General features: G+C 40.1%; 1 protein-coding gene across 2 annotated transcripts; it reads left to right on the top strand.

Annotated features, from left to right (window-relative positions):
- Positions 1 to 79,072: 79,072 nt before the first annotated feature.
- LOC149463276 (cholinesterase-like) lies at positions 79,073 to 243,846 on the top strand. 2 transcript variants are annotated; one of them, XM_089675458.1, is made up of 4 exons: positions 79,073 to 79,183; positions 110,246 to 111,765; positions 173,250 to 173,416; positions 240,857 to 243,846. In XM_089675458.1, exons 2-4 carry the CDS (start codon positions 110,255 to 110,257, stop codon positions 240,979 to 240,981), a joined length of 1,803 nt encoding a protein of 600 aa, XP_089531584.1. In that variant the 5' UTR covers positions 79,073 to 79,183; positions 110,246 to 110,254; the 3' UTR covers positions 240,982 to 243,846. The 2 variants fall into 2 exon arrangements, with proteins under 2 accessions (XP_089531584.1, XP_089531585.1); XM_089675459.1 differs by lacking the exon at positions 240,857 to 243,846 and adding an exon at positions 173,825 to 174,208.
- The last annotated feature ends 44,512 nt before the right edge of the window (positions 243,847 to 288,358 follow it).

The raw sequence follows: 288,358 nt of genomic DNA, 5'->3' as shown, positions 1-288,358 counted from the left end.
CTCCTCCTCCCTGAGCTAAACAACCTGGAATACAAGACATCCAAACCAATAGGCAGTAGCATGTGTGGAACCTCTCTACTATACTGATACCAGTCCATATGTCCTTCAGCATTTAGGGAGGCTTTTAGTTGGGTCTACAAGACCCCCCCAAAACCCCCCAGAAAAATCCCAAAGCTGGTGGGGTGCCAGCAAGCAGATGGTGTTTATAACCTATCCACCCCAAACTGGGGACACGTAGGTTGCTGTACCTTATCCAATGAACTGATTTTAGGAATCCCTTAGACCCCTAACAAGTTTTATAGTACATGCAGGTAATTTAAATTAGTGAATAAACACAGCACATATACAGTCAGGTTCATAAATATTGGGACATCGACACAATTCTAACATTTTTGGCTCTATACACCACCACAATGGATTTGAAATGAAATGAAAAAGATTTGCTTTAACTGCTGACTGTCAGCTTTAATTTGAGGGTATTTACATCCAAATCAGGTGAACGGTGTAGGAATTACAACAGTTTGCATATGTGCCTCCCACTTGTTAAGGGACCAAAAGTAATGGGACAGAATAATAAGCATAAATCAAACTCACTTTTTAATACTTGGTTGCAAATCCTTTGCAGTCAATTACAGCCTGAAGTCTGGAACGCATGGACATAACCAGACTCTGGGTTTTATCCCTGGTGATGCTCTGCCAGGCCTCTACTGCAACTGTCTTCAGTTCCTGTTTGTTCTTGGGGCATTTTCCCTTCACTTTTGTCTTCAGCAAGTGAAATGCATGCTCAATCGGATTCAGGTCAGGTGATTGACTTGGCCATTGCATAACATTCCACTTCTTTCCCTTAAAAAACTCTTTGGTTGCTTTTGCAGTCTGCTTTGGGTCATTGTCCATCTGCACTGTGAAGTGGCGTCCAATGAGTTCTGAAGCATTTGGCTGAATATGAGCAGATAATATTCCCGAAACACTTCAGAATTCATCCTGTTGCTTTTGTCAGCAGTCACATCATCAATAAATACAAGAGAACCAGTTCCATTGGCAGCCATACATGCCCACGCCATGACACTACCACCACCATGCTTCACTGATGAGGTGGTATGCTTAGGATCATGAGCAGTTCCTTTCCTTCTCCATACTCTTCTCTTCCCATCACTCTGGTACAAGTTGATCTTGGTCTCATCTGTCCATAGGATGTTGTTCCAGAACTGTGAAGGCTTTTTTAGATGTTGTTTGGCAAACTCTAATCTGGCCTTCCTGTTTTTGAGGCTCACCAATAGTTTACATCTTGTGGTGAACCCTCTGTATTCACTCTGGTGAAGTCTTCTCTTGATTGTTGACTTTGACACACATACACCTACCTCCTGGAGAGTGTTCTTGATCTGGCCAACTGTTGTGAAGGGTGTTTTCTTCACCAGGGAAAGAATTCTTTGGTCATTCACCACAGTTGTTTTCCATGGTCTTCCAGGTCTTTTGGTGTTGCTGAGCTCACCGGTGCGTTCCTTCTTTTTAAGAATGTTCCAAACAGTTGTTTTGGCCACGTCTAATGTTTTTGCTATCTCTCTGATGGGTTTCTTTTGTTTTTTCAGCCTAACGATGGCTTGCTTCACTGATATTGACAGCTCTTTGGATCTCATCTTGAGAGTTGACAGCAACAGATTCCAAATGCAAATAGCACACTTGAAATGAACTCTGGACCTTTTATCTGCTCATTGTAATTGGGATAATGAGGGAATAACACACACCTGGCCATGGAACAGCTGAGAAGCCAATTGTCCCATTACTTTTGGTCCCTTAACAAGTGGGAGGCACATATGCAAACTGTTGTAATTCTTACACCGTTCACCTGATTTGGATGTAAATACCCTCAAATTAAAGTTGACCGTCTGCAGTTAAAGCACATCTTGTTCGTTTCATTTCAAATCCATTGTGGTGGTGTATAGAGCCAAAAATGTTAGAATTGTGTCGATGTCCCAATATTTATGGACCTGACTGTAGGTAAAGTTACAGTTACTTTATTATTCTTATTTTTTAACTAATCATCAGCAGATTAGAGGTAAATGGGAGCATGTGCCTCCTCTTCCTTACAGCTCATACCCTGTTTGAGTATTAAGGAATTGGCATCAGTCCAAAATATGGACAATGCTGTAAAGAGTTTAGGGCACCCTGAATATTCCCCAGGACAGCTGAAAACATTAGGGCATCACCTAATAATACTGCTTGGGGCAGAACCTTATGGAAAAATAGCTAGAAGTATGGAACCGAAATAGTGCCTACCATTATTATTCTCTTATACACATTTACACTTAGTTTCTAGGTGACTGAACTGTGTCTAATGCATCACCTCACATTTTAATGGACCCAGCATTTATCTATAATTATAGGAAACAAAACAGTATGCCCTGCTTTCAGAAAGGCAACATTTATCCGTTTTAACCAGCGGTCAAAGAGGATACACAAAATGCTTCTGTGGGTAAAAGGAAGAAACTGACAAATGAGTTTTTAGTGTTAAAGTTCAGAATCAAATGAAAATCAAATGTAATCCATCAGTGCACTTTGTAATTTGTGTTATCTACTTTTTTGTCTTAATTTAAAATGGACTGCTAATAGGCACCTTTTATTTTATCTGTATTCTCTCAATTTGTGTGTCTGTATGTTAAAAATGTTTTCCTTTTATAATTATTTTATTAGGTATCGCTGAATGAACTTGAAATGAAAGACCAATAAACAAGTGAACAGTAAATAAACTATTAAAAATTAATGGCGTCTTCATTTGTATAGACATAATGATAGGGTATTTTGCACTCTAAATGAGTCATCTGGTCAGAATGGTCTGTTTGAAAAGCGACTTCAATGCATTAGGGGATGGTACAATATGTACAGGGCAAACAAACAGTCCATTATTAACATAAAGGTTTTCTTTTTTTATGAAGCACATTGAATTCTTGCTTTGTATGTTCTTCACAGCTGGTCAGCTCAATACTTAATTAATCACTTTTTTTTTCTTTTTTGCTGATGTTGCTATTAACTGTGGGTGTTTATGCAGTGTAATAAATCTATTTGTAAGGTAAAAAGTAGTTCTTTCATTAATCAAAAGCTGGCAAGGTGCACTGTCAGTGTCTAATCCAATACAACCCACTAATTCTTACATTTTTGTTATAGTGTATTAATATTACAAATACGTTTCCTAGGGCTGTAGACTGAGATGTAAGTGTCAGGAACATGCTACCAACCACCAGGCTAAGATGTGTAATGTATGTGCGCATAGGTGAGCATGAGCACAAGCAGGCACAGACTGCCATGCACGTCCATCAAATGGCCTATCTTAGATTGTAAGCTCCAAGGAGCAGGGCCCTCCTAACCCTCTTGTATTGAACTATATTGTCTAGCCCTTTGCTGAATGGTCTTCAGTAATGTCCCTGTTACTTAGTTTCTGATACACATCTGTTTTGCATTGTCTCTTTTAGTGCTCGTTCACACTGGAATATCATTCCTATCGCAATGCCCTTGCAATCTGCTGCTGGGGTCAGTTAAAGCTAACCACACCCCAAACACATTTGTGTTGCCCACATCAAATCACATAGTACAAAAGTACCATGCGATGCGGTTGCCATGTTTTTAAAAAAAGTAGTGCATGTACAATTTCTTCCCATTTAAACAAATAGGCATGAAATCCCACTGCACAGACCGGCATATGAATCGCACAGGATCTCGCTGTGTTCATATCAGGGCACAGTGTGTATTTACAAAACAAGAATGCTGTACAAACAAACTACGTACAATTTTAGGAAAACAATACATGACATATAAAGTATTGCAAAATATGCATACAATATACACATGTACAAGCTATCTATTCTTTCTAGCAATGGAGCATGAACATATGTGATAGGGATACACTAGAAGTAACCTTGGGTTGTAGATTTAGTGTTATCCCCAGGAATGGAATCATCTTTCTTCTAACCTCGATCTATTCCAGACTGCTCCTTGATTCTAGGAGTCCTCCAAACAGTCCTTTCCCTCCCCTTACTTCATGCCAACATCACTTCCTGTTCCATGAGCACCAGGAGCCAGTCAAATGAGTTAATTAGCATATTAATAGAGGATGCCCAACTTCTAAAAACAATACATGTTAACTAAAATGTATTATTCCTAAAACGTCTGCTATAGCAACACAGCATCTTGATCCTGTTACCAAGCCAGCTTCCTCTCTGACCTTGTTCTCAGATTATCCATGTCTGCACATTTACTATTTTCCTTTGCCATCGACTTCAGCCTGAACTGCTGACTATGCTTTTGCCTAGTTTATCTGTACCTCACTGCCTGTTCTTGACTCTGATTCTGCTCATGCCCTAATGTCCTTCCATTTGGCCGCCATCTAATCTAAGGGCATCTACTGCCGATTACCCTAAAACCTTATAATCAGCTTTCTGTATGAACAATTGAACCGGATACATATGCTAATGCATATAAAATACATAAATATATAAATACCATTTCTTACATACTACAATTACAATACATTACAATGCAATAAAACAAATTCAATAAAACAAATTAAATACATTTCCTACCAGTGTGTTTTATATCTTCATATTCCATAATATAAATACCCATCTCATATTTTATGATATATATTTCTAAATAAAATTAAAATTAACATAAGATAAATAAAATAATTAAAATAAATTAAAATACAACGAAATAAAAAAAAAATATATATATTTTGCGTCATTACCAGGCCCAATCCTTGTCTGCTAATCAATAGTGGATCTATTTTTAGTCATAGTGATTTAAAAAATAAATCAACATTTAATCCTGTGAATTAAAAAAATCAGAATCTAGAGGTCTTTAAGCAGCTGGTTGTGGATGATTTATATAGTTTGAACTTTCGTAAGTTCAGAGAAGAAGAAACGTTTCATCAGGGCCTAATATCACTTAAGAATAAGAAAAATATTGTGGTCAGACCGGCAGACAAGGGTGGAGGGGTAGTGGTCATGGATAGAAGCAGTTATGAGGAAGAGATGAAGCTAATCTTAAGTGATAAAGAAACCTACAAGAAAATGGTAAAAATCCTATTAATGTATATAAAAAGCAGCTGATAAAACTAATAAATTGGCGGTAGATGCCCTTAGATTAGATGGCAGCTTGGTCTTCCTGCCAGTAGTCTGAGCAGGATAAGAGGAACCGCATCCGTCAGGGTCGTGACATCAGATGTAAAACCGGAAGGAGCAGCGCGGCCATCTTTGATGCTGGTATTCAGCTGTGTAAATGAACAGGATGGACGTTTTCTTCACTGAATGTAAGCAGCAATAAATTTGTTTTATTACCTGTACACTCCACTGAGTCTTGCTCTTCTCTGCCCTATGAGGAACGGGGAAGATTGCATTGAGCATATCCGCAAGGGGAAAGCTGTATATTACCCTGGAGTGTCTGAGATGCCGTTCTGAGCTGAAAGAGGGTAATAGTACTTAACCCTGCCAGAGTGGTGGCACTTGCTTTTGGATTAATGCACACAATCACAAGCTGAGTACTTGCTGTGAATTTAACCTGTTAGAGTGGTGGCATATTTTGGATTAGTGCACTTAATCCCAAATTAAGTTATTTGCTGTGAATTTCACCTCACGAGTGTGTTGTGTAGGTGGATTCACCTTATTTATAGTATATTTTGTACGTGGGATTCACCAAAGAGTTGTGATATTATTTATTAATCAAATTTTTTTTAGTTTTTTTTTCTTTCTCTCGTTTTTCACGAGTGTTCTTGCATGATATCACAAATATTGTATTGTTTTAAAGTTAATGCACTATATTTAGTTTATTTTTTTTGAGGTATCTTGGATTTGAAGTGATGAATGGGACATTTTTCAACGTTTGAAGACCTAATAGTGTGGACTATTTTGAATTTATTTAGGACATTTTGAAGTTAAGGAAGGGAATTAGGATTTTGTTAATGGTCTAAAGAAAAGGTCTCTTATATATATCTGTGGTGCATTGTCAGCTATATTTCTGCTCATCAGTGCTACCAAATTCCTGCTCACAGTGTCTATACCTTAGCACTTGTGCCTTTCCTTTGGCCCTGCAGATCCTTTCTCAACATCCAGGGGTGCTTGGACAGAAACTGTGCAGGAGGTCACTCTTATCATCTCAGGCTCTGTATATAGGTACATGACAGTACACCTAAAGCATAGAACTAATCAACATACAGCTATATGTAAACAGTATACTGTATAGCACTAACCCTAATACTAACCTGACAATTTACTGCTATATTTTGAGCTCTACAATATGTCTCTACATTGCTAAAATTAAAATATCAATAAACCCTAAACAAAATGTCCTAATACTTAACATGTATATAAAACCAACTCCTCCATCAGGTTTTTGGTTGCTGTCTGTTTTCCCACTGGGAATATTTGATCTCCTTATTTGTTCTGCTGAAATAAACTTTGAAGGGATTTCCTCTACTTTAAATTCCAGTTGTGTATTTAGGAGAGGAAGTGAAGAGTTGATCTTCCTAATAGGATATATATTTTCTACTGCATCTATAAAAAAATATTTCTGACATTTAATACAGTTTAATGTCTCTACAAGCTGTATCACCGGTCTTTTTTAACAAATACTTTCAGTCTTAGTTTTTTAGTAGCAATAATCCATGTGCAGTGCTCTTCTGCCTCACTCTGCTTGGCCACTTTCACTTTGTACAGGTTTCTTGGTTATAACTACATGATGTTCAGATTCAGTGCATGGTGGTTTCATAGCAAATATGGGGGTTCAAGGGTTGCCATTCCCATGCCCAAATTTTAAAGAAACCACACCCAAGGTTATAATGACCAGCAATGGGAGTTTTGTGCCTGCTCCCTTACTTTAAAAGAGGTAGGTGGACTACATATTAAGAGACCCAACAGTCCTTTTTATGACTAATATTTTGTGTGCACCAGCAACAACCATAATTGCTGTTTAGCTGCTAGGTATCTCCAACAGAGTTTTCTTTTGTCTCTTTGAATATTACTTATATTTCATGTTTATTCATTATTTAACCACTTTTACCTCTTTCCTGCCCAGGCCAATTTTCAGCTTTCAGCACTGTTGCACTTTCAATGAAAATTGCACTGTCATGCAACACTGTTCCCTAACAACATTTTTATAATTTTTTTCACACAAATGCAGCTTTCATTTAGTGGTATTTAATCACCACTGAATTGTTTTGTATTTTTTTGTTTCTGTTATAAAATGTTGCAATTTAATAATTTTTTTTCATAAAATTAGAGCAAAATTAATTCTGCTAAATTTCTTTGGTGAAAATAACCTAAATCAGTGTTTGCTATTTAGTCTGTAGGAAAGTTATAGAGTCCACAAACTATGGTTTATATATATATATATATATATATATATATATATGAAAATCAATCAATCAATTATGATGTAATCATGGTGATCCCCCATATCACCCATTTTCGGAAAGTAGACAGTCCATGATATTAAGTATGAGGCATAACGAGTTTATTGAAGTTGTCATTTTTTGTCATGAGTTTTTGGAAATGAAGAAATTAAAAAAAAAATCAAATTTTTTCTTTATTACATTTTTTTATAATTTTTTTAACACGCTGTGACCAGAGCTATATAATGTTAGCGTAGAAACATTGTGCTACCCTGGGGAAATGATCAGGATTGTTTTTACACATTATGATTGCTTATAGCAGTGAATTTAACTGCTATAAGCAAGTATTTTACTGAATTGAATCAATTAATTCTGTTGATTTTGTTGTGATTAGCTGTGATTGGCCACAGCTAATCACATGGTACCAATGGGCTGTGATCACAGCTAACAACCCAATTGTAACAATAAATGACATGAATCAAAGCCATTCATTGTTTACAATTGTCATGTGATCTGCGGTGGTCAGTACATTGATCAGTCATCAGCTCTGTCCTGTGGATACAGTCAGTGACAGATCTTGCCCGCAATGCGGTCGCATGGCCTTGCACAAAGCTCGTGCTGGGAGGATATCATATGACATCCACCCAGAATGATGAAAGTCAAATTGCTATATGCCGGGTGGTAACAGGTTAAACATGAAAAGGGTTAGGATTCAAAGTTTCAGGGTTTATTTTTTGGGGTAAGTATATTTTATTTTTTGTTGCTTTTTTAGTGCTTCAGGGTTTATTTTTTGTTGAGATATATTTTATTTTATTTTCTGCTGCTTTTGTCTTTTATTTCAAAGTGAGTAGTGCATGCTTGCTGCTGCTCTTTGTTTGCCGCATAATTGTGTCGTAAGTTAGTGTGTACCAAGCCAACACATATTAATTTTGCCTTTGTCCATAGCTGCCATTAAATTTAGGCAATTCCTCTTAATTAAAAAGAGTGATTTATTACCCTTGCACAGCTGAGGGTAATCATCCATACACGTGATCTGAACAGCTGACATAGCCCTAAAATCTTGTATTTATTGAGAAAACCAGTGTAAAAGTTACAGTAACAGTCAGTTGACACGTTTCAGCCAGCATGGCTTTAGTCATAACTGTAGTGGTTTATGTAATAATTTATTCTAAATATGTAGGGCGGTGTCCTTTCCCTTAAACAAAATATCACAGTGCCTCCAGCCGTTAAAATACGGCAAATGTTTAATGAACCAATAATTTGGACACCTTAATAATTTGATCACCACTTAATAATATACCTTGAGTTCTTTTAGCCAGTATGATTTTGTACCATATACACAAACATTGCCTTTTTAATAAATAAAGAAATTTATTTATGTACAAAATTTATATATATATTAATACAAACGCAAAAGACTGGTGATAAATGTATACTTGTACATACGATCAAAAATATAATATGCTAATTCTATATACCAGACAATAGATGATTAAAGATAAAAGCAAAGAAATTTAAAAATCAAATCTAGTTATGAGTTGTAACTTTGTAGTGCTTCAGGAATTATTTCTCCCATTCCGTGGCCATAGAAATGGTAAATTACACTAACAAAATTACAAATCAGTTAATTATGCAATCTCTATCATTTCAATATCAAATCAAATAATTTTTAGTAATTATTATGTATAGATCTTAATATTTCTAAACACACTACAAACGCTATAAGTCTATGAAAAATTTGAAATATCAAATAAACTACAGTTTCTCAGCACTCTCACCACTCCCAGAATCGTGAGTTTGAGGTTTCCCCAGTAGGATGTAGTTGGGCCTTCAAATGGTCCTCAAGACAAAATGGCAGCTGGACTCCTTCAGCAAAAATGGCCGCAGGTAGCAAGTGAGAGATAGTGCAGTCTGGATTGTAGTGTTTAGAAGAAATGTAGAAGTATAGGAGTTCAGAGGTTCAGAAGTTTAGTAGAAGTTTTAAAAGATTGAGAAGTAGTATTAGAAGATCTTTAAGTTTTTCAGATGGGATAGATTTCAGCTTCTTCAGATTCTCCTTCCTTTTGTCGATTGGTTTTTCTTTAGCTTTTCTTTTTTTTTAGCATCCCCTTTTTCCAGCTTGATTTTTTTAGATGTGAGGTGCATGGCTTTATATACCATCCAAACCTTTGTTTTAAAAGACCCTCCCAACAGGCTTGTTGATTGGCCGGTCGAGAAGTGTGTGTATATAAGATATCTCTCACCTGTCCACTGGGGGGCAGTCAGGGATCACAAAACAATTTGTGTATTAATGATGACTCATGTTTTGATTGAAACCAAGATATCTTTAGGTGTCAGATATATATATGTCTTATCCAAGTATAGTTGATTTCACTACTAATTCTTGGATAAGGACCATAGAAAGATATACATTCATTCAGTTCCTCAGTTCCCTGATATTTAAACTGTTTGAAACATTTGATTTCTGATGGAAATGTACAATTGACACCAATTCACAAAACATCTTACTCTTCATCATTTCATACTTAACTGAGTGGGATTCAATACCTAACCTTCTCAAAGATATTTTCCCTTGATAAAAGTGTTGATAATATACCTTTTGATAATGTCTCTGTGGGTAGATAGATCAAGTTCTTAGCTTTATATGACCTAAGTTTAACCTTTTGGTTTTAGGAATGAAATTCCCATGAGTAGGAAAAACCCTCTGTTTACCTGTTGATTGTGTGTGAGTCAGGGAAAACAACCAGTCATATTTTAACCTTAGTGGATAATAGTATATTGTGACAGTCCAAGAAGTTTGTTTGTTCATCACACTTTCCAAGGTTTCGTGTGAGCTCTCAGACAATCAGTTTGGTTCCTCTATTGTCATTTCCAGACCTTGTATATGTTCTCCTGCCATCAAAGTCTAAATAATGGTGTTTGACTTTATAATTAAGTTTCTTGCAGGTGAAATCTCCTAGTTTTCTACAGACAATGGCAATTGTTTAGAAAACATACTTTTGCCAGGTCTTAGAGTAACCAACATCAGATTCCACCATTATCTTTTCTGGGACTTTGTTTGATCACCTGTAGGCATTTCAATAGTGGTGTGTGTTTCATTGTCTTTCAACAAGTTTCTCCCACTCACTGGTTTTTGTCATCTACTAGAAGATCACTTGAATTCCAACCAAGAAATGTTAACCCCTAGCAGACAGCTGGGTTTTTTTATTTTGGAATAAAATCATTTTTTTAATGAATAGTCCCCCAAAAGTCACTACATAACTATATTATAGCATGAAACAAGAGAATATATAGTAGCTAAAAAAGAAAGGGTCCACCCATCAATTAGCTCAAGAAGTAATCAGGAAGTGATAACAGCTGATACAATTATCATAGAACCTGTGTATAAGCCACTATCCCTCAAAACATATATATTAAAAGAAAAAGAATAAACAGAATAAAGAAATATAAAATAAAAAATTTTAAATGATTGACTGCATAGCGAGGAGGGAGATGAAGACTAATACCCCTAATACAAAAAAAGGCCATCGGTAGAGAAGAAAATCAATGTACAGGTGAAAAATTAGAATATCGTGCAAAAGTTAATTTATTTCAGTAATGCAACTTAAAAGGTGAAACTAATATATGAGATAGACTCATTACATGCAAAGCAAGATAGTTCAAGCCTTGATTTGTCATAATTGTGATGATTATGGCTTACAGCTCATGAAAACCCCAAATCCTCAATCTCAGAACATTAGAATATTGTGAAAAGGTGCAATATTCTAGGCTCAAAGTGTCCCATTCTAATCAGCTAATTAAGCCATATCACCTGCAAAGGGTTCCTGAGCCTTTAAATGGTCTCTCAGTCTGGTTAAGTAGGAATCACAATCATGGGAAAGAATGCTAACCTGACAGTTGTGCAGAAAACCATCATTGACACCCTCCATAAGGAGGGAAAGCCTCAAAAGGTAATTGCAAAAGAAGTTGGATGTTCCCAAAGTGCTGTATCAAAGCACATTAATAAAACGTTACGTGGAAGGGAAAAGTGTGGAAGAAAAAGGTGCACAAGCAGCAGGGATGATCACAGCCTGGAGAGGATTGTCAGGAAAAGGCCATTCAAAAGTGTTGGGGACTTTCACAAGGAGTGGACTGAGGCTGAAGTCAGTGCATCAAGAGCCACCACACACAAATGGATCTTGGACATGGGCTTCAGAAAAACAGACCTGGTCTGTTGCTCAGTGGTCCAAAGTCCTCTTTTCTGATGAGAGCAACTTTTGTATCTCATTTGGAAACCAAGGACCGAGAGTATTGAGGAATAATGGAGAGGCACACACTGCAAGATGCTTGAAGTCCAGTGTGAAGTTTCCACAGTCTGTGTTGATTTGGGGAGCCATGTCATCTGCTGGTGTTGGTCCACTGTGCTTCATTAAGTCCAGGGTCATCACAGACATCTACCAGGCACTTCATGCTTCCTTTCGCAGACGAGCTTTATGGGGATGCTGACTTCCTTTTTCAGCAGAACTTGGCACCTTCCCACACTGCAAAAAGGACCAAAACCTGGTTCAATGACCGTGGGATTACTGTGCTTGATTGGCCAGCAAACTTGCCTGACCTGAACCCCATAGAGAATCTATGGGGCATTGCCAGGAGAAAGATGAGAGACATGAGACCGAACAATGCAGAAGAGCTGAAGGCTGCTGTTGAAGCATCCTGGTCTTCCATAACACCTCAGCAGTGCTACAGGCTGACAGCTTCCATGCCACGCCGCATTGAGGCAGTAATTGCTGCAAAAGGGGCCCAAACCAAGTACTGAGTACATATACATGCTTATACTTTTCAGAGGTCCGATATTGTTCTATGTACAATCCTTGTTTTATTGATTGCATGTAATATTTTAATTTTCTGAGATTGTGGATTTGGGGTTTTCATGAGCTGTAAGCCATAATAATCACAATTATGACAAATCACGGATGGAACTATCTTGCTTTGCATGTAATGAGTCTATCTCATATATTAGTTTTACTTTTTAAGTTGCATTACTAAAATAAATGAACTTTTGCACGATATTCTAATTTTTCAAGTTTCACCTGTAGATGAAAATCAAGATCCCACTTTGGATTTCAGGAGCAATAAAGAGTATTGCTCTACAATGCAATGCATGAATGAGTTAGGTCCATGACAGTTCAAAATAATAAATCTGTGATTGGCTCCAGCTGGTTACATTGTACAGAAAGTTGTGATTGGCCCCATCTGCCATGTGAGAGCTATGGGCCAATCGCAGCTCACCAGGAAGAGAAGCAAGGCTGTTATTAATCAAATTGCTTCATAACAGCTTTGCTAGCATTTTGATCATGTGATCACACTCTCTTGTGTTAGGACAGACAGAGCGACATATCGGTACATTGCTTTGCCTGTAGCTGCTGCCCGTCCACAGTACATTGCGGGAAGGCAGTCTTTAAGTGAATTGAATTGAAAGACTCTTGGCTGGCTACAAAAAGCGCTTACAAGCTGTGATACTTGCCAGAGGGGGCAGTACAAGATATGAACTCTGCAGGGTGCCCAAACTTTTGCAGACACCATTTTTTTGTTTTCTGTTATTTTGAAAGTGTAAATGATGGAAATAAAATCTAACTTTTGTTGACATATTATAAGAATGTCTAATCTGTAATTTGATGCCTTTTGGAGATTTTTCCATCTTTCCTTGGCTTCTTTATGCACATTAATACAAATTTTTAGCTGGGGTGCCCAAACGTTCGATCCCCACTGTATATATCCAATGTCCTTGTATACAATAAAAATACTTCACCATACACAGTATGTATCTGAAAGTGGACCACTTGAAGCAACATGAATGATACATTCAGAGTCCATAAGAAAAGTCTTCAGACAGAACCTCCATAAGACCTAACTTTGGACAGAGAGGCTTTATATTTATCCATACCGCAGCTTAAGATGTTACAAGTGATAGAAAAGACTCTTTGTACATGAGCATTAAGAAAAAGCAGGCATAATATTTTTGTGTTGGAGCTCTTGGAGTTCCTATTAACACATAACAAATTTGAATTCAATGGGCAATATTATTGCCAGGCACAAGGGACTGCTATGGGCACCAAGTGTGCCCCAGCTTATACTAATGTCTACCTAAGGATACTTTGGTGGGGATGGGACTTCATCACAGTGCCTGTCCAGGATTTTGGCCTCGTACAGGTACATTGACAATGTCCTCATTCTAAGGACAGGAAATTAGGCTTTTGCATTTGTGGAGGATTTGAGTGACAACAGCTACAATCTGTCTTTTACCAGTGAATATGGTCTACAGCAAGTCACCTTTTTGGATTTGATTGTGGAAATAGGAGAAAGCTATATATAAAGCCAACTTCCATAACAGCCTCCTACATGCAGATATCTTCCACCCAAAATCACTGGTTCACAATATACTGATTGGTCAATAATTAAGTGCATGCTGTAATTGTATGGACCATGCTGATTTTGAGGTTGAGGCCTCTAATTTGAGAAACAGACTATGTGGTTATAGAAAGAAGTGGTTAGCCAAGGCTTACCAGAGGGCAAGTGATAGTGGCAGAGACACTTTGATTTTTTGAGATGTTGGTGATGGCCCTATACCTGTCACTAGATTAAGTTTACAATATAGCGCTTTTGTGCCAGAAATCAGGGACATTTGTGCCTCCCATTGGCATCTCTTGACCAATGATGAGACAGTAAAGAAATTGGTAACAAGCGGCCCGCAATTTACTTACAAAAGGACTCAATCCTTGGGCAATTTACTGATACACATTTTCATCAGACTGTCCTTCAGCGAGAAACTAAATGGATCTGTGAGCTGGTAGTGGCAAATCCCCCAAGCCTGAATGACAGTGTGCCCTTTGTACCTTTTTTGGGTTAATTTGTACCTATGACTTCCTGCTTGCAGGTAGTTTTTTCTCTCTTATGTGTGCCTTTCTGGGGTTACTAATCCATTCAAACTATGTGGAATTTACTTGAGGCGACTCAACACATTTTTTATGTTATACATATTTGATATAAATTCATTTTGTGCTATTTATCAGCAAACCTTACCTTTGTGTTGCAAATTTTTTATATTTTCCAGTTTTGATAAAATTTGGGCTGGAGTTTGAGGTCAATACAATGTCCTATTACTGTGTATGTTATTATGGTGTCATGGCTGCCATTGTTTACTGCACATGTGTGGTGATGTCATCACACCATGTGCATCATGATGTCAAGGCGTGCATGATGATATCATGGCGCCACCGTGCGTCATGGTGTCACACCATTTTGGCACCAAGCGGTCATTCTAAGTTTATTAAACCTTGTAACAAATACTTCTGATTAAACCAGTCAGATTTCTTAGCTCTGGTTTCCCTTTACAATATTAGATCCATGGTATGGCTGAGTAAGACTTTACCTAATTGGGAGTTGTATGGCTTAGGACTTTACTTTACAGAGCTGGTGTCTCCCTTATTTGCCAACCATAAACTACATCACATTCAACTTGATCCCTGTGAAATTGCTAATCTCCCCCCCCCCCCCAGAGTAGTACAATGTAACTAGTCTTTTGCATAAATAAAAAAATAACATATGAATCTTGAGTGAATGGTCATCACTGAACATGTGTATAGGCAGAATCATCTCTAAAGAAAGCCCTTACTATAAGTATGGTTTACAGATGTGATGTTTTTAGAATGTGTCTGGCATGCCAGACTTATCATAGAGAAGCTGAGTTCCCACATAAAATAGGAATATAGATGAACTCATTTCGTTAAAAAAAAAAAGCAGCATTGTTATGATTGATTCCCCAATACGTATTGTACCATGATAGGTTTATGCATGTTGTTTTATATGGTGCTGCTTTTGACACTGCAATCTTTCGTCATCAGTTTGACGGGAACCATATATAAACATACTCTGCTATTTTTACTACTCACAGGCTCTGATCAGCTACATATTCACCTAGACTGACATCCGTATGCACTAAGCAAAAGTATAGTCAACCTCATTTATTTAAATAGATTATTTTTATAGTTAAACCTCTTTTTAGAAACTGTCAGATTGCTCACAAAAGAACCCAAAACACTATATTGCCAAAAGTATTGGAATGACATCCTTCCAAATCATTGGATTCGGGTGTTCCAATAACCTCCATGGCCACAGGTGTATAAAGTCAAGCACCTAGGCATGCAGACTGCTTCTACAAACATTTGTGAAATAATGGGTCACTCTCAGGAGCTCAGTGAATTCAAGCATGGTACTGTGATAGGTTGCCACCTGTGCAATAAGTCCATCTGTGAAATTTCCTTGCTACTAAATATTCAACGTTCAACTGTCAGTGGTATTATAACAAAGTGGAAGTAACTGGGAACAACAGCACCTCAGCCACAAAGTGGTAAGCCACATAAAATGACAGAGTGGGGTCAGTGCATGCTGAAGCACACAGTGCGCAGAAGTCACCAACTGTCTGCAGAGTCAATAGCTAAAGAGCTCAAAACTTCATGTGGCCTTCAGGATTAGCACAGCAACAGTGTGTAGAGAGCTTCAAGGAATAGGTTTCCATAGCCAAGAAGCTGCATCCAAGCCTTATATCACCAAGTGCAATGCAAAGCATTGGATACAGTGGTGTAAAGAACGTCACCACTGGACTCTAGAGTAAAAACTCACACTTCTGTGTCTGGGAATCCTATGGATGTTTCTGGGTTTGGTTATTGCCAGGAGAACGTTACTTGCCTGACTGCATTGTGCCAAGTGTAAAGTTTGGTGGAGGGGGGATTATGGTGTGGGGTTGTTTTTCAGGGGTTGGGCTTGGCCCCTTAGTTCCAGTGAAGGGAACTGTCAGGGCTCCCGGGTGTGACCAGAGGTATGTGACTGACGCAGGGAAACGCAGACTTCAGATATGTTATAAACAATATAATTTATTAACACTAACAATACAAACATAAACGCAGTGCAATACTAAAACATAACACAGTGCAAACAACCAAACCAACCACCCACAGATAACAGTACATACAATGCAAGCGTCGTCAGGCAGGCTGGGTCAATATCAATCGGGCAGGTAGGTACAGGGGGAGCAAGCGGAGAATGGTCGGGGTCACAGGCCAGGTTCAGCAAGTAGCGGGCAGCGTGGTACAGAGGGTCAGGCAGAGGGATGGTCAGGGTCACAAGCCAGGGATCAGAACAGGCGAAGTCAGCAGAGGTCAGAATCAAGCAGGGTCAGCAACAAGACAGGAACAGGAACAGGAACGCAGGTTTACAAGATACAGGGCCCAGGAAAAACACACACCAAGGCAGAGTCTGCAGGTCTGGCCATCCCTTAAATACACCAGTATAATTAGTTCCAGGTGTTTGACTGGCTGCAAGGTTGAGTCTCTGATTGCTGGGAGCACCCGCTGGCCAGCCCTGGTACTGCAGCTCATAAGGCAGGTGAGTCCCACTATTGCTGGCCAGTCCATTCCTGACAGGAACTCTTAAGGCGTCAGCATATCAAGACATTTTGGACAATTTACTGCTCTCAACTTTGTGGGAACAGTTTGGGGATGGTCCCTTCCTGTTCCAACATGACTGCACACCAGTGCAAAAGCAAGGTCGGTAAAGACATGGATGAGTGAGTTTGGGGTGGAGGAAATTGACTGGCCTGCACAGAGTCCTGACCTTAACCTGATAGAACACCTTTGGAATGAATTAGAGTGGGGACTGCGAGTCAGGCCTTGTCGGCCGACATCAGTGCCTGACCTCACAAATGCGCTTCTGGAAGAATGGTCAAACATTTTTCTATCTTTTACTGCATTTTAGTTTCTTCATACTGCCTGCAAGCTTGCAAGGATGAGCAGATTGTGGACTGTGCTGACATGGGTGTGCCTTAAGCTGGCCATAGATAAATAGAATAGCAAATTAAAAAAAAAAAAGAAACCTTCTTTCAGTCAAACATGCTATTGGCCAAAACATTTGGAAATTTTCCAGCAAATTTCAACATTTTTCCAATCATATTATCATTAACCATAATTTTTTATGATTGATTTCTACTACTTCCCTACTGTGCATGTACATTTTAGTTGTTTTATTTATTTGTTTGACCTACATATTATTAAAAAACTGTTAATTAAAAAAACTTCCATTTTCAATCTTGAAACAGAACATGACTGTCACAGCGAGCATACTAAAAAAGCTGGATAATAAAAAGGTGCAGCGCTAAAATATTAAATATTGACACTTAAAAAGATAAATAAAGGTATCAAATAAAGTGACAGTTCATGGTAAAGTGCTGGGTAAAAAGCTGATAGTAACTTCAAACTTCAGTGATGTGCCAGAAGTGTAGTAAAAATCTGCACTCATCAGATGCGTATTTTAAATATGCATGTAAACAATATAGCCAGAGGTCCCCCTCTCAGGATGGGATGGATGAGATATGCCGTTTACGGATTCTCCTCCCTCTGGGTGGTATATAGCCTTACAGGTGTCTTCCTTGATGGGCACAGGTTGGATCCAGCCAGAGGCCTCCTTAATGGATGGATGCTTAACAGCCAATATTAATGGTAAGCTCCCTCCTCTGGATAAATAGGATACTGCCACTCTAACATCTGCGACTGTATCATCCGGGATGGGCTTGGGTGAAGGTATTCAGCACATCCCCGCTCCAGTAGTCTCCGTGACGTTATGAGGTAGTTGGAAGTCCCGGACGTGGGTCAGTGGCGAGGACGATATGAGGGTCTTGGGTGGGAGCGAGACGGGAGAGCTTCGTCCTCCTTATTTGATATCTTTATTTATCTTTCTAAGTGTCAATATTTAATATTTTAGCTCTGCACCTTTTATTATCTGTCTTGAGGAGGTTTTACTTGGATACCTTTGTGTGCATCAGCAGCTAACTTCTAAAGCGCTCACTGACTTTATTCTATTTTATACTAAAAAAGCTAATGGACAGTATTTTTTATAAAGGGGATTCAGGTTTCTGATAATCGCCCACTCACACACACACACACAACCACTGGGTCAGGATTGTGGGAAGAGGCCTTTTTCCTGATCAACAAGGTTTTTCTGGCTGGCAGGGCTGAAAAGGTACCCCACACGTTGATGGTTCAGGAGAATGGGTGCACACTTGTCTTCACCTCTCTTTTCCTGGCCAGCTATGCTGTATGCTCAGAGAAGGGTCTGGCATGATTTTATTTTGTTTTTATTTTATTGTTTTTTGCACGGGGTCCCCATTTAAAATCCAGACCTAAAGGAAAGGGAACCATTATGAATTTTGAGGGGAACTCCACACCATTTTTTTTACACTATCCTTTTGTTTAAACTCACCTGTCAGCTGAATGTGCCCAGCAGGGATGAGTCACTGCTTACTAGGATGTCACCTTACACTCCACTTTCCCTAGCCACACAAAATGCACAAAATGCAATTCACTGCTATATATATATATATATATATATATACAGTCATGGCCGAAATTGTTGGCACCCTTGATATTTTTCCTGAAAATCAAGTATTTCACACAAAAAAGGTATTGCATTAACACATGTTTTGCTATACACATGTTTATTCCCTTTGTATGTATTGGAACAAATATAAAACAGAGGCAGAAAAGCAAATATGACATAATGTCACACAAAACCCCAAAAATGGGCTGGACAAAAGTATTGGCACCCTTAACTTAATATTTGGTTGCACACCCTTTGGAAAACATAACTGAAATCAGTCGCTTCCTATAACCATCAATAAGCTTCTGACACCTCTCACCCGGAATTTTGGACCACTCTTCCTTTGCAAACAGCTCCAGGTCTCTCTTATTGGAAGGACACCTTTTCCCAACAGCAATTTTAAGATCTCTCCACAGGTGTTCAATGGGATTTAGATCTGGGCTCATTGCTGGCCACTTCAGAACTCTCCAGCGCTTCTTTGCCATCCATTTCTGAGTGCTTTTTGACGTATGTTTGGGGTCATTGTCCTGCTGGAAGACCCAGGATCTTGGACGCAAACCCAGCTTTCTGACACTGGGCCCTACAGTGCGACCCAAAATCCTTTGGTAATCCTCAGATTTCATGATGCCTTGCACACAGTCAAGGCACCCAGTGCCAGAGGCAGCAAAACAACCCCAAAACATCATTGAACCTCCACCATATTTTACCGTAGGTACTGTGTTTTGTTCTTTGTAGGCCTCATTCCGTTTTCGGTAAACAGTAGAATGATGTGCTTTACCGAAAAGCTCTATCTTGGTCTCATCTGTCCACAAGACGTTTTCCCAGAAGGCTTTTGGCTTACTCAAGTACATTTTGGCAAACTGTAGTCTTGCTTTTTTATGTCTCTGTGTCAGCAGTGGGGTCCTCCTGGGTCTCCTGCCATAGCGTTTCATTTCATTTAAATGTCGACGGATAGTTCGCGCTGACACTGATGCTCCCTGAGCCTGCAGGACAGCTTGAATGTCTTTGGAACATGTTTGGGGCTGCTTATCCACCATCCGGACTATTCTGCGTTGCAATCTTTCATCAATTTTCCTCATCCGTCCACGACCAGGGAGATTAGCTACAGTGCCATGGGTTGCAAACTTCTTGATAATGTTGCGCACTGTGGACAAAGGCAAATCTAGTTCTCTGGAGATGGACTTGTAACCTTGAGATTGTTGATATTTTGCCACAATTTTGGTTCTCAGGTCCTCAGACAGTTCTCGTCTCCTCTTTCTGTTGTCCATGCTTAGTGTGGCACAGACAGACACACAATGCAAAGGTTAAGTGAACGTCTCTCCTTTTTATCTGCTTTCAGGTGTGATTTCTATATTGCCCACACCTGTTACTTGCCCCAGGTGAGTTTACAGGAGCATCACATGCTTGTAACATTCTTATTTATCCGCAGTTGTGAAAGGGTGCCAATACTTTTGTCCAGCCCATTTTTGGAGGTTTGTGTGACATTATGTCGAATTTGCTTTCCTTCCTCCCTTTTTTTGTTTTGTCCCAATACACACAAAGGGAATAAACATGTGTATAGCAAAACATGTGTTAATGCAATACGTTTCGTGAGAAATACATGATTTCCTGGAGAAATATCAAGGGTGCCAACAATTTCGGCCATGACTGTATATATATATATATATATATATCATGATGCTGAATGCACACTATACTAATGTAATCCTTCCCTTAAACAAGTATCAGCTGTCTTTCATTCACACTTAATCCACCAACACACTTCACAAGTCCTGAGGGGTAAGCAGTCTTTTACAGTGCATAGGCTGCAACTTTAGTGTTAACCACCAGAGGTCAAAAGCATAACCCTGGCCAATGATGGCTCAAGCAATGAATTATGGGATTTTTGGTGGGAAGAATTCCTTGAAGTTTGGAATGAACACTCAGTTCATCCCTAATGATCAATGCACATCTTATGTAGGAGGAAAACAAAAGGTGTAGGTAGAAATGTTTAACATGCCATGTTTAAACTTCCGTTTGCTACCTCACCGCTACATTTTGTAGCAGAGAAAGTCATGTCCTAATTGTTCTGGTGACAGAACTAAGTATATCTCAGGACTGGATGATAAGAAATGTAAATCCTTTGGTAGGTAAACCAAGTTTATAATATGCATTTCAACTGTGTATTTAACTGTTTGTCTAGAGTTCAGCTTTAAGCAACTCTTCTGTACAGCATATTTCTCTGTGTATTCTGCCACTGCGGGCAAAATGAATTATCGAACATAAAATCAGTGATGTTCTACCTCATTGATACCAACATAATTTTAAATATTTTTATTTTGATAATATCCTGGTACACTATCATAGGATTCCAGAAATGTTATTAAATTCTTGTTACAAGTACAATACTGACATTTTGTAAATTGTGTATAGTAACCATTAAACTTATTTTTCTTTTTTCTTTGTGATATGGAAATATAACTAATGGATTTTCGCAGGACCATTTTTGGCAAATTTATGGAGTCAGTGTGGAAAAAATCCTATGCTTTTAATATTCAACTCGATTCATGCTTATGTTAAAGTGTAAAACTAGCTTATTAGCCAATAAATCAGTAAAGACAAGACACATCAGTTGGGCAGATCATATCATATTAGTACACTTAGCTGTTTATATTTTAATTACCTAAAAGTGCAGCATGAGTGACTTAACAAAGGACTTAAGTACATATTCCTTAGCAAGCATTACCAAGCCTTAACTTCCCCAAGGACTGGAGCTTTTTGTGCTACACACATTAACAGTAATGGCAGTAACCACAAAAGACTGGTATGATGGTGGCCATTAGTGCATAGTCAATCTTGGGATTCATTCTTTCATTAGAGTATTTTGCTAAAGACAATTAACAACTGACAACTAATGACATCTAGTTCAGAGTTGTAAATACAGTTTAAAAGCCAATAAATGTAAAAGGCTTCTTGAATGCTTTACAATACAATGGGGATTGTATGTATTGTACATAAGGACTTTAAATTACCATTTTACCAGCACTGGCCCTTATCTGTAACATGCCATACATTTAAATACATTGAAAGGTCAGTAAATATTTCCAGATGCCTGCATTTTAGGACGGTTACAGTTTCCAGTGGACACAGGATGAGCATAGGTTTTTACTTTATTAGGCTAGAATATTGCTATATGTTGCATCTGGAGTAAGCATCATACTTATTATTTTTCAGACTTGTTGTAATTACATTTTTTTTAAATACCAAACATATTCAGCCAGGTTCAGCGTTAACTTCCTTAATTTCTTTGAATGTAAAGAGTCAATTAGAGACTGAACCAGTAGGAAAGATGGATGCGACAATTATAAAAATTGCCATATTATTTACCTGATGAACTGTGAACGTATAACTGGTATATATAGCACAAAAGCAGTAAAAGTAAAACTGATGTACTTTGTGGGCTTTCTGAACACATACTAGGAGTGCTGCTAGGGATTTGAAATACCCAAGGCACCCATGAAAACACTTAGGTGAGTATTTTTGCTGCAGTGAACAGTGGGCATGGATAGACCATTCCAAAGAACGGGAGTTAGGTTAAATAGGGGTGGTTAGATCAAATCCATAGCCATAGTCCTTGCATTCACAAACTATATTTTAAATATTGTGCCACAAGCAAGTCTCACAGACACACATAAATGTCACCACAAAGGATAAAAAAAAAAAAAAAAAAAACCTCTATTACAGAGTATAGAAATAAGCAGTATGTCCAGGGTATGCATTCTGCAAAGTAATCAATGTAGGGCCCCCTTAGATTGGTGGACAGTGGTGAAGTGCCCTTTATATTGTTGAGCATTAATAAATGTACCCTTTAATAAAGCAGCCAGCAATTCAATTTTTTTAGCTTAAGTTTAAACTGTATCATTTTTTTCTTTTTAAATGTCACTTTTGCTGTAGCACAACCTACAGCAAGAATGCAGGAAAAAATTGCATAGTTTCCTCCCAAATCCATACATGCCTTCAGTATGGGAATAACTTATACCTATAATGATGAGACAAGGGCCTCTACCCCCCAACCCTGTTTAGGGGCTGTAGGCATCTGCGGATAAGGGGCTTATCAAAATCTGGAAGCCCCCTTTAACAATAAGGGGACCAAATCTATAGTGCCCAGGAAAATGGAAAGCTCCCAACAGGTAAAAGTCCTACTTATCTTCTATTTTGAAAAAATGCCTTTAACATCTTGCAGAGAATCCTGAGAAGTTAGGCAAACTCATGACATACTGTGACTGCCTAAAATGTGGCATTACACCCAAAGTTAATAACTGTAAACACCATGCCCACCATATTTCTCTTTATCTGCAGCTGTATATTCTTGTTGTAAACACGAACAAGAAAGCGAGCACTAAAAATCCACAGCTGCTGTAAACACCAAAAAGGTACCAAATAAACCTTACAAAATCACTAATAAATAATAGGTGCAGCTCTAAAAACCTGAATATCACTAAAACTGATATATGTGATAAAGTGCAAATAAATCAAAGTGCTGATGCAAACATGAAAGTATAACCAATATGTGAATATATCACTGTCTTAAATGATTGACAATAATAAACAAGGTGACTGTTAGTGTAAATAAAGTGATCAATAGCAAATTGCACTGATATGTCCATAAAGTGACAAAGTGAACGTGATCACACTGTATGATGTCACTGTAAAGTGACTGCTGGTGCTAATAAAGTGACAAATGCAATAAATAATTATCAATAATACAGAAATAAAATGTCCATAAAGTGACAAGCTGGAGATCCGGAAATGTATGATCTCAGAATTGGTGATCCACACTCTATAATCAATGGTTTGGTGATGTGCCAGGTAAGTAGTAGAATTACGCACTCACCAGATGCGTAATACTAATACGCATTTATGGATATAAACTGTGGTCAGCTGGAGGTCCCTTTAAGGATATCTACAGCCTGGTCTGGAGTCCCCCTCTCTGGGTCATCTGCAGTACCTCTGCGTCCTCCGTGTAAAGCTCTTGACAGAGTCCACCGGATACAGCTTATATCCAGAAATGCGTATTATTATTACGCATCTGCTTACCAACCCACAGAGCTTTACACGATGTCCTACAGAGCCACATCCTCACCAACACAGAGAGGACTGGGATTTCAGAAATTTAGAGATTCTATATGGTGTAAAATACCAGCGTAAAGCTATTTTCTGGGTTAGTTCCCAGTAGTTGATACAGGGGGAGGCTCTGTAAATTGCTCTGCATGAGTTTCGCCATTGATGAACTGAATAGGAAATATTAAAATTTTGTTCCTATTTCAAGTAGGGTGACGTTTTGGAAAAGCTAAGCTTGTCTTGAAGTAGGTTGTACAATAAAGAAATACCTTTACAAGGAATGGGATTTGTGGTAAAGAATTGCCAGCTTGTAGCATGGAAGGAAACAGTATGTGTGGGAATAGAGTGGAGAAAATGCTTTTTACAAATGGTATATGTAGAACTTTGTGGGAGCTATAATTCACTAGCTATGTCTGCAAATGTTTTCAGTTTGCCTGCTGTATATAGATCAGTTACAGAAGCCATTTCCTTATCATTCCAATTTGCTAAGGAAGCATTTGAAATAGGGCCTTCTAGTGTAAATATAGGTATCAGGATGTCTATTTTGGTAGAGGAAAGTTGGGAAACAGAGTGTAATTTTCCCCACGCTGTCAAGGACACTTGAATAGTCAGTGGAAGATGTGTTAGAGCGTGGGGAGTCCTGATATCAGATATTAAAAATGAGTGTAAGCTGTGTGTGGGACTTAATGTTGATTCTACACTGCTCAAAAAATGAAAGAAACACTTTCAAAACACATCAGATCTCAATGGGGAAAAATATCATGCTGGATATATACATACTGTAATGGAGTGGGTAATGTGTTAGGAACATAAGGATGCCCCATCTGATGGAAATTAAAATTATCAACCTACAGAGGACTGAATTCAAAAACACTCCGAAAATCAAAGTGAAAAAATTATGCAACAGGCTAGTCCATTTAGCTGAAATTTCATTGCAGCAACTCAAAATGGTGCTCAGTAGTTTGTATGGCCGCACGTGCTTGTATGTATGCCTGACAATGTCAGGGCATGCTCCTAATGAGATGACAGATGGTATCCTGGGGTATTTCCTCCCAGATTTGGACCAAGGAATCACTGAGCTCCTGGACAGTTAGAGGTGCAATCTGGCAGTGTTGGATGGACCAAAACATGATATTTCAGAGGTGTTCTATTGAATTTAGGTCAGGTGAGCGTGGAAGCCATTTAATGATATAAATTCCTTCATACTCCAGGAACTGCCTGCATACTCTCACTACATGAGGCCGGGCATTGTCATGCACCAGGAGAAACCCAGAACCAACTGCACCAGCGTAGGGTCTGACAATGGGTCCAAGGATTTCATCCCAATACCTAATGGCAGTCCGGGTGCCTTTGTCTAGCCTGTCTGTGCGTTCCTCCATGGATATGCCTCCCCAGACTATCACTGTTCCACCACTAAAATGGTCATGTTGAACGATGTTACAAGCAGCATAACATTCTCCATGGCTTCTCCAGACCCTTTCATGTCTGTCACATGTGGTCAGGGTGAACCTGCTCTCATCTATGAAAAGCATAGTACGCCAGTGGCGGACCTGCCAATTCTAGTGTTCAATGGCAAATGCCAGTCAAGCGCTATGGTGCCGGGCAGTGAGCACAGAGCCCACTAGAGGATGTTGGGCCTTCAGGCCACCCTCATGAAGTCTGTTTCTGATTCTTTGGTCAGAGACATTCACACCAATGGCCTGCTGGAGGTCATTTTGTAGGGCTCTGGTAGTGCTCATCCTGTTCCCCCTTGGACAAAGAAGCAGATACTTGGCTCATTGATGGGTTAAGGACCTTCTATGGCCCTGTCCAGCTCTACTAGAGTAACTGCCTGTCTCCTAGAATTTCCTCCATGCTCTTGAGACTGTGCTGGGAGACAAAGCAAACCTTCTGGTAATGGCACATAGTGATGTGCCATCTTGGAGAATTTGGACTACCTGCGCAACCTCTGAAGAGTCCAGGTATCACCTCATGCTACCAGCAGTGACACTGACCCTAGCCAAATGAAAAACTAGTGAAAAACAGTCAGGAAATATGAGTAGAGGAAAAAATGTCAGTGGTCTCCACCTGTAAAACCATTCCTGTTTTGGAGGTCATCTCAGTGTTGCCCATCTAGTGCACTTGTTGTTAATTTCATTAACACCAAAGCAGCTGAAACTGATTAACAACCCCCTCTGCTACTTGACTGACCAGATCAATATCCCAGGAGTTTAATTGACTTGATATTATACTCTGATTAAAAAGTGTTCTTTTAATATTTTTGCGCAGTGTATATTACGCAACAGAATATTAGTAGAGGGGGTAACCCAGTGTCTTAGTTATGTCAAGGGAAGAGTGGTAATAATAATGAAAGCCAATTAATCCCATGCTACCAGTAGATCTATGCTTAGGAATGAGGGTACGGGAGCACCTGGGTTTATCGTTATGCCAGATTTGATATGTAAGTAAAGAATTTAAAGCTTTTAGGTGGCTTCATATAAAATAAATAACCTCTTACAAAAACCCCACCAAAAAGTCACACTTTCTCCCTAGAAAGTAAATATAGCATATATAAACCTTTTTGTAAATCTCCCAGTGAATATGCAATAAATAATCAATCAAATATTCAATAAATAAATAAAACAATAAAAAAACCTTCAATCAATATGTGCACAATTCATTAATCCATAATGTGTCCAATGAAGTAGAGATCTCAAATGTGTCCAATAAAGTCCAAAAATCCAAACTTAATCCAATAGGAAGAATTTGAATCTATAATAATCTGTGAAGAGCTCAAAAGAAAACAAACAATCTATAGTGCATTAACTTCAAAATTATCCATAAACCCACACCAATCCGTGCAAAACAAAAAGCACTCCGAACTGTGTTATTGGTGCAAATACACACAAAAACAAAAAAAAAACAAAAAAAAAACAAACTATGAATAATAGATTATATAATTATTAAATCCATGAATACTCCAAAATCGTGAGCACTCCGTGTCCACTCTAATACTGTGTACACTCTGTGATCCTCTGTGATCCAACCAAAATAATTACTAAATACTATTATCCTCTGTGAGTAATCATATGCATAACCAATATTTCAAGAATTATATCTTCCGATTCCTTCACCTCAGGGGTTGATCCTCCAACATCTTCATAAAAACAAGAAGACTCTTACGGATATGCAAGTATAGGGACAATTTTATTCAAAAACTTACATCTAGGTAACCAACTTCCAGCTCCTCATGTGGCTCTGATACAGCACTCCAAACAATGGTAAGAACTCATGTATTGATAACCAACAAAATGGCTGTGGCGACACTTCTGGCTAGTGTGCGTGCGATTTGATGTCACTTCATCTAACGCGTTTTGTCACATCCGGACTTCATCTGAAGCATTTTAAAGGACGCTAAACGTTCTGACCAAGTAAGTTCCAAGTAAGCTTCTTTAGTGAGTTTATCTATAAGGGGGATACATTTTGCATCAGCTAATTAAGTAGTATCATCTGTCAGACACAGCTCTAGATAGGGGATATATGAGGTCCTCTATGTATATGGGTAGGAGGATTGTAGGGCCACCTTCAGAGCAGGATCTATGCCTAAGGCTAAGATGAGTGATTTTGTGAAGTTGACTTTTATAATAGGATATCCGGCTGAAGGAAGTAAGTATATTATAGGCAGCAGCTAACAAAGTAATTGGATGTTGCAGGAAGAGTAAAACGTCATCTGCAAATAAGTTGATGACATGATCTATCCTTAAAGGTGAACCCGTGAAATGTCAGGATGTGACCTAATAGCCTCAGCAAGTGGTTCAAAAAGAATGTTAAAATAGTAGGAGACAGTGGACATCCTTGGCGTGTGCTGTTTGTTATCGAAAATGAGTGCGACAATATATATGAGGTATATACTTGCGCTGAAGGTGAAGAGTTCAATGAAATAATAGAGAACAGAATAGGAGTTTCAAAGCCACATTTTTTGAGTTTGTGGAGCATAAAGCCCCAGTGCACTCTGCAGTCCAGAGCACAAACTCCTTCACCACAGTCAAAGAGAGGAGCAGAAAAGGCATTTGATGAGACCTGGCATAGTGGAGAATGTTGATGACTCTGCATGTAGCATCAGAGGCTTGCCTCCCTTGAGTGAAACCTGCTTGATCGGGTTTGATCAGAGCAGGTAATATGGGAAGAAGCCTCTGAGTTAGAATTTTGGCATAAAGCTTCACATCAGTATTGAGCAAGGAAATCAGCCTAAAATTGACCCATGAGGTAGGCTCCTTTCCAGGTTTTGGGAAAATAATAATGTAAGCTTTAAATATTTCAGATGCGAAAGAAGCAGAAGACATCGCTGTAGAAAACAGTTCAGCAAGGGTTGGATATAATAAATATTGAAATTATTAATAGTAATTGCTAGGCAATCCAATAGGCCTGGGAGGTTTACCAAGGGATCTTATGATTATTTTAGTTCTGTACAGAGCTTAAAAAAACGTAGAGGCCAATATGGCAAGAGGGGTAGTTTTGTTGTGGAGTTCTGCTGAACTGATTTTAGCTATCAAGTCATCTATTTTGCGGGTCTTCTGCTTCTTTACTCGAGAGCAAACCTGTATAATAATCCCTTGAATAAATGCTTTATGGTCACACCATAAAGTAGCTGAATTAGATACAGATGAGGTGTTAAGGAAGAAAATATCCTGTGGCTGATTCGCAATATGAGAGGCACGAGCAGGCATTTGAAGTAGTTAACCTGCCAAATGTATGTAGGACTGGAAGTATGATCCTCCATCAGAGATATTGAAACAGGAGCACTGTCGGACCACTTAATATCATGTATAATGGAGGAAGATACTGATTGCAACACAATCTTTTCTACTAATATCATGTTAATTCTCGAGTACAAGTTGTGCCTAGATGAATGGAAGGTATAATCACTCTTGTTTGCATACACCTCCAAACATCAAAGAGTTCCACAGCATGCAAGAGAGGTTGCAGTGTAGGCACATAGCATTTTGGCGGGAAGGAAGAATCTAGATTACAGCTTGCAGGAAGATTAAAGTCGCCACATACCACAAGTGAGCCTTTTTTAACTGTAGACAATTAGTGGAAAGTCTTTCTCAAAAAACGGAGTTGGTGCATATATATTTGCTATGGTAAAGAGTCTATTATTAAGTTCACAGATCAGAATCAAATATCTAATCTCTGGGTCACAGATGAGGTCATGAAGAGTATAGGCCACACAGGCTCTAACTGCAGTAAGTACTCATTTTTGCTTAGTAGGTGTCAAGGCAAGGAAGATGTGTGGAAAGTTCTTGTGCTGGATTGAAGGAGTGGTTGTTACCTGGAAAAACGTTTCCTGGACACACACAAAATTGCATCCAAAGAGGTGGGCTTCTTTCCAAAATGAGGACCTCTTGGAAGGATGGTTTAAACCATTCACAATGAAAGACACGATCTTAAGTACCATAGTGTATTAAAGTTTAATGCAACAGTTGCCTCATAGGAGTGTCCAGGAAACTGAAGGGTCTCAAGGTAATATCCAAGTCCATCCTTTAGGGAAGGAAACAGAGCTGAGGTATGTTTGGTTGATGTTTTCCTGAGTACAGGTTATAATGAGCACTGGTGGCAAACCTTGAACACAACAAGAAGACACAGCCAAAACAATGTAAAGTAGGTGAAAAAAAGAACCTGTTGCTGCATGAAATTCATTTGGATTGAAAGAGTTTGTGTTTTTTTATACCTCTCAACACACACCTGTTATCAAAAAAATCCTAACATTTACAATAAATTATTAGTCATAAGTAATATTTACAGCAAAGGGGTGAAAATTCACAATTTATAGCCCAAGTGCAGTAAAAAAAAACACAAGGGACATAACCTACAGTCAATAGATGTGTCCACTGTTCTGGCATTCCTTCTGTTAGCTGAAATTCTTCTCTATTAGTGCCCCCTATGAGGAGGCAAACCTGTCAATCATCCGCTTGTCCCCTAGTCATAGATCTTTTTTCATTTGTTGTAGTTATGGCTTCTATAAATGGGAACGCTAGGTGGAAAGAATAAGTATAGTCATGCATTTCTGATGAGTACCTGTCACTGATCCCTCATTCTTGTCAACTCCTGCCACATCAGCTAAAAGGCATGAGCATAAGGGACACATCCTACTGACTGTCAGTTATGTCCCTCATACTGATTGTTTTTTTTACTTTGGCTGCACTTAGGCTTTGACTTTTAAGATGCTGTTTCTTGAAGGTAGTGGAAGAAAAAAGGGTAGAAAAAAACCCTAATTTCTATTTACAAGGACAATGGCGCTACTTACCAGGCCAAACCTCTACTGGATAAAAACCCCTCAAAGTCCCAATTAACAAAAAAAATTATGTATAACTGGAGGAGTCACTAGTACCTCATGGATTGCCAACTTCAGTCATTGCACTTGTTAATGTATACATCTAGTACCAAACATTTAAGCCAATATTGTACCAACTCTTCATTAAACACTAAGGGTCATTTCAGAAGGGCGGACTCTTGCTGTTCCACGCTGAGCAGGCAGATGACAGGTCTGCACAAGTAGAATGAACACAGACACATTCCGCTGTTCTCTATGGGGCAGTCAGATGTAAATGTAGCACCTGTCCATTTACATCCGACTCTCATCCGTTCCACTAGACTGATGAGGAACAGATCCCCATACATCTGTTTTTGGCAGATCAGGCTGGTGTAAACAGACACATGTCTGCCTCCCCATAGAGAACAATAGATGGTCTGATTGGGTCCGCCTAAAAAACAGACAAGTGGACCACATTAGTCCACCTGTGTGAAAGGGCCCTAAGAGCCTATCTCACCATTAAATTTCCCCCCTATCCTACATATTGTATGGCCTGGCCAGCAATAAAAACCTTGCTGAGACTCAACTCTGAAAAACCTATCAATAAATCCTATATCCTTAGTGTTTAATGGTGAACCAGTTCAATCTTGGCTCAGATGTGTGGTACTGGATAGATACATTAATAAGTGTAAAGATATGCTTCTTAGAAAGCAGAATGGTGCTTTGCTCTCTTTCTTTATCTGACCTCAGTCATTTCTTTTCTGACAAAACTCAGTCAGTTATTTTGAACCATTCTGAGAACATTGCAATTTTCTAAAATCCAACAAACGCTGACATAATAAGTTAGTAAAACTATTGTAAAACACAAATGGAAAATATTATGTATGTATGTCTTTCAAAATGTATTAAGATTCAGACTCATTCATCTGTAAAGTTTAGCAATATTTTTACAATATGAATCATTCTTTCACATAGCTTCTAAAAGGACACATTAAGTATAATGCTAAACAGCTTTTATCATTATCTGTGATTATAGTACCCAGCAGGGATCAGAAAAGCAGAACAGCAATGAATACATAGATGTTAGTTTGTAAGAAAGTTCAATGTAAAGGTATCGCCTGCTTTGACCAACTTATAAATCAGAAAGATGTGAGGAAGAATGGTTCAGATGAGGTAAAATAAAGACAGAATAAACAGACCTGAAAGAGAGAATAATTCACACAAATTGATAGAGAGAATTGAACAATCCGAATCAATAATATATATCTAAAGTTTTACAGCTTATGGCTTCAGGATACCTTTAGGATCTTAGAACTACATGGTAAAGTCTGCCCACGCTTAGTTAATATTTCTGTTATACGTAGGTGCTGGAGGGTTAAAGATGAACAACTTGTACACACTTGGCAAATCTCTCAACAGGTTCCAGATGTAGTAATAAAGTATATCCTGTCTTTTTTTTTTTATTACTAAGTTCGATATAGAATGTAACAAAGTAAATATCACTAAAGTGTATGTATAGTCATTTTTATTATTTTTTCAACAGAGTAGGGAAGAATTAAAGGTTTTATAAACCTTAACAATTAACTCCTATTACTTGCTCACTTTTGGCCTGTTAAATATACCACTGGAAGTGTTTTATTATCTGTTAAAATAGTACAAAAAATACCTGTTGACACTGCCAGAGATCTAGTCACCTGACAACTTCATGTGCTCATTACTGTGCTACATTATTACCTGAAAAAAACATGCACAAATGGAAGGAACACCAGAACAGAGGATAAAGAGACCAAATGTATTTATTTGTTTATACTAAAAAGCTGCCAATGCATTTTGGGGGTCAAATAAACTCCACCTTCATCAGGGCTACAAAAAACCCCACAATATAATGTACTGTAAACCTTCTTTAACGTGGGGCAAAGGGGCAGCTGCCCCGAGACCAGTCAATGGTGAACCCAGGCCCAAAGCAGCTGCCCCTTGAGCCCACACTGCCTGCAAATTGGGGGCCCCAACATGGAGCATCAATGACTGGGACCGGGTACACAAAAGGCAAGCATCGGTGCTGTGTTGTATCTGTATTCCCCAGCCAGCAGGGAGGGTGTGGGTCCACTGATGCTCTGACCCTGGCCCATGCAGCCTGTATGCTCCAGACTCGAGAGGCCACAGGGTAGGAGCTGAAATTGTAGAGGGAGCAGCAACTGGCAGTGCTGAGAGCCTGTGGATGATGAGCCTGGCTGTCTGGGAGTCCATGACTAGGTAGATGATGGTCCTTCTCCCCATAGTGCCAAAATATATCCAAAAGCACTTGGGGCTTACTGCACAGGCTTAGTGTTTCTCACATAAGATTAGCCTCCTTAAAAAATTATTACATTTCATTAAATTAAACCTGCTTGGAGATGTAGAAGGACAAGAAGTTTTTATTATTAAAATCCCAGCCAGAAATTTGGCTTTCAGTACATGCATACCTCCTGTCACAGGGGGATATGCAAGTTCAAGGCTTCATGCACTATATTAGGCGTATTATGATCAACAAGTACATTGCTTACCATTGATCTTGTGAGCAGCAAGTGGATTTTGTCTGCATGTACTACATGCCAAATTTCTGGCCTTATGCATTTTATCAATAAAAAAACTTCTTGTTCATATACTTCTCAAAGCAGGTTCGACTGCATGCAATTTAATTATTTTAAGGAGGACAATCTCATGTGAGAAACACTAAGAATGGTTCAGATGAGGCACCGCATATTAGCACATAATGACTGACATACCTGTGAACAGAGCCCTTCAGCGCTGTGCTGTCAAAGCTCCCCTTGGCCCTCAGCACATCCCTCTTCTGCCAGTCTTCATCACAGGTTCTCCATCTTAAGCTACTTGAATGGCTGGGCTGTGGTGACGCAATCCTGCACATGTGCACGGGAGCCACATCACAGTGACACACAAAGCAGCCTGTAAATGTGAGGTGAGCTGCGCATGCGTGGCTTAGATCACATTATTGCTGACAGGCAGGGGAGACATTTATTTAAGTTTATTTTAAAATAAGTCTGTGTGTGTGTTTGTTTTTTTGAGATGTTGGGGTGGAGAGCAAAATTACATGGGGGACCATAAAAAATGTGCCCAGGGTCCAATCAATATTAACGATGGACCTGAGCTTAATGATCATAGAACATCATGGGAAACATATATATACATATGTGTACACATACTGTACGTGCATCCAAAAATACACACATACAGTACAGTATTCACATACATGTACACATGTATAAAACTGAAGATGAAGAAATATCAGATGGTAAGAGATAATGTGTAATAGGTCATTTTTGGAATTAATATTATTAGATTCTATATGGTGTAACAGTGCATGGCCCTGTCACAGGATAAAAACAGGTAGACGTGGTCTGGTAATGGACACAGGGCCTGCACACGTGCAAAGTACAGGACTGTGGAGCTTAGATTTTGAGTGGCGAAAACTGCTGTTGCAGGTTTCTCCAGATTTTGATATTCTGGATGGGGCTCCGTAGTTTGGAGAGTTCAAAGTGCCTTGGGGAGGGAACAAATCTCCAATCCAGTGTCCAAAGTTTGAAGTCAACCAGCAGGGTGTGGGCCCAGGTGCTCACAGCCCATATAATGATGGTTTGCTGAGAGTTGCAGGGGGGAGTGCAGCAACTGACATTGAGGGGTTTATTTACTAAAGCTGGAGAGTCCAAAATCAGACTCCCTTCTGCATAGAAACCTATCAGCTTCCAGGTTTCATTGCCAAAGCTTCATTGAACAAGCTGAGGTTAGAAGCTGATTGGTTTCTATGCAGAAGGGAGTCTGATTTTGCACTCTCCAGCTTTAGTAAATAAACCCCTGAGTGTCTATGTGTGAGACAGAACCTGTGTGCGTTCAAGGGATCAAAGCTGTGTGCTTCAAAAGAGCTCAATGCTGTGTGCTGGGACTAGCCAGGGGTCTGGGAGACCCATACCAGCAGAGGTACTGCTGACCAGCAGGGCTAATGAGGAGTGCCAGGTGGCTTGATAATTTTTAATTTCTATTTACAACTGGAGAATAACCCCTGTGTGGGAAAGCTTATTTTGGACTTTTGTGTTTTTGTTTCTTAACTTTTAATAAAAGTGGGCTACCAAGCCCTGAAAAAAGAGTTTCTGAATAGCGTGGACTCACTTGGAAAGCATCTATCACTAGAGCTAATCATCCCCCATGTCACAATGGTTAGAAGATGCCATTATGCCATTGTACAGATAACTGAAGTAATACACATGAGGAAAAACAATTTAGCAGAATATGACATTCAGGCTAAAAGAACTAATAAAAACAATCATCTAATAAATTGTACAGCAAAACCCTAATCTTAAGACCATCAATGAAACATATTGTGTGCCTAAAACTAAAAAGATACATATTAAAGTTGTATCTTAACAAGAAATATATATATATATATATATATATATATATATACACATACACACACACACACACACACACACATACCCTTACCTGCACCCTCCATGGTTTCATACTGTATGCGAGACATACCAAAACATGCATATGGAGGCTATACCGCAGAAATGCACATGGAAACTATACTTGAACAACACAATGCAACAAGCTCAGGGAGAACAAAGCTGTTAACATTTTTGTAGACCCTCAAAGACATTACCAAAACAGTGATTTGGAATATGAGTAAGACATGAAAGTGGCTTATGCATCCTTTAGTTAAAATAAGAATCTAGAATGGACTCAAATTAGAGCTTACATGACTGAATCTGTGTCAATGGAAAATACATAGACATTTATCTGAGAGGTGCAGTGACCAGCAGAAAAGTACAATTATCCTCTCAATGTACTTGCAACATAAGTACAATTATAAGTACATTGAGAGGAGAATGTCTACCTGTGTGGGGAAGCTAATCGCTGAATCAGGAACGTTAACCAGTCTGTAGATTTTTCTTTTTTTTTTTCATACAGCGGGAGGAAGCCACTTCTGGGTCCCCGTTTAACTTTCCCCAGACTGTATGGCTGAGGAAAAACCTAATGCAGTGCAATTTCACTGTATTAGATTAGTTGAAGGACAGGTGAGACATTCAGGGTCTTTTGGACCCCAGATATCTCATTAAAGAGAACTTGTCCAGGAAAAACCATCACATAGGGGACTTTATGTCCCCTAAGTGATGAAAAAGAAAAGATTAGTAAATAAATAAATAAAAAACTGTAAAAAAAAATTTTGAAGTTACATCCAAGCACTTAAACTCCCCCCCCCAAAAAAAAAATAAAAAATGTTTAAGACCCCCCACCCACCTCCAAATACATGCATGTGCAAATGTAAATGCATGTGTTGGGGGCACCTACACACAAAAACATTGAATGTGCTACACAACTCACTCTGGAGTGAGAGCAATAGTTCTAGCAACAGAGCTCTACATTAACTAAGAGAACAAAGCTTAACTTTAGAGTATTGTTTACTGACATTTTGTGTTGCCTAAACCGTTGGACATCGTGTAACATAACTATTTGGAACTACCACCAAGTTATCTCTAAAGATAATGTATAATGTTTTGGAGGTTTTATGTAATCCTCAGGCCTAAAATGATTTTTTAAATGTGTGTAAAAATGCAAAAACAGCTCTGATAGCAAAAGAGTTAAAGGTACAAGAAGAAAAGTCCACGTATAGCTCTGCACCACAATTGTCAATTTAAAAATTAAGTTAAGTGGAGCTAATCTTGGCACATATCAGACATCCTGTCATATACAGAGGAATTAGAAAAAAATGCACATGAATGAATGTTTGAGAAAAAAGTTAACCTAAAGAATATGTAAACCCAACATTCCATATTCTTGATACGTGCCTGCTGCACCATGTACTTGTATGAAAAAGTATCCTGTTTTCTTTGTATCACTTCCTTTGTGTGAAATCCCTGGTGTTCCTGCCAGTCCCTCTGCTTTCCTATTAAAAACTGACCACACTAAGCAGGGGAACACACCATGGTAAGTTATCTAACTGTGCTGGGAATTCAGCCTGCTCTCTTTCAATTATCAGACTTGTCCTTACACCCCCCTCCCAACCACCCAGCTTATCACTGGGAAGCTCAGTGTGCTGCTGTTTCTCATCCTCTAGCTCTTATGCAGCTGAGAACAGAAGGTATGTGATCACTTATACAGTATAAAGGGGAAAAAAAGGTTTATATATATTTTTTTATATATCTATACACAAATGTTTTGCCTTTCATTTCTATTTTAAACTGAATGGGGTGTTTTATAACATGAGGGTTTACAAGCACTTCAATTTAGAAATTAAATTAAAAAAGAGCAAATTTAAGGGAGAATTAAAAAATTTAATATAGGGCCCTCCACACAAAATTCCACTTTATTATTAAGATTAGATGACAACATTAACAGCCAACAGAGACATTACACCCTAAATACTGTATGGGGACTTTCTACAAATATTGTGGTTTCTACAAGTATCTGTTTGTATGATGGCACATAATTATTGATATCTGCAATTTTAGGGTGTAGTCTCGGTGTTGGTTTGTAAAATTGTCATCTCATTTTAATATCATACTGAGATTTATTTGGAGAGGTGTCTATATTTAAACTGTTATCATGTGAACTAATAAAGTAAATTTTGCAATCCTCCCTTTTACCATTTATGCATCCTGGTTTTTTTTAATTTTTGATTTGGGGGGTATTGCTGAGTCTTTTCCACAATTTATACTTTACACTAGTGTTGGGCTGGATGTTTGAGTCAAATATAACTTCTACACAAACATCAGCCGTTCGTGTGTTCTCCAAACACATGAATGGTAAGGGCAATCGGCAGGCTATTTGCCTGCCAAAAACTCCACAATGCACTGTGCTCTCACAGTGCATTGTAAAAGCCATGATTGGCCAAAGCAATGCTCCTGGCCACAGGTCAGGTGCAGTACTTTGACCAATCACAGCACAATGCACTGTGAGAGCCATGACTGGCCAAAGTCCATGCCCCACACTATATAAGGCTGCTTACACTGCATGCTTATGCAGTGTATTGCTGGACACTGCCAAAGACAGTGGGAAGAATACTCTCCCTGAAAAAAAAAAAATTAAAAAACAAAATAAAAAAAAAAAAAAAAGAAACAGCCCCCCCCCCCCCAATCCATACTAACCCCTTTAGGTCTGGTAGGTAGGTTAGAAGAAACCTCACAGTAACTTTTTTTAAAGTGTGTGGGGTTCCCCCTAAAAGCCCTACCAGGCCCTTTAGTCCTGGTAGGACTTTTAAGCAGAACCCCACCTCCCAAAAATGGAGGGGAAAAGTGCGTGGAGTTCCCCCTAAAAGCCATACCAGGTTTTTTTAGGGCTGTAGGACTTTTAAGGGAAAACCCACCCTCCAAAAATGGGGGGAAAGCGTGGGCACCCCCCTAAATTCCTATCAGATCCTTGATCCCAGCACAGGAAAGGGGGGGGGCGGTTGCATGCCACCCTCCCTGTGGCTTACCAGGCCACATGTCCCCATGCCAAATAGACATAAAAAACATGCCCTCCAGCCCATCCGCACCTGCCGAGCACTCTCTTCAATATGGCAGTCTGACATTTGTTGGTCAGATGTGAACAGATAGGCGTGACTAGAGATGATGGCACTGTTACCTCAGCCCAATGGTCTGCAGACCCCCACAACCAACGGGCCAGGGTTTTGGGGAAGAGGCACTTGTCCCCATCAGTATAGGAACACCGCCCCAATTCTGAGGTCACGTTACCTGGTAAGCCGCAGGGAGGGGCTTACCATCAGGTTTTTACTTGGATCAAGGATCTGGAAGAATTTTAGGGGGGACCCCACACTTCCCCCCCATTTTTGTGGGGTGTGGTTGCCCTTAAAAGTCCTACCAGGCCTACCGCCTCACTTTTGGGAGGTGGGTTTCCCCTTAAACGTCCTACTAGGCCTAAACCCCACACACTTTCTTTTCAATTTATACTGTGGGGTCCCTCCTAACCTTCCTACCAGACCTAAAGGGTTTGGTAAAGATTGAGGGGGAGACCCATGCTGTTTATATACATATATATATATATATATATATATATATATATCTTATATGTCTTTTTTTTTTAAATGTCAGCCCTGCTGTAGCAGGTTCTATATATTGTACAGATGTGCAACTTTGCAGGTAGTTTAAGGGGACCCCCAGGCATGATATTTAAAGGAATGTCTCTCTTTTTTTTACTGTAAGCATTGAAGAATGGTACTTTCTTTTTTTTTCACTGATTCAAGTCCCTCAGGGCAGTACCCAAGTCCCAATTCCCCTTTAATGGCCAATAACTTGCATATAAGCCTTCAAAATGGGCATTTGTGAATTTATAGGTTTGAGTCCCATAGACGTACATTGAGTTTGAAGTTCATGGTCGAAAGTTCATTAGGTTTGAACGTTCGACCATGAACTTTTTATATTAGTATTTCACTTAATTTAGTAATTCAATTCCTTAAAAATGTGTATTTAGACATTTTTGTGCTCCCTGGAACAAAGCTGAACAATTCAAAATAAGCATATGAGTAACAAATGCATAATAATTTATTCTTTTTAAATGAGTGAACCAATAAAATACAATGTCGTACTTTATTGGGCTAAAATATTGCCTTTGGGATATGCCAATCTATTCATGTGAAATATAAAAAAATGAGTTTACACTTACTTTATGAACTCATGTGGGTCAGAAGCATATTCCTTACCTGGCAAGGCATTGAATAATTAATTTTGGAGTTTAAGGCATACTTGAAACCTATCAAGCACTATCAAATTTATTTTGGACGATAGTCCCACATCAGTATGTTTCTTGAAGATGAAGGTGACACATAGTAATAGCAGGTTATTGAAAGATGGTTATAAAAAACCAATTGGTCGCAGCACTCACCTTTACTATTCCAGGTACCATTGTCAATCTTTGAAACATGGACTGCTTTAGTCAATTTATAAGGATATGGCACATTACTCAATGAGATAAACAGTAAATACAACAGAGTGTGGTTATGTTGGAGGATTTTGTAAATAGAGGATATGATTGCAATTGGGTCTTACTTGTAACTGGGGCTTCTTGCTAAAGTTCAAAGGTACAGACAGCAAGTCACATATTCTTGCTATATATATACAACATCATCAGATAAAATTGACAAGTACTTGGTAGTATTCCACAATTGTGCCAGCTGCATAATATTTTTGGGAGCTGAATCGCAGAAAGAGAAAGTAAAAAAACAAAACAACGTATGTGGAGATCTGCTGCTGTTGACATTACAGCACAAACTCTCCTGTATCTATAAGACTGATGTAATATCCAAAATGATTCATTAAGAATGTAACTTGAAAATGTTTTTAGAAATTTGGTTGGTCATGATGTGACCAATTTTGACCTTACTAGTTAGACTCTTTTTCTAACACCTGTTTCTGTGTGTATTTTGTATAACATACATTATACACTTTTGTATATCTTGATTGTGATTTATATTGTTTTTAAAATATGGGTGGAGCTTGCAAGTTACTTGCAGTACTATCCACTTTAAGGAGACCTTATTTACATCCATATTAGATTGCATGCATTGCACATGTTTCAGATTTTTTTTTCACTATGCAATGTTTTTTTGTGACACACTGCAATATTGAGTTGCCACCCCTGTATTTGGTTGGCAGAAGTTAGAATTTCTGGGAGTGCCTCAGGGACAGAATTGTCATTCTAACATCAATTATATTGCCAGAAAGGACATTTCAAATGTTTGGCTGGGGGAATGGTCTTTAAAGCATATAAATGGAGCTGTTAGAATTGTGCAAGTAGGTGGAAACAGCCCTGAAAAAGGGGTCTCCCCCATTAACTTTGCTTATTCAATGTTATGTTTTTACTACAGCCTTGTAGCCAATTTAGCCAGTGGTAATAAAGGGAGGCCTTGGTGACCCATATGTTGGTTTGTTTGATGTCCCTTTTCTTTCCCACCTCCCCGCTTCACCTATATGTCTTTATTTTTTTTTTCGTCTTCCCTCCTTCCTCCCACTGCCCTATATCTTACCTGCTTATTATGAGACGCTTTGATTTTGTTGCAAAAAGTATTTATGCCAATACAATATGTATGATTAATCTTCTGTACTGCTGTACTGTTCTAAATCTCAGTAAAAATTAAAATAGGATCATTGATAGAGCAAAGTTTTTAGGGGAGAAAACACCCCTGTCAGGCCTGTTTCCAACTTAGGGTTGCCACCTCATCCCTTTAAACCCAAACACATTAATTACACAGGTTCTGAGGCTAATTTAATTCAGATAAGGCACCAAGTGAGTTTAATTACCACCTTAATCAACCACATAACCTGTGTAATTAATATGTGTTTGGGTTTAACCACTTGCCTACTGGGCACTTTCACCCCCTTCCTGCCCAGGCCAATTTTCTGCTTTCAGCGCTGTTGCACTTTGAATGACAATTGTGCAGTCATGTAACATTGTACCCATTGTAAATTTTTATAATTTTTTTGAGACAGATAGAGCTTTATTTTGGTGGTATTTAATCACCACTGGGTTTCTTATTTTTTGATAAACCAAAAACAACTGAAAATTATGAAAAAACAAAGTTTTTTTCTTAGTTTCTGTTATAAAATTTTGTAAATAAGTAATTTTTCTCCATCACTGATGTGCGCTATTGAGGCTGCACTGATGGGCATTGATAGGCGGCACTGATGAGGAGGCACTGGTAGATAGCACTGATGGGCATTGACAGGCATCACTGGTGGGCATTCACAGAAATCACTGATGGGCACTGAAAGGCAGTACTCATACATGGCACTGATAGGCGGCACTGACTGGCACCGATAGGCGACACTGACTAGCACCGATAGGTGACACGGATGGGCACTGATAGGAGGCACTGACTGGCACTGATAGGTGGCACTGACTGGCAGCACTTATAGGCAGCAATGACTGGCACTGATAGGTGGCACTGACTGGCACTGATAGAAAGGCAGTTCTGATGGGCACTGATATGTGGCATTGATGTGCAATGGTAGGCACTAATATGTGGCATTGATGGGCACTGACAGGTGGCATTGATGGGCAATGTCAGGTGGCACTGATGGGCAATGACAGGTGGCACTGATGGGGCTACACTGATCATCAGTGCCCTTATATCAGTGTAGATGTCCCCTCTGAGGAATGCCGATTGCCGGCTCTCCTCTCCTCACGAGCTGTCAGCGTGACAACATAAGATCCTTTGCTACATTTTCTGCACTGGATGAGGTACACAACATTACTGGAGGTGCAGCTGTATGATTCAGAAATATTGAAGATCCCTTTTGAGTGTCTGACACTTTTTGATGGATTGATTTGGTTGCACAGTTTGCAGCGTTTTTTTATTGCAGGGTTTGCTTCCATTATTTGTGACCTCATAATCAGAAGGAAGTTTCCTACTGATTAGTTTATTTCTGAGGTTGGGGGGTTGTCTGAAAGCCAGTATTGGGGGTTGCTGGAATATGTCTCTGGGGAGTTCCATCCTCTGTTATGATGGGTTGTAAATCTCTGATTATTGTTTTTATTCCTTCTAGTGCTGGGTTCTATGTAGTTACTAGAGGTACATGGTTGTTTGTTTTTTTTTCTCTTTGTACTGATAATGGCCTTAATTTGGACATGGGATTCCTCACTCATTATCCAACAGTTTTATTACCCACTCTGTGAGTGTTGTCCCCCCCCCCCCCCCCCCGTCCCCCCCGTCTTTGATTTTGCTCTCTTATCTCTAGTCTAATCCTAGTTTTATAACCATTGCTGTGTACATTTGTTTGTGTGTGTTTATTTCTGGGTTTTTTTTTTTCAACATCTCTTTTAACTAATAGAGCTACAATCACCTCAAGCAATCTTTCAGCAGGGAATCAAATCATCTATGGCCGACTTAATGTTCATACAGCTTCCATAATCCATTTTGTATTATTCTGTATTCATTCTTTTTGCATCATTGCTTCTAACTTTGTACCTATTTAGTAAACTGCAAGTTACAGTTACTCCCTGTTGTATTATCCCTTTGATTACCTATTCTGTTTAAGTGGTCCACTGGTGCAAAAAAATGTATAAATGAGAAAATATATCCTAACTCTGAGTCCATAAAGGCTGCTTATATATCTGCCAAGAAGAGCAATTCTCTCATTGCATCAAAAAGGAGTATTCATCCTTTTGAGGAACCTTAGCCTTTCGACTGCTCAAAAAAAAAAATGAAAACCTTCTGACTGTAGTGTTTGTATGTGCAATAAGTCTTTACTGGACATACTGTATATCAAAAGAAATCTAAGGCATTTCAAAGGTTTTTGCACCATATTGATCAGGGATGATCCTTTAACAAAAAAATCATTGAGGCTCAATATGTCATTAGGTTTCTTGCCCTTGTAACTAAAACCATGACTAGAAGCTAACACATCCTGCTGTGCTTCACATCTCTGTTTACTGTATTAAGCAGCCATTGGAATTTATCTAACTGTAAAATGTTAGAAAATGCCATATTTGAAATTTAAATCTCAGTCAGGATTTTTTTTTTAAGTTTAGTTTATTTTTTTGGGGGTAGTAGGATTTTGTTTTGCCTAAGTGAATGGTAATGTTTGACAAACCCCTTAATAAATATAAATAAGGTCAATTACTTAAAATCTGTGATATGTGCAATTTTCTTCTCCTAGAACTGGCGAACCAATAAATTCACCTGACTATCCAGAGCCAAATTAATTACCAGCTACTGTGTGGGAATCACAACTGATAAATCAATGCGAGAGCTGTGCATCAATCTCTCAATGCACAGAACCCACTAAGCCCTAAAATGCAACTTTTATTCATACATAGCATTGATTTATCAGTTCCCCTGGAACTGGTTCTAGCAGATACAGCAGTTTGTTGTATAATACCCATAGAGGAATCAGAATACAGTACATATTTTACTGGCCTGACTTTGTTTCAATGGGTTACAGCAATTTTGATAGAACACTTTGTTCTTTTCAGAATTTCTTGAATAAACAATTTTTTATATTCGTATATTTTGTCTTCTTAGGAATGGTAATAAAACCCATATGCAAATTATTCAGCCATGTTTGTTATGAATTTATTAATAACATTTATCACTATTTCATAGCATCTGGCTCCAACCCAGGGTCTATATGTTCCATATTTTGTGTACCAATAAAAACAATTGCTAGCAGGTAAGTGTTTTTTGCTAATAAAGTCTCTACTACCATAAAATACTACCTGCTGGGAATGTTTTGTTTTTAGGATTTAAATCTTCTTTTAGTGCACATATCACATTCATTTGGCTTTTTATTTGTATCCTGTTTCATCATCATTCTTCGGATTGAGCACCTAAAAATGGTTCTTATTTGGAGTGTGGATTCATCTTTTTACAAAATAGAATTACCCAAGAATTTCTGATATATTTAGTGAACCCACATGCACCTGAGTTCCAAAGTCCATCTACCTGCTGCAGGTATAACACAGTTGCTGTTATATTGCCACTTTATATTGCATTATGAACAACCTTGCATCAGACCTGAGGCAAAACTGGGCATTCAAAGACAAAGATTTTTCCACTAAACCCTTGGAATGTGCAATGCCTGGTACACACAGTAGGTTTTTTAACTTCAACCCAGCTGGAGAATGAAAAGAAATGAGGAGGTCTCTGTACTAACTATGCAATGTTAGTTACAGCAATTTCCCCACTGTGCTACTGTGTCCCCCACTAGAACATACGAGCAAGCGCTCAGAGCCATTGGCTGAGAGCGCTGATCAGATGCTGATTGGCTGCTGGCTTTCCAGAATGCTCATTCAACAGAAGCTGGTCATGAGATCAGCTTCTGTTGGACAAGGACCTGTACACATGGTCCGAATGTCGGACGATTTCTAATGTACCAGCTGATTTCAGGTGATGTTCAGGCCAGTGTGCATGGGCCTTTAGATGTCAAACAAAAAAATTCCTGTTGTGGCGTAAGAGTTGTGCCTTTAAAAAGATGCACCCTGATAGACCATACCCATCAGAGAATCAACTTCCATCCTTTGCCAGCTGCTTTCCAAGTTAAGGGCTGAATACTAAACCCATACAAGTCAAGATGGAATTACATTAAGCATGGAGCAGTGGTTATGGAAGCTGAGGACTGGCTGTCAAATAATTAAATATTCTATAATGAAACATCCTGGTTAAACAATGCAACTCAAATATCTTGTTTCAAGAAAAAGATCTGAAAATTTAGAGCTGTTTTGCCAGTGGACGAAATGAACTCATGTAACATTATGTCAGACGTTTATTCATTTATAATTAACAAAATTACTTCCAGAGTGTCACTTTTCCTGACAGCTGTATCAAGGGATCTCGTCTCAGGTGATTGAAGCTTATCTATGTATGAATTCAGATTTCCTTGTATTCTAAGATTTTAGATTGTCTTAGGGTATGTAGTAGTACATGTATTATTAATAGTGAATTTTCATTGTGATGAATGCACAATATTACATATTTTGATGCATGTCAAGTATATTTTTACATCTCAGAGACTCTAATATTTATACATATTGATGTATAGGTTTGCAAAAATAAATCCTACATTTTCAAAAAGAGCTTTGGATGTATCTTATTCTGTTGGTATAGGCAAATTTAAAGTGTAAGTAAATCCCAAACTTTTTCTGCGGGTAGTGGAGTAATAGAACCCCTTTTAGGTTTCATTGCTGACAGTCACTGTCTCTCTGCTCACTGAAGACAGAGAACTTAGAGTTCTTAGTCTTAGAGGCAGCTGGGGACAGATGCAGCATCAGACTGATGGTGCATCCACCTAGGTGAGTATATATATATAGATTTTTTTTTTAATCTTGCACTTCTATTTTAAAATGGAAGTTTGAGCTGTTTTGGTGAATTTTCACAGGAGTTTATGTTGTGGGTTGCCACAAATATTGTGATCACTTGCACAGAAAATTGGTTTATTTTATTAATTTAAATACTTATATATACAAGAAAAACTGTGCCAATACCAGAAGGGAAATAGTTGGGGATAGTACAACGAATCTAAAATGTAACATAGTATGTAGTATGCAAAGTTGAAAATAAATATAATAATAAGATTATAATGTCAGTATTCATCATTGCAACTGAAAAGGGCATCTGCATCTCTATCCTAATAAGGACCAACAGTGTGTACTCCTTTGTGGCCTAGGTGTTTTGTGTCCTAAAGAGAAGCTGCCAAAGAGGCCAAAGAGAAGCATTGAAGGATGCCGGCTGGAAGAGTGTAACTTTGACAGGTAGGTGTGTCATATTATGCAAGAATGCTATACATACTTCCACATTATGATGACAGCCAACCTGCATACAGCAGAAATTAGTTCCATTTTAATTTTGGCAAAATTTGCAGTACATACCTATAGGTAATGGGAAGGCTGGTGAAGCTGCATTAGGGCGAATATGGATCCACCCTTGCACACCTATTACACTGGGTGTCACGGAAACACACAGCAAAAGGGTGGAGCACAATAAATAGAGATGGATTGGTGCAGGTGACAGGAGGAGGGTTAAAGGTAAGGAGAAGAAGGAGGGCGAGTAAAGGGTAACAGGAAGAGGTGTGGGTTGATGAGCATAAGAGAGTTTAGGGTAGGCAGAGGGTGGATATTTATGGAGAAGATAAGGAGAAGGGTGGATGCAGTGTGACAGATCGAGGTATGATCAGTTGACAGGAAGGAGTTGAAGATACATGGTATGAAGGTAGGCAGGTAAAAATAGGGGTGGCCATGTGAAAGGAGGAAGTTGGGTGCAGGGATAAAAGAGGGGGCATTGGAAGAAATAGAAAATGGAATAGGATGGATGCAGGCTGACGAGAGAGGGGTTCAGGGGTTAAATGTAAGCAGAGGGAGGATGGGAATGAAAGTGCAATGTTTCAGAGCCACACAGGACCCCTGTGTGTCAACAGATATGTGATGATAGGATAGGCTAATATGAAGGAGATTCAGGGTGTGTGGAGGTAGGAGGGTGGCTTCTGAATGACAGGAGTATGGGTCCACAGTGAAAGGATGAGGGTTCAAGGTTAGTAGAGGGAGAAGGTTGACTGCAAGATGACAGTAGGGGGTTAAGGGTTAGCAGAGAGAGGAGTGTGGGTGCAGAGTGAGAGTAAGTTCGAATTGAATAGAAGGGGATTCAGGTTTAGCAGAAGAGAATGGTAACTGCAGGGTGAGAGGAGAGTTTTCAGGGTAAAAAGGTAAAGGTAGGTTCAGGGAGATTTATAGGGAATTCAGGGTGTACAGAGGTAGTGGGGTGGATGTATGGTGACAGGAGTGGGGTTATGGGTTAGTAGGGAGTAAATGGTGGGTGCAGGTTGACATGAGGGGGACACAGGGCAATAAGAGGGAGGAGGGTGAGTGAATAGTGACAGGAGAGGTAGCAGTTTTGCAGGATGTGGAATTGATGTGAAGACGGTAGAATCTTAACTTGAATGCAGCTTCAACAGGAAGCCAAGCCTGTACTCAATACAGCATTCACAAGGTCATTTCCCACAGCTCCAGCATCATAGTCTGCATTGATCAATGACTTACCTTCCACTCCACAGATCCTGTGACTGCTGCTTTGCTACAACCCCTGGCAAAAAGTATGGAATCATCACTCTTGGAAAATGTTAATTCAGTTGTTGAATTGTGTAGAAATATAAACAATCACAGACATGCTTTAAAACTATTTTCATTTAACATTCCAACCTTCTGGCTTTAAGAAACACTTAAAAAATTAAAAAAGAAAACTGTAGTCAGTTGCAATTGTTTTGCAGATCAAGCAGAGGAAAAAAATGGAATCACTCAATTTTGATAATATTATAGAATCACCATGTACTTTACAGTTCTAAAACAACCATCTGCATCAGATTACATCTGCTAATTAGTCTGCAGTTAAAAAAGAGTGCTTGCATACCTTGGGGAGCTGTTGCACCAAGCTGATTGACATGAATCATGGCTCCAACACAAGAGATGTAATTTGAAACAAAGGATTATAAAACTTCTTCAAGAAGGTAAATCATCACGGAATGCTGGAAAAGATGTTGGTTGTTCCCAGTCAGCTTTGTCTAAAATCTGGACCAAGTACAAATTAAATGGGACAATCGTAAAAGGGAATCATATCGGTAGACCAAGCAAGACGGCAAAGCAATATGCCTTGAAAACAGAAAATGCACAACAAAACAAATGAGCAACAAATGGGCAGAAACTGGACTCAATGTCTGTGACCAAACTGTAAGACATCACCTAAAATAAATGGGATTTACATACAGAAAAAGCCTAACAAAAATTTTTTTTTAACACCTAACAGAAATAAAAGGTTACAGTGGGCTAAAGAAAAGCAATCCTGGACTGTGGATGACTGGATGAAAGTGATATTCAGTGATGAATCATGAATCTGCATAGGGCAAGGAGATGATGCTGGAACTTTTGTTTGGTGCCGTTCCAATGAAATGTATAACGTCAACTGCCTGAAGAAAACATGCAAATTTCCACAATCATCGATGATATGGGGTTGCTCATCAGGTAAAGGTATGGGGGAGATGACAGTCATTAAATCTTCAATAGATGCACAAGTTTATATTTTGGACACTTTTTTCCATTCCATCAATTAAAAGGATATTTGGTGATGATGACAATTTTTCAGGATGATAATGTATCTTGACATAGGGCAAAAGCCGTGAAAACTTTCCTTCAAGAAAGACATACTGTATAATGTCAAAGAATAATAAAAAGTGAAAACAGTGCAGCGCTATGAATAAATTAAATAATGTCTTGTGACCATCAAATATTGCTAATAACATATAGCTAGTAGCTTCAAGGTTAAAATAGATCAATCATACATTAAGCATGCAATAATAAACAAGTGACAAGGTGCCAAGTGGTATAAAAAGTTCAAATAATTGATAGCAGATGTAACTGTTATAACATCCCAGTGTGAGCTGGTGGTAATATGCTGATAGGCGACAGATGGTAAGAGTGCGCACTCACCTGAAGCACAATCTTAATGCGCATTGATCAGATATAAAGGTCTCCCTTAGGGTACAGCATGGGGTAGAATTCCCTCCTCTGTGGATAGGTATTGAAGATGTCACTCAGAGGGGTCTGGTCATAGGCTTCCCTCTCAGGGTCCGGATAGGTCACCTGGGGTCCTGGGATGAAGTTCAATTTCTCGATGTGGAGCAAAAAACAAAAGTGCCCATAGTGTAGTATGTTGATGGTGTTTATTAAATCACAGACAGTAAGACAGAGCACCAGAGTAGTAAAAATGGTCACAATATAGATGATAGCAGCACACAGACTGCTATAACACTTTCAGATGTAAGTAACACTAACCAGCTGGTTTGTTATGATGGCCGCTGGACCACCACGATCCGGCGGCGTGACACCATGGCGTACAAAGGTTCCTCCTAGACGCGTTTTGTATCCACATACGTCATCAGTAGGGGTGTTGCCAAAGGTAGCTGGACGTCAGAATCAAAGATATTTATAGCCGCGATGCGCACATTAATCAGAGGGCGCCATCTTGCTGTCAAAGACACACAACTGCGCATGCGCAAGTGATACGGCTTACTGTCTGTGATTTAATAAACACCATCAACATACTACACTATGGTCACTTTTGTTTTTTGCTCCACATCGAGCAATTGAACTTCATCCCAGGACCCCAGGTGACCTATCCGGACCCTGAGAGGGAAGCCTATGACCAGACCCCTCTGAGTGACATCTTCAATACCTATCCACAGAGGAGGGAATTCTACCCCAAGCTGTACCCTAAAGGAGACCTTTATATCTGATCAATGCGCATTAAGATTGCGCTTCATGTGAATACGCACTCTTACCATCTATCGCCTATCACCGAATTACCACCAGCTCACACTGGGATGTTATAACAGTTACATCTGCTATCAATTATTTGAAATTTTTATACATCTTGGCACCTTGTCACTTTTTTATTATTGCATGTTTAATGTATGATTGATCTATTTTAACCTTGAAGCTACTAGCTATATGGTATTAGCAATGTTTGACGGTCACAGGACATTATTTCATTTATTCATGGCGCTGCACTGTTTTCAGGGAAAGTCTTTGGGAAAGACTGCTGACCTGACAGTTGTGCAGAAAACCATCATTGACACCCTCCATAAGGAGGGAAAGCCTCAAAAGGTAATTGAAAAATAAGTTGGATGTTCCCAAAGTGCTGTATCAAAGCACATTAATAGAAAGTTATGTGGAAGGCAAAAGTGTGGAAGAAAAAGGTGCACAAGCAGCAGGGATGACCGCAGCCTGGAGAGGATTGTCAGGAAAAGGCTATTCAAAAGTGTTGGGGACTTTCACAAGGAGTGGACTGAGGCTGGAGTCAGTGCATCAAGAGCCACCACACACAGACGGATTGTGGACATGGGCTTCAAATGTCGTATTTCTCTTGTCAAGCTGCTCCTGAACAAGAAATGTCTTACCTGGGCTAAAGAAAAACAGACCTGATCTGTTGCTCAGTGGTCCAAAGTCCTCTTTTCTGATGAAAGCACCTTTTGCATCTCATTTGGAAACCAAAGACCCAGATTATGGAAGAAGAATGGAGAGGCACACACTGCAAGATGCTTGAAGTCCAGTGTGAAGTTTCCACAGTCTGTGTTGATTTGGGGAGCCATGTCATCTGCTGGTGTTGGTCGACTGTGCTTCATTAAGTCCAGGGTCAACGCAGCCGTCTACCAGGAGATTCTGGAGCACTTCATGCTTCCTTCCGCAGACGAGCTTTATGGGGATGCTGACTTCCTTTTCCAGCAGGACTTGGCACCTGCCCACACTGCCAAAAGCACCAAAAACTGGTTCAATGACCGTGGGATTACTGTGCTTGATTGGCCAGCAAACCTGCCTGACCTGAACCCCATAGAGAATCTATGGGGCATTGCCAAGAGAAAAATGAGAGACATGAGACCGAACAATGCAGAAGAGCTGAATGGCCGCTATTGAAGCATCCTGGTCTTCCATAAGACCTCAGCAGTGCCGCAGGCTGATAGCTTCCATGCCACGCCGCATTGAGGCAGTAATTGCTGCAAAAGGGGCCCAAACCAAGTACTGAGTACATATGCATGCCTATACTTTTCAGAGGTCCGATATTGTTCTATGTACAATCCTTGTTTTATTGATTGCATGTAATATTCTAATTTTCTGAGATTGTGGATTTGGGGTTTTCATGAGCTGTAAGCCATAATCTTCACAATTATGACAAATCACGGCTTGAACTATCTTGCTTTGCATGTAATGAGTCTATCTCATATATTAGTTTCACCTTTTAACTTGCATTACTGAAATAAATGAACTTTTGCACGATATTCTAATTTTTCGAGTTTCACCTGTATTAGTGGTGTACTGTAGTGTTTTTTCATGATTCCATAAAATTTTCCTCAGAATTGAGTGATTCCAGATTTTTTTCTTCTGCCTGATCTGCAAAAACAGTTGCAACTGACTACAGTTTTCTTTCTTTTTTATTTTTTAAGTGTTTCTTAAAGCAAGAAGGATAGAATGTTAAATGATAATAGTTTTGAGGCATGTCTGTGATTATTTTTTTTCTACACAATTAAACAATTGAATGAACATTTTCCAAGAGTGGTGATTCCATACTTTTTGCCAGGCGTTGTAGTAGGGGATCTGTGGGATGTGCAGCAGCAAAGGTCAATACTTCAAAAAGTGAAAAGTGAGCTTGAGAGACAATCATTCTTTCAAGCCTCTCCTCTAACTTTAGCAACTTCCCTGCTCCTCTGGGACCCCAAATACTGCCTTTCAGAGAAGAAAAGAGACTCCATGGGTCCCATGAGCTCTGGACCAGTGCAGGCTGTAAAACTCGAGCTCCAAGAGCTGATATTGCTGCTAAGTGAGTCCAACATGGCAAAAGAAGCTGGGTTGCGGGGGTGGGGATTATTGGAACTGGGTAAAATTATGATTGTAGGACTGTAGTGTATTAGCTGTTATTATCAGTGCAGAGTGGAGAAGACAACTGGATTTGCGTGTAGGAGAGGGGACAGCATTGAGAGATATGGATAGTGGATTTGGGGGGCTAAGGCTTGAGAAATGTATACGGATGAATAGTGTGCAGTGTAAGTAAGATGAGAGTGGGGGGAATGCGATGATGGTGATGTAGGTAATTAAGTGAATTATGTGAAGCTGGGTGGGAGGGGGGGTGAAAACGCTACCATAGGCCAATTCCCCCAGTTGCAGAGGTGTATAAAGAATGTGAAATGTAATCCAACCTTCACTGACAAAAGAGATGCCAAAATTAAACATTACATAATTAAGGAAGAAAGAGATCACTAGCATTTGCTAAGGGTTTCTGCAGAATTTTTTGTTCAATTGCAGTAAAGATCTAATGTTTATGATATCACTGAAGAGTTAATTGCAATAATGTTCAAGGATACATGTTGAAAAGCTGTGTGCATGCAAACCTTACTTATTCTGTTGTTGTATTGACAGAGAAATTATATAAATTGAAAGCTAACAATTGAGTGACACCACAACTTATTGACCTTTATCTAGTAATCCTACTAGAATTTTTCAATCTGCTCTTATAAAACACCTCCAGTTAGGTAAAGATATGGGAGTTTTGTCTCCCAAAACAGCTGAATATCTGTGTGTAGACAATCTGGTGATACAGGATTTTCACCACCTTCCCAAGATCCACAAATCGGGCCATCCAATTGTAGCTGTGATTGATTCCATTTTGGAAAGATTGGGGGAGTGGGTAGATAGACACCTTCAGCCATTAGTCCTTAGTTTGCCGGGTTATATACAGGATACTCATACAATTATATCTAATTTCCAACTGATTAAATGGTCATCTACATATCTATGGGTTATTTTGGATGCTAAGGCCCTTTATTCCTCGATTCTCCATGGCACTGGACTACAGGCTGTCAAATACCATCTTCAACGGTATAACTCATATGCCACTGAACTTCAAGAGTATATTGTGTTGAGTGTGGAATTCCTACTCACACACAATTACTTCTTCTTAGATGGCAGTTAATATATCCAGTGCTGTGGTGCATCCATGGGGGCCTGATTCTCTCCCTCCATGGCAAACCTTTATAAGGGATGGTGGGAGGAGTTGTTTCTCCTTTCTTCCATAGACAACCAGTTTGCATCGCATATTATGTGGTATGGTCGCCCTCATAGACGATCTCCTGATGGTGTGAGATGGTGATATTTCTGACTTAAATGGATTTGTGGTGTGTATTAATAAGAATCATTTGAATTTACATTTTTCTATGCAAGCTAATAATACAAGCATACTGTATACTTTTGGATGTTACCTTATGTGGGGACTCAATTTCAGGTATTGTTACCACCCACACTTACAGAAAGCCATGCTCAGCTAATACTACTTTATATGCTACCAGCTGTCATCCATCCCACACCATCAGTGCCATTCCCTATGATGAATTTATCCAAACCAGACGCAGCTTCTCTACAGAGCAAGCCTTTGAGAAAGAATGTAGTAACATCATATGATATTTACCTGATAAGAGCTATGATAAGGATGTTATACAACAAGGTTTGAGCAAAGCCAGATTAGGAACTGAAAGGAACTTTTGACTGATCTGGTATAGCAGAAATGTCATCGGGGTAACAATAGTTCAGTCACTTTTCTTACTACTTTTTCTAACAAATATAATAAAATAATACAAATTATCAAACAGAATCTACCTATCCTATATATGGATAAGAGTTTTCATGTGGTGTTACAAAAGGGTTGTCGTTTTTCCAGCCAACGGGCACCTACTTTAGGCACTTATCTGTCACCTAGTGTTTTTCTCTTTTTCTCAGGCCAGTGATGTTCGGCCTGGATCTGCTGACTGATTCCTGCCCTATCAGACATCTTCCTGTACCTGTGTTTACATTTACACAGGTACAGGAAATGATGCAATCTTATCTTCCCAGGCACAATCCGTCTCTGAGAGAAGAAATCAGATCCACATGAGTAAAAGCAATACACAATTACGGTAAATCACAGCTAGGTCACATTTAACCCCCTGATAGCCCCCCAATTGATAAAAAAAATGAAAGGGACAGTGTAAAAATAATTTAAAAAAAACCTAAAAAACCCCACACACTTGAACCCCCCCCCGCACGCACATGCACAATTGTGTGCTCAAGCATTGACCCAGTGCCTTTTGTAAACAGCGGTTGCACCATGCATGTGAGGTTTCACCGTGAACATCAGATCAGGGGCAGTAATTCTAGCACTAGACCTCCTGTGTAAATCTAAAATATTAGCCTGTAAAGGCTTTTAAAGCTTTGCATATGGATATTAAAAATGTCTGCAGTTTGTCGCCATTGCACGGGGCGTGCAAAGTTTTAAAGCATGTCATGTTTGGTATCTATTTACTTGACATACTGTTGTCTTTTATATTTTACCAAACAATTGCCCAATATATTGTGTTTGTGCAATAAAAGTAAAAAAAGTGCATTTTAAAAAAAAATTTGTGTTTGAAAAATTGTTGCACAAGTACTATGTGACATTAAAAATTTCAGCACCCACCATTTTATTCGCTATGTTGTCTGCTTTAAAAAATATATAATGTTTTGGGTTCAAAGTAATTTTCTAGCAAAAAATAGATTTTTTCATGTGAACAAAAAGTGTCAGAAATAGGCTTGGTCCTCAGGTTGCTAGAAGAATAAGTGATGTGTGGCATAAACTTCTTTCTAATGCTGGGCATAAAATGCACCCCCCCATGACCCTTTTTGGAAAGTAGACACCCCAAACTATTTGCTGAGCTTAAATGATATATTGCTCACACATGCCATGGGTATATGTGTAATTACTACCCAAAATGCATTCTGCTACGTCTCCCGAGTATGAGGATCTCACATGTGAAAGACTTTTTGGCAGTCTAGCCACGTGCAGGACCCTAAAATCCAATAAGCACCTTCAGGCTTTTATAGAACCTTATTTCCTCATTACACTTCCTGATTACCTATCACAGTTTCAGGGGCCCTGAAATGCCAGGATAGTATAACCCCCCCCCCCCAAATAACTCCTTTTTGGAAAGTAGACACCCCGAAGAATTTGATAAGAAGCATGGTGAGTATTTTGCATATCTTGTTTGTTGCCACAAGTTGCTGGAAAATTAAGAAAGAAAACAAAAACATTTTTTTTTTCAAAACCTTGTGTGAAAAATGAGATATGCAAAATATTCACCATGCCTCATTTTAAATTCCTTGGGGTGTCTACTTTCTAAAAAGAGGTCATGGGGGGGGGGTGTGCTATCCTGGCCTTCTGAGACTGTGATAGGTAGTGAGGAAGTAAAATGCGGAAGTTAAGCACCTTCAGGCTTTCAAAGTGGTCATTGGATTTCAGGCTCCTGTATGTGGCTAGGCTTCCAAAAGTCTCACACATGTGGTATCCCCATACTTGGTAGAAGTAGCAGAATGTATTTTGGGGTGTAATCACACATATACCCATGGCTTGTGTGAGCAATATATCATTAAAGTGACAACTAATTTTCCAAAACATTGTGTAAAAAAAAATAAATCTTCCATGAACTCAACATGCCTCTCAGCAGGTAACTTAGTGTGTCTACTTTCCAAAAAGGGGTCATTCGAGGGTGTTTGTACTGCCCTGGCATTTTAGCACCTCAAGAAATGTGATAGGCAATCAGAAAGTAAAAGTTGTGTAAATTCCAGTATCTATACCATAGTTTGTAGGCTATAACTTTCACACAAACCAATTAATAGGCAGTTATTGGGATTTTTATTTACCAAAGACATGTAGCAAAATACATTTTGTCCTAAATTTATGACAAATTTTGAGTTTATTGGATATTTTTTATGACAGAAATGAGAAAATATTTTTCAAAATTTGTGTGGAAAAAAAGGACATAAATTTAATACACGTACAGTATTGCATGACCGTGCAATTGTCAGTTAAACTAGCACAGTGCCATATACCAACAAATTGCGTAAATTCCAATATCTATACCGCCATTTGTAGACGCTATAACTTTCACACAAACCAATTATTATACTCCTATTGGGATTTTTTTTTCACCAAAGACATACAGCAAAAAACATTTTGGCCTAAATTTATGATGAAATTTGAGTTTATTGGATTTTTTTATATCAAAAATGAAAAAAAATAGTTTTTTTTCAACATTTTCAGTTTTTTTGTTTATAGCGCAAAAAATAAAAACCCCAGAGGTGAATAAATACCACAAAAAGAAAGCTCTATTTGTACTACTTTGGACATAGTGAAATATGAAAAAAAAATCTTAAAAAAAAAAAAAATGTAATAAAAAAAAAATAAATATATATATATATATATTTTTTTTTTTTCACACTGTCACCAGTCAGTGTCCCTGATCACCGCATGCCAGTTATATGATGATGCTGTACTGCACTGGTGACAGTATGTAAACAAAAAATAGTGAAAATAATTTTTTTTATTTTTTCATTTTCCAAAAAATGACAAAAAAATTACAACTTCAAAAAACTCACCATGCCTCTTATGAAGTACGTTGGACTGTCTACTTTGCAAAAAGGGGTCATTTGGGGGATATCTGTACTATTCTGACATTCTTGGACCTCAAGAAATTAGATTGGCTGTCAGTACTTCAGGATTGATCAATATTCAGATCTATACCATAGTTTGTGAACTCTATAACTTTCCTACAAACTAAAAAATACATCCTAATTTGGGTTATTTTCACCAAAGACATGTAGTAGAATACATCTTGGCCTAAATTTATGAAGAACAATTATTTATTTGCAAACTTTTATAACAGAAACAAAGAAAAACGTGTTTTTTTACAAAATTTTTGGTCTTTTTTTGTTAATTTAGCAAAAAATAAAAACCCAGTGATGATTAAATACCACCAAAAGAAAGCTCTAGTTGTGTGAAGAAAATGATAAAATTTTAGTTTGGGTACAATGTTGTATGACCGTGCAATTGTCATTCAAAGTGTGAGAGCGCTGAAACCTGAAAAATGGCCTGGGCAGGAAGGTGTAAAATTGCCCGGTATTGAATTGGTTAAAGAGGGACATCATGCCAACAAAAAAGTAACAAAAAAGTAGATGTGAGGGTCTGTGTGAGAGGGCTTATCCAAATCTGGAGGCCTGCTTTAAGATAAGGGGTGTTCAGATATCCCCCACCTTCCCTATATGAAAGAGTACATGTCAATCATGTCATCCAGTGATGTAGACTTATTGTCAGTTACAATGAAAAATGTCAGCTGAAACATAAACTCCAACCTGCCGACACATTGCTCCTATTGCACTGCCAGCCATAACTGACATATCTCCAGGCAAACACCTTGATTGTAAACAAAGGGTGGTGTTGTTGGCTGATGTCATTAACCATCACTGGCCATGATGTCAGCCAGCATCCCTGCTTCTTTGTGTACATTTATGTGCCTACTTGGAATCTCAGCAGATGAATGGGCTGGGGATGCATCACTTGTTTCTGGGATGCCAGTGGCTACTGGCTTCTTAGCAAATAGGAGCGCTGAGTGGAAAACTGTCACATTTAGCAACAGTGGCAATATAGCTACTAAATGTATGAACAAAACTTCATATCCCCACAGCCTGTTCTTGTACTATAATCATACAGAATATCCTGATAGAATGATGCTGCTGCATCTGTCGAATGGACAATGTTTAGGATGTCAAAGATTAGGGGGGTTGAAGAAAAAAAAACATCCAAGAGGCACTGAAACTATTATGTGCATTCATACAAATTATTTTGAGAGAAAAAAACATTTGGAGAGCTCACTGGCTTGGATTAGGCTGCTCACAACAGACATGGCTACTCTCCAGTGGGTACCCAGTAGGTTACAAAAGAAAATAGACAGATCAAATAATCACAACCATCTTCACTATTTCTGAAATCAAACATTCTGAAGCATCCCTGAACAATATCCTGGTTTGTGATTCTTCTGGTTTTCAGCTGCATAACAGCACCATCTTTCCTATTCATGTATGTACAGTATATTTGTATGCTACCCATGACCTTTCATGTTATCAAACTTATGCTTATACCAATCACATCTACATTTATATTATAATGTGTTTTGTGTAGCCCTGATGATTTTTTTGTGGCCCCTGAAATGCACTGGATTTTTTCAAATTGCAAACCAATACATTCATTTGGACTCTTCTATCATTTGGTCTACCGCTCTTTCCCTTGATAGATAAGGTGGTGGGCAGGCAATGAATGTTAGCACTGCATTTCTTCCAGTTCTTGTACCATAGGTATGCAAATTGTAAAAACACGGCATGGCAGTGATTAGCTTGGAATATGGCATATGCACTTGGGAATATGGGAGGGTTTGCTGGTTTCAAGGATTTGAAGGATAAGGCCAATGAGGAGGAAGGATTACAGGAGACTGCATTGTCAACTTTGGACAAGACACAAGGCATTCCTACCATATCCAGCAGCTGCCATGAAAATTATGTATCATCTCTGCCCATGCTTAATGGAATACATGTCCAGGGTCATGTTTGCCCTGCTGCTAACACTGTGGTCCAGTGACAAAGGGACATTTCATTTTGCATGCTGGTTGAAGGCAAGAACAGACTTCTAGGCAAAATAATGGAATCTGGGTACCAGCCACTTTTAGCACAGGTCATAAACCCTTGGAAGGGGGCTGATATCAAGAACAAGAATAGGAGAAGCTGCAAAGCCAACAGTTTTGTCAAGATGGCATTAAGACACCATGTATGTTGGTAAGTTGAGGCTCTAACAGCTGCAATAGACACACCTTCCTTGGGAAGAATGCTGCTAGGGATGGTTGCCTGAATTTTTCAGAGGTTAAAGCCTTAACTTTACCCTCCTTGGTGTTGTCCCTTGTCCCTCTTCCGCATTTGACATGGCATATTCTAAACCTCTGAAACCCTTTGTGAGACTTCTCTTACTGAAACTAGAAACCTTGGATGCAGAAAGAGAATGTTGTGGGTGGAAGGGGGATGCAGAAAGTAAGGAAAAAGGAGTAGGAGGCATGCTGTTGACTGGACACATTGAGGTAATCCTCTCTTCAAACTGTGTAGTGCAGTCATGTGTTTCATTATTGATATGGTAACCAAATAGTGGGCATTTTAACCACTGCTGGTGTGCTGCAGGCAGGGCAAGTGCTAAATTATTTTGCAACCCAGGAAAGACCAGCTACTTGCACCACCCAAAAAAAAAAAAAACTTCAAAAAACAACTCCACGTGGAGCTAATCCTTACCAATGTTAGATCTGTGTGGAGACTGACTGGGGAACTTGGAAAGGATTGGCTGGCATTTGCAGGAGGTGGCTTGTTCTCCAGCTAACTTCATTCAATCCTGATTGGGATAGTGACACCAGGATTCAGAAGTGACATTTTACAATTTGCTTCTTGGTTATTAACAGGAAGGGTGGATCAGTGAACAGGTGTTCACTGATCTCCCTCCTTTCTACTGATGGCACCCACCTTGCAGGTACCAGATCCACTGATGGGATCACGGAGCCTGGGAAGTATGGCAGGGCACACGAGCGGTGTGGAAGCGATCTGGAGGCTGCACAGCTATCGGATTATTGCCACCCAACGGTCAGCCTGCCAGATTTACACACACTCAATGTGATGCTTCCTGTTAGTTCTTATTTACACACTTATTTATACACTTGCTGCAAAAACACTACCACCATAGTACGGCAATGGGTGGGGGGGGTTACACAATACATCTTTAATGTCCCTCAAACACAAATGTAAGTAAGAACTAACAGGAAGCATCTCACTGTGCTTATATGATCATCATTATTATTATTATACAGGATTTATGTAGCGCCAATTTTTTACACTGCGCATTACAACATAAGGGCAGACAGTACAATTACAATACAATTCGATACAGAAGGGATCAGAGGGATCGTTAGAGCTTACAATCTAAGTGGGAGGGTCAATTGATACAAAAAGTAATAACTGTGGGGGATGGGCTGATGGAGAAAATACATGTACAATTGCCAGTTGGGGGCAGGATAGCCCTCTCTGAGTTTTTAGGGATCTTCTAAATGTGGACAGGGTAGGAGACAGTTGGACACATTGGGGAAGAGAGTGCCGGAGAATGGGAGCAGCTCTGGAGAAATCCTGGAGGCTAGCATAGGAGGAGGTGACAAAGGAGCTAGAGAGCAGGAGGATGGCTTCTCAGCTGTGTGGATTCTTTGGTGCCTAGCGAGTTCTGACTTCTGCCTGAAGTCCTTCCCACACTCCGAACAGGTAAACAGCTTCTTGATGGTGTGAGTTCTTTTGTGTGACATAAGTTGGGCTCTCAGGATGAAGCGTGTCCTGCACATGAGGCAGGAAAACGACTTGTTGGTGGTGTGAGACTTCTCGTGGTACACGAGGTGTGATTTCTCCACAAACTATTTCCGGTACTCTAAACATGAGAACGGTTTCTCTTCCATGTGGACCCGTTCATGTCTGATGAGCAGAAACTTCCAGGAAAAACATTTTCCGCATTCGGCACAGGAATAAGGCTTCTCCCCTGTGTGAGTGGTGCATAATGAGTTGGGATCTCTGGATAAAAGCCTTCCCACATTCTGAACAGAAGAACAGCTTCTCGGTTATATGTATCTTTTTGTGCTTAGAAAGGTTTAACCGTTAGATGAAACATTTCCCACACTTGGGACAGTAATATTTCTTATCTAAAGTCCGGATTCTCTGGTGCTTGGTAGGTTCTGAGTTCTCAAAAAGGAGTTTGGCCTGCTGATGATGGACTGCAGGGTTAGGGGGATCAGGATGATAGATCGTGTGTGTAGAGGTATCAGAAGATAGTACTGGAAAATGGTTACTGCCTAAAGAAACACTTATGATGTCACTCTCTCCTGTTTCAGCAACAGGAAGGATAGCGGGATGTTTCTCTGTACCAGGGGCGAACTGACAACTCATGGGGTCCCCGGGCAATAGGGGATCATGGGGCCCCTGTGTCCTTGCCCAAACTCAAAAAAAGTCTATGAAAAAGGTACCAGGGGCATCTCATGGGGCCCCCTACTGACCCTGGGCCCCCGAGCAGTGCCCGAGTTTCCAAATGGTCAGTCCGCCCCTGCTCTGTACCATAGCATCTATACTGTCCATCTGTGCTGAGCTCTGGAGGTATTTACTCCTCCTCACGGAGATCATCATCTGACGATCACACAGTACAGGAGGTGCTGTATGTCTGTCTGTAGAGAGTGTATGGCTGTATCTCTGTCTGTGCTTCAGAAAAAAGAAATGTGAGCTTGCCTGTGCACCGGGTTCCCATTGCTGCCTGTGCCCTCAGTCACTTTTCTATTGAATCATCTTCAGCTGCCTGGCTACAGCTTTGCCTTTCTCCCTTCACAGCTGTGTGAGGGATAATCAATCCACCAGTAAAATAATCACTCTGCTAGTGAAAGGCTGCGAGCAGCCACGGCTTTAGCTGCCTGCGCGTAAAAAAAAAAAAAAAAGAGTCCCTCACTGCTCCTTGCCTCCTGGGCCCCTTTGGTGAACTGATGGGGCCCATGGAAAAAATAACTAATGTTGCAGAAGAGCCAGCTGTACTTCCATATCGGTGGTCCTGACCTTGGCTGCACCCTAGACGGCTGCCAAGTTTGCCTAGTGGTAGCACTGTCCCTGGCTGCAGGCAGAGGCTGCAGACCACAATGGCACTGTTAACAGCAGATACATTAAAAAGGCTCACTGATCCTGGGGATAGCACTGGCCTGTACCTGTGAGGCAGTGTCACCAGATGAATTAGGACCATCCTTCTTCCTGTCAACTGGAAAAAAAATCCGTTCTCACTGCTGCTCTGCCTCTCCCTCAAAACCTTTCTTTTCTCCAATTCATAACACCCACAGATGGTTTGCAACATAATCATCCACCTATCCTGTGGATAAGTGCTAGACCATCACTGTCTCTTCCTAATACTCTACATAAAGTTCCCTGGTTGCTGTGAGTGAATTCATCTCTCCTTCTATGGTAATGGCACTATCCGCCTCATCCTCAGTATCTGAAAGGAGGAATGGTTACAGATTACTAAAATCATTCTCCTGCAACAGGTCATTGATTGCATGATCAAATAATCCCACAAATTCTCATAGCCGGTTTTCAGGGCTATGACAGGATTAACAAAAGTGGAGGAGAAAGAGGGTCCATCATTAGCACCTAAAGGCAACTGACTGTTCTGTGCCTGGGAAAAAGGCCCTATCAATAAAAATAAAAAAAATATATATATACCTCCCCCAAAAAATAACCTCAAAGCAACCCAACTTAATTTTTTTTATCATCGCAGGATTTATTTTGTTAATGTTAACTAAAAGCAAATAAAAAACCTCAATAAAACAATTAAAGTCCGTGTAGGGGAAAGCAGCCTACAAAAGAATATGTAGCCCACCATAGGCTGTCAGCTTTCCCTAAACTACTCCAACAAACACCAACAAATGGCTGCTGGGAACCCACCCTTTTATAGAAAGGGATCTGGCTGATAACCAAGCCCCCATTATTGACCATTCCAATCCTGCTGACCAGAGTTGAAAGTAAGACATCATGGGACCTCTACATTTTTTTATGGCATATTTTAGCACACATCACATGATGGAACAATGATACAGTATATGCTGCAAACACACCACATATTAATACAAACCCCACCCCATTCTTACTTTTTTTTAGATGTCTTCAGGCTGATCACATACTGTATTAAACAGGGTCCACTTTCCTTTATGCAATCCCTCATTGATGGGTCATCCACTCTATTATTACATTGTACATGGTGCTGTGATAATGGCCCTGTTCAAATGGGTACAAGACACCATGCGCTCACAAGTCCACAGTTTTCAGGTTGAATTATAGTTTTTATTTATTTTAAACTACTCCCAGATTACATTTTTAAGATTTAGGCTTTAAAGTTGCTCAGATTTGGGCTTTAAAGTTATACTTTTATATGTCTAATATTAGCAAAATACATTTTATCAACCCACAGCAATTTTACACTATAACACAAAGATATGGGAAAAAAAACACATTTTACATACTCTTTTTTACCATGCAAAAATATCAAACTGTATAGTTTCAATTTATGAAACAGCCCTAGATTATTGTTTTGTTTTTTATAGCTTACTAGGCATCAAATGCATGAAGAGATTATCAAGAAATACCAGATTTATCAAACTTTGTTATTACATTCTCTAGCCACTCATGTTGATTTTGTACCATAGTGGAGCCCTTATTAATTAGAGCTATCTTTGTTATGATCAAATAAGAGTTAGGTTACTTCCCGATAATGACTTTATGTTGCATGCAAGTTGCATACAGTATAGGCTTACTAAACAGTGAAATACCCGATGATTCTTCTGGGTATCTAATCAATTAAATTCTAATTTTTAGAATCTTTATGAACTATAATACACTCTGTAAGGACCATTTTAAGGGAAAAACAAATGTTGCATTAAGCAGTAGGAAAAACATTTAAAGAGTCCACTTGAGACTTATGCTTAGAAAAAAAAAATATTTGCACACTATAGTAAAAAGTCCTAAATTTTCTTCTTATTAAGGCCCCATAACCCCCATCCTATAATACCCAACATTTCCTTTAGGCAGCTTTATGATCTCCTTCATAAAATGGTTACAAGGGAATCCTTCCTGTTTTTGCATGGCACTACATGCTTGCCAACTGGAACCCTTCACCATGCTAGTTGTGGATCATCTCCGCCACCCAGGCCACTGGCTCCATTATCTGCAAATGAAAAACAATTTTTCTCACCTTCACAAAGAAGGAGCCACTCATACAGACCGTATGCCTTTTGAAGCTCTCTGTAGTCTTAGACCCCTACCAACCTTAGCCCCAAACTTTTTGACATGCTACTGATTCAGGACTACTCATCTCTACCCCATTACATTTCAGCATGAGAAATGGACCTGAATCTTCAATTCACCTAATAGTGCCAAAATATGTTTTGTGACTACATTACAGGTGTAGTTACATTACTAGGTAGGTGCTAGGGTTAGATAGATAGAATTAGTTGTGTAGTCAGAGTAGCTGTAATTATTTGTTAGGTAAAAGCATAGTTAGATCACCGTACTAGGTGAGCTGTGATCATTTAGTTAGGTCTGCTCTGTGTGCTCAGCTGTTGCTAGTCTGCCTATAGCTTCCTCTGTATCCAGGAAACTTTAGAAGATTCTGGATGATAGGTGTGGAGTTATGCAGATTGCAGCATGAATATTGATACAGCCTCAGCCTATCCCAAAGAGACTGGTTCTGATGGCATACTGGGTAACTGTATATATTCAGTGAGCACACGGGGCTCCAGGTTCTTTTCTGTCCAGGACTGATCCAGCCTGGGAGAGGGCACATTGCCCTTCCAGGCAACTACTGCCATGCAGTATCAGGTAGAAGACCTGAGGGCCTGAATGCTGGTTCTGATATACTGACTGAGGGGTTGTCTACTGATGATCTGGTCTAGTATCATGGAGAAAGGTATCCAGCTATTCTTGTGAGTACCGACATTCCTAAATAATCTTAGAGACTGTGTGCTGTTTAACCCCCCTCTGGTTCTTGGAAGTCAGCTGCGGGTCTAGCAAATGGAACCCCGGCTGGTGTTCCAAACAGCTTTGTCCACCTGGCCTACTTTTAAAGGGACACTACTTTGGGGTTCTAAAGAATTTACTACAACTACTACTACTACTTTCTACTACTGCCTTAAAACTGAAACCCACTGATTAATTCAAGCACAGACTCTGACATACCTTGTCCTGAAGATTAGATACAGTCCTCAAATGTATATAGTTTCTATTTACATCCTACTATTTACATCCCACTCATCTCTCTCATCCCTATCCAAGTTCTCTAAAACTAAAAACAACAAAGATAACACCCCTATATTTCTCAATATGCATCCAAATATGCGGTTGGGTAGTGATGGGTGGGGACTGTGGCAGTCTGACCTTGCAGCGCTAGTTGTGGATAACCTGCAGCTTTCCTGTGGTCCCGGTGAAGGTCAGGCCTCTAGATGGGTGTACCGCGCTCCGGCTACAGGAGGAGACATGCGGCGATCTCTCACCCCAGCCCGGTCACAATTGTCTATTTTTGTGCTACAACTAAATCTCTAATTCTTCGGCTTCTAGGGGCAGCACAGTGGCTAAATGGTTAGCACTTCCGCCTGGCAGTACTAGGGTTGTTGGTTTGAATCCCCACAACGGCACCACCTGCCTGGAGTTTGCATGTTCTCCCTGTGCCTGCGTGGGTTTCCTGTGGGTACTCCGGTTTTCTCCCACAGTCCAAAGACATGCTGGTAGGTTAATTGGTTCATGTCTAAATTGGCCCTAGTATGTGTATGTATGAATGTGAGTTAATGTGAGTACGCCCCTTGAGGGTTAGGGACTGATGTGAATGTACAATATATATGTAAAGCCCTGCGTAAAATTGACTGCGCTATATAAGTACCTGTAATAAATAAATGGAGCATTTGGTTTCACAACATGAGCAACCATATGGCTTCCATAGGGATCAACACTCAGTGTGGGTTTCTACCAGACCACATTTACCACACTAACAAGGTTGTTGAAGTTTGTTTTTAATGATTTTGTATATAACTGACCGTCCAACTTCTGTGACAAACTCCAATTTTCTGTACTGTCTCTGTACTTTGTTTTGTATCGAAATTGTTCAATATACTTTTACCAGACATATTATCAACTCGAAATATATATTTTTGCAAATTACTAACACTAACCATTTAATCACTTGGTAACCACACTAGAGCTGAATGGCAGCTATAGTGCAGTTGTCTAGTTCTGGGAGGGTGTCATATGACGTCCTCCCAGAACGCGCGCTCCTGTGCATGCCCCGGCAATCTCAATGATCGCTGATCACATGATGAGGTAAAAAGCCAATCACAGTGGGCTTTTACCATGTGATCAGCTGTGTCCAATGACACAGCAGATCATGGAGAAAATACAGTTGCCGATTATCGGCAGCACTTTCCTCATGCTGTCATCAGTGCCCATCAATGCTGCCTATCAGTGACCATCATTGCTGCATATCAGTGCAGCATCATCAGTGCCTCCTCATCAATGCCCACCAGTGCCACCTCATCAGTGCAGCCTATCAGTGCCCATCAGTGCTGCCTATCCATGCCACCTCATCAGTGCTGCCTACCAGTGCCCATCAGTGATGCCTATCATTGCAACCTCATCAACGCCCATCAGTGAAGGAGAAAAATTACCTGTTCGCAATTTTTTTATAATGGAAACAAAGAAAACTTTTTTTTTTCAAATTTTTTACTTTTTTCTGTTTATAGTGCAAAAAATAAAACACACAGTGTTGATTAAATACCACCAAAAGAAAGCTCTGTTTGTGTGGAAAAAATTATACAAATTTCATATGGGTTCAATGTTGCATGATCGCGCAACTGTCATTCAAAGTGCGACCTGGGTACGAAGGTGGTATAAGTGCCCTGTAGTCAAGTGGTTAAAACATGTTTTTGTCTATAAAGCCCATAATCTCATAATAAAAAGCACCACTATGGCTCTGTATACTGCTAACAACATAGACATTGTGACATGCTCTAATAACATTAATTTAACAAAGGTAAATTTTCCATTGAGACAAAATTTCAAATATTGCAAAGCATATTCTCTTCTCTAGTTTTTTATAGTTCACACAATAAAAATAAAACATTTTTGCATATTTTTGCTCTTTGAACTATACTCTTTATAATGCATGCAAAAAATGTGTCTCTTTAGTATCCTTTCTTGTATTAATACATTGTTAAACATAACTTATTCCATTCTTCAGAGTAATGAAATCTGTATTTTCTGGTCATGCACTTTTTGTATTACTATAATCACAAAGGGTCTACAAACCCTAGGGGGCTTTGTCAACCAGCTTTGGGCTTGTGTTGATAAAGAAATGCAGCATGCAGGTGCATTCTGCTTGCATTTGTCATCAGTTTCAGATGTTTCTGAAATTATTCACAGTTCATTGACAGGTGCACTTGACATGCAGTTGACTTCCTTTTAACCTACATTTTACTGTCTTCCAAGATGCATTAAAGGATTATTTCACCTTTGCAAAATGTTGCACCTGTATTTAGAGTGGAACATGTAAAATAGGCTAGCCCCTGCTGCCTCCCCCCCCCCCCCATCTCTCCTGACAGTGGTTAGGGATTCTTCTTTCTACACCTGCTGTCACCTTTGGAAAAGAGCTTAGTTGTGTGGGGTTCCACCCACACAGCTGCATTATTCATTCACGGTTTCCTGTAAATGAACAAACTACAAGTACCATCTGCCACCACAACAGACATACTTGTAGTTTTAGTGGGCTACAGGGGCACTGATGAGCACTCTCACAGTCCATTGACATGTTCTCTGGCTTATAAAAAGCCTACAGAAGTATAGGCTGAAAGCTAGATAACATATCTGCAGTGTAATGCTCTCCAGGCTCCTGCTGGAAAAAAGAATAAATGCACATATTTTTCTGCAAAACTATGTGCATTTATTATTCCTTAAAGATGAACTTATCTTTTAACCTGTTCTGTGTTGCTTTTGCATTCTAATCGGCTTGAATGCAGTGGAATAAGCACTTCTGATGTAAATGAAAACCCATTGTCACATGTCCTTATACTTTATTCATTTAGAATTTATACATACAGCATTGCAATAGCAAAAAGACTGTAGTATCTCAGCTCATGTCTGATTTATGCCTACTGATGCTAGATCTCTGTGCCTCAAGTTTTAAATGACAGAAGGTGACTCTAATGTATATTAAAGTGACATGTTAATTCAGTGCTTAAAATATAAACAAACACAGCTTTCATGTCTTCTAAATAACTCCTAATCAGATGTCGCTTATCATTTTTTCTAAAAGGTGTGGGTTGAACTTTGCTATCTTTGACGCCATCCATCCAACTAAAAACTGCACTTCTACTGTATATGTTGTGATTTTTTTAGCCTTTGGAATAAATCAAAAAGAAGTAATGTCTAATACAATATCACAGGCATCCAGTGCAACTCTGTGGCTAGCTCATGATAACAGATATGCATCAGATTTTCACTCACTGACAGAATTAATCCATCTCATTGCTGAGCCGGGCTGAAGAAACTCATATTGATGTCATTTGCCCTTTACAAAACATAAGTCATTGAAAGGAATGTACTTTTTGTGGTTGCTGTCATTATTGTGGAATTTCTAAATCACTTATATGAAACACAGCATTGTATCAGCATGCCACAGTCAACAAATGAATATTGATGTGTGCAGTGTCACAAAATATTTATTGATTTCTGAGAGGTCTTGTATATTTCAGAATTATTTAGCAGCAATGGCTAAATGTGCCATTTTATGTGGATCTTTGTGTACACACAGGTCTGAATAAAATGTTACCCCAGCAGCTTACTATGGTGTAAGCATGACCCATAATAGAGTTTAGATTAGTACTAGGGTAACATATTGTTTACAAATTCAGCAGGTGTTGTGAAACAAATATAGAAATATAGAGAGTGATGGCAGAAAAAATCAAGTGGGCCATCAAGTCTTCCCCTTTTTATTCTAGTTTACTTTTTTTTAACCTTTTTTCACAGCATCTGTTTGTACCAAGCATGTTTAAATTAACTTACTGTTGACTGATTCACTACCTCTGCTGGAAGTTTGTTCCAAGCATGAACTACTCTTTCAATAAAAATAATTTTTAAGAATAGTTTTGAACTTTATTCCTGCTTTTGAGGTCCTGTCCCTGTGTTCTTGATCTTAGCTCCAAATTGAAAATACTGCCCTACTGATACCTTTAATGTATTTAAAGTTTTCAGTCTCATGCCCCCTCTCCCTTTGTAGTGCTGCCCCTTTAGATGGGGTAGATGGGACCTTCTGCAGCTTTCAGTGATGACCCACCCTAACTGAACACAAACCCACTGACACATACATAGCATAAAATAGGCTTTATTAACTGACAAAGCACTGTAGGGCAAAAGCTTGGTTAGTCAGCAAATATCAATGACAATAAAAGCTCTATAACAAATGAAGACCAGAACAATTAAAAATAGTTTTTACCATTCAACTTGCATGACTGCGCAATTGTCATTCAAAGTGCGACAGCGCTGAAAGCTGGAAATTGGCCTGGGCAGGAAGGGGGTATAAGTGCCCTGTAGGCTAGTGGTTAAACTGTGACAGTTGGTGAGATACAGAAAGAAGAAGGCTATGCACAGGGAGAGGGAAAAGAGTCACAGAGGTGAGAGTGGTCCTAAAACTTTTGTATAGTGATTTAGAAGTGTTTAAGTATTTAGGGATTCCATTGGCCAAAATATTAATCTATTCTGGCCTTTGGAATGAATGTTCAAGTTCTAAATGCGTCTACTGTTTAGGCATGTTTAGGTGTGTTGGATGTGTTTAGATGCATTTTCACTCATCAATAGTTTTTTTTGCCCAAAAGCTCCTCTCTTAAACACACTGGTGATGTTTTGTTTTTTTAGCCTGTAAACACTCCTCTTCTAATACACCTGTAAATGCGTATGTGTGCATGGACACATAAGCTAACATAAAGGTGCTTTAACAGGTTGGGAAAAAAAATGCCTGTAAGAGAGGCAGTTTATAAGCTCTGTGTGTATTGGGCATAATGGTTTTACCACTTTTTCTGAAAAGCCTGAGATTTGTTCAGTACGTGCATTTCTATCTATTTTAGTTGGTCCGCCTGTATTGCCAGACTTGTAAATCTTGGGCAACATGTAGAAGTCCTCATTTTCTGGATTATCTGGAATCTCACTGATAAGTTCTGATGGCACTCTGATGGTGCTGACCAATCAGAATGCATCTGATCCATCCTGGGAGCCCTGACTGAGAAGAGGGAGAAGAACAGAGATTTCCACCCCGCTGGGACAACTGCGGGGTGCTGACAGCTTGGCAACCCCGTGGGTAAGTACAGTGGGCACTGGGGAGGTGGGGAGGGTGTATAGTGCTAGTTCATCTTTATATTTTTTCAATAAAAGATGAACAATTCAAGGGCAGCATTCAAAATAGATACATTTGTAAACCAGTTCATGATGTGGTGTGCCTGTGCAATGTACTCCTGAGAAAAAAGACATTTAAAAAAAACTATTACCACTGAATGACATTTCTCAGCTGGCCTGCTTCGATTTGTAAAAGATGGCCTGGGGTCCCCCCTCTATTTCCATACCAACCCTTTATCTAATGGATCAGGGTCTGCTATGGATTTTGAGGTAGACCACATGTATGTTTTTTTTAATGGACAGTACATATTGTTTAAAAAAACTTTGTACTATCCTTAGGAAAACAAAAGTATGCCATCCCCCAAAATCTCTACCAGACCTTTATTCTTGATAAGGGTCTGGTATAGATTTTGAGGTAGACCACAGAGAGGAAAAGCAAGAAACGATGCTAAGTCCCTCCAAAGTCCAAACTGGACCCTTATCAAGGCATGCAGAATTTCTGGCCAAGGAAGGGGAAGCAGGAGAACAGTTAGCATACAGCCCCTGCCCTCCTAAACCATACCATGTTACATATCCTCAACATTGGGAGAGTACCTTGCTAGGGCATAAAGCCGCCCTCCAAAAGTTGCCTTTTTCCCATATTTATGGGGACATGGGCCACATCCATGCATCACTGGCCCAGTGGATGTGGGGGTTTTGTGGAGGTTTGTGTGAAGGAACTTATCAAAATACTAAAGCACAATTAAAATAAGGGGCCCCCTGATATCCAGACCTCCCCTCTATGCAAATAGGTGAGGATTAGATACGCAGTACCCCTTGTTAGTTCATTCCTGAAAAAAAATTTAAAAATTTGTAAGTATAAACCCCTAGACCCCATAATTAATATTTTATTTAAAAATTAAAAAACAATAACCACTGAAGTCCAGACTGTTTCACCCACTTCCTGCCCAGGCCATTCTTCAGTTTTCAGTACTGTCACATTTTGAATGACATGCAACACTGTACCTACATGAATTTTATATAATTTTTTGAGACAGCTTGAGCATTTATTTTTGTGATATTTATTCACCACTGGGTTTTTTTATTTTACATTTCGCTATATAAAGGAAAAATAGAAAAAATACCAAAAATTAAAAAAAACGGTTTTCCTAGTTTCTTAGTTATAAAACTTTGCAAATAAAAAAAATGTCTTTATAATATTAGGCCAAAATATGTTCTGCTACATTTCCGTGGTACAAAAAAAAAATGCATTATTTAGTCTGTGTGAGATTCTACAAACCAATGGCATATACTGTATACTTGAAAACTGATCAGTCCTGATGTTCTGATTGCCTATTTTGAGGCCCCAAAATGCCAGGACAGCACAAATACCTCCAAAATGACCCATTTTTGGAAAGCAGACAGTCCAAGGTGTTTAGTAAGAAGCATGGTGAGTTTTTTTCACACGCAGCACAGGCATGTTTGCAATTACACCGCAAAACACATTCTACTACTCTATCTAAGTAAGAAGGTACTACATATGTATACTTTTTCACAGACTAGACATATAGGGGGGCCCAAAATCCAAGGAGCACCTTTGGGCTTTCTAGGGACATAAATTATGCATGACTACCTATCACATTTTTGGAGGCCATGAAGCACCAGGACATTGGAAACTCCAACAAAATTTTAACATAATGAGCCTTTTGAAGACTTTTTTGCTCAAGTTCTTGGATTAAATTCGAATTACTTCCCATACACAGCATAAGCATTCTTACAATTACACCACAAAACACATTCTACTCCTCCTCATCAGGATGGGGATGTCACATATGTGATACTTTTTCACAGACTAGAGCGTGGGGGGGGGGGCAAAATCCATGAAGTACCTTTGGGTTTTCTGGGGACATAAATGATGCTTCTAATTTCCTGACTTCCTATCACATTTTTGAAGGCCCTGGAGCACCATGATATTGGAGACACTAACAAAATGACCACATAGTGAGCCTTTTGAAGACTTAGCTTTTTGTCACAAATTTTTGGAAAATGTGGAAAAGAAAATGAAAATGCTTTTTTTTCTTACACAAAGTTGTCAATTTAATAAGATATTTTCCACACAGCATGGGCATAGTTTGATTTTCACCCAAAAACACATTATGCTACTCCTCCTGAATATGGTGATATCACGTGGTAGACTTTTTCAATGTTTAGCCTGATTATGTACTGGACATTGTATCTTACGTTGCACAAAATCAACCAGTTGTATCAAAACCAGTGTACTGTAATGGTTGCCTCTGTATGAGTGATCAGGGAATATAGCTAATAAGGTATCACTTATAGCAGTCCCTATTGCTAAAAACCAAGCAAGCCTTGCGTACTGGTATGTGGCTGCCCCCAGGAATACCATGTTCACTGTCCAGGAAATACAGTAGGCTGAAGAAAAGAAGAACAATAGAGTCCCTGTCATAGTTCTAGGAGTGCAGTTTTCCACACGGGATGGCTGGGACTGGTATCCCGCTACAGATGTGAGCAGATGGGTCAGTTCAGGTGGCAGGCAGAGACATGGTCAATAAACAGACAAAAGATTGATCCAGACAGCAGGCAGAAATGTAGCATATAAACATTTCAGCAACAGCACAGGTAGCAAGCAGAAGCAACACTGAACAGGTGTGACAGTGATCAGGAACACTGTTACTGGCTGGCATAGCTCTGTTGACACTGTACTGATCAGGTACATAGTTGACAGCTGCACTCTCTCTGGTGACTCTGGCATTAGTGTGGCTAGTGATCAGGAACATAGATGCTTGCTGCACTGCTCTGGTGACATTGTCACTAGTGTGGCAGTGATTAGAACACTGTTACTAAGTGACACTGGTCTGGTGACACTGGGTCTTGTGTAGTGGGTATCAGGAACACTGTTGCTGACTTACACTAGTCTGGTGACACTGGAACTTGTGTGGTGGTGAACAGGGACACTGTTTCTAGCTTCCACTGGTCTGTTAATACTGGGGACTAGTGTGGCAGTGATCAGGAATACTGTTGCTGGCATACACTAGTCTGGTTACACTGCAGCTAGTGTGGCAGGAATCAGAACACTGCTTCTGGCTTACACTACTGTAGTCTGTTAACACTGGGAAATGTGTATTAGGGATCAGGAACACTTTTGCTAACTTCTACTGGTCTGGCGACACTGAGGACTAGTGTGGTGGAAATCAGGAATACTGCTGCTGGCTTACACTGGTCTGGTGACACTGTGACTTGTGTGGCACTTGATAATACCACAGCCATTGAGTCATTGTAAACTTTTGAGGTTTTAAATGTTATCTAGCCCTCCCAGATGGAGGAAAAATTTGAAAGAAAAGTCGAACTGTTTGACTCCATCAGCCAGATTTTGGACATCCACAGCAACCATTCACCCATTATAGGTAGATTTTTTTGATTTCCAGTGCTTTGGGATTAGCCTTTTAGCAACATTCAGTTAAGGAGGTAATGTTGTTGTTTTAACAGAACCACCCAAAGATCAAACGGGAACGAGATAGACGTGATTGTGTGCATCACTTCACAAATTTGCATCCAATATACAGAAATCAGGACAATACCACCATATGTGGGACAATGCCTCTAGTTCTTTATTACATCTCCAACATAAAGGAGAAACCTGCTGGTCCTGTTTATTTATTATATGCACCAGGGTATAGTACCACCTGGTCAACAATTTATAGTTATTGTCTGCAGTAGAAGAATTTATAGAAGATGAAATATCTAGTTTCATTACCTTGCTTGTTTCATCAGGGGGCAAACTCTGTTCTAGTACCCCCACCTTACATTTGACTATGTATGAGAAATAGGTCTTATGGTCAAAAGTAAGTAGAAATTTATATGGAGTTGAGATGCAATGGATAGAGCTGGTGGCATAAACAAACACATTTTCTATTAACTATAAGTACTCCACAGAGCACAGTGGTTTTGGGAAGCCTCTTGCAAAGTCAGAGACCTGATTCTATCTCCAGAAATCCAGTGAGGAGACTCCCAATTTTGTTCTTCATTCTTGTAGGCTAAGAATAGACGTACCCCTTGTCCAGTGATGTAACCTAAGTGTATCATCTGTTTTCCAGTGATGGAATGCGCACTTGTCTAACCTTGATATAAAGTACGGGTTAGCCATCAGAGACATCAAAGATGAGTTTGTCACTCATCTATTAGTTTACCACAATGTATCACACATCTTAAAAGTTAATTTCGTTAATAAGACTGTTGATGTAGAAATCTTTCTGGACTGTTTCTGTATCCAAAGCAAATTACCCAAGTCTTGACCCATAAGATATTCCTCAGTTTCAGCCCACAGTCTTTTAGTGTTCCCATAATGCCAATCAAGTGTTCTAGATAATATAACTGCCTAGGAATATTTCCAGAAGTCTGGCATGTGTAACCCCCTGAAATCCTGTCTGGTCAGTAATTGATAACATAATAGGGGTTTCCAACCTGGCTACATGTAATCACATATATTAACTTCTAAAAGGATGTGTGGTTCTAGGAGGACATCTATAGACGCCCTCCTAGAACTGGATGATCATGCTGTAGCCGTCTTAAGGCTATAGCACAGTCAAGAACTGGTTAAGCAGAAGGTGAAAATTATAGGCACAGAGATCAGATGAATCAAAAGTTAAATTAATCTCTAGGTATCTAAGAGAGTTTTCCTCCCATATAAATGAAAATTGGAAATGTAGGTGAGATGCTCTGGAGTGAAGTAACCCAATAAAAAGAATCTCAAATTTAGCATTGTTTACTGTAAAATTTGAAAGATAACTAAAACGAACTCCATCCCATGTTCATGAGGACAAGGGCCTCTTCTTCACAACTCTGGCCAGCGGCTCTGGGAATCTGAGGGTTGGGGACTCACTGGAATCTGGAAGCCCCCCTTAAAAATAAAGGGGCTGCAGATATCACCCCCTTGTGAATAAATATTCACAAATAACCAAAAGATAAAGTCACCCGAACATTTGAAAAGTCTTTTATTTAAAAAAAATTAAAATCTCCACATTGTAAATTCATCAGCAATCACAATGATTGGCAACTTGCCAAAATTATCAACCTGATATATCTGGCACATACAAGCAATCTTGATAGTATTTCTGGCTAAATTAAAACTCCCAGAGCTGTCATCAGCTAAATAAGAGAAGAGGCAGAGATAATATTGACATCATTGACCAAATATGGCCATGACCATTTGGTCAATTTCATTGCCCAAATATGACCAGTGACAATATTTGGGCTGTGATTTTACTGCCATCCCTGCCACTTTGCTTATGTCTCCAGGGATTCCCAGGCATGTAAGTATTGTGCCAGTTACAGTGGCAGCTTCTAGGAAGACAATGGGTGTCAGCACCTGCTGCTTTCTTAGAGGGCATTGACAGTGGGAGGCTGTCATACGTAGCACATGTATGAGGGCCACAATGTGAGCACACTGTCCTTTGGACAGTGCAGCTTAGTGAATGGATGCACCAAGCCAGGGGTGGACTGACCATTTGGAAACTCGGGCACTGCCTGAGGGCCCGGGGTCAGTAGGGGGCCCCATGAGATGCCCCTGGTACCTTTTTCATAGGCTTTTTTGAGTTTGGGCAAGGACACAGGGGCCCCATGATCCCCTATTGCCTGGGGGCCCCATGAGTTGTCAGTCCATCTCTGCACCAAGCCTATGAGAGTAACTCTGCATCACTGTGACAAATCAGTGTTTCCATTGGCAGTGGTTAGCAGCAGCTTTTGCTTTCACCTCACTCAATGATCACTATTCCTTATCACAGCTAGTACATATAAAAACATAAGTGTAACCATAAAAGTGTAACCGCTAGCAGAAACACTGGCATACACCCTTTTAGTGTCATCACTCCTTTAAAGTATATGTGGACACAGCTGATCACAGATTCAGATAAAAGGGACAATCATAACAGCCCTTTACCTTGTGATCAGCTGTGTCCAATCACAACTGATTCAATGTAAACAAACTTGCTGGTTATCGGCTTTTCCTTTCCTCACACACTGTCGCTGTGTTAGGAAAGGATCACTGATAACAAGCAAGGCTGACAGGGCATATTTACACTTATAATCAGGGAACTGATCATCAGGGCCCTGATTATCAGTGCATCCCCATCAGTGCTTATCAGTACCACCTATCAGTACCCATTAGTGCTGCCTCCTCAGAGCAGCTTATCAGCACCCATTAGTACCATCTCATCAGTGCCAATCAGTGCCCATCAGTGTAGCCTCACCAGTGTGGCCTCACTAGTGTCCATCAGTGCGGCCTCATCAACACACTTCAGTGAAGAAGAAAAAGTACTTATTTGCAAAATGTTATTACAGAAACACGTGTTTTTTTCTCAAAATGTTTGGTCTGTTATTGTTTTTTTAGCAAAACATAAACAACACACAACAACCCAGTAGTAATTAAATACCACCAAAAGAAAGCTCTATCTGTCTCAAAAAAATGATACAAATTTCATATAGGTAAAGTTTTGTATGACCATGCAATTGTCATTCAAAGTGCAACAGCGCTAAAAACTGAAAATTGGCCTTGGAAGGAAGTGGATGAAAGTGCCCAGTATTGTGAATAAAATTGCATATGTCCTTGGAATGGCAACACATTATGGTACTTAAAAATCTCCTTAGGCAACGTTTTAAAAGCCTTTACAGATTACCAGTTTAGAGTTATGCGGGAGGTTTGGTGCCAGAATTAGTGCTCTTACTATAACATTTGCATCGATAAGGCGGTTCGATCACCATTCACATATGTGTACACGCACATTCGCCTTTGCATGCAAGCAAGGAAGGGGGGGGGTGCTCCTTTACTTTTTTAAATTTTATTATTTATTTTATTTAAAACATGTTTACACTGTAATCTTAATTTTTTTATCAACTTTATTTTATTCTTTTTTTTTTGTTCTGTCATTTTAATTGTTTTTAATCAACTTTATTCATATCACAAGGCTCCCTTTTCCTGAGACATCTTGGGTTTATTAGGCCCCAGATCTCTCCTCTTCCCTTAAAAGCATCTACTCAAACCAAAATCAGTTTGGTCAGATGCTTTCACAGGCTAGTAAGGGCCAAAGCCGGAAGTGACAAAGTACTTGTTTGTTTTTTAGACCATAGAGATATTCAGAGACATTCTGGTCCTTGGTCATTATTATTATAATACAGGATTTATGTAGCACCATCAGTTTGCTCAGCGCTTTACAATGTAAAGGGAGACAATATAGCAACGATATAGTTCAAAACAAGAGGGTTAGGAGGGCCCTGCTCCTTGGAGCCAATTTAAGAGGGAGGGGCTGATGGTAGAAAAGGTAATAACTGTGGGAGATGAACTGATAGGAGTAAGATTCCGTTACTAGCTGAAGGCAAAATAGGCTTCCCTAAAGAGATAGGCTTTCAGAGATTGCCTACAAGTGGGCAGAGTAGGCGATAGTTGTATAGATTGGGGTAGAGAGTTCCAGAGGATGGGGGAGGCTATGGGGAAGTCCTGGAGGCGACCATGGGAAGAGGAGACAAGGAAGCTAGAGAGCAGGAGGTCATGCGAGGAGCTGAGAGGAAGGTTTTGGTGATATTTAGAAACAAGATTGGTGATGTAATTTGGGGCAGAGTTACAAATGGCTTTATATGTTATTGTTAATGTTTTGAATTTTTATTGTTGGGCAATGGGAAGCCAGTGGAGGGATTGGCAGAGAGGGATGGCAGATATGGAATGGCTAGCAAGGTGGATGAATCTGGCAACAGCATTTATGATAGACTGAAGAGGGGATAGCCTGCCATTAGGCAGGCCAATGAGGAGGGAGTTACAATAGTCAAGGCGAGAGATAACAAAGGAGTGAAAAAGTTGCTTAGTGGTTTCAGAGGTTAAGAACGGGCATATTTTGGAGGTGTTGTGGAGGTGAAGTCTACAGGATTTGGACATCGATTGGATTTGGTGCTGAAAGGACAGATGGGAGTCTAGGATTACACCTAGTACCCTGGCATGAGGGGAGGGACTGATGGTGTATTATTAATCTTGATGGAGAAGTCAGGGGAGGGGGCACGGGCTAGAAGGAATAGTATGAGCTCCGTTTTGGGTAGATTTAGTTTGAGGAAGTGGACATCCATGCTGATATGTCACTTAGTAGGTTAGTAATGCGAGAGGAGACTGAAGGGGCGAGGTGAGGAGTAGAAAAAAAGATCTGTGTGTCATCAGCATAGAGATGGTACTTAAAGCCATGGGAGTTTATCAAGTGACCAAGGGAGGAGGTGTAGATGGAGAAGAGAAGGGTCCAAGGACAGAACCTTGAGGGATCCCTACAGAAAGAGGAAGTGGAGAGGAGACAGAGTTATAGGTAACACTGAAGGAGCGCTGTGATAGGTAGGAGGAGAACCAGGAGAGAGCAGAGTCTCGAAGGCCAAAAGAGTGGAGTTTTTTGAGGAGGAGGGGATGGTCTACAGTATCAAAAGCTGCAGAGAGGTGGTCATCTTTATGGTAAGCCGCTGGAACCACCAGCTTCAGTCCTTGGCAACCCAGTGTAATGGGAGAGCACAGAAAGGCAGCGGGAGGGGGGAGGACCCTCTTTCTTTAATGTAAAAGTGATCCAGTGGCTATGAAGCCACTAATATTGCATTTACATTGTTCAGCATTTCCAGATGAAAACTTTGATACTGGGATCATGACTGCAGCCATGGCCCCAGTATAACTGCTTCAGCCAGAGGATGTATGGGTACAGCCTATGAGAAAGGAAGCAGTTAAATAAAATAAATATGTCAAACTTTCAGATCTTGTCCGATTAAAGAAATTTGAGGTAGTGTGAAGCTAGTATTATGTCTGCAGCTTGTGTTAATGTTATATATTGTTTCATTTTAGGGAAGAAGTGTGGTTCCTGAGCTATGGCAAGTTATGTCTTTTCAGCAGCCCCCCTGAAGTTACCCTCCAAGTATCTAATGGTGGACAAACAGAAAAGGGTTGTAAATAAGGTGAAGCTGCATTTACTTTGAATATCTAATCATGTGATAGCAACATTCTTTTTTTGTTTTAAATATATTTCTCACATCACTGGATATTCACAGGTTCACTGTATTTACTAACATTCACTTTACAAAGTGAACATTTACTTTGCTAAGTGAACAGCCTCCACTCCTTTAGTAAGTCAACCCCCAACTGTAATGTTTTTGACTTGGCTGTTGTTTATCCCGAATGCCTAGACACGGGTCCACATGTACCTGATGTTGTAGTCATAGATTTCTCAAAAAGTGCAGCCTAAACGTAAAACAGCTGATGCTGCTCTGAGAAAAAAAAAATTATTTGTTTTTACAACAGACTTTCGATAAGGATGCTCAGTTTTAAAATGTCAGACAATGGAGTTGATTTGCCAAAAGAGTGGAGACTGCTAACTTGGCAAGATGAAGGTTCCCTAAGATAAAGGAATGTTTACTTAACATAGTGAGTAAGGTGAAGTTTTCTTAACGTTGATCATGCAAACAAAAATCCTATTTTCAATTCCCTTGTATATGAAGATTATTCAAACACAGCTATTTACTAAGAGAAAATTCTCTACTGTTTAGTAAATATTCCCATATAATTACAAATGTTATTAGTATTATTTTTAATATGATAATTTCACATCAGAGTAAAAAACACCTACATATGGAAATGCATTTATTATTTCTTTGATGTTCTTATCGCTCTCTCTCTGTATATATATATATATATATATATATATATATATATATACACATATTATATATATATATATATATACATACATACACACACACATATATATATATTTTTTTTTTTTTTATTACACATACATACATACATACATACATACATACACACACACACACACGTCATAGCAGGTTTGTATATGTTATTTTTTGCCAAAATATGCATGACAATCTTTGTTTTTGAAGAGACTCTAAAAACAGACATTTAACAAAGTTTTATGCATGAAGCAGATGTCAGATGGTAAAGATCGACTGCTTGCAGATCAAGTTGCTGCTGCCAAGTCTCGCGAGCTTTAATTCAGACACAGTTTCTATTAATGTCTGTACTATCCAACACACAGTTTACAGGCAGCAGATGTACTTCTAGGCACTGAGCTACTTAAGATCCTCGCTGTTTAAACCTTTGTAATTTTACTCGGGTAAGTGTCTCAATAATTCTGTATTTCAGTGACGCTTTTAATCCATGTTAATTTACATTATTAATTCAGATATTGCAGACTGAATTAAAACAGTTTTGGTACTTGTGTTACAATACAGAATGTTCTATTCCCAAATGCATCCTGAGCAGATATTAGAGATTAATTCTTAAATAGATACCACTGCTGAATTTGCTGTCAGATAGCAATGTTATGGTCTGTGTTCATAATGGGTCTATTTTATATATGCAGATTTATTAGTTGTGAATAAAAATAAAATTTTCATGTGTACATGTTATGAATAACCGTATGATCATTTTCTGTTTAAAAACCAGTTTAAGCCTGTTTAGTACATATATTTAAAAAAAAAAAATAACTACAGTAACATTGCAACATATTTTTAGTGATTAGATTATATTTATAACAAAATGAAGACAGAAAGACAGATGCATATACATATATTCTCCTGACCCCAAAATAACACTTTATCCCTACATTTTAAAGCTATGGGTTATGTTTTGTTATAATTGACATATTCTCTAAAATGCTATTTTGTATTTTTAAAAACAAGAACTGTCTAACTGAATAAATTAATGCAGTCACATGCTGCAATGCTGCTACTGTGACATTATTTTATCTCTTGCTATGGTGTTAGTTCCTTAGTTTTTTCACCACAAACTATTAGTACTCAGCAAAACACTGAAGTGTAGGAAATTGTTAAAGCACCCGTACTCATGCATGTTACCATAATTGGCTTTATTTATGTTGACTCTGCTTTATTGTTAAGCACAGCCCAAGAAAAAAAAGGCTGGCAAAACTAAATGAACAATTGGATCCTCATATTGCTGTCCTTTATTCTAGGAAAACATTAAATAAAATGTAGTAGAGTATTATATGATCTCAGAAGCATTTTGCATTTGCAGACTAACAGTGTTCTTTTGTTAACCAATTAACATGTGCTAAGAATAGACTTATTGTAATGGTAGTAGAAAACTAGATCATCAATAAAGCTTTGTTTTATATTTTTATAAAAAGCAGTTTATTACCATCCTTTCTGTTTTAGTCACTTATTAAGCTTTGCTATTTCCTTCTCTGTTATAAAAAAACTTTTGAACTATTATAGCAAGAGTGATAGGATTAGGGCATCTAATATTAGCATAAATAAAAGTATTAATATATTAAGGTCACATAAGGGGAATTATGCATGATAGGTTCTCAGCATCAAGACAATGTGTGGGATTATAGACTTATAAATAATGTCAGATAATGATTTCCCATCCTATAAATACAGTACAATGCTCAGTGCAAGCTGTTATCTTGAATTGGACAAGCACTAAAAGGTTATTTGTTTTTAAAGAAATAATTAGCAGAAGCAATATAACTTCTCTAGCACATTGTAATAATTGAACATCGCAAGTACATGTGAACACACATACAGGTTTATTTACTAAAACTGGAGAGTGCAAAATCAGGCACACTTCTGCATACAAACCAATCAGATTCCAGGTTTTATTGGCAAACTTTACCTATTTCCCCTCCTCCCTATAGCAGAAATACTGCTACAGGGCAGGAACGGGTGCGCAAAATCACGTATATATACATGATTTTGCAGTTACACTTAGGGGGCACATGCGCGGCCATTCGTGGCCTCGGCTGTCAATCACCGGGTCCCGGACGGTGATCACCGAGTATCTCCAATGGGTGAGAGATCTCTCTCCTGTCAGCTTCTGCACACTGCTTGTATGGCTCTGCATAGCAGAGCCATACAAAGCAGTGTGCTTACAGTGCAACACAGACACAACTCATGTAGTAAAACAGCACACACTTAACCCTTTGATCACCCCACATGTTAACCCCTTCCTGCCCAGTGCCATTAGTACAGTGTCAGTGCTTTTTATTAGCACTGATCACTATATTGGTGTCACTGGGGATGTCAATGACACCAAATCAGTTCCCCCCATGTTAGAATGCAGCGGCAGTCTCGCTATAAATCGCTGATCGCCGCCATTATTAGTAAAAAAAAAAATTCCAGTATGTCGCCATTTGTAAACACTATAATTTTCACGTAAACCAATTAATTTACATGTATTGCGATTTTTTTTAGCAAAGACGTAGCAGAATACATTTTTGGACTAAATTTATGATAAAATTAGATTTTTTTACTGTACATGTTTAACCACTTGAGCTCCAGAGGATTTACCCCCCTTAATGACCAGGCCTTTTTTTGGTGTTTGGCGCTGCACTAATTCAAATGATAATTGCGCGGTCATGCAATGCTGCACCCAAACGAAATTTACGTCCTTTTTCTCACACAAATAGAGCTTTCTTTTGGTGGTATTTGATCAACTGTGCGCTTTTTATTTTTTGTACTATAAACAAAAAAACACGAACATTTTGAAAAAAAACAATATTTTCTACTTTCAGCTATAAAAAATATATCGTAAACTCAAAGTTAGTCATAAATTTAAGCCAAAATGTATTCTGCTACATGTTTTTGGTAAAAAAAATCCCGTGCATTAGCGGGCAAACTGGCGCTATCTAGGAGGGGCGCTAACACTATCGGAAGTCACCAGTGACACTAATACAGTGATCAGTAAAAATCTGTTCACTGTAATCAATGACACTGGTGACAGGGCAGTGAAGGGGTTAACTGGGGGGGGGGGAGGGGGCGATCAAGGGGTTAAATGGGATTTCTGGTGCACTAGCGGGCAAACTGGCGCTATCTGGGAGGGGCGCTAACACTATCGGAAGTCGCCAGCGACACTGATACAGTGATCAGTAAAAATCGGTTCACTGATCAGTGACACTGGTGACAGGGCAGTGAAGGGGTTAACTGGGGGGGAGATTAAGGGGTTAAATGGGATTACTGGTGTACTAGCGGGCAATATGGCGCTATCTGGGAGGGGCGCTAACACTATCGGAAGTCGCCAGCGACACTGATACAGTGATCGGTAAAAATTGGTTCACTGATCAGTGACACTGGTGACAGGGCAGCGAAGGGGTTAACTGGGGGGGGGCGATCAAGGGGTTAAACGGGATTACTGGTGTACTGGCGGGCAATCTGGCTCTATCTGGGAGGGGCGCTAACACTATCGGAAGTCGCCAGCGACACTGATACAGTGATCAGTAAAAATCGGTTCACTGATCAGTGACACTGGTGACAGGGCAGTGAGGGGGTTAACGGGGGGGCGCGATCAAGGGGTTAAACGGGATTACTGGTGTACTGGCGGGCAAACTGGCGCTATCTGGGAGGGGCGCTAACACTATCGGAAGTCGCCAGCGACACTGATACAGTGATCAGTAAAAATCGGTTCACTGATCAGTGACACTGGTGACAGGGCAGTGAAGGGGTTAACTGGGGGGGGGCGATCAAGGGGTTAAACGGGATTACCGGTGTACTGGTGGGCAAACTGGCGCTATCTGGGAGGGGCGCTAACTCTATCGGAAGTCGCCAGCAACACTGATACAGTGATCAGTAAAAATCGCTTCACTGATCAGTGACACTGGTGACAGGGCAGTGAAGGGGTTAACTGGGGGGGGCGATCAAGGGTTTAAATGTGTCCTAGGTGTGTTCTAACTGTAAATGTGTAGTGTTTTACTCACTTTTACTGCGTCTTCTTCTCTGTCTGGAACGGAATGTGTCCAGGCAGAGAGGAATGACATCATATCCTGCCCTGTGTAAATGTCAACACAGGACAGGATAGGACAGAGACCGATCATCTGATTTCAGCCAGAAATCACTGGCTGAAATCTAATGATTGATCCCTCCTGGATCGAATCGTGTCACCCGCAGGTCGGCGGGAGAGCACGCACGCGCCCCCTGCCGGCGAAAACGTCGGGAGCGCGGAACCCGTTTTAAAACGTGGTTTTGTGCTCCACTGCCGCACTGCACACGTATATATACAGTGGCAGGGCGGCAAGCGGTTAATAGCAAAAAGTCAGAAATATTGTTTTTTTTTCTCAAAATTGTCGGTCTTTTTTGTTTAGAACGCAAAAAATAAAAACGCACAGGCAACCAAATACCACTTGTGGGGAAAAAAAGGACGTACATTTCATTTGAATGTAGTGTTGCATGACCGCAGAATTGTCATTTAAAGTAACGAAGTGCCGTATAGCAAAAAATGGCCTGGTCAGGAAGGGGGGTAAATCCTCTGGAGGGCAAGTATGAACAAGGTGAGGTTGGAAGCTGACTGGTTTCTATGCAGAAGTGAGCCTGATTTTGCACTCTACCACACTGTTAAGACAATGCAGCAACAAATGATGGTGTGTGCAGCAGCTCACTGCTAGCAGTCAAGATTCCCCTTTAGTGTAGTGTTATCTGTTTCTGGAAATTGGTAGTTGGTTGCTATGGGTCACCAAACCTTCCACATTGTTGTATTTCTTATTGAAGAAGCTTGTGTATTTAATTATATGAGTATACCCTAACTATAGAGTCCACAAGCATACAGTGTTTCAAGATTCACTTATGCATAACGTTTGACCAAGACGAAAGTTATATTATTAAGGTTTAGAAAATTGCACTAAAATGTCTGAAAACATTTCACACATTCAGATCCTCCCAATACTAACTTGTTTATCCACTTGCCCTCCAGAGGATTTACCCCCCTTCCTTACCAGGCCTCTTTTTGCTATACAGCGCTGCACTAATTCAACTGATAATTGCGCGATCATGCAATGCTGTACCCAAACGAAATTTACGTCCTTTTTTTCACACAAATAGAGCTTTCTTTTGGTGGTATTTGATCACCTGTGCGCTTTTTATTTTTCACGCTATAAACAAAAAAGGGCCAAAAATTTTGAAGAAAAACAATATTTTTTACTTTCAGCTATAAAAAATATATAGTAAACTCAAAGTTGGTTATAAATTTAGGCCAAAATGTATTCTGCTACATGTTTTTGGTAAAAGAAATCCCAGTAAGTGTATATTGATTGCTTTGTGTGAAAGTTATAGCGTCTACAACTATGGTATAGATACTGCAATTTACGCCATTTTTTTGCTAAACAGCGCTGCGCTAGTTTAACGGACAATTGCGCGGTCATGCAATACGGTACATAAATTAAATTTACATCCTTTTTTTCCCCACAAATTGAGCTTTCTTTCGGTGGTATTTGATTGCTTGTGCGGTTTTTATTTTTTGCGCTATAAAAAAAAAGGCTGACAATTTTGAGGAAAAAAAACAATATTTTGGACTTTTTGCTATAAAACATGTCCAGTAAAAAAAATGTAAAAATCAAATTTAGTCATAAATTTCTACCAAATTGCATTCTGCGACATGTCTTTGCTAAAAAAAAAACCCAATACGTGTAAGTTAATTAGTTTACGTGAAAGTTATAGCGTTTACAAATGGCGGGAAAGATACTGGGATTTTTAGTTTTTTTTATACTAATAATGGCGGCGATCAGCAACTTATGGCGGCGATCAGTGACTTATGGAGGCGATCAGCGACTTATGGCGGGACTGTGGCGGACATTCTGACATTGGGGGGTACTGACTTGGGGTCACTGACATCCCCAGTGACACCAATACAGTGATCAGTGCAAAAAAAAACCACTGACACTGTACTAATGGCACTGGGGAGGAAGGGGTTAAGTTTATTTTTCAGGGAAAGGGTTATCTGTGTGAGGGTTTTGTTTTACTAGGGGGTGGGGGTGTGTACTGCACAGGACACCGCTGATCGGGAGAGAGAAACTCTTCTGTCCCGATCAGCTTGTCCTGGAGCTGTCAGGGAACTGACAGAAAGCACAGCTACTGCAGCTGTGCTCTCTGTCAGGGATTGCCGCCGATAGCCGGTAAGGACCGGCTGTGACCCAGGGACTGACATCCGCGGCTGTGATCGGCGGGTTAGGTTACAAAACAGGTAGGTTTTGCCCGGCCGTGCCGCCCTGCCACCGTATTCATACAGTGGCTGGGCGGCATGTGGTTAACCATTGACCCTTGGGTTCAATTAGTAAAAGCCTATATTTTACTTTAGATTCTAAGGCAAAATGCATATAGTATTTTTAATTACTATGTGTCATTTTAAGTTTATTTTTACTTAAAGGAGAAGTACAGCCAAAGCTCTTGTGGCTGTACTTCTCTCCTGGATCACAGGAGTGCAGTTCACTCTAAACTCCTGTGGCCTGTTTTTAGCTGACAGTGGACTGAAGACTGAAGACTGATGTCACTCAGCTGGTCCAGGCTTGGGAAAGATCCCAACTTTAACCACTTGTCATCCTGATGATTTACCCCCCCCCCCTTAATGACAAGGCCTTTTTTTGCTATTCAGCGCTGCACTATTTAAACTGGTAATTGCGCGGTCATGCAATGCTGTACCCAATCAAAATTTATGTCCTTTCTTTCACACAAATAGAGCTTTCTTTTGGTGGTATTTGATCTCCTGTGCACTTTTTATTATAATATATAGTAATAGTATTCTGCTACATGTCTTTGGTAAAAAAAATCCCAATAAGTGTATATTGATTGCTTTGTGTGAAAGTTATAGCGTCTACAAACTATGGTATAGATACTGCAATTTACTTCATTTTTTGCTATACAGCACTGCACTAGTTTAACTGACAATTGCACGGTCATGCAATACTGTACATTGATGAAATGTATGTCCTTTTTTTCACACAAATAGAGCTTTCTTTTGGTGGTATTTGATCACCTGTGCCCTTTTTATTTTTCACGCTATAAACAAAAAAATACTGAAAAGTTTGAAGGAAAAAACAAAAAATGATAGTTTCTCATTTCTTTCATAAAAATATCCATAAAAACTCAAATTTCGTCATAAATGTAGGCCAAATTTATTCTGCTACATGTTTTTGGTACAGGAACCCCAATACGTGTATATTGATTGCTTTGTGTGAAAGTTATAGCATCTACAAACTATGATATGGATAATGGAATTTACACAGCTTTTACTTTCTGACTGCCTATCACATTGCTTGAGGTGCTAACATACCAGGACAGTAAAAACACCCCCAAATGACCACTTTTCAGAAAGTACAAACATGAAGCTATGTGATAAGAGGCATATTAAATCCATGGAAGATTTATTTTTATTCCACAAGTTCTTGGAAAAATTACAAAAGATTCTTTTTTTTTTTTTACACAAAGTTTTCACTTAAATGATATATTGCTCACAAAACCTATGGGTATATGTGGAATTACACCCCACAATACATTCTGATACTTCTACTGAGTATGGGGATACCACACGTGTGAGACCTTTTGGGGGCCTAGCCACATACAGGAGCCTGAAATCCAATGACCACTTTGAAAGCCTGAAGGTGCATAACTTCCGCATTTCACTTCCTCACTACCTATCACAATTTGGGAGGCCCTGAAATGCCAGGATAGCAACAAATAACCCCTTTTTGTAAAGTAGACACCCAAAGGAATTTATAAAGAGGCATGGTGAGTATTTTGCAGATCTAATTTTTTCTCACAAGGTTTTGAAATATAAAAAAAAAGAAAAGAAAAGAAAAAAAATATGTTTTTGTTTTCTTTCTTCATTTTCCAAAACACTTGTGGCAACAAACAAGATCTCCAAAATACTCATAATGCTGATCATCAAATTCCTTGGGGTGCCTACTTTCCAAAAAGGAGTTATTTGGTGGGAGGTTGTGCTTTCTTGGCATTTCAGGGCCTCCGAAACTGTGATAGGTAGTCAGGAAGTGTAATGAGGGAATAAAGCCCTTTAAAAGTCTGAAGGTGCTTATTGGATTTTGGGGTCCTTTACTTGGCTAGACTGCCAAAAAGTCTCTCACATGTGGCAACCTCATACTCAGAAGTAGCAAAATGTATTTTTAGGAGTAATTCCACATACACCCATGGCATGTGTGAGCAATACATCATTTAATAACAATTTTGTGTAAAAAAAAAATATTGTTTTTTGTCATTTTCCAAAAACTTGTGGTAAAAAAATTATTTTATTGGCTCAACATGCCTCTTAGCAAATAGTTGGGGTGTCTACTTTCCAAAAAGGGGTCATTTTGGGGGGTGGGGGCAGTACTTGCCCAGCATTAGAAGTTTATGCCACACATCATTCACTCTTCTAACCACCTGAAGACCAAGCCTTTTCTGCCACTTTGTTCACATGAAAAAATAAATCAGTATCTTTGCTAGGAAATTACCGTACTTTCAACCCCCAAACATTATATATTTTTTAAAGAAGAAACCCTAGTGAATAAAATGGTGGTTGCTGTAATATTTTATGTCACATAGTACTGGCGCAGCATTTTTTCAAACGTAATTTTAAAAAAAAAATACACTTTTTTTTATTTTATTGCACAAAAACACAATATGTTGGCCAATTATTTGGTAACTTATTAAAGATGATGCTATGCTGAGTAAATAGATACCAAACATAACATGCTTTAAAACTGCGCATGCCCCGTGCAATGGTGACAAACTGCATACATTTCTAATATCCATCGGCAACTCTTTAAAAGCATTTACAAGATACCATTTTAGATTTACAGAGGAGGTCTAGTGCTAGAATTACTGCCCTTGATCTGACATTCATGGCGATACCTGTTATGCATGGTGCAACTGCTGTTTACATACTGGCAAGGGGTCAACGCACACGCACGCAGGTGCAAGCCCGGGGGGGGGGGGGGGGCAAGGGTACTTTAAGTTATTTTGCTTTTTTTTTAATTATTTTTACACTGTCCCATTTTTTTTTATCACTTTTAATGCTATCACAGGGAATGCAAATATCCCCTATAATTCCAATGGGCATTGTCATATATTCTTTTTTGAGAAATCTGGGGTCTAGCAGACTCTGGATATCTCCTCTGCTCTTACATTATCTAATAAAACCAAAATTGGTGTGATCAGATGCCTTCCCAATTTACAAATGGTGCTGTTTATATCCTGCGAAACTGAAGTGATGAAATGGAGCTTCTGATTTCTTAGATTATAGAAATGATTGGCACCATTCCGGTCTCCAATCAGCTCTATGGTCAGCTGGCAGAAACACCGGCTGCATTATCAGGATCCCCCCATGGCATGGGACTACCCGAGAAGGCCGTGGAAGGCAGCGGGGGAGGGGGGGGGGCATCTCCTCCAGCTACTTGTAAAAGCAATCCTGCAGCTAATTAGCCACTAGGATTGCTTTTACATGAAAGGCCATCATCGGCTGAAAAAAAACGATACCAGGATGATGCCTGCAACTGCAGGCATCATCCTGCTATAACCAGTACGTCGCTGGTCCTTGTTGGGTATATATGCTATGTTCTTTTTTTTATGCAGCCTGTGGGCTGAATGAAAAAAAGAGAAGAAATATCTGCCAGAAAAAGTGTGTGGTATGCCCACCATTAGAATATACCACCCTGCATCCACTCACTTCTAATGGTGAGCACACATGAAATGTGCCAAAAATCTTATAAAATATATATGCCGAAGCATAGGGGCCATCCATCCACTGGCCACCCCAGGCCCCCATGCTTCGGCATATATGCTCTTTTTTTAACTGCGGATGAAAAATCTCTTCCAACAGCACTGCACACAACTACTTATGTATATTCTGAGAGGAAGACCCTGTTGCTGTCAGAATAAACAGGTTGGTGCTGCAGCTGAAAGCATTCCTGCAAGAAAACAGCAATGGTTAACAATAAAAAAGTAGCAATAAAACAGTAAAAGTGTAACAGTAACAACAATGACAATAAAAAAATCTAAAACTATTTTTGGTTTTTAAAAGTATAAATTTGGAGGGGGATTTGTACTTTTTTATTTATTTATTTTTTACTTTTTTTTTTAAACTTTAACTTTTTAAAACAGATTGTAGGGTCTCTCCAAAATGTGATAGCCAGTACCTAACATATTTCGAGACCCTGTGTAATTATGTACCCTGAACTGTGCTGTGCCCTATATTAATACTCCACTAGTGTGTGGTAGCGACGGAAGCAGTCCTTGAGGCAGAGACCAGGTTGATCAGGACAGGAGAAACAAAAAAAGCGGGTGTCACGCATAATTCCATGTCTGCTACAAACACAACATCTTTTTTGGGGTGCCTTTTGGGTTAGGGTACCAGGAATGGCATCGGGAAAATTCCTTTCATGATGCTGGCTAACTGTGTTGGACGTTTGGGACACCTTCTGGATACAAAAGGGCCGTGATGATCTCTTCCTGGAATTTTAGGAAGGATCCACTTCGTCCAGTTGCTTTGTAAAGCACAGCAGCATTATATAGAGCCAATTGAAATAAATAAACAGACACTTTAATGTACCAACATCTGGCTTTACGGGAAACTAAGTACAGCTTCATCATCTGGTCATTGAAGTCCACCCATGTTAAGGTTATAGTTGTGGACACAGAGGGGCTTCTCAACAACACCAGCTGCCATGGTAATTTGAATTGTCATATCTGCGTGATTGGAAGACAGGACAAAAACATCCCGTTTGTCCTTCCACTTCACTGCAAGCAATTCCTCATTTCTCAAGCAGGCTTTTTCCCCCTTTCTACGATGGGTATTTACAAGCTGTTGGAGGAAGCCCCGACGATTAGGTCACACGTTGCCACATGTGACAATTCTAAGCTTGTACAATTGTCTAAATAGTGTCACCATTGAATAAACATTGTCCACATATAAGTGGTACCCTATATGAAAAAAGGATGACACCAAGTCCCAAACTATCTTGCTACTGCTCCCCATGTTGTCTGGGCATCCTGGGGGGCTCCACGTGTCTATCTTTTCCCTCGTAAATCTGAAACTTATATGTATAGTCTGTTGCCCTCTCACAGGTCTTATACATCTTGACCCCATATTTGGCACACTTGCTGGGGAGAAATTATTTGAATGCAAGGCGGCCAGACAAATTAATGAGGAACTCATAAATGCAGATGTTTTGCTGGGGAATATAGACATATGCAAATTTTTGGTTAAGGTGGTTTAGGGGCCAAATTTTGTGGAGCCGGTCAAATGCAGGGTCGCCCTGAGGACGACAGAGTGTGCTGTCATTGAAATGCATAAAATGCATTATATTCTCATATCTATTCCTGTCCATACTTCCATAGTTACATAGTTAGTCTGGCTAAAAAAGACAAAATTCCATCCAGTTCAACCATAAAAAAAAGTTATAATCCTATACCCACAGTTGATCCAGAGGAAGGCAAAAAAACAGCAAAGCATTATCCAATTTGCTCCTGCTGGGAAGAAAAATTCCTTCCTGATCCCCCGAGAAGCAATCGGATATTCCCTGGATCACAAAACTGTCACATCAGGCCCATAGACAATCTAACATCATAATGGGATCCTATATATGTATAGAAAAGGAAAAATTTTGTGCGTGATGAAACTGACAAAATTGAGATGAAAACAAATGTGCAACCCCTGCACACAGTGCACATAAATACGTAAAAGTCCAGTGATCCTGTGTCAATTTCCTCCACTCATACAGAATCCATGGACTGTGTGTGGACCCACACACCACCAAGTGCAATCCAAAACCGGCTGAAATGGCCTCTCACCTCCTCCCTGCGACCCTGCAGGGCCACAGAGCTTTATAAATCCCCACTGAATCAGGATGAGCTTCCTCTTGAGTGGATGGTTTCACTGATGTATCCCCAGTATGCTGCTTCCACCTCTCCTATGATATCCTCAGAGGTCAACTGAGCAGGGTGGATCCCAGCTCAAGCCCCAATAGGACAAAGGAAACAGAAGACATCCTCCATAGTGTAAAATCGTTTTAATTTAAATAAAATAAGATACTTGTATACACTCACATTTGCCAGATGGAATAAGAGCTGTTTCCCATGCTATGGGTGTAAGCGTGTGGCTGAAGGGTGTACCAAGATGGCGCCGCGCCGGAAGTGCGTCACCACGTGTTGCCGTCGACGCGTTGCGTCACGTGACCTCGTGACTTCCTCAGGACTAACTTGATTGGTCTATTGCACTCCCTTAAATAGGCCAGCCTTTCCTCCAATCGTGACCCACTGGGTGGGGTCACGGCGGCCATATTATTGTAGCCTGTCGATCCCATACTTAAAAATAGCCTGAGTAGGTATATATATATACCCCAGGCTCCAGCTCCAGCACTAGAATCATGCCAAAACCGATAGTAGGTATAATGGTAAGTGCTTATGATGTACTAAATCCACATCTTATGCAGAAATGTATGAAACGCATAAATGAAAGGAATAGAAAATAATAAAATCTATATATATATATAAAAACATAGCCTCTTAGGATGAACTTTATTAAGGAGGTGTATAATGAAATATATAAATACAAAAACATATATAAAAAATATATATATAATAAAAAATAAATATATAAAAATATATATAAAAAAACAGATCGCAAAAACGCCGCTAACCTATTAAAAACAAAATAAATGGTGAGAAGAGATAAAAAATAGGGACACCACCTCTAGACATACGCTGATCACCCATCACATGAATACATGAAATACCAAGATACATAAAAATAAATATAAAAATAGCCAGGAACCTATGTAATACTCAAAATGCAGCACAGGAAATTAATGATCGCTAATGAAGCAATTTAAGTCAAAATCAATAGTTAGCCCTTTGGGCGTATGTGTATCTAAAATAAAAATCCATTTTGACTCTGCCTGACTTAATGCTCTGATCTTATGACTTACTCTCCAGTGCCTATGATACTTCTCAATTCCCCAAAATACTAGACTTGAGGGATCTTTATTGTGATATTGTGAAAAATGTCTGGAGACACTGTGCTTAGGAAAACCCTTGCAAATATTCTGAACATGTTCTCTCAATCTGACCCACAATGGCCTTTTAGTCCGGCCAACATATTGGAGACTGCAACCGCATTGCAATGCATATACCACCCCCTCCGTCTTACAGGATATAAAATCCTTAATTTGAAATTCTCTTTGGTTACTTGTAGAGATAAATGAATGGCGTCTGGAGTTAGGGCCTTTAATGGCTCTGCAAGCATAGCACATTTTACAAGGAAAAAAACCCTTTTGATCCAAAAATGTTGTTCTATTTTTGTTTGGAGGATCTATAACATTGTGTACTAAAGTAGATCTCAGTGTAGGGGCTTTCCTATATATAAATTTAGGAGTGATGGGTAATACTTTGCACAGCAAAGGGTCCGTAAGCAAAATCGGCCAATGATTAATAAAAACTTTTTCAATTTCCTTATAATTAACTGTGAAGTCTAGAATGATAGCCAATTGGTTGTCAAATTCCATCCTGTTCTTGTTACTCTTGTCTTCTCTTGATGTTCTCTTGACAATATCCTCAATATAGGACAAGGAGTCTTCAATTTGAGCAAGACCAAGCTAACTACTGAAGAATTATTAGTTTTAGATAAGGGACTCAAATATGCCCCTCCACATAAAGCCAATGGCTTTAATATATATGTTGACACCCTTAAATATGCTAGAAAACTGACTATAAAAAAGTTTTTCTTAGGGTTACCAGGACCCAAACATTCAGTGTCCACTGCTCCTATTAATGATATTGTACATACAGGACTTAAGAATAAGTCATTGTTCAACCCCCAAGTGAATAATAACAATCAGATTGAGGTTTTCAAAAAAATGATTGATATGGATATTAAGAAATTGAGTTTTGCAAAAGGAATACAGAACAAAGCTCAGGCTATTGGCATTAGTAGATTGAAGAAAAGAAATGATATCATCATTAGGCCAGCAGATAAAGGTGGGGGAATAGTGATCTTAACCAAAGATTATTATGAAAAACAAATGGAAGCACATCTTAATGATAAAACTACATATTTAACCTTACCTAAAGATCCTACTAGCCTATATAAAAAAGATCTCACCAGACTGATTGAGAAAGGAAAGGCTAAACAATTATTAAATAAGAAAGAGGCACAGTTTTTAAATCCAGAAGTGTGCAGGATACCCGTTATATATATGGTACTGAAGATTCACAAAGATCCAGATAATCCACCCGGGAGGCCCATAGTCAATGGGATAGACTCTGTCATGGCCAGAATGGGACAGTATGTGGATACTTTTCTACAACCTTTAGTTATTAAAACTAAGGCCTATTTGAGAGATACCAAGCATCTCATCCAGTGTTTAGGGAATGTCAAAGGAGGTAACCAATTGGTGTTTGCAAGTGCAGATGTATCAGCCTTATATACGATAATCAACCATGAAGATGCAATTAATTCAGTAAATTGGAGCTTGAGAGAGCTTAGCCAATTTAAATGGTCTCAGAGGAGATATATTATGGAGTGCCTGGAGTATTGCTTATCTCACAATTACTTCTGGTATAAAGGTGTATTCTACAAACAAATAAGGGGTGTAGCCATGGGGGCGAGATTTGCTCCCAGTGTGGCCAACCTGTTTATGGCCCACTGGGAGGAGGAGACAGTATATCATCAACCCCCACAACAGTTAGTCCTGTACAAGAGATACATCGATGATGTGTTTATTGTCTGGGATGGTGCAGAACAAGATCTATTGGCGTTCCTCCATCAGCTGAACACTAACAGGAAGAACATCATTTTTTCATGGGAGGTTAATCGGTCATGTATTAATTTTTTGGATCTATGTGTCTACACTCATGAGGGGAATATCTGCACAAGGACTTTCTTTAAGAAAGTCGATCGCAATGGGTATATCCCATTGGATAGCTGCCATTACCCCCCATGGCTGTTGAACATCCCAAAGGGACAGCTGATTAGACTGAGGAGGAACTGCACAGATAAAGAAGAATTCTTTAAGCAGGCCACAATTATGGAAAAGAGATTTGTAGATAAAGGATATTGTCAAGAGAACATCAAGAGTAAAATCAGAGAAGTAGGAGATATGGATAGAAGTTGCCTTCTGGTAGACAAGAGTAACAAAAACAGGATGGAATTTGACAACCAATTGGCTATCATTCTAGACTTCACAGTTAATTATAAGGAAATTGAAAAAGTTTTTATTAATCATTGGCCGATTTTGCTTACGGACCCTTTGCTGTGCAAAGTATTACCCATCACTCCTAAATTTATATATAGGAAAGCCCCTACACTGAGATCTACTTTAGTACACAATGTTATAGATCCTCCAAACAAAAATAGAACAACATTTTTGGATCAAAAGGGTTTTTTTCCTTGTAAAATGTGCTATGCTTGCAGAGCCATTAAAGGCCCTAACTCCAGACGCCATTCATTTATCTCTACAAGTAACCAAAGAGAATTTCAAATTAAGGATTTTATATCCTGTAAGACGGAGGGGGTGGTATATGCATTGCAATGCGGTTGCAGTCTCCAATATGTTGGCCGGACTAAAAGGCCATTGTGGGTCAGATTGAGAGAACATGTTCAGAATATTTGCAAGGGTTTTCCTAAGCACAGTGTCTCCAGACATTTTTCACAATATCACAATAAAGATCCCTCAAGTCTAGTATTTTGGGGAATTGAGAAGTATCATAGGCACTGGAGAGTAAGTCATAAGATCAGAGCATTAAGTCAGGCAGAGTCAAAATGGATTTTTATTTTAGATACACATACGCCCAAAGGGCTAACTATTGATTTTGACTTAAATTGCTTCATTAGCGATCATTAATTTCCTGTGCTGCATTTTGAGTATTACATAGGTTCCTGGCTATTTTTATATTTATTTTTATGTATCTTGGTATTTCATGTATTCATGTGATGGGTGATCAGCGTATGTCTAGAGGTGGTATCCCTATTTTTTATCTCTTCTCACCATTTATTTTGTTTTTAATAGGTTAGCGGCGTTTTTGCGATCTGTTTTTTTATATATATTTTTATATATATATTTTTTATTATATATATTTTTTTTATATATGTTTTTGTATTTATATATTTCATTATACACCTCCTTAATAAAGTTCATCCTAAGAGGCTATGTTTTTATATATATATATAGATTTTATTATTTTCTATTCCTTTCATTTATGCGTTTCATACATTTCTGCATAAGATGTGGATTTAGTACATCATAAGCACTTACCATTATACCTACTATCGGTTTTGGCATGATTCTAGTGCTGGAGCTGGAGCCTGGGGTATATATATATACCTACTCAGGCTATTTTTAAGTATGGGATCAACGGGCTACAATAATATGGCCGCCGTGACCCCACCCAGTGGGTCACGATTGGAGGAAAGGCTGGCCTATTTAAGGGAGTGCAATAGACCAATCACGTTAGTCCTGAGGAAGTCACGAGGTCACGTGACGCAACGCGTCGACGGCAACACGTGGTGACGCACTTCCGGCGCGGCGCCATCTTGGTACACCCTTCAGCCACACGCTTACACCCATAGCATGGGAAACAGCTCTTATTCCATCTGGCAAATGTGAGTGTATACAAGTATCTTATTTTATTTAAATTAAAACGATTTTACACTATGGAGGATGTCTTCTGTTTCCTTTGTCCTATTGGGGCTTGAGCTGGGATCCACCCTGCTCAGTTGACCTCTGAGGATATCATAGGAGAGGTGGAAGCAGCATACTGGGGATACATCAGTGAAACCATCCACTCAAGAGGAAGCTCATCCTGATTCAGTGGGGATTTATAAAGCTCTGTGGCCCTGCAGGGTCGCAGGGAGGAGGTGAGAGGCCATTTCAGCCGGTTTTGGATTGCACTTGGTGGTGTGTGGGTCCACACACAGTCCATGGATTCTGTATGAGTGGAGGAAATTGACACAGGATCACTGGACTTTTACGTATTTATGTGCACTGTGTGCAGGGGTTGCACATTTGTTTTCATCTCAATTTTGTCAGTTTCATCACGCACAAAATTTTTCCTTTTCTATACATATATAGGATCCCATTATGATGTTAGATTGTCTATGAGCCTGATGTGACAGTTTTGTGTTTAGCGCTACATCATTTTTAGTTTTTCTGCATTTCATTGGATCTTTGGGTATTGGATCAGATGTTAGCAGCTTCACACGTTTATTTATTGTTTTTCTTTGCATAAGAGCGCAAATAGATTCTGTATATTATTCCCTGGATCAACTTTACCTATAAATATTAGTATTCAGTTATATTCTGTGTATCTAAGAAAGAATCCAGGTCTATTTTGAAGCACTCCACTGAGCTCTTGAGGGAGTCTATTCCACATTTTCACAGCTCTCACTGTGAAGAAACTTTTCCGTGTTTGGAGATTAAATTTCTTTTCCTCCAGACGTAAAGAGTGCCCCCTTGTCCTCTGTGATGACCTCAGGGTGAATGGCTCTACACTGAGCTCACTATATGAACCACTCATGTATTTATACATGTTGATCATATCCCCCTTTAATCTCCTCTTAACAAGAGAGAATAAATTCAGTTCCTCTAATCTTTCCTCATAGCTGAGCTCCTCCATGCCTCGTATCACTTTGGTTGTCCTTCTCTGTACTTTCTCAAGTCCTCCAATGTTCTTTTTGTGAATTGGTGACCAAAACTGAACTGAATATTCCAGATAAGGTTTTACTAATTATTTGTACAGGGGTAATATGATATCTCTCTCTGGAGTCTATACCTCTTTTAATACAAGAGAGAACTTTGCTCGCTTTAGAAACTGCAGCTTGGCATTGCATGCCATTATTAAGCTTGTGATCTACCAGATCCACCATTGATTCCCCCAATTGTACCTCCCCAGTATGTATGATTCATGCATTTTCTTAGCCCCCAAGTGCATAACCTTACATTTATCAACATTAAACCTCATTTCCACATAGTTGCCCAATTAAAAAGAGCATTGAGGTCGGCTTGTAAATTGAAGACATCCTGTAAGGACATTATTCCACTGCACAGCTTGGTGTCATCTGCAAAGACTGAAATGGGATTTTTAATCCCAGACCCTAGATCATTTATAAATATATTAAAAAGTAAGTGTCCCTACTCAGAACCTTGGGGTACACACTAACAACCCTAGACCATTCAGGGTATGAACCATTAACCACTACTCTTTGAATACGATCTTTTAGCCAGTTTTCTATCTATTTACGTACAGATTTTTCCAAGCTCGTAGACTTTATCTTACACATTAGCTTAGTGTGTGGGGAACGGTGTCAAACGCTTTTGCAAAATCCAAGTATACCATGTCCACCCCTCTGTCCAATGTTTTGCTCACCCACTCATAAAACAAATCAGATTTGTTTGATAACTTCTGTCTTTCATGAATCCATGCTGTCTGTTGCTTAAAATATTTTTTTCCAGCAAGAACTCATCTATGTGGTCTTTTATTAAACTCTCCAGTATCTTCCCAACTATAGATGTTAAACTAACAGGTCTATAATTACTTGGTAAAGATTTTGACCCCTTTTTAAATATTGGCACCACATTGGCCTTACGCCAATCCAGTAGTACTATGCCAATCATTAACCACTTGAGCCCCAGAGGATTTACCCCCCTTAATGACCAGGCCTTTTTTTGCTGTTTGGCGCTGCACTAATTCAAATAATAATTGCGCGGTCATGCAATGCTGTACCCAAACAAAATTTACGTCCTTTTTTTCACACAAATAGAGCTTTCTTTTGGTGGTATTTTATCACCTGTGTGCTTTTTATTTTTTGCGCTATAAACAAAAAAACCACGAAACTTTTGAAAAAAAAATTTTTTTTTCTACTTTCAGCTATAAAAAATATATCGTAAACTCAAAGCTAGTCATAAATTTAAGCCAAAATGTATTCTGTTACATGTTTTTGGTAAACAAAATCCCAATAAGTGTATATTGATTGCTTTGTGTGAAAGTTATAGCATCTACAAACTATGGTATAGATACTGTAATTTATGCCTTTTTTTGCTATACAGCGCTGCACTAATTCAAATGATAATTGCGTGGTCATGCAATGCTGTACCCAAACGAAGTTTACGTCCTTTTTTTCACACAAATAGAGCTTTCCTTTGGTGGTATTTGATCACCTGTGCGCTTTTTATTTTTTGCGCTATAAACAAAAAAACCACAAAAATTTTGAAAAAAAAACAATATTTTCTACTTTCAGCTATAAAAAATATATCGTAAACTCAAAGTTAGTCATAAATTTAAGCCAAAATGTATTCTGATACATGTTTTTGGTAAAAAAATCCCAATAAGTGTATATTGATTGCTTTGTGTGAAAGTTATAGCGTCTACAAACTATGGTATAGATACTGTAATTTATGCATTTTTTTGCTATACAGCGCTGTACTAATTCAAATGATAATTGCGAGGTCATGCAATGCTGCACCCAAACGAAATTTACGTCCTTTTTTTCACACAAATAGAGCTTTCTTTTGGCGGTATTTGATCACCTGTGCACTTTTTATTTTTTGCGCTATAATCAAAAAAATACGAAAATTTTGAAAAAAAACAATATTTTCTACTTTCAGCTATAAAAAATATATCATAAACTCAAAGTTAGCTATAAATTTAAGCCAAAATGTATTCTGCTACATGTTTTTGGTAAAAAAAATCCCATTCATTAGCGGGCAAACTGGCACTATCTAGGAGGGGCGCTAACACTATCGGAAGTCACCAGTGACACTAATACAGTGATCAGTAAAAATCTGTTCACTGTAATCAATGACACTGGTGATAGGGCAGTGAAGGGGTTAACTGGGGGGGAGGGGGGCGATCAAGGGGTTAAATGGGATTTCTGGTGCACTAGCGGGCAAACTGGCGCTATCTGGGAGGGGCGCTAACACTATCGGAAGTCGCCAGCGACACTGATACAGTGATCAGTAAAAATATGTTCACTGATCAATGACACTGGTGACAGGGCAGTGAAGGGGTCAACTCGGAGGGGGGGGGGATCAAGGGGTTAGACGGGATTATTGGTGTATTAGCGGGCAATCTGGCGCTATCTGGGAGGGGCGCTAACATTATCGGAAGTCGCCAGCGACACTGATACAGTGATTGGTCAAAATTGGTTCACTGATCAGTGACACTGGTGACAGGGCAGTGAAGGGGTTAACTGGGGGGGGCGATCAAGGGGTTAAACAGGATTACTGGTGTACTGGCGGGCAATCTGGCGCTATCTGGGAGGGGCGCTAACACTATCGGAAGTCGCCAGCGACACTGATACAGTGATCAGTAAAAATCGCTTGACTGATCAATGACACTGGTGACAGGGCAGTGAAGGGGTTAACTGGGGGGGGGAGATTAAGGGGTTAAATGGGATTACTGGTGTACTAGCAGGCAATCTGGCGCTATCTGGGAGGGGTGCTAACACTATCGGAAGTCGCCAGCGACACTGATACAGTGATCAGTAAAAATTGGTTCACTGATCAGTGACACTGGTGACAGGGCAGTGAAGGGGTTAACTGGGGGGGGGGCGATCAAGGGGTTTAACGGGATTACTGGTGTACTGGCGGGCAAACTGGTGCTATCTGGGAGGGGCGCTAACACTATCGGAAGTCGCCAGCGACACTGATACAGTGATCAGTAAAAATTGGTTCACTGATCAGTGACACTGGTGACAGGGCAGTGAAGGGGTTAACTGGGGGGGGGGCGATCAAGGGGTTAAACGGGATTACTGGTGTACTGGCGGGCAATCTGGCGCTATCTGGGAGGGGCGCTAACACTATCAAAAGTCACCAGTGACACTGATACAGTGATCAGTAAAAATTGGTTCACTGATCAGTGACACTGGTGACAGGGCAGTGAAGGGGTTAACTGGGGGGGGGGGATCAAGGGGTTAAACGGGATTACTGGTGTACTGGTGGGCAAACTGGCACTATCTGGGAGGGGCGCCAACACTATCGGAAGTCACCAGCGACACTGATACAGTGATCAGTAAAAATTGGTTCACTGATCAGTGACACTGGTGACAGGGCAGTGAAGGGGTTAACTGGGGGGGTGATCAAGGGGTTAGACGGGACTACTGGTGTATTAGCGGGCAAACTGGCGCTATCTGGGAGGGGCGCTAACACTATCAAAAGTCACCAGCGACACTGATACAGTGATCAGTAAAAATTGGTTCACTGATCAGTGACACTGGTGACAGAGCAGTGAAGGGGTTAACTGGGGGGGGGCGATCAAGGGGTTAAAGGGGATTACTGGTGTACTGGCGGGCAAACTGGTGCTATCTGGGAGGGGCGCTAACACTATCAGAAGTCGCTAGCGACACTGATACAGTGATCAGTAAAAATTGGTTCACTGATCAGTGACACTGGTGACAGGGCAGTGAAGGGGTTAACTGGGGGGGGGGCGATCAAGGGGTTAAACGGGATTACTGGTGTACTGGCGGGCAAACTGGTGCTATCTGGGAGGGGCGCTAACACTATCGGAAGTCGCCAGCGACACTGATACAGTGATCAGTAAAAATTGGTTCACTGATCAGTGACACTGGTGACAGGGCAGTGAAGGGGTTAACTGGGGGGGGGGGATCAAGGGGTTAAACGGGATTACTGGTGTACTGGTGGGCAAACTGGCACTATCTGGGAGGGGCGCCAACACTATCGGAAGTCACCAGCGACACTGATACAGTGATCAGTAAAAATTGGTTCACTGATCAGTGACACTGGTGACAGGGCAGTGAAGGGGTTAACTGGGGGGGTGATCAAGGGGTTAGACGGGACTACTGGTGTATTAGCGGGCAAACTGGCGCTATCTGGGAGGGGCGCTAACACTATCAAAAGTCACCAGCGACACTGATACAGTGATCAGTAAAAATCGGTTCACTGATCAGTGACACTGGTGACAGGGCAGTGAAGGGGTTAACTGGGGGGGGCGATCAAGGGGTTAAACGGGATTACTGGTGTACTGGCGGGCAAACTGGTGCTATCTGGGAGGGGCGCTAACACTATCGGAAGTCGCCAGCGACACTGATACAGTGATCAGTAAAAATTGGTTCACTGATCAGTGACACTGGTGACAGGGCAGTGAAGGGGTTAACTGGGGGGGGGCGATCAAGGGGTTAAACGGGATTACTGGTGTACTGGCGGGCAATCTGGCGCTATCTGGGAGGGGCGCTAACACTATCAAAAGTCACCAGCGACACTGATACAGTGATCAGTAAAAATTGGTTCACTGATCAGTGACACTGGTGACAGGGCAGTGAAGGGGTTAACTGGGGGGGGATCAAGGGGTTAAACGGGATTACTGGTGTACTGGTGGGCAAACTGGCACTATCTGGGAGGGGCGCCAACACTATCGGAAGTCACCAGCGACACTGATACAGTGATCAGTAAAAATTGGTTCACTGATCAGTGACACTGGTGACAGGGCAGTGAAGGGGTTAACTGGGGGGGTGATCAAGGGGTTAGACGGGACTACTGGTGTATTAGCAGGCAAACTGGCACTATCTGGGAGGGGAGCTAACTCTATCGGAAGTCGCTTGCGACACTGATCGGTAAAAATCGCTTCACTGATCAGTGACACTGGTGACAGGGCAGTGAAGGGGTTAACTGGGGGGGGGCGATCAGGGGGTTAAATGTGTCCGAGAGTGTTCTAACTGTAGTGTAGTGCTTGTGTACTCACTTTTTGGATGTCTTCTTCTCTGTCTGGAACGGAATGTGTCCAGGCAGAGCAGAATGACATCATATCCTGCCCTGTGTAAATATCAACACAGGACAGGATAGGACAGGGACCGATCATGTGATTTCAGCCAGAAATCACTGGCTGAAATCTAATGATTGATCCCTCCTGGATCGAATCGTATCACCCACGGGTCGGCAGGAGCGCGCGCATGCGCCCCCTACCCGCGAATGTGACGGGAGCGCGGAGCACGTTTTAAAACATGCTTTTGCGCTCCACTGCTGCCCTGCACACGTATATACACAGTGGCAGGACGGCGAGCGGTTAAAGAGTCTCTAAAAATTAGAAACAATGGCTTTGAAATGACAGAGCTCAATTCTTTAAGGACCCGTTGGTGTATGCCATCCGGTCCAGGTGCTTTATTTACCTTTATTCTGTCTAAATATTTCTGGATCATATCAATTGTGATCCAATGTAGATCATCTGGAGCTGTGTCAATACCATGCCCATTATGGACAAGAGCTCCCCCCGTGCTCCTTTGTATACACAGAGATGAAGACAAATGAAATAAATTTGCCTTCTCTTTGTCCCCAATCACCCACTCTAGATTATTTTGTAAAGGGCCTACATGCTCGGACTGGACCTATTTACTATTACTATAGTTGAAGAATTTTTTGGGGTTGGTCCTGCTATCTTTTGCAATCTGTTGTTTGTTTTCAATTTTTGTGGCCTTTATTTGCTTTTTGCATATTTTGTTATATTCTTTATAATGTTTAAATGACCGTAGTGTTCCTTCATTCTTATATTTAGTAAAAGCTCTTTTATTATTATCTATAGCTTTTGTAACTTTGGCCGTAAGCCACATAGGTTTGATTTTTAGCCTTTTAAACTTTTTGTCCATGGGAATATATTTTGCAGTGTGTTCACATATAGTCTTTTTGAAGAACTCCCATTTCTGTATTGTGTTCATTGATGCCAATATTCCCTCCCAGTCTAAGTCTTGGAGACCAGCTCTCAGCCTTGAAAAATTAGCTCTCCTGAAATTGAGCTGTTTTTTTTTCCCCATATATGCTTGCTGTTTACAGCTAACAAATTAAATCATATTATGGTCACTGCTACCCATATGTTCTTTTATATGAACATTCGTAATAAGCTCTGCTGGTTTGAGATTAGGGTCCAGAAGAGCATCATTCCTAGTAGGTGCTTCTATGAACTATACCATAAAATTGTCCTGTAGTAGGTTTAAAAATATTTGCCCTTTAACTGTTCTTGCAGTACCATTACTCCAGTCAATTTCCAGGTATTTAAATCCCCCATTATTATCACTGTCCCAGCCCTTTCGACCTGTGCAAGGAGCTGAGTTTCTACCTCCTCATTAACACTGGGAGGCCTATAACAAACTCCAATGATTACCTTTGTAGTACGCACCCCCATGTGCATATCCACCCATAATACTTCAGCCTCATCACACTCTCCATCAATTAGGTCCTTTTTCACACTCGCTCTGAGATCACTTCTCTCATAGAGACAGACACCACCACCTTTCCTATTTACCCTGTCTCTCCAAAAGATAACATAGCTAACAATATTAATGGCCCAGTCATGTGAAGAATGAAGCCAAAATTCAGCAACATCAATTAAATCATAGTTCCCATCATGCACCAAAGCTTCCAACTCACCTATTTTGCTTGGCAGACTTCTGGCACTGGTGAACAAACACTTTAATGCATTGACATCTTGTTCACACGTATTTTGCATATTTTTTATTTTCATACAAATGTTACCAATTCCACTGGTTGTTTGTAACACGTCTGACACATCTGACATGCTCAGAATCCTGTAGGACTCTTCACTCGTGTACTTTTCGGCCACTAAATTTATAGGTACCTGGTGCGACTCACAGGAAAAAGAGCACCTGGCTGTCAGGGACTGCTTGGACTGCTACAAAAAAATTTACCGGCAAGTGCTAACAGAGATCAGCCCTGATTCTGCGAACACTGCAGTTTTGTGTACAATGTATCAAGTGACAGTGACCTACTGACACTGCACTTGCTGGGGGAGAAGGGGGGGTAAGCGTAGGGGATAAACACAGGTGCTGACAGGTGCCAGGGCTGATTCCACTAACACTGCATTTTTGGGGACACTATATTAATGTGAACTCTGGTATAGTTCTGATCTGATCAAAGATATTGATCCATTGAGACACTATACTAGCAATGGAGGTTTATTGTATATGTGATCATGTTCCTGGCAATCAAGGGGTTAAATGTGCTTACTGGTGTAATGACAGGCAATATGACGCTATCTGGGAGGGGTGCTAACTGATGATAACTGACGCTAGTGCTATCTGAAGTCACCAGCAACACTAAAACCGCGATCAGCAAAAAAGCTGTACATTGTACTACTGACATTGGTGACAGGGCATTGAAAGGGTTTAACGGGGCGGGGGGGAATCAAGGGGTTAAATGCGTACTAGACTGTTCTAACTGTGTAAGTGTAGAGCTTTTACTCACATTTGTGTTGATTATTCTCTCTCTGGGAAGGAATGTGCCCATAGAGAGATTTCATCACTTCCTGTACCTGTATAACTGTCAACACAGGACAGGATAGGGCAGGTATTGATCATCTGACATGGGCTGGTGTAAGGGAATTCCCATGAGATGGCTGGTGAATAGACATGCGCATGTGCACAGAAAGGCACGATCACGCACACGCACGGTGAAGATTGGCGCCAGACGGACTATTTAAAAGGTGCCTCTGCCTGTGCTGAGTGCTGACTGGTCTTCAGCTGTTCCCCGTTTCCTGCTCGTTCCTGTGTGATTTCCTTGTTGCTGACCCAGCTTGTTCCTGACCGGACTCTGATTAATCTCCTGCTTGATACTTGTTCCTGACTTCGGCTCTGCTCCTGATGTTGACTTGCTTATGATTTGGTACCTCGCTGTCCGCCCGTTGATTACCCTGGCTATTCCTTTGACACTGCTCCTGTCTCCCCTCCCTGCTTCCTGCCTTGCTCTGGTGCACACCTGGCGATCTACCATACCAGCTCTGCATATTACTACTGTGCCTGAATCAGAGGTTCATCAGTCTTCCAAAGTCTCCAACTGCAAGAGCTGCAAACAACATCTGCTGGCGCTCTTGTCCCCCTGGTCCCTAGACACCTTCTGTTCCACTTCCAGTTGGGTCAGGGCTAGTGACGCAAGTGAGGCCGACCTCGTCATTTCAGTCTCCAATCAGGTACGTGACAGCTGGACATCAGTGGCCTAAATAGGATGATTTATCCCTCGGGGATCAAATCACGGCACCTGCGGGTCGGTGGGGGAGTGCGCACGTGCCCCCCCGCCCACGAAAATGCAGGAGTGCAAATCACATATATATACATGATCCTGCGCACAGGGGCCACCCTGTAGCAGTAAATTTACTATAGGGTGGTCCTTAAGCTGGTAAAGTCGGTATCCACCCCAGAGCAACATCAGGCTCAGCCTCTCAGCAATTTGCTGAGAGCCTGAGCCAGCCGCTCCCTCCCCCCTGCACAGCTCAGCACTCCAATGAGTGCTGGGAGGGCAGAGCAGACATAAGTAACTGACAGTCATCACTCTCTGCTCAGAGCCACTGTGAGAACTCAGCAATCAGCAGTGATGTGATCTCTGAGTTCTCACACTTATAGCCAGCGGGGTACAGATATAGCATCAGACCGATGCTGCATCCACCTAGGTAAGTATAAATGGAGGGGTAAGCCCTACTTCTCTTTTAAGCTTTTCAGTTTATGTTGTCTTTTGTATCCAAAATTCAGTTCACAAAGATTTTTTCATATGTTTTCAAAGACTTAACGTTTTGTACCTTTTTATCCCTATTCCTGATTTGTGACTAATTTTTGCTTGGAAATGCCTTTAAATACATTTTTTTTCTCAGTGAAAATGCTTCTTCCTTTCCTCCCCTTCCAGTGCTCTATGCTGGCAGAACTGAGCAACAATCACACCCCTTAGCATAAGGCTTGTTAACCGCTTCCCATCCGCCCTATAGCAGAAATACTGCTACAAGATGGCACAAAATCACGTATATATACACATGATTATGCATTTCTGGTTAGGGGGGTGCGCGAGACCTGCACGTGCCCCCTACCAATGCCGCCATTCGTGGCCATGGCTGTCAATCACCGGTTCCCGGCCGGTGATTATCCGCCAGCACCCAGTGATGATCTCCAATGGGGACAAGTGTTTTGTTTACTAACAGTTCTCCTCCCTGTCAGCTCGGGCACACTTCTTTGGATGGTTGTGCATAGCACAGCCATCCAATGCAGTGGGCTTACAGTGAAGCACACAGACACTACCCCTTAGTAAAACACTCCCAGAACACAGTTAACCCTTTGATCGCCCCATGTTAACCCCGTCCTACCCAGTGCCAATCATTAGTACAGTGTCAGTGCTTTTGTTTAGCACTGATTACTGTATTGGTGTCACTAGGGATGTTAGTGACACCAAGTCAGTTCTCCCCAGTGTAAGAATGCCCGCCGCAGTCCCGCGAAGTCACTGATCACTGCCATTACTAGTAAAAATGTAAAAACAAAATTCCAGTATCTATACCGCCATTTGTGAACGCTATAACTTTCACGTAAACCATTAAATTTAAGCATATTGGGATTTTTTTTTTAGCAAAGACATGTAGCACAATACATTTGACCTAACTTTAAAATTAGATTTTTTACATTTACTGGACATGTTTAATAGCAAAAAGTCAAAAATATTGTCTTTTTTCTCAAAATTGTCAGTCAGTTATAGCACAAGAAACAAAAAATGCACAGGTGATCAAATACCACTAAAAGAAAGCTCAATTTGTAGGAAAACAAATACATAAATTTAATTTGGGTGCATCTTTGCATGACCGCGCAATTGTCAGTTAAAGTGGGGGAGGGGGTGGGTAAATCCTCAGGAGGGCAAGTGGTAAATAGACTTGTATTGCAGGGAAGGGGGATCTGTTTGTCCAACTCTGTGGGGATTACTGAGAGCAGTAGACCTTTTTAGTGCCCATTGAACACCACAATCATATTTAGACACCTTGAACAATTTATAAATTGACAAACCCAAAACACAGATGTAAGACTATGAAAAAAAACGATTTAGTACATTATGTATTTTCCTGAGTATCTATCTATGTTACTACTATAGATGTAAAAAAAAAAACACTTTCTTTTGACATACAATAATTATGAAATTAAAAAAAAATGTATATTGAGAAATACAGAAAATACAAAAAAGTGACTTACTTGTGTGCTGTAGATGAAATAATGCTCTATGAGATTAAATACTTTATCATAAAAATTAAAGTTTACTATTCAATGGGGAAAAACATTCTACCAAATGCAATTTTATGCTATGTGAGTTGAATGTTTTGAAGATACAGTTATTATGTGATAAATTAACAAATACAGTAATATGACTCATGCAGCTTAGTGATTTGACACTAAAAAAACAAGACTACGGGGTATATTGTATAAGGGACAAAGTGTTTGTTACTCTCTAGGGTAAATTTTAAACTTTTTTCACATTAATAAATCAGTACTACTAATTAAATATTTGTTTGCCTCTTGACTTTTCAAGTTTGCCTTTCTTACAATGTGAAGAAATTTTGCCAGGGAAAACGTCTTTATATGCAGCTTCATAATAACCAATAGAGACAAAGTAACATATGCAGAAAAAACATACCAAGCTGCATGTTTGTCACAGAATAGAAGCACCAGTTAAGTATTACAGCGAGAAAGGTGACTACCCAGGAGCTACTGTGTAGTTTCTATCAAAGGCTTCTCAGGCAGGTATCTTGAATACTGATAAATTCCCCTTAAAACAGTAGTAAACCGCAACTTAAAAAAAATCACCTGTAGGGTATGTATATCATAATGTGCTACTTTAAGAGACATTAATTTTACCTACAGGTAAGCTTTATTATAAGCTTAAACAAAATTATAACATTAAATATTAAAAAAAGAGTTTACTGCCACTTTAAGTAATGTTCCACAATATAACAGCTAATATATGTTAAAGACTAACTACAGAAATATACAGTATACAGTTTTCTTAAAATAGAGTAGGTTCCAGGGTTTTTTTTTGTCTGTGACAAATTTGAGGAAATTTCCCCTGCATTTCAGTTCTTGTGAGACCAAAACAAGAAATAGAGAGAGACTGTAACCTAAAAAGGGAGTAGTAGACACCAATAAAACATCATTGAGAGTTCTAACTATTCCCCACCCTACAAAAAAGTTTTTTTTGTGTTCCTGTTGAGGAAATTTCTCATCACTTCCTGTTCTGTTGTTGCCACAAGTTGTTGGAAAATGAAGAAAACATTTTTTCTTTTCTTGTTTTATATTTCAAAACCTTGTGAGAAAAAATGAGAACTGCAAAATACTCACCATGCCTCTTTATAAATTCCTTTGGGTGTCTACTTTCCAAAAAGGGGTCATTTGGGGGGGGTGCTATCCTGGCATTTCAGGGACTCCGAAACTGTGAAATCTTGGGTGTGTAACTTCCTCTTTTCACTTCCTGCTGTATGTGGCTAGTCTCCCAAAAAGTCTAACACATGTGGTATCCCCATACTCAGCAGAAGTAGCAGAAAATGTATTTTGGGGTGTAGTTTCACATATACCAATGGCTTGTGTGAGCAATATATCATTTAAGTGACAACTTTGTGTTAAAACAAAAATGTTTTTGTCATTCATTTTCCAAAAACTTGTGGAAAAAAATAAATCTTCTATGGACTCAACATGCCTTTCAGCAGATAGCTTAGGATGTCTCCTTTCCGAAAAGGGGTAATTTGGGGGTGTTTGTACTATCCTGGTATTTTAGCACCTCAAGAAATGTTATAGGCAGTCAGAAAGTAAAAGCTTTGTAAATTCCATTCTATGCCATAGCTATACCATAGTTTGTAGATACTATAACTTTCACACAAACCAATTAATATGCAGTTACTGAGATTTTTTTTTACCAAAGACATGTAGACATTTATTTCAAAATGTGCGGTCTTTTTTTTATTATAACGCAACCCCCCCCCCTCGAGGTGATCAAATACCACCAAAAAAAAGCTCTATTTGTGTGAAAAAAAAGACATAAATTTAATTTATGTACAGAATTGTATGACCGCACACTTGTCAGTTAAACTAGCTCAGCGCTGTAAAAAAAATGGCATAAATTACAGTATCTATACCATAGTTTGTAGATGCTATAACTTTTACACAAATCAATCAATATACACTTATTGGGATTTTTTTTTTACCAAAGACATGTAGCAGAATACATTTGACTAAATTTGTGACTAACTTTGCATGAAAGTTATAGCATCTACAAATGATGGCATATATATTGGAATTATTATTTTATATTTTTTTTATACTAGTAATGGTGGTGACCAGCAACTTATAGCAAGACAGCGGGACTGTGGCGGGCATTTTGACACTGGGTGCAAACTGAGTATCTGCCACTGACATCCCCAGTGACACTAATACAGTGATCAATGCTAATAAAAAGCACTGACACTGTATTATGGACACTGGGCAGGAAGGGGTTAACGTTTGGCGATCAAAGGGTTAACTGTGTGCTGTTTTACCTTGGTGACCTGCTGTTTTGTATTTCTTTGCTGTGCTGTGCAGAGAAATACAAAACAGCATGTTCTTGCTAGCAAGAGAAAGACCTGTGTTGTTTACACACGTCTGTCCTCTGTCAAGTTTGCATGGCGATGGCTGGGTGCCGACGGGGAATCTCTGGATGGGACCCAGTGCTTGACATGTCTAGCCGTCAATGGCAACATGGGTATGGCGGCGCGCTTGTGCTCCCTACCCGAAAATGCAGATCAAGTACTGTATATATACGTGATTTTGCACAGCCCTTCTGCCCTGTAGCAGTAGTTTTACTATAGGATGGAGGGAAAGCGGTTAAACACACACTATCTTGATTAAAACATATGTTAAAATGAACAATACTGAACATCCGTAACTGTTATAAGAATTGCTTCTGTTGCCTAGCTGTGTAGCTTTCAGTCATAAGATTACCCTGGGAAAGGAGAGGATTCTTGAATATATCTATTACAGAGTAGTACAGATAGTTCTAATATTAGCCCTGATAATCGAAGGTGTGATACTATTTAAACTGTAATATATATCTTGTTTTAGCTCTGTTTGGGAAAAATATGTTTAACTTTAATTTTTTAATTTGTCTTACCATATATGCTGCAAAGAAGTAAGCACAGGTTTAAATGACAAACCCCCACAAGCTTGTTCTGACCAACTCTGTAGATTGCTTTAAAAACATATTTATTTAATATATATGTAAAAACACTATAGCTTGTTAATCCAGGGAGTATCCAATTAGCTTAGGGGATCTGAAGGTATTTTTTTCCTGTTGGATAAAACTGGACCACACTTTGTGAGTTTTCTTCTTCGGATTAACTGTGGGTTTAGAGTTCTGTGTATGCACATTTTCAAATAATTTATATATTTTTCTATTGGTTTAACTTGGTGTTTGAATGTTTCTTTTTTCAATCTATGTAACTATGTAACATTTGGTGGGACATTGTCCACAAAAAAGAGATTTGTTAAACATCTATTCATAGAGATTTGTTAAATATTCAGAGTGCGCACAGGTTTTGGATTTTGTTGTATTCTGCGTGCCAGAATATGTCATCAATGCCATGCATGCATACAAATCTATAACAATTTGTTTTATGTGTTGTAGTTATCAGTGATGTGGTACAATCTCTCACAGAAATTCTCTGCAATCTTCTTGACTATAATATATGTGTTTTGCACAAGTGTCCATTGTGAAGATGATGACGTTATTCTGACCAAAGATGGCAAAATAAGAGGGATTCAGATACCAGTGTTTTCTAAAACAATCACAGCATTCCTTGGAATACCTTATGCAGAACCCCCAGTTGGAGCATTGAGATTTAAAAGACCAGAACCCATCAAATCTTGGACTGCAGTATGGAATGCCACAAAATATGGAAATTCTTGTTATCAGCGTTCTGACCAAACATTCCCTGGTTTTTCTGGTGCTGAAATGTGGAATCCTAACACTGAACTCAGTGAAGACTGTCTTTACCTCAATATATGGATACCTAGTCCAAAGCCAAAAAATGCCAGTGTCATGGTATGGATATATGGTGGTGGTGAAACTGGAACAGCCTCTTTAGATATTTATGATGGGAAGTTACTGGCCCGCAATGAACGTGTCATTGTTGTGTCATTTAACTACAGAACAGGTTCATTTGGATTTCTGGCTTTCCCAGGTAATTTTGAAGCTCCAGGGAATGTTGGTTTGTTTGATCAAAGAATGGCTCTCAAGTGGATCTACGAGAATATTGCAGCATTTGGTGGGAACCCCAAAAGCATAACACTTTTTGGAGAAAGTGCTGGAGCAGCATCAGCTAGCTTTCACCTGCTTTCTCCTAAAAGTCATCCCTATTTCACAAGAGCTATTATGCAAAGTGGGAGTGCTAATGTCCCTTGGGGAGTTGTCGGTAGTACAGAAGCCCGCACTCGAGCACTTACATTAGCAAACCTATTAGGCTGTTCCTTCAGAAATGAAACTGAAATAATTGCTTGTCTTCGGAGTAAGACTCCTCAAGAAATGATTGAAAAGACCTCTTCTGTTTTAACACAGAGATCATTAATAGAAATTAATTTTCCTCCAACAGTTGATGGAGATTTTCTTATCGATTTACCTAAACATTTGTTGCAACTTGGACAGCTTAAAAAGAATACACAAATTTTAACAGGTGTTAATAAAGATGAGGGATCATATTTTTTAGTGTATTATCTACCTGGATTTAGCAAGGATCATGAAAGTTTTATAAATCAGACTCAATTCCAAGACAATGTAAAACGGGCTTTTCCGAAAGCCACTGAACTTGCAATAGACTCTATTCTTTTTCATTACACAAACTGGGAAGATGAACAGAATCCCATTCACAATCGGGATGCCATGGATGATATTGTGGGAGATTACAATTTCATATGTCCACTTCTGGAATTCACAAACAGAAATTCTGAGCTTGGAAACAAAGCTTATTTGTACTTCTTCAGTCACAGATCTTCCAAGATGGCATGGCCAAGTTGGATGGGAGTAATGCATGGGTATGAGATTGAATTTGTGTTTGGAATCCCAATGTACAGAAGACTTAATTATACAAAAGAGGAAGAAATTTTGAGCAAAAACATAATGAGATACTGGGCAAACTTTGCAAAAACTGGGTAAGCTCTTTTTCCATTAAATATGTATAAAGTGGATAAAGTATTGATAAGTGTAAAGTCTTATGCAATATCTTGCTGAGAAAACCTTTTCAGTAATTTGACTATAACACTTCGGGGTGTATTTTCTAAAAAATCATATAGCAGTTCTTCCAGTGAAAGTACATTTGTTCTGTGTGAATGGGGCATGTGCTAGTGCATAGTGTTTTGTTGATTTATGTTTAAATGTTGATTGACTTGTGTTTAAAATCAATGAAAAACATTTGATCAGCACATTGCATAGCCTAAATTCAATTTTTTTGCACAGAACAAATGTACATGCACTTTCACTATGTGAATTATTTTGTATAAATACACACTCTTTTGCTTCCCTTAAGATTTCTTTGTAACTACCTTCTATGTGAAAAACACAAATAGTGTCAAAACCCACAGCTGTTCTAAATAAGAGAAAACACTGATTCAGGTTGCATTTCAGCCCCAATATGTACTGTACATATCCAGGTTTTTTCCTTTCCAACAGTTTTTCCAAAGCCACTCAGCATTTTTTTACACTCAAATGTACTACTTGCATACTTGTGCTACTCTAAAATATTTAGTAAAGAAAGGTTTACACAGTCAGGCTTATTAATGCAAATGTGTGACAACCAGGGGCGGAGTGACCATTCAGGTACTCGGTCACTGCCCGAGAGCCCAGGGTCAGTAGGGGGCCCCATGAGATGTCCCTGGTACCTTTCATAGGCTTTTTTTGGGTGTGGTGTTAGTGTGGGCAAGGACACAGGGGCCCCATGATCCCCTACTGCAGGCCCTATGAGTTGTCAGTCCGCCCCTGGTGACAACCCAAGTAAAATATATTAAATATTTACCTCCACTGATCTTATACATCTTTTGGGTTTTAGTGACTCCTAATAGATAAAATATCCTTTTTCATTAGCTAGGCAAATAGAAACCCCTTTTTCTGTTCCCACTCTTCTTTAACTACTTTAAGCAGTCAGTAGTTTCTCTCTCTGCCTCCATGCAATGTAGCTCGTAGTGCCTGAGCACCATCACATGGGGACATAGTCATACATAAGTTTCAGATTTCTCAGCAAATCTGAAAACGTCATGGGCAGGTTACAGTGGATTGGAGCAACAGGACAGTATAGAAACAATAAATACAATATGTGAAAATGGGGAACTAATGTGTCCTTTCATCATTATTGCAACCAATTACCAATAATGTACTTCCTGGCAAAACTCTAAAACTCCAAACTTTAATCAGGTGGCTTAGAAGAGCCAATAAAATGGCATTCATTATGTTTTGTTATGTTACAGTCCCCTTCCCATTACAGTCATGGATCCCAAAAGCCTTTTGTCATTGTTTTTGGAAGGTCCTGGAATAGATTGAAAGATATTACAGAGTGCTTGCTGGAAAGGGTAGTTGCTGTTATACTATACAGTGCTACTGAACAGTGCTATATTTGCAATCAGCCATACACATGTTCAGTGTCTGGAGGAGACCTGGAGTAGATTTGGGGTTTAGTTTTAGTGTTGAGGGTTAGTGTTTTAGGTTTTATTTTATTTTAATATACTTTATCTAGGATATTTTATGTATTATGGAGGCAACAAAATAAACTTGATCCTGACACAAGCAATCCCTTTGCATCACATTAATACATACTTGTACAGTTCTGTTAAGAAGACCAACTGGCCACATTGGTTCAGAGGGCTAATAAATGTAGAGAGGTAAGGATCACCGCTACTCCTGACCATGCCAGGTGAATAAAAGAAAAGGAGAGGCCTCGGCCTACATGATTCTATCAAACTACGCATCCTGATGTATTTCCCCCTTCCCACCAGGGCTTAATCATAGTCACCCCATACTCTGGGACATAAAGATATGCTTTCACCAGGGGCAGACTGACCATTTGGAAACTCGGGCACTGCCTGAGGGCCCGGGGTCAGTAGGGGGCCCCATGAGATGCCCCTGGTACCTTTTTCATAGGCTTTTTTGAATTTGGGCAAGGACACAGGAGCCCCATGATCCCCTATTGCCCGGGGGCCCCATGAGTTGTCAGTCCGCCCCTGGCTTTCACCTCTAGTTTCAGCAGCACCAAAATTAACTGAACAGGTCACAAATCACCACATTGTTTAGTGCACCAAAGCACCAAATCTCCAATGCCCCTATTGCCAAACTGTCTGATAAATTTAGGGAATCTTCTGTTTAGTGCCTCTCTGACACTGCAGTCTACTAAAGCTGCTTACATAGCATGCATCAACATTAGGATTTTTTGGTGGATTTTTTTTCTTACTTGAGAAGTCTCTCCTTTTGAACTTCGGTCAATTAAAACCACTGTTCATTGAATCTGCAATTTTTTGTGACTATTTCCTATGAAATATTACACTCTAAGTTTGATTTCTTGATTAAACCCACCTAGTCTCTACCTCTAAAAATGCGACTTTCTGAAGCTGATTGCAAACTCTGCATCAAATCTGTACAATGTTCATGATTTTTCTTTGAAAAAATGCACTCTAATTGTCATTTCTTAATTATAACTTGACTATTCTCTCTATCTGAAACTGCAGTCCACTAGATTAGTGTGCATCCAGTCTGTACAATTTGTCTATATAGTACACATTGAATCTGTACAATTTTGCTGCCATTTTTCTGTGAAATAATATACCCATATATATTTCTTGAGTAAATCAGCCTAGTCTCTCCCTCTAAAACTGTGGCCTACTAAACCTGCTTGCATAGTGTGGATCAAGTTTCTAAAAAGTTTTTTGGCTTTTTCTTGTGAAATGATATACTCAATTATATCTGAAATAACACACTTGCATCAAGATAAAAACCTGTCTGGTTTCTCCCCTTTTAATTGGTTTAGTATGCATCAACTCTGTACAATTGTTGTGGATTTTATTCTGTGATATAGTACACTCAGTTTTTATTTCTTGACTAAGCCTATCCATTCTCTCTTTCACTTCCAAATTGTGGCCAACTAGAGCCACTTACGTTAATGTACATAAAGACTGTGCACTTTTTGTATGACTTTTTTATGTGAAGTAATAAACTCTAATCGTATATATAGATTAACCACTTGCCGTCCAGAGGATTCCCCCCCCCCCCTTCCTGACCAGGCCATTGTTTGCGTTATTTTAACTGACAATTGCGTGGTTATGCAATGCTGTACATAAATTACATTTATTTCATTTTTTCCCACAAATAGAGATTTATTTCGGTAGTATTTGATCACCTGTGTGTTTTTTATTTTTTGTGCTATAAACAAAAAAAAGACCAAGAATTTTTAAAAGAAAACAATATATTTGACTTTTTGCTATAAAACATATATAATTAAAAAAATTAAAAAATTACATTTGTTCATAAATTTAGGCAAAAATTTATCCTGCTACATGTCTTTGCTAAAAAAAATCCCAATAATTGTATAATAATATATGTGAAAGTTATAGTGTCTACAAATGGCGGTATATATACTGGAATTTTAACTTTTTTTTAAATACTAGTGTAGCCCTGTTTTGGGGGGGGTTATGTGAAATGGCCCACACCAAACAAGCTTTGGCGCTAACCTGTATATGAGTAGGCAATCCTGAGCCTTCGCTATATGGAAGAGGGGGTTGTGATAATGCAAATGGCAGTGCCTCCACCTAGAATAGGGATCCTGCAATTGAGGAGACTCACCCCTTTCTAGGAATGTAACAGGTAGACAACTTAAAGTAACTATACGTAGCAGTATTAATGCACCCAGCTTATATTTCTAACATGAAAACATGTCACCACACCTGTATGAGATTAATGCAAAGTTTATATAAAGCAGCCACATAAAACAGGATGCATAAGAATAACATCCAGGAATTACAATTTACCATAAATTGGGAGGTTGCAATTATACCTGGGTATATGTGCATGTAGTATACAGAATACCTCCAACCATGGGTTATAGCGCTGTCCGGTTGCAGGGGCCCCTGGAGAGGTGAGAGTCAATAAGATGCACGCTTCCACTTTAGATGCTGTGATGGCGTCCAAGTAACATGCGGATGATTGCACTGCTTGTCTGAAGATCAGCGATGCATCACCTAAAAGGATAAAATGCCCTATCTAGCCTTACTCTTAGTCCCTATCCCTAAACTGGGCTGTCACTGCAACCGGGCCTCTATCTGTCTAAGTGGCCGTTGGATGCCTAACCTACCTCTAGCCTAATCTTATCCAACACTCCCTATGCTAATCCTAGCTAAAGAGAGATCCAGACCAATAAGGCTCTTCAAGCAAAGAGGCTGCAAAGATACACTGCAATTAACAGAAAGTTCACCTGACAGTCTTATGCAGGTGAAAACACTGATCCATATATATATATAGACAACTATAAGGATTCTGCAGTGTGTAAATAGAATAATGATAATGAACCACAAATCTCTATCTTACAGAGTTGTTAGGGTTCCTATACAGAAGTTGAAATATAACAGAGGCAGACCTAATCTGCTTCAGTAACAACTACATAGATAACAGCCTTGTTAATCTGGATCAATACTCACAGAATCACCATACAGTTCTCCCCAGATACACAGCACATGGCAGGCTGGAACCCTCTGCCTGATACTTCCTGGAAAACAAACTATATAACATCCTGGGGTTTCTTGACCTCCTTGTAGGGGCAGGAAGCACACCTAGGGACTTGTCTGTAATGGGACCTCTATGGTAGTGGCTGTATATGGATGTAAACAAACCACAACTAGTGTATATAATAACAGTTCCCTATACTAGTAATGGCGGAGATCAGCGACTTATAGTGGGACTGCGGGACTGCAGCAGCATTCTGACACTGGGTGGGAACTGGCTAACTATCACTGACATCCCCAGTAACACTAATACAGTGATCAGTGCTAATAAAAAGCACTGACTCTGTACTAATGACACTGGGCAGCCAGGGGTTAACATCTGAACTGATCAAAGGGTTAACTGTGTGTTGTGTGTGTTTTACATTATGTGCTGTGTGCTGTTTTACTTAGGAGACATGCTGCTTTGTATTTCTGTGCTGTGCAGAGAGATGCAAAGCAGCATTTCCATGCTGATAGGCGAGAGACCTGTGTTGTTTACACACAGGTCTCTCTCCTGTCAGCTTTGCTGACGATCACCAAGTGGCGGCTGGGAATCGCCAGCTGGGACCCAGTGATTGACATCCCCAGCCACCAATATTGGCGCGGGTAGGACAGCACGGAAATTCAAATCACGTATATATACACAAGTGATTTTGTGCAGCCGTGGTACCCTGTAGCAGTACTTCTGCTATAGGGCAGATGGCAAGTGGTTAAAATCTGCCTATTGAAGTTATTTACATAGTTGTATTAAGTCTGAACAATTATTCTGCCTTTTTGTGTAAAATAAAATACTCTGATTTTGATTTCTTGATTCAAATTTGCCTAATCTCTCCCTTTTAAAAAGCTGCCTAATTAGGCTGCTTAGGTATTTACATTTACTGCACAATATTTCTGGCTAATGGTTTGAAATAATTTTCCTCTCCATTTTAAATTGCAGCCTAGTAAAGCTGCTTACATCTGGTGCATTGACTGTACAATATTTCTGGCTATTTTCTGTAAAATCATTTTTTTATTTCTATATTGGATACATAATCTTGGCTTCAATAAGAAAACTCTATTTACTAATCTGTTTACAGCTCTTTTTAAATTATTATTTTCTGTTCTTTTTCATTGGGTTCCTGGAGTGAATCTTCCAACTCATTTGAGAAATCAGTGTCCGTTATTTTATCAATACGCTCCCTCCACATTGTCAGAAGAGTCCAAGAATGCAAATGAGGCAACATAGAAAAATTGTTTTACATCAAACAACCATATGCAGATAACTCTTTGTCATTATTGTAATGGCAGTGAGTTCTAATGGGAGACCCAGGATTCATATGGAACACATTGCCAACCCAATCTTCAAAACTCACAAGTCAGCTTCAGACATAAAACAAACCATCATACATCCCAATAAAAACTCTGTTAGTAGACGGTCATAGGATGTGGCTTGGCTGCATTAAGGAATGGCTGCCTGATCCCTGTGCTGTGTCTCTATCTAGTGGGATCCAGCAACTTACAGCACTCCCGACCGCTCTCTCAGCCTGCACACAGTGCTCTACTGCTGGACAGTTGTCCGACATTTCCCACAAGAAAAATAAACAGCTCTGTCCGTGCAGACTTCTCCTTTATGTCTGTGAGTGGCGCTATACAAGGGGACAGCAGAGCGAGAAGCCGGACACTGCTCTCACATATGACAAAGCAGGACTGTGTTGAAATGCTGTCAGACCTCTGTACACTGTCAGGCACCCAATCCAGCTGGAAAAACAGACCTAAGCAGGCAGCACCTTCTCCTTTCATTCTTCAAGCAACAAGGTACTGGTAAGCAAAACATAGCACTGGGCTGACACAGCAGGGAGCTGAAGTGAGGAGGAGGGGAACAAAGGTACACTAGATGCATTGCCTGCCTTGAAAACCCAGAAAACACAATGAAGCAAATGCTCTTATCACTGAAATGGGACTTACAAAGAAATCTACAGAAATCTATTGTTTCCCTACAAGCTCAGATTGATCACTTAGGAGGGCATACAGCCCACATTGAATTTCAAATGAGAGATTATATGGCAGCCCATAAAGAAGGTTTAGGAGGAAAAATGTGAAATTCAGGGTTATTACTAAATCAATCATCAAAGCAGAGCTCATGTCCTACCTCCAGCAACTCTTTATCTTTAAATCCTATTGCCTGTACACTACCAAGAGTTTATCATTGACTGGGCTCATAGGATGTTTAAATTCAGGCACCTTCCTGATTCTAGATTAGCTAGGGTACCGTTTTTTTGCATGAAGTAAAGGCTGATGTATGCGGCTAACTCTAAGCATCCTCTCCCTGACTCCTATGCCCAAATCTGTTTATAGATATATCAGCACATACTCAGAGAAGGTGAGAATTTGCTCCTCAGGGAACAGAAAATATCCTACCACTGGCATTATCCTCTTAACATTTCAAAATCAAGTGATTTCCATCCTTACTCCTAAAAATGGGGTTAAGCAGCTCCATAACTGGGGCCTAACATCTGCACATTCTGGTCAGCAGCACAAGATTAACCCACCTACCTGGGTTCCCTCTGAATGGACCCCTGTGAACTCCACATAATGGTTCATCTGCATTACATCCTGATAGTCTGTTGCTATTCATTAATGCACCACCGCCCCCTCTTCCTTTCTATTTTCTGAGGACCTGTTCAATACCTGGCATTCCCTTCATGCCTCTAAGAGGGATTACTCCTTCTATTCTAATTCACAGCAGAATTATTTGAGGATAGACCTCTTCTTGTGGATAAGTACACTTTACAATTATTTGCCAAGGCATATATTGGCTCAAACACATGATCTGACCATGCCCATGTTTCTATTGAACTCCAGTCCAATGCTTTACCAAACTCAGCAATAGTTTGGAAACTCAATACCTCACTTCCTATCAATCCTACATAAAAAGAACAAAGATTCAGTACTTTTTTCATTTGATTTCTGGCACTGAGACTGGTAATGCTGTTCTTTAGAATGGGTATAAGGCTAGAGGCCATTTTGTGAAACTAGGCACCCATGAGTATTCAAATTTACTAGACCTCAGCACTTATTTGTTTAATAAGCACCATAAAACCTCACTTCTACCCAAAACTGATGCCCAGCTTTGTAATCTTAGCCATGAACTTACCTTACATCTCCAAAAGAGACATTACTATTATATCAAGAAACTTACAGTTAAGTCATTCCCCCAGGGAAACAAAATAGAATGTCTATTGGCCAAACAACATAAATGTCAACTTGCAAAAATTAAGATTGTGTTCGAGGATCAACTAATGAAAAGGTTACAACACCCATGCAAAATTGCTAACCTCTTTTGGGATTTTTATACCCAATTTTATAACCTCAACACCTCCCGAGAGCAAACTACGTCTTCACTTGACAATATTAATCAATCTCTTCACTCAATGAAGTTGCCTACCATCACTGCTGACTAACTAGAGTCCTTATCCACTCCTTTTACAGAAATAGAAGTTAAAAAAGTAATTTTTTCCTTACCCTTACACAAATCTTCAGGGCCTGACAGCTTTAGCAACAAATAGTTTAAGACTTATTCTGACCAACATTTGCCTCATCTTAACAACTTGTTCAATTACATTGAGGCTACAGGAACTCCCCTTAAACAATTCCTTGAGGCACTTAATAGTAACCGTACCCAAACTGAGGAAACCCCTGAATAGCCTAGGCAACTACTGACCCATTTCGCTCCTGATCACATACATCAAGATATACTGTATGTCTAACTTCTAGCAAACCGAATGGCTTCTCTGATCCCACACCTTATCCACCCAGACCAGGTGGGATTTGTTACCTGGAGACAAGCTTTAGATGGCACTAGGAGATTAATCAATCTCCTACAATGGGTGGAACAATATTGTGGGCCTTCTCTGCTAATATCAAAGGAGGCATTTCAAAGGGTCCATTGGGACTACCTAAATGTGGCGATTGAAAAATTTGGCCTGACAGGACATATACTCAATGCTATAAAATATTTATATACAGACCCTTCTTCCAGAGTCTGGACATCAGGACTCCTGTATGACCCTTTCCAAATCGCTAATGGCACCCATCAGTGGTGTCCCCTATCCACACTCATATTTTCCCTGGTCATAGAGCCTCTTGCTCACACTATTCTTTATGATCCCCAAATCTCAGGCATTATAGTTGGAAACATTGAATACAAAATAGGCCTGTATGCCAACAATGTCCTCTTGTCCATAACTGACCCACTCCACTCTCTCCTGGCTATCCAGGACATATTAACATGCTTTAGCGCAATCATCTTATATAAAGTCAATTATTCAAAAGCACATATGATCAACATATGCCTGTGCTAACTAGACTACATATATCTCAGAGTGCATCCCTCAAATCCTGCACTTCGTCCATAGCACACCCCTTAACCCTGCACTGTATACACAGTGCAACCCTGAACTCTATACACAGTGCAACCCTGAACTCCATGCACAGCGCAACCCTCAACCCTGCACTTCGTACAAAGTGCACCCCTCAACCCTGCAGTCTGTACGTAGTGCCCCCTTCAACCCTGCACTCTTTATGTACCCTGGCAGCCCATCTTCAGAGATGCTGCTCACATTGGGCTCTCTTCCGACCTACACTCAATCTTCATAGTTGTGTATTCTCTGCTATGCTCATTGCTAATAACAAGTTTTAGAATTTTCTGTCTATTGGTGGGTCTTGTCCCCTCCACAGTCTGTGGTGTGCAGGAAGGGAGGAGATTGTGTGCTGCAACCTGTAGCAACCAATCAGTGAGCTGTAATGATGTGCAGTAACCTCTAGCAACCAATTATTGAGCAGTTATAATGTGCAGTAACCTCTAGCAACCAGTTTGCAGTAATGATATGCAGTAACCTCTAGCAACCAATCAATGAGTGGTAATGATGTGCAGTAACCTCTAATAACCAATGGGTGAGCGGTAAGGATGTGCAGTACCCTCTAGCAATTAATCAGTGAGCAGTAATGATGTTCAGTAACCTCTAACAACCAATCAGCAAGCAGAAATTATATGTTGTAAGCTCTAGCAACTGAACAGTGAGCCGTAACGCGTGCTGTAACCTCTAAGAATCAGTGAGTAGGAATTATATGCTTTAACCTCTGGTAACCAATTTCTGCCTGATCTGCTGCAGTAAACTGATTTTGAGTCTAACTGCTATTTACTATATGTGTCACAGCTGGGGGGGGGGGGTGGCGGCTAGGGGGGCCCCAAAAAAATGTTAGCCCAGGATCCAATCAATAATAAAGACAACCCTGAAGAGGACACACACTGCAAGTGTTCTTAGTGGTTCCGGGTTCAGTATGGGGTTCTGGGTGTGGTTTGGAGAACTTACATTACACAGATGAACAGGCCCAAGTGGTTGAACCATGCCCAGGTCTAGTTCAGAGTTCTAATGTGAGTGCACCCTAAGAATCCATTAAGTTGTTACGGTATGTGAAGCAGCTACATTTTCTTAGAGTAACACTGTTTCCTTCCCATTGCATTGTATAGGTATAAGCTTTCTTAACATTGGTAAGAACACAAATGCCCATGAAAGAATTTCCATGCTGAATGTATATGCTAGAGTTGCAGGAGTTCATTTAAAAGACATTTTAAAATGCATAAGCAGTTTAGAAACAACACAACACTTTATAAAATTATAAACAAGATAATTACGTACATATATTAAGCAGACATAACATGAGAAATTATTTTTGTTATTAAGCTGTAAAATTATGTGTCATGAAAATGCTGCTCACAGGAAGACACGGCATTAATTAAAGAAACATTTCTTATAGTTGTTTTAATTTTTTTTTAAGTTAAAGCCTTATATAACTGTTACACTGCTAGAAATGTAATTCATGCATTTTTTCACTGATATATAGAGGAAGAACAAGCATTTACGTTTCTCATATGATTTTAAAACTTATAAGTAAAGACTTTAAAAGCAATAGCCAGGGTTATATTATTTATTTATATGATTTGTTTATACAAGTCCAGCATATTCTGTAGCATGGAAAGAGCAACTACTCTATAAAAAGAGTTATACTTGATAAATTCACAGGGATAAAAGCCTTTTTACACTAGTGGTGGCCATCTGAAGAGTGATTTGTGGTGGATTGCTTTTGAGAGGGAGCTTGACAGGTATTATATCAACCCCCTCACCCTTGTTTTAACCCTTGAAAAGGGGGCAGTACTGCACGTGGAATGCAATGGGGGGATAGGTTTTGAATGCAACACAATACAAAGCATTATGGCCGTGGCGTATATAAATCCCCGTATTGCTACTTTTGCAGCTTGAAGGCTGTAAAACTCAGCTTAATTTTTACTGCCCCCCTAAACATTTAGTGTAAACCTGACCTATGGGAGTTAACATACATTTTTACAGCCCCCAAACCTTTCATCCTTAAGCTGCAAATGCAGATAACAGAAGTTTACACATTCTGTGGTCAGAATTCTTTGCTCTGTGGCCAGAGAAAGATTTATGCTTTGTTCACACCAATGCGTTTTTTAGTGTTTTTTGCACTACAGTCCATTTACAGTGGGGCAAAAAAGTAGTCAGCCACCAATTGTGCAAGTTCTCCCACTTAAAAAGATGAGAAAGGCCTGTAATTGGCATCATAGGTAGACCTCAACTATGAGAGACAAAATGAGAAAACAAATCCAGACAATCACATTGGCTGATTTGGAAAGAATTTATTTGTAAATTATGGTGGTAAATAAGTATTTGGTCACCTACAAACAAGCAAGATTTCTGGCTCTCACGGACCTGTACCTTCTTCTTTAAGAGGCTCCTCTGTCCTGCACTCATTACCTGTATCAATGGCACCTGTTTGAACTTGTTATCAGTATAAAAGACACCTGTCCACAACCTCAAACAGTCACACTCCAAACTCCACTATGGTGAAGACCAAAGAGCTGTCGAAGGACACCAGAAACAAAATTGTAGACCTGCACCAGGCTGGGAAGACTGAATCTGCAATAGGCAAGCAGCTTGGTGTGAACAAATCAACTGTGGGAGCAATAATTAGAAAATGGAAGACATACAAGACCACTGATAATCTCCCTCAATCTGGGGCTCCACGCAAGATCTCACCCCGTGGGGTCAAAATGATCACAAGAACAGTGAGCAAAAATCCCAGGACCACACGGGGGGACCTAGTGAATGACCTGCAGAGAGCTGGGACCAACGTAACAAAGGCTACCATCAGTAACACACTACGCCGCCAGGGACTCAGATCCTGCAGTGCCAGACGTGTCCCCCTGCTTAAGCCCGTCTGAAGTTTACTAGAGATCATTTGGATGATCCAGAAGAGGATTGAGAGAATGTCATATGGTCAGATGAAACCAAAATAGAACTGTTTGGTAGAAACACAACTCGTCATGTTTTTAGGAGAGAGAATGCTGAGTTGCATCCAAAGAACACCATACCTACTGTGAAGCATGGGGGTGGCAACATCATGCTTTGAGGCTGTTTCTCCACAAAGGGACCAGGACAACTGATCCATGTACAGGACAGAATGAATGGGGCCATGTATCGTGAGATTTTGAGTGCAAACCTCCTTCGATCAGCAAGGGCATTGAAGATGAAACGTGGTTGGGTCTTCCAACATGACACTGATCCCAAACATACCGCCCGGGCAACGAAGGAGTGGCTTTGCAAGAAGCATTTCAAGGTCCTGGAGTGGCCTAGCCAGTCTCCAGATCTCAACCCCATAGAAAACCTTTGGAGGGAGTTGAAAGTCCGTGTTGCCCAGCGACAGCCCCAAAACATCACTGCTCTAGAGGAGATCTTCATGGAGGAATGGGCCAACATACTAGCAACAGTGTGTGCCAACCTTGTGAAGACTTACAGGAAACGTTTGACCTCTGTCATTGCCAACAAAGGATATATAACAAAGTATTGAGATGAACTTTTGATATTGACCAAATACTTATTTTCCACCATAATTTGCAAATAAATTCTTTCCAAATCAGCCAATGTGATTGTCTGGATTTGTTTTCTCATTTTGTCTCTCATAGTTGAGGTCTACCTATGATGCCAATTACAGGCCTCTCTCATCTTTTTAAGTGGGAGAACTTGCACAATTGGTGGCTGACTAAATATTTTTTTGCCCCACTGTAACATGGTTTCCTATGGAACATGTTCACATCTATGCTTTTTGAGCTGCTGCATTTTTGGAAAGGGTCAGGGGCTTTTTTAACCTGTTCTGCGCCGCCCTATAGCAGCTGTCAATCACCGAGTGGTGATTACTCGCCGGCACCCGGTGATCGTCAAGTATCTCTGACAGGGCAAAGACCTGTGTATAAACAACCCAGATCTATCCCCTGTCAGCTCCTGTACACTGCTTTGTATGGCTCTGCATAGCAGTGTGCTTACAGTGAAGCACGCACACAGCCCAAGTAGTGACACAGCACACAGTTAACCCTTTGATCAACCCAAATGTTAACCCCTGCCTGCCCAGTGCCATTAGTACAGTGTCAGTGCTTTTTATTAGCACTGATCGCTGTATTGGTGTCACTGGGGATGTCAGTGACACCAAGTCAGTACCTCCCAGTGTCAGAATGCCTGCCGCAGTCCCGCTATCGTTGATCACCACTAGAGATGAGCGAATTATTCAAAAATTCGATTCGGCTGATTCGCCGAATTTGCGGGAGAAATTCGATTTGATGCGAATTTATTCGCTGCGAATTTAACTTATTAAAAGGGTTTTGTAAGGGACCACCCGGCGGTACCACTAGCACTCCACTAAATAGGTGTTTCCAGAGCACGGAGTCTAAGTCCCAGGGTGCTTGTTCACCAGGGCCCCTGATGGTGGGGATGGACTTGGAGCCCCCCGAGACCAGGTCGTGACTACTGGGCAAACCCGTTAGTGGTAGTGGTATTCGCCGAGGGCTCCTGCGGGGAAGAGCCTGATATGAGGAGGTCAGGAGACCTCACTGGGAGGGATGGACGGATGGATGGATGGATGGCTGAGCAGGTGCGGGGTCAGACAAGCCGGGTCGGTAACAGGGAGGATGATACGGTACAAGGCAGCGGGCAGAGAATAGTCGGGTCACACGCCAGGTCAGCAACAGCAGGTCAGATCCAATAGGGGGCATTCAAGAGAGAGGTCAGGCAAAGCAAGGGTCAGGGCAGGAGAAATACAGCAAGGTCAAGCACAATCCGGGTCAGCAACTTACAATTCACAGGTTCGCAGATACAGGATACAGGTAAGACTAGAAGGCACTGAATGACAGCTCAGGGCCATTTAAATATCCCGCCCTGCGCTGCCATTGGTGCCCAGCGGGCGGCCGCGGCTTCTACTGCGCATGCGCGAACTCGGCTGGGACCGAGGGGATCCCTGACATTGCCCCCCCCCCCCTACGGGCAACCTCCGGATGCCCACCCGATCTCTCCACCACGGGTGATCGCGAAAGAACCTCCGGACAAGTCTAGGTGCATGGACATTATGGGCTGGTTCCCAAGAATTGTCCTCAGGGCCATAGCCCTTCCATTTGATTAGGAATTGGGTCTGGCCCCCCCTCTTTCGGCACTTCAAGATTGATTCCACCTCAAATTCCTCTTCCCCTTCTACCGATATGGCCTGCGGAGGCCTAGATTCTCGTTCAGGGAAGGTATCCGGGACCACCGGCTTCAGCAGGGACACATGGAAGACTGGGTGGATCTTGAGTGTGTCAGGGAGGACAAGTTCGTAGGCCACCTCGTTGACCATTCGCTTAACGCAAAAGGGTCCTATAAATTTAGGGCCTAATTTCTTTGAGGGGCAAAGCATCTTTAAGTTAGAAGTAGACAACCAAACCTTCTCACCGGGTCGCAACACCAGATCTCCCCTTCGTCTCTTGTTGAATGTCCTCTTGTAGTCATCTTGGGCCCGAATTAGGGCTTCCTGTAGCTTCTTGTTGTTCGAGGAGAAGAACGTCAATGTATCCTGTGTTGCCGGAATTGGGCATTCAGGGACCAAGTCCGGGAGGAAGGTAGGGTGAAACCCACAATTGGAGAAGAACGGGGACTGCCCCGTTGCCGAATGGCACGCGTTGTTGTACGCGAATTCCGCCAAGGGTAGAAGTGGTATCCAGTCATCCTGGGCAAAAGATGTATAGCAGCGCAGGTACTGCTCCAGAGTCTGGTTGGTTCTCTCGGTCTGTCCGTTGGACTGAGGGTGAAATGCAGAAGAGAGGGACAGTTGGATGTTCAGAGCTTTACACAGAGCCCTCCAAAATCTTGAGGTAAACTGAACCCCTTGGTCAGAGACGATGTCTTCAGGGACCCCGTGCAGTCTTACAATCTCTCGAATGAATACTCGCGCAGTTTCGGCTGCCGACGGAGTCTTCCTTAATGGTATAAAGTGGGCCATCTTAGATAAACGGTCCACGGCCACAAGAATTGCTGTGTGGTCCCGTGAAGGTGGGAGCTCGACTATGAAATCCATTGAAATTTTCTGCCAAGGCCGTTCGGGAATTGGTAAAGGCCGCAGAAGACCCCAAGCCTTGCACCTTGATGGTTTGTTCCTCTGGCAGGTGATGCAGGAGTTAACGTAGTGTTTGCAGTCTTTTGCCATGTCCGGCCACCAGAAGGAGCGTCGGAGGAGCTCTAAGGTCTTGGCCGACCCAAAGTGCCCTGCCATCGGGTGGTCATGGCAATGGCCCAAGACCAGAGTTCGGATTCCCTCTGGCACCACAATCTGATCTTCCTTCCACAGGAGTCCCCCCTTGTTCTGGAGGGGCACCCCGGCTGGGATGGATATGGCCGTGGACGCCTCCATTATCTTGGAACGAAGGTCCGTCTGGAGCGCCAAGAAGTTTCCCGAAGACAGGATAGTGTCGGGCGCTGGGACCTCCTTGGCGTCCTCGTACATGCGTGACAACGCATCTGGCTTCGTATTCTTAGATCCCGGCCTGTATGTAATGTGGAAATTGAATCTTGAGAAGAACAGTGCCCATCTTGCCTGTCGTGGGCGTAAGCGTTTGGCGGTCCTCAGGTACTAAAGATTCTTATGATCCGTAAATATTAAGATGGGGTGTGAGGCACCTTCCAGCAGGTACCTCCATTCCTCTAATGCTGTCTTAATCGCCAGAAGTTCACGATCGCCGATATCGTAGTTCCTTTCCGCCGGGGTGAGTTTCCGTGAGAAGAATGCCACAGGGTGGAGCAATTCCCTGGTGCCCTTTCGCTGGGATAGGATGGAACCTACCGCATTCTCTGACGCATCTACCTCCAAGATGTAGGGTAAGGCGGCATCGGGGTGACCCAGGATGGGTGCCGAAGTGAATAGTTTCTTCAAAGCTTCAAAAGCTTCCTGCGCCTCTGGCGTCCACCTGAATCGAGTTCCAAGCTTGGTTAGCTGAGTAATGGGGGAGACCAGACCCGAGAAGTTCTTGATGAACTTGCGGTAAAAGTTTGCGAACCCGACAAACCGTTGGACGCCCTTCCTGTCTGTGGGTTCAGGCCAATCCAGTATTGCAGAGACTTTCTGAGGGTCCATCGCGACCCCCGCGGTGGAGATAATCAGACCCAGAAAAGTAATACTAGACTGTTCAAAGCAACATTTGTCAGCTTTGGTGTATAAGCCGTGCTGCCGCAACCGCCCTAATACCTTTGCTACGTGAACCCTGTGCTCCCCCAGAGAAGGTGAAAAAATCAAAATATCGTCTAAGTAGACTATAACAAAGACATCCAGGAAATCCCTAAAAATATTGTTCACAAAGTGTTGGAAGGTGGCCGGTGCATTGCACAGACCGAACGGCATGACCAGATATTCGAAGTGGCCGAAGCGGGTGCGGAATGCCATTTTCCACTCGTCCCCCTCCCTTATGCGAACCAGGTTGTATTCTCCCCTTAAGTCCAGTTTTGTGAACACCACTGCCGCCTTTAAACTCTGGAATAACTCTGGTACCAACGGCAAGGGGTAACGGTTTTTGATTATAACTCTATTCAATTCCCGGTAATCAATACACAGTCTCAAGGTCTTGTCCTTTTTTTCTACAAAGAAAATCCCTGCCCCTGCTGGAGAGGTAGAGGGGCGGATGAATCCCTTCTGCAGGCTGTCCTCAATGTATTCCCTCAGGGCCCCCAATTCGAGCTCCGAAAGGGGGAAGATCCGCCCGAAAGGGATCTCTGAGCCAGGTAACAGGTCGATAGGACAGTCATACGGGCGGTGGGGGGGTAGAGTATCTGCTCCCCGTTTACTGAATACATCAAGGAATTCATGGTAGGCTGCAGGAATGACCTGCCTTAAGTCGGCATCCCCCTCTGAGCACACAAGGACCTGGGGAACCCCCGGGCCCGAAATGCGGCAGTGTTCCCGACAGTATGAGGAAGGGAACGAGACTACCCTGGTTTCCCAGTCAATCTGGGGGTTATGAGCCCGTAACCACGGAAGCCCCAGAATGACTGGAAAAAGGGGTGATGCTATGGCATCCAAGCGGAGGAGTTCCTGGTGTTGGCTGGCAATGGTGGTAGAAATGGAAGGGGTCTCCTGGTTAACCACCCCTGATCTTATCCGGGACCAATCGGCCAGAAATATGTTGAACCCCTTTTCTTTTGGTTGGAGGGGAATACCCTGCTGGTGAGCAAAATTAATATCTACAAAACAGCTGCATGCCCCCGAGTCAATAATGGCTGTCACTTCCACGGTCCTTTCTGGCAGCTGAAAAGAGAGGGGTACAACTAAGTATTGGGAAGAATGAACATCGCCAACAGATAAGGAAGAAGAGGTGCACTTACTCAGTTTCTGCGGGCAGGATCGTACCATGTGACCAGCTTCCCCACAGTAGAGGCATAGGTTCTGGGAGCGTCTGCGCTGGCGTTCCTCTGGAGATAGCTTAGGTCGCGCCAGGCCTAGCTGCATGGGTTCAGGAGTATCCTCCGGTGGAGGGTTCAGGAACTGTGGCCTAGTGGATTGGCTGTGACCCTGGAAAGACCCCCAGGTACCTCCTCGACCCTGACCGGACCTCTCAAACCTGCGTTCCCGCAGTCTTCGGTCAATCTTGATGGTTAGTGCAATTAAGTCTTCAAGCGCCTCAGGCATTTCTACCCGGGTGAGCTCGTCTTTCAGGGCCTCTGACAGGCCCATGCGGAACTGGTGCACAAGGGCAAACTCGTTCCAGCGTGTGTCCCCCATCCAACGCCTAAAGTCAGAGGCGTACTCCTCCGCCGCCCGTCGGCCCTGCCGGAGTGTGTAAATGGTAGCTTCGGCCGAAGCTGCCCGCTGTGGGTCATCATATAAGATGGCCATTGCGTCAAAAAAAACGTTAACTGAGCCTAGGTGGGGGTCATTGTTCCCTCTCAGTCGGTGGGCCCAGTCTTGGGGTTCACCCTGCAGGAGGGAGATGACAAACCCCACCTTTACTGATTCCGTCAAAAAGGTACGAGGTTGCAACTCAAAATAGAGAAGGCAGGATTCACGGAACGACCTGAAGCGTGTGCGGTCCCCGTGAAAACGCTCCGGTAAGGGTACCCGGGGTTCGGCCATAGGAAGTGATGCGGGGGCCCCTGAAGCAGGCCCAGGGGCCGCTACGGGCGGAGGTGCAGAGGTCGGGGCCTGTGGTGCAGGGGCAGATATCGTGCAGGCCTGGAACCGATTTTCAATCTGTAAACACCTGTCCTGTAATACGTTTACAGCTTGCGTCAAGGAAGCCAGGTGCCTACAAACTTCCTCCAGCGGGGAGGGTCCTCCTCGAGGCTCCGTCAAGGCTTTCTGGTACTGTAAGGGACCACCCGGCGGTACCACTAGCACTCCACTAAATAGGTGTTTCCAGAGCACGGAGTCTAAGTCCCAGGGTGCTTGTTCACCAGGGCCCCTGATGGTGGGGATGGACTTGGAGCCCCCCGAGACCAGGTCGTGACTACTGGGCAAACCCGTTAGTGGTAGTGGTATTCGTCGAGGGCTCCTGCGGAGAAGAGCCTGATATGAGGAGGTCAGGAGACCACACTGGGAGGGATGGACGGATGGATGGATGGATGGCTGAGCAGGTGCGGGGTCAGACAAGCCAGGTCGGTAACAGGGAGGACGATACGGTACAAGGCAGCGGGCAGAGAATAGTCGGGTCACACGCCAGGTCAGCAACAGCAGGTCAGATCCAATAGGGGGCATTCAAGAGAGAGGTCAGGCAAAGCAAGGGTCAGGGCAGGAGAAATACAGCAAGGTCAAGCACAATCCGGGTCAGCAACTTACAATTCACAGGTTCGCAGATACAGGATACAGGTAAGACCAGAAGGCACTGAATGACAGCTCAGGGCCATTTAAATATCCCGCCCTGCGCTGCCATTGGTGCCCAGCGGGCGGCCGCGGCTTCTACTGTGCATGCCCGAACTTGAACGCCGCGGCCGGCCCGGACCTAATGCTCGAGCCCCAGCACAGGGCGGCACACTGCGCCTGCGCCGAGACCATCGCGGCGGGGACCGAGGGGATCCCTGACAGGTTTCTAGGCTTCAGAGAGCCTTTATATTAGTGCAGAACACTGTACCTTTAATTTAAATGCCCTTGGAGTCTGCTGGGGAAGAGAAATAATACTGTCAGTCAGTATGACATGCAGATGAGTGCCGTCGATCTTAGAATCACCGCACACTTCACTCATTTGGGCAGTCACGGGGCACGACGAAGAAGAAGAAGAAGCAGAAGAAGAAGAAGAAGAAGAATGAAAAGAAGAAGAAGAAGAATGAAAAGAAGAAGGAGAATGAAAAGAAGAAGAAGAAGAATAAAAAGAAGAAGAATGAAAAGAAGAATGAAAAGAAGAAGAAGAAGAATGAAAAGAAGAAGAAGAAGAATGAAAAGAAGAAGAAGAAGAATGAAAAGAAGAATGAAAAGAAGAAGAAGAAGAATGAAAAGAAGAAGAATGAAAAGAAGAAGAAGAAGAATGAAAAGAAGAAGATTGAAAAGAAGAATGAAAAGAAGAAGAAGATTGAAAAGAAGAAGAATGAAAAGAAGAAGAAGAAGAATGAAAAGAAGAATGAAAAGAAGAATGAAAAGAAGAAGAAGAATGAAAAGAAGAATGAAAAGAAGAAGAAGAATGAAAAGAAGAAGAATGAAAAGAAGAAGAATGAAAAGAAGAAGAAGAAGAATGAAAAGAAGAATGAAAAGAAGAAGAATGAAAAGAAGAAGAAGAAGAATGAAAAGAAGAAGAAGAAGAATGAAAAGAAGAAGAAGAAGAAGAATGAAAAGAAGAAGAATTCTTCTTTTCATTCTAATGCTCGAGTCCCAGCACAGGGCGGCACACTGCGCCTGCGCCGGGACCATCGCGGCGGGGACCGAGGGGATCCCTGACAGGTCCCTGACAGGTTTCTAGGCTTCAGAGAGCCTTTATATTAGTGCAGAACACTGTACCTTTAATTTAAATGCCCTTGGAGTCTGCTGGGGAAGAGAAATAATACTGTCAGTCAGTATGACATGCAGATGAGTGCCGTCGATCTTAGAATCACCGCACACTTCACTCATTTGGGCAGTCACGGGGCACGACGAAGAAGAAGAAGAAGCAGAAGAAGAAGAAGAAGAAGAATGAAAAGAAGAAGAAGAAGAATGAAAAGAAGAAGAAGAATGAAAAGAAGAAGAAGAAGAATAAAAAGAAGAAGAATGAAAAGAAGAATGAAAAGAAGAAGAAGAAGAATGAAAAGAAGAAGAAGAAGAATGAAAAGAAGAAGAAGAAGAATGAAAAGAAGAATGAATAGAAGAAGAAGAAGAATGAAAAGAAGAAGAAGAAGAATGAAAAGAAGAAGATTGAAAAGAAGAATGAAAAGAAGAAGAAGATTGAAAAGAAGAAGAATGAAAAGAAGAATGAAAAGAAGAATGAAAAGAAGAAGAAGAAGAATGAAAAGAAGAATGAAAAGAAGAAGAAGAATGAAAAGAAGAAGAATGAAAAGAAGAAGAATGAAAAGAAGAAGAAGAAGAATGAAAAGAAGAATGAAAAGAAGAAGAATGAAAAGAAGAAGAAGAAGAATGAAAAGAAGAAGAAGAAGAATGAAAAGAAGAAGAAGCAGAAGAATGAAAAGAAGAAGAATTCTTCTTTTCATTCTAATGCTCGAGTCCCAGCACAGGGCGGCACACTGCGCCTGCGCCGGGACCATCGCGGCGGGGACCGAGGGGATCACTGACAGGTCCCTGACAGGTTTCTAGGCTTCAGAGAGCCTTTATATTAGTGCAGAACACTGTACCTTTAATTTAAATGCCCTTGGAGTCTGCTGGGGAAGAGAAATAATACTGTCAGTCAGTATGACATGCAGATGAGTGCCGTCGATCTTAGAATCACCGCACACTTCACTCATTTGGGCAGTCACGGGGCACGACGAAGAAGAAGAAGAAGAAGAATGAAAAGAAGAAGAAGAAGAATGAAAAGAAGAAGAAGAAGAAGAAGAATGAAAAGAAGAAGAAGAAGAATGAAAAGAAGAAGAAGAAGAAGAAGAAGAAGAATGAAAAGAAGAAGAAGAAGAAGAAGAATGAAAAGAAGAAGAAGAAGAATGAAAAGAAGAAGAAGAAGAAGAAGAAGAAGAATGAAAAGAAGAAGAAGAAGAATGAAAAGAAGAAGAAGAAGAAGAATGAAAAGAAGAAGAAGAAGAAGAAGAAGAAGAAGAATGAAAAGAAGAAGAAGAAGAATGAAAAGAAGAAGAAGAAGAAGAAGAATGAAAAGAAGAAGAAGAAGAATGAAAAGAAGAAGAAGAAGAATGAAAAGAAGAAGAAGAAGAATGAAAAGAAGAAGAATGAAAAGAAGAAGATTGAAAAGAAGAATGAAAAGAAGAAGAAGAAGATTGAAAAGAAGAAGAATGAAAAGAAGAAGAATGAAAAGAAGAATGAAAAGAAGAAGAATGAAAAGAAGAAGAAGAAGAATGAAAAGAAGAAGAAGAAGAATGAAAAGAAGAAGAAGAAGAAGAAGAAGAAGAAGAAGAAAAATGAAAAGAAGAAGAATTCCAGTACAGCAAAAAGTGTATCTGCAGAGAGCTCCGCTATTTCTGACAGTTCTCTGACAGTTCCTTCACATTTACAGCGGTTGAAACATTGTATCTATTTATTTCCGAATAAAAACATCTGTATCCTAAATGGAAACAAATAGATACAATGTTTCAACTGCTGTAAATGAACTGTCAGAACTGTCAGAGAACTGTCAGAAATAGCGGAGCTCTCTGCAGTGACACTTTTTGCCGGCTGATCGGGGAAAATTCGATTCGTGCACCCGAAGTTTGCTAAAATTCGGATTCAGTGCGAATCGAATTTTTCCTAATATTCGAAACGAATTCCACTTCGCCAAGTTCGATTCGCTCATCTCTAATCACCACCATTACTAGTTTATTTGTTTATAGCGCAAACAATTAAAAACTCACAGGTGATCAAATACCACTGAAAGAAAGTTCAATTTGAGGGGAAAAAAATGACATAAATTTATTTTGGGTGCAGCGTTGCATGACTGCGCAATTGTTAAAGTAACGCAGCACCGTATTGCAAAAAATGACCTGGTCAGGAATGGGTGTAAATCCTCTGGAGGGCAAGTGGTTCAAAGCAAAAAGCAGCATTTTTGCTACAATAGAGTTCAATGAAAAAGCTGCTGAAATGCATGGTAGTACGTTTTTGCTGTGTTTTTCCTTTTGCATTTTATTCTGCACAGCAACAAAAAATGCACCCCATTCATGCGAACCTCTGCGGGTGTGTATGTTAAGTTAACAACACCCTGAAAGCGGTCCGCAAAATGTGGTGCGATGTGCGGAATCAGATTGCATAGGTGTGAATACCCATGCAATCCGATTCTAGTGTGGACCAAAAAAAGGGTCATGCACCTTTTTAGTGCAGGTGCAGTGTGATTTGAGCCATGCAAAATGAATGGCTGCAATCGCACCGCACACAAATCGCACCGCACACAAATCGCATGTGCAGTTGCTGTGCGAATCACATGAGATATACCGCACCGCATATATGTGAACCCAGCCTAAAGGTGGTTATAATCCAGAAAAATATGCAATTTGATCATGCCATTGAATAAGTCTTTGCCCTTAGTTTCACTACAATTCTCCAGTGTATGGCCCTCCCCTTCTCTTATGATTGACAGGCTGTGCAGAGGAAACACACAGACTAGACACACCTACAGATACTGGGTTTTTGGTGCTGAGTGCACTCATGATCTGAGGCAGAGCATGTCTGTTTTGTTGGAGGACGTGTATAGTGTGGGGGGTATCTTGTGACATCAAGTCTCCAGTTTTAAGCCCATGGATCAGCAGGAATAGGAAGGCTAAGACAAGCTAAGGGAGTGCTTTTCTGAGGTTCAGTCACTATTATATGTGTGTTTACATAAAAATGCATTAACTGATGATAAAACATGTATTTTTTTAGATCCACATTTAAAACCACTTTAACCATTTACCCTCCTGAGAATTTACCCCCCTTCCTGACCAGGCCATTTTTTGTGTTACTGTGCTTTTATTTTAACTGACAATTGCACGGTCATGCAACACTGCACCCAAATTAAATTTACACCCTTTTTTCCCCATGTATTGAGCTTTTTTTCAGTGGTATTTGATCGCCTGTGTGTTTATTTTTTTGCGCTATAAAAAAAAGGCCAACAATTTTGAGAAAAGAAACAATATTTTTGACTTTTTGCTATTAAACATGTCCAGTAAAAAAAAAATAAAAAAATAAAATTTTCTAAAATGTATGCTGCTATGTGTCTTTGCTGAAAAAAAACTCCCAATACGTGTAAATTAATTGGTCTACGTGACAGTTATAGCATCTACAAATGGCGGTATATATACTATATACTCGGGAAGCAGTTAAGTATTATATATTACCTGATCCATATTTATATAGTGAGTGCTGGATAACTCAGACTATATTCAGGCAATAAACGCAGAAGTTTGAGAAGTTGTTAATATTCTGTAGCATGTTACCGAGAATACAGAAATTTTAATACAAGCTCTACTTCAGAAGGCAGAATCTCACACAAACCTAGGAAATATAGACTCTACAAATTCAAAGGCACTAATCTACTAAAAGAATAATTTTACACTGGCCTGTGGCTTTACTTCAAATGCCATATCACTTTCCAATGTTTTAGTTTTTAAAAATTCCCCTGACATGGCTAGCGTTTTCATGTAAACATGAACGCAAGTTGTTGTAAGGCTCTCCTAATAATCAGACCCAGACCTCTCATGCATGTTTGCCCTTTTGCTACTCCCGTAGCCACTGTAATTCACATGTCATATTACGTTCTTCTACCTTGTCAGTATTGCAGGGTTTGCTGGGTTGGCTGGTGCCACACACAGAGGCCAACAGGTTAAAAGCAGGAAGAATGTTAGGTCTCCTAGTAAGTTACAATTAGAACATACAAAAACTGAGACCAAGTCAACTCAGTGAAAGTGCCCTGCTCAGTCTTTCCATACCAATGTCTCCGTTTACCGCAAAGAAATTTGCCTGAAACTTACTAATGACAACTGTTTCATGCTTGTCACTGGAACTGGTGTCTCCGTTGAAAGATTTATCCTCACCTCCAGCTCTGGTGACAAACTCAAAAGCTAATATTTCCCATCATTTCTGTCTTAGTGACAATGGTTAACAAGACAAATAGAAAGGGTATATACATAGCTGGGACAGCATAAAAAACTTGACATCTATTCAAAGGAAAAAAAGGTTTGGTTTTCTTTACACTTTAGTATTCCACCCCATAAGTCAACACCACATCTACTGTATAGAATACTGACATATTGTTTTGGGGGTTCATATACTGAAAAAAAAAAATATTCCCCAAATGAGGGTTACTGCCTTTACCAAAGATTACATTTTTATATTGATTATTAATTAGAATAATATTAAACATCCCTGGGGTTTTTTTTTTGCTATCATTTTTTTGCTAGTCACAGGGAACTTAAAGTTATATTAACCAGTTGCTGACCGCAGGTAGCCGAAGACGGCTGCACTGCAGCCCTCCAGTTCTGGGAGGCCATAATATGACGTCCTCCCAGAACGCACTCTCCTGCACGCCCCCTGAGGCACGCACCTGGCGATCTCCATGATCTCTGTCCAACGGACACAGCTGACCACGTGATGTGGTAAAAGGCCAACAACAGCGACCTTTTACCACGTGATCAGTCGTGTCCAATGACATGCTAAATGCATGGGAAATGCAATTGCCGTTTCTTGGCTGCACTTTCCTCACGCTGTCAGCGTGTGAGAAAAGTACTGCAGAGAACCGCCATTTTGGCAGAGCAGGGATCGGCACTGATCATCAGCGCACTAATGATCAGTGCCCTGATGATCAGTGCCCAGCAGTGCCTCCCACCAATTCCGCCCACAAGTGCCCAGCAGTGCCACCTACCTGTGCTCACCAGTGCCCACCAGTGCCACCCACAAGTGCCCATCAGTTCCGCCCAGCAGTGCTGACAGTCAGTGCCGCCTGACAGTACCCATCAGTGCCTGGTCATCAGTGCCACCTATCTGTGCCACCTCATTAGTGCTGCCTATCAGTGCCCATCAGTGCTGCCTATCAGTGCAGCCTCATCAATGCACATCAGTGAAGGAGAAAAATTACCTGTTTGCAAACTTTTATAATAGAAACAAAAACTTTTTTTTTCAAATGTTTTGCTTTTTGACTACAATGTTGCATGACCGCACAATTGTCATTCAAAGTGCGACAGCACTGAAAGCTGAAAATTGGCCTGGTAAGGAAGGGGGTATAAGTGCCCTGTAGGCAAGTGGTTAAAGGCAATTAAAAAAAGAAAGAAAAAACATGTTATACTTACCTGCTCTGTGCAATGGTTTTGCACAGAGCAGCCCCAATCCTCCTCTTCTCAGGTCCCACGCTGGCACTCCTAGTCCCACCCTCCTGCCGAGTGCCCCAGAGCAAACAGCTTACTATGCAGGCAGCCAATGGCTCACTCTGCTGTCTCAGACAATGAGAAGGGAGAGTCCCCAGAGAGCCAAGGCTCTTGTGCACATAACTGTATCATCATGGGGCTCATGTACTGCACACAGAAGTTTTTATATTTTCATGCATAGAATGCATGAAGGTAAGAAATCTTGAACCTTTACAACCATTTTAATCACTTGCCCTCCAGAGGATTTACCCCCCCTTCCTCACCAGGCCATTTGTTGCGATACGGCGCTGCATTACTTTACTGAAAATTGTGCGGTCATGCAACACTGCACCCAAATGAAATTTGCGCCCTTTTTTCCCCACACATAGAGCTTTCTTTCAGTGGTATTTGATTGCCTGTGTGATTTTTTTTTTTTGAGCTATAAACAAAAAAGACTGACAATTTTGAGAAAAAAAACAATATTTTTGACTTATTGCTATTAAACATGTCCAGTAAAAAAAAATTAAAAATCAAATTTCATCATAAATTTAGGCCAAAATGTATTCTGCTACATGTCTTTGCTAAAAAAAAATCCAGTACGTGTAAATTAATTGGTGTACGTGAAAGTTCTATATACCGCATTTACAAATGGCGGTATATATACTGGAATTTAGTTTTTTTGGTAATCAGCGACTTATAGCAAGACTGCATGACTCTGGCAGGCATTCTGACACTGGGGGGAACTGACTTGGTGTCACTGACATCCCTAGTGACACCAATACAGTGATGTGCTAATAAAAAGCACTGACACTGTACTAATGGCACTGAGCAGGAAGGGGTTAACGTCTGGGGTGATCAAAGGGTTAACTGTGTGCTGTTTCCCTACTTGGGCTGTGTGTGCTTCACTGTAAGCACACTGCTTTGTATGGCTCTGCTATGCAGAGCCATACAAAGCAGTGTGAAGGAGCTGACAGGGAGAGATCTGTGTTGTTCATGCACAGATCTCTCCCCCATCTGAGATACTTGGTGATCACCAAGTGCCAGCGAGTAATGACTGGCCGGGACCCGGTAATTGACAGCTGAGGCTGCGAATGGTGGCGCGGGGAGGGCGTGTGTGCGCCTCCTACCCGGAACTGCAAAATCACATATATACATGGTTTCGCACACCCGTACCGCCCTGTAGCAATATTTCTGCTGTAGGGTGGCGTGGAACTGGTTTAAGTGACAAAAACATGATTAAAAAAAAAGTTCTTAGAATGTTTTCTAATATATCCATTACTCTCAGCCTCCTCCAACTCTAAAAATTCTTGCTGTGATCTGACTTCATGCTGTGATCTGACTTCCTGTTATAGCTTGCCTATGGTGTCCGTTTATGAACCAGCGGTAATAGATCGCTGGTCAGTTCTCCGGCATTCTCGGAGAACACAGTTCTCCTGTGAATGCAGTTTATGAAGCAGTTCTCCGAACGAAGGGAGAACGATCTCCAAACGCTGGAGAACGGTCTACAAACTCTGGAAAACGGCTGATTTTACTATAATCTCGCGAGATTACAGTAAAAGATCAGTTTACTAAGCAGAGGTAAATTATCTCTGCTTAGTTTTCGGTCCCTCCGATTCTCCAGCTCTGGGCTGGAGAATCTGGAGGGAGAACACAGATCTCCAGAGAAGGGCTGAACTATTCTCCTGGGTGTTATAAACTGTGAATGACCAGGGAATAGCTGTGATCCTCTGAATCGCAGCTATTCTGTGTGTCATAAACGGACACCTAAGTTTGTTCTTCCCCATTGCATGTAGGAACATAGCCATCCGCTCTTCTTCACTCTGAGATGGACTAGGGAATATGGACATTGGATTATGAAATTTGTAGTGTGCACAGAACAGTTCACATAACCACAACTAACGTACACTGCTTCATCCAAATAATTATGCACGGGAAAAGGTGAAGTTTGGGAGCTCATGGAGGACAATACAAGCAGGCATAAAAACACAGTAAGAAACAGTTTTGTGAAAAGTAGATGACTATGGCTATTCAGTAGTGAGTGTGCATAGATCATTTTTGGTAAAATAAAGGACATTTTTAGTGTCATTTTAACTAGTGTGGTTTTTATCCTGAAACTAATGACCCCCTTTTTTCCCTTGCGGTCTGTGTTAACTTTGGTTGGCCCTCCTCCACCACTGGATAAAAACTAAAATAAAATTACTATAAGCATTTTGAATGTAGTTGACTATTAATCAATATAATAGAACATTTCAGACTGCTTTTTCTCTTCATACAAGCTTCATTACTTGAGTCACTAACCCAGAACACATACGCAGTTAAGGACTTCTGACTTCTCTTTCCCTTTCCTAAACTGTAAACCTGTTTCAGGTTGTCGACTGTATGGGGGCGAGTGAGGTTCAGGAGGGCAGTATTTTCAATATGAATCCAAGATCAAGAACATGGACCTCAAACTAACTGAAAGGAAAGTTCAAAACTAATCTTATAAAGTATTATTTTACTGAAAGAGTAGTTGATGCTTGGAATAGACTTGCGGCAGAGGTAGTGAGTCAGTCAACAGTAAGTGGTTTCAAACATGCTTGGAACAAACATAGATCTATACCCAGAAATATTATGAATTAAAAAAAATACAAAAAACTTGTATTAAAATTGGCAGACTCGATGGACCACTTGGTCTTCGGAACACAATAGTACTCAGAATGCAATATCACAGCTGGAGTGATTCCCCCATTCACATTGAATGTGTGGATGGGGTAAATGAATCATTTTTTTTTTAATTCAACCTAGTGGTTGAACGAAAAATAATGCATTATGCATATGGGCTGCCTTACAGCTTCAAGCAATGGCAACCATCATATTTCTCTGATTAATAAATAATTTGCGCTAGTAAATGTATATAAATATATAAAAAATATATATATGAAAAAAATCATCAAATCATAAGTCCAGAAAAAATATATATGCCAATACCACAAAAAAGTGCAAAAAAACTTTTAAGTGCACTCACTTTTAAGTGTACTCAAGAGGTGTCCCAGCCGACACCAGCATCAACAGCATAACAGCAATCACATAAACGAGCCTGGCTACTCAGCACATGCGCCAGGCTACTGCGCATGTGCTGAGTAGCCAGGCTCGTTTATGTGATTGCTGTTATGCTGTTATGCTGTTGATGCTGGTGTCGGCTGGGACACCTCTTGAGTAAGTGCAATGAGTACCTAATAAAGGAATTGGTTTTTATAATATTGCACCATGAAGTCTTTCTGTTTCTCCCGAGTGCTTGGCATTTCCCCCCATGGATACGATTGAAGGTGGTCTTTTCTTTTGGAGAAGTGGATTTCCGATTAAATTACAACGTTTCTGATCCTGTTATTTGATCGATGAGGATCGGTGTGTTGCTGAGTTTTTGCTTCTGAAAATATATTTATGGATGATCTGCCATCATATTATCAAGGTTTTTGGTGAAATTCTTCAAGTTTAGACACTTTTTTTGCACAAAAAGTTTTTTTGCACTTTTTTGTGGTATTGGCATATATATTTTTTCTGGACTTATGATTTGATGATTTTTTTCATATATATATTTTTTATATATTTATATACATTTACTAGCGCAAATTATTTATTAATTGGTACACTTTATATATGGTGGTTTTTTGCAGCTGGTACACTATAAGTAAGTCATATAATTTTGACCATAGGCGCTATTATTAATTTTTCTTATATTTCTCTAATTACTGTACATGTACATAGAGACCATTAATAGTTGTGGGTCAACAAGGCTTTGATTTCAGTTGAAAATTCTGACTGAGCCATCTGCCATGGACACCCTCATTTACAGTGCCCAAGTAAGTCCATTCCTTTTTCATTGGTGCTTCACATACTTCCCAGCCAGGCACTACAACTCACATTGGGAGGGTTTTAGGCAGTGTTGTAATCATAAAGCAATGTGCCAGAATAGGTTTGGTCAGCTCTGATTGACAAGCTGCAGATGTGTAAATCTGCAGTGACAATGCAGATAGCAACCCCCCTGCAACTTTTGAAATTGCACTGTAGTGCAAGCAGGCACAGCCTACAGGTGAAAAATTAGAATATTGTGCAAAAGTTCATTTAATTCAATAATGCAACTTAAAAGATAAAACTAATATATGAGATAGACTCATTACATGCAAAGTAAGATAGTTCAAGCCGTGATTTGTCATAATTGTGATGATTATGGCTTACAGCTGATGAAAACCCCAAATCCACATTCTCAGAAAATTTGAATATTGTGAAAAGGTGCAATATTCTAGGCTCAAAGTGTCCCACTCTAATCAGATAATTAAGCCACAACACCTGCAAAGGGTTCCTGAGCCTTTAAATGGTCTCTCAGTCTGGTTCAGTAGGAATCACAATCATGGGAAAGACTGCTGACCTGACAGTTGTGCAGAAAACCATCACTGACACCCTCCATAAGGAGGGAAAGCCTCAAAAGGTAATTGAAAAATAAGTTGGATGTTCCCAAAGTGCTGTATCAAAGCACATTAATAAAAAATTATGTGGAAGGGAAAAGTGTGGAAGAAAAAGGTGCACAAGCAGCAGGGATGACCACAGCCTGGAGAGGATTGTCAGGAAAAGGCCATTCAAAAGTGTTGGGGACTTTCACAAGGAGTGGACTGAGGCTGGAGTCAGTGCATCAAGAGCCACCACACACAGATGGATCCTGGACATGGGCTTCAAATGTCGAATTCCTCTTGTCAAGCCACTCCTGAACAACAAACAATGTCAGAACCGCCTTACCTGGGCTAAAGAAAAACAGACCTGGTCTGTTGCTCAGTGGTCAAAAGTCCTATTTTCTGATGAGAGCAACTTTTGCATCTCATTTGGAAACCAAGGACCCAGAGTATGGAGGAAGAATGGAGAGGCACACACGGCAAGATGTATGAAGTCCAGTGTGAAGTTTCCACAGTCTGTGTTGATTTGGGGAGCCATGTCATCTGCTGGTGTCGGTCCACTGTGCTTTATTAAGTCTAGGGTCAATGCAGCCGTCTACCAGGAGATTTTGGAGCACTTCATGCTTCCTTCCGCAGATGAGCATTATGGGGATGCTGACTTCATTTTCCAGCAGGACTTGGCACCTGCCCACACTGCCAAAACCTGGTTCAATGACCGTGGGATTACTGTGCTTGATTGGCCAGAAAACTCGCCTGACCTGAACCCCATAGAGAATCTATGGGGCATTGCCAAGAGAAAGATGAGAGACATGGGACCGAACAATGCAGAAGAGCTGAAGGCTGCTATTGAAGCATCCTGGTCTTCCATAACACCTCAACAGTGCCACAGGCTGATAGCTTCCATGCCACGCTGCATTGAGGCAGTAATTGCTGCAAAAGGGGCCCAAACCAATTACTAAGTACATATGCATGCTTATACTTTTCAGAGGTCCGATATTGTTCTATGTACAATCCTTGTTTTATTGATTGCATGTAATATTCTAATTTTCTGAGCTTGTGGATTTGGGGTTTTCATGAGCTGTAAGCCATAATCATCACAATTATGACAAATCACGGCTTGAACTATCTTGCTTTGCATGTAATGAGTCTATTTCATTTATTAGTTTTATCTTTTAAGTTGCATTACTGAAATAAATGAACTTTTGCACAATATTACAATTTTTCGAGTTTCACCTGTATACGAGTGGAAACTGCATTGAATTCAGGAGCATTATTGCCAAGCCATTACAAGAAGCTGCATTAGGCATGCTCAAAGGGTATTTGTAGGATGTTTTCGAGAGACTTAGGGCCTGTTCACACCAAAACGCTGTGTGGGAAACCCGTGTTTAGTGCATGTCTCCTGCACCTCGTTCAAAATGCACTGGATGAGCATTCTGCTGTGGGTGTCGATGTCATCACAGATTGCAAATGCAGTGCATTTGGCTGCACTAGATCACATGATACCGCAGTACCATACAATCCAGTTACAGTGCATTTTTAAAAGTAGTGTATGCACTACTTTTAGTGTTTTCTAGTATGATTTCAGTTCATTCAAATGAATGGGCTGGAAAATACATTGCATTGAAAAGCACAGGAATCACACAGGAATGCAGAGCTCATTTCTGTGCAATTCCTGTGTGAACGAGCACTAAGAAAGAAATGTAATTGCAGATGCTCTTTCAGTTACGTGATGCAGCACTAAATAATTTACATTCTGGCTCAAAAATAAATGCTTATATGCAATATTTTATAATTATTTAAAAAAGAACATTTTCATGATTTTTTTTGTATAGCTTTTACCATACAAAAAGAAAACAGAATTTATGGATGAAATAACTGTATATTCCTGCTAAGAATGATCTCAGTTACTAAAGATAGCTGAAGTAGGGTATTTATCTTCGTTATATATGAGGACTGTCTTTTCTCACTTTTCATTCTGCAATTGTTATTTTCTTGGCTGTAAAACTGACTCTCTGGTTTCACTTCTTTGAGTCACTGAACAGGAACAAATACTGTATGTAGATATGGAATTCTGACTTTACTTTGATTTTCCTAATCTTTTTACTTCTTACAAAGTTCTGGTTGGCAAAATAGCCAAGCAGCTAGCATTTCGAGAGGTCAGTAATGGTAGCTTCCATGTTTATTTCAGATAACGTTTGCTTTAAGTGTAACCCTTTTAACTGAGCCTTTCAGCGCTGAGCGAACTATTGGCGCTTTATAAATACTGTATAATAATAATAATAATAACTGGAAGTAAAATCAGAAAAGTCTAAATATTATTAAGATGCAGACATTTTCAGCTGCCTACATGCAACTTTTAATGTCTTCTCAGGTGCTGCAGAACCCCTAAAATTCAGGGTAAATGTGGAACTTTAGTCAAAAAATGTAATTCTGCTAGATAACTTCAAGCTGGCCTCTTTGCAGGTATAGCTTTAAAAACATTAAAAATAAGTGCCTATATTGTTTAAAATCCAAAAATACAGTCTCACCCTGCTCTGCACATGCTCAGTTGCTCTCTATTTTTTGGCACTGTGCCTAAAATCAGATCCACTGCTACAGTCCAAAGATTTACTGCTGCTCAGTGGATCTGGGCTTCAGCAAAATGGCAGCCTCTAACAAGAAGTGCTCATAACAATGCTGGAGACAACTGACAGCACACACTCATTTTGCTAGCATAATTATTAAAGTGGAATGCATGTTCCTTGCACTAACTCCCCATATTCTGTGCCTACCTGCTGGTTGCTGAACCTGAACCTGTGGTGCTAAAAAGAAATTAAAAAATAAAAACATGTGTGGGTATCTGCATGTGCTTATATTAATAATATTTTAACATTTCTATATTTTTTTTTTTGCAATAGAAAGGATTGCTTCAAGATTTTGGTGGAGCTTAAAGCATAGTATGTGCAGGGAACAGGGACTGATTGACCATTTGGAAACTCGGGCACTGCCCGAGGGCCCGGGGTCAGTAGGGGGCCCCATGAGATGCCCCTGGTACCTTTTTCATAGGCTATTTTTGAGTTTGGGCAAGGACACAGGGGCCCCATGATCCCCTATTGCCGGGGGCCCCATGAGTTGTCAGTCCGCCCCTGGCTGGGGAACATACAATAGTTATTCTAGTCATACAAGATAATAATTTATAAGTCTAGTCATGGGGGTTGGGATAAAACTGATGACTGTCTCATCATAAAAATGTAGATGAGGGCTATTGGAATTCTTTCAAAAGGCTCAGGTACAGTTAAGCTATCTAAAGAATAATTCACAAATATATTCAGAAAAAAATGTTGTAGATGCTTTTATACAAAAATTAGCATAATATTGCTAAATATTCACAAACACTAGAGAGATATTGGCAGCCATTTGTTACATATTAGTTCTTGAATTAATGGCTTAAATACTTTCTAGACGTTGATTTCGTTGATTAGCTAGAATCCTTCTTTTTGCATTCCTGATACAGAAGACTTGAACAGACTTGACAGCTTGCATTGCTGAATAACTGTTTACCAATAAAGGCATCATCTCAATCCAATTAACTGCTAATTTTCTCTCAAGACCATACATTTTTACCCTGCTGGTTAATGCACAATTTAATATCCTGAGCAACATAAAAACAAAAGGTATCTTTAAAACAGAGAGCTATTGCACACATATTTATGCAGACTCTAGTGACTTTAAAATCTGAAAGCAAACTGAATATTGGTAATTTTAGCATAAAGCAGAGACTCAGAACTTTTGAAAAAGAGCATAAAATATCCAGTGTGATTACATGGAATATAAAATGTAGACCAGTTCTTCCATACAGCCCAAGGCAGCGTCCCCTAGAGGCTACATGGAGCAAAGTTCTAACTTTAAGTGGAACTAAAGTTTTATTTAAAAACTTTCTGGCAGGTAGTGTTTTATTGGAGAAGAGACACTATTTTGTCTCTTCTACCAAAAAAAAAATGCTACCTGATTGCCAGTGAAACTCAGTGTACAATCCCAGCATTTGCCAGGTGCTGGGATAAATTAACTTTCATGTGAATGCCAAACAAGATAGTGATTGAGACATATTGAAAGGTAGACACTTCAACACATATATATACCTAAGAACAGAAATATAATTTATTGCAGCTTACTAATTCTTAGATGTGGTAACAGCATTTGTTTTCATTCTTCAAACTTTTTTTCCTTGAGTGATAATGATCACTTACTATATTGTATCTATGAAAAAACAACATCCTTACCCTAGGACGCAAAGTGTGTTAAGTTCACAGAACAGCCTCCCTCTGTTCATCTTCATAACATGGGGGTGTTCTGTAGTTCACAGTGGTATTTGAAGGGATGTCAAAACTGCTTCAGATGATACTGTAAAGTGCACAATAACTATTAAAGCTTGAATTTATGGCAGGATCAACAGATACTTTGTTGTACAGATAAACAAATTTTTTTCAGTTTTATATTTCAAAGACATACATCGAGCAAATAAGAGAAATAAATTTTTAAGGTTTACATACACTTTAATTTTTTGGCTGATCCCCTAAATCAGTGGTCGGCAAGCCGCGGCTCTTTACACACATTAATGCGGCTCTTCTGTGTGCCGGGCGCCCGCTCCCCTCCCTCCTCTCGGGCGGCCGCCCCAAAAGTCAGGACTCTGCAGCTAGCCCAGCAATGGGCAAACTATGGCTCGCATACGGCCCGGCGGACCTTTTAATCCGGCCCGCGGAGCGTGGCAAACATTGGCTGTCAGGATGTAGGCGGGGCAGCGTGACAAACTCCTCTCCTCTCACAGTCCGCCCTGAAGACCGGAACGGCGTGGGAACACGGCGAGAGGAACGCGCGGAGCAAAGGTAAGTGAATTGACACAATATGGGGAATGAATTACTATAGGGGGGATGAATTACTATATGGGGGATGAATTACTATATGGGGGATGAATTACTATGGGGGATGAATTACTATATGGGGGATGAATTACTATAGGAGGGATGAATTACTATGGGGAGGATGAATATAGGGAGGATGAATTACTATAGGGGGATGAATTACTATATGGGGGATGAATTACTATAGGGGGGATGAATTACTATAGGGGGGATGAATTATTATATGGGGGATGAATTACTATATGTGGGATTAATTACTATATGTGGGATGAATTACTATATGGGGGATGAATTACTATGGGGATGAATTACTATATGGGGGATGAATTACTATAGGGGGGATGAATTACTATATGGGGGATGAATTACTATGGGGGATGAATTACTATATGGGGGATGTATTTTCAGTTTTAAAAATGTGGCTCTCAAAATAAATTTCAATCGTGGTTTTGGCGAGATTTGGCTCAGTTGAAAAAAAAGGTTGCCCACCACTGCCCTAAATGAATAGTTTTACCTCTGCAGGAGTCTATATTAAAAAGGACCTTCCCTTTGAAATTGGCAAACAGCACCACCAGCAATGTGTTTGTTAGTCACTTGCTCCCTTTCTAGTATTTTGCATAGCTGTAATTTTCCTGCGCTCCACAATCTAAATCTCACTCAGGAATAGCTGTGGTAATCGGAGAATAACTGGAGAAGGTCACAGTGAGCATGTGCTAACTTGGGATCTCAGCATGGCTTCTGATCACCTGACATTGAGGATTCACATACAAAAATTGGGACATTAGGAAAAAACACACCAGCACCCATGACACACAAAAGATTATTATATTACGTTTTTGCTGTATTCAGAATAAATATGCTTTTATTCACTAGTTCCCCAGGATCTAAATGAGCTGCATTGCTGAGTACACATGAGTTGAAGCAAGGATTTAGCATATTGCAGTACTTGGGGCTTTCTGGATAAAAGATCTGTGCAGCATACCACCTAATATATTTCAAATTACATTCACTATGTATACCCTGACTTCTTCACACTGCATTTATTATGTCCTTCCATCTTCAATTCTATAGCGGTGCTTCATAATAAGACTTAGAAAAATGCCAGATGAGTTTGTAAGACTTTGTTTTGCTGGTTTACCAACTTAAATGAATCTGGGGATAGCATGGGCACTATTTTTTGCAAGTTAATTTAGCTGGGAAAACATCAGGTAATATAACGTTGTAAGTCATGTCTTCTCTAAAGATGAAGTTTAAAGTGGAACTTTAGTGAGAAAAATTAAGTCCTGCTAGCCCCTTTTGCAGATATAACTATGTAAAACATTAAAAATAAGTGCCGATACTGTTTAAAAGCCAGTAATACACTGTCTCACCCTGCTCTACACATGCTCAGTTGCTGTAAATTTTTAGGCACTGTGCCGACTTTGTAGAGGTCAATCTGCTGTCAGCCTAAATACAGTATTTACTGCTGCTCAGGGTCTCTGGACATTAGCAAAATGACAGTCTCCAGGCACTTTACAGCACACACTAATTTTAGTAGCATAATTATTAATGTGGAATGTATGCTCCTTCCTAAAGAACATTAATTTTTTTATTAAGCTCTTATGGGTAAAGTTACTTTACTTTAATTTGCTTATATTTTGCCTTCCCTATTCCTCCTCCCACCTCTCCTAAACATTCCAATGCAATTTTTAATATAAAATATTTTTGTTTCAATTACATACCATATTTTAAACCTAGTAACAACATCACTGGGTCTCTGTGCTTCTCCTTGCAATGCAGAAAAATCATAGCTTGTGAGATGGCCCAGAAATGTGCTATACATAGCCTCCTCAAAAAATCACAGCAGGGAAAGGGCTAGATGATGCCCTTTCCCAGACAGGAAAAGAGGCAGGCCATGTCTTGCCCAGACCTGGCCACTTCTGCCTACAACACGCTGTCATCCACCCTGGACACACTCGCTCCTCTCTATACACGCAGATCCAGGCCTTTCCTGCTACATCCCTGACAAACAGACAACACTAGAAGTCTCAAGAGAAAAAGCCATGCTCTTGAGAGAGCGTGGCATAAAACGAAATCCCTGCAAGACTTCACCCTCTACAAATCTGCCCTTATCAAACACAACTCCTGCCTCCACACTGCTAAACAAACCTACTATACCACATCAAAACCTTCTCATCCAAACCTCATCAACTCTTTTCTATCCTGAATTCCTTACTTCACCCCCCCGCCCACTGCCTCCAGCCACCAACCTACTTACTATCCAGGAGATTGCTAATCACTTCAAAAACAAAATCGACACAATTCGTGTTGAGATAGCCAGTGTCCAGCCTTCCCCACCAACCAACATGCCAAGTCCAACACCACATTCAACAATTTCCTCCTTCAACCCTGTTACCACTGAAGCAGTTGCCAAGCTCACCACTTGTCCCTGGACCCCACCTCACAATCACTGCAACCACCTTCATGCTCCATACTAAACTCTGTAACCCACATCTTCAACCTCTCCTTATCTCCTGGCACCTTTCTCTCCCGGTTCAAACGTGCACTGGTTACCCCCATACCTAAAAAAAACTTACAGGACCCCACCTGTTTGAATAACTTAAGGCCCATCTCCCTACTTCTGTTTGCCTCCAAGCTTCCTGAACGCCTGTCCACAGCCGTATGAGTTGCTACCTCATTGACAACAACCTTCTCAATCCCTTGCAGTCCAGTTTCTGCCCACAACATTCCACTGAAACTGCCCTATTAAAACTCATCAATGACGTACTAACTGCTAAAACCAAGGGCCAGTACTCCATACTCACACTTGCAAATTTGCAAGGAACCTCCACCATGCTTCACTGTTGCCTGCAGAAACTCATTATTGCACCACCTCCTGCTACAGTTAGATATTTAAAATTTTGACTTCTTAGTCCAAAATACTTGCTGCCATTTTTCTGCACCCCAGTTCCTATGTTTTCGTGCATAGAGTCACTTAGCCTTGTTTCCATGTCAGAGGTATGGATTTTTGGCTGCAGTTCTTCCTTGAAGACCACTTCTGGCCAGAAGCTGCCAGTTCTGTGCTGATGGCACTACTAGACATCTTCCAATATTGAAGGGAAGTATGCATGATGTGTCTTTCATCTGCTGCATTAGTTTTCTGTGGCAGACCACTGCGTCTACGGTCCTCAACATTGCCTGTTTATTTGTGCTTCTTCAAAATAGCTTGATGAAATGAAGTGATGCAGGTTTGACTACCAAAGTATAGTCACACCAAATATTGATTTGATTAGGATATTTTTTCTGTCTGCTCACTTTGAATTTTGTAAAATGATACAAATAAACAATTAAAATATTATATTTTTGAAAGCACTCTTACTTTACCAAATTTCTTCCCACCTGCCTATAACTTTTGTGCAATAATAGTCTCATAACAAAGAAAATGTTGCAAGAACCCAACTGGGTCTCAATCCAACACATCACAAGGTAACTTACACCAGTCCTGCTGTCTGGGAAAAAAATGGTATGTTTTCCCTTGTCCTCTGTTGCCAAGACAATAATCAACTAAATGACAGCTGCTAGAATCCAGCATGACAGTAGTGTGGAAACTCAAGCACCTCTAGAATGTACATCAACATTCTATAACTTTTGTGCAATATTAGTCTCATAACAAAGAAAATGTTGCAAGAACCCAACTGGGTCTCAATCCAACACATCACAAGGTAACTTACACCAGTCCTGCTGTCTGGAAAAAAAATGGTATGTTTTCCCTTGTCCTCTGTTGCCAAGACAATAATCAACTAAATGAAAGCTGCTAGAATCCAGCATGACAGTAGTGTGGAAACTCAAGCACCTCTAGAATGTACATCAACTTTTTCTATCTTGGTCACATTTTAAAGGCCTGCTAAATTAGCTAGTTGTTTGTGGCAAAAGTTAGGGTTCAAATCACCTCTACAGCAGCATTTAGACTGAGAAACATGTTGATAGTGAATAGGAAAGAGGAGAGGAAGAGAGGAATGAGTGATTGCAGAGCAGCATCCTTAACCCAAGTGTAAACCCAATTTCTAACCTGATTCCAATAAATATCCAAAACCTTGTTTTTCTGTCCAATCAACAAGTAAGGGTTCAGAACCTTGGTTCTGCTACTGCTGTTGTGGTAGTACCTGGTTGTGCTGTCTGTCATTGTACAGAATTACAAATAATCTGCCAGGTATAACTGTTTGGAAATCAGTCTCCACCCATTTATGTGTGAACTCAATAATAACACTAATCTTATTAAATTGGAGTAATCATTCTGTCATTGAGAGACAGGATGATAATTTGATCACTAAAAGTATTTTTTAAACCCACTGACAGAAATAGTTACTTATCAATCAGGAGTGGACACCATCCCTTGTGGTTTAGGAATATTCCTAGAGGTCAACTAATGCGTATCAGAAGGAATTGCACCTATGATAAGGGTTATATTATGCAGTCTAAAATTTTTAAGGATAGGATTGTACAAAAAGGGTATGCTCAAGATACGATAGAGGGTGTTATCCAAGATGTTTTAGCTATACCTAGAGCATCATGTTTACAGGATAAAATGAAATGTGAGGATGATCAACCCGCAATGGAACTTCATTTCATATTACCATTTCATATTACCATTGTCAATAAAGGGGAGGTAGAATCTATTTTTTTTTATAAACACTGGTATGCTCTTTTTGAGCTCTCCTAAATTTGTATACAGGTGGGCATGCAATTTTGGGGAGAAAATTGAGAACAAAATTCTGGATCATCCAGGGAGAACTTCAATGTTTCCTCAGGTGAAAGGTTTTGTGATCTGCAAAAAATACAAAGCCTGTTGCATAGTGATTAATAATTTGAGCAACCCCATATTATTATTATTATTATTATACAGTGTTTATATAGCGCCAAAAGGTTTGCTCAGTGCTGAACATTTAAGTGGGGGGACAGAACATGAGACAATACAGTAACAATACAATACACGAGGGGTTCGAGGGCCCTGCTCTTTCGAGCTTACAATCTAGAGGGAGGGGGTAGAGGTACAGGAGGAAGTGGCTGTGGGGGATGGAGTGGTAGGAGCAGTGGAGGAGAACAGCTGTTAGGTGAGGGTGGGGTAGGCTTCCCTGAAGAGATGGGTTTTCAGGGTGCGCCTGAAGGTGAGGAGGGTAGGTGACAGTCTGATGGATTGGGGTAGGGTGTTCCAGAGGATGGGTGAAGTCCTGGAGAAGTCCTGCAGTCGGGCGTGGGGGGAGGAGATCGGGGAACTAGAGAGTAAGAGGTTTTGTGAGGAGCGAAGAGCACGGGTAGGGTGGTATTTGGGTATCAGGTCAGTGAGGTAGTTTGGGGTAGCGTTATGAATGGCTTTGTATGTCAGAGTTAGTAATTTGAATTTAATGCGTTGGGCAATCGGGAGCCAGTGAAGGGATTGGCTGAGGGGGGTGGCAGAAGTGGAGCGGTTGGTGAGGTGGATGAGTCTAGCCGCTGAGTTCAGGATAGAGTGGAGCAGGGATAGCGTGTGTTGGGGTAGGCCGGTGAGAAGGGAGTTGCAGTAGTCTAGGCGTGAGATAATAAGGGAGTGTACGAGTTGTTTAGTCGTGTCTGGGGTGAGGAACATACCTATCTTGGAGATGTTGAGGAGGTGGAGCCTGCATGAATTTGATCATGATTGGACATGAGGTTGGAAGGAAAGGTTTGAGTCCAGGGTGACACCTAGGGCTTTGGCGTGTGGGGTGGGATTGATGGTATCTTTTTTCTCTGGGAATATAGGATGTGAATATGACATCCCTCAATTTTTAACTTGCGATACCAATGTGGTTTATGCTCTCCAATGCCCATGTGGGTTAATTTATGTTGGATGCACGAAACATCCATTTAAAATAAGAATAGCAGAACATATGAAGAATATTAAGAAGGGATATAGCTACCACAGTGTATCTGACCGTTTTTCACATTGTCATGCGAGGGATCCATCCAAAGTGCAGTTTTGGAGGCTAGATAGAGTTTTTCCCTCTTGTAGGGGTCGTCCAATAGAGTTGGGGACCTCTCTAAGAGAGAAACGAAGTTGATCAATACATTACACTCATTGACGCCCGGTGATTTGAATATTGAGCTGGATATTAATTGCTACATTAGTGAACTTTAACTTTATAATGATGCGTATTTAGTTATGAATTTGGCATTTTAATTGGATGTTTTTACAGATATTTTAATATTATGTGAATATTATTCATAGATATAATTTTTGTATAATTTTAATTTAGCTTATTTTTATTGTTACGTGTATAATTAATTGTATTATGGGCTATATTGAGTGTTGCCACTATGTACATCTCCTCTTTGCCATTAGGTAGAAATATTGGGGAGTGAGATATTAATTTATCACAATTTTTTAGATATATTGTAATCAGAGTCCTCCTTTTACTTTTTGAATTTTTTAATTCCGGTTAATGATAGGTAAAATGCCCTATGCGGTAGGATGTATGTTTGAATGGGGGGTTTAGGAAAGCTTTCCATATGGTGTGAAGGATAAACCAATAGCGATGAAGAGGAGAGTATATATGGGCAGTTAACACTCTGTGCAGCCATGCCCTATGACTAAGTCAGATAGTGACAAAACACTTCAAGGTGAGGCTTTGCGGCGACTGGAATGTAATGTCAGAACCAGAAGTCATGTGGGAGTGTTGTCCGAGAGGTGCAGCCCACTTCTGATGTCAATCCATAGTGATATGATAAGTGATTTTAGTTTATTTTGTGAGTGGTTTTTCACTTTTATTAAATAAAACTTTGAACATTGGTTATTGTATCATTGGATAATTGTTTTATTCTTTCCATGGCAATGATACCTGGTGGAGAGGAGTAAGGAGGTTTATGAAGGTTTACACAGCGGTGCTTTTGAGTGGAAACAAGCGATACATGCGAACCCTGAGAGTGGAAGGCATGTGAATCTGGTGAATGTACAACCAGAATGGAATGTTGTCTCAAGAGCACTTGGTGGTGTTGGTTTGAGATGTATAGTGACAAGAAGATTGGAGCACTCAATGTGACTCCTACTTGATTTGATGGACTTATGTTAATAAGGAAATGTTTTATATTTGATGTTCACGTTTGGTTTAGTGTTCACAGCGCCACTGTGGAAGGTGTTTTTTCACATTATATATTGTATTCTTTATATAAGGTGGCAGCAGTGATTTTCACTATTATTTATAATTGGTCTTAGATTATTGCTTTAAGAAGGCGATAATATCAAATATTTTATTTTGGGCACACATCCAGCTCAGAGATTTAAATGTTGACTTATTTTGAAAACTGTACATATACTACATGTACTGTATCTCAACTGTATATTTGCTTGACTGGAATTCAGCATTAAATAGATGTCAAAAGAACCTACATATTTAGAGTTAAATTAGCAGGTGGAAACCAAGTCTCAGGTAGGCCATCAGAAGTCTGAGCATTGATTCACAAAACAGTGTGTTTTTGTAATTTGCTCTGCATTAGTCTTAGCACTAGTCTTTCATACTATAAAGTGTAACTAAGCAGGCATGCAAATACCATGTAATGTAAATATTTATTGAATATTCCTTCAAATAAAAGTAAGCAGACTCTTTTTTTTTTTTTTAAAGAATCCAAAATTATGCAGGTATTTGTAATGCTTTTTTCATCCAGTAATATAGTAAATCCAGCTTATTTAAACTGTAGTAACCACAGCCATTGATTTATGAGCATACTTACAGCTAATATACAGAGTATAGCTTTTTCCTGTAACCTGATCAGATCCTGTTTTGGAATAACCCACGTGATGCCCTATACTATGGATATGGTATGTTGATGATCGTTTGGCTTTCTTCACCCAGGCTGCTGTAATTGATCTCCCTGGCTTTTTTCCAGTTTTGAATTCCTTGGCCTCATCTGTAAAATTTGAGATGGAAATTGAATCTAAAGGAAAACTTCCTCTTCTTAGTCACTCACATATAGACTTTCAGAAAGGTAGCAAATAGACACATCTCATAGACACATGCTCTCTGCTATCGGAGTCTTAGAACACTTTTGTCACACTGGAACGGTTTCCTATTATCCTATTTATTTTTGGAGGCCTAAACCCAAATGTCATATAATGCTGAATATACTGGACATCTTTTACAATTATTTTGTATTAAGTTTAAAAATAAAAATATGTTCTCTTCTCTCTTGCTCTGTAAATGTACATGCAATATAGACAATGAGTGGGGTGTGAAGATTTCTACTGAAGACACTGGCTCTGATCCAATAAACCATTGGTAGTAGCCAGATAGAATTGCCTTGGTCCATTAGCCCACTGACATAGGAATGTTGAAGCAATGGCAATTTCTCTGCAATTGAGGTTTATAGTAACAAGCTTCCTTTAGCAGTGGGTAGCAGTCACTAGAGTAAACAAAACTGGCAGCAGCTCAGATCAATTTATAATTAGTAAAAGGAAAGGTACACATGTTCAGATCAATAAACTAAAAAAAATCCTTAGAATACTCTATAGCTAGTCAGTTTAAAAAGCCTAATTAAACAGTTTTAACACCTTAGGTTAGGGGCCAGTTCACACCTGAATCACACAGCAACACAGACCATGTTCCTGTGCAATTCAGTGTGGTGCAATGTTTAACCCATTTATTTGAAAAAGTTGGCAAGTGGGGGTCCTGTTGAAAATGTGGCCCAGTGGAAGTGTTTAATGACTGTGCGCTTAGTCACTACAATATCTTGGAGACTACAGGGATATAAATAATCTCTAATGGGAATTCTTCCTTTTTTAATAAAAGCTGACAAGTGTGGACCCTCTTGAAAAGCAGTCTAGTCACAATGTATAAAGACTGTGCATGTAGTCTGTACAACATTTGGGGGCTTTTTTCAGCCAAGTAGATATACTCTAATGTTGATTATTTTATTAAAAGCTGGCTGGTGTTGTTCCTGTTAAAAAAAAGTGGCCTAGTGAATGTTTTTAAAGACTGTGCATGTACTCACTACAATATTTTTTTTTTAAGTAAAATAAACAGACACTAATGATTTTTTATTTAAAAATGGCTGTCATGATTTCTGTTGATAAAATGAAATAGCAAATGTTTTTAAGTGGTTCCCGCTCTTGCTTTGGGAGGACGCAATTTGCGCCATACACAGTGCGCCAATCGGTGGTGAGCTGTGTCCCTCAGAAACTGCACATCACCAATAAGGGTAACGAGCCACTGAAGTTGGCTCTTTACCATGTGATCAGCTGTGTCCAATTAATTTTAAATAAATGCTAGTTATGAGCATTTCCTTTCCTCAGCGCTGTCAGTGTAAGTAAAGCCAGTAACTGGCTTTCTTGTGACAGGGGACATTTACACTGATAATCAGGGCACTGATTATCAATCAAAGTGCAATAGCACTGAAAGCTGAACATTGGCCTGGGCAGGAAGGGGGTGAAAGTGCTTGGTATTGAAGTAAATAAAGATTGTTTATGTACTCACTACAATGTTTTGGGGGCTTTTTCAGTCAAAATATACAGTATAATGTTGAGGGGTTTTTTTTGCTAAAAACTGGCTGGTGGGGTCCTGTTGAAAAAGTGGCCCAGTGAAAGTGTTAAAAACTGTGTATGTGATCTCTACAATATTGTGGGAGTTTTTTTGGTCAAATAAATACAAAAAATACTGAATTTTTTTTTAATCAAAAGCTGGCCGGTGTGGCTCCTTTTAAAAAAGTGGCCTAGTGAAAATTTTTAATGAAACATGCTCACTACACTATTTTGGAAGTTTGTTTCAGAAAAATAAACAGACTCTAAAAATGTTTTTTTTTGTTACTACTTTAAAGCTGGTGTGGGTACTTCAACAAAAGTCAAAGGGGGTACTTTTATACTAGTCACAGTATGTAAAGACTGCACACATGCTCACTACAGTATTTTTTTCAGTGAAAAAAATTAAAGTGAAAACACTAATGTTGATTTTCTTTTGTTTTAATTAAAAGCTGGCTGGTGTTGGTCTTGTTTAAAGCATTTAAAAGCTTTCCACTTTGCCTACTGTTTAAGATGGCCCTATTATCCTGGGAGGACGTCATATGCGCCATGCTCTGGCGCGAGCTATCTCCTGCTGACAGCCGATGACTGATCACTGAAGGGGCCCACTGCTGGTACCATGTGATTGCTGTGACCAATCACAGCAGATCACATGACAGTTGTAAACAATAAATGGCTTCCTTTCATGCCATTCATTGCCTACAATTGTGTTGCTAGCTGTGATTGGTCATAGTGATCACATGGTACAGACAGAGTCAATCACAGCCCATCTGTACTCAGCTGTAGTCAATCACAGTTAATCACAATAATAAGTACTGAATGAATCAGTTTCATTCAGTAAAAATGGTTGTTTTTACCACTGAAAAAAATCATTAAAAAATAGTAAAATAATAACAGTAATAATATGATTTTTTTGTTTACATACTGTCCCTGATCACCGCCACACCAGTTTAATGATGAAGTTGTACTGCATTGGTGGCAGCATGTAAAAAAAAGAAATTATGATTTATTTTTTTTTTATTAATTTTATACAAAATTATGGCAAACAATGCAGTCATTCAGCTGTTATTTGTACTGTCCTGGCATTTGTGAGCCTCAAGAAATGAGGCCATCAGTTTATCAGGATTGATCCTTTTTCAGATATATTCCATAGTTTCTGGACTAAACACTGATCTGGGTTATTTTCACCAAAGAAATGTATCAGAATACATTTTGGCCTAAATTTTTGTTTAAAAGATTATTTATTTGCAAACAGTTTTTTTCTCATTTATATTGCAAAAAATGGTGATTAAATACCACCAAAAGAAATCGGTTTGTGTGAAAAAAATTCATATGGGTATAGTGTTGCATGACTGCAATTGTCTTTCAAGGTGCGACAGCTGAAAGCTAAAAATTGGCCTGGGCAGGAAGGGGGTAAAAGTGACCAGTATTGAGGTTGTTAAAGACTATGCACCTACATACTACATTTTGGAGAGTCTTTACAGTGCAATAAATATACTCTAATGTTGATTTTTTTTATTGCAAGCTGGCTGTTGTGGGTCTTGTCAATGCAGCCTAGTTTTAAAGGCACATACTCATGATAATATACTGGGGACCTTTGTAAAGTGAATTCATTGCAGTAAACTGAAATTACATCTTTTTACCCCAGGTTCTTAAATACAGCTTCTTAATCACAAATTTATCTAGTGGTGTTGTAGGCCTACTCTGACCTTGCAAGAGGATAGGTTAGTACCTAAAGTGCACTTAGGACAACTCCCAGCCAGTGATCCAATCTGTGCACAGAATAGTACCTTGGGTAATTAAAATGAGCTTTTCAGCCACAAATTCAGCTCACAGCAATGAAGGCCCTCTCACACATGACATGTATAGCACACCTCAAGTACATGTTGAACCACCTCCAGCCAGTGGTGCAGGGTTGACACCAAATTGTTCATGGATATGTTTGCTTGTAAACATTTAATTTACAACTTTTCCATCCCTGCCCACCGTGCTTCCTTGACCAGGACAATGCATAGCCCAGAGATTAAATAGTAACCAAAAAACGTAAAGCAGAATTCATGGGGGGCGTGGCACATGGAGCTGTAGGACGTGTCCTCTGGCAGCGCCCAGTCCACGCTTCTCCCACGTTCATACGTACCCTCTCCTCCACTCCTGTCATTCCTCCATGGGCAAGAACTAGCACCAGAACCCCAGGAAGTCAGGTGGGGGCCAATCTGGTGGTGATTTAGGACGATTCTTCACGAAGTCTGTGACCGTGGCCTCGCATACTCCAGCAGGCAAAATGGCACCGGCCTCACCTTCTCCTTCTCCTCCGGACACAGGGCTGCAAGCGGACATGCAGGTAAGCTCCCCGGGCCACCTCTCCTCTCCTTCAGACTCTGACAGGCTCTCTCAGCAGTCCCGTAGCCCCTCTCAGACATCCCTTTGCTCTGGGGATGGCTGGGACATGCAGTCCCACATCAGGTCCTTACATGAATATATTAGATCCCTAGCTACTAAGGCGGACTTTGAACATTGTGTGAAGTGCATAGAGAACACACATAAACAAGAGCTCTCTGATCTTAAAAAAGATCTTTGTGTACATATGAAAGACATTGAGAATACCTCTGACGGCTTTGTAACTCATTACAGTCCCATGAAGAGACCCTCAATTCTCATACTGTCCTACTACAACAACTCATGTACCAGCAGGATGATATAGAGAACAGGAACCGCCGCAACAATATACGGATCAGGGGTTTTCCAGAGTCTATAGAATCGAAGGACTTAGTTGCAGCAGTTACTGCCATCTTCAACCAGTTACTGCAACAGTCTAAAGATGCATATATTGAGCTGGACCGTGTACACTGCACAGGAATGCTGACCCCTCTTTTGTTCGTGATATTTTATGCAGGGTTCACTATTTCAAGGTCAAGGATGCCATTATGCGTGCAGTCAGCACACCAGATACTATCTTGTTTAATGAGATACCAGTGATGCTCCTCCCTGACCTCTCCCGCCAGACACTGAACATGTGCAGGGCCCCGCGCCCACTCACTCAGCTGTTACAGGATCCACACATTAGATATCAATGGTGGTTCCCTTTTCAACTCAGTTGGTAAATCTGCGCAGTTCCGCACTCTCTGAGACTTGACCACCTTCCTCGGCACTTTCGAACTGCCTCAGGGGGCTCTTCTGGACTGGCCCTTTCAGCCGCCGACTCCGGGTCTTCCTTTTACCCCACAATGGTAGTGGCCTGGCAGGAAGAAGCACTCCAGGTCATCTTCTTAGAAGATTCCAGATGGCTGACTTCCCAGCTGCTTTGAATTGGAAGGTTTTTCTTTTTTTATTTGTGTTTACATTTGACCATATGGCCTCCACCCCTGCTAGTCGTTTCTGAGGTTTCTCTTGGTTCCATGCTCTTAAATCACTGCATTAATGTTATTTTTCTTGAATTGTAATTGTTAAATGTGTTTTTCTTCTTTATCTATGCCTTTCTTGTTTTGGTTTGAGGTAAGCTCCTGGGTCCTACCGCCTGTGTTTTTGGGGGAGACGTTAGGGGGCTCCTTCAATCCTTCCTGTGAGGGTTTTGTGCCCCTCTTCTCTATGACCTCCCCATTTTTGTGGGGGAAGCTTTCCTGCTGCTCATGGGTTAATGCTTCTCTTGAGAGGAGGATGGCTTGTTTTCCTCCATTTGCCTGAGTGTATACTATACACATTTTTCATGAGAGGGTCGCTCCTTCACTTGAGTGGCTTCTCTCTTGGTTTCTATTTCCCTGCGGGAGGCCTGGACCGGGACCTGCTCAATGTGCCTTTGACGTTCCCCACGTAGGCCTCTCAGTGGGTTCTTTTGACGCACTGTATTATATTTAGACTGTTTTTTGTCTTCTAGTTTTTCTTCTCTGGTCTTCTTTTCCAGGATTTTCCTTTTCTTTTCTATGCCTTTATTCTTTTGTATTTCCTTTTTCCGTTCTCTTTTTTTCCCCCCATAACTTTCCCTTCTTACTTTTCCCACAGGAATCAGGAGTGACACGGGGGGCCACTGTCGGTGGCATCTGTTTCTCTCGCCTTATATTTCCTATGGCAGGTATGACCCCAATTAGTTTCTCCTTTGTCAATTGCAGAAGATTCAATACCCCGGAGAAGCAGATCCAGATGCTCTATCACTTTCATAAGACTGGATCCCAAATTTTCTCCTTCAGGAGACCCATTTCTGTATGGATAGTATTCCGGTTCCCCGGAATTGCTACTACACCCAATGGTACCACAGTACTAATACACAAGCCAGGTCTAAGGGGGTGTCAGTGGCCTTCCATAATACCTTTAGTCCTTTGACTCCCTCATAGATCCTGCCGGTTGTTATATTTTCCTTAAATTGAAACATCAGGGTTTTGTCTTTATGGTGGTGAATATTTATGCTCCCAATCAGGACCAGGGTCACATTCTCTCTGCGGTTCTAAATGAATTGTCCTCCTTTGGTGGTCCTTGTTTCATCGTGGGAGGTGACTTTAATATAGCTCTTTCACCTGCCTTGGATACTTCCTCGGGTAAATCATCTTTCCTTCTCAGTGTTAACTCAAATTAAATCCCTTCTACATGAATTCCACTTAGTGGATGTCTGGTGCGTTCTGCACCTTTCGGAGTTGGACTATAGCTATTACTCGGCGGCTCACACATCTTACAGTCATATTGATTACTTTTTTGTTTCGCAGTCCTTATTTTATTCCCCTATTTCGACTTCAATTGGTCACTTCTTATGGTCGGACCACTCTCCCATCCATCTCACCATACACAGCCTCCCTACACCCTCTCGTTGTTTTTCCTGGCATTTAAAATTATACTCTGCTTAAAGATTCTTTATCTGTTGTGGAGGTCACGAAAGTTATCTAGAATTTTGTTCTTGACCATGCTTCGGATACTACAGGTCCCCTCACCCAATGGGAGGTCATCAAATGTGTTCTCAGGGGGGTTTTCGTTCAGCACGGCTGCCCCTTGAAGAAGGCTTGGGCTTCGGAGATTCACTGGTTGTTTTCGGGTATCATGGCCTTAGAGTCCACCCAGAAACTTTAGTTGGATCCTTTGCTCTTGGTTGATCTGTCTAATGCCCGCTGGGATCTACTTCAATTGCTGGACTCCTCCTTCATTGCATGTGTTAGAGCATGTAATACTCATTCTTTAGCCAATAAATGTGATCAACACCTGGCATGGGTACTCCACTCTCACCCATCCCGTTGCCCAATCCAATGTATTCAGGTGCCCGATAATACTAAAACTTATCATAACAAGGGAATTTCCTTGGCGCTTGAACGCTACTATTCTCAACTCTATAATTTAATTTATCTCCTGTGACCCCTGGTGCTTCCGTTGGCCTTGTCTCCCTGCTATTTCTCAATATATTGCCAAGACGGCTTTGCCGGTTTTTGATGCACAGGACTCCTTAGATCTTGAGGAGCCTTTTTCGGTTCCGGAAGTCCTTGGGGGAATTAAAGATCTCAAATCCGGTAAATTTCCAGGTCCTGATCGGTTTTCTACACGATTCTATAAAGCATTTGCCCCTTTGCTGGCCCCGTTTTTAGCCCAAGCTTTTAATGTCATTGATGACTCATCTGCCTTCTCCGGCCTTTCTTTCAGCCAGTATTTTGGTTATTCCTAAACCAGATAAAGATTCATCCCTCTGCAGTAGCTAATCGCCCGATTTCCTTGCTTAACTCAGATGTTCGGTTGTTTGCGAAACTTATGGCGAATCATTTGTCACCGTTCCTCCCAGCTTTGATTCACCAAGATCAGGTGGGTTTCATTCAGGGATGGGAGGCTAGGAATAACATCACTAAAACAATTAATCTTATTTTCTATATCAAACAATATCGCCTGAAGGCCTGCCTTCTCTCATTTGATGCTGAGAAGGCGTTTGATCGAGTTGATTGGCGTTTTTTTGCACCTCACCCTGGAGCAGATAGGTTTGGGATCAAGGTTTATTGTCAGGATTATGTCCCTTTATTCTCAGCCCACGGCGTTGGTTCTCGTTAATGGCACATCCTCCTCGTCCTTCTCTATCTCAAACGGCACTAGGCAGGGATGCCCTCTTTCTCCTCCACTTTTTGTTTTGATTATGGAACACCTTGCGCGGGCTATACGCGCTAACGATTTTATTGTGGGTATCTGTACCCCTTCTTCTCATCATAAAACGTTCTCTGTATGCAGATTACCTTCTGGTTTACATGCAACAGCTATTCATCTCACTTCCTCATCTCACTCAGGATACTACACAGTGGAGAGACACCAGGTGGATAATTAGCAAATTACAGCGTGGAACCATCCGAAAAGGAATTTAGGAGCAGCAGTACATACATCTATCCTTTTAGGATAAACAGCTATTTTAGCCTATATATTGGGCTAAAAAGGAGGTGAGCACATTATAGAGCATTATTCATCCCGCAGCAATCCATGTGTTGGAATAAATCCATATTTTATCTTAATATTTCATGAAAGGAGGACTTTTCTTTATTATATATTGTTTTGGACACATGCTGATGGGATACATTGTTCATAGGTTGAGGGAATATACTGTATTGTTTTTGGTCACTAATACACTTATCTTTATTTAGGTGGATTATATAAATAATTCTGGGATTTTTTTGACACAATTGTATGGTGTAATATTTCATGGATTCACATATTTTTAGTACACTAATTAATTAGCACGGGAGCATTGCACTATTGTTTGATCATATATAGTTATTAACACTATTCATGAGTTGGTGTAGGGTGCTAGCGAACCAATTTGTGCATATATAAATGGTTGTTTCTTGTTTAAATTTTGTTTTTAACACTTTTGAATTTCACCATATTAGCTCACAAGTAATTCTTAGCACTTGATTGAAATTTACTCCAAGCCATAAGTATAGTATTAAGCCAAGACGATGGTTAAATACTCTCAGATACGTATATGAAAGGAAAAACCACTTGATTTTGTAGCACTTTTTAAAATCAAGATTTAATAAAAGTATGGCACTTACAAACAGCAAATGAAGTTCAGCATATAAGAAAGCAAGATGGCCACAATCCATGATGCAATGATTTTATACGCCGTAGCTCCACCCAACTTGGTGCAATTTACTTTCTTCATAGCCTTCACAGCTCCAGAGGTATTCAGTATGACTCCAGTTTGAATCAGAAGAGAATGTGAATAAGAAAATGAAACTGTGTCCCTGACGAAGTCAATAGACAAAACATGTAGGGCATGGCTTGTGGTGATACATCATGCCCTATTTGCTGCTGGATGCCTGATGTCTGCTGGGCATTTGTTACTGTTGTAGGTACCATCTTGGATACTAACAGTACCAGTAGGATTGTGGTACATTTATATTTGAAGATGTCTTGTACAAATAATACTGCAATGGATAATAGAGTTATGAACAGTCAGAAATTGTGTTATTTTTAGGATTTCCAGGTGAAAATAAATGGAAAAAGGCTTCAGAAATAAAACTTAATGTAGGCATTATACCTAAGGCCTGGTAAAATGCAATAAATTAAAAAAAAAATATATATATATATATATATATATATATATATATATATATATATATATAAAAAAATTTTAATTCTCGGTTTAGACACACTTCACTTAAGCTAGCAACAATAAAACATTCAATAGATATTAGGTATTTCTCGGTTGTCTTATTAGATAGAAGAAAGTACCGAGTGTTAACTCCACAGCATAACTAATGCATTGCATGGCTTGAGAACACTGTATACAACCACCATTTTCTTGTTAATGGTTCTGGGTTTTCCATGCTTCCAACAAGTGGTTGTGTCTGCCTCACATGAGCAGTTATTCAGAGACAGACCCACCCAATTGTTGGGCAGCATCAACACACATCCAATTTCTAATTATAAAAAGGAAATCCCATTACCATTAAAATGTGGTGTATCAGAGTATACCTACTGTAGTAAATTTTCTATGTACAGTGATTTACAGTTTTGTGAATTTTATTGAATCATCTATAGTCTATGAAATGCAACTTGCATGTTGCCTGCATTAGAGATGCAATGTCCCCACCTAAACAAACTAGCTTTTGAAATAAAATATTAAAATACTCCCTTGAACATGAATAGCATATGTGATCTTGTTTTGTTAACTTTTGCTAATTATTTAAATGAATATTTAGAAAAATCAGTGTTGTTACTACAGAGGTAGAGCACCATGGGTCAATTTGCTATTGAGGGAAGAACACCATTTTAATTAAGATTATCACATTAAGATCATCACTTAAATAGGTTTATTTCATAATTTGAATTACTTTCTACTTTAGATATAAAGATGGTAATCTGGAGTTTCAGAGCTACATTAGCACTTCAGCAAATCTTGTAATCTTTGAGGTTCAACCTACCTATAAGGGTGGCAAGTAAAAACACATTTGTTTAAGTGAAAATGAATTATTTTTTAATTAATTATAGGATCAAAAAATCTGCTAATCACAAATGTTTGACTCTCCTGAGTATAGATTTTAATTCATGCGTTGTGGGATTCTTTGCAGAGTGGACAAATTAACATGTACTGTATATATTCAAAAGAATACAAAATATGCAATTCTCCAGTGTGCCTGCTTTGCAAATTATTACTAATTAAGCACCTATTTTGCATGTACAGTGGATCCCTAATTTTTATGATGCTTACATTTTATAACCAAAGCAATTGTGCAGCTACCTTGTGGCTCATTAATTAAAATAAACCGACAATCAGGCCAATTGTAAAAAGCTCCCCTTTAAAAGTATAGCTATGGTCAAAATAGAACTTCTTATATGTAAGGTGTTAATATCTGCTAATCATACCAGTAATATCAGGGTCTTGAGTTTTATAAGTAACCTCTGGATAATTTTGTAAGTACTTGTAAGTGATTATTTTGAAAGAAAGTACTTTGTACGTAAGTGCTTCATTCTTTAGAGCCACTAGATAGACCCCTTCCTTGATAGGATGAAAACACTCTTTCTTTGCAGTTACATCACTGCAGTGTTGTCACCTTTGCTGCTGCTGGGGCTACCTAAATGTTGACATTGTTGATAACGCTATCAATGAATAGCGACATTTAGCTCCACCCACAGCCCTGTAGATAGACAACATATTTTCGTATGTGCAGGAGCTTAGGGAATAGATGTAAAAGCCCTGCCATGCCTCTCCCCCCTCCTCCAACACTCCCAAACAAGGTGTAGGAGAAGCCCTGTATGTGCTATTAAAGGAAAGGTAAATTACATTTTTTAAGACATTTACCATATAAAATTGCCTTGAATAAGTATACTTTACATTAAGAATTTATTGTCGTGCAAACATATGTCTTCATATATATTTAAGCTCTGTCATAAAATTTATAAAGATCAGAGAACGTTAATCCTTAGAGTTGGGAGTGTACCCATCAGTTTGCATTCTACGATGTTTGGCTCATTCTGGCAGCCTTAAACAGCGTGCACCTTCATTTCTATTTTATTGCCTGGCATATGTAGTATGTGTCCCATAAAAGGCTTGTATGATATATCTTTCTAAGTATAACTGCAGGTCAGATCATGCTCTGTACTCCATTTTTGCATGCCAGGTAACAGGTGTTGACTGGTTTTCATCTCAAAGGAATACCACAAGGCATAATGCAACAACAATGTTCTCTTTATTGAATGCCCAGCAGGAACATAATTCGGATGCATTTTGCACTAAGGAGCGATGCTTTCTCAAATTTCTTAGTGAAGATTGGGTCAGAACTATATCCTGATGGCTATTCAACAAAGTGTACAATACTGTTATATTTCATTGAGCAGTATACCATTAAGAGGAAAATGAGGCATTCTAGTTTTTTCCTTGCCTCCCAACCACTGAGTTTGAAAACAGGGCACACTAGATCCCACTAACACAAATTTTTATGTATCCAAAGTAAACCTATACTGACTACTTGAGTTTAAATCATGTTTATTTTGATAAATCTTGCCAAGTTTAGGACCAGAAGAACTGTGTAACTGGACTTGTTAAAGTGAGGGATGGGGTGCCCCCTTAACTTTAGAAGGGCCCCTGGGCAAAACCCTTATTTAAAAGGTCCGCATAAAGAGCATGGTGTTACATAAAATGGAAGTCACTGATGTACACATTAACTTGACTCACCACAAAAACACAGAAGGTGCGTTCTTATGCCTCTTCTGGGTATACACTCCTGTATGTCAAAACTGATTTAGCCCAAATTCCACTCCCTCTTTAGTCCCACTTTATCCTCATATGTTATTCCATGGTGCAGCTGGAAACAGCTAGCCACAACTGCTTTTGCTTGTAGCTTTACTGAACTTCAGTTTCAAAGAGTGACATATTGATCCCAAAATCAGGCACAACCAAATATAGTAAAACCAAGTTACATTATTATTCCAACATGTAATCGTCATGGATTATTAGTAGGTGCATGATTTTTGATGCAGCAAAGCTTCTTGCAGTCTCCTTCAGTTTGCCATTTCATGGTCGGAGTCCTAGTGAGAACCCAGTACATGTTACCCCCAGTAAAGGGCAAAACACTTTCCTCTCAAATGCTGAGGCATTCATTTACTAAAACTGGAGAGTGCAAAATCTGGTGCCGCTCTGCATAGAAACCAATCAGATTCCAGGTTTTACTGCCAGAATTTAACTGAACAAGCTGAAGTTAGAAGCTGATTGGCTAACATGCACAGCTGCACCATATTCTGAGCACACCAGTTTTAGTAAATCTCTCCCTTAGACTCTTAGCCTGAGGTCTAGTCTCCCTCACTGCCTTTGCAGAACTATCTCCTTACCCAGTAACCAGTATTTTTGGATCCAATTGCAGAAAGGTTTTCTTCAGTCATATAACAAAAACATTTTAAACACTACTGCTTAACCAAAACGCTTTAAGCCCCTCTTACACGCACTGTACTACTATTACAAGGGAAATAGGTTGGAAAATAGTTACTGTTTAATGTAAATCTGTCACAAACCTGAAAAATTATAACTGAGAATGATGGAAAATGCATAAGCAGAGGTTACCTTTAATGAAAAAAAAAATAACCAAAAACTCCAGAGATATAGGCAACAGGAATTACACTCAGATCCTGTTTTTGTTTTATGCAAAAGCTGCTCTTATCCCTGATTGCTCCCAACTCCACAGCCTACTTATTGGTGAATGAGGCTGCCTTTAACATTAAAACTACAATTAATAAAATTGCTAACTATTAAACACTAAGAAAGATTGCTAAACAGATTGAACAAATGGCTCCCTATGGTATATATTACACAAGTAGCATGAACTAGTGATTAATCTCTTATCATTGTTCAGTGCTCCAATTGCATGTTATTGTTTGCTATTATCTATTACTTGTGTAGCATATAGTTCATATAGCATTAGTTGAACATGTATCTGGATCTACTGATAATTTTGACATTTTCACATCAAAATCTGATTATGCATTTTTTAATCATATTCTCAGTTTGAAGTGTGTAGATTTGTGCTAGCTGTTTTGTATCCATTACTCCTGCTTCAATGACATGCTTCTGCTTTTTTTTTTATTGTGCTCATATTTAAAAAAATAAGAACGGGGACACTTCATAAGTGCCACCTCACATGTCCATGCCTGGGAATTTCCAGATCTCACCAATGGAATCCCTAACAGATCTAGGAAGCCAGTGGGTGATTTACCTCAAATTTATTTCCTAATATGTTTCCTAATATATTTCCAAAGAAATTAAATATGTGTTTTGGCTGGAACAATACTCATTTTGGAAAGTACCTTCAGTGTGTGAGTCATGGAAGAGGTTCATGAAGACTACTGTTTATCATATTGCAAACACAGTAAAGGTAGCACAACTTCTGCCTTGGAAGCAAAATGTATAATAAATATTTAACAGAGAAGAACATTACGAATATGATGATGCAACCTTCCCGGAAAGAGAATCAAGAACTTCACTTTATAATACACAAGGTACTAATTGTTACTGAGCAGGCAGGAAGTGATAATCATAATGTACTTTTAATTATTAATCAGAGGTATGATAAACTATCACAGTCCATGAATTATTGTACTTTATTTCTGGCACTTTCTGTTAATTACTTAACACATAGCTAAAATATCAATTATTAATTACTATGCCATTTTCTAGAAGACATAAACTCAACCAAATATTTCTTAGCCTAATTCAAAATGCTATGATTTATCATATTGCCATAGCTATTATATGCACTACAGAAATCACTAAATAACAAAAAAAGTTAATTGCTGACACTTTAAATTATAATCAGAGATTACTGGGTTTTTTTTGTTTGTTCCTTTTATTCAGGGAATACTCAGGAAAATGTGTATCATAATCATTCATAATAAAATACAAGTCAATAACAGCATTAACTTGTCAAAGTAAAGGCCAAATCCAACCAAAACCTTTTTTCTAGTTTTAGAATAAGTGGGAGAGGGTGGTTAGAACATCTATCAGGTTTTTCCTGCTGTTTCATCATTTAGGCAAGAAATTAGGGGATTGGGGTTCCTCAGAACACTGGCTTCAGCTCTTTCCAGCTCTACCAAGATACCACACTGGAGAGATTTCCCACCATCGGACAGACAGCGAGTTAGGGAAAATCTATAATGGGCACACAGACAGTAATAAAATCTCAAAGTGTGGACATGAAAGAGTCCAAAATACTTTTAATTGTTCAAAATTCCAGTGCATGAAAATGTGTTTTGGGGGCAATACCAACCTTTCTTTATCAGAGCTAAAAACAGACATAAAGAATATTAATAAAAACGATAACAGGATCTTGCATCTAAGCATGTATGAGTATATAACACATAAAAGATGTAACTTTTCTTTAACCTCCTCGGCGGTATGATTCTTTCCGATTTTTTGTGCTGAAAGCGTTACCATTTTTTTGCATGGAAATATGTATTTTTTATTGTAGGCTGTTATTTTTAGGAATAACTCACTGAAATCTGTACGAACAAGAGTCTAAGAGTAAACATTCCGGATATGATAAAACATGAAACACGAAATCATAAATTATAATTTAATAAATCATAAAAAATAATAATATAATAGTAATAAATTTAATTCAATAATATAATTAAACCAAAAACACTGACATTTGAAATACAGAGGCAAATTCGCACATCACTGAGCAAAGTCGCAAAATCGTTTTCAGTGTCTGATGATGAATTTCCCCACGAATTATTATCACTCAATTCTGCAAGTGGTTCTGATTTACTATCGCTGTTCTAAAACCGCTTTTGACGTAAAGGGACGCTTTTTGGAAGCCGTGGACTTTTCTAAGTTTACAGGCAGAAAGAACAGTCAAAATGCAGGCAGGGCACAGAACAAAGCAGTAGGGACAAAATATATGTGAAATGCATTGAAACAGCAATGACAGCAAAAATGACATTTTTAAAAATTTCAAATTTCCCGCCGGTTCCGGCGCCCGTACGTCCCGACATCACAGGGAGCGGAACACAGAAGAGGGATGCCGGCATCGGCCAGAGGAGATGGCCAGGGATGCTGCAGGGGACACATTGCGGGAGCGAAGGACAAGGTAAGTGCTGCAGGGACCCCCTGAGCAACGCCGCATGGTAAGCCCGAGTGTAGCTCGGGGTTACCGCTCTTGGTACTCAAATTTTACCCCAAGCTACACTCGGGAATACCGCTAAGGAGGTTAACAAACCATAGTAAAAAAAAAAGTAATGATTTGACATGATAATTAAGATGATGTTTATAAAATGATAAAAATGCAGCTAAAAATACATAAAATAATCATAAAATGGTTTGTATGGCTCCATTTTATGGTGTATTTTAAACACTTTTAAAAGCATCTTTGTTGTTTTATACACATCTTCTTGTTTCATGCCAATTCATTGATAGTTTCTTACTATGATTTATTATAAAAAAAAAACACATCTTTTTATTTTTATAGTCATACATGCATGGACACAAGTTATTGTTATTATTATCATTGTTGATACTATTCTTTAGGTTTTATTTTTGAAGGGGGAGTTTGGTGCCCATTTCTTTATTTCTACACTTTGTTCTCCTGGCAACTGCCAAACCCAGACACATCCATTGGATTGCCAGACAGAGAAGCATGATTTGTCACTCCAGAGAACACGTCTACACTGCGCTAGTGTCCAGTGGTGGCATGCTTTACTTTATGCAGTGTGTATATATTCAAAGTGAGATATAAGCATTTTCAAACCGGATATTCCAGTCTACTATATGCATTTTGTTGATTTGATATGAATCTTGTGTGAAGCGATATCCTAGCATTTCATTTGCCATTTTATTTTAGACCTTGACCCTTTTGATGTTTTTGTACAGAACATTAAAAAAAAATGTCAGGAACAGAGGCTGTTATTTTGAGCTTTAGGGATCTTAGCTGATTTAATATGCAATTTACTTTCAGTGTTGCTTTTCCATCTTTTTCTTGTTTTAAACCAAAACAATTTATTTGGTATATATTTTCATTTCATAAATGTGAGATTTCATTTTCTAACTGAACCAGTGCAGTTTTGTCTATTTGCATTTCTGAACTCTATAAATAAGGCAGAGTAGTCCATCCTGGATAGGTAACCAGGTAGGTTTCCTCCCTGGCCGAGAGGTAATAATGTTAAGGCTCTGAATTTGCATCATTGGCTGACCTTCACCTGACCAGAAATCTTTTTCTTTTCTATGAATTCTGAGAAGGCATTTGATAGAGTGGCCTGGGACTACATGCTTGCAGTCCTGCATGCAGTAAGTTTTGGGAGGAACATATTTCATTTTATTATGTCCCTTGATGCCCACAGACAAAAGTTAAAGTTAATGGCCACCTATTGATCACTTTCCACATCCATAATGGCACCAGACAGAGCTGTCCTTTATCCCCATTGCTACATGTTTTAACTTTGGAACCCTCTCTGTGCTGCCTTTGAGAAAACTGCAATGTGAAAGGGATTTTGTTGAAAGGTCAAAAATTTAAGAAGGCAACGTTCACTGATGACATCCTCCTTTTTCTGTCAGAACCTTATATTACTCTTCCCAATCTAATGCAGGCTGTCGAATGCTTCCACACCGTCTCAAATCTTAAAATTAACTATTCTAAATTCTTTGCTCTAAAAATTCTTTGCCTTCTGCAGTAGTTTTCCAATGCCAGAAGAACTTTCCATTTAGTTTGGAAATCAGAAGTTATCTATTGTCTACTTGGGAATTCAACTACCCTTGGATTTATCTGAGTATTATTCAAAGAACTTCTTAACAGAGTAGGGAAGATCCAACAGGATCTTCAGAGATGGAACAAGGCTATATTTTCCTGGTTTGGGAGGGCATCTATATTGAAAATGACAGCCTTACTGTGGCTGCTTTATAAGCTACAGCTGGGCTAGATTGATCTTACCTAAATCCAAAAGAAGCATCAGTCTACCTGCTATACAGAGTACTATTGGACAACTCACTTTACCCGGTAGTAGACTGAAGGATCAACGAGCATTGTAAAGCCTAGATTGGCTTAGAAGGTACCCTGGACCCCAAGAGAGGCATGCCTAACTGCTTCCTTTTTGTCTAACCTCAGCCCCTTTACCCCGCTAAGAAGCAATCCAAATTTTTCTGCTTGGAATGTCATAATCCTTCTTGGCTAAAGAATGGCCTTATACTCATATGATGGCTAAACACTTGTTCTGCAGAGGTCTTTTCCTACGTCAAGAAGAACTTTGGGCAATATTGGACACTGATTCTTTTCCCTTCTAGCCCTATATCTAAATGAAAAAATTCCTTGATAACCCTATTTAGAAGGTGCGTTTTACATGACCATCCACTATGTCTGAAACCCTCTGCTCGAGGAAAACACCTCAAGAACAATCAATCCATGTGATTTACACCTCTTTGTTTAGGGATCATCCAGCCATCTTACAACTGATTTGCTTGGTTTGGGAGAGGAAGATAAGCATAAATATGGCAGACGAGGATTGCAAACAAGGTTTTTCTTATTTACACAAAAGATCCCTCAATGTCACCATCTAGGAAAATGTCTAGAAACTCAAATCTTCATGGTGCAAAACACCTTCTTACATAAGATTTTCCCATCTATCTCTGAGCATTGATGGTGATGCAACAGTGATGACAGTTCTTTACTCCATCTCTGGTTGTCCTGCCCTGACCTCCAAGAGTTCTGGAGGCAGATCCATTCCAAGCTTGTTGTAGTTTCAATACTTCCCTTGGAATTCACTCCAGCTCAGTTTTTTCTACACTTCTACAAAATCCCTGTTCGGTTATGCCATAAATTAATAGAAATGCATATGATTAATGCTGCGATACTTTGTATCCCATTTCATTGTAGATCAAAACAGAACTTCTCAATGCAAGAATGGTACAGGAAAATTGAATATATTGCAGAAATGGAAGAGCTGATTCACATAGCACAAGACAAAGTTACTAAGTGTATCCAGGTGTGGTCATGCTGGAAACACTTTGTGGGGACTTCTTCCTCTCAGGGTCAACTAGCCGACCATACCAAGAATTCTCCTTAGACATGTGATGGTATATGACCTTTGAACTTGTATGACTTATGCCTCACACCTGAGACTGGTAACTCCTAACCTTAATAGAATCCTGTTAGTGCGGTGGATTTCCCCTAACATGTGGAGATGTGGGCCTAGAGGGGAAGATAGAGTGAGGGAAGTGGGGTGGAGTTCCCCCTTCTGCTGGCCCCTCCCCTATTTCCCCCTCGCCCCCTTTTTCTTTTTTCTTTCCTTCCCTCTCTTCTTTTTTTTCTCCCTTCCAGGTCCTTCCTTTTCAGTCTGTCTGGTCTTGGACTATTCAATTTAACTTTGGACCCAACCTAGTGCCAGGATATTGGACATTTTTACTTCTTATTAGCTTTTCTAGACATCATGGGTTTAAAACTTCTAGGTGTATCCTTGAGTTCCAGTTTATGTGTATTTTAGTTTTTGGTTTATATTTATAACCTAAATACTTAACCGTGGTAAATGCTCATGTGATGTTTTGAGACTATTTTACATGTTCTGTTTCTGTCTTTGCCATTTGAACTCTTACACCTCTTCCCATTGTCTTTTTTTGGCAAATTGTACTCTGATTGGTGAAGTTATAATAAAAGTTTCTTATGGTTAAAAACCCCCCAAAAAACAGAGTAGACATCAGTGTCTGCTCGTTGTTCTGCTAAGGCCTACAAAACAGTGCAATTGTCTGAGCTTTTAATTCTGAGTGATATTACAAGAATTGTTTGTGTTTTGAATATGGATGAATAACCAAAGCATTGCTGATATAAACAGTGTAATGCAAAATATGAGCAGAGTATGTAATAACAGTCGTTATGTTTGAATATCTCTCATTTAGCAATCCAAATGGGGCAGAGTCTCAGGAAAACAGATGGCCAGCGTTCACACTCGATGAACAACGTTACCTTATGTTAGACACAGAAGACTCAAAGACAGATCAGAAAATGCGTGCCAAGCAGTGCAGATTCTGGAACAAATTCTATCCCAAAATCTTGCAGATAACAGGTAAATAACAAAAAATGAAATATTCTAAATAAGGGGAAGTTTATAAAATCATTTTACCTTGAAGGAAGAACATACTGTCACAACAAATTAATTTTGAAAGAATATACGTTTCTCTAAGGCTTGTCTTGTTTAAAAATGCAAATATTCTGCTTTATAAGAAATGCAGTGCTGTAGTGAAAGAAGAGAGTAGATCAGCATGAGCTCTATCATTGTTTCACAGTGTGCCTAAAGACGAATGAAACAGTAATGGCCTGTATGAAAGAGAGCTGGGGGAAACCTAAAAAGATCAGATTTCCAGACATGATTTAACTGCTTGAGTCTAAAAAAGTTACAGTATAGGAAACTGGCAACAGCCTAGCATCAACCAAATATTGAAAAAAACTGTTTTTGTTGGTTGTAACTTTTAAGGCACAGCCAAAGAATAAGGCAAGTGAAATGGTCGCCTGAGTTCCCAAGACCATCAAAAACTGACTAATGACCTGGACTTTTCCCACTGGCTGTTCATTGGTGGGATATTCAGAGATGCCGAAGAAGACTACAGTGGTGGTGCTTTGATGTCATGATGAGGGTCAGCATCATTCATGAAGCTGAGGTACAAATAGATCATATGAAAACCAACCAGATATCAGGAGAGGTGATACCTGTAAGTTCTGAAAGGGGATACCACCACTGTTTGTGATACTGAATCTGACGTGGAGGATTGAGTGGTTGGCTGTGCTTAAAAGCAAAAAAGAGGTTTGACCCTGTGTGGTCACTTCATGAAGGTGAGGGGGCAATCTTACTAGTGAAGGCTTACACTTTTTGTTCACCTGCCAAATTTATATTGATCGCTGGAGGTTTCTATATATCCAGCCATATTGAAGATTACACACATGGATGGTTTGTTTATTAATAATTGGTGGCACGTGTTTTTGAGGACTTTGTTATAAATTTAAGTTATGTGTTTATCGTAGAGTGTCACTGGATTTTCATTTGTGGATTCACTCAATATTTTATTTAATTATTTGTATTTTTTTTATTATTTTTATTTTTTTTTCTTTCTGCTATTTATATAGCAGTATAGTCCCAAGTTTAGGGACGAGAGCACAGCAATTTATACTTTGGTACATGTGGGCACTTGTTGAGTGGTAGTTGCACATTTATGTTTAAGGATTTGTTATAGTCTTTGTAGATTGTCTTATAATCAGGGTCCATTTATCCTGACCGTCTTATTGTTTGTTTTATAGGCACAATAGTGCCATTTGTCAGTCTTTTTCCACTGCACCTTTGGGCATTTATTTATGCCAAGTGTTTTATCATATGTGGTTTAATACATGTTTGTGATTTCACCCTGTTTAGGGACACAAGTGGGTTTATGTATTGTGTTTTTATGCCTTTTGCATATTTTTATTTTATTTCATATGGTTTATCAAACATCACTGCATACGATTGTATAATAATATGAAGAATTTAGTTTGGGATAATTAGACACAGGAGGATTCACTAGGGGTGTAATTGAAACCTCATTTTTATATTCAAATATTTTTATTGAAGGTTTTCAACAGACATATTAATGTACAATGTAAGATATCGTAGTTCACATTGAGATGAAACAAAAAGTAGGAGTATATATAAGCTAAGAGAGTACTTCCCCACCAATTGGCTGGGGACTATATGAGCATGTTCTCGGATAGTTGAAAGGTATGTTTGGGTTAATGTGAACCATATATGATTTGGAGTGTGATAAACATTTGGAAAGGAGGGGAGAAAAGAAGGGGGGGGGGGGGGAGAAGCACCAGTCAAGTGCGTTAGTGATGTTGTAATATTAAGGATTTATAGTTGTCATTTAATGGAGCAGTTAGGGTCTTGAGGCCACCGAGACCATTGGAATTTATGATATGAAAAATTATGGATTGCCGTTTTCTTTTCCACTTCACACTGGAGGTTAAGATCAGAAATAAGGGTTGAGATTGAAGGGGCTTTGTTGAATTTCCACAATCTAGTGGTATTTATTTTAGCCACTGCTAATGTATGGATTATGATGGTACGTGAGTCTGGAGGGAATTTGTCTATTCCTATGTGGAGAAGGGCTAGGGCTGGATTTGGAATTGTTTGGGTTCCAGATATTAAAGAGATTAGTTGAAAGACTTTATTCCAATATGATTTAAGAGATTTACAATTCCAAAGTATATGGAGGATTGTGCCTATTTCTCTGCATTGTCTCCAACACTTAGGTGAGTGTTGGAAGTAGTAAAGGGTGAGTTTAACTGGTGTTAGATGCCACTGATGTAAGATTTTCGTGTATGATTCCCAATGGGAGCTACATTTAGAGGCTCTGTAAGTGATGTTGAAAGTTTTCGCCCAGATGTGCGGAGATATTGGTTGGAGAAAGATTTTTTCCCAGTTAGTTACTGAGGTGGTGTGTATGGTAAAGTGAGCGTTGGTTAAGAGCATATAAAAAGTCGAGATTCCTTCCATTTTATGGAAGAAGAGGTGCGCCGTGGCGGGGATTGTTAGTTCTGGAGATAAGACCAATGTGTGTAAGGAATAGGCTATTCCTAAATAATTGAAATTTTCATTATCAGGGAGATGGAATTTTTTTTGAAGAATAGCGAAGGAGTCTAATCTGTGGTTTGTGTATAAGTCTTGAATATGAGATATACCTCTATTTTCCCATTGTGTCAGGTTTAAAGAGGGGATGAGGAGGTGTAGAGTGGAAATAGGTGTATGAATTTTTTTTGTTTCACTTTCTGGGTGGTTAGAGGATAGGAATTCAAACCAGGCCTGTAAGGTGGCTTTTATACACGGATGTTTGGGTAATAGTTGGGTTTGGGTATTTTTCAGTAGGAACAGTAATTTGTCGAGTGTATGCGGTAGAGGTGGAAGGTTTTCCATGATGGTCCATGTCTTATCTTTAGTAGGATGCCACCAGAAGAATAGTTGGTCTAGGAGCGTGGCATTGTAATAGGATTTTAAATGTGGGAGACCCGCTCCTCCTCTAGAGGGAGGTTGTAGTAGTAAATTTGTCGTGTATCTAGGTTTTTTGGAGTTCCATGTGAATTTGTTGAGAATCGCTTGGAGAAAAAGGAGTTGGGAACTGGAATTGGATGTGTACGGAATATGTAAAGTATTTTAGGTAATATGCACATTTTTAGGGTTGCTATTCTGCCCATTGTTGAAAGGGTAGATGTACGTAGTTGTTTAAGTTCCTGTGGAATAGATTTGAGTGGTGTTTTGTGGTTAGCGTCATATAATTGGTTAGTTGTATTAGTAAGTTTGATTCCCAAATAAGGGATGCTATGGTGTTCCCATGAGAAAGGGAAGTGATTGCTTAGTATCTTTTGGATTTTAGGCGGAGTATATAGATTTAGAATGGAGGATTTTGGTTTGTTAAGTTTATAGTAAGAGACTTCTGAGTAATTGTGAAGATGAGTGCATATCGTTTGGAGTGATTTATAAGGGTTAGTAACCATTAGGATAATTTCGTCTGCGAAAAGACTAATTTTGTGTTCCGTTTTAAGATGAGTAATACCTGTGAATTATGGGTCATCTCTGAGTTTGGATGCCAAGGGTTCAATTAGTAAGGTAAAAATTATGGGTGAAAGTGGGCAGCCCTGTCTGGTGCCATTAGATATCTGGAAGGTTTGTGAGAGTGTACCGTTATTTAAGACTTTGGCAGAAGGGTTGGAGTATAGGGAGAGTATTGCTGACAACATCCAATCTATAATCCCAAATTTTTGGAGGGTGAGTTTCATGAAGAGCCAATGGATTCGATCAAATGCTTTTTTGGCATCTAGAGACAAGAGTAATGAGGGTTGTGTAGTGGACTCTAGTTTATAGAGGAGGGATATGATTCTTCTAGTTGCGTCTGGTGCTTGTTGGCCAGGGATAAAGCCCACTTGGTCTGGGTGGATTAGTGTGGAAAGGTGTGGAAGCAACCTTTGGGCGATAAGTTTGGCATATAGTTTTATGTCCGTATTTAATAGTGAAATCGGTCTATAATTTTGGACCAATTGAGGATCTTTATTTGGTTTAGGGATGGTGGTGATTATGGATTGTAACATTTCAGAATGGAATGTACCTGTAGAGGCAGCATGGTTGAATAATTCAGATAAATGTGATGTGAGGTTGGGTGCGAATGTTTTATAGAATTCGTTCGTAAAGCCGTCATTTCCTGGAGATTTGTTTAGGGGTAATGTTGTTATGTTTTGTTGTATCTCTGTGGGAGAAATTGGAACAGATAGAGATGTAAGCTGAGATGGTGTGAGACGAGGTAAATTGGTAGTGTCTAGAAAGTTTTGAATGGTCGTAGTTGTGGGTTGGTTTGTGTTAGGGTCATTTTTGATATTATATAGTTTCTGGTAGTACATCGCAAAGGCGTTAGATATGTCTTGTGGATTTGTAGGCAGTGCTTGTGTGGTTGGGTGTTGGATTGTGGCAATTTTTGACTTGAGTCGTTTTTGCTTAATTGTTTTTGATAAGAGGGAGCTCGCTTTATTACCCAGTGCATAGAATTTGGATTTAGTTCTCTGTGGGTTAAGGTCGTAGTTGTGTAACAAAAGTATTCGTAATTTATTTCTATCTGAGGTCAAGGTTGCGGCTGTGGAGGGGTTTGGGTTATTTTTGTTAGTTTCTTCATTTAGTTTGATGGCGGTTAGAAGTTGGTGAATTTGTTGGGACCGTTGTTTCTTGATACGGGAATTTAGTTGTATAAGGATGCCTCTCATGTAGGCCTTGTATGTGAGCCACAGTGTTGTTATGGGTATGTCAGGAGTAGAGTTGGTGTCAAAAAATAAGTTATGTGCTTCTAATAAATGTTTCTGGTGGTCTGAGTTCTTTAATATTACAGAGTGTAGTCTCCAAATGGGCGGGATTGCTGAGTGTCGATTGTTGTCTAATGAAATGTTGATTGGAGCATGATCTGACCAGGTTATTGTACCGATTTTGGATGAAGTTATGTGTTGTAGTGTCCATTTGTCTGTTAGGAAAAAGTCAATTCTGGAGTATGAAAAGTGGGTAGGAGAATAATAGGTGTAGTCCCTTTCGTTGCTATGCTGGCATCTCCAGATGTCATAGAGGTCGTGGTTGTGCAGGAATTGATTGAAGGTTTGTTTAGGCACTCTTTTGTTGAAGAACGAGTCTATTTGCGGATTGCCAATAATATTGAAGTCTCCTCCAATAATGAGTCTGCCTTGTTTTAAAGAAAAGATGATGTTGTAAAATTTGTTATAGAATTTGATCTGGTTTTTGTTGGGACCATAGACGTTTAGCAGATATCTGTGTGACTTGCGAGCCAAGTTAAATCCACCCAATATCAACTCACCAAGATCACCAAAAAGTGGACACACACTGTCCCTAATGTGAATAGGATCGCGAACACTCAACACACAACTACCTCTGTAGTATTACCAAACATAATCCACATTGGAGGGGAGACAACTTAGTGCGAGAAATTAGTAAAAAAGAGTCATTTTGGATTTATGAGTTGGGCAGTTTAGCACCAGGGGGGTTAAATAAGGAATTCGATCTATCGTGCTTCATTAGTGACGTGTAGATTTTAGCATGATATATGAGTATTAATTACATATGGCTCCCTTTCCTTTACCTGGTTCAGTATGTGTACCTGTGGGATGAATATGGAGAAATATGACACATCGGTCATGTCTCTCACTTTGCCACACAGATACACATATATATGTCATTAACACCTCATTATAGGTAACCATTACGATAGAAGAGTATATAATAGTTGGTCTATGGTTAAAGGTATTATCCGTGCCCACTGTCTTATGTGGGGAAGTAGAATAACATCCAGGTGGTAGTAACTGTGTATTATTTTTTTTTTTTTTTATTATTTTTATTTTAAATATTTTACATATATATAGTTTATAAGAATGGCAGATTGTAGATATGCTGTATAGGAGATACACATTCTGAGTATTTATAAAATATTCTTTATATGTTATTTCCTTATTTTAATATAATTTGTTCTTATCTTCATATATATACAGTATTCTCTGTGTATATGTTTTTATTGTCATATACAATTTACATTTAATAAATAGTTTTCACATATGTGGATGTGTGTGGTCCCACACATACATATATGTATAATATAACATACATTTTTCAGGTATTGTATTGATATATTTATGCATATAAAAATGATTGGTTTGTATACCGCTGAACCGTAGAGTTATGTCACTATGTATCTCTCCGGGTAGACATAGCAGTAAGGAAACAAATGTAACAATTGGCAATAATATTACCGCTGTGCAAGTGCCCCCAAAAACATGGCCGCTCCCATAGGATAGACAACAAAATGGCGCGGCTGAGCTATTTAAGCCGGCAATGGTAGAGTGACTAACCTATCACAACCCCCTGATGAAGCCACGTGACCAGTGGCGTAACGCGTAGGGGTGGGGCTGCATTGTCATTCGGAGAGAGCCGGATTGTTTGACAGACGGCGGTGCATGACTTAACGGCTGGCGGATTACTCGTGCTGTGCAATCTATCTCATACCTCATACAATTCATGTGAGTGTACCTGTTGGAAAGCAATAAAGCAGAAATCTTTTTATAAGGATAAAACACTATGTTTGGCAATTTGTCCCCACATATGGAAAAACGCATGGAGAGGAAAGCATAAGGGAATTTGAGTATCGCAAATAGTGATCAATCCCATAAGAGCTAATTAAGGATAACGGATATCCATGTTTCACAATCTGTAAAGGAGGAATTCCATCTAAGCAGGTTCCATAGGAGGTGAACCACAAGTGTGTATAGCCTAATTGCAGGCTAATAAGGAGGTGAGCATACATCTTCACTAATTAAGGATTCAAAGAGAGTCACGGATTCACAATAAGTCACTAAATCAAGATTTAATCAAGCACAAAGTCACAGTATTTAAAGGACATTAATATCACAAATCAAAAAAAAAAAAAAAAAAAAAAAATTTATTTGTAGTATATATATATATTTTATTTTTATGTATATTTATTTCACTATTTTTGATTATTTACCAATCATGATGTTATATTGATGTATTCATATTTATTTTTAAGTACACATCATTATTTCTTTGGGGATATTATTTTCACATTTATATATTTTTCATATTAGTGGATAATATATGTATATTGGTTCAACACTATATATATTTTTATTTTTATATTATTGTACATCACCTGATTATATATATGTTTACCATGGGTAAATATAACTACTAACACAATAGAGATTCTCACCGGGAGCGCAACACCATAGACGTTTACTAGAGTGTAGAGAATGTCATTCAGTCAGCAAATTAGGATGTGATAACGACCTTGAGGGTCGGTGGTTTCTGAAATGAAGCGGAACTGGATAGAGTCCTTTATAGCTGTTATGACACCATTTGTTTTTGAGGTTAGTAGCTAGGAAGATGTGTGTAAAACGGTTGAGGTGAAGTTTGGGGATCTTGTTTGTGGAGAAGTGGGATTCTTGTACAAAGAGGATGTCGGCCTGGGACTTTCTAGTTTCTCTTTGGAGCATTAATCTTTTGAATGGTGAGTTTAAACCACGAACATTGAGAGATGTGAGGTTAATCATAGTGTGGTTCCGTGAATGCTGAGTAGAATATTTGAGTGGAATCTTGAGGGAATGCGAAGTTGTGTGATTGTATCCGTGTGAGGAAAAAATCCGTCAGTCTTATTGAAGCGGTTTGGGTTCGGTCTTGGGTTTAAGGTGGGAGTTTCACAAAAGTTTGTTGAAGTCAGGTGAACGTTAGAGCAATAGTGGACGACTGGTGGTGCTGAAGAGGGAGGAGGTAATGAAGTTAGAAGGGGGTAAAAAGAATACTTGCATAAAATGCAAGTGGTCTGAGTAGCTTGTCTTGCTACTACAGATGTAAGGGGTTTGATAGGCTTTGACCGTAACGAAGGTCATGCCAACTAGATCTTGGAAACATAAAACTTTTTAAACATGGTGTCAGGGCTCCAGGTATGACCAGAGGTGTGTGGACTGACACAGGGAAACGTAGGCTTCAGATATGGTATAAACAATATAATTTATTAAGACTAACAATACAAAACGCAGTGCAAAACTAAACATAAACACAGTGCAAACAAACCAAACCACCCACCGATAACAATACATACAATACAAAGAGTAGTCAGGCAGGCCGGGTCAGTAGCAAATGGGCAAACAGAGAACCAGGAACAGGCGGGAGAGTGGTCGGGGTCACAAGCTGGGTTCAGTAACTCATGGGTAGCGCGGTACAGAGGGTCGGGCAGAGAATGGTCAGGGTCACAAGCCAGGGATCAAGGAGAAGTCAGCAGAGGTCAGGATCAGGCAGGGTCGGCAACAAGTCAGACAGGAACAGGAATACAGGATACAAGGTACAGGGGCCCATGGAAAAACACACACCAAGGCCCTGACTGTGAGTCTGGCCATTCCTTAAATACAACCCCTGCAATCAGCTTCAGGTGTTTGGCTGATTGCAGGGGTGAGTCTCTGATTGCTGAGAGCACCCACTGGCCAGCCCTGGTACTGCAGCCCACAAGGCAGGTGAGTCCCAGCATTATTGGCAAGTCCATTCCTGACACATGGCCGATCGCCAGAGAATGATGAGGTGGTATAGCAACTTTGAGGTGATAGATTGGTAGTATATCAGAGGTGGGTTGTGTTCGGATTATTCATCCTCCATATTCTGGAGAGAAGTAGGTGTGGATTGTTGTGCTTCCACAGGGATTATATTCCAAACTTTGACTAGATCTAGGCCCGCTTTGAGGTTTTTGATTGTAAAAACTCTACCGTGTTGTCTGATGGTTAGTTTTGTGGGGAATCCCCACTGATAGGCTATGCCATGATTTCTTAGTGCCTTGGTAATGGTAATCATCTTTTTGCGGTTTAAGTAGCGTGGTCTTTGAGAGGTCTGCAAACAACTGGATATTTGCATATGATGGCGGGAGTGCAGATGAGTTTCTGGCCGCTAACATAATTTTGTCTTTGATGTGGTAGAAGTGAATCCGAGCCAGGACATCTCTTGGGATAGATGCTGACAGGAATGAGGGCTTAGGTATTCGGTGGGCTCGATCTATAGCCAGCTCAAGGTCGGTGAGAGGTGGAATGAGGAGTTTTATATATTGTTGAATGTAGGGAAGCAGTGCCTCATTAGTGACGCTTTCAGGAATACCCCTGAACTAGATATTATTACGTCTTGATCGATCTTCTAAATCACCAAGTTTCAGAGTGATTTGTTCGATGTCAGATGTGTGTTCTGTATTTGCGCCAATCAAATCGTTGTGCGCTGTAATGATGTCAGCCATTTTGGATTCAATTTGTTGTAACCTATGCTAGTGTTGGACCACGGTGTTGATTTATAATAGTAATGATGATAAATCATTATGTAAGGTCTGTCTCAGCGAAAGGAGCATATTTTTCATGCATTTTTCGGTTAAGGGCTGATCTGCCGCAGGGGATGCTTCTATGGCTGGGAGGTCAGTGTTGATCTGAGGTGCTGGGGGCCTGACAAACAGGCTGTTGCTGATCAGTGTCTAATCTGGGCCTGGACTTGGCCGGACTGCTTGTGGTGGGGGATAGAGGAGGAGACAACTCACCAGGATCACCTGGGTATAATGGATGCTGCAGCCTGGAATCTCTCTGCTGGCTCGGGTTGTCCCTCTCCTGTCTGCTGTCCCTCATATATCTGCCGCCGGCGCAATCTTGGATTTCTGCCATGATGGCAGGGAAAAATAGAGTGAGTTTCCCCAGCTGTCCCGGGGTTTTTCTCCTCCGTGGCATAGCATAGGTTTGGGCACCTCTTATGTAGGGCTCTAGGGGGTTAAAAATCCCTGGGGTCTGTGTGAGCCGCGATCGCTCTGGTGGCTGGATGGAGAGCTTGTCTCTATGCGTCCCTGAAACCTCATTTTTTATTTAATTATTTATATAAGTATAAATGTGGGAGCGCAGCACCAATTTTGTTATAATTTTGATCTCATTCTATCCAGTTGTATAGCCAGGTGTCAGCGGCAACCCATTCCTAGAATAATAGTGTGTTCAGGGTAGCGCAGGTGGTTCTCCATTGTTTTTTCACCAGTTTGATGATTTAGCTCTGATTTCTCATATTCTCTTTTTTTCTTCCATCAAGCTATGTAAACTGTTAATATGCAGGAGTGTTCCTATTTGGAAGACAAAAGAGGGCTTTTTTGCATGCTTTTACATGCAATTATTTATGCTTAAAAAAGAAAAAAGGTAGTGCTTATAATTAAAAATAATAATAACCTGGCAAACAGCTCATATACTGTGATATAAAGTATAACTCAAAATAAAACAAAATAAGATGTGCTAGGTCATTTAACAGTAAGTAATTTGTGCATCACATAATTCCATAACATATACTGCAAATTCAGTCCATATAATGCTGTGCAAAAACCGGTGAATAATGCTGTGACTTTAAAAGGGATCACGAGTGTAAAACCTACAGTAAAAGTATTTAACATTGTGCTAAAGGAAAAGTCCACAATTTCAAGTGTGAAAACAGCAACAGGAAGAAACGAGAAAATCTTTTGATTGCCCCACAAGCTAAGGATCCAGTGCTCAAAAAGGAAAAACGCTTAACAAAACTCCATGACCCTCATAGAGTGGTCATGACAGGAATGAAAATTGTGTCCGCCAGCTGGATCCTCCCAGGTATCAAATGGTTAACCATCCAGGCTCCCAGCAACATATGACATGCTCAAAAAGAAAAGTGCAGCGCTAACTTAAAACAATGATTACACATATGATAGATCCCATATGAATGTGGATCGGCAAAATGACGGCGTCAGTTCATCAGATGTGCTAAATACGTATACAAAATTAAAAATTAGTGAAGCGCTTGTATCACATGAATACAATCATGTATCTCCATATAGTGTAATTATAAATCAAAGTGACCACTATATATAATAAATGTGTGTTGACTCCCTCTAGTGAAAAGAAAAAATAGTGTCAACCAAAATAGCTAAATAACACACATTAGGAAACTAAATATATAGTGCATAAATCAAATATAATGAACAGAATATATATACGTGAAAACAGAATATTGGCCACATACAATGGTGTCTAAATTATACATAAATGATATATGCCATAGGTGAACAAGACAATATCAAAGGTGAAAAAAATATTCCATGCATGTGACTGTGCTTTAAGCTGGAACACACACGTGATCTCCACTTCTAAGTGCAAGTACTCTCCTTCAAATGGCAGCAATGCCTGCTCACCTCCCTTCCTCGACCCACACAGGGCCTCAAAGCAGTTACCACCTCAGTGGTGTATTCCTCTGGCAGACTCCTTATTCCTCCTCCTCTCTTATGCAACTCATAAAAAGACAAGAAAGCCTTCCATAGTGTAGTAAATTTAATAGGCAAAGTTAAAAATTACAAAGTTTTCCACTCACATGCTCCTTTCCATAAAAAAGCGTTTTTCCCAGCCTGTGGGTAGATATGCATGCACCTGGGGGAATCCAATATGGCCACTGTGTCCGGACATACGTCACCAGGAAGTAGACAAACCGACGCGTAGCGTCACGTGCGTCGTGACTTCATCAGGGTTCAGGGTCCTGATGAAGTCACGACGCACGTGACGCTACGCGTCGGTTTGTCTACTTCCTGGTGACGTATGTCCGGACACAGTGGCCATATTGGATTCCCCCAGGTGCATGCATATCTACCCACAGGCTGGGAAAAACGCTTTTTTATGGAAAGGAGCATGTGAGTGGAAAACTTTGTAATTTTTAACTTTGCCTATTAAATTTACTACACTATGGAAGGCTTTCTTGTCTTTTTATGAGTTGCATAAGAGAGGAGGAGGAATAAGGAGTCTGCCAGAGGAATACACCACTGAGGTGGTAACTGCTTTGAGGCCCTGTGTGGGTCGAGGAAGGGAGGTGAGCAGGCATTGCTGCCATTTGAAGGAGAGTACTTGCACTTAGAAGTGGAGATCACGTGTGTGTTCCAGCTTAAAGCACAGTCACATGCATGGAATATTTTTTTCACCTTTGATATTGTCTTGTTCACCTATGGCATATATCATTTATGTATAATTTAGACACCATTGTATGTGGCCAATATTCTGTTTTCACGTATATATATTCTGTTCATTATATTTGATTTATGCACTATATATTTAGTTTCCTAATGTGTGTTATTTAGCTATTTTGGTTGACACTATTTTTTCTTTTCACTAGAGGGAGTCAACACACATTTATTATATATAGTGGTCACTTTGATTTATAATTACACTATATGGAGATACATGATTGTATTCATGTGATACAAGCGCTTCACTAATTTTTAATTTTATTTTGCACTTATTGGTATCAGCTAAGTGACAGCAGCTGTATTTTGTCAATTATTCCCATGAGCGCAGGAGGATCCCTTATTATTTAAATACGTATACAGTCTCCAACGCGTGAGGAGCCAGAGATAGTAGATATCAGAAATGATAAAGAATAGCCAAGTAATGCACTAACCAGATAGCGCATGTTAAAGCGCATGGGACATTTAAGACCTGTCCCTGGTACTCAGCCACTGTATCACTGGAGCAAGGCGGTGTCATCTATAGGGTGACCACTAGATGTCATCTGTCCGGATGGAAGCTGTATCCAGCCACTGTGTTAATGGATCAGGTGGGTGTCATCTATAAGGTGACCACTAGATGTCATCGGTTCCAGGAGAAGCTGTATCAGGGATCCAGGGATGTCACTGCAGATGTGTTCTTGTTAGGCACAGTCCCAGGACCTTCAAGATTACAGGCTCCCCAGAAATAAAGAGCCTGTGGAAAAAGGCCTCAAATAGTGTGATAACGTTTATTTAAAAATGAACAATCAGAAAAGAACTTTCTAGCAAAAGGTACAGCTGCTTATAAACGGCCAGACCGGAGGTACATGTACATAAGATAAACATAGCTTGGCACTTCCCTAACGCGTATCGTGTAAGTACACATCATCAGAGGGGACTGTGCCAGTGGTAAGTGTGGTGTTTTAAACCTAAAAAGGCGCCAAAATCACTGCAATGCGGCGGCACCGTTATTGCCGGTTCGCGCATGCGCAGTAGCGATCGGCCGTTCGCGCATGCGCAGTAGTGTCCACGGCGGCCATTTTAAAGAAGACCAACATGAATATATGGACATACAGGTGTTGGTTCTGCAGTAATCTTACTGGGAATAAGATACTGCAATCCTAAAAACGCACGGGGCAAGTATAGTAATGCATGGACCATACTGTGCGCCCCCTTGTAGCAAAAACGGCCTGGTGAAAGGCAAAGTTATAAAAATATAAATGAGTGGGATCTCATATATGAAGCGATTCTGGCACTGAATAAAGATGCAGATAAAAACCAAATACATCAAATATGACAAACGTATGGATTAAAAACCATCTGGTTAAACAGTAATACCCATAAAATATACAATTTTAAAACCAAATGTACTGAGATTAAGGTGCATCGAATATGTTAAAGCGATCAAGAGATAAAGGTGCATTGACTTTTTTAAAGCGATCTAAACACTCAAATAGGAATACCGATAAAGGCAAAGTAAAAATAATCTGATTAAGAAGTGAGATCATGAATAGAGATGAGCGAATTATTCAAAAATTCGATTCGGCTGATTCCCCGAATTTGCGGGAGAAATTCGATTCGATGCGAATTTATTCGCCGCAAATTTAACTTATTAAAAGGGTTTCTAGGCTTCAGAGAGCCTTTATATTAGTGCAGAACACTGTACCTTTAATTGAAATGCCCTTGGAGTCTGCTGGGGAAGAGAAATAATACTGTCAGTCAGTATGACATGCAGATGAGTGCCGTCGATCTTAGAATCACCGCACACTTCACTCATTTGGGCAGTCACGGGGCACGACGAAGAAGAAGAAGAAGAAGAAGAAGAAGAATGAAAAGAAGAAGAAGAAGAATGAAAAGAAGAATGAGAAGAATGAAAAGAAGAATGAAAAGAATGAAGAAGAAGAATGAAAAGAAGAAGAATGAAAAGAAGAATGAAAAGAAGAATGAAAAGAAGAATGAAAAGAAGAAGAAGAAGAATGAAAAGAAGAATGAAAAGAAGAAGAAGAAGAATGAAAAGAAGAATGAAAAGAAGAAGAAGAAGAATGAAAAGAAGAATGAAAAGAAGAAGAAGAAGAATGAAAAGAAGAAGAAGAAGAATGAAAAGAAGAAGAAGAATGAAAAGAAGAAGAAGAATGAAAAGAAGAAGAAGAAGAATGAAAAGAAGAAGAAGAAGAATGAAAAGAAGAATGAAAAGAATGAAGAAGAAGAATGAAAAGAAGAAGAAGAAGAATGAAAAGAAGAATGAAAAGAAGAAGAAGAAGAATGAAAAGAAGAATGAAAAGAAGAAGAAGAAGAATGAAAAGAAGAAAGAAAAGAATGAAGAAGAAGAATGAAAAGAAGAATGAAAAGAAGAATGAAAAGAAGAAGAAGAAGAAGAATGAAAAGAAGAAGAAGAAGAAGAAGAAGAAGAATGAAAAGAAGAATGAAAAGAAGAGGAAGAAGAATGAAAAGAAGAAGAAGAAGAATGAAAAGAAGAAGAAGAAGAAGAAGAATGAAAAGAAGAAAGAAAAGAAGAAGAATGAAAAGAAGAAAGAAGAAGAAGAAGAATGAAAAGAAGAAGAAGAAGAATGAAAAGAAGAAGAAGAAGAATGAAAAGAAGAAGAAGAAGAATGAAAAGAAGAAGAAGAAGAATGAAAAGAAGAAGAAGAAGAAGAATGAAAAGAATGAAAAGAAGAAGAAGAAGAAGAATGAAAAGAAGAAGAAGAAGAATGAAAAGAAGAAGAAGAATGAAAAGAAGAAGAAGAAGAAGAATGAAAAGAAGAAGAAGAAGAATGAAAAGAAGAAGAAGAAGAATGAAAAGAAGAAGAAGAAGAATGAAAAGAAAAAGAATGAAAAGAAGAAGAAGAAGAATGAAAAGAAGAATGAAAAGAAGAAGAAGAAGAATGAAAAGAAGAAGAAGAAGAAGAATGAAAAGAAGAAGAAGAATGAAAAGAAGAAGAAGAATGAAAAGAGAATGAAAAGAAGAAGAAGAAGAATGAAAAGAAGAAGAATGAGAAGAAGAATGAAAAGAAGAATGAGAAGAATGAAAAGAAGAATGAAAAGAAGAATGAGAAGAATGAAAAGAAGAATGAAAAGAAGAAGAAGAAGAATGAAAAGAAGAATGAGAAGAAGAATGAAAAGAAGAATGAGAAGAAGAATGAAAAGAAGAATGAAAAGAAGAATGAAAAGAAGAAGAAGAATGAAAATAAGAATGAAAAGAAGAATGAAAAGAAGAATGAAAAGAAGAAGAAGAATGAAAAGAAGAAGAAGAATGAAAAGAAGAAGAAGAGGAATGAAAAGAAGAATGAAAAGAAGAAGAAGAATGAAAAGAAGAAGAAGAAGAATGAATGAAAAGAAGAAGAAGAATGAAAAGAAGAATGAAAAGAAGAAGAAGAAGAAGAATGAAAAGAAGAAGAAGAAGAATGAAAAGAAGAATGAAAAGAATAAGAATAAGAAGAAGAATGAAAAGAAGAATGAAAAGAAGAAGAAGAATGAAAAGAAGAAGAAGAATGAAAAGAAGAAGAAGAGGAATGAAAAGAAGAATGAAAAGAAGAAGAAGAATGAAAAGAAGAAGAAGAAGAATGAATGAAAAGAAGAAGAAGAAGAATGAAAAGAAGAATGAAAAGAAGAAGAAGAAGAATGAAAAGAAGAAGAAGAAGAATGAAAAGAAGAATGAAAAGAAGAAGAAGAAGAATGAAAAGAAGAAGAAGAAGAATGAAAAGAAGAATGAAAAGAAGAAGAAGAATGAAAAGAAGAAGAAGAAGAATGAAAAGAAGAAGAAGAAGAATGAAAAGAAGAAGAATGAAAAGAAGAAGAAGAAGAATGAAAAGAAGAAGAAGAATGAAAAAAAGAAAGAAAAGAAGAAGAATGAAAAGAAGAAAGAAAAGAAGAAGAATGAAAAGAAGAAGAAGAAGAAGAATGAAAAGAAGAATGAAAAGAAGAAGAATGAAAAGAAGAAGAAGAAGAAGAATGAAAAGAAGAATGAAAAGAAGAAGAAGAAGAAGAATGAAAAGAAGAATGAAAAGAAGAAGAAGAAGAATGAAAAGAAGAAGAAGAAGAATGAAAAGAAGAAGAAGAAGAATGAAAAGAAGAAAGAAAAGAAGAAGAATGAAAAGAAGAAAGAAGAAGAATGAAAAGAAGAAGAAGAAGAATGAAAAGAAGAAGAAGAAGAATGAAAAGAAGAAGAAGAAGAAGAAGAATGAAAAGAAGAAGAAGAAGAATGAAAAGAAGAAGAAGAATGAAAAGAGAATGAAAAGAAGAAGAAGAAGAATGAAAAGAAGAATGAAAAGAAGAATGAGAAGAAGAATGAAAAGAAGAATGAGAAGAAGAATGAAAAGAAGAATGAAAAGAAGAATGAAAAGAAGAAGAAGAATGAAAAGAAGAATGAGAAGAAGAAGAAGAAGAAGAATGAAAAGAAGAAGAAGAAGAATGAAAAGAAGAAGAAGAATGAAAAGAAGAATGAAAAGAAGAAGAAGAAGAATGAAAAGAAGAAGAAGAAGAATGAAAAGAAGAATGAAAAGAAGAAGAAGAATGAAAAGAAGAAGAAGAAGAATGAAAAGAAGAAGAATGAAAAGAAGAAGAAGAAGAATGAAAAGAAGAATGAAAAGAATAAGAATAAGAAGAAGAATGAAAAGAAGAAGAATGAAAAGAAGAAGAATGAAAAGAAGAAGAAGAATGAAAAGAAGAAGAAGAGGAATGAAAAGAAGAATGAAAAGAAGAAGAAGAAGAATGAATGAAAAGAAGAAGAAGAAGAATGAAAAGAAGAATGAAAAGAAGAAGAAGAAGAATGAAAAGAAGAATGAAAAGAAGAAGAAGAATGAAAAGAAGAAGAAGAATGAAAAGAAGAAGAATTAAAGTACAGCAAAAAGTGTATCTGCAGAGAGCTCCGCTATTTCTGACAGTTCCTTCACATTTACAGCGGTTGAAACATTGTATCTATTTATTTCCGAATAAAAACATCTGTATCCTAAATGGAAACAAATAGATACAATGTTTCAACCGCTGTAAATGAACTGTCAGAACTGTCAGAAATAGCGGAGCTCTCTGCAGTGACACTTTTGCCGGCTGATCGGGAAAAATTTGATTCGTGCACCCGAAGTTTGCTAAAATTCGGATTCGATGCGAATCAAATTTTTCCTGATATTCGAAACGAATTCCACTTCGCCAGGTTCGATTCGCTCATCTCTAATCATGAAAAGTACTTAAAGATCGATCAACTGGTATCAATAAAACAATTGATATCCAATTCTACATTTAGTCCTTGTGGAGCTTGGGACTGTAGAAGATAAATCCACTTGGTCTCAAGCATAGAGACCGCGCGTTTTTTGTGGGTACCTCTCCAGTTACTTTTGACGATATCTATACCCACAAATCGCAGGGAGTGTGGATTCTTATTGTGTCACTGGCGGTAATGCATAGACAAGGAGTGCTCCTTGTAACCTTTCTTAATATTGACCAGGTGCTCCCTCAGCCTGTCTCGCAGTCTCCTTGTCGTTCTACCGACATATTGCTTCCCGCAACTACATTCCAAAAGGTAGACAACATAGGAGCTGTAGCACGTAATAGTAGACTGAATGTCAAATGATCTACCGGTAGCATTTGAACAAAAACTTTTTATCGGGTTCTTGTGAATGCCATTACAAATGCATATCATACATCTGTTGCAAGGAAAAAATCCTTTCCTATTTAGAAAGTCAAACGTCAATTGCTTAGGAGGATTGACAATGTTGGGGGCTAGTCTGTTTCTTAATGCAGGTGCTTTTTTATAGATGATTTCTGGGTGTTCCGGTAAGGCTTTACACATCACCGGGTCGCTCTTAAGAATGTTCCAGTTCTTCCTAATAATAGTGGCAACTTCTTTATATTGCATCGAGAAGGCAGTTGTAAAAGGACAGAAAATCTCTTTATTGGTCTTATGTTGTGTAGTTAACAGATTGGCCCTGTCCAAACTAGCCACTCGGTCAATCTCCATATCCAGTAGTTGGCTGTCATAGCCCTTTTCTATGAATCTAGTTCTAAGAATGTTGGATTGCGCAATGTAGTCTTGCATAGCGCCACAGTTCCGCCTTATCCGAAGGAATTGTCCCCTAGGGATGTTATCCAGCCATTGTGAGTGGCATAGGGTCCTTGTGCTCCCGGGTTGGTGAATATATTGATTGTTTCCTACAGCCAATAGTCCGCAACACGCCATCTTTCCTGAGGGATTCAAAACAAATCCTGGTTGAGATCATGGACATTAAAATAGAGAAATAAAATACAGAAATCCCCCTGCGCTCCACAGGACCTAGTGAGTTAGCTGCTATCACCCATTCTCTATACCGCAAGATATGTGAAACCAAATAATATAAGTGGTGAAGCGCTCAACTTAAATAATCAAACCTAGTGCAATATCCCCATATATAAATATTAAATCCCTAGTGATATAACAATACACAAATAATACCTCTTAGGTTATGCAAATAATAATGATGATAAATAATACTTAGAAAACTAGTGCAATATCCTCATATATATAAAGAATATATATCCCTGGTGATATAGTGATAACTAATATCTCTTAAACTGTGCAAAAGGTGAAATACATTGATTATTGAAATAAATTAAAATGGTGATGCCACACTGTGCAAAATAGTGGCAAAGTGTTCAAATAATGTCACTCCATGCTGCAATAGTGCTCTTCGTGAAAATCTTGACGTGACTCCCCTCAATAGCAGAAATGCCCCCTCACCTTCCACATTCGACCCTTGCGGGTCACAGAGCTTTTTGTATATATATCTCTGTCAGATGTTAATCTCCTCCACTGCCTCCACCGACCATGATCCTCCTCCAGGCAGTAAGTACCACTCCAATTACTCCCCTCATACACCGAACTTTGCCAGATAATACTCTCCTCCACTGCCACCACCGACCAAGATCCTCCTCCAGGCAGTAAGTAATATTCCAATACCCCTCACACAATGGACTCAGACACAGAGCGATTCAGTTGTGATGAGATAGCGATAACTTCAACCTCAGTTGGATACCACAGTCAGTGACTCAATGGGAATTACATCTTGTAGATCTTGTGAAGTTTATTCCATAAACTGAGAAAATCTTCCAACAATGAAATTCCATAGGTCAAAAGAACATAGTGTTTCTTGCTCCATGCCATGAGGCTAGAGCTGCAATGTCCTAGGGGACAATTCCTTCGGATAAGGCGGAACTGTGGCGCTATGCAAGACTACATTGCGCAATCCAACATTCTTAGAACTAGATTCATAGAAAAGGGCTATGACAGCCAACTACTGGATATGGAGATTGACCGAGTGGTTAGTTTGGACAGGGCCAATCTGTTAACTACACAACATAAGACCAATAAAGAGATTTTCTGTCCTTTTACAACTGCCTTCTCGATGCAATATAAAGAAGTTGCCACTATTATTAGGAAGAACTGGAACATTCTTAAGAGCGACCCGGTGATGTGTAAAGCCTTACCGGAACACCCAGAAATCATCTATAAAAAAGCACCTGCATTAAGAAACAGACTAGCCCCCAACATTGTCAATCCTCCTAAGCAATTGACGTTTGACTTTCTAAATAGGAAAGGATTTTTTCCTTGCAACAGATGTATGATATGCATTTGTAATGGCATTCACAAGAACCCGATAAAAAGTTTTTGTTCAAATGCTACCGGTAGATCATTTGACATTCAGTCTACTATTACGTGCTACAGCTCCTATGTTGTCTACCTTTTGGAATGTAGTTGCGGGAAGCAATATGTCAGTAGAACAACAAGGAGACTGCGAGACAGGCTGAGGGAGCACCTGGTCAATATTAAGAAAGGTTACAAGGAGCACTCCTTGTCTATGCATTACCGCCAGTGACACAATAAGAATCCACACTCCCTGCGATTTGTGGGTATAGATATCGTCAAAAGTAACTGGAGAGGTACCCACAAAAAACGCGCGGTCTCTATGCTTGAGACCAAGTGGATTTATCTTCTACAGTCCCAAGCTCCACAAGGACTAAATGTAGAATTAGATATCAATTGTTTTATTGATACCAGTTGATCGATCTTTAAGTACTTTTCATGATCTCACTTCTTAATCAGATTATTTTTACTTTGCCTTTATCGGTATTCCTATTTGAGTGTTTAGATCGCTTTAAAAAAGTCGATGCACCTTTATCTCTTGATCGCTTTAACATATTCGATGCACCTTAATCTCAGTACATTTGGTTTTAAAATTGTATATTTTATGGGTATTACTGTTTAACCAGATGGTTTTTAATCCATACGTTTGTCATATTTGATGTATTTGGTTTTTATCTGCATCTTTATTCAGTGCCAGAATCGCTTCATATATGAGATCCCACTCATTTATATTTTTATAACTTTGCCTTTCACCAGGCCGTTTTTGCTACAAGGGGGCGCACAGTATGGTCCATGCATTACTATACTTGCCCCGTGCGTTTTTAGGATTGCAGTATCTTATTCCCAGTAAGATTACTGCAGAACCAACACCTGTATGTCCATATATTCATGTTGGTCTTCTTTAAAATGGCCGCCGTGGACACTACTGCGCATGCGCGAACGGCCGATCGCTACTGCGCATGCGCGAACCGGCAATAACGGTGCCGCCGCATTGCAGCGATTTTGGCGCCTTTTTAGGTTTAAAACACCACACTTACCACTGGCACAGTCCCCTCTGATGATGTGTACTTACACGATACGCGTTAGGGAAGTGCCAAGCTATGTTTATCTTATGTACATGTACCTCCGGTCTGGCCGTTTATAAGCAGCTGTACCTTTTGCTAGTAAGTTCTTTTCTGATTGTTCATTTTTGAATAAACGTTATCACACTATTTGAGGCCTTTTTCCACGGGCTCTTTATTTCTGGGGAGCCTGTAAATCCAGAAGGTCCTGGGACTGTGCCTAACAAGAACACATCTGCAGTGACATCCCTGGATCCGTGATACAGCTTCTGCTGGAACCGATGACATCTAGTGGTCACCTTATAGATGACACCCACCTGATCCATTAACACAGTGGCTGGATACAGCTTCCATCCGGACAGATGACATCTAGTGGTCACCCTATAGATGACACCGCCTTGCTCCAGTGATACAGTGGCTGAGTACCAGGGACAGGTCTTAAATGTCCCATGTGCTTTAACATGCGCTATCTGGTTAGTGCATTACTTGGCTATTCTTTATCATTTCTGATATCTACTATCTCTGGCTCCTCACGCGTTGGAGACTGTATACGTATTTAGCACATCTGATGAACTTACGCTGTCATTTTGCCGATCCACATTCATATGGGATCTATCATATGTGTAATCATTGTTTTAAGTTAGCGCTGCACTTTCATATTTTACCATTTACTCTGGAGGTTCACGAGGTGCCTTTTTGTGCCAGCAGCTACCCTATCTACATCCACATACTGCGCTCGATTTTATATATATTTTTTATATATAAGTTTATTTTATCAAAAAGAAAAGAGGCCGGCAATAGTGGAAATCCATATTAATCTGAATTTATTGGTAAAGGAATTGCAAATGATTCACATAGCGATCTCTCCAATGTTAAAAATCAGCTTGTAATACAGTTGTACCAATCTTACTGTACAGGCTGGCAAATGCTTTTGTGTGTGATGATGTCAGGCATCCAGGCCCCACCCATACACCTATATGACATTCTCAAGGGGATCCGGGTTCCTCAGGGGGATTATAGAGTTACATTGGACTACATTTCTAGGAAGTAACTAACCAGATCAATTATGTATTGAGATTTATGTTTAATTATGTTTATGATTCTATTGTCACAGGTGTTATTATCAAGGGCTCTTTTATTATATTATATTTATTATATATTATATTAAATTCCTATGGAGAGTTAGGTAGGGATAACTGACCAAAGACATAGGCATTGTGGTGCTGGTAACAATGGAAAAAAGATACCCTGGAGAGTTCTTCTTTTATGCAAAAGAAGAAAGGAAAAATACACTGAAAAATCAATTGCACCAAACAATCACAGCAAAAACTGTAACTGTATATTGTGATCTAGGGGAAACAATGAAAAAACATGTATGAAAAACCCAGGGAACTAAAAATACATGAGAGGTTTTAAGATATATAATGAAATTCACTTGTGAAAAACAACATTCAAAGTGCAGTAAATATTCTACTGGCTTTTGTCAAAATGTTCTGGCAGTCCAACCTCAGTAAACTAATTTATTGGACATTTCTGACTTCACCATTGCTTTTGTGCACTGTATTACTGAACAAACCTGATGCTTGTACAATTGACTTTGTTTTGTTTGTTTGCTTCCTTGACTGCTGAAGATTTGTTAGTGATTTTTATAGCAGTCTTATTGTAATATGGTCCATGTATTGAAAAACACAATAGTGTCATAAATCAACAATTAATCACCAGTCCTTTACAGTTAATAGGTATAAATCTAGTATATCTTCATACACTCATTCCCACATGTGTATAACCAAATGCTTTACACTGTTCCCCGAACAGGCCTATTAGGTAAGGCAGCACATACTGTATAGTCCTCCCTGTTATATGGAAAAGTGACAGGAGATGTCCCCCAGAGGCATCATAAGATAAAGTTCTACTTTTCTTTCAGTGTTATAACCACTGGAAGACCGTTCACATACTATATATATATATATATATACACACACACATATATACATACACACACACAACCCTATAGTGCTGGTTTCGGCATAACAGTGTGGAGAATTCAGACTTAGAAGAAAGCAAATATATAGAGTAATGCCAAAATACAAAATATGCCCTGTTGTTAAAGCGCTGCACAAACTGTTAGCACTATATACATTCTGCATAATAATAATAATGTTATCACCAGATTATATTCCATATCGTTATCGCCAAAAGGGATTCATGTTATCTCAGCGGTTTTATGTTTCCTGAAAGGTTTCATTTTGTCAAAGAAATGTTCTCTTACCCATCAGTTTTGCAAATGCCAAATGAGTGTCAATTAAGAAAAATACCATGTCCCCTGGGAGGTATAATTCTGACAAAAGTATACCTTGTTGGAAAAGAGATGTCATATCAGAAATGTAAGAAATGTATAATGTTGTCCAGGTTGAACAGTGCTAAGCTTCTAAGTGATATGGCATGTTTTCTAAAGAGTTTAACATCGCTAAGCTAGGAGGGGCATCATGAAGCCAGAGGGTTTTATGTTGATATAGGGTTGACTGCTTCCCAACCCCATAAGTGAACATTTATTGGGGGCACTGCATTTAGTGTTGAATTAGTAGCACTTAAAGGAATGCTCCTATTCTATTAATAAGAAGAACAATGGTGATATTCAACATTTAGTAATCTATAGCAATACATCAGGATTTATTTTACAGTACTAAGATCAATGTAAGATTATTTTTATTGTTGATTTGCTTTAGTGCATTTTGAACTGTATGTTTTAACCTATGCCTGTCAAATAGAATATTTTCCCCTGCAAGTCTGTGTGGAATTCTCTAACCCCGGGTCGCATTAGGGGCACAAGACTGCAGAAAGGCATGAAAGAGTGTAGAAATTATATGAATAGGTCATGGTCTTGTGCATGCACATGGGGGTAAGTTAAAAGTAAAGTGTATCTCTGTCCAGACAACCACAGATAATCTACTAGTTTTTGTTTGCAGAATAATAGTATGGGTGTTTTCAGATTTAATTCTGCCATAAATTACTTTACCAAAATTAGTTTACTATGTACTTTTAAACTACATATTACCAGCTTTTCTATTTATGGATGTAAGACACTGTTGATTCAGTTCTACTTATATCTGAAATCCGTAGAGAAACAGAGAGATGTCAGATTTCAGTAACTTGTGCAAAAAGCTCAGAGGAATTTCAGAATGACAGCTGTTAAAGTCAGCCTACAAAATTCCAATATGTATGTCACCTATCACACACACACTCTGTTGTGTAACATTCATACAGCAGATGTACTGCAATTGTGCTTCTTATTGATTTGATAAAAGAGTGGAATGTCTGATATGTGGAAGATATAGCAAGTGGCTCAGCTATCTTCAGTAGTATTTTGTATGTCTAAGATTACATGCAACATATTTGACCTTTAGTAAATCACAGTTTTTCTATAAACAAACATGGCTTGTCCTTCTAGATATAGTTTTGTAGCACAGTGCCAGGTCTGGTCTGGCTGTTTGGTCCCAGGTACTATTCCCTGAAAGGTATACAGCAGCCAGACATATTATTTCCCCATCACTCGAGCCAGAGAACAGACTGTGCATGTCTTTTTTATGTTTTTTTCTTTTTTAGAGTACTGGGATATGGTTAGGGATAGTCTAGGGGTACTCCAATAAACGTCAAACGAGTAGAGGACACTCATGGTGAACAAGCACTCTGGGGTGAAAGCACCCTCTTTGAAATTGTACACAAAGTGGTGCTAAACAGAGACTTGTCAATGGGAATACAGACATGAGGGCACTGGGTAGCGAAGTAAAACTTCAGGGTGAAGGCACCCCTTGGTGAAGGATAGAGAAAGTGGTACAAAACAGGAATTCCTCAACAGTAATACAGTCCTAGGTGTTTTAGCAGTAAAGCAAATCTCCCAAAAGAGGCCAAAGAAAGTCTCTAAGTTCAGAAGGCTGGTACTCACTGTGCCCTGAACACTGCATATCTGCATGTAGTATCAATCAGCTTCTGCTTAGGAAGCTTTCTGCAAATGCTTCAGGAGACTAGAGCAGAGGTCCCCCAGCCAAACAGCAGTGGAAACACCATAAAAGATTCTTGCAACTGCAGGTAGATATCAAAGGGAAGCCACAGCCCTCAGGCTGGGTCTCACTCCCCCAGGAACAAGAGCTCCTCTGCTCTATGTTCCAGCCTATTTATACACCTCTCAGCCACCTGCTGGTCACTCTCCATATTGACCAGGAATTGGCAAGAGATACATTAATATGCAGGCTTGAGTCTGTGCTCTTCCACTCATTATGTCCCAGGGTTCCCTGGGAGACAGGGAGAAGTAGCCGAGCCCACACCAGCAGAGCCCAGATTGCAGGGAGGCCAAAAACTAATAATACCAGTAGCGTAATGGGATGCTAGAGTTTCTTGCATCATCTTTGTTCTTAGTTGAGTAAAAGTACCCAGCAGAGCCAAAAGAAGTTTAGTACTGGACTGTGCTCCCAGGCAAAGGAGGTTCATTCTGGGCAGTTATTGACAGGAGCTATGAGTGCAGTTTATGTACAGACCAATTGTGTAGCCTGCATACTTTCTGATGTGCTGTGATATAAAGCAAATGCTTTGCTGAATGTTGGTTTGTTATTTGATATACTATATATCTTTGTGCACTGAGCACCAGACCAATTCTGTCTTATCAATAGAAGAATTGTCAAGCAGTGACATTGGACAGTGATACAGATTTTTTAAATGTTCATACACAGGATCCATCAGACATCAGTTTAAACAAATTCATTATGTTTGTTTAACATGTATTTTACTGAACAAAAAAAAAAAAGACTATCTCTGACCTCAGGCTTTTCACAGCTCCAGACAAATGGATAAGGTTTGCAGTGGATCACTGTCTATGATGTTCTGGCCTTTATTGGAGTAGTTACCAAGGTAACTGTTATGCAGGCCATAGACATGGGGAAAATCGGCCATTTTTTTTTTTTTTTAAATCGTAAATCGGTCGTTCAGACGGCCGACGTTGCCACTAACAATTGTGCAAAGGTGCCTCACTGATCTGAGGGCATGATGAAAGGTAGGTGTTTCTAAAGATTAAGATGTGATACACCTTTTCAGATCTATCAGCATCAACTTCCTTTGCAGCTCTTAGCACTGCCAGACACTGTGATTGCAGGTTTGACTAGGCTAGCTATATGTTGAACACCATATGCCACTCATTGTGGGTCCCAGTCTGATCAATGTCTGAATGGGACAGTACTACCAGTCAGGGCTACCAGTCCAACGTGTCTCATTAGTACTGGTTTGAGGGGTAAATACCTCCCAGCCCAGTTCTCCCCTAATACTAACAATGACATACAAAAGAGGCTCAATGCCTGTCGATCTATTAAATTCACAGCTATATTTAGCAGAAAGAATAGCAGGGGTAGACTGTATTGACCACTTGGTCTTTTTCTACTGTTACTCTTCTATATTCCTCTGATTCTAGCAATAGCGTTACAATAAAAAGATATTTCAACCTAGTTAAGTTAACCACTTGACCTCTGGAAGATTTACCCTCCTTCCTGACCAGGTCATTTTATTTGGTGTTCTGCTATTTCTTTTTTTATAATCAATCTTTATTAACATTTTCAGATTATACAAAAGTGTCACCAAATACATTCACAGTGGCCAGGCAAACAGACAAAAAATAAGGAGCTAGAGGACATACTGCAGAAGATATACACAATATATATTGATTGTAAGCCATACATAAGCTAGGTACCAAGTTACCCAGGAGCGCCATTACTCTAAGACAAAAAAGGGGGGTAGGGGATAGAGAAAATAAGGCAGAGTAAAAAAAAAACCCTGTCCAAGAAACAATGAACAACACCTGGGTGGGTATTAACAACAACATAGGTGTATACAATGTATCAAATCTAAAGAAAAATAATCAATCATCTGGTATCTCATAGGATTAGTACATCCATCCCTGTCATACTGCTTTAAATTTCTCCCCTGGTTCTTTCCTAACCAAGTGCACCCATTGTTCAGCTTCCATAATTGCATCTACTTCCCCTCTTCCAATCAGAAAGTGTTGAACAAGCAGATTGCAAGATTTAGGAATGAAGGATTTAGCTGCGTTCATTAGATGGGGAGTGATGCTTTTTTATACAGCTTCATAGAAGATAAGGTCACGTGAAAGAGGAGGCAGAGGGGAGATTTTTCTATGTGGCTTAAGGTCAGTTTCTGGATCCAAGGAGTGATTGCATCCCAAAAGGCTGCAATTTTGAGGCAGGTCCGCCAAAGATAAAGAAATGTACCATGTTGATCACAGCCTCTGCAACAGCAATCATCAGCAGTGGGAATATCTGAGCCAAACAGGATGGGGTTTTATACCATTGAGTGAATATATAAAATCCTCCTGCGCTTAATGGAATACCTAAAAAATCTCGTATTGAGCAGCCAACACTTAAACTGATACCCACTAGTTAAATAATACAATATATGGAAAGGTAATGCAGCGCTTCACAAATAACATAAAATGCAATATACACACTAAGATAACTACACATGAATAAACAGTGACTATAAGAAGTAATGATAACAATATCTGTGCCCCCCTCACTCCCACTCTATACAATGGTGTGTGAGGTAGGTAGATAGGTCAAATGTGAAAAAAGTTCTCAAACAGTAAGTGGTGGTGCCTGTAACGCAGTAAAACTTCATGCAAGGTGCATAGATAAAACTCTGGTGATGGTGAGTGACAATCCTCCTCTGACTGAATTGCCCCCTCACCTTAATACAGCGGGCCTTCATGCCTTCAAGATCACAAGTGGGATCTTAACCACACATGCTGACAGACAAGCTCCTCCAAGACTTGTATCAGGTGGGGATAATACACTGGGTGCCTTGGCTCCTGACCACCGCTGGGTATGCCACTCGTCAAGATGATAAAGGATATAGAAAACTCTGATAGTGTAGTATTCCAGATGATCAGTGCTTTATTTAGGATAAAATAGCACTTACAGTCCGAGCCGCACAGGAAGATGGCTGCCTGAGACAGGAGCTCCTCACACACCCTGCTGTAATAGCAACCCAAAACAACATCAGCCATCAGAGATAGCCGTGACATAAACAGCAACAGACCTCAGACCAGTAACGCTTACCACCCGCGATGACAAAGGGGAAGAAAAAAAGGACCGAAGAAACTCACAGAGTTCTTCTCAAAGCCTCGCACAGCAGACAGGCAAAGATGGCGCCGCCTCTAACACACAGGAACGGTCAGAGCTGCAGCAGGCATACACATCACTATCCTCATCAGCCTCTGACACAGACATAGCTGATCCTCTGTCACCAGTGAAGGAAAAGAGCAAGAGACCAGCTTCATCTCCTCTCCTGTCACCATGTACAAAGGCTCCTGTAAGTAAAAAGAAAACAATTCATACTTCTGCTGAAACAACAGATCTGACTGAAGCAATACATTTAATGGCAGAGCTGCCAGCTTCAGACTCCCCTGTCACAGCCACTACAATGAAACAGATGCTATTGTCCCTTCATAAAGACATACAATCTTATCTTCAAAAATCTGTACATTTTATTCAAAAACAAGTCACCCAAATTGAAAAACGTACAGATGCAGCAGAAAGGAAAATTCAGGAATGTGTTGTAGCACACAATTCCCTGATAGATGCTTATGAGACACAATCACAAGAAATCATAAAAATTAAAGAAAAAATGGCTGACATGGAAGACCGCACAAGGAGGAACGACGTTAAAATTAGAGATGAGCGAATTATTCAAAAATTCGATTCGGCTGATTCGCCGAATTTGCGGAATAAATTAGATTCGATGCAAATTTATTCGCTGCGAATTTAACTTATTAAAATGGTTTCTAGGCTTCAGAGAGCCTTTATATTAGTGCAGAACACTGTACCTTTAATTTAAATGCCCTTGGAGTCTGCTGGGGAAGAGAAATAATACTGACAGTCAGTATGACATGCAGATGAGTGCCGTCGATCTTAGAATCACCGCACACTTCACTCATTTGGGCAGTCACGGGGCCAAAACCAGAGTGTGGAGCCACAGTGCGGCGGTGGAGGCAGCAGCAATGGGAGGCCATACAGCACCCTATGACAAAAATGGAACCCACCAGCAGTGTGAGGAGACCTGAAAGTGGCACATGGCAGAGTGTGGCGATGGAGACAGCAGCAATGGGAGGCTGTACAGGGACCCATGACACACTCTGGACCTGGCAGCAGCATGAGGAGGCGGTACAGGGGCCCATGGCAGAGTGGCGAAGCGTAAGCAGCTTAAATTGAAGGCCATACAGAGGCCTATGTTAAAAAGTCCCCCCAGCAGCAGTGTGGGGAGACGACTATCAAGAGTCCAATGGCAGAGTGGCGGAGCAGAAGCAGCTTCAATTGAAGAAGAAGAGGATGAGGATGAAGAAGAAGAAGAAGAAGAAGAGGATGAAGAAGAAGAAGAAGAAGAAGAGGATGAGGATGAGGAAGAAGAAGAAGAAAAAGAGGATGAGGATGAGGAAGAAGAAGAAGAAAAAGAGGATGAGGATGAGGAAGAAGAAGAAGAAGAGGATGAGGATGAAGAAGAAGAAGAAGAAGAAGAAGAAGAAGAAGATGAGGATGAAGAAGAAGAAGAAGATGAGGATGAAGAAGAAGAAGAAGAAGAAGAGGATGAGAATGAAGAAGAAGAAGAAGAAGAAGAGGATGAGGATGATGAAGAAGAAGAAGAAGAAGAAGAGGATGAGGATGAAGAAAAAGAGGATGAGGATGAAGAAAAAGAGGATGAGGATGAAGAAGAGGATGAGGAAGAAGAAGAGGATGAGGAAGAAGAAGAAGAAGAAGAAGAAGAAGAAGAGGATGAGGAAGAAGAAGAGGATGAGGATGAGGATGAAGAAGAAGAAGAAGAAGAGGATGAGGATGAAGAAGAAGAGGATGAGGATGAAGAAGAAGAAGAAGAGGATGAGGAAGAAGAAGAGGATGAGGATGAAGAAGAAGAAGAAGAGGATGAGGATGAAGAAGAAGAGGATGAGGATGAAGAAGAAGAAGAGGATGAGGAAGAAGAAGAGGATGAGGAAGAAGAAGAAGAAGAAGAAGAAGAGGATGAGGAAGAAGAAGAGGATGAGGATGAGGATGAAGAAGAAGAAGAGGATGAGGATGAAGAAGAAGAGGATGAGGATGAAGAAGAAGAAGAAGAAGAGGATGAGGAAGAAGAAGAGGATGAGGATGAAGAAGAAGAAGAAGAAGAAGAAGAAGAGGATGAGGATGAAGAAGAGGATGAGGATGAAGAAGAAGAAGATGAGGATGAGGAAGAAGAAGAAGAAGAAGAAGAAGAAGAGGATGAGGATGAAGAAGTAGAAGAGGATGAGGATGAAGAAGAAGAAGAGGATGAGGATGAAGAAGAAGAAGAAGAAGAGGATGAGGATGAAAAAGAAGAAGAAGAAGATGAGGATGAGGATGAAGAAGAAGATGAGGATGAAGAAGAAGAAGATGAGGATGAAGAAGAAGAAGAGGATGAGGATGATGAAGAAGAAGAAGAAGAAGAAGAAGAAGAGGATGAGGATGAAGAAGAAGAAGAAGAGGATGAGGATGAGGAAGAAGAAGAGGATGAGGATGAAGAAGAAGAGGATGAGGATGAGGATGAGGATGATGAAGAAGAAGAAGAGGATGAGAATGAAAAAGAAGAAGAAGATGAGGATGAAGAAGAAGAAGAAGAAGAAGAGGATGAGGATGAAGAAGAAGAAGAAGAAGAGGATGAAGAAGAAGAAGAAGAAGAAGAAGAGGATGAAGAAGAAGAAGAAGAAGAAGAAGAGGATGAAGAAGAAGAATATGAGGATGAAGAATAAGAAGATGAGGATGAGGATGAAGAATAAGAAGAAGAGGATGAGGATGAAGAAGAAGAAGAGGATGAGGATGAGGATGAGGATGAGGATGAAGAAGAAGAGGATGAGGATGAAGAAGAAGAAGATGAGGATGAGGATGAAGAAGAAGAAGAAGATGAGGATGAAGAAGAAGAAGAAGAGGATGAGGATGAAGAAGAAGAAGAAGAAGAAGAAGAGGATGAGGATGAAGAAGAAGAAGAAGATGAGGATGAGGATGAAGAAGAAGAGGATGAGGATGAAGAAGAAGAAGAGGATGAGGATGAGGATGAGGATGATGAAGAAGAAGAAGGATGAGAATGAAAAAGAAGAATATGAGGAAGAAGAAGAAGAAGAAGAAGAAGAAGAGGATGAGGATGAGGATGAAGAAGAAGAGGATGATGATGAGGATGAAAAAGAAGAAGAGGATGAGGATGAAGAAGAAGATGAGGATGAGGATGAAGAATAATAAGAAGAAGAGGATGAGGATGAGGAAGAAGAAGAAGAAGAAGAAGAAGAAGAAGATGAGGATGAGGATGAAGAAGAAGAAGATGAGGATGATGAAGAAGAAGAAGAGGATGAGGATGAAGAAGAAGAAGAGGATGAGGATGAAGAAGAAGAAGAAGAGGATGAGGATGATGAAGAAGAAGAGGATGAGGATGAAGAAGAAGAGGATGATGAAGAAGAAGAGGATGAGGATGAGAAGAAGAAGAAGAAGAGGATGAGGATGAAGAAGAAGAGGATGAGGATGAAGAAGAAGAGGATGATGAAGAAGAAGAGGATGAGGATGAAGAAGAAGAAGAGGATGAGGATGATGAAGAAGAAGAGGATGAGGATGAAGAAGAAGAGGATGATGAAGAAGAAGAGGATGAGGATGAGGAAGAAGAAGAAGAAGAGGATGAGGATGAAGAAGAAGAGGATGAGGATGAAGAAGAAGAGGATGAAGAAGAAGAAGAGGATGAGGATGAAGAAGAAGAAGAGGATGAGGATGAAGAAGAAGAAGAGGATGAGGATGAAGAAGAAGAAGAGGATGAGGATGATGATGAAGAAGAAGAGGATGAGGAAGAAGAAGAGGATGATGAAGAAGAAGAGGATGAGGATGATGATGAAGAAGAAGAGGATGAATAAGAAGAAGAAGAGGATGAGGATGAAGAAGAGGATGAGGATGAAGAAGAAGAAGAAGAGGATGAGGATGAAGAAGAGGATGAGGATGAAGAAGAAGAAGAAGAAGAAGAAGAAGAAGAAGAAGAGGAAGAGGATGAGGATGAAGAAGAAGAAGAAGAAGAAGAGGATGAGGATGAAGAAGAAGAGGATGAGGATGAAGAAGAAGAAGAAGAAGAAGATGAGGATGAAGAAGAAGAAGAAGAAGAAGAAGAAGAGGATGAGGATGAAGAAGAAGAAGAAGTAGGATGAAAATAAGAAGAATTCCAGTACAGCAAAAAGTGTATCTGCAGAGAGCTCCGCTATTTCTGACAGTTCTCTGACAGTTCCTTCACATTTACAGCGGTTGAAACATTGTATCTATTTGTTTCCGAATAAAAACATCTGTATCCTAAATGGAAACAAATAGATTCCATTTAGGATACAGATGTTTTTATTCGGAAACAAATAGATACAATGTTTCAACCGCTGTAAATGTGAAGGAACTGTCAGAGAACTGTCAGAAATAGCGGAGCTCTCTGCAGGGACACTTTTTGCCGGCTGTAGAAGGGATGAAAATCGGCCGATCGGGGAAAATTCGATTCGTGCATCCGAAGTTTGCTAATTTTCGGATTCGGTGCGAATCGAATTTTTCCTAATATTCGAAACGAATTCCACTTCGCCAAGTTCGATTCGCTCATCTCTAGTTAAAATCAGAGGGATCCCTGAATCAGTCACTCTGCCAGAGTTATCCATCTACCTGGGGAGACTACTGAAAACACTTCTACCAAACGTCACGATCTGAGCTCATTATTGATAGAGCCCATAGACTGATGAAACCTAAACATCTGTCAGATACCGTCCCTAGAGACGTTATTGCCAGAATACACTTTTTTCATGTTAAGGAAGCACTCATGATAGCTATGAGAAAACATAAAACACTTCCAGCTCCATGTGAAAAATTTGCTATATTTTCGAACAGATCAGCCTATACCGCACAAAAACGCAAAGAATTAAACGCATCACATCAGCTCTAATAACCCATAAAATAGGATATCAGTGGGGATATCCCACAAAAATCTTAGCCAACTTTCAAGGGAAATTAATCCCAATTCTGACCCATGATGATGGGATAAAAATTCTGGCATCATGGAATATCACTATACCAGCAGAGCCGCAATATATGCGTAAAGAAACGCACACCAAAATATCCGCAGACTGGGTTACAATCCCGACAACCTGAACACTGAGACTTTTGGTCTCTTTTATCTTTTCCCTATTGGGATTTCTCAGTGCCTACTTCCGCATTAGCAGGGAAGAGTTAGCCCCTATACTTCTCAGGTATACTACACACTCCACCAGATAATGAGTCTGCTATGCACACTCATACAAGTTTTTGTTTTGTTGATGTTTTCTTATACTTCTTACTCTTTTATATTCTTACTATGCTTATTACATTCTCCTCATCTTCATATTCAGATAACATTTCTATTGATGAATACACATCTCAAAAACCAGATACCCTTCAAAGCATGGGGAGGGATGATCAGTGCTGTGCTTGGTACCTACAACTTATAACTACAATACTAGCTACTTTAGAGCAATTATATAAAACCCAAAAATGGTCATCATAACATCCTTTAATGTTAAAGGACTTAATAGCCCTTACAAACGCACATCTCTATGGAGAGAATCTTTAAAAACCAGATGTGATATACTGTGTGTACAAGAAACACATTTTAAAAAAATTAACCCACCTACATGCAAACATAGGAAATTCACACAATACTTTTTTGCAAATGCTAATAAAAAAAGCAAAGGAGTAATGATTGCAATAAATGACACAATAGCTATACAAATTCAATCAATGTTCTCAGACCCACAAGGTAGATATATTATCTTAGTTGCACATATCGACAATTTCTTAATGACATTGGTAAATGTATATGCACCAACCAAAGGACATCAAACTTTCTTCCAAAGCTTATCAAACAAAATTAAGCTACTAAGACAAGGAGCTTTAATCATTTGTGGAGATTTTAATGAGGTAATAGATTCAAACCTAGACTCCACTAACAAACTACGCAGACAATCACATACTCTAACATCATTTATAGAATCAGAAGATCTATAGGATACATGGAGATGTCTCCATGGTGGCGAAAAAGACTATACATACTTTTCTCACTCCCAAAATTCATACTCACGGATTGATTTATTTTTAACAGATAAAAGATCTTTACAGCAAATATCTAGAACCGAAATTGGCTTCATCACATGGTCAGACCATGCCCCTCTCACATCAGAAATGTTTACAACACCATACCCCAACAACCTCTCTGTATGGAGACTAAACTCAGCCCTAATTACAAACCAACATTATAAATCTCAAATAGAGAAGGAATTACTCTCCTATTTCCATATCAATAACAATACAGAGGTCAATGATTTTGTTCTGTGGAATGCACACAAGGTATACATGAGAGAAATACTCATCAAATTAGGGGCTTACGAAAAAAAAAAGGAAAGCTAAAACAATTACAGACATATTATCGCAAATTAAACTCCTGGAATCACAACACAAACAAAACCCAGACCAAATGATTTTATTTCAGCTATGCTCTCTATGAGAGAAACTAAGTCTTCAACTCACGGAGCAATATGACTTTATGATAAAAAAATTTAAATTTATATCATACACGCAAGCAAATAAAGCAGGACCACATTTAGCAAAACAATTTAAGCGATATCAATCCAAATCAAAAATTGCATATCTAAAAGACCAATCTAAGGGAAAACTTATAAATCCACTAGATATAGCCAATGCTTTTAGTAGATATTATGCAACACTATATAACATAAAAAGCTCTCAAGAATTTACACCTCCTACTGATAACCAAATCAATAGGTTTCTGGAATCACTCCAACTTCCTATGATCTCCACAGAATAACTTGACTTCTTATCACAACCCTTCACCACCTCTGAAATTAATAAAATAATTCATGATCTCCCTTCTCACAAATCACCAGGACCTGACGGTTATACCAATGAATATTACAAAACCTTCGCTCCAACCCTTATCCAATATCTACATAAATTTGTTAATAAATTCACAACATCTGAAAATATACCAAAAGAAACATTAGAAGCCCTTATTATCACACTGCCAAAACCAGGCAAACCTCCCACATCACCAGCCAACTTTAGACCTATATCACTTTTAAATACAGATACGAACATTTATGCCAAACTACTAGCCAACCGACTGCAATCATTATTACCAAAACTAATTAATTCAGATCAGGTTGGATTTATCAATGGATGTCAAGCACCAGACGGAACATGTAGATTCATAAATTTAGCTCAATGGGAAAATTAAACACAAACACCATCTCTGCTCATCTCATTAGATGCAGAAAAGGCGTTTGACAATATCTATTGGCCATACCTACAACTGGTACTAGAAAAATTTGGAATAACAAGTTCGTTCAAGCAAGCAATTATGGCTTTATATACATGCCCTAGTGCTAGAGTATGGTCATCTGGTATACTCTCTGACCCATTCCAGATATTGAATGGTACAAGGCAAGGGTGTCCCTTATCACCTTTAATCTTTTCTTTATGCATGAACCATTGGCAGAAGCGATATGTATACAACTTGACATTGGAGGTATCAAAATAGGTCACGAAACACATAAAATAGGACTATACACTGATGACATCATAATTGCTATGACCGACCCCATCATCTTAATAATAGCATTGCAAAAGGTTATCTCGCAATTTAGCTTATTAACCATGTACAAAGTAAATGAAGCCAAATCCTCCATGTTGCCGATAGCAATCCCACATAAACTACATAAACAAATTTCATCAATCTCCCCCTTCTCATGGGCCACATCATCACAAATTACATACCTAGGAATAAAATTAATGTCTCCCCACTCGAACACATTTAAGATCAACTTTTCCAATCTACTCATTAAAATAACAGAACTATGTAAAGAGTTCTCCAACACCACTATTTCATGGGTTTTGCGAATTGCTATTGTAAAAATGTTTATCTTACCACACATTTTATATTTCTTTTGAGCCACCCCAATACCATTAATATCTTCATCCATACAAAAACCACAATCACTATTAAACACTTACATCTGGGAACACAAAAAGGCACGGGTCAACAAATTGACACTATACACTTCTCGATGAAATTTAGGTATGGGTGCCCCCAATCTACAATTATACCATAAAGCAATAGTGTTGGATCAGACACAACATTGGTGGACAACTCAAATAGACAGATAGAACAGTACCTTATCCATAGTGACACTCAAGCCACATTGGGAGCTCTTAGTCTCACCCATAGAGCCCCAAGATACTGCCTAGACACAATCAATGTGACTCTCCGCACCTGGGTGTCTATTCTATGAACCTCAAAGAGAAATCACCCTACAATTAATGGCTTCATTCCTCTACTCTCCATATCATCGATGACATCTGATCTAGAGCTTAAATCCTGGTCAAAAGCAGGCCTTCAAAATCTTGCCCAACTATATGCCAATGGTACCCTACAAACATTTCAACAGCTTTCTGAAACATACAAAATTACGCATAAGGACTTTTTCAAATATCTAAGAATTCGTCATGCATTATGCAACCTGGAATACCAAGAAGATTCTCTCCTCAAATCTTTGACCAACTTTTATGAAAGAATAGATTCTCACAAACAACCTCTCATTCATATATAATAACTTCTTCAACATCGTCACCAAGGAAAATTACCAACGATGCATAAATGGGAACGAGACATTGGGAAACAATTCCAGATTCAACAATGGCAAACAGCAGGAAACTGGACTAGGAAAACTACCAGATGCATTATCCATTGGGAATCAGCCCAAAATATATTACACAGATGGTACATAACTCCCCAACATTTGGCAGCACGTTCATCCAACCGCTACTCCTCATTATGCTGGTGGAACTGTAACCAACAAGGATCCTTGTACCATATATGGTGGGAATGTCCACAAATTACTCCATTCTGGTCAGATATCTTCACGTTTATAACATCAATTACAAACTCCTCTCCAATTCATGATCCAGCCCTGGCACTTTTGGGAATAGGAATAGACTCCTGGCCACCACAGTCCAGAACTGTACTAATGCATATTTTGATAGCGGCACGGTTGAGTATTGCCAGGCTATGGAAACAAACTACAATGCCATCCATTCACACAGTAACTGAAATCCTGAACAAAAACACAGCCTTCGAAAAAACCTTTGCTCAAATACACAACTCATCTGCTAAATTCCGGAAACACTGGGACTTGTGACTCAAAGATCATTGATGTACCGTTACATAAGAAACTACGAGATGTACCAATCAAACACCACTAGAGATACAGCTACTCCACTCTATTATTATCACCCTATTATCCAAAAAAAGGAAATATGTAATAATTTAAAATCTCATTCTTTATTATACTTCTCTATAATCTCCACTTCTCACAACCTTCCTTTCTTTTCTAAACTAATGACTTACTGAATATTTCAAACAAACAATGCATACTGATCAAAAAAAAGAAATGTATTGATGACAGTAATGACTACCAAAGTCACATTGTTTATAAGCTGAATTTTGTAAGATGTTGAATATACTCATACTGTTATCTATATCCTTTACAAATCTGTAATACATTATTGCGACAATACTGTTAATTGTTGTAAAACAATCAAATGACCAATAAAAAAACCAATAGTTATAAAAAAAAAATAGCGTTTACATTAGGTGAGCACTACCGTGCTTCCCTCCATGATAACACTATATTACAAGTGTTCTTCCTCACATGCATGGGTGTACTGCATGGGTGAACTCGCCTCACTAACAGGTGTACCAAGATGGCGGTTGTACAGGAAGCACGTCACCGCTCGTCGGAAGCTGTGTTCTCATGTATCTACGCTTTGCGTCACCGCACTCGTGACTTCCTCAGGATACGTGATAGGGCAGCAGCTTGTTCCATATACAGGGGCCTAATTACCAATGATCGGCCACAAACATTGAATGGATAAACGCCGGCCATTTTCTTGAAGACCGGACTAAGATACTAATGTAATGTGCGGTCGGCCATTTTCTTGAAGACAAACCACCGATCTTATTATCATTAATCTTAAAAATACTAGAGGCTAATCCATAGGAAATACTATAAGTATGAAAATTATTAGTAAACCTAATCATAATGCTATTAAGCTGACCAAACAGCTTAATGAGTTACACACTGACTCTTATGTTGAAGTCCTCTTAAAATCCAATCTTTAATAAATGTATTAAAACATGAAATAAATAAATTAATAGGAGTCAGTGAATGTATAAAAATATATTATATAAAAATATATTAAATGTAGCAAAGAATAATCCTATACAAAAAATAGATATAATAAAAATAATTAAAAGCAAAAATTGATTTTTGAAACGTGATAGTATAAAAGTTATAGGAAAAACTTTCTACGATGCCACGCATGCACTAAACCCATACATTAACAAATAAATATATTAAAACCAAAATGTTAAAATATAAAGTATAAGATTCATACATATACACCAATGTCCACTCTGCTTATACATAGGTCAATAATCACAAATGAAGCAGTTTAAATCCGACTCAATGTTTAATCCTTTTGGTGCCTGAGTCCCCATACAATAAATCCATCTGGATTCAGCCTTACTCAATGTTTTCACTCTGTTGCTGCCTCTCCAATGTTTTTTGTATTTTTCTATCCCCCAGAATTTGAGCTTCAGGGGGTCCTTATTATGGGAAGTAGCAAAGTGTCTCGAGACACTGTGTTTTGGGAAATATTTAATAAATATTTTGGACGTTCTCCCTAATCCTCTTCCAGAGGGGCCTTTTAGTCCTACCAATATATTGCAAGCCGCAGTCACACTCCAAGCAATATACAACTCCCTCCATTTTACAGGATATGAAATCCTCAATCTCATATTCTTTACTAGTGGTGGTGGCCATAAATTTATTACATTTTTTATTTAGACCTTTAGTGGCCTTACAGGCAAAACAATTCCAACATGGGAAAAAGCCTTTAATATCCAAAAAGTACTAGTATTTTTCTTGGGAAGGTCAGGTACATTTTTAACTATCCTAGATCTGATAGTAGGAACCTTTCTGTAAACAAATCTAGTATAGTCAGTTAGTATTTTATTCAAAATAGGGTTCAATTTTAAAACATTCCAGTGTTTAATGAAAATACGCTCAATATTTTTATGGTGACTATTATAATCCAAAATAACCAATGGTTGGTCATCCAGAGTGTCTTTTTTAACCACATCTTGGAGCAACACCGCTCTTTCCATGTTCCCAATCTCTTTAATCCTTTGGTCAATTGCCTCACTCGAATAACCTTTAATCGACAAAACTATCTATTTTTTTGGCTTGTTCAGCATAATCCTCATCTTCGGTACAATTCCTGCGAATTCTGACTAGCTGCCCTTTGGGTATATTATGGAGCCATAATGGATGATGGCAACTATCTAATGGTATATAACCATTCCTGTCTACTTGTTTAAAGAAGGTCTTAGTAACAAAATGTCCCATTATCAATTCTTATTTTAATGTCAAGGAAGTCAATTTCATTTTTATTATATATCCAAGTAAACTTAATATTCCGGTTATTCGCATTAAGTTTATTGAGAAATGCAAACAATGATTCCAGATTCCCTTGCCATACAATGAGGGCATCATCTATAAATCTCTTGTATAATGACAGTTCACTGGGGTAGTTACCATAAATTGCCTCTTCTTCCCAATGTGCCATAAACATATTAGCAACACTGGGGGGCAAAATGTGCCCCCATTGCAACTCCTTTAATTTGTTTATATTTATTGTCATGCCAAAAATAATTATGATTAAGGCAGAAATCAAGGCATTCAAGGAGGTATTTTCTCTGCAACCAAGATAGTGTTGTATAATTTCTAAGACCACATCCTACTGACTTCATCGCATCATCATGACTAATAATGGTGTAAAGCAAAGCTACATCTGCGCTTGCAATATAAGTTTCATTATTACTGACCTGACGATCTAGTAGTTGAATAAGGTGCTTAGTATCCTTCAAATAGTATTTGGTTTGTTTCACTGCAGGTTGAAGGAATAAGTCAATATATTGGCCCATTCTGGCTAACACTGACTGGATCCCATTGACTATAGGCCTTCCTGGTGGTTCAGTGCTATTTTTATGAATTTTGGGTACCGTATAAATAACTGGTATGCGGCAAGTGGTAGGTACCAAGTATCTGGACTCCTTACTATTAAGTATATATTTGTCCTTCCCTCTTTTAACCAATGATTCTAATTCTTTATGATACTTTAATGTAGGGTCTTTGGGGATAATCTTGTATGTTTCATTGTCATTTAATTGTGTAGCTAATTCTTTAGAATAATATTCTTTTGATAAAACCACTATGGCTCCCCCTTTGTCAGCCGGTCTAACAACTATATCCTCCCTTTTACTGAGTTTTTTTATACCGACCTCGATACCTTTATTCGTCCGAATACGTGGAATCTCCAGTTTTTCAAGATCATTGGTCACTAATTTCTTAAAGACATCTATTTGGCTATTATTGCTAATTTAGGGATTAAAAAGGGACTTATTTTTTAAAACTGTATGGGTAAAATGAGTTTTACTGGCATCATCAATAATCTTTTTAGCCCCAGGTAGGCTCAAAAAATATTTCTTAATATTAAGTTTCCTAATAAACCGTTGTGTGTCAACATACACATCAAATTTATTCATGGGTTTTGGGGGGGCAAATTTCAGGCCCTTATCAAGGACCATTAATTCTTCCTTAGATAATACTGTACCACTTAAATTGAAAACTCCTTGTCCTACTGGTGTCAGAGCCTGGAATCGAACCTGGGCCTTCTGCAGTGAGAGACAGTGTTTCTTCTCACTGAGCCACCTGGAATGCTGGACAGCTCCCTTGACAATTCTTTGGATGATCCTGCCTTTGCCCTGTTTTGTCTTGAACCTTGAACTCCTTGCTCCTCCCATGAACTTCCTATAAAAGCCATGTCTCTGCACTTCCTGGTTGCCAGATTATTGTGCCTTACCAGCCAATATCCTGCTTACTGTTCCTGCTGCTGTCTTCATCTACGTTACCGACCTTTGGCTTGCTACTGACTACGATTCTGTCTCATCCTATCTACTACAATTGGTGACCGACCCTTGGCTTGTGACTGACTCCGCTTCTGTTTGATCCCTGAACTGTTTGATCCGCTTTGGTTTCCAGCCTACTCATTCCCTGGTGGGGTGATCCTGAGATCTGCGACCTGGCATTCACACGCAGCCAAATCCATCTCCACCATTAGGAGCTCTGGGGAAGACCGGTGGATGCTTAGACCCCGCACCTCAGGTGAGCCTGCGTTATTCCCAGGGTGGGCCGCTGGTGTACCAATCCTGCTGGTTTCAGGTAAGCCTTACAACTGCTGTAGCAACTGGTCTCTGAACCTGACCCAGATCGTGACAGAATAATCTGGTCTAAAACATGGAGGCCGCTATAGCAAATGCCATGGCTCCTGTCAGGCAGCAAATTTCAGAGCTGCAAGAGTTTGGTGTTACCTACCAAGAAACATTTTTTGAACTGCAAGGTATAGTAGAAAGGCAACAGGGAGAGATTCAGAATCTGCAGAGACAACTGCTGAACCGAGATGATCCTAGCTCACATATGCCCCAGCCCCAACCATCTAAGTTTAATGGAGACCGCCGCCACTACAGGGGTTTCTTTAATCAATGTCGTGTATATTTCCAAATGTACCCTGCTGCGTTTCCTTCAGAGAAAAAGAAGGTAATGTTTATTATTGGGCTTCTGACTGGGGAAACTCTAGCTTGGGCCTCCCCTTATATAGAGCAGAACCATAACATTCTGAATAATTTTGATACCTTTTTGACCGCAATGAATCAGGTTTTTGATGATCCCAACCGTTGTGCTACTGCCGAAGCAAAATTGCATAGTCTGCGGCAGGGTAGACACTCGGTCACTGAATATACAGCCGAATTCAGAAGTTGGATGGCAGATACCGCTTGGAACCCTGCAGCATAAAAGAGCCAGTTCCGCCAAGTGCTTTCTGAACAGGTAAAAGATGAGCTTGCCAGAGGTGATACTCCTAATGATCTTGAGGAATTTATCCAATTGTGTATCTGAATCGATCAAAGGCTTACAGAAAGGAGGAAGGAGAGGTTGGGAATGTTTGGAAGTAATAGGGGCATGCATTTCTCTGCTAGTCCATTTGTTCAGCAGGATTCAAGAGTCTCTCTGGGTTCTAACACTCCTGAGCCTATGCAGGTTGATGCGATCAAGAGATCCATTTCCATCCAGGAGAAAGAGAGAAGACGTTCAGAGAACTTATGTCTTTATTGTGGGGATTCTGGTCATTATGCAATTAATTGTCCTAACAAGGTTAAAAGAACTATTGCTGTGACTGATGTGATTGAGCCTGAACACAAACTCTATAAGCCAGTCTGTTTCCCCACTGATTTCTGAAGAGAATAAAGTGAACTCACTACTTTCTCACTTTGTTATCCCTATTAAACTTGTATCTGAGGGCCGTGAAATCTCCTGTTCAGCTATGCTGGACTCCGGGGCGGGGGGGAACTTTATGGATATAGAGTTTGCCAACAGCAATAATATTGAAGCAAGAGACACATTTACCCCTATTGATATGGAGACAGTTGATGGGTCGCCCTTATCTTCAGGACCTGTTACCCATAAAACGGTCCCCCTGAAACTATTGTTTGAGGCTGACCATTGTGAGACCATCAGCTTTCAGCTGATTACATCACCCAAGTTTCCCATCATCCTGGGCATTCCTTGGTTCTCCACTCACAATCCTTCCATCAACTGGGGAGCACAGACTATAGATTTTACATCCTCCCACTGTGAAAAACATTGCAAAAAACCTTGCTGACCAAGTTCATCACCGACCAAGGAAGCGCAAGGTGATGACAACTTGCCCACACATTACCATGAGTTCCGGGACGTCTGTGACAAGAAGAATGCAGATTTATTACCCCCTCATCGCCCATATGATTGCCCCATTGAGCTGCTCCCAGGAGCAGAAATACCTTTTGGCCGCCTCTTCAATCTGTCAGAACCTGAATTAAAATTACTCAGGGTGTGGATCGATGAGAATTTGGAGAAGGGCTTTATTAGACACTCAACTTCTCCAGCGGGGGCAGCCCTGTTCTTCGTTGAAAAGAAAGACTCCACCTTGCGTCCATGCATTGACTACAGAGACATGAATAAAATTACTATTAAAAACCGCTATCCATTACCTTTGATCTCTGAAATGTTGGAAAGACTTCGCTCTGCCAAGATCTTTACCAAGCTTGATCTACGAGGGGCATATAACCTTGTCCGCATTCGTCAAGGAGACGAATGGAAGACTGCCTTAAGAACTAGGTATGGGCATTTCGAGTCCTTGGTGATGCCGTTTGGACTTTGCAATGCCCCTGCAACATTTCAACATTTTGTCAACGATGTTTTTCGTGATCTGTTGGACCAATTTGTGATTGCCTATCTAGATGATATCCTTATCTTTTCCAATAATTGGGAGGAGCACCGCAAACATGTTTGCACAGTCTTTGAAAGATTAAGGAAGAATAGACTCTACATTAAATTTGAAAAATGTGAGTATGAACAAACCCAGATCCAGTTCTTAGGCTATATCATTTCTCCAGAGGGCGTGAGCATGGATCCCGAGAAAATCAAAGCAGTGGTAGATTGGTCAGCACCTGGCAATGTTAAGGAAATTCAACGTTTCATCGGGTTTGCCAACTTTTACAGAAAATTTATAAGAATCTTTTCTAAAGTGATAGCTCCAATCACACAGCTTACAAAGAAAGGGGTACCCTTTGTGTGGACCTCTGAGGCACAAGCTGCATTTGAAAAACTAAAAACTCTTTTCACTTCTGCACCAATTTTGGTACATCCGGATCCTGAACTACCCTTTACAGTGGAAGTGGATGCCTCCAATTCTGCCGTGGGAGCGATCCTGTCTCAGCGAAGTGGTGAAAAGATGCAGCTTCATCCTTGTGCCTTCTTCTCCCGTTTGATGTCCTCAGCCGAAAGAAATTACGACATTGGGAATAAAGAGCTACTGGCAATTAAGGAAGCCTTTTCTGAATGGAGGCATCTGCTAGAAGGGGCTAATCATCCTGTAACTGTTCTCACGGACCATAAAAATCTGGAATTTATTAGTTCCGCCAAGAGATTGTCTTCTAGACAAGCTTGCTGGTCTCTATTCTTTTCCAGATTTAATTTTGTTATATCATATCGACCGGGATCGAGGAATGGTAAGGCCGATGCCTTATCAAGGATGCTGTCCGAGCCTCCCCTGGAGGGCAACTCCGAATGTTCCATCCTAACACAAAAGAATTTCCTAGGGGCCACAAGTGCAAAGACATTCTTGAGTCTTCTCAAAGAGGGGTATGAGAATGACCCACTTCTCAATGATCCTCCTAGGGACATGAACCTGGTGTACAAAAATGGCTTTTGGATTCAAGGACATCATCTTTATGTACCTGAATCTGTTCGGGTGGAAGCTCTCAAGTTGGTTCATGATTCCAAACTTGCTGGGCATTTTGGAGTTACTAAGACCGAAGAACTGTTGTCACGTTCCTTTTGGTGGCCGGGGTACAAGAAGGATGTCAAATGCTATGTGGCCTCATGCTTGACCTGTGCACGCAATAAAACTACCTGAGCCTCTCCTTTGGGGTTGCTTCAGCCACTCCCTGTTCCATCGAGACCATGGGGGTCTATTTCTATGGATTTTGTGGTAGATTTACCTCCCTCAAAAGAAATGACCACCATTTTGGTGGTGGTTGACCGTCTCACAAAGATGGCCCATTTTGTTCCAGTGAAGGGGGTGCCCACTGCTGAACAGACTGCAGAACTAATGGTTCGAGAAGTATTTAAACTGCATGGAATCCCTGATGATGTGGTGTCTGACAGAGGTGTGCAGTTTACGTCGAAATTTTGGAAAAGCTTTTGCTCAGCCTTGGGTGTTACAATCAATCTGTCCTCTGCTTTTCATCCCCAGTCTAATGGTCAGACTGAGAGAACTAATCAAACAATGGAGCAGTATCTTCGATGTTTTGTCACTTATCTTCAGGATGACTGGGTGGACTGTCTTCCCACTGCAGAGTTTGCATACAACAATTCTAAACATAGTTCCACTTCTCAAAGTCCCTTTTACTTAAACAACGGTTATCATCCAGTTTTTATTCCTGGTCTCCCTATCACCACTCCAATTCCTGCTGTTACCAACAGACTAACTACATTGCAGGAGATTCAAGAGAAATTGATTGAGACTTTGAGGGAAGCTCAGGAATATTACAAAAAGGCTGCTGACAGACACCGGAGAGCACTTCCTATGTTTCATGTGGGTGACAAAGTTTGGTTATCAACAAAGAATCTGAAGGTGCATGTGCCATCTGCTAAGTTGGGTCAAAAGTTTGTTGGTCCTTTTCAGATTTCTGCTCAGATCAACCCAGTTACCTTTCGCTTAAAACTTCCTGACAGTATGAAGATTCACCCAGTTTTTCATGTATCGCTTTTCAAACCATTTCATGAAAATCCTTTCTCTGGAAGAATTCTTCCACCTCCTCCACCTGTTGAGGTACAGGGCGAAGAAGAATATGTGGTGGAGAAGATTCTTGATTCTAGGATGTTTAGAGGAAAGTTGCAATATCTGGTCCAATGGGAAGGATATGGGCTAGAGGAAAATTCTTGGGAGCCTGAGGAAAATGTCCATGCTCCTAGACTAACAAGAGAATTCCACCAGAGGTTTCCCCACAAGCCTGGTCCTAAGACGTCCAGGGGACTTCCTGTGAGGAGCGGAGTACTGTCAGAGCCTGGAATCGAACCTGGGCCTTCTGCAGTGAGAGACAGTGTTTCTTCTCACTGAGCCACCTGGAATGCTGGACAGCTCCCTTGACAATTCTTTGGATGATCCTGCCTTTCCCCTGTTTTGTCTTGAACCTTGAACTCCTTGCTCCTCCCATGAACTTCCTATAAAAGCCATGTCTCTGCACTTCCTGGTTGCCAGATTATTGTGCCTTACCAGCCAATATCCTGCTTATGTTCCTGCTGCTGTCTTCATCTACGTTACCGACCTTTGGCTTGCTACTGACTACGATTCTGCCTCATCCTATCTACTACAATTGGTGACCGACCCTTGGCTTGTGACTGACTCTGCTTCTGTTTGATCCCTGAACTGTTTGATCCGCTTTGGTTTCCAGCCTACTCATTCCCTGGTGGGGTGATCCTGAGATCTGCGACCTGGCATTCACACGCAGCCAAATCCATCTCCACCATTAGGAGCTCTGGGGAAGACCGGTGGATGCTTAGACCCCGCACCTCAGATGAGCCTGCGTTATTCCCAGGGTGGGCCGCTGGTGTACCAATCCTGCTGGTTTCAGGTAAGCCTTACAACTGCTGTAGCAACTGGTCTCTGAACCTGACCCAGATCGTGACAACTGGCCTCGTTTTCTTTTGTTTTTTGAAGCCTCCCCTGCACCCCCTCCTTTGGGAGGACTTCTTCTCTTTTCCATCATGGGGCTGCATTCCCTCATGTCCCGATCTAAAAAATCTTTGGGCTCATAGTCGGATCTTAAAGGTTCAAACCGATTGTAGGTCTGTACTGGACTTCTATCATCATAACCTGGTGGTTGCCACCCAGTTGTTTGATAGGAATTATCATACGGTGGTCTATCCTGATATGGTGGATATTGTGGATATTGGTTTTGTCTAGGATGTCCATATGACCTATTAGATGGGTAATAGGGTCTTGGACCTTGATAGGGTCTTGGACCTTGATGGAAACCTCTCCCTCTGGGGCCTCTGAAGTTATTACCCCTGAAGGTGGGTGGCCGATCAATTCTAGCCGAATGATGATTTTTATTATTGTATGTATTCTGCTGGGCTACATGGGTTCCTCTTGTAGATTCCTTATGTGACATATTATCTTCATTTCTCCTAATGGGTGGTAGGGTGGTCTTAACCGAGCTAGTTTCAATATCATTGTTGTTTGCTTGCCATTTGAACACTTGACCTTTCCTCAGATCCTGGAGGTCTCTCTGGTATTTTTTAGATTTTCTATATTGCACTTCCTGGTCTGCTTTCTCTAGATCTTTATTAAGGTGTTTAGTGAGATTAAGCATCTCAGTGGAATCTTTGCAAGTCTTGGAGGAGCTTGTCTGTCAGCATGTGTGGTTAAGATCCCACTTGTGATCTTGAAGGCGTGAAGGCCCTTCTGGGTCACTGTATTAAGGTGAGGGGGCAATTCAGCCAGAGGAGGATTGTCACTCACCATCACCAGAGTTTTATCTATGCACCTTGCATGAGGTTTTACTATCACCACCACTTACTGTGTCAGAACTTTTTTCACATTTGATCTATCTACCTACCTCACACACCATTGTATAGAGTGGGAGTGAGGGGGGCACGGATATTGTTATCATTACTTCTTATAGTCACTGTTTATTCATGTGTGGTTATCTTAGTGTATATATTGCATTTTATGTTATTCGTGAAGCGCTGCACTACCTTTCCATATATTATACCATTGAGTGAGAAATTTATAAGAAGACTCCTGGATACAGGAACTGATGGAGGAAGTATGCATCAATTTAATAATCCTATGTATCTGAGGGGGGGGGGGGGTAAATTCCAAGCCCAGTTCCTTCTCCCATTCCCTTATGTAATACGAAACCAACGTAGTAGCCATACTCAAAACTAGTTTATACATTTGGGATAATAAATGTCTAGAGTTTGGGAGTCTAGTGCACATAGATTTGTATGGTGTAAGGGCATGTCTAGGTCACAGCTTAGGGGTCAAACCAGTTAAGAAATGAGTCAGTTGACAGTGCCTCCAATCCACAAGTGGGAAAGTCCCATGCGCAGCTTGTAAGACATGTAATTTAGCACTGGAAAAATCTCCATCCACTCTCCAGGAGTGAACAAATCCAGGATCCTCTCCCAGTGGGAACCAAGGGTAACCCTCCAGTAAAGCTAATGGGGATGTCCCAGAAGAACATAATCCGGACCCATTCATTCTATCCCCAACTGCCAATGTGGTTTGAGTCAGGGGTGACGTCTAGTCAGAAAGTCCTCTGGAAGCAGCTGGGATCCAAGGAGCACCTGCTAGATTCCTCCCTGTCATTGATTTCTCTAATCAAATCCACTGTTTAGTTGGGACATCATGCTGCTAATTTAGAATGCGCATCAGAGCCATGGCTTTATAATATAAAGCCATGTGCGGGAGCCCTACTCCACTGTCCATCTTATGTCTACGTAAGATGTTGTATGCCAATCTGGGGTGCTTATCATGCCAGATAAAAGTCAGAAATGCTCTACGTAGCCATTTAAAGAAGGTCTGGGGCAAGGTAATAGGTATAGTTTATAAAAAGTATATCATCCTTGGTAGGATCATCATTTTTAAGACACTCACTGGACCAAACCAATTCAAGGGGTAGATCCGCCATTGCTATAAGTCCTTTAATATGCCAATCAGCAACTTGCCGTAGTTAAGGTCATATAAAAGTTTAAGGTCTGGAGAAATATGAGTCCCCAAGTACGATAAAGAGTCCCTCCGCCACACGAAGGGGAAACACTGCTGCAATGATTCAGCCAATGGGGGTGGAACATGGATGGGAAGCAGAACAGACTTATTATAACTTATTTTAAAGTTGGATAAAATGCCAAACTGTTGATGTTCTGTCATAAGTACCGGGACAGAGATATGGGGTTTCAACAAATAAAAAAGAAGGTCATCAGCATGGGCCAACAGCTTATGTTCTGTAGACCCAATACGGATCCCTGAAATGTCCGGATGATTTCAGACTCTCCATAAAAAGGACTGTAGGACCAGGGCAAACAACAAAGGGGACAAAGGGCAACCTTGCCTAGTCCCATTATGAAAATCAAAGCGAGCAGAGAGTGTACCGTTCACCTTCACATGGGCTTTAGGTTCTCAATATAAGGCTAAAATCCAGCCCATCATCCGTTCACCAAGTCCTAGGCCTCATAGCACTTCTGTCATATAGGCCCAGTTCACACGATCAAATGCCTTCTCGGTGTCCATTGAAAGTACAACGGAAGGTGTGTGAGCATGATCATGTTGTGCCCAATGTAATATATGTGTCACATACCTGGTTGGAGAGCCTGATGTGGAGAAGAGGGCATCCTTTTACTACTCCCGTGCAAAGCCCCTGATAGTTGGGACAGAGGGCACTGAGCCAAGAGTGGCACGAGTGCCTGGTGGGTCTTAAGATGACTGTAGGCAGGTGATGACCCGGGAGACCAGGATGCAGGCCAGGTGCGGATGCAGGAACGTAGGTGCAGCAGCATGTACGTATGGAGGCAACCGGGATACAGGTCAGGTGCAGATGCAGGAACGTAGGTGCAGCAGCAGGTAGGTATAGCGGCAACCGGGATACAGGCCAGGTGTGGACGCAGGAACGTAGGTGCAGCAACAGCTAGGTATGGTGGCAACCGTGATACAGGCCAGGTGCAGATGCAGGAAAGTTGGTGCAGCAGCAGGTAGGTATGGCGGCAACTAGGATACAAGCCAGGTGCGGATTGTAGGAATGTATGTGTAGCAGCATCAGACAAGCCAGGTTAGGATCAATCAGGCAGATCAGATACAAAGGAGCAGGCAAGCGGATAGTCAAGGATAAGCCGGGTCGGTGCAGGCAGAGTTCTTAGTCAGGGTCAGATCATATACAGGCAACAGAATCAGGTTATGGAGTGCAGGACATTGTAGACCCGAAGTCATAGGCTAAAGTGTATTGGTGATTTAAATAGCCTGCCTTGCGATGATTTGCACTCTGGTGCGCATGTAGGTAACCACATGCTCCCGCGCATGCGCACGTGCACAGTCACGGCTGACTGGGATCCGGCGCCGGTGCATAGATGTGTGCCGGTGAGAGGACGATCCCTGACAATATGTAAAGCCCGGATTGTATTGTCTCTGGTCTCACGACCCACCATGAAACCAGTCTGATCCGAGTGAACCAGTTCCACAATAGGGTCCTGTAGGCGAACCATCAGAATCTTGCCTAACAGCTTAGTGCTGGAATTCAGTAAAGTAATGGGCCTATAGTTGGCACAATATTGAGAGTCCTTGCTCGGCTATATGGTGATATAGGCCAGGATAGCCTCTGAAGGCAATGGGTTGTTAGTGGTGATAGAGATAAGATAACTACAGAGTGGGCTACCAAGGATAGAGAAGAATTTCTTATAATATTGATTAGTGAAGCCATCTGGTCCGGGCTTTTGTCCAAGGAAAGGGCAGAAAAAGCCTTTCCCAAGTCCTCAGCAGTTATCAGGCATTCTAGTTCTTCAATAATATGAGAGGGGAAAGCAGGGAAAATGGAGTCCTGTATGTAGGTCTGCACAGTAGTAGTCTGAGTCACCTCATCCACAGTAAGGGAGTTGGTAGGGAGGTTGTAAAGAGAGGCATAACACTGTTTAAACAGTGCAGCAATAGCATGAGTGTCTTCCACCCATCCAGTCTGTGTTGTCAAGCCATGAACATGATGTAAAGCCACATTTGTTCCCATGTTCATAGAAGCGGTGGGCATATAATCTAAGTTTGTCTCTGGTTCTACTGTCCAAGCACTGAGAGAGTGTGGTGCGTAAGGTATCTAGTGCCTAAGCGTCCGAAGGGGCAAAGCATGTATTATGTTTAAGTTCTAGGGCATGAATTTTATCCAACAATTCCACAATCTCCCTTTGTTTTTCTTTTTTTAACCCGAGAGCCATGGACTATCAGTTAACCCCTAATCAGTGCTTTGTGACCTTCCTAAATCGCCTGTATGTGGACACATCTCCAGAGGAATTAGTTTTGAAGTAAAATTGTAGTGAGCGAGAGAGACCGCTTTGAAAACACCTGGGTCATCCAGCAGGTTCTCATTAAGTCTCCATACCTTTTCAGTCTGGTAAGCAGCTGTGGAATGAATGGACAACATCACAGGAGAATGATTGGAAATTTTTATGGAACCAATTGAAGACGAAGCCACATTACGCAGATAAAATTGGTCAAAAAGGATATCTAGATGTGAGTAGGAATCATGCGTCTTTGAATAATAGCTGAATTATATTGGGCATGCATCACCCACCAGCTGTCCACTAAGTGAAGAGCACACAAAAGCGGTTTAACGTGCTTTAGCGCATGATAGGATAGAGACTTTTTGCCAGAGGACGTGACCAGACAAGGGTCCAGAGCAATATTAAAATCACCCCCTAGAATCACCATGCCTTCCCTAAAGTCCATCAATTTTTTTAAGATTAGTAGATAGGAAATTAACAGTGCGGGAATTTGGGGCATAAATCGCTGCAAAGGTATATTTATGACCATTTATTAAACCTTTAAGAGATAGAAAACGGACCTCAGGGTCAATTTGCTGAGACAAAAGAGAAAAGGAGCAGGACTTCCGGATAGCTATCGAAACCCCCTGGCCTTAGCTATAGGGGATGTACTATGATACCATTGGTCAAAAGTCACAAGAGGCATGTGGGGAATAGAGTTGACAGTGAAGTGCATCTCCTGCAAGAATATAACATCTGGGGACAGGTGACGCAATTACTGCCAAATGCAACCCCTCTTTTGTGGGGAGCAAAGCCCCCAAACATTATAGGACAAGATGTTCAATTTGCCATAGCAACAACATAAAAGGGGTGCACAACCGACTATGTATAGTATACTACTTCTCCAGATTAGCAGGACTAAATACATTGAATAAGCATTATCAAACAGATGAGTTCAGATCCTTTCAATAACCCGGATGAAAAACATATTGAACCAGTAAAAAAAGCAAAAAGAGAAAAAGAAAAACAATAAGGTCCACAGGGGAAAAGGCAGACCACCTAAAGGGATGATACCGCTGAAAAGAGGAAAGGAACCTCTTGCCGAGGGTGTCACCCCCACTGCAAAATCGCAGAATGTAAGTCCTCCACCAGAGGACTGGCCTAATGTGGGGGAAATGACCAAGGACATTGCAAAAAACTACTTAGCAACCCCTGGGCAAATCTAATTAAATATAGCAATATACAAAGCAGTGAAAACAGCAGCAGTGCAAATGAGAACAGATACCGTGCTGTTATAAAACTAAGTGCAACATTAGAAGACCCAATGCAGCTATAAAGTCGACAAATGCGTTTCTCGTATGAACTACCGAATAACAGCCATAGCAGATGTTCAATGAAAATGCAATAAGCAAGCAAAGGGAGAAAGGAAATTGAGTCCAACCACAATCGTCAGAGCAACGAATGCGGGCGAGGAGCCCCTTGCTCAAGAGATCAAGGGAAAATCATGCTGGGAGAGAAGAAGCAGAGTCTAGACCCCTGCGACCTGTGCGGTTTCCCTTGTGCGGTCTAGAAGACGCTTGTTGCCAGCGATCTGGACGTTGCAGAAGCGGGATGGAACTATGCAATCTCTAGTCTGGGAAATCAGTTGGTGAAAGTTCCAGTGTTGTAAGATAGGTCATCCTTAGTAAGTAGGATTGCAATCTTTCCATTCTCAGAAGTTGTCAGATGGAAAGGGAAACTCCGTCGGTAAGGCATGTTGACTGCGAGCAGGGCGACTAACAGGGGGCGAACAGCACGCCTTTGCATGAGAGTCCTCCTGGATAAATCTGGGAAAAGGGCTATGCTGGCACCATCAAAATCGATATGTGGCAAGTTGTGAGCAGCTTTCATGATCGCTTCTTTCACAGAATATCTATGCAATTTGCAAATGATATCCTGTGGTTTATCTGCAGCTTGAGGAACAGGTAGGAGGGCTCTATGGACCCTGTCTAATTCAATCATTTCAGGAGCAGTCCCCCAAGACTTGGCAAATCAGGCCTTGCACAGTAGGCAACAGGTCAGGTGTGCGGGTTGCCTCAGGAAGGCCATAAATACAGATATTCTGTCTCCTATCCCTGTTCTCATGGTCATCCAATTGGTCTAATAAGGCGTTAAATACATCTTCATGATTAGTCTCCAGAGCCTCTACTCTATTCCCCAGGGCGACAGTGTCCTCCCTGATCTCTTCTATAGCCTGCTTGCATGAGAGCTCCACAGCTGCAATGAGTTGTTGAATGTCCGCCTTAGTAGGGAGAGCTCTGAAATGTTCCTTGATGTCCCAGTCAGCTTCTGTGGTGTCAAGCTCTGCTAGATGGGGAGACCTGTCCACTGAGTAGGAGGGAGATAAGGGACTAGGGCACAGTACCTGCGAGGAGGTCAATGGTGCCGGCTGGGTGCGTAGTGAAAAACATCTGGAGCCCACCTGCTCGCGATCCGCTGCCTTCGGGAGGGTATGAGGAAGTTCAGCGTTTGGAAGGCATAATTTGGAGAGAGCAGGGAGGCTGGAGATTGCTGCTGTGTACAGGAATTTGCCCAGGGCTGCCGGAGCTCAGAGCCCAGACGTCTTCACACCATGCCGATCAGGCCACACCCCGGCGCTCTGCTATTTCAACGATAAATTGCATGGTCATGCAATGATGTACTCAAACAAAATTTATGTCCTTTTTTTCCACACAAATTGAGTTTTCTTTTGGTGGTATTTAATTACCTATTTTATTTTTTGCGCTAACAAAAAAAGACCAAATCTTTTGAAAAAAAAATTATATTTTCTCATTTCTGTTATAAAAAATATCCAACAAACTGAAAGTTAGTCATACATTTAGCCCACAATGTATTTTGCTACGTCTTTGGTAAAAAATAAATCCCAATAGGTGTATATTTATTGGTTTATGTGAAAGTTAAAGCGTCTAAAAACTATGGTATGGATACTGGAATTTACAGTTTTTTAACTTTCTGACTGCCTATCACATTTCTTGAGGTGCTAAAATGCCAATGCTGTACAAATACCCCCAAATGACACCTTTTCAGAAAGTAGACACCCTAAGATATTTGCTGAGAGTCATGTTGAGTCCATGGAAGATTTTTTTTTTACTACAAGTTTTTGGAAAATTACATCTTTTTTTTCTACACAAAATTGTCATTTAAATAGTATATTGCTCACACATGCCATGGGTATATTTAGAACTGGAACTAAGGGGATGAAGGGTATACCAGGGGAAAAATGCAATGTGATAAAGACACTAAGGAATGAGCAGACAGGGAGGAGACTAGAACATAGTAATAGAAACCACAGTGATAGACAATTCAATAAACTATATACAGTATTTGACACATCCAAAACATATAAAGGTATTAAACTGCCCAGAATAATTGCAGTCTGGACTTATATGTGAGTATACTGTATATATCCAGCATCACCTGTGTTTTCCATATATCTGGGGTACATGGACCTCGTTAATCACATATCAAAACATTACACAATTTTTAAAAATGCACCAGGTCAATTCAACATCTAGATTTGCAGTTCCTGACAGTTCATGGTTTCAGTATTTCTTTCACCGTGTTTAAATTAATGTTAATGACTTTGCTGTTGGGGGTACTTGAGAAATTATCTAGACTAATAAATTGGGAGTCCATCAAGGACTCAAAAGGCACTAAAAAACAGACTCAAATGAATTGATCTGTTTTATAATGTAGCATCTTGGAGAACATTGTCATGTCTACACAATATTTACAGACTGTATACTGCTTCAAGCCTCAAAATGACTGCGCTGTGCATAGATGAAAGGTATTCTTCAGATGGACAACATAGCCACAGAAACAGTAAAATTTTCTAGTGATGCAGATATATATATATATATACACAAACACACATACAGTGGGGCAAACAAAGTATTTAGTCAGCCACCAATTGTGCAAGTTCTCCCATTTAAAAAGATGAGAGAGGCCTGTAATTGGCATCATAGGTAGACCTCAACTATGAGAGACAAAATAAGAAAAAAAATCCAGACAATCACATTGGCTGATTTGGAAAGAATTTATTTGCAAATTATGGTGGAAAATAAGTATTTAGTCAATATCAAACGTTCATCTCAATACTTTGTTATATATCATTTGTTGGCAATGACAGAAGTCAAACGTTTCCTGTAAGTCTTCACAAGGTTGGCACACACTGTTGCTGGTATGTTGGCCCATTCCTCCATGAAGATCTCCTCTAGAGCAGTGAAGTTTTGGGGGTGTCGCTGGGCAACACGGACTTTCAACTCCCTCCAAATGTTTTCTGTGGGGTTGAGATCTGGAGACTGGCTAGGCCACTCCAGGACCTTGAAATGCTTCTTACGAAGCCACTCCTTCACTGCCCGGGCGGTATGTTTGGGATCATTGTCATGTTGGAAGACCCAGTCACGTTTCATCTTCAATGCCCTTGCTGATGGAAGGAGGTTTCCACTCAAAATCTCACGATACATAGCCCCATTCATTCTTTCCTGTACATGGATCAGTCGTCCTGGTCCCTTTGTGGAGAAACAGCCCCAAAGCATGATGTTGCCACCCCCATGCTTCACAGTAGGTATGGTGTTCTTTGGATGCAACTCAGCATTCTCTCTCCTCCAAACACGACGAGTTGTGTTTCTACCAAACAGTTCTATTTTGGTTTCATCTGACCATATGACATTCTCCCAGTCCTCTTCTGGATCATCCAAATGCTCTCTAGCAAACTTCAGACGGGCCCGGACATGTACTGACTTAAGCAGGGGGACACGTCTGGCACTGCAGGATCTGAGTCCCTGGCGGCGTAGTGTGTTACTGATGGTAGCCTTTGTTACGTTGGTCCCAGCTCTCTGCAGGTCATTCACTAGGTCCCCCCGTGTGGTCCTGGGATTTTTTCTCACCGTTCTTGTGATCATTTTGACCCCACAGGGTGAGATCTTGCGTGGAGCCCCAGATCGAGGGAGATTATCAGTGGTCTTGTATGTCTTCCATTTTTTAATTATTGCTCCCACAGTTGATTTGTTCACACCAAGCTGCTTGCCTATTGCAGATTCAGTCTTCCCAGCCTGGTGCAGGTCTACAATTTTGTTTCTGGTGTCCTTCGACAGCTCTTTGGTCTTCACCATAGTGGAGTTTGGAGTGTGACTGTTTGAACTTGTTATCAGTATAAAAGACACCTGTCCACAACCTCAAACAGATGCCATTGATACAGGTAATGAGTGCAGGACAGAGGAGCCTCTTAAAGAAGAAGGTACAGGTCTGCGAGAGCCAAATCTTGCTTGTTTGTAGGTGACCAAATACTTATTTTCCACCATAATTTGCAAATAAATTCTCTCCAAATCAGCCAATGTGATTGTCTGGATTTTTTTTCTCATTTTGTCTCTCATAGTTGAGGTCTACCTATGATGCCAATTACAGGCCTCTCTCATCTTTTTAAGTGGGAGAACTTGCACAATTGGTGGCTGACTTAATACTTTTTTGCCCCACTGTACATACACTATATTCCTAAATTCCTAAAAGTATTGGGACTCTTGCCTTTACATGCACATGAATTTTAATGGAATCCCAGTCTCAGTCTGTAGGGTTCAATGTTGAGTTGGCCCACCCTTTGCAGCCATAACAGCTTCAACTCTTCCGGGAAGGCTGTCCACAAGGTTTAGGAATGTGTATATGGGAATGTTTGGCCATTCTTCCAAAAGCACATTTGTGAGGTTAGGCCCTGATGTCAGACAAGAAGGCCTGGCTTGCAGTCTCCACTCTAATTCATGCCAAAGGTGTTGTGGTCAGGACTCTATGCAGGCCAGTAAAGTCCCTCCGCCCCAAACTCACTGATCCATGTCTTTATGGATCTTGCTTTGTTCACTGGTGCATAGTTATATTGGAAAGAGAAGGGGCCATCCCACATGGAAGAAAAATATATTTTAAAAATATTCTTCCCAAATATATTGACATATATTTAAAATATGACAATTTTGGCCGTATCCAATATATTTAAAAAAAAATATATATATTATATTATATTATATATATATATATATATATATATATATATACACACACACATACACACACAAACATACATACACACTGTATGTTGAAATGCGTTTTTATTCTTCATATTTTATTTTTCATATATTTTGAAATAAATAAAAAATGCATTTCAGCATGCTATATATATATATTTATTGAATACGCAGTATTTAAAATATATGTCAATATATTTGGGAAGAATATATTTCAAATATATTTCAAATATATTTTTCTTCCATGTGGATCCTCAAACTGTTCATGCAAAGTTGGGAGCATGAAATTGTTCAAAATGTCTTGGTATGCTGACGCCTTAAGAGTTGGCTTTACTGGAAAGAATGGGCCAAGCCCAACCCCTGAACAACAACCCCACACTATAATCCCCCCTCCACTGAACTTTACACATAGCACACTGCAGTCAGGCAAGTACCATTCTCCTGGCAACCGCTAAACCCAGACATGTCCATGGGATTGCCAGACAGAAAAGTGTGATTTGTCACTCCTGAGAACATGTCTCCACTGCTATTGTGTCCAGTGGCATCCAATGCTTTGCATTGCACTTGGTGAAATAAGGCTTAGATGCAGCTGCTCAGCCATGGAAACCTATTATACACTGTTGTTGCACTAATCTGAAGGCCACAGATCTGGAGGTCTTTAGCAATTGACTCTGCAGACAGTTGGCGACTTGTTTTCACTGTGCTCTGACCCTGCTCTGTCATTTTACCTGGCCTACCACTTTGTGACTGCATAGCTGTTGTTCCCAGTTGCTTCCATTTTGTTATAATACCACGAACAGTTGACTGTGGAATATTTAGTAGCAAGGAAATTTCACGGATGGACTTATTGCACAGGTGGCAACCTATCACGGTACCATTCTTGAATTCACTGAGCTTCTGAGAACGACCCATTCTTTCACAAATGTTTGTAGAAGCAGTCTGCATGCCTAGGTGCTTGATTTTATACCCCTGTGGCCATGGAGGTGTTAGGAACACCTGAATCCAATAATTTGGAGGGGTATCCCAATACTTTTGGCAATATAGTGTATATTCTGCTACTTCTTGTGAGTATAGGGATACCGCATGTGTGAAGCTTTTTGGCAGCCTAGCAGCTGCAGGCATTATCCTGGTATAACCACTCAAAGTCCAGTGACGTACCAATACATCGTATGTTTTTTTTTATGCAGCCTGTGGGCTGAATGAAAAAAAAGAGAAGAAATCTATGCTAGGAAAAGTGTGTGGTATGCCCACCATTAGAGTATACCGCCCTGCATCCACCCACTTCTAATGATGGGCATAAATTAAAAGTTCTTTTTTTTTTTGTTCAGCCCATGAGCTGATTGAAAAAGAAAGAACCTAAGAGATTCCTCAATTCACATTGGTCAATGTGGATGAAGAGATCTCTGCCAAAAAATTAAAAAAATATATATGCTGAAGCAGCATATTCTGAGAGCAAGCCCCTGTTGCTGTCAAAATAAACAGATCGGTGCTGCAGCAGCTGAATGACATTCCTGCAAAGACAACAGCAATGGTTAACAATAAAACAGTAACTCAATAATATAACTATTTTTGTTTTTTTAATTTTACATTTACTTTTTATTTTGCCATTTTTTTTACTTTTTTTTTTTTTAAACTGGCATCCAGATATTAGGGTCTCTCAAAATGTGATAGCCAGTTTCCTGACACTTATTTAACATCATTTGAGACCCTGTGTATGTATGTGCCCTAAACTGTGCTGTGATTTACCCTATACTAATACCCACTAGTGTACAGTGGGGCAAAAAAGTATTTAGTCAGCCACCAATTGTGCAAGTTCTTCCACTTAAAAAGATGAGAGAGGCCTGTAATTGGCATCATAGGTAGAATCAACTATGAGAGACAAAATGAGAAAAAAAATCCAGACAATCACATTGGCTGATTTGGAAGAATCACCCCCATGCTTCACAGTAGGTATGGTGTTCTTTGGATGCAACTCAGCATTCTCTCTCCTCCAAACACGACGAGTTGTGTTTCTACCAAACAGTTCTATTTTGGTTTCATCTGACCATATGACATTCTCCCAGTCCTCTTCTGGATCATCCAAATGCTCTCTAGCAAACTTCAGACGGGCCCGGACATGTACTGGCTTAAGCAGGGGGACACGTCTGGCACTGCAGGATCTGAGTTCCTGGTGGCGTAGTGTGTTACTGATGGTAGCCTTTGTTACGTTAGTCCCAGCTCTCTGCATGTCATTTACTAGGTCCCCCCGTGTGGTTCTGGGATTTTTGCTCACCGTTCTTGTGATCATTTTGACCCCACGGGGTGAGATCTTGCGTGGAGCCCCAGATCGAGGGAGATTATCAGTGGTCTTGTATGTCTTCCATTTTCTAATTATTGCTCCCACAGTTGATTTGTTCACACCAAGCTGCTTGCCTATTCCAGATTCAGTCTTCCCAGCCTGGTGCAGGTCTACAATTTTGTTTCTGGTGTCCTTCGACAGCTCTTTGGTCTTCACCGTAGTGGAGTTTGGAGTGTGACTGTTTGAGGCTGTGGATAGGTGTCTTTTATACTGATAACAAGTTCAAACAGGTGCCATTGATACAGGTAATGAGTGCAGGACAGAGGAGCCTCTTAAAGAAGAAGGTACAGGTCTGTGAGAGCCAGAAATCTTGCTTGTTTGTAGGTGACCAAATACTTGTTTTCCACCATAATTTGCAAATAAATTCTCTCCAAATCAGCCAATGTGATTGTCTGGATTTTTTTTCTCATTTTGTCTCTCATAGTTGAGGTCTACCTATGATGCCAATTACAGGCCTCTCTCATCTTTTTAAATGGGAGAACTTGCACAATTGGTGGCTGACTAAATACTTTTTTGCCCCACTGTATGATAGCAAGGAAACAGACCTTGAGGCAGAGACCAGGTTGGCCAGGACAAGAAGGACAAAAAGAGTGGGTGTCACGCCTAATTCTGTGTCTGCTACAGACACAACATCTTTTTTGGAGTGACTTTTGGGTTAAGGTACCAGAAATGGCATCTGAAAAATGCCTCTCATGCAGCTGGTTCACTGCTTCTGGGTTGAGGGTTTGGGCCACAGTACCTTCTGGATACAAAAGGGCTGTGATGATCTCTTCCTGGAATTTTAGGAAGGATCCACTTCTTTTTTGTTGCTTTGTTAAAGCGTTGTACAGAGCCAATTTAAATAAATATACAGACAATTTTTTGTACCAGAGCCTGGCTTTATGGGAAACTGAAAGTCTGGCTTCATCATCTAGTTTCTGAAGTTCACCCCTCCCATGTTAAGGTTAAATGGTTAGCACTTCTGCCTGGAAGTACTAGGGTCATTGGTTCAAATCCCAACCATGGCAACACCTGCCTGGAGTTTGCTTTTTCTCCCTGTGCCTGCGTGGGTTTCCTCTGGGTACTCTGGTTTCCTCCCACACTCCAAAGACATGCTGGTAGGTTAATTGATTCATATCAAAATTGGCCCTAGTATGTGTATGTATGAATGTGAGTTAGGGACCTTAGATTGTACACCCCTTGAGGGTCAGGGACTGATGTGAATGTACAATATATATGAAAAAGAGTTGCACAAATTGACAACGCTATATAAGTACCTAAAATAAATAAATAGTCCTGGACACAGAGGAGCTTCTCAAAAACACTAGCTGCCGTGGAAATTTGGATGATCATGTCTGTGTGAATGGAAGACAGGACGAAAACATCCCTTTGTTCTTCCACTTCACTGCGAGCAGTTCATCATTTTTCAAGCAGGCTTTCTCCCCCTTTCTAAGACAAGTGTTTACAAGCCGTTGTGCGAAGTCCCGGAGATTATGTCATACGGTGCCATATGCGCCAATTCCAAGATTGTACAAATGTCTAAATAGTGGCACGGTTGTATAAAAATTGTCCACATATAAATGGTACTCCATATAGAAAAAGGGCTACTCCAAGTCCCAAACTAACTTGCTCCCCATGTAGTCTGGGCATCCAGGGGGCTCCACATGACTATCTTTTCTCTCATAAATCCAAAAATAACATGTATAGCCTGATGCTGAGAAGAAATTGTTTGAATTCAAGGCGGCCAGAAAAATTAATGAGGGACTCTTCAGACATCAAAGATGTTTCGCCCGGGAGTATACACATCTGCAAATTTCTGGTAAAGGTGAGTTATGAGGGGCTGAATTTTGTGGAGCCGATCATATTAAGGGTCACCCCGAGGAAGACCGAGTGTAATGTCATTGAAATGCATAAATGACATTATATTCTCATATCTACTGTTTGCCTGGCCAGGGCAGCAGAGAACATGGGCATATGATGAATTGGGTCTGTGGACCAATACAAAACACAATTTATTTTTTTTAGTAATGCTGATGTTGAGGGTTAGGCCCCAAAAAACTTTAAATTTGGAAACCATAATAGGTTTCCATGCAAATGGTCTGGAAAGGTTTGAATTTGGGCTGGCTGCGATAAATTGTTCTGCATATAAATTGCTTTGATCCACAATCAATCCACACCGATCAGCCATGAAAAACAGCTCCAAAAAAATCAAGGGGGGTAGTTAAATTAGCTGTTTCCACCTGAATTCTGGGTTGGGCAGTGAATGGGGGAAGTACGGGTGCTGCAAAATTTGTGGGCTGCCAATCAGGATTTGCAAACACATCTGGAAGGACACTATGGGCACTATGGGCTCTACTGGCCTATGTTTGAATTCTTAGTGGCTGCGGGACACTACTTGTGCTAGCCACCGCACCAGCTTTTACTGCACTTATGAGACTCGCCACGTCACCAAGTGATACTGCAGTGCTGGTATGAAAAAGACTAGGATGTACTAGGCTGCTGGTGCTTGCCATTTCACCAAAAGATAGAGTGGCACTAGTACTGGCACTCTGCTGCATATCAGAATCATCATGCAATTGTAACACCTCAGCAACCCTGCAGGCCTTTTCGCTAGTATAGCTTTTGTTGGACATTTAGGCCACTAAATTTATAGTTACCTAGTATGACTCATGGGGAAAAGAGAACCTGGCTGTCAGGGACTGCTTGAACGGCTAAAAAAAAAAAATTTACCTGCCAGTGCTAGCAGAGATCAGGCCTGATCTTGCTAACCCTGCAGTTTTGTGTACAATGTATGAAGTGACAGTGATCTACTGACACTTCACTTGCTGAGGGGGAAAGGGGGGTTAGGCATAGGGACTAAATGCAGGTGCTGACTAGGGCTGATCCTGCTAACGCTGCATTAGTGGGGACACTATACTAGCAATGGAGGTTTATTGTGTATGTGAGCAAGTTCATGGTAATCAAAGGGTTAACAGTGATGACTGATGTAGTGGCAGGGAATCCGACACTATCTGGGAGGGACGCTAACTGATGCTAATGCTATCTGAAGTCGCCTGTGACACTAATACAATGATCAGTAAAAAAATCTGTACACTGTACTAATGACACTCGTAACAGGGAGGTGAAGGGGTTAACTGGGTGTCAATCAGGGGGTTAAATGTGACCTATCAGTGCTTTTACTGTATGTGTGTAGTGCTTGGACTCACGTGGAACGGCTTTCTTCTCTCTCTAGAACAGAATGTGCTCCAGGAAGGGAAAAATGCATAATTTCCTGTGCCTGTGTACTGTAAACACAGACACAAGCTGAGATCTGATTCAGTACAGCCGATCAGCAGATCCAGCATCATTGGCCTGAATCTGCTGAGTGATCGGTGCTGTACCAAATCACAGCATAGCTGGACCGGCGGGAGTGCTGATCACGTATATATATATCTCTGATTTTGTGCAGGGAGTCCACCCTGTAGCAGTAAAACTGCTATAGGGTGGTGTTTAACTGGTTAAGCCATATGAAAATCTTCTGCCTTTTCTCAGTGTTGTTATAAAGCACATATGCTTTTTATTAGGATTCTTAATCTAGTACTAATATAGACCAATTTTGTCCAGAAGAATGCTATTAAATTATTTTATTTATTAATAATAATAATCATACCAGCATACAGTCATATGAAAAGATAAACATTTTTATAGACAAACCTTAGAACTTCATTCAAACTGTACCAACATATAAAGATGATATTCTTTAATAAATAGCAAAGAGAATTGGCATGGGGTATTTATTTTCCTAATATACGAGGGGCATTGTTTTACCTGCTCAAAATTAAGTCTACAGCTCACTCACTATCATACTAGATAGGCAAAGACCAAAGTCTTTTGAGGTAAAATAAAAAAGTATATTTATTGATATTTAATATTTCCTATTACAGGTTATAGCTAATCATATATAGAATAAATCATAAAGAGTAAGCATCAATACATCACCGGATATTGTAGCATCACTCGATTGGGGGACTTCCAGCAATCAGCGAGGAGGAAACCGGGAAAAACACCGCGAGACACGTCTGTCTCACCAAGATAGAGTCCCGGTTTTCTCTTCGCAAATCCCCCCTTCTTATACGATAAAATTGTTATTTCACGCGTGTATATGCGCAGTGGATAAGTTCCGGCACGTGAACACAGCATGTATTCATGCTCAGTTGCCTGTTCTCACGGTGTGCCCTATCTCATGGCAATGAGTCATAATTTCAGATAAAACCAGTTTTATCCACCTCTGCATAAACAAGTCTGAACTGTAATAACCTGTTATACTTTGTAACAGTGCAAAACCAAGACCTGTAATAACCTGTTATACCCGTAACAGAGAAACCAAGCGTTCAATTATAATCTATACATTCATTCTATACAAGCTTGCCACACTCATATCACAGGCGTTCAAGTCAAAGTGGGACTTTTTACAGGTATAAAAAGGGATGCTTGTATGGCTGTACTATATATAGTAGTAAATGGCAAGTGTATCCTATTACTGATAGGAGGTGCACATGTTGCAGGCCAGTCCAGAGACCGTTAATCAAGATGGCAGACAACAGTGTTAGTGAGTGCATGGAACAGTGTGTGGTGATGAACGAAGGCGTAAAACCTGCAGAAATCTACAGAAGACTTCAAGCACGGTGAAAAGACACTCCAGGCCGTGGTGGTTCCCAGCTTAATGCAGTCACTTCTGTGAACAATCAGTGTGTGGAACACCTTATCCTGCATAATTAACACATAACCTGTCATGAAATTGCACAATAAACAAATTTTTCTGTGTGAACGGTGAACACAATCATTGACGAAGTGAATCTTTCAATGCTGAAGCTTTCCAGATATTAGTTAAACGCTGGGATTATTGTATAAATATAGCATGGGAGTATGTAAAAAAAATAAATGCAGTTTCCACTCCTTGAAATTTGTTTTTTTATTATATAAACTCAAAAGTCCCACTTTGACTTGAACGCCCTTTGTAAATCAACAGAAATGCAGTTTTCTCAAATTGAAAAAAGTAAGTATAGCCTCACATTTACTACCACTTCAAATCAATAAATAACCTCTGTTAGGTAGTATGAAAGTAGAACATGTCTTATTTAAACCTGAACTATCTGGGCCTTGTATTCTCTTTGCTAGTGAGATGTGTGGTATTATCATTCCAAGAAAAAAAGAGCTATCAGAAATAAAGTTGTGGATGCCTATGGGTTTGGCAGGGGACTTGAACAATTACTAAATTATTTGAAACTAATCATTCCACTGTGAGAAAAATAATCTACAAGTGTGGTGTACTTTTCAAAACAACCATTAACTCGTTCAGGACTGGATAGCCTAGCAAATACAGCCCAAGCGCTGCCTGTTTGATACTAAAAAGGAGTCTTCAAGAACCCCAACAGTTAATTGAGGGATCTGCAGTTAACTCTTGAAACAGCTGATGTCAGAGTGCATGCATCTACAAGAGAATGAATCCATTTATCTTGGTCTGGAAGGCAAAAACCTTTTCTGTCCAAAAAGAAAAGCAAGACTACAGTGTGCCTGTAAACATATAAACAAGAACCAGGCTTTTTGGACTGCTGCATTGTAGATAAAGTTGTTTGGAACGGTAGCAGTGGACATGTTTGACACAGACCAAAAAAAGCATTTTATTGCAAAACTCTCATACCAACTGTTAATCATGGTGGTGGAAATGTTATGGTGTGGGGATACTTTACTGCTTCAGCGCCCTTGCAGCCATACAATTTTTTATGAATTCTACATCGTATCTACACTGATCAAAATCATTAAAGGAACACATTTTAATCAAAGTATAGCATCAAGTCAATTACACTCCTGGGATATTTATCTGGTCAGTAAAGTAGCAGAGGGGGTTGTTAATCAGTTTCAGATGCTTTGGTGTTAATGAAATTAACAACAGGTGAACTAGATGGGCAACAATGAGACGGCTACCAAAACATGAATGGTTTTACTGGTGGAGGCCACTGACATTGTTTTCCCTTGTCTGACTGTTTTACACTACTTTTGCATTTGACTAGGGTCCGTGTCACTACTGGTAGCATGAGGTGATACCTGGACCCTACAGAGGTTGCACAGGCAGTCCAACTCCTCCAGGATGGCACATCAATACGTGCCATTGCCAGAAGGTTTGCTGCATCTCCCAGCACAGTCTCAAGAGCATGAAGGAGATTCCAGGAGACAGGCAGTTACTCTAGGAGAGCTGGATAGGGCCATAGAAGGTCCTTATCCCATCAGCAGGACTAGTATCTGCTCCTTTGTGCAAGGGAGAACAGGATGAGCACTGACACAGTCCTAAAAAATGACCTCCAGCAGGCCACTGGTGTGAATGTCTCTGACTAAACAATCAGCAACAGACACCATGAGGATGGACTATGGGCCTGAATTCCTCTAGTGGGTCATGTACTAACTGCACAGCACCATAAAGCTTGATTGGCATTTGTCATTGAACACCAGAATTGGCAGGTCCACCACTGGCACCCTGTGCTTTTCACAGATGAAATCAGGTTCACCCTGAGCACATGTGACAGACATGAAAAGGTCTGGAGAAGCCATGGAGCATGTTACACTGCCTATAACATTGTTCACATGACCATTTTGGTGGTGGGTCAGTGATGGTCTGGGGAGGCATATCCATGGAGGGAAGCACAGACCTCTACAGGCTAGACAATGGCACCCTGACTGCCATTAGGTATTGGTATGAAATCCTTGGACCCATTGTCAGACCCTATATTGGTACAGTGGGTCCTGAGTTCCTCCTGGTGCATGACAATGCCCGGCCTCATGTGGCAAGAGTATGCAGGCAGTTCCTGGAAGATGAAAGAATTGATACAATTGAATGGCCCCCATGCTCGCCTGACCTAAATCCAATAGAACACCTCTGTGATATCGTGTTTCGGTTTATCCAAAGTCACCAGATTGTACATCAGATTGTCCAGGAGCTCAGTGATGCCCTAGTCCAGATATGTGAGGAAATACCCCAGGACACCATCCGTCGTCTCATTAGAAGAATGCCCTGATGTTGTCAGGCATGCATACGAGCACATGGGGCCATACAAACTACTGAGTACCATGTTGAGTTGCTACAATTAAATTTCAGCAAAATGGACTAGCCTGCTGCATCATTTTTTTCACTTTAATTTCTGGGGTGGTTTTTAATTCAGTCTTCCGTAGGTTGATAATTTTCATTGCCATCAAATGATGGGGCATCCTTACATTCCTAACACATTACCCAGTCAATATCAGTATAGATACCCAGCTTGATAATTTTCTCCATTGAGATCTGATGTGTTTTCAAAGTGTTCCTTTAATTTTTTTGAGCAGTGTATATGTGCTGGATGACAATGTGAGCCATCTGAGAGTTTAAGTTAAATAGGAAATTGATGTTTTAACAAAATAATAATCCAAAGAATACTAACAAATCCACAAAAGGAATGGTGAAATGGAAGATAATGGTTAAATTACATTGACATTCTGCAGGGGCATTTGAATAAGGCTGCTCATGCAAGAAAACCTACAAACATGTTGCAACTGAACTTTACCTGAAAAAGTGGTAAAAACAGTACACAATTAAATCTATTGGTATTTTATGTTGAATGATATAATGAAAAGCACATTTCTCTGTGTTTTTACTGAAGTATATTATCTTTATCTGTAGGCACTGTATGAATAGGGATCTAACATTTGCCTGGTTAAATATGATGAAAACAATTTCCATGGGGTGTACTATTTTTTTCACACAACCACATCAAAGGCACACATCCAAAATTAGATGAAGACTTTAAAAAAAAAAAGAGTAAAACAACTTTACATGAAAAATACTGGGGTGTATTAATAATTACAATAATAATTCCTTACCAAATGTTTTGTTCACTTACAATTTGCTAAATGCTTAATAACAGCTATTAAACATTTAGATGTGTTAACCACGTTAGGTGTGAGCAAAAGATAAAATGGCACTTAAAAAGCATTATCATTCTGTTAAAATTACATTAGCAGATTGTGAAGTTTAATTGACTAGGAAAGTAGTACTATCTAAACATAAATACGATAGACAGTCCCAATACCAAGGTTTTATGGAAGAAAATAAACAATATAAGAAAATATCATTTAAAAACATACAAGGTAAAACATGTTCTTTCAGGAAAAACATTTTTCATATTCTTGACTATCCAGGATCGCTGTATTTTAAGAATACAAAGTCACTAATACTCATTTTTTTTCAATTAATGTAAACACATAGGGGGTCATTTACTAAAACTGCATGGTGCAAAATCTAGTGCAGCTCTGCACAGAAACCAATCAACTCCCAGGTTTTATTGTCAAAGTTTAAAAAAACAAGTTGAAGCTGGAAGCTGATTAGCTACCATACGCAAATGCACCAGATTCTGAGTGCCCCAGTTTTAGTAAATCCCCCCATATATTCAAATTTAGATTAATACATTTGTTGTAATTTTTTTTTCAGGAAATATTGATGAAGCAGAACGACAGTGGAAGACTGAATTCCATCGCTGGAACAACTACATGATGGACTGGAAAAATCAATTTCATGATTACAGCAGTAAGAAGGAAAGCTGCACTGGTCTCTAATTACTAGCTTTACCCTTTAACAAATTACCATATTGTGATTAGTAGATACAAACATACTGGTTGGTATTTAAAGAGACCCTGTAACCAGAACATTAAATTCAGCAAAAATATTATAAGATTGCAGACATCCAAATGGCCTTGGCCTGTTGCTGCCCTGCCATCCTGAATATGATGTCAGCAGAACCAGCAGACTCAGAACTGTCATTCAAGAAACAATCTAGAATATAAACTCCTCCCCCTACATAAAATATAAATACAAGGTTATTCAGGGAGGTGGGGGATAGGCTGATGACTCTGGCCAGCACAGACAGTAGTTACATACTTCCAGAAGAGGAGAGGGCTATGATGTGCAAGGAGAAAAGGGTTTGTGCTAGAAAACTGACTAGCCAGATTTTCTAATAGGTTCAAATGCACATTGAAAGTTATAGAAAGAAAAAACACAGCAGGTAAGCATTTAAATATCTGATTTTCCTGTGTTGCTATCTGCAATGTGTTTAAGTTGATGGCAGGGTCTTTTTAAATGGGGAATATAGTCAATATTATGCAAATAAACTATTTTGGTTTCTATCTAGTGTATTCCTTAAAGCTGAACTTCGGGTAAGCAGCTAAATATATTGTTGAAATATACATAGGAGACTGTCTTCTTTGCTAAAGGATTTGTAATTTCTTTAGTCCACTTTAACTTAAATTTCTGCAGACAACAGAGCTGTATGGATGACAAGACTTTTTCTCTCATCGAATTAAGTATTCAGTGGTGTCACCACCCTACCCACAGCCTATGGATTGGACAATGAAGGAAGCAACAAAGTAATAACTCTTCAACTCTGCTAACTCAACTCTCTCCTCCCATCAGTCTGTTCCCTGTCAATATCTGTGCAGGCAACAGAGTCTGATTGGCTTCTGCTGCTGTACCCCCTCTGCCTGGTTGAGTGCTGCTGCACAGAGCATGACAGACTGATATCACAACAGTTTGAGGTACAGCATACTAATGCTAGTTGAATGTAATATGCAGCCCCATAAAATTAAATTTCAGCCAAAAGCATTTTTATTTCTGTTTGTGTTGCTATTGAAAATGTTCCCTTTCTTGCTCTCTACTGAAGCTATTGTCACTAGTATGTGAGAAGTGGGAGGAAATCTCTGATGGACCCATGGTTAGCAGTAAAATCTAACATTAGTTCTTAAAAAATAAAAGTTTTGGGTGGACATACACTGTAATTTGTGGTTTTATATCTGTCTAAAGTTCACTTTTAGAATTATTTCAATACGACTCACATTCTTACATACTTACTGCACTGTTTTTATTATGGCTTTACATATACATACAGTATTTTATAGAGTATCCTATTTTTACTGCAATCCATGATTCCTCTATGATTCTCAGCCACACAGAGAGATTCTTGAGTTTTAATCAGTTGTACTTGACTGACAGGTGTGCAGCAAGAGAGAGAGGAACAAAAAAAAAACAATTATTTTTCAGCACTATTAAGAAAGAAATCACAAAGTGCATATGAATGAGAAAATATGGATGCCTCTATGTACATATCTGCACACTACAGTATATAATGTTCTTTGAAACACTATCACACGTGTTATTTAATTGAATCTGATGATTTAAAAAAATGTAAATGATTATGATTCCTTTTAAAGTGATCCTATCAGAAAAAAAAGTGCTCACTAAAGCGTGCTATATATGGATCAGAATTTGAAGATCAAAATACTGTTTGACTTCTGTTCAACTGCCCTGTCAGTATATTCTTGTTTGATTAGTGTCACAGAAGGACAGTGGGCAGGATTCCCCCATTCCCCACACCCAATTTGTGGATGGTGGAATCGGGTAAGTTTTTTTTTCCTTCAACTCACTGGTTAAATGAAAAGAAAACTGACCCATGTATAGCCAGCTTTAGGTCTACTAAAGAAAATCCTCCTTTGAAGTCTGTAAAAAAATGGACGCTTGCAGGAGTGTTGATATTTTTGGTCCCCTGCTATGTTTATTGGTTTCTTCCAGAAATATTAACATTACTATTGTTTCCTTTAGTAATGTGAATTCAGTGGTAGGAAACATTAAGGCACAGCAGGGGATATAGCAGATTGACACTCATGGAAGTGTCTGTTTCTCAACATACTTCAGAGAAAGATTTTTCTTGAATACGTCAGTGTTCAACAATGCAGGCAGTAAGAGTGGCATGCATCTTCTATTGCAGGTAGACCTTTTTGTGCATGTTTTTTTTTTCCTGAGAGGTTTGCTTTAAAAACTAAAATGGATATATGACTGTAAAACTGAAACACCATAGTAAAACATTTTCAAATGTGAGGATATTAACAAACTGCTGTTTATTTGAGTATTTTTTAGTCTTTTTATTACTGGTGAAAAGTTTGTAAATAAGCCTTTGCATTATTGTGTTAATGAATAGGTTTCGTTTATAGGTGAACTTGTATATTTAGTTAGAAGAACACTATTGTGTATACCTTTTTATTGCTTGTGGGTAAATATATTTTGATGCACACAGCTAATTTCTTGTTTAATCATTCACTGAAAACTACCGCAGGCACTTTCTACATAGCTTCTCCCCAAACTAAAAGTAGTGTTCACATAGAACAGCTTGCTGGAAGCATACTGCTGGATTTGGTTTCTAATGGTTTGGCATATACTCACAGATGTACAGACACATACTGTACTTTACATTACCTCACATACTCTTATATTTTATAGAAAGATCACACTCACAGTACATATTTTAAATATGGCCAAAGTAATGTTAAGATCATTGTCTTTATTAAAACAACCAATGTAAAATCATCAGATTTTGTCGTATGTATACTTTTTTCAGATGCATAAAAATAAAATACTGTGTTCTATTTACTAAAGATGTGTGAAAACAATATTCCTTTAAAAATATAACTTCCATGTTAAAGGAAACCTATGAAGACCAAACTATGTAGTAAGTGAAACACAACAAACATTTAATGCCATTCTTCTCTGGGGCCAAACTATTAAATGTAACAGTTCTCAGGGGTGGAACAAGGGCTTGCCATAACCACCCATCACATGGACAGCCCACACTTTATAGACTTGCCAACTGGAATGATTATTGTTAACACTCAAAATATACAGTGTGTAAACACACAAAAGCAAGAATGACGTACATACAGTCTCTATGATTACATTACAAACATTTACATTTAATGTTGTGATTGGTTTATCTGCTGTATGTGCAGTGCTATATCTATAAGGGTACTTTTCAGGCTACCATTCTTATCCTCTTTTTGAAAATGCTGGTTGTGTGACTGGCTGTCTGGCTTTAATAATTTTTTCAGTTGCTGAAAAAGAACAATTAAGCAGCCAGTGAAGGCATCTACCTTACATGCAAACAGTTATCTATGCAGATCATGGACGTTGGTAATTAGGAGAAAGTAGGTATTCGTGCTAATCATCAAAGGTTTATGAGTCTATTAGATGCTTTGGGGGAAGAGCATGGAAAATTCCAGGAATGAGCATGACCATTTTACATCAACAAATAAAAAAAGCACTGGAAGGTTACCAGCAAGACCAGGAAGTCATTTTGCCATTTAATTGATACATACAGTATATATAAGTGGTTAGCACTTCTGCCTAGTAGCACTAGGGTCGTTGGTTCAAATACCCACCATGGCACAACCTGCCTGAAGTTTGTATGCTCTCCCTGGGCCTTCATGGGTTTCCTACCACACTCCAAAGACATGACTTTAGGTTAATTGTCTCCTGTCTAAATTGGCCCTAGTATGTGTATGTATGAATGTGAGTTAGGGACCTTAGATTGTAAGCCCCTTGAGAGCAGGGACTAGTGTCAATGTATAATATATATGTAAAGTGCTGCATAAATTGATAGTGCTATATAAGGATCTGTAATAAATATCTCATGCCACTCATCAGAAAAGAGCACAGCTTAGTGCATGGTGAGATGCTTGGGGTGGCTAAGCAACAAAAAGCCTATGTTCATTATTTTCAGCATTTATGCATGAAATAGGATACATCCTGAATTTTTAGTGGTGTAGAGGATTCTTTAATGCTATTCCCCAGAAATCCGAATGCATTGAATATTAATATGTAAGTTGAAGTGTTATTACATCCATTAGCTACCAAATATAATGTGGTAGGATCAGCCTTATGCTTCATAATATGCTGGCTTGTATATTTCAAAGAACTAGAACTACTTGACAAAAAAACTTGAGTCTAAAATGTGGCTACACTATTTGCCAGGAGCTCCCCAGAGCTCCAGTGAAACCCCCAATAGTGTGTGATCCCAGCTATATAAAATTAGATAATTTGTTAGTGAACTGCAAGAAAAAAAACAGAGAATAAAATCTGTCACAAAAAATGCTGGTTCTCAAGTGCAGGAATCTGATGGAGAAGGGATCAACAAAAAGGGAAAACATGAGGAGTAAAGTTTTTTTTTTTTCAAAATGCTGGTCCTCAAATGTAAGAAGCTGAAAAATGAGCAGCCAGAAGAAAGACAAAAGCTGGGGAATCAAGTGTATTAAGCAATGTTTTAAAAAAAAAAAAAATAGTGGGCCTCTAATGCAGGTAACCGAGCGACAAGGGACCAGTAGAAACAAAGAAGCACACGTACTGTATAAACAGACACATAAGGCATGGTCAGGTAATGATTGTAAGATGTGTGCATAGAACGCTTTACACAGCACATTTCCCTACTGGAAAGCTTGAGAAAGTGGCTGGGAAAGCGAGATAGCAGCAGAAAAGTTTTGAAGACCTAAAAAACGTTTTGGATTAAAATGAGAAAACTACATTTTAACTGCTTGCCTGCCCCCCTATAGTAGAAGTACTGCTACAGGGTGGCAGGGCTGAACAAAATCACATATATATACTTGATTTGCAGTTTCGGGTAGGGGGCGTGCGAGCAGAGAAATACAAAGCAGCATGTCTCTGTAGTAAAACAGTACACAGCACACATAGAAAAACGCACACTGTTAAACCTTTGATTGCCCAAAAGTTACCCCTTTCTGCCCAGTGTCATTAGCACAGTCTCAGTGCTTTTTATTAGCACTTATCACTGTATTAGTGTCACTGGGGATGTCAGTGGCAGTTAGTCAGTTCCCACCCAGTGTCAGAATGCCCACCGCACTCCGGCTATAAATCGCTGATTGCTGCCATTACTAGTATATAAAAAAAAAATAAAAATAAAAATTCCAGTGTATATACTGCCATTTGTAGACGCTATAACGTTCACGTAAACCAATTAATTTACATGTATTGGGATTTTTGTTTAGCAAAGACATGTAGCAGAATACATTTTGGCCTAAATGTATGATGAAATTTGATTTTTTACATTTTTTATTGGATATGTTATATCGCAAAATGTCAAAAATATATATTTTATTTCAAAATTGTCAATTGTTTTGTTTATAGCAAAAAAAATATAAACTGCAGAGGTGATCAAATATTACCCAAAGAAAGCTCTATTTGTGGGGAATAAAGGGTATAAATTTAGTTTACATACAGCATTGCATGACCGCACAATTGTAAGTTAAAATAACGTAGCAAATAAATAAATGGTGAAGCGCTAAACAAATAAATATAAATGTGATCAATAATACTTATACATAAATAATGCTATAATTAAATATACAAAGTGTTAATAATACACACAGTGCTCTGATCCTATCGGATCCAATCAAGTGCAACACTAGTGAAACACAGGATTGCCTGTTTCAACACTCAGCGAGTCCCTTTTTTAGAAAAAATCCAACCTCCCCCCCGCCCCTATATTGGGACTAAGGTGATAAATATGTGATCCCTTATAATAAAGGGAAAAACAATCAATCAGTGCCAACTTAATTACTACATATGGCAAATTGCAAATGAAAAACAACCACAAATATACACATAAGTGAATCAAAAATTAAATGACAAAATACCCAAATAATGTCCTATAACATATAACTGTGATTTTTAAACACAAATCGTGCAAGTGATCAGGTGGTCTTTACTCTTGTGTAAAAAATCCTCACGATGACAGAACTGCCCCCTCACCTCCAAACCATGACCACAAGGGTCAACTCACCTTTCAGGATCACACCACGAACCTTAAGGGTACTATTTCATCACAGGTGGAGATGCCGCATAAGCTCCTTTAATCAATACCACTCTCACTTTCCCCTCAGGACCATGTTAATAAAGACAAGAAGAAACATCCTCCATAGTGCAATAACATTTATTTTGCAAGCATAAACAGCAATGAAGTCAATTAGCCCACTCACATTTCCTCCTTCACAAAACGCTTTTAAACCTCATGCTATGGGTGTACTGCATGGGTTTGTTTGGTGTACCAATATGGTGTACCGGAAGTGCGTCACCACGTCACCGGACGTTGCCTACCAACGCATTTGCGTCACGCTATAACGTGACTTCATCAGGGTATACGCCCTCTGGAGATCGCGATTGGGTTTTATGGACGGCCGGGTGTCAATCAAATTTCTGGAGGCGGACTTACGGCGGCCATTTTGCCAAAGTCAATACTTGCCTCCTTCTATACAATACACTTTCGTGGATATGGTAAAGCTACAACTAATCGCCATTTGAATAAATACTATTTAAATACATATATTAAGTTCTTATTAAAAGGGGGATAAATGCGATAAACAAAAAGGGGGACTAATTAACCACAAACACGAGGGAATAAGAAGAACATAATGAGACCTTAAAAACGCTTATGTGGACATTTTACTGTGGTCCTAGATCAATATAAAAAAATACTTCATGGGGTTACCAGGAGCTAAACACAGTTTAGCCAATGGAAGTAGTAGTGATATTGTACATACAGTCATGGCCGAAATTGTTGGCACCCTTGATATTTTTCCTGAAAATCAAGTATTTCACACAAAAAAGGTATTGCATTAACACATGTTTTGCTATACACATGTTTATTCCCTTTGTATGTATTGGAACAAATATAAAACAGAGGCAGAAAAGCAAATATGACATAATGTCACACAAAACCCCAAAAATGGGCTGGACAAAAGTATTGGCACCCTTAACTTAATATTTGGTTGCACACCCTTTGGAAAACATAACTGAAATCAGTCGCTTCCTATAACCATCAATAAGCTTCTGACACCTCTCACCCGGAATTTTGGACCACTCTTCCTTTGCAAACAGCTCCAGGTCTCTCTTATTGGAAGGACACCTTTTCCCAACAGCAATTTTAAGATCTCTCCACAGGTGTTCAATGGGATTTAGATCTGGGCTCATTGCTGGCCACTTCAGAACTCTCCAGCGCTTCTTTGCCATCCATTTCTGAGTGCTTTTTGACGTATGTTTGGGGTCATTGTCCTGCTGGAAGACCCAGGATCTTGGACGCAAACCCAGCTTTCTGACACTGGGCCCTACAGTGCGACCCAAAATCCTTTGGTAATCCTCAGATTTCATGATGCCTTGCACACAGTCAAGGCACCCAGTGCCAGAGGCAGCAAAACAACCCCAAAACATCATTGAACCTCCACCATATTTTACCGTAGGTACTGTGTTTTGTTCTTTGTAGGCCTCATTCCGTTTTCGGTAAACAGTAGAATGATGTGCTTTACCGAAAAGCTCTATCTTGGTCTCATCTGTCCACAAGACGTTTTCCCAGAAGGCTTTTGGCTTACTCAAGTACATTTTGGCAAACTGTAGTCTTGCTTTTTTATGTCTCTGTGTCAGCAGTGGGGTCCTCCTGGGTCTCCTGCCATAGCGTTTCATTTCATTTAAATGTCGACGGATAGTTCGCGCTGACACTGATGCTCCCTGAGCCTGCAGGACAGCTTGAATGTCTTTGGAACATGTTTGGGGCTGCTTATCCACCATCCGGACTATTCTGCGTTGCAATCTTTCATCAATTTTCCTCATCCGTCCACGACCAGGGAGATTAGCTACAGTGCCATGGGTTGCAAACTTCTTGATAATGTTGCGCACTGTGGACAAAGGCAAATCTAGTTCTCTGGAGATGGACTTGTAACCTTGAGATTGTTGATATTTTGCCACAATTTTGGTTCTCAGGTCCTCAGACAGTTCTCGTCTCCTCTTTCTGTTGTCCATGCTTAGTGTGGCACAGACAGACACACAATGCAAAGGTTAAGTGAACGTCTCTCCTTTTTATCTGCTTTCAGGTGTGATTTCTATATTGCCCACACCTGTTACTTGCCCCAGGTGAGTTTACAGGAGCATCACATGCTTGTAACATTCTTATTTATCCGCAGTTGTGAAAGGGTGCCAATACTTTTGTCCAGCCCATTTTTGGAGGTTTGTGTGACATTATGTCGAATTTGCTTTCTTTCCTCCCTTTTTTTGTTTTGTCCCAATACACACAAAGGGAATAAACATGTGTATAGCAAAACATGTGTTAATGCAATACGTTTCGTGAGAAATACATGATTTCCTGGAGAAATATCAAGGGTGCCAACAATTTCGGCCATGACTGTAGTAGATTGAGGCATAAGTCACTCTTCAGTCCACAAATATCTAATAATAGCCAGGTGGAAACATTTAAGAAAATGGTAAATCAAGATCTGGATAAATTAAATATTCCAAAAAGTACATCAAATATAGGCATAAGAACGGGTATTAAGAGACTTTCTAGTAGGGATGACATAGTTATTAGACCCACAGACAAAGGGGGTGGAATTGTATTATCCAAGGAATATTAACTTGGAGAATTGGGTAAACAATTAACAGACACCACCACATACAAAGTCATCCCAAAAGATCCTACTATGACTTATAAAAAAGAGCTTGATAAATTGGTAAAAAAGGGAGTGGAAAAGAAGATGATATTAAACAAAAGAGAATCAAAATATCTGGTACCGGAGACATGCAGGATACCCGTAATATACACTGTGCCGAAGATACATAAAAATGCAGAAGAACCACCAGGGAGACCCATTGTCAATGGGATCGAATCTGTCTTAGCCAGAATGGGTCAGTATATAGATATTTATTTACAACCGTTAGTGAAAAACACAAAATCATACCTAAGGGACACAAAGAATTTAATGCAAAAATTACAGTAGATTAAATAAAGGGGAGTTCTGATATTGTTTTAGCTAGTGCGGATGTGGCGTCTCTCTATAAAATTATCGACCATGATGGGGCTATGGAATCAACTGGTTGGGGCCTCGGGGAGTACAGTGGTCTGACTTGGTCCCAAAGGAAATTTATACTTGATTGTTAAGACTTTTGCCTTACACAAAACTATTTCTAGCACAATAAATTATTTTAAATAAATTAGGCATAGCAATGGGGGCCAGATTTTTTCCTAGTGTTGGAAACCTATATATGGCATATTGGGAAAAGGAGATGGTTTATCTACATCCCCCTGAGTAATTGTTGTTATATAAAAGATACATCGATGATGTAATCATTATATGGAAAGGTGATGTGGTCTCAACTTGGGTTCCTCAACAGATTGAATAATAATACTCGGAATATTTGTTTTTACATGGGTTTACAGTAAGGAGTGTATCAACTTCCTAGATTTGAACATTAGGATTGAGAGGGGTAATATTACAAAAACATATTTCAAGCAGGTAGACCGTAACAGATATATACCACTTGATAGTTGTCATTACCCACCTTGGTTGTGTAACATCCCCAAAGGACAATTTGTAAGGTTTAAGAGGAATTGTACATTAAAAGAAGAATACATGGAGCAAGTTAAATTTATTGGTGAAAGATTCATTAAGAAAGGTTATCCAGAAGAAGAAATCACCAAGAAATTAGTAGAAGTTGATAATGTAGAGAGAAAGTCACTTTTAAATGATAAGAATAGAGAGGATGGTTTTGAAAACCAAATGGCCATCATTTTAGATTTTAACATACATTATAAAAAAGTAGAAAAGATTTTTAGAAACCACTGGCCCATTTTAAATACATTATTATTCGAGTATCCAAAATGTATTTATAGGAGAGCACCTTCCCTTAGGACTAAAATAGTAAACAAAATGTACTTGATCTGCCTAATAAAAAACATATGGTTACTTTTCTAGACCTAAAAGGTTTCTTTCCAAAACATGCTCCGCATGTGGGGAAACAAAAGGACGTAACTGTAAATGGAAAACTTTCAGAGGTAACTTGGATGGAGCTGACTTTGCCATTAGGGATTTCATGTCGTGCAGGAGCGAAGAGGTAGACTACAGATTGGAATGTGGATGTGGTCTTCAATATATAGGGAGGACCAAGAGACCACTCTGGAAACTGTTACGGGAACACGTGCAAAATATAAAAAAGGGGTTCCCAAAGCATAATGTCTCGAGACATTTTTCAATACATCATAACAAAGACCCCCCTGGTTTAAAATTTTGGGGGATTGAAAAATACGTCAAACATTGGAGAGGAAGCCACAAAATAAGGTCCATTAGTCAAGCTCAGTCAAAATGGATTTACAATATGCATACACAGGCACCCAATGGCCTGAATGTAGAATTTGAGTAAAATTGTTTCATTAATGATTCATAATGGAGGAGGTCAGTTAATAATTTGTGTATTAGATTAGTGTTTATCACCTGGCTATTTTTAAGATTTTCATTACCTCATTTTAGTTGGTTTACTGTGGGATTATGCATTTTATTATGTGAACTCATGGTATAAGTGCATCTGCATGGTGTAGTTATTAAATTTATTATGGAGGTATCCCGTTTTATATATATTTTTATTTTTTATATATATATTTTAGTTATTTATTTGCAATTTTATAGATATATGCATGTATATTTACATGCATATTGATTTTAGGGCATACATTTAAGATTATATACCTTTAGGTCAGCTTATGTCCTTTATATAGAATTTTTACACTCTCCTCCCCTTTTTTTAATATATATAATTCATTTATTATTTTAGCAATTTTGAATAAAGATTATTAGTTTTTTAATATTACTGGAGGACTAGGACCACAGTAAAATGTCCACATAAGCGTTTTTAAGGTCTCATTATGTTTTTCTTATTCCCTTGTGTTTGTGGTTAATTAGTCCCCGTTTTTGTTTATCGCATTTATCCTCCTCTTAATAAGAGATTAATATATGTATTTAAATAGTATTTATTGAATTGGTGATTAGTTGTAGCTTTACCATATCTACAGAGGTGTATTGTATAGAAGGAGGCAAGTATGGACTTCGGCGAAATGGCCACCGTAAGTCTGCCTTCGGAAATTTGATTGACACCTGGCCGTCATTAAAACCCAATCGCGATCACCAGAGGGCGTATACCCTGATGAAGTCATGTGATAGTGTGACACAGAGCATTGGTACGCAACTTCCATTGACGTGGTGACGCACTTCGGGGCGTGGACGCCATATTGGTACACCAAACAAACAGATGCAGTACACCCATAGCATGAGGTTTAAAAGCGTTTTGTGAAGGAGGAAATGTGAGTGGGCTAATTGACTTAATTTCTGTTTATGCTTACAAAATAAACGTTATTGCACTATTATTATACAGGATGGAGGATGTTTCTTCTTGTGTCTTATTAACATGGTCCTGAGGGGAAAGTGAGCTGTTTATCAGAAAGGACCCTGAGAGTGGTATTGATGAAAGGAGCTTATGCGGCATCTCCCCCTGTGATGAAATAGTACCCTTAAGGTTCGTGGTGTGATCCTAAAAGGCGAGTTGGCCCTTGTGGTCACGGTTTGGAGGTGAGGGGGCATTTCTGTCATTGTGAGGATTTTTGACACAAGAGTGAAGACCACCTGATCACTTGCACGATTTGTGTTTAAAAATCACAGTTATAGGTTATTGGACATTATTTATTTGGGTACTTTGTCATTTAATTTTTGATTCACTTATGTGTATATTTGTGGTTGTTTTTCATTTGCAATTTGACACACATAATATATATATATATTAAATAAGTTGGCACTGATCACTGATTGATTGTTTTTCCCTTTATTATAAGGGATCACATATTTATCACCTTAGTCCCAATATAGGGGTGGGGGGAGGTTGGATTTTTTCTTAAAAAGGGACTCACTGAGTGTTGAAACAGGCAATCCTGTGTTTCACTAGTGTTGCACTTTATTGGATCGATTAGGATCAGAGCACTGTGTGTATTATTAACACTTATATATATTTAATGTATAGCATTATTTATGTATAAGTATTATTGATCACATTTATATTTTTTATTTGTTTAGCGCTTCACCATTTATTTATTTACTGTCATTCACCTATTAGACCAGGTCAGGTGATAGCAGCTTCATTTTTTAGGGACATCCATATAAGCGCAGGAGGACATATTCATTGTAAAATAACGCAGCGCCGCATTGCAAAAAATGGCCTGGTCAGGAAGGGGGATAAATCCTCTGGAGGACAAGAGGTTGAAAGTACAGCTAATAAAGAAAAACTAGAGGGAAACATGAAATATTAGCTGAGCATTTAATACTACTTTAAAGAATCTTAATAGGATACAGTATATGCAATTTAACATATCATGTTAATGGATCATACATTTTGTTAATGGCACAAAACTGTGTTTACTGTCAGCCTTTGTTCATTTAAGAAGTTCGTTGTTTGTGTTAATTGTGATACATCTCATATGCAATGGATAACAAAACAACATTAATTGCTTTAATAAAGAAAATCCAATGGAACGGAGTATTTTGTCTTCTAATAGGTCAACTATATTAGTAACAGTTAATACTATTTGACTACGGAGAAGATAAATAATGTTTGTGAATTCATTATGCTCATTAAAACCTGTAACTGGTTTAATAACATTAACTTAAAGAATACCAAAGCTGCACATTGATCTATCACCAGCCTGAGTGTGGAAGAAGAAAAGTCTGAAAAAATGCCAGCAACATACTGCTTGCACCTTCTATATGTTATCAAAAAGTGTAATAATACAATTTTCAGCACACATTTGCATATGTTTGATATCCTAGCTGTTGACACTTTAAGCTTGTTAGATATTTTATCTTGGCTCGAGATGGGAAAACCTATCAGCTATGTGAGCTGTTTGATGCAGCAGTCACTAAACCCCAGGGTAGGTATGGAATGAAATAGTAGGTTAGAGGTGACACACTGATTGGCTTCTGGTTCGAATTATGCTTTATGGATTCATCCATTGCTGTTTATACATCATATTATAACATTTTTAAAATTTGAAACGTATATAAAGGATTTAAATGTAGAGGTCAGTGGTCTACAGATGGTACTCTGTACCATATTAAAAGGGCATTGATCCAATCATTACTTTCAGAAAGGGATATTGAAAATAATCTGGTATGCTTTTGAAATATAATATCAGTCTCCAAAGTGTTAGCAAGTTTCCACATTTTCAGCATGAAATACAACAAACAATATTCAAATGACAATAAACATTATCAAAAAACTCAGGCAGTCTGGTCCCCAGTTCTTTATTATGGCCCAATGTCATCATTGCATGCATGTACTGAATAATTCATTCAAAGGGGTTAAAATTGTCCTATACAAATGTATGTCCCAGTATTGCCACCTTTATTTAATAGATTCATAATAGTGCAAAGGACTATTAAAGTGGTTGTAAAGGCCAAAGCTGCCTGCCCAGGATAATTTACATCAACATGAATACCTTAAAGTGGTTCTAAAGGCTGAGCATTTTTTACCTTCATGCATTTTATGCATGAAGATAAAAAACCTTCTGTATGCAGCTTCCATCGCAGTTCCCCCAAATACATGTCTGAGTCTGATCACGATCCAGCATTGTGCACAAGAGCCAAGGTTGTCTCGGCATTCTCGCTCCTCATTGGCTCAGATACAACAGCAGGAGCCTTTGGGTCCCACTGCTGTCAATCAGAGCCAGTAATGAGGAGAGGAGGGGTGGTCTAAGCCCAGTTCTTTGTATATTATGGACACACAGATCAGGGCTCTGGAGCAAGCATGAATGAGTGCCCCCAGAGGAAGCTCTGGGGAACTCAGTGGGTGGGGTGGAGCCCAGAGCTCCGGCAAGGGACCCCAGAAGAAGAGGATCTCGGCTGCTCTATGCAAAACCATTTAAGAAAAAAAAAACCTTTTATACCACTTCAGGCATTAGCAACCCATCAGTACTAATAGTTTATTTTCATTGGCATTTTTTGGTTGGTTTTTATGAGACGCTGAATGCTTTTAGTTTTGATGTAAAATTTATCCTGCAGATCTTCTCAACAAAAGTCACCTCTGCATAAAAACATAAGGAGAAAAGAGTACAATAGAGAAAGAATACTTATCACACATCCTGTCTTCTGGCCCATTTACTTAGGAAAGGGTAATGATCCTGGTAAAACGGAGGGTCCCAAAATCCCATCATATTGCACTCCACAAAGTGCAAAGGTGCAACAGATATCCATTTATTTGTAACAAGAATCATTCACATCTTTTAGTCTAAACAGCCTTGACATGATAATTGCTCTGGTGCATTGTAAAATATTTTAAAGAGCCATTCAAACTATTACATTTCTGTAATGCACACAACACTTCACAGCACACCTTGCCCATTTACATGCACTGTGGTGTGCTGTCATAGATGGTGCATGCACCATTTTGGTACATTTTGGCACATTAAGCAGCCCATTGATTTAAATGGCCTGTCTTAATGCAAAGCACACTAACATGCATAATAGCACTTCTCAGTGTTAAAAGTTGTCCTTTAAATTGGTCTGGTGGAGCTCACAGTGCACAGGTAGTATTCTGTCTGAGAATAAGTACAGAGATATCAACTTCTCAACTTCTTAAAGTGTCATTAAAACCACATAATTAAAAACTATCAAATACTGTTTTACATGCTGTTCTTACTCACTCAGTCAATATGAGATTCATTTTCTGTATTCTGTAAAAAACCTGGCTGATCCTGCTGTTCTCTATCTCCCTTTCCTGTCTATGTTCCTAATGCTGCTGTGTTTTTTGCAGAGCAATGTTGGCAGCTACGGCACATGCTCAACTTTTAATGAGTTTCTATGCTGATCATTTCCTCCCTATCACTTCTGAGCAGTCCATGTGGGCATATACACAGTGGTAAATGACAGTCCATTCCCTCCCTCTTCCTCTATGCCCACTAGCCAGCTAAATACAATGGAGTTGGGATATTACATCTTAATTGATAGAGGCGTCACCTCTTTGACATTCTAAGACATAGACTGGAGGGGTGTGACATGGCCCTTGACAGTAATTCACCCACACCATGTGTCAGGGCAGGAGCTGTGGAATGGATAGGCAGGCCTAATGGCAGGTTCACGCACCGACTGACGACAACCACCACCCACAGACCGAACTCCTTCAGGGCACGGAGTCTAAGCCCCAGGCTGCCATTCACCAGGGCCCTGATGGTGGGGATGGACTTGACGCAGCCAGGAACCAAGTCGCGGCCCCCGAGAAACCCCAGCTGCGGTAATGGCCGCCGCCAATGGCGTATAGCGGGTAGGAACCAGATAAGAACGATAGCGTAGTCGGACAGGCCAGGTTGATAACAGCGGGACACACAGTACAGAACGGTAAACAAGAATACTCAGGTCACAAGCCGGCTTCAGCAACAGGAGGTCAGATAAAGGGATAAGGCTGAGAATAGTCTTAGACAAAGCCGAGTCAGTTTCCAGGAGAGCCACGGGAGTAGAATAAGAGCTTGCAACAACACTAACAAACAGGACACGAATGCAAAGAGCAAGTGCAGACAACAGGCTTAAATGTGCTCAACCACACCCCTCTGGGGGAGGGACCGCAGAGGCCTGAAGCATAAAAGGCTCCCACCATGCTTTGCAGAAACCCAAGATGGATGCCAGCACATGGAGCAGCATAACCTCTGGAAAAGGTAGGACCTTGACACCATGTTACTACCAAAAAATAATAAAGATTTAATTTCAAACATACAGTAGGATGATCTAAAACAGTTTTTTTTTACATTGTATCCCAAAGGCTGTTTTTTTATTTTGAACATGTGACCAGCAGCAGAGGACTAGATTAGTTTCAATTTAATGTCATTAATGCACTGTGAACCTAATAAAGGGCATTAGTTTTGCAGCTGTAGCTCTAGGGGGTAGGGGGGATCATGAAAAAGGTAAGTGAACTGACTAAATTATACCTACTGGTGTGCCATTATCCTCACAATCTTCCACTTGGTTAAACTGATTTTCTGATCAAATTCTACCTACTCTGTCTATCATTTTGAGCTTGGTGGAGTTCGCCTTTAACATATTCTTATAAAGATTCCAAGTAAAAAAGACAGGCATCACAATGAGCCCATGTATTATTCACAATATCCTGCCATAAATCTTTTGTTCTCTCTCAGGGCATCCCTATAATCTTTGCCTGCAGACTTTATTCTCCCTGCTATGAGTTGAAAAGCATGGGTGGGGACATCTCACACTCCATAGCTTTTGTGCACAGAGATGAACACAAAAAGAGCAGATAAAATTGAAAGGTTAGGGCATGTATCCTTATTTGAGATATTTAACAGTGATGTTTAAATCCACTTTGTTAAAGGATCAATGGTTTACTGTCATTCCAGTCTAAGGATTTAAAATAAGCATTTGAAGCAACTAAGAGATTTTTAAGATACAGCGGATTAATCTAACTACACTAAACTATTGGTGCCTTCTCTGTAAAGGTCGCATAAAAATCAGAATATGTATCTCTGTTATTGTTTTTCTCACCAGAATTTCTCCTTGCATACCAACTACTTTGATAGGTAGAAAGAAATTCTGCAAAATACAAGAATTGACTTTTAAAATGTCAGTAGAGGCAGGAGTTCTGTTGCTTTTAATGTGCTCACTGGATATCAGTCTTCAGTAAATGTCTTTCCATAATTGTGTCTTTAAGGTGCACTAAAACATTACTATATTTCAAATGATTATAATCTGAGCGAAAGGTAAACCTGATTATGAGTAATTGAAATGTATGTGCTATAGGGAGTATCTCACAATTCATACATTATCTAGATAGCTTGCACACAATTTTAGGAACTCAGTCTTTATTTCATATTTTCTATGTCTTTATGACAAATTTTTAGTTCTTTTTTGATGTGTTAAGTGCATTTTTGAGGTTTTTGCAAAGTGCCTGTCTGCATAGAATGAAGACGAACTTGGAGTCAAATATCACCAAAAGACAGTGTGGGACATTAACTGCAAACATTAATCTTTTGAAACTCACTAATCTATCTTAAAAAGAGAGTGAGTTATTAATCTAGTGTTATTTGTGTACATAAATCAGTTGCAGTAAGAAGTACTGTGACTGGCTGCACATAGCATAGTAATAAGCAGAGAATTGATGGGGAGTTACCATTCACACCCATTAATAAAGTATAAATGGGTTTAAAAAAAACAAAAACAAAAAAAAAAGGAGTGTTGTAACTCCAGGGGACTGAGCTGGTAGTGGAAATTTATGGAAGCAGTGAACATGGCCAATCAAGAGTGGAGATTTATGAAATTGAAAGACACCACTAGGAATGGAGATTTATGATGGTGGATGATACAGCTGGGATTAAAGCTAACAGAGAAGGACAGGGCATGAAGAGAAGGAATCTGTCCTTGTGTGCAAGACGTGGAAGGAAGGAATCTTATAACAGGGAGATATGACCAGAAAAAGTGTTGATACTGCCATGGTAAGGTATTGGAGAGCCTGGGGGCAGATCATTTGGAGCTGTTGAGTTGCAGGAGAGGAGAAATATGATAAGGGGAGACATATGTCCAGGCAGATAAGATGCAGAATGGTGCATTTTATTGGAACTACATTAGGAAGTCTTGGGGAGGGCTTCTTAACATTGCAACTATTCTGTGTTGATACAAGTGTGTAAAAATGTGCCGCAGCAGGTCCCAAATATTAAACAGTAGTTGTGGAAATTGTCACAAATGGATAGAAAATCCTTTTTGCTGCTTTAGTATTATTTTTTGACATGTGACTGCAAGAAAAGGTTTGCAAACACGTTAATACATTTCTTCCAGTGAGTTTTGAGGTTATGATGGATCTATTATGTGCAGGCAGAGCTACAAATATGTAAAGATAAGAAGAGAATGAATAGGATTTCCAGGGCCCAATGAAGTCCTCTACCTGCAGATTGCACTCCAGCAAAACTGGATTTTCAAATAAACACTATCACCACTTGTGACGGGCGCGGCGTCAGACCCCAGGCCTTCTCACCAAACTCGTGACCGAAGGACTAGCCAATCTAAAACCGAGCTGTCACGTGCGTACCAATGCCACGCCCAGCTGCACCCTGCACAATGATTTTCCAGCTAATTGGACCCCAATCTATGTACTGGCAGCCTGGGAGTGATTGTTACTGGGTCAGGTTAATTACGCAATTAACCCTGCCACCACCTGCTTTTTATACAGAGAAAGAGAAAACTCAGCAATACACTAGGATGATTGGTTAACCGTCAGTATCCCGCTATCTCTACAGACCGGTAATACAGAGGGTTAAAAACTCATAGTAGTGTTCTTCAGTGGCAGGGACTCGTAAGTTACATTCAGGAGCTATAGAAACAGTTCAACACTTTTAGAAAGTAAGATTTATTACTAAAAGGTCAAAAGGGTGCAGTAGAAATATTTACAGAAAGAAGATGTAACCAATATATATATAAATATACAGAGCACAACATCACAGCAAACAGATAACAGAAAGAAGTTTAGGTAAATAAGTACTTGCCAAATAAATGCCTGGAGTTAAGCAGTTTCAAGTCTGATGAGCTAAAAAAGGGTTTTCTGGTCTTGCATTTGGTTCTGTTGTTGCCGCGAGATTCTCCTTTGCTTTCTGTCCGATAGATGTTATATCGAAGACGGTCCTCACTTGGCTGACTGAACACAAAGCAAAACACTTTTTTTCTACTCAAAATCTCTTCCCACAATGGTCAAGCCAAGCCTTATTTGGCAAAGAATTGTTAGGCAGGGACTCAGCATCATACGCTGGTTGCATTCCTGAGGGAGAGGGAATGAGGAGATCCATGAAGCCTTCTTCCTACAGGGAGAACCTGACCTGGCTCTTATATGCATGATACTACACCTCCCCCTCTCAGGTGACTGCATATTAGTTTGAGAAATACCACAATGCAGAAATTTGGAGCAAAATGGAGAACCGCACCTCTCCCTGTGGGCATGATTGTGACACCACTAAATTACATTTCCAATCCCTGGCCTACGTATTTCTGTAAACAAAGAGGCTGGTAAATCCCAAATATGGTCAGGTTCCCTGGTGCTGCTGTTTACATTCCAACAGCACCAGGGATCTGTCCTTTTTAAACAGATCTTCATTTTTTGTGACATTGGATCATTGGCATATCGCTAATTGTGACTGATGATGGATCTACATTACTGGACAACTTGATGGTAATTGGATGTACATCGTGGTACATGTTTTTTTTTCCGAAGGTGCCCTTGTTATTATTTACTTTTTTTTTAGTGCATGAGTAACAAAGAGTATTATGGGTTCAGGTCAGCTCATGGTAAACCTCTACAAACTGAACAGCCTATTTGCCTTTAGTAAATTAACAACATTGAATACAATAAGGTGTTTTACCACAACAATTAAATGGCTGCAGATGACACAGTCGTGTAAATTTGACCAGCAGCAGGATCATTTTAAATAGCAAGCTTAAATTAACAAGAGACAAAGATCACAGACTGGGGCTTTACTACACAAATTAGGATACCACAAATGATACAGTGGTGTAAAATTGACCAACAGCAAGACAGTTTTAATCACAGGTAATAGGCTGAAACAAACAAAACTAACTTTTGCTCCATCAGTGGGGACTGGGGTGTGGTGAATATGAGTGAAATAATGTGGTTTAGGTGCACACTGCTTTATTTTCTTTAAAATTATGTGTCGATGTGCTACGAACAAGAGGAGGCTCCAAGATGGTCAACAACAAGTGAATGCTGCACTTTGAGAACCCTAAACATAAACAAATTACTACCAACTTAAAAAAAAAAAGAAAACCTAAATACCAACCCTATACCAATTGCTCACTAAAAATAAAGGAAGTGAAAGAGAAAAAGGACAAAAAATTGAAAAAGCAGGTTAACCAGAAATACCCTATCAATATGTAATAAAAGCGAACATGAATGAAATACCTCAAACTCCACCCACCTGAAAAAAGCATTTTTTTTACATTAATTTTTGAAGTTTGAATATTACACGCATAATATAAACAGTACAACAAAAAGGAATGTCGTAGGGGCTTACAGTCTTACAGGTATAAAGACCAAGTATACAGTACATAAGACTGTTGTTTAACACTAGATAGGTTAAAATACATAAACATGGAGAAATGAACAAGAGGAATATCATACTGGAGTGAACATAGTTAATGAGCATAGCTGAATATGGGGAAAGAAGGATAGAAGTCTGACAAACCAAAAGAACAGCATAAAAAAAAGAAAAGTAAAGCGGGTGTTGAGGAATTCCAATTATCGGTCTATATATGAATTGATCAAAAGGAAGTTAGTTTGGCTTGAACCATTCGTTCCAAATTTTCCATTGTTTTTCAAAATTATTTCTATTACCACATTTATTGGCAAGTAATGTTTCATAAAGATGATGCATGCGCATGATCTCAAGAGCCTCTGATACATTTGGTGTTCTACTAGATTTTCAGTTCCTTGTTTTAAGTGATCTAGCTGCTAACAGAATATGGGTCACCACCGTACGGTAGGAGGTAGGAAAATTATCTATACCTAGGTTTAGAATTGCCATGCCAGGGTCAGGGGATATAAAATCCCAGTGATATTGGAAATGCAATGGAAGATGCTATTTCAAAAGTTAGTGAAAGGCTTACAAAACCAGAGCATATGCATGATATGGCTTACATTCCTGCATCCTTTCCAACAGAGAGGAGAGCTGGACTTATAAAACATAGACATCCTAAAAAGTGTAAGATACCAGCGTAAATTTATTTTCTGGGATAGTTACCAATGGTTTAGACAATTTGAAGCTTTGTATATTGATTTAAACGCATGTTGCCACTGAGCAGCTGTGTAGGTTTTGCCTAAGTCCTCCCACTTCAGATAAGGGGATGTTTGGAGAGGCTAAGTTTATTTTGGAATATATTGTAGAAGGTAGATATGCCTTTAGCAGGTGTAAGTGTTGAAGTATAATATTGCCATATCTCATCTTGAAGGTAAATATTCTGGGTTTTTAAAGATCGTAAGAAGTGGGAAATTTGTATGTATTTATAAAAATCTGTTAAAAGAAGGTTGAATTCTCTTCTAAGTGTTTTAAAAGTTTCGAGGGTAATCTTAATATTTATGTCAGCAATCACAGTAATGCCTTCATTGTGCCAGTCTAGAAGTGTGATATTTGGTATTATATTTATTAGGAGAGATATGGGTAATAAAACATTTACCTTTTTGGGAGAGGTATGTGGGAGATTACAGAGATCTCCAAGCTAATAGTGAGGCTTGTATTGTGGGTGAGAAATGTTGTAGTGTATGGTTACCAAGCATCAAGAAGAGTAGATCTGGAGTAGGACTAAGAGCCTCTTCAATATTGCTAAAAAGAAATTCAGAGGAAGGGGTAAACCAGTATTTAAGCTGAGTAAGTATTGAGGCCTGAAAGTAAACATGTAAGTTTATTAATCACATACCTCCTGCATATCTATGTTTATTAATGAGGGTGCAAGAGCATAGGTCATTTAGATTGCCAAAGAAATTGCTTAAGAATAGAGTTTAGAGATCTTAGGTGTCTATTTTTAAGGGAATAGGGAGTGTGTGAAAAATATATAATATTTGAGGGAATAAGAACATTCTAAGCGAAGTCAGGTATCCAGACCAGGAGAGTTCCACTTTACCCAGACGGCTTGTTTCTTTACATATCTTATCTATTAATGGTAGGTAGTTGGCAACTGCTAATTGTGTAGGATCTGCTGTCAATTTCAGTCTTAAATAGGGTATGCCTGATCTACTTCAGGTATAGGGATGGGAGGTCTGTAATCTAGTCTGAAGAGGAATGGGGTGGCCCATTTCCAAAATGAGCAATTTCGAAAAGTTGGCTTTGTAATAGGAGTTTGAACTAAATCTATTTAGTATATTATGAGCGTGAGGCAAAGAAATGGACGGTTTAGTTAAAAAATGTATAATTTAATCAGAAAAGAGACTTATGTTGTGCAGTCAGCCTTAAAAGAAAAAATAATGTAATTTAGGATGTGATCTGATCACCTCTGCTAATGGCTCTATGAGAATTTTAAAGATTGAGGGGGATAAAGGGCATCCCAGGGTGTTAGGTGTAATCTAGCCTTCTGTCCTTTCAGCCCCAAATCCAAATCGCTGTCCAAATCTTGTAGACTTCACCTCTGCAACATCTCCAAGATACTTTCATTCTTATCTTCGGAAACTACTAAGCAACTTATTCACTCCCTGGTTATCTCTCGCCTTGACTATTGTAACTCCCTCCTCATTGGCCTACCTCATCGCTGGCTATCCCCTCTTCAGTCTATCATAAATGCTGCTGTCAGACTCATCCACCTTACTAACTGTTCTGTATCAGCCACCCCTCTCTGCCAGTCCTTCCACTGGCTTCTCATTGCACAACGGATAAAATTCAAAACATTAACAACAACATATAAAGCCATTTATAACTCTACCCCAAATTACATTACCAATCTTGTCTCCAAATATCACCCAAACCATACTCTCCACTCCTAGCATGACCTCCTGCTCTCTGGCTCCCTTGTCTCCTCCCCCCATGCTCATCTCCAGGACTTCTCCAGAGTTTCCCCCATCTTCTGGAACTCTCTACCCCAATTTATCAGACTATCGCCTACTCTGCTCATTTTAGGCAATCTCTGAAAACCTCTCTCTTTCTTCAGGGAAGCCTATCCTGCCCTCAGCTAATAATGGAATCTTCTACTCTTCCTACCAGTCCATCCCCCAGAGTTACTACCTTTTGTACCACTAGCCCCTCCCTCTTAGATTGTAAGCTCCAAGGAGCAGGGCCCTCCTATCCCTCTTGTATTGAACTGTATTGTTGCTGTATTGTCTCCCTTTATATTGTAAAGCTCTGAGCAAACTGTTGGCGCTAAATAAATCCTATATAATAATAATAATAGTAAAAATAATAATCATCCCTGCCTCATTCCATTAGTTATGGGAAATGAATGGGCCAGCATATTGGGTGTATATACTTGTTCACTTAGAGAGGAGTACAAAGCGAGGATGGTGGACAGAATAGGTCCAGTGAATCCAAATTCTTTGAGAGTATGAGTCATATAGTCCCAATGTATTTAAGGCACTCCATGGGCTCTAGCATAGTGGATAATGTTTATAACTGTTTGCATGGCATCTGATACATGTCTGCCAGAGGTAAAGCCAGTTTGGTTCAGCTTAATAAAGGTAGGTAAGATAGAAAGGAGTATAAAAGCTAGCATCTTAGCATATAAATTTTATATTTAGTAGCGAAATGGGCCTAAAATTAGATTGAGTAGTAGGGTCTTTACCTGGTTTTGGAATGGTAATGTAAGGGACCGCCCGGCGGTACTACTAGCACTCCACTGAATAGGCGTCCCCAGCGCACGGAGTCTAAGTCCCAGGGTGCTTGTTCACCAGGGCCCCTGATGGTGGGGATGGACTTGGAGCTCCCTGAGACCAGGTCGTGACTACTGGGTGCGCCCGTCAGTGGTAGTAGTATGCGCAAGGGGCTCCCACGGGGAAGAGTCTGATGTGAGGAGGTCAGAAGACCCCGCTGCAAGGGATGGATGGACGGATGAGCAAGGTCAGACGGGCCGGGTCGGTAACGGAGAGGACGGCAAGGTACAAGGCAGCGGGCATAGAATGGTCGGGTCACACGCCAGGTCAGCAACAGCAGGTCAAATCCAATAGGGGGCATTCAGGAGAGAGGTCAGGCAAAGCAAGGGTCAGAGCAGGAGAAAGCAGCAAGGTCAGGTACAATCCGGGTCAAAACTTACAAGGGGCACAGGATCACAGGTTCACAGGATGCAGGGAAGACCAGAAGGCACTGAATGACAGCTCAGGGCCATTTAAATATCCCGCCCTGCGCTGCCATTGGTGCCCAGCGGGCGGCCGCGGCTTCTACTGCGCATGCGCGAACTCGAACGCCGCGGCCGGCCCGGACCTAGTGCCCGTGTCCCTGCACAGGGCGGTGTACTGCGCCTGCGCCGGGACCATCGCGGCAGGGATCGAGGAGATCCCTGACAGGTAACATACACCTATAACATTGCAGGTGGGAATGAAGCAGAGTGCACTGCTGCAGAAAGACTGGTGTTAGAGCTCAACAAAGATTATTTTGGAAAATCTTATAATAATCATTGGTTAGGACATCTGGGCCAGGAGATTTACCACATGGGAACGATTTAATTGCTTTAATCATTTTGCACAATGTGATAGGTGTGTTCAGAGATGATAATTGTGCTGGTGATAGAGAAGGGAGATTAAGACTGTTAAGAAGGATTGTATAATCTCATCAGGGGGCTGAGGAGTGTTGGTATCCTCATTAAGATTATATAAAGAATGGTAGTATTCAGCTAAGGAATTAGCTATGTCTTTTGGATTGACAATTCTGCTCTTATCAGAAGGATGTATTAAATTATATTTTTGTCTGAGACTTACACTCTTTAAGTCTCTGAGCAAGGAATTTACAAGCTCTATTGCCAGATGAGTAATGTGCTAATTTTAGATAAGTAAGATGTTTGTCAAACTGTTCTATGAGGATAAGTCTAAAATCGAATGAAGTTTTGATAAATTATGTATCAGTCCATCATCGGGACATGTTTTATTTTAAGTTTCCAGTCTCTTAATTTAATTTAGAAGTTGGTCTGTTTTTTGTGTCTTCTTCCTTTTTACCCAGAGGAAAATCTGTAGTATCTTATATAGGCCTTATGGGTACACCACAATGTAAAAAGATTGGCTACTGATTGTGTTGAGTAAAAAATAATCAGTTAAATGCTCAGCAATAGTTGCAGCGTGAGTGGGTGTTTGGAGAAACTGAGAGTTAGCATGCCACACGTACGCTGGTCCAGGAGTATTCTCTTCCATCACCACTATTAAGACCGATACGTGATTGGACCACAAGATATCATGGATGGTGGAAGAGGACACGGATTGTAACAACATTTTATCCACCAATATCATATCAATGAGCAAATATGAATTATGTCTGGAGGAGTAGAAAGTGTAGTCACGTTCATTTACGTGCTGACATCTCCAGACATCATAGACATCTTTGGCATGGAGAAGAGGTTGTAACATAGTCAGGGATCATTTTGATTTTGAGGTGGAGTCCATTTTATAGTCCACAGTAAGGTTGTAGTCTCCACATATTAACAAAGCCTTTTCTGGCAGAGGTGATTTTGTAGAAAGTTTTCCTCATAAAGTGGAGCTGGTGACTGTTAGGTGCTTATATATTAACAATGGTATAAAGTTTATTATTAATCTCACAGATTAAGATTAAGTATCTTCCTTTGGGGTCCAGGAAGGTTTTGTGGAGAGTAAAAACTATAGGAGTTCTAATTGGCAATAAGCACACCTTTTTGCTTTTTAAATGCTGAGGCCATGAATATTTGTGGAAAACTCTTATGATGGAAAGCAGGTGTGTTAGAGGCCAAAAAATGTGTCTCTTGGATGCACAATATATCGCTGCCGAGTTTCAGGGCTTCTCTCGACAGTGAAGATCTCTTTACAGAGTGGTTTAGTATGCGTACATTAAAAAGGACATTATCTTAAGTACCATATTTAAGGAATAAATAGGTGCCAATACAGTACCTCCTAGGATCCATGGAACATCCAGTAGAGTATGGAGCTTGGTGCCAATACCAATGAATAGGACATATGATGCGTCTCAAGTGTGGGTGGCAGATTCCTCTCAGGGAGAGTTTATTATGAAACACAAAAGTCAGACCATGGGTAGAAAAAGAAAAAACAGAAATAAATTTCAAACAAACAACTTAGAAAGGTCCAAAAGCAGTAAAAAGGGAGATTCCAACTGGACTATGATGGCAGTTTTACTGCACATTACGCTGGGAGGGGAACTTTGTGAGCTATAAGCTTCATGGTGCTACAAGAATCTAGTGGATTTGTGTTGAGGATGTAATCGAGGTGTTATGCTTTTTGTGAGGAAAAGGAGCACAAAAGGTTCTTGTTCCGCTATAATGTCCCATGATCAGAGCAGGGTCAGACCTTCCTCAAGAGAAAAAAAAAAATTAAAACATAAAGGCAATCAAATACCACCAAAAAAAGTTCCATATGTGGGGAAAAAAGGGCGTAACTTTCATTTGGGTGCAGCGTTGCATGACCGCGCAATTGTCAGTCAAAGTTATGCAGCGCTGTAATGCAAAAAATGGCCTAGTCAGGAAGGGGGGTAAATCCTCAGGAGGGCAAGTGGTTAAATCAACCACAAAATAACACAAAGGGCAATAAACCCCAATAATGAGGACAAAATAAAAAGGAGGCAAAGGGGTTGCCTGCACCAAGTGTTTCTTAGCTGGTCATTGTCTTTCTTTATGCAGTTTGTAAGCTTTCACTATGCTTTCTATTCAGCTTTTCCTTTCAAAGTGAGGGGCTTGCTTCTAAAAAAAAAAAACCCCTATTGGTCCTTCTAAATCGGCTGCCCATAGGTCACTTGCCATGCAGTGCACTAAGGTTAAAAAAAATTATCTGGGGAATCTGCACATAAAATTCACCAAAACCAATAATTTAGATCCCACCAGGTTCTCCGGATGGTAGTATCAAACCTAAGCCTCATTTTTAGAGTTCAGCAGCAAGATACTGAAACCAAAGTGTATTTTTTATTGGCTAAATAGATATCTGAAGGTAGAAAATATAATGTATGTGTACAGTTGTGCACAAAAGTTTGCATACTCTTAGAGAATTGGTACAGAATTGGTACAGGGCACTTTCACCCACTTCCTGCCCAGGCCATTTTCAGCTTTCAGCACTGTCACACTTTGAATGACAATTGCACGATCATGTAATACTGTACCCATATGAAAATTTTCTCATTTTATTCACACAAATAGAGCTTTCTTTTGGTGGTACTTAACCACTTGAGCTCCTGAGGATTTACCCCCCTTAATGACCAGGCCTCTTTTTGCTACTTGGCGCTGCACTAATTCAACTGATAATTGCGCGGCCATGCAATGCTGCACCCAAACAAAATTTACGTCCTTTTTTTCACACAAATAGAGCTTTCTTTTGGTGGTATTTGTTCATCTGTGCGCTTTTTATTTTTCACGCTATAAACAAAAAAAGGCCAAAAATTTTGAAGAACAATATTTTTTATTTTCAGCTATAAAAAATATATAGTAAACTCAAAGTTGGTTATAAATTTAGGCCAAAATGTATTCTGCTACATGTTTTTGGTAAAAAAAACCCCAATAAGTGTATATTGATTGCTTTTTGTGGAAGTTATAGCGTCTACAAACTATGGTATAAATACTGCAATTTACGCCATTTTTCTGCTATACAGCGCTGCGCTAGTTTAACGGAAAATTGCGCGGTCATGCAATACGGTACATAAATGAAATTTACATCCTTTTTTTCCCCACAAATTGAGCTTTCTTTCGGTGGTATTTGATCGCCTGTGCAGTTTTTATTTTTTGCGCTATAAAAAAAAAAGGCTGACAATTTTGAGGAAAAAAAAACAATATTTTGGACTTTTTGCTATAAAACATGTCCAGTAAAAAAAAAATGCAAAAATCAAATTGTCATAAATTTCTGCCAAAATGCATTATGCAACATGTCTTTGCTAAAAAAAAAACCAATACGTGTAAATTAATTGGTTTATGTGAAAGTTATAGCGTTTACAAATGGCGGGAAAGATACTGGGAATTTTAGGTTTTTTTTTATACTGATAATGGCAGCGATCAGCGAATTATGGCGGCGATCAGGGACTTATGGCAGCGACCAGCGACTTATGGCGGGACTGCGGCGGACATTTTGACATTGGGGGGTACTGACTTGGGGTCACTGACATCCCCAAAAACACTAATACAGTGATCAGTGCAAAAAAAAAAAACTGACACTGTACTAATGGCAATGGGGAGGAAGGGGTTAACTTTATTTAGCAGGGAAGGGTTATAGGAGTGAGGGGGGTGTTTTACTAGGGGGCGGGGTGTGTGCTGGGCGGGACAAGGCTGATTGAGAAAGAAAAACTGTTCTCTCGATCAGCTCATCCTCGAGCTGTCAGGGAAGTGACAGACAGCACAGCTACTGCAGCTGTGCTCTCTGTCACTGTTTGCCGCCGATCGGCGGGACATAGCTGCTAAGGAGCGGCTGTGACCCGGCGACTCACATCTGCGGCAGAGAACCGCGGGACAAATAGGGCGGCGGCTAGCCTCGCGCATGCCCCCTATTTGTTTACAAAACACACGTCTTAAAACGTGGTTTTGCCTGTGAGTGCCGCCCTGCCACTGTATATGTACAGTGGCTGGGCGGCATGTGGTTAATCACCACAGTTTTTTATTTTCATTTTTTTTTAATAAATCAGTGTTTATTAGTCTGTAGGACAGTTAGAGTCCAAAAACTATGGTATACACACTATATTGCCAAAAGCATTGCGACGCCTGCCTTTACACAGATTAATTTTAACTGCATCCAAGTCTTATTCCGTAGGGTTCAATATTGAGTTGGCTCACCCTTTGCAGCTATAACAGCTTCAATTCTTCTGGGAAGGCTGTCCACAAGGTTTAGAAGTGTGCCTATGGGAGTGTTTGACCATTCTTCCAGAATCACATTTGTGAAGTCAGGCACTGATGTGAGACGAGAAGGAATGGCTCACAGTCTCCACTCTAATTCATCCCAAAGGTGTTCTATCAGGTTGAGATCAGGACTTTGTGCAGGCCAGGCAAGTTCCTTCACCCCAAACTCGCTCATCCATGTGTCTTTATGGACCTTGCTTTGTGCACTGGTGCACAGTAATGTTGGAACAGGATGGGGCCATCTCCAAACTGTTTTGGTATGCTGATGCCTTACGAGTTCCCTTCACTGGAACTAAGGGGCCAAGCCCAACCCCTGAAAAACAACCCCACACCATAATCCCTCCTCCACCAAACTTTATATTTGGCACAATGCAGTCAGGCAAGTACCATTCTTCTGGCAACCGCCAAACCCAGACATGTCCATCGGATTGCCAGATGAAGAAGCGTGAGGCGTTACTCCAGAGAACATATTTTAACTGCTCTAGAGTCCAGTGGCAGTGTGCAGGCCTGGAGTGGCCTTATGACACACCGGACATTCACCCGGTGGGCTGGGACCACCTGGATAGGAGGAGCAGCCAGGTGGCACATAGACGAACCGGACCGTGCATTTCTCGGTTCCTCTATGTGCTACTCTTATCCATCCCCTTCCTTCCCATGGGCTTCTGTATACTCACCCTGCAGCCGCCCCCCTTCATCTCCTGAAGCATTGCCGCCTGGTTCCACCCCTCCTTGCAGCTGCTGTGGAGCATCTGTCAGCTCTTCATGGCTCAGTATCTAGCCTACTCAGTGCATCCATGTGAGAGCTAAGAAACTCATTGGACTATTTATACACAGACACTAATTGCAATTTAAAAAGTTGCAAACAGTATGTGAGAAATGAACCTTTAATTGTCATTTTAACCTCTGTGTGTCACCTTTTGTGTCTGCACCAAGACCAAACATTCCAGGGTATTCAGACTTTTGATCAGGGCCATTTGGGTGATTTCTGTTATCATTATGAGTTAAAAAGGAGCCAACTATGTAATAATAAATGGCTTCATATGATCACTATTAGAGATGAGCGAATCGAACTTGGCGAAGTGGAATTCGTTTTGAATATTAGGAAAAATTTGATTCGCACCGAATCCGAAAATTAGCAAACTTCGGATGCACGAATCAAATTTTTCCCGATCGGCCGATTTTCATCCCTTCTACAGCCGGCAAAAAGTGTCCCTGCAGAGAGCTCCGCTATTTCTGACAGTTCTCTGACAGTTCCTTCACATTTACAGCGGTTGAAACATTGTATCTATTTGTTTCCATTTAGGATACAGATGTTTTTATTCGGAAACAAATAGATACAATGTTTCAACCGCTGTAAATGTGAAGGAACTGTCAGAGAACTGTCAGAAATAGCGGAGCTCTCTGCAGATACACTTTTTGCTGTACTGGAATTCTTCTTCTTTTCATTCTTCTTCTTTTCATTCTTCTTCTTCTTCTTTTCATTCTTCTTCTCCTTCTCCTTCTTGCCCCGTGACTGCCCAAATGAGTGAAGTGTGCGGTGATTCTAAGATCGACGGCACTCATCTGCATGTCATACTGACTGACAGTATTATTTCTCTTCCCCAGCAGACTCCAAGGGCATTTAAATTAAAGGTACAGTGTTCTGCACTAATATAAAGGCTCTCTGAAGCCTAGAAACCCTTTTAATAAGTTAAATTCGCAGTGAATAAATTCGCATTGAATCGAATTTATTCTGCAAATTCGGCGAATCAGCCGAATCAAATTTTTGAATAATTCGCTCATCTCTAATCACTATCCTTAAATAAGACAGTTTTTGGCATGACCAGTCATATTTTCAACACCAATGCCATAATTTCATGATTTATGCCAGGGTATGCAACCTTTTGAGCACAACTGTAGGTAAAGATAGAAAATGTATAGAAACACTTGTCCACACATGTCCCCTGCTATTTCTTTGTCAGATTGCTATTAGTAGACAAAGATACACACTGGTCCTGCCAAAAATACAGGCTACACCAAATGTCCTTTTAATGCCGACAATGCTAGAATGAAATTGTAGTCAGCTCTTTATGTGGAATCCACAGCTGGATCAAAAGACAACATATTGACATTACCTGCGTCAGCACAGTACTTTTTTTTTCCTATCTTGCTATCCCCATTGCTCATGAAAAAGTTTAGTTCTGTGGTTACCTGCATATCAAGGCAGCACAGGAAGTGCCTGGTAACTGCGGGCAAAATCAATGAGTTGAAAAACCTTGCACTGATGACGTGTTGAAAATATGCAGGAGAATGCCATAAAGCTGTATTGGCACTTTTCTGGTGGTAGTCTCCTTTAGAACTACACATTTTTCACAAAAGTGACAAATTGAGGTAATTCTGACTCTTGCCACTGTAAGAACATGACACTATTACAATTTATAGATTAAAAACTGGAGGTGATTAAGACCAGCACTGAACTCGCATATAGATGGGGCATATCTGTGCTGGAAAACTATCATGAATATGACAGCTTCCCACAAATTACTGTATACCAAGCCCCATTCAGCTGTCTACCAGGAGATTTCCTGGGCAAAAGCTAAATGTAAACAAAGGGGCAGGGATATTGGTGATGTTTTTAATAGTTCAAATGTCTTTGATGGTTCAAAAGACCATATTGGGCTAAATAGCAGCTATGAATCCATGCACCATCAACATCCAGGTGGACCATATGGGGAACTAGTTTTTCCGTTTCCCCACCTCCAAAACAAAGCTCCTCAGCCATGTGCCTGTTAGTATAACACAGTGGCTGGGAATGGAGTACATTACAGAAGGCGTGACCAGTATACTAGACAGATCAATCTCAGTGACTGTCATCAACAGATTCATGTAACTGTGTTAGGTACATGAATTATCCACAATCACTGACAATTTAAGTTCTGTTGCATGTTAAAACTGCTATGAGATTTTAGTGATTAAAGGATACATTCACATTTCGTAACATGTTACACGTGTATTCAGGCTGTAACATGTAACATCTTTCGATCAGACCAGCACTCACCCCTCCCCCCATCCCCATTCTGACAGCTAGTGGGGGATCACAATTTAAAAAAAATTGTGGCCATGCAGGGCTCCACCCACCCAATCGCATCACTCATTCATAGTATTATGTGAATGGGAAAACTATAAGTTAGGCAGCCTGTTATGGGATGTATGAGCAAGCGGATATATTGACAGGTCAGGGGGAGACCTGCATGGCACCAGCAATCTGCTGATCTCTGATGCAACGTTTTCAAGGCTCCACAAACAAAAAATAAGAAATGCACATTTCTTTTACCTGCAAAAAAATGTCCACCTATTATTTTTTGTTAAAAGGTGAACTTACCCTTTAAGGTTACATCTATTTTAAGCTGTCTGTAGCTAAAAAAAAAAAAATTTTAAACCACTAGCCCTACTGGGCACTTATACCCCTGTCCTGCCCATGACAATTTCCAGCTTTTAGCTCTGTCACACTTTTGAATGACAATTGCGCGGTCATGCAACACTGTGCCCATATGAAATTTTTATCATTTTTTTGTGACAGATAGAGCTTTCTTTTGGTGGTATTTAATCACCTCCGGGTTTTTTATTTTTTCTTAAACCAAAAACCACTGAAAATTTTGAAATAAAAACGTTTTTTCTTAGTTTTGTTATAAAATGTTGTAAATAAGTGATTTTTCTCCTTCACTGATGTGCGCTGAGGCTGCAGTGATGGGCACTGATAGGTGACACTGATGGGCACTAATGAGGAAGCACTGGTAGGCATCACTGATGGGCATTGACAGGCATCACTGATGGGCACTGAAAGGCATCACTGATACATGCCACTGTTAGGCGGCACTGATAGGCGGCACTGACTGGCACTGATGGATGACACTGAAAGGCAGCTCAGATGGGCACTGATATGTGGCATTGATGTGGCACTGAGCGACACTGGCACGTGGCACTGATCAGCACTGATGGACTTTGACAGGTGGCACTGCTGGGGCTACACTGATCATCAGTGCCCATGTCCCCTCCGCGGAAAGTCGATTACCGGCTGTGACTCGCTGATTCGCTGTGTCCGAGGGACACAGTGCACCGCCGATCGCCACGCTGCGCACTCCCTGAGCCGCGCATGCACGCTGAGAATGGAAGGACGTCATATCAGAACGAGAGAACCACCTTGTGCCCGTCATTGGACTATATGGCGGGTGGGAGGTGGTTAAAAGCGTTAATGTCTGTGTTTTTGTCTGCCTGTTTACAATAAAGGAGACAGCTTTAGCTTAACCAACAGTGCAATGTTCTTTGTGACCTTGAAATCATTACACAGTAACCTGAAAGTGAAAATAACTTAACCAGTTGTGGATACTGGACATACTACACACACCCAAAAATCTTCATCAAAAGTACACAGGATGTGTGTAGTATGTCCTTCCTCTCTGCCCCTTTGCTGCTCCCCTCCTTTACACTTGTCAGCAATTCCTGATTCCTGGCAATCAGGAAAAGTACCATCTGGCACAGTGTTTTGTTAACACTGTTGGAATGTCAGAGAGAGAGAGAAATGCAAGCTAACATTAGTTTTGTATATACTCTGTTTTATTAATCTACAGAGGAAAGGGATGATCTTTGATCTGTATATATCAGTTAAAGCAACCTGAAAGTAATAAAATGTGTTCCTTTTTAATCCCTTATTAGCCATTAGCTCACACAAATCAGCCATAATTAACTCCTTCTTTCCCTTCTCCCTTTTCTATTATTCCCCTGCTGATTTTTGTATGTCCTTGCTTTCCTAACCATTAATATTTAATTTTAATTAATTTTGTTTGTTCATTTTTTTTGGAATGCATTAGAAAAAAAAAAATATTGAAAAAATGCATTTACTTGTAAATTACTTTACAATGTTTTGTACCATAATCATACTTTTAGTGTCATTTTAAATAATTCCAGACTAGATATACTGCTACAGTGCAGCCTGCTGTGCTTGATCACATATATGTTTATGATCCAGCAGTTCTGGGTAGGTTGTGCATGTACCGCCCCACCTCTCCTGTCTCCTCTGCTACTGCACAAGCCAATCAGCGGGTCCCCGCAAACGATTTATGGCCAGGACCTGCTGATCAGCTGAACGAATGACAAAACAGAGCTCTGTGTTAACAAACATCACAGAGCTCTGTACAGACAGCAGTGATGTGTCTGTGTTTTTTATTTCCTGTAAAGCAGGAATTAAAAAAAGGCACATTGCTTAGTAAAAGCAGCACATATTACACAATACACATTGTTAGGCACAGTTAACCTTTTGATTGTCCCTAGATGTTAACCCCTTCCCAGCTAGTATCATTAGTACAGTAACACAATGCATGGTAAGGCCTTGCAACACAGATCTGGAAAAAGGGAATGGCAAGGTATGTGTGCCCTTTCTCTGTGCTCTTTCTAGAGGTTTCTAGCTAGTGTTCTCACCTGGATCAGCAGTTTTACATCAGGCAGATAGCAAAGCAAGCTCCCCTCCCTCCCTTGTTGCACTTGAACTTGATTTGTAACCCCCTTTTTAATGTTTTTTTTTATTATGTTTTATGAAATTATGTTATTTAATGCTTCAGTTTATTGACTGAGTAATATAAGTATTTAAATATTTAAGGTGGTCTAACAAAGCTTGTCCTTATTTAAGCTTGCTTTGATGTTTAACCACTTGCCCCCATGAGGATTTACCCCCTTTCCTGACTAGGCGTTGTTTATGCGTTACTGCTCTGCTTTAATTTAACTGACAATTGCATGGTCAAAAAAAAAAAAAAAAGAAGAAGACCGTCGGTTTTGATACAAGAAACAATATTTTTGACTTTTTGCTATTAAACATGTCCAGGAAAAAAATAAAAAAAATAAAAATTTCGTAATAAATTTAGGCCAAAATGTATTCTGCTACATGTTTTTGCTAAAAAAAAATCCAAATACATGTACATTAATTGATTTACGTGAAAGTTATTGTATTTACAAATGGCTGTATATATATTAGAATATTTTTACACACACATATACATACATACATACACACACACAATTTTGCACACCTGTGCTGCCCTACTTCTGCTATAGGGCAGACGGGAAGCGGTTAAATCATGTTAAAACCAATAAAGGGCTGTGGCCATTTTTAATGCTAAAGGTTATTGTCCTTTGTTTTATTTTATGAACTTAAAAATGTTTTTATTGCTGGCTTGGAAGTGTCATCTTCAATCCCGTGACATTGCAACACATGCATGCTCTACATACATGCCATTCTGTTTATCCAGAATTTTTAGTGTTAACATGTGGTCACACTGCTTTAGCACCTGAAGTGGAGTTTGAGCACAGATATAGCTTATTTCTATTGCATTGCATTGCATTGCAGGCCAGCGACCAGACCTGAACCCTGTAGCTCTACTACAATTTGCATCTATTTGCCCCATCTTGGCATTATAGCCACTGGAGCATTGCATTTTGCAGAGCAAAGCAGGGAGTGGCCAGAGAGGGATTACTTTAATGTAGTTGGCCTACTTAACTATTTGGCGACTGACTTACAGTGAAGGAAATAAATATTTGATCCCCTGCTGATTTTGAAGGTTTGTCCACTCACAAAGAAATGATCAGTCAAAAAACTGAATGGTAGGTGTATTGTAACACTGAGAGACAGAATAGCAACAAAAAAATCAAAAGAAATGCATGTCTAAAAAATTACATACTGATTTGCATGTTCATGAGGGAAATAAGTATTTGATCCCCTATCATTCAGCAGGATTTCTGGCTACTAGGTGTCTTTCATAAAGGTACCAAGCTAAGATTAGAAGCAGTCTCTTAAAGGGAGTTCTGCTAATCTCATTTTATTACCTGTATAAAAGACACCTGTCCACAGGAGCAATCAAACAATCAGATTCCAAATTCTCCACCATGGCAAACACCAGAGAGCTGTCCAAGGATGTCAGGGACAAGATCGTAGACCTACACAAGGCTGGACTGGGCTACCAAACTATCGCCAAGCAGCTTGGTGAGAAGGTAACAACAGTTGGTGCAATCATTCGCAAATGGAACAAACAAAATGACTGTCAGTCTCCCTAGGTCTGGTGCACCATGCAAGATCTCAGCTCTTGGAGTGTCAATGATCATGAGAACAGTGAGGAATCATCCAAGAACTACACGTGAGGATCTTGTCAATGATCTCCAGGCAGCTGGGACTACACTCACCAAGAAAAGAATTGGTAACACACTACACCGCCAAGGATTGAAATCCTGCAGTGCCTGCAAGGTCCCTCTGCTCAAGAAAGCACATGTCCAAGCCCATCTGATGTTTGCCACTGAACATCTGAGTGATGCAGAGGAGGACTGGTTGAAAGTGTTGTGGTCAGATGAGACCAAAATCGAGCTCTTTGCCATCAACTCAACTCGCCATGTTTGGAGGAGGAGGAGGCATGCTGCCTATGACCCCAAGAACACCATCCCAACTGTCAAATATGGTGGTGGAAACCACCTGCTTTGGGGTTGTTTTTCTGCTAAGGGGACAAAACAACTGCACCGCATCAAAAGGAACGATGGATGGGGCAATGTACTGTCAAATCATGGGTAAGAACCTTCTTCCCTCAGCCAGGGCAGTGAAAATGGGTCATGGATGGGTTTTCCCGCATGACAATGATCCAAAACACAGGGCCAAGGCAACAAAGGAGTGGTTCAAGAAGAAGCACATTAAGGTCCTGGAGTGGCTTAGCTAGTCTCCAGACCTTAATCCGATTGAAAATCTGTGGAGGGAGCTGAAATTTCGAGTTGCCAAATGTCAGCCACCAAACCTTAATGACTTGGAGAGGATCAACAAGAGGAGTGGACCAAAATCCTTCCTGAGATGTGAGCAGACCTGGTGGCCAACTACAAGAAACGTCTGACCTCTGTGATTGCCAACAAAGGATTTGCCACCAAGTACTAAGTCATGTTTTCTGAAGGGGATCAAATACATTTTCCTCATGAACATGCAAATCAGTGCATAATTTGTTAGACATGCATTTATTTTGAATTTTTTCTTGTTATTCTGTCTCTATGTTACAATACACCTTCCATTCGATTTTTAGACTGATCATTTCTTTGTGAGTGGGCAAACAATCAAAATCAGTAGAGGATCAAATACTTATTTCCTTCACTGTATGTAGATATACTGTGGGTCAGGGGCTCTTCTGCACCAGATCATGTAAATGTACATTTAGCTCTGCAATATGTTTATAGCACTTTAGGATCTTGGTATATTGGCATCTATTGCACGCAGCTTTATTTACTTATTGATTTATTTTATTTTTCAGATTAGTGCTGACCTTATTTTGCTTTTTCTATTATGTACATGTACTGTACGTGATCTGCCATTCCAGGTAAGGGGCTCAGGTGTGAGAGCCCACCTCCCTGGCTGTGTTGTCATTTGCTACAGCAAAAGCCGATCAGCAGGTTTCAGCCAATTACTTATGGTCGGTACCTGCTGATCAGCTGAATGAATGGTAAACAACACACAGCTCTCTACAGTCAGCAGCAAGGTTCCAGTTTTTTCTTCTTGCAAAGCAGGGAGTAAAATTAGGCACATCAGTTAGTATAATCAGTACAGTTTACAAACAGTAAACATTGTTAGGCAGACAGTTAACCATTTGATTGCCCCTAGATGTTAACCCCTTTCCAACTAGTGTCATTAGTGCAGTGACAGTGTGTAGTATTAGTGCTGATCACTGTATTAGTGGCACTGGTGATGTCAGTGTCAGAGTCAGTTCCCAAAAAGTGTCAGTTAGTGTCAGTTTGCCCTTCACACTATCACAATCCCACTATACATCGCTGATCACCACTATTACTAGTATAAAAAAATTCCAATATGTATCCCATAGTTTGCAGACACTATAAAACATTCATTGGGATTTTTTTTTGCCAATGGCCAGTAGTAGAAGAAATTTTGGCCTGCATTTATGACAAAATTAGATTTTTTATTGATTATGTTATATAGCAGAAAATAATTTTTTCTTCCAAAATGTTTGGTCTTTTTTCATTTATGTAATAAAAAATGAAAACCCCAGAAGTGATAAAATACCACCAAAAGAAAGCTTTTTGTGTGAAAAAAAATTATATAAAAATTTCATTTGGGTATAGCATTGCATGACAGTGCAAATGCCAGTTAAAGCACCGCAGTATTAAATAGTTAAAACTGGCCTGGTCATGAAGGGGGTAAAATCTTCTGGAGCTTAAGTGGTTAAATTGGACAAATGATAGAATACATTGTATACTTTTTATCTGTAGTAACACTACCATGCACTTTTGTATATACTGTTAGTGTTAGATTGCTTACAAAATAAAACTATTGTTGCAAGACAATACTGCCAAAAGAAAGTCTTCTTGGTTCTTAAAAAAGATATACATAATAATTTATCTTAAGTAATGACAATTTTTTTTAACAAATCAATCAACCCAATAGTAGAAATGTAATATCTTCTCTGGTTCAAAGGCATTGTACAAGTGAAGACCAGATCAAAAGAGAACAAATTTTAGTGTACTGTTAAAATAGTTGTGCAATAAAAAATGGTAATTGGAACAGTTTTGAAGGATCAGGAGATATGAGCTGATCAGTATGAATATTGAAGTCCTCTAAAGCACATTAGGTATTTCAGAACTATTGCAAAGAACTGACTAGAAAAAAGTTTTTCTTATCTATAGGATTGATACTACGACTGAGTATACTTTTGGATGCCTATTCTGAGCACTTCCCCTTATTCAATTTGGGAATCTTTGAGTAGAGGATCATAGAGAGAGTAAATTAAAAACACTAACCCCAGACATGCTACTACTGATTGTGTACAAGAAGAGGGGCTACATTCAAGCATGCCTCTTATTCAAACTCTTTCTTCTGATTCATAGGTGTAGTTAGAAATCACAGGGCCCCATTGCATTTTTTTAAGAACTTACACAATACAAAAGTAAGCATAGAAAAGAATATGGGTTTCTTACAATATACAATAGAAATAGCATAATACCAAAATACAGAAAGAACATTCACCCAAAAGGAGCACCATGCTTTCCGTGGATACAGGGGCAATCCAAAAAAGAATAAACAGATGGATCAAATAATTTCTTAGAAGGTGTAGTCATACACATGTCAGACAATCAGACAAAGTTACTACCAGAAAAAAATAACTATAATCTTAGAAATCCTTATGCGTATTATACACGATGAGAAAATCAATTGAAAAGTATCACTTTCAAAGCAATTGTTCGATAATCTGATCATTAATACACAGTTTTCGAGAGCCAATCATGCTAGTTCATGCAGAATTATTCCCGAAGGGACAAGCATGAAATTTGTTTTTGTGCAATAACAGAACAAACGATTTTTCTTTAATTAGTACAGTATTCGCCTGTTAAAAATCAAAACGGCCAAGACCACGCATGCTCAGAAACTAAAGAATACATTACAATACATTACATCACTTCCAAAGTTGTATTTTGTCTTACGAGAATTTTAGTAACTTTAATAACCTCTTCATTTTCGATATGAGACTAACATGCAAAGAAAAAAAAAAAAAAAATCAGATGATCATTTGTCCGATATTCTCATCATGTGTATGAGACTTTAGTGCTCATATAGTTATGCACCTGGAATAAAAGCAAATATTAGCAAAGCAAACAAGGTCCCTGTTTCAATCATAAGTGTAAAAATATAAGAGAGGGGGACCCTTATCTCAGTAATAGTAATACAATGAAACAGAAAATTTGAACAAGATGAAAATGAAAGAGGAGAAAAAAGGGGGAAATACTGCTGCAACCTGATACTCCTGCAAAACAGAAATCTGGGTTGTTAAGGTCAGCCCAGCTCATCTTCGTGGAGATGCCATAACTCCCACATAGCAAAAATATTTGTGTGTCATCTCCCCAAGCAGAATAAAATGCAGTTGAATATCACCTTAATTGTTACAGTCATGTAGTACGGGATCTGAGCATCACTATACACTATTTTTGAACAGAACATTTTTTTTAAATAGGAATGGGGGGAATCCCAATTATAACAAGGCAAGCAGGTCTTTATTTCCACTGTAGGATTCAGCAATAAAATATGTTGTTGCATTTTCAGTAAATTATAGCTCTTCCCTTCAGCTTCATTGGTGGAAGTGTAATTATTACCCCCACCCCATTTTTCCCAATAAGAGGGAGCACTGGGGGTTATAATTTTTCACACTGCCAACCCTGAATCTGGAGTTACACTAAATAATATTCCTATTCTCCAAAAATAATCACAATAAACTGTCTCTGTGTTTTTTGCCCCCATGGAATGTCCTTTGAGATCTCCTGAACCTTTCCTTTTCCTCCTCACTTTTGTTTAGAACAAGCAGTACACATTAGTCGTGGTCATGTGCATTGATCTATTCACACTACACATCTCATAGTCCACAGTCCATTGCCCCCAGTCCATCTTAGGAGCAAGCAAGAGTGGATGGCTATATCCATTCATACAGTGGAACAATGGAGAACAAACAAAGCTACCCTCTAACAGAAAGTCAGATTCCATCTTGTGGCAATGGGGAGAGGCATGAGAGTAGTAAGAAGTAATATTTTGAGTTAGGGAGATATATTTGAAATTTTTTTTTAAAAAACAAGAGTTTATTTTTACTTTAAAGCTGAGGAAAGGGCGCATATTTACTCAATGTATTAATAATGATTATCATTACAATTGCACTGCCACCAATGAAGCCAGGAATGGGGAGGGGGTATAATTACATTGCCTCTGACAGAAGCACTTGGGGCCACACTATACAAGGCAAGTAATGAAATGCTGGATGTGGACTCCTCACTCCTTGAACAACTCACCCCCTCCTGTTCTTAAGCAGACACCCTTTTATCCCAGGGCCTGTAGAAGCAGTGTTGACAGGAAGGGGGTTTCCTGGTGGACAGGCCTCTCCATAGCTGTAACCAGATAACATTTGGTTAGGCTGATGCCTGGAGGGCTACCCCCTGGGGTTTTTCTGGACTACCCTAGGCACTTTGGCAAAGGGTCACTTCCCTGGCACATGAGGTATCTCTACTTGTGCCGAAACCATCAACGCCCCAGGAAAAGGCTAAGGCTGCTTTCAGGGAATACTCAACCTTAAGACAGACCTCTAACATTATCGATGGCCATGCACCATGTACACTTGAACAATAAACTGTACTCCAGTTAACTCTTTTCTCCCCATGTCAATGTACACCATACTGTCTGTTGAATTTAGGAGGAAGTCTCTAAGCCCATGCTCACTCCACCTGTTCAGTGTATCTCTGCTACCACACCACCAGTAATGGAATGGAGCCCCTCCGAGCACCTAGAGCTGAAAGCACCATTTTCTTTACTCTGTTACTCATGTAGTGCGGTCTTCATACCCCAATGTGCTCTACTGGCCTATGCTGTAGACTTTGTGTGGTGCCAGTTACTTGCATATACCCCTTTAGTAACTTCAGACCAGGCAAAGGACAAAGTTTCAAAAGCTTTACTGAAATCTCTTAGCATAACAGCACAGTCCTTTCCTAAAGTCCCTAATTCTTAACTTAGGCTTGTGGTTGCTCCAACAGGCCTGCACAGGTAAGAGTCTATAGTTGGTAGAGTCCATGATGGCAGTATTCAGGCATGGTATCTTCAGGGTGGACTGCAGGTCCCAGCAGTCCCCCTATGCTGTGGAAGGCTCCTGAAGCCAGGTGATCATCAGTAGGAACTCTGGGCTTGGCATGATAAGGAAGAAGGAACAAGATTAGTTTTGGAACATGGCTCTCCAGGATTTGGAACCCTGTCATTTTAGATATCCACAGGATCAGTGGGTCAGGCCCAAAAAATGTCTGCCAAGAAAGACCAAGGAAATGGCAGCACAATGTTAACTTCATCCCTCCTTGTTGGGGCAGCATCTACACTAAACTAATAGTAGGAAACCTCCCTACAGTTTTAGGTTGGACTATGATGGTAGTTCTGAAACTTATCTATAAGGTATAAAGCTACGTGGATCAGGCAATCATGAACTTTAGGACTGGATACAAGTATTTAAATATAATTATTAAAACATATTATATTTTCTTAATCCATACTATTCCTTACTTATTAATAAGAAACAATGTTTACACCAAAATGATTTGTATACACACACATACATTATTTTTATTATTATTATTATTATTAATAAAAAGACCTTGCTTTTTCAGAAATTACACTTTTACATGTTTATTAAAACATTCTTCAGACCAGTAAGGGGTAGAATAGAAAAAAATAAAGAGAGAGGGAGAGAAAGAAAGGGGAAACTGGAGAAGCATAGCAAGATAGATCCCAACCAGAGATGAGCGAATTGAACATGACGAAGTGGAATTCGTTCCGAAGATTTGGAAAAATTCTATTCGCGACGAATCCGAAGATTAGCAAACTTCGGATGCACGAATCGAATTTTCCCAAAAATGGCGGCGACATGTGTGGCGACGGAGAAAATGGACAGAGAAGATGGGGCGGGGATCTCTGGGAAGGCGCGCAGACAAGGCGCACTGACCCATAATGCATTCATGACATGTGATCGCATTAGCCAATCAGCAGCCAGCCAGCACTGTGTAATGGTGGAGCTATAAATCGCGGCCATCTTAGAATTCTCCATTAGCCTCCGGTCATTCAAGAGAGACAGACCTGTGTGTATTAAGGGACAGAGTTAGGGCCACAGAGACTTTAGGGCCACAGAATCGTTACTCAGGGACACAGAATCGTTACTCAGGGACACAGAATCGTTACTCAGGGACACAGAATCGTTACTTAGGGCCACAGCTATCAAAGAATTGAAAATTTAAAGTGACATACACCCTTTTTTTTTTTTGGTGGCTGTCGTGCACAGTTGGTGCTGCAGTTTGCCGATTGTGCAAAATAAACTGACTTTCTGCTTCACAACCACTATTGTACGTTCAAAGAGTTAAATCCATTTACACGCCGGCTGGCGGTAATATTTTTTGGGTGATTAGTGCATTCCAGTGACATAAACGTACAGTTTCCAGCCAACGGCAAGCTGCAATTGACCGATTGTGCTAAATAAACTGACTTTCTGCTTCACAACCACTATTGTACGTTCAAAGAGTTAAATCCATATACACGCCGGGTGGCGGTAATATTTTTTGGGTGATTAGTGCATTCCAGTGACATAAACGTACAGTTTCCAGCCAACGGCAAGCTGCAATTGACCGATTGTGCTAAATAAACTGACTTTCTGCTTCACAACCACTATTGTACGTTCAAAGAGTTAAATCCGGTTTTATTTTTGGGGTGCTTATTGAATTAAAGAGTATGTCAGACAACACGCAGAGGAGTGGCAGAGGAGGCAATGTTTCAGGAGCGAGCAGACGTGGCAGCAGAGGAAGGGGTCGAGGCAGCACTAGTCGCAGCCAGAGGCCAGTGCTCCCGGTGTCATCCAGCGGTCGTGTCTATACCGACAACCCTGCCGTCATCGATTGGTTGACTCGGTCGTCTTCCTCTTCCCAGGTCACCTCTGACACCTACAGCCAACGGTCGGTGGGTACGTCAGACACAACCGTTAGTTGGCATGGCCCGGGAGCAAGCCCACTGAAATCACGTGTCCTCGACCTGCCCCTGTCCTTTGGTGTTCCCTCACCAAGCGAAGTATCGCATGCTGTGGGCTCAGCCCCACTGTACAGTGAGGAAGAGCTAACAGAGGGCGGTCAGGAACGGGGGGAGACATCCGCCTCTTCAGCAGCCAGGCGAAGAAGTACTGGCGAGGAGAGTGCCTTGGTAGCCGGTCTAGAGACAGGTCTGTCTCCTGACCCACACGCAGCCGAGGGGGCTAGTAGTGACGCGGAGACCCTAATTGATGATGATGAGGCTGATCGCACTTGGCAGCCTCGTCGTCATCAGGCTATTGCTTCCGCATCATCAGGAGAAGAGGGTGCCAGCTTGCCAGCGAGCAAAACAGTCGGTGGGTTGCCCAGGAGGCAGCAGGGTCGCAGCAGTGTTAGTGGAGCCAAACGGCCACGGAGTAGAGCACCAGCTCCACTGCAGCCTACCACCACGGCCAGTAGTGGTGCCGGAGTGCACGGAGGAAGTAGCAGTCAACCAGTGAGGAGTAGCGGGGGCAAAGTTTCCTACTCGGCGGTGTGGCAATTTTTCGTCAAGCCGCCCGAGGAAGTAAACGTAGCCGTATGTCGACTATGTGGCCAGAAAGTCAAGCGTGGCCAGGGGGCCAATGTTGGGACTACAGCGTTGCGTCAGCATATGCAGCGTCGCCATTCGGTGGCCTGGGAAAACCGTGATAAAGATTCGGCGGTTCTGCCTGCCCCAGCCCCCGCTCCATCACCCGCTCCGTTACTTGCTCCGTCACCCGACGTCAATCGCCCTCTATCAGCCAGTCAAGGCTCCAACACCTCTGCTGAGGGGAGTTGTCGCTCGTTGGCATCTTCCGCTCGTTCAGATGCTCCTTCTCCTGCTACTCCTCTTCACGGATTCCGTCAGCAGTCTTTCTTGGAATCCGTTTCCAAGAGACAACAGTTTGCGAGCACGCACCCGACGGTGCAGAAGCTGAACGTCCTCCTGTCCAAGTTGCTGGTGCTGCAGTCCCTCCCTTTCCAAGTGGTGGACTCAGCACCTTTCCGAGAAATGATGGCTTGTGCCGAGCCGCGGTGGAGAGTGCCAAGCCGGCATTTCTTCACCAAAAAGGAAGTGCCAGCCCTGCATTCACATGTAGAAGAGATGGTGGGCCAGTCTTTGAGCATGTCGGTCTCTGCCAAAGTGCACGGCAGCGCCGACGTGTGGAGCTGTAACTACGGTCAGGGACAGTACATGTCATTTACGGCCCACTGGGTGAACATGGTGCCGGCACAGCCACACCAGCAACTTGGACAGGTCACGCCGCTTTTGCCTCAACGTTTGCACGTCCTTGGTCCAGCAAAGATGTCCGCCTCTACCACCTCTTCTTCCCCCGTGTCCTCAGCCGTCACCCCCGTGCCAAGTCCCATTACCCGACCGGCATATCACATGTGCAGGGCGCAACGGTGTCACGCTGTGCTGCACCTGGTATGCCTTGGCGAACGTAGTCACACAGGGGAGGAACTTCTGAGTGTAATGAACAGAGAAATCGACAGCTGGCTGTCTCCGCGCAAACTGAAAATCGGAACCATGTTTCAAGTTTCAGTTTTCAACCATATTCCCCACAGAAGCCAAACTCTTGGGTATCCCAGAAGCTGCTCAGCGGGTCAGGGCAATAAAGCTCCCGGTTCGCAGATTGTTCCGTCTTATGGATGGAAGTACGACGGTATATGATCTTCTTCGCACCCACGGCATTACCTCATAAAATTTCTGCATTGCATCTGCAATCACAACGCTGACTTCCCGGATCGCCACTCAGCCATTGGACTCTTGATAGTCGTCTCCCCACGCTGCTGCTGGGGGGACTTTTTAACATAGGCCTCTGTATGGCCTTTAATTGAAGCTGCTTACGCTCCGCCACTCTGCCATGGGCCTCTTGGGTATCCCAGAAGCTGCTCAGCGGGTCAGGGCAATAAAGCTCCCGGTTCGCAGGTTGTTCCGTATTATGGATGGAAGTACGACGGTATATGATCTTCTTCGCACCCACGGCATTACTTCGTAGAATTTCTGCATTGCATCTGCAATCACAGCGCTGACTTCCCGGACCGCCACTCAGCCATTGGACTCTTGATAGTCATCTCCCCACACTGCTGCTGGGGGGACTTTTTAACCTAGGCCTGTGTATGGCCTTCAATTGAAGCTGCTTCTGCTCCGCCACTCTGCCATTGGACTCTTGATAGTCGTCTCCCCACACTGCTGCTGGGGGGACTTTTTAACATAGGCCTCTGTATGGCCTTCAATTTAAGCTGCTTACGCTTCGCCACTCTGCCATGGGCCCCTGTACCGCCTCCTCTTGCTGCTGCCAGGTCCAGAGTGTGTCATGGGTCCCTGTACGGCCTCCCATTGCTGCTGACTTCATCGCCAGACTCTGCCATGTGCCACTTTCAGGTCTCCTTACACTGTTGGTGGGTTCCATTTTGTGATAGGGTGCTGTATGGCCTTCCATTGCTGCTGCCTCCACCGCCACCCTGCGCCATGTGCCTCTGTCGTCTGCTCACGCTGCTGACGGCTTCCACTTTTTAATCGAGGCCTGTGTTTGGCTTCCGAATACTGCTGCATCCACCGCCACCCTGCGCCATGTGTCTCTGTCGTCTGCTCACGCTGCTGACGGCTTCCGCTTTTTAACCTAGGCCTGTGTATGGCTTCAGAATAATGCTGCCTACACCGCCACCCTGCGCCATGTGCCTCTGTCGTCTGCTCACGCTGCTGCCAGGTCCATACTGATTCATGGCCCCCTGTACCGGCTCCTCATGAACGTGGTTCAGCGGGTTTGCATCACTTAGCGGCAAATCGTTGACAAACGCTGGGACGTTCAGTGTTGTGCGCATTAAGCCAGACACCAAAGGGCAGCACAGACCTGTTATTACTCGCTCAAGCATGGCTGAACAAAACCAGTCTCTACCACAAATTGGACCCAGACCTGCCCAGGGTCTCGTAAGTAGATTGCACGGAGTAGAGTTCGTTATTGGAATTAACTGTGAGGGACTTTTAGACCTAGGCCTGTGTATGGCCTTCAATTGAAGCTGCTTCTGCTCCGCCACTCTGCCATTGGACTCTTGATAGTCGTCTCCCCACGCTGCTGCTGGGGGGACTTTTTAACATAGGCCTCTGTATGGCCTTCAATTTTAGCTGCTTACGCTCCGCCACTCTGCCATGGGCCCCTGTACCGCCTCCTCATGCTGCTGCCAGGCCCGTAATCTGCCATGGGCCCCCGTACCGACTCCTCATGCTGCTGCCAGGCCCGTTATCTGTCATGGGCCCCTGTACCGCCTCCTCATGCTGCTGCCAGGTCCAGAGTGTGTCATGGGTCCCTGTACGGCCTCCCATTGCTGCTGTCTCCATCGCCACACTCTGCCATGTGACACTTTCAGGTCTCCTCACACTGCTGGTGGGTTCCATTTTGTCATAGGGTGCTGTATGGCCTCCCATTGCTGCTGCCTTCACCGCCACACTGTGGCTCCACACTCTGGTTTTGGCCCCGTGACTGCCCAAATGAGTGAAGTGTGCGGTGATTCTAAGATCGACGGCACTCATCTGCATGTCATACTGACTGACAGTATTATTTCTCTTCCCCAGCAGACTCCAAGGGCATTTAAATTAAAGGTACAGTGTTCTGTACTAATATAAAGGCTCTCTGAAGCCTAGAAACACCCTTTTTATAAGTTAAATTCGCAGCGAATATATTCGGCTTGAAGCGAATTTATTCGGCGAATTCGGCGAATCAGCCGAACCGAATTTTTGAATAATTCGCTCATCTCTAATCCCAACATATTCACATGTATAGATACAAAAAAGAAAACCATTTATAAGCTTAGTGAAACGTTCTAGGTAGCTGAACTATTCTGTAAATGCTAAGTATATTGCACATTCACAGTAGACCAAGACCAGAAATAGATGCCAGTTCCAGCTCGGTCTCACGGTTTGGAAATACATCCTGCATGTGAAACATGTGCCCTGAGATGGAAAATACCTCTGAATAGATCCACAATTAGAAAGGCATGCTGTTCCCTAGGTAGAGTAATTCACACTGGATACTAATGTTCTCCAGTGATTGCTATAAGTGTTTTATTTATGAACTGTAGTATGCTTAATATATTCTTTAAAATCCTGCTACATTTGCTCGGTGTTTCTATCTTTGTAATGCATTATGCAAAAGCG

The sequence above is a fragment of the Staurois parvus genome, unplaced genomic scaffold (genome assembly GCF_062004578.1).
Source record: "Staurois parvus isolate SC_StPar_1 unplaced genomic scaffold, SC_StPar_1.0 ptg000155l, whole genome shotgun sequence".
Classification (NCBI taxonomy): Eukaryota; Metazoa; Chordata; class Amphibia; order Anura; family Ranidae; genus Staurois; species Staurois parvus.
This window is presented reverse-complemented; position numbering and strand designations above follow the sequence as displayed.

Coding starts and splice junctions, on each gene's coding strand:
- LOC149463276 (XM_089675458.1), top strand. CDS start 110,255: ATGTGGTACAATCTCTCACAGAAATTCTCTGCAATCTTCTTGACTATA. Junction 111,766..173,249: donor GCAAACTTTGCAAAAACTGG/GTAAGCTCTTTT, acceptor TCTCTCATTTAG/CAATCCAAATGGGGCAGAGT. Junction 173,417..240,856: donor CAAAATCTTGCAGATAACAG/GTAAATAACAAA, acceptor TTTTTTTTTCAG/GAAATATTGATGAAGCAGAA.